General features: G+C 43.1%; 7 protein-coding genes, 1 long non-coding RNA gene and 1 pseudogene across 21 annotated transcripts; 6 read left to right on the top strand and 3 right to left on the bottom strand.

Annotated features, from left to right (window-relative positions):
* Positions 1–15070: 15070 nt before the first annotated feature.
* Positions 15071–30110, top strand: PGF (placental growth factor). The gene is made up of 10 exons (XM_039232205.1): positions 15071–15211; positions 16742–16861; positions 17898–18191; positions 18318–18662; positions 19853–19895; positions 24228–24424; positions 25174–25250; positions 27289–27318; positions 27424–27486; positions 29997–30110. Exons 1-10 carry the CDS (start codon positions 15071–15073, stop codon positions 30022–30024), a joined length of 1338 nt encoding a protein of 445 aa, XP_039088136.1. The 3' UTR covers positions 30025–30110.
* A 5714-nt stretch (positions 30111–35824) lies between these two features.
* Positions 35825–37610, top strand: LOC120231988. Its single transcript, XR_005528470.1, has 3 exons — positions 35825–36009; positions 36164–36333; positions 37335–37610. It is a non-coding gene; the product is annotated as an uncharacterized LOC120231988 (long non-coding RNA).
* Positions 37611–45967: 8357 nt separating this feature from the next.
* RPS6KL1 (ribosomal protein S6 kinase like 1) lies at positions 45968–64104 on the top strand. 5 transcript variants are annotated; one of them, XM_039232263.1, is made up of 15 exons: positions 45968–46078; positions 47444–47732; positions 49401–49525; positions 50411–50503; positions 56997–57044; positions 57428–57560; positions 58155–58763; positions 59177–59266; positions 59429–59511; positions 60809–60904; positions 61205–61311; positions 61579–62390; positions 62531–62592; positions 62717–62791; positions 64018–64104. In XM_039232263.1, the coding sequence occupies exons 2-12, from the start codon at positions 47468–47470 to the stop codon at positions 61655–61657; spliced, it is 1728 nt and encodes a 575-aa protein (XP_039088194.1). In that variant the 5' UTR covers positions 45968–46078; positions 47444–47467; the 3' UTR covers positions 61658–62390; positions 62531–62592; positions 62717–62791; positions 64018–64104. The 5 variants fall into 5 exon arrangements, with proteins under 5 accessions (XP_039088194.1, XP_039088193.1, XP_039088192.1 ...); XM_039232262.1 differs by having other exon boundaries at positions 62551–62791; XM_039232261.1 differs by having other exon boundaries at positions 62531–62791.
* A 35-nt stretch (positions 64105–64139) lies between these two features.
* DLST (dihydrolipoamide S-succinyltransferase) lies at positions 64140–83556 on the bottom strand. Its single transcript, XM_039232265.1, has 15 exons — positions 83468–83556; positions 82863–82896; positions 79863–79911; positions 76910–76965; positions 76707–76781; positions 76430–76485; positions 75806–75917; positions 74189–74344; positions 73750–73826; positions 72786–72883; positions 68847–68977; positions 67261–67334; positions 66877–66960; positions 66363–66530; positions 64140–65403 (listed from the first exon to the last, which is right to left on the bottom strand). Exons 1-15 carry the CDS (start codon positions 83528–83530, stop codon positions 65269–65271), a joined length of 1368 nt encoding a protein of 455 aa, XP_039088196.1. The 5' UTR covers positions 83531–83556; the 3' UTR covers positions 64140–65268.
* A 14204-nt stretch (positions 83557–97760) lies between these two features.
* On the top strand, positions 97761–106023 carry PROX2 (prospero homeobox 2). Its single transcript, XM_039232204.1, has 4 exons — positions 97761–99080; positions 102997–103104; positions 104201–104395; positions 105838–106023. Exons 1-4 carry the CDS (start codon positions 97761–97763, stop codon positions 106021–106023), a joined length of 1809 nt encoding a protein of 602 aa, XP_039088135.1.
* Positions 106024–127355: 21332 nt separating this feature from the next.
* YLPM1 (YLP motif containing 1) lies at positions 127356–200490 on the bottom strand. Of its 3 annotated transcripts, none has more exons than XM_039232224.1 (21): positions 199486–200489; positions 190367–190603; positions 189253–189432; positions 187450–188444; positions 168344–170464; positions 165621–165741; positions 159244–159664; positions 159039–159131; positions 158626–158821; positions 157804–157922; positions 156509–156663; positions 152695–152757; positions 152291–152410; positions 151656–151832; positions 151493–151576; positions 151122–151205; positions 148853–148933; positions 145657–145708; positions 140460–140590; positions 128094–128276; positions 127356–127774 (listed from the first exon to the last, which is right to left on the bottom strand). In XM_039232224.1, the coding sequence occupies exons 1-20, from the start codon at positions 200359–200361 to the stop codon at positions 128130–128132; spliced, it is 6453 nt and encodes a 2150-aa protein (XP_039088155.1). In that variant the 5' UTR covers positions 200362–200489; the 3' UTR covers positions 127356–127774; positions 128094–128129. The 3 variants fall into 3 exon arrangements, with proteins under 3 accessions (XP_039088155.1, XP_039088156.1, XP_039088157.1); XM_039232225.1 differs by having other exon boundaries at positions 158626–158740; XM_039232226.1 differs by lacking the exons at positions 127356–127774; positions 128094–128276; positions 145657–145708 and having other exon boundaries at positions 140487–140590; positions 199486–200490.
* Positions 160486–161337, top strand: LOC120231912 (annotated as a pseudogene).
* A 22717-nt stretch (positions 200491–223207) lies between the features above and the next one.
* On the bottom strand, positions 223208–237349 carry FCF1 (FCF1 rRNA-processing protein). Of its 2 annotated transcripts, none has more exons than XM_039232198.1 (8): positions 237305–237349; positions 236926–236993; positions 235092–235163; positions 234352–234500; positions 230080–230152; positions 225731–225818; positions 224600–224694; positions 223208–223882 (listed from the first exon to the last, which is right to left on the bottom strand). In XM_039232198.1, the coding sequence occupies exons 1-8, from the start codon at positions 237305–237307 to the stop codon at positions 223834–223836; spliced, it is 597 nt and encodes a 198-aa protein (XP_039088129.1). In that variant the 5' UTR covers positions 237308–237349; the 3' UTR covers positions 223208–223833. The 2 variants fall into 2 exon arrangements, with proteins under 2 accessions (XP_039088129.1, XP_039088128.1); XM_039232197.1 differs by lacking the exon at positions 237305–237349 and adding an exon at positions 237272–237301.
* Positions 237350–237426: 77 nt separating this feature from the next.
* AREL1 (apoptosis resistant E3 ubiquitin protein ligase 1) lies at positions 237427–287589 on the top strand. Of its 7 annotated transcripts, none has more exons than XM_039232274.1 (20): positions 237427–237560; positions 256337–256446; positions 261574–261635; positions 262849–263075; positions 264007–264244; positions 273043–273212; positions 273451–273631; positions 273840–274087; positions 275787–275864; positions 276705–276846; positions 276991–277112; positions 278068–278143; positions 278909–279018; positions 279553–279732; positions 279905–280030; positions 281554–281683; positions 281771–281829; positions 284232–284321; positions 284702–284877; positions 284982–287589. In XM_039232274.1, the coding sequence occupies exons 3-20, from the start codon at positions 261620–261622 to the stop codon at positions 285082–285084; spliced, it is 2472 nt and encodes an 823-aa protein (XP_039088205.1). In that variant the 5' UTR covers positions 237427–237560; positions 256337–256446; positions 261574–261619; the 3' UTR covers positions 285085–287589. The 7 variants fall into 7 exon arrangements, with proteins under 7 accessions (XP_039088205.1, XP_039088202.1, XP_039088203.1 ...); XM_039232271.1 differs by having other exon boundaries at positions 256334–256446; XM_039232272.1 differs by having other exon boundaries at positions 256312–256446.
* The last annotated feature ends 769 nt before the right edge of the window (positions 287590–288358 follow it).

Here is a 288358-nt window from a genome sequence, read left to right as displayed (position 1 = left end):
TCTGCTGGGAGAATTCTGGAGCAGCAGGGAGGGAGGGAGGAAGCCACTTTGGGGCCAGGGCTTGGGGCAGCCACTTAGAGGTGAGAGGAGAGCAGCAGGAAATGAGGGATAAGAAGGTTCCGGAGGAGGGAAGGATCTTGGGAGCAGTGCATGGAAGTATGCCTGACTAATACTCTCCTCAGATGCCCCTCTGGGCCCCCTCAGAGCTGCAGAGGATAGAGCCGGGACAGTGGGAAGGGGCATTTCTAAAGGTCATCCAGGCCAGTCTCCCACCTCTGACCCCCTCCACCAGCCCTGTGGGTGGATATGGGTCCTGTTGTTGGGATCTTTGGGGACACAGATTTTGTGGCCTTTGTCAATGAAGGACATGCCTTCCTTAGGTCTAGCCTAAGATTCCTTGCTGCACTTTAAGCCTTTATATCCTTGTTCCACCTAAAGTGAGTTCACATAACCTGTTGCTTTTTTTCCCCCAAAGTTTAGCCCCCATGGACCTGGTCTTCTCTGGGTACTCTGGTCTGTCACAGTCTCCTCTGCCAGGGCCCAGCGTAGGCAGCTCCTCACACCCTAGGGTGTGGGATCTTGTGGGACCTGGAGACCAGGACCGAACCATTATCTCTTGCCGACCCCACCTGAGCCCTCCTAGTCCTGGTTACCAGCTCAGTGGAGGACAGGGGATACTGAGGCCTGGAGGCCAGGGGCTGGGTCACCATGGAGCCAGACCCCTGACACTCACAGCTGCTCATTGCCATGGCCTAGCAACCTCACAGGAATTCTGCATTTATCTCCATCAAAAGTTAGGATGTCATATGATGGGCATGGAGGAGGGCATTTGTGGGGATGAGCACTGGGTGTTATATGGAAACCAACTTGACAATAAACTATTAAAAAAGGAAAAAAAAAGTTAGGACGTCACATACAGCCCCTCCTGGTGCCCCTGGAGGTTGGGAGGGGCATGGAAGGGAGACTGACCGGCCTTGACCTTCCCCAGTAACCTGGGCTGGGCAGAAGAAAGTGTATCAGGACACCTACAGCCCGGTGCACAGACAGATTTGCCTGCATATGCAAGCAAACACCTTCAACATACACAAGCCCCCATAGAGGTTTACATGTGCTCAGTGCTTTGGCGCACGGGCATGGGTTCACCTGTGCAGGCTCATGTGCATGCACATGTTCACTCAGACACGACACACCTGCTCCCACACATGGAGACGCACATTCGTTCCCACACATTTCTATACATGCATGTAGCTCCCTGTGCATGTGCTTGCTGATATCTTCCCGTGACCATGCATGTGGTCATCCACACACAATGACATCCTCATTTGCACTAACACGGAAATTAATGGGAAGTTGTCAGCTCCTGCTTAGTTCAAATTATGGAATATATGATGCAGGTTGTTCAAAAACCATTGGCTCTGGAGATCGAGGAGGGGGTAGAAGAGGAACCCCTGGGCGCCCCCATGCCCTTTCAAGAACCACCAGCCTCCCAGGGCCACGAGACACAAGAGTGGGCAGGATTTCAGTAGGTGAGTGATGGCGTGTGTTCTAAAAAGAGGGGATGGCCTGAGCAAGGGTGGGTGGAGAGGGGAAGGTTCAGACCACATTTGGGGAAGGCTGGGGAACCACTTGACTGGAGTGGAGGGTTCTCTGGCACCAGCTAGGGGATTGATGGAGCCCAAAAGGGCAAAAGGCCTTTTCACAGTGGGGAGCCATGGAAAGTGTTTGAGCAGGACACTGTCAAGACCAGAAGACCAGAAGCTTTTTTTTTTTTTTTTTCCTTTGGGAAGCATCATTCACTCAGTGCTCGATGCTAATGAAGCACAGAGCCGGAAACGAGTAATTCTGCCTGGACAGATGGGGAGGGGCACAAGCTTTGCATCTGACATGGGCCTCAAAGGATGGATAGGAATTGTTTAGACAAGGAGAGACAGAAAGAAGGACCAAAGCTGAACCTAGCAGCTAAGGGCTAGGGGGAAGGAGGACTGAGTTACTATTCGCGTGTGCCCTGTAGAGCCAAACAGAGGTTGTCCTGAGGAGCTGACCACAGTGTCTACACAAGAATCAGGAGTGCAGGCAGCTATGACTAGGTCCACCAGCAAACAAACAGTGCTAGGCCTGCCCCCAGGCAGCAGGGGGACTGGTCTGAAGAAGTGAGGGCTTCTGGGGTGAGGATGGAGAAGGGAGTTTCAGAGCCAGCTGGCTGGCCTTCCAGAGGGACCCACTCAGGGTTCAGAGGCACCCAGATAAAGAAGGGGTGGAGGTATGGGGACCGCCTATAGCCCTAATCCTTTGTCACATCCCCTCCCTTGGAAACCTCACCAAAGATTGTCCATTCAGCCTCCAGCCACCCTTGACCCCACCATCCTGCTGAGATCCGTCACTGAAGGACCCAGCACTTCAGACTCCAGCCCCACCACGGCCCCATTGCCAACCTCCATCTCTTCGGAGCGGGAAACACCACATCCCAGCTGTCTGTCCCAAATCCACCTGGAGGCCAGCCAGTTTGGCTGAAGCCCAACTTAGTTAGGCCAGACCCTGGAGGCACTGCCGGGAAGAGGCCAGGACTAGAAGGAAGCGGCAGGGCCAAAGTTGGACCCCTTTCTGGGCCCTACCCAGTAGGGTTCCCCCTGGCACACCCATGGGCTTGCCCATTGCCACGTACTAATGAGCAACTGGTCCCCTGGGCTACAGACTCTAGGCCTTTCTGTGCAGTTCCGAAGAGATACAGGTTGCCATGACAGCTGGTGGTTGGATTCCACCCTGATTGCCAAAGGCCCGGAGGCCTGGCTTTGAGCCCCGCTCGGGATAGAAGTGAATCTGTTGAGAACCCAGAATCCCATCTTGCAGACTTGAAAGCTTCTCAACAGGGTTACGCAGAGACCTTCACTCTAAGAACAACTTCCTTCTCCTTCCCTGCCTTCCCATCCTCGGCAGCCCAAGGCTTGCTATGGCAGCAGCAGCCCTCAGTCACCCCCCTAGCCCCCCCGAACTGGCTCCTCTCTCCCTTCCCCTCTGCTTTATTCTCTCCTCCTTTAGCTCCCAGCCTGGAGACACTTTTCTGCTGCCCTTGGCCACTGGGTGCCACAATCTGTTTGCCCCATTTCATGCAAATTCCCTCTTGGTCCCTTTTGCCGACCAGAGAGGGGAGCCAGAGAAACTGAGTCAGGGCAGGATAGAGACAGCCAGAGGACACAGCATCTGAGAGACAGTCCCCAAGGACACCTGGGGTGGGGAGAGGGATGGAGACACAGAAGAGGATGGTGAGACAGAGGCCCAGGGGACTCTGAGCAGTGCCATGTGAGGAACAGCTCAGGTGCTCCTGTGGGGACCAGTTGTCAGCGCTGAGGTCCTAGAAGGGTCACCTGGTAGGCCGTGTCGGGGGAAAGTTAAGGGTGTGATTTTGCACTCAGACACACGGGTCTGCCTCTTACAGGCTGTGTGACCTAAAGCAAGTGCCTTCACGCCTCTGTGTTTGGGTTTCCTGGGGGAAAATGGGCCTACCGCCGTACCTGCTATTCTTGTGAGACGAATAAGTTAACATCTGCGATATGTTTAGCAGAGCTCCCGGCACCTAGTAAGCAAACTCTCGGTTAGGCTGTTATTACTCTTATTTTCGGAGCTTTGATTTCCCTTTTTGTCAGAGGGAGATGATAATACATACACCCCAGCGGCCAAGGGAGTGAGTGGTGGGTTCAGTAGATACCGTCAGTGCGGGGGTCCCACTCCTGGCTCGCCTGCCCCAGGCTGGGGTCCACTGCAGGTCCCAGCCTCACACCTCGCTCCGCTGCAGAGCACCTCCCCCCCCGCCCCGCCCGAGGCAGGCCTCGTGCCCAGTCAGGCAACAGGTGGCGGGCTAGCCTAGCACAGGTGCAGCCTTGCAGGGGATGTGGGGGGCGGTCCGCCCGTTTCCTCCCCACGCACTGCTTCCCCCAGCTGCTGGCTGCGCAGGCCGCGCCTGGGAGGAAAGCTGGGTGGAGGGAGGTGGCAAACACAGCCACGTGCAGCCTGCAGCCGGGGCTGAGTAAGCCTAGCTTCCTGCGGCCGCAGTCAGCAACTGGAGCAACAGTGGCCAGTGGGCGGCTCACAATGCCTGCCGGGGCAGGAGCTCTGCTACCGGGCAGGGTCACTTCCCTGAATTGTCCTCACGGCCAAACCCTGCCCCCCCCCCAGCACATCTGGCCAGCCTGCCTGCTTGCCTGCCTGGGGAGCCACGGAATACCCAGCTGGAACCTGACTCCACCATCCTGGGTGGCAGCCAGCGCCCAGGCTGCACTAGGCCAGGAGGTGGGGGCTTGGCTGGGGGCTTGCTCTGGGGCCTGGACACGGCATGAGGCCGGGGCCCACAGAAGAGCCAGGCTGGGTCTGAGTTGGGCCCATGCCCACCGTACCCTCAGTCAGGCAGCAAACGTGAGTGTCCACTCCGCAGGGCTCCGCGCGAGGACTGAGTGCAGGCCACCCTTTCTGCAGGCCTCAGCAGCAACGTCCCTCCCTCTCATGGCAGTAACCCTCTGGATGACCCTGCGTGGGCCCTGCCACCTCTACCTGAGCTTTCTCGGCCAGGCTGTAAAGGAGCCCAGCGGACATACAGCTGGCAGAAATGCAAACGGCCGGTACTCATAAGGAAAAATGTCCAAATCAACAGCCTCATAACAGGGAAACATGCCCAGAGGCAACCCTGAAATACTGCTTTCACAGAACTGATGGCAAAGAGGTAAACAATCGATAATACCGAGGTTGCCAGGGGTAGGGATCTCATTGCTCTTGGACATTGCAGGGAAGAGTGTGAACTGGAACAGCCTCTCTGTAGAACAACTTGACAAAAAGCCTCAAAAGTCCTTGACCTGGAAATTCTCCTCCTAGGAATTTAAGGGACCTGACAGATATGTATAAAGATGCTCATTGTAGCATTGTTAATAACAGAGCAAACATTAGCTATAACGTGAATGCCCAATTATAGGTAGATTTGAAAGGAAAAATTTAGCCACATGGTTGCAGGTATCTCCTGGGGAGACGAACATTAAAAATGATACCAAATAGCACTCTCAAACTTCACACATTTTTTTTTTTTTTTTGGAAAGAGAGAGAGCACAAGCACCCATGGGGAAGGGGCAGAGGGAGAGAGAGACAGAGACAGACAGAAAATCCCAAGCAGGCTCTGCGTTCAGTGCAGAGGCCCTCAAGGGGCTTGATCCCACAACTGTGAGATCATGACTTAAGCAGAAATCAAGAGTCAGAGGCTTAACTGACTGAGCCACCCAGGCGCCCCAGCACTCTCAAACTTTAAGATACATAAGAATTACCTGGGGATCTTGTCAAAGTGAAGATTTTGATTCAACAAGGCTAACATCAGATCTAAAACCCTCCATTTCCAGCAAGCTCCCAGGCAGTGCTGGTGTTGCTGGTCCCATAGGATTTTCACTACTGGTATGAAAAGGCTGGTCACTAAAATATGATAGAATGGAGAAAAACAGGCTACCAAACAATGAGATGCCATTTTTATAAGAAAAAAAAAAAAAGTATGTGAGGGGCACCTGACTGGCTCAGTCAGTTAAGCGTCCGACTTCAGCTCAGGTCATGATCTCACAGTTTGTGAGTTCTAGTCCCACGTCAGGCTCTGTGCTGACAAGCACAGGGCCTTTTTGGGATTCTGTCTCCCTCTTTCTCTGCCCTTCCCTCTACTTATGCACACACACACACACACACACACTCTCTCTCTCTCTCTCTCCCCCCCCTTGCTCTCTTTCAAAATAAATAGATAAACTTAAAAAAAAAAAAGAAAAAAGATACATGTGCATTGAAAACACCTAGAGGCATATACAACAAAATATTAATAGGGGTTTTCTCTGGGTGAGGAGATTGGGTGATTTTTATTTTATGCTTTATGCTAATTCATACTTTCTACAATGGATGTATATTGTTTAATGAAAACAAAGTGACTGTGCATATACTGCTAGGCCACACCTCGAACATGAGAGGTGAGTCTCACGGGAAGGGGAAGCATTTCCGAGACCAGGTATGGGAAGTGTTCCCCTTGGTGCAAGAGCCAGCCCTGAACTGGAAAGGCCTGGCCAGGCAGCCTGGGAGAGGGAGTCCTCTGGACTTGGCCATGAGGATGGGGCAAAGTTAGGGGGACCCCAGGTGGTAGACTAGCAGACGAGCCGTACGTGTGCAGGCAGGCACAGGCCTGGAACCGAGGCCACCAGGACCCTGACACTGGAACACGGAATGACCTATTCCTATTCCCTCGGTGTTTGTGTTCCTTTTGTCCTCCGTTCCTCGGAGTACCCACTGGAACCAAGAGGGTGGGAGCGGTGGGAGTCAGGAAGTGAGACACCCCTGAGGGAAGGTGAACCTTGTTTCAAGGGCCGAGATCGGATTCCCAAGATGGCTCCTCCGATCTTCTCCCAGGCCCAGCCTCCATGGATCTGGGTTTTCTTCGATGGGGAACGGGTTTTCTGCGCAAAATGGATGTCGCATTCACCTGCCTCAGGACAGGGAGTGCCCTAGAGAGGACTGTTAAGGGTCTGCTTGGTATTTTGTGCCATAACCTGCTGGATGTGCTTACATAAGTCCCTGCGACTTCCTCAGCCATGACACAGAGGAAAGTTCCCTGGGGGTCTCGTGGGCCTCCCAAGACCGTGAGCTTCAAATACTTAAAAAAAATTTTTTTTCTTTTCAATTTGTAAAGGATATACCAAAGCTGAGAAGCCCGCCTATCCTTTTGTTCTTTTTTAGAGAGAAGATGACATGACTCTTCCATATTGCACTGTGGGGTCTACTTCCCAGACATCTTACCTGCCCTGACCACAGGCACTAGAAGTTCGTTTTCCTATGCCACTAGTTCTTCAAGTATGAACAGCATATGAGATGACTTGGGGTGTGGGGTTTTTTTTTAACTTTTCATTTATGTATTTATTTTGAGAGAAAGAGCGAGAGAGCTGGCACAGAGACAGAAGGAGAGAGAGAATCTCTGTGCTACTAGCACAGAGCCTGACACAGGGCTTGAACCCACAAACTGTGAGATCATGACCTAAGCCAATATTAAGAGTAGAATGCCTAACCTACTGAGCCACCCAGGCACCCTAATTTGGGGCGCGTTTGTGATAATTTTGGCTAGTCCTAAATAACATTGACATTATGGAGTGAGAAAATTATCTGCCTTCCAATCCTCTTTCCATCTTCCTAATGAGTTAAGGAGAGAGCCTCAGTTAGGAACTAACGTGTCTCTAATACCTCATAAACGAAGGGAGAGCTGGCTCAGAGTCTATACCTGCAATATCCACCTAGAATTTAATTTTTTTAATTTTTTTTTTTACTTTTTATTTTTGAGAGGGACAGAGAGAGAGAGACAGAGAGAGACAGAGAGAGACAGAGCGTGAGTGGGCAAGGGACAGAGAGAGAGAGAGAGAGAGAGGGAGACACAAAATTGGAAGCAGGCCCCAGGCTTCGTGCTGCCAACACAGAGCCTGATGCAGGACTCAAACTCACGAACCGTGAAATCATGACCTGAGCCAAAGTCGGACGCTTCACTGACTGAGCCACCCAGGCACCCAACCACCTAGAATTTAATTGACTTTTACAGTTACCTTCCTAAGGTAGTGGTATGAAGTTTCTTTTAAAGCTTGTTTCTTTTTGGGGCGCCTGGGTGGCTTAGTCGGTTGAGTGTCCGACTTTCGCTTGGGTCATGATCTCGCGGTTCGTGGGTTCGAGCCCCGCGTCGGGCTCTGTGCTGACTGCCAGCTCAGAGCCTGGAGCCTGTTTCAGTCTGTGACTCCCTCTCTCTCTGACCCTCCCCTGCTCACCCTGTCTCTCTCTCTCTCTCCTAGAAATAAATTTAAAAAAAATAAAAAATAAAAAGCTTGTTTCTTTTTAAGAATCAATATACACAAATAAATAATAGCGTAGGTGATATTTGGATAGGGCGAGCGTCATGAATGTGCCATCTCTCTGCTGGAGAGAGGCTGGAAGTGGTCCCTCTGATGGACTCTTCTGAGTCCTCTTCTGAGGACCTCCCACCCCAACTGCTACTTACATCAGCTCTGGGTCTTAGGGGCTACGCCTTAGCTTTTCTTCCTAATATTGCTGGTTTCGAGTGTGTCAGGGGCCAAGAGTGTGTCTTAGACCCCAGTACCCAGCACAGGGCCTGGAACCGAGTAGGTGTCATTCAAAAAGTACTGAAGGGCCTGAGGTTGGAGGTCAGGGCTGAGAAACTGAGTTTGGTCTAGGTCCCTGGCCAACTGTGTGGCCCCGGACAACTCACTTCCCTCTTGTCACTAGACTGCCTCACAGGGGTGTTTTCAGCACACTAAGTATATGAAAGAGGTTGGAACCACCAATGTCTGTAAGGGATTATGAATATTATTATCGGTTGAATTATAGATCCAGTGTCACTGAGAACTGAGTGCAGATAATGAGAAGTGAAGACAAGGTGGGAAGAAAAGAGGGGGTGGTGAGATGGGTGGGGGGACATAGGGATGCTGGAGAGGCAGGATGCCCTGGCCCGTGCCCCTCCTTCACAAACTGATCTAGGTTTGGGAGGACCTGGAAGCTTCCCCCTGTTAACTTCAGGTATAACCGCCCTCTGCCCCCGCCCCCAAGCCCACCCCCGAGACTCCCCAGCAACGTCTAGCACAGAAAGCTTGGTCTTTGGAATCACGTAACTAGTGTTCGAGTTCCAGCCCAGCCCCTCACTGGCTGGGTGACCCAAGATAAGTTACTCAATCTGTTTGTGGCTTATCATTCCCCGCTGCTAAAAAGGGGCCGATGCTCGCTCACAGGGCTGCTGTGAGGATGGAATGAGGTCAGACATGTGCACGTGAGATTGCCACACACTAACTGCTCAGTAAGTGTGGGTTCTGAGCAGCTCCTGCAGGTTCCTGGAAAAAAGATAGGGAAGTGATTCAAGGTATGTGAGGTCATCTGTAGCATCTGATTAGCACTTGAGGAGAAGTGGACTCCCTGAAGGTTCCCTGACCTAAAGCTAGAGTGGAAAAGTTGGAGAGGCCGTTGTAGGTACCCGCCTCTAGCCCAACTTCCCCTCTGCTCTCACCCCTTCCATTTTCCCCAAGGCAGGAGGCAGCGCTGGCCCCTCGGGCCTCCAGGGCTATAGCCTCAAAGAAAGCCCCTGTTCTTCTCCAAGATGAGGGGAGCTGGGGGCAGAGGAGGATCTCTGGAGAAGCAGCCAAATGTTCTTTGACTCACAGAAGAGCCTGGGGCCCAAAGGGCCAGCTGGAGGTCCACTGTCTGTCTGCTGAAGGCTCTGCTAGACTTTCTGTCTCCTCCACCCCTGGGAATCCAACCATAAGAGGAACTAATCTGGCTCCCCTCTGCATCCCTCGCCCCCAACAGTTTCCTTCCTGTGCTCTCTGGGGGAAGATGAGCTCTGGGAAGGGAGGGGTGTGGCTGGCGAGGCAGGTCTAGCTCAGCTGGGCCACATCTGTATCCTTAACAGTGGCTTCCCCATTCCTGCTTCAAGCTGCGGGGGAACGCGGGAGCCCCAGTCCTCCCTAGGAAACGGCGATATGACTCACTCCCCAGGATAAGCCATGGAAGAATGCAGCCTTTTTTCTATAAAACTCATGTAGAACTGTGGAACTCATTTTTTTTTTCACCTTTATAAGGCAAACTGCGGAACAGCACATATGTTAACAGAAAACTCCAAAAATAACTGTGACTTGAGTGAGACAGAAGTTTATTCACCTCTTTCATAAAATAATTCTGAATATAAGCAAGCCGGGGCTGGTATGGCGACCCTGAAAATTTTTAGGGATCCAGTGTCCTTCCAACTCATCTTCCTGGTCCGAGATGACTGCACGCACTCCTACTATCATATTTGAGTCCTAGGCAAAAACTTGGCAAATAGAAATGCTTCTGTCTTTAAAGAGACTTCCCAGAGATTGAACCCAATGCTTCCACTTACTCTCAGAATCCTAAGAAGCCCCGAGGGGGAAAGATTTGCCAGAAGTTAGTCATCAGGCCACAGCCAGCTCTAAAGAAGACTTGGAAATGAACTTTTATCTGGGTAGCACATCCTATCCCATCTCCTCCCACAGCCACTACCCGGTTCAGGCTTCTCTCAGTTCTATAATGACCACAGACCTAGGCTTCCAGCCTCCAGGCCAAACCCACCACCTGCCCTGAGTTGTTTCTACAAAATACACATTTGGCCATTTCACTCTCCTGCTCAAGAACTTTCAATGGCTCCCTAGAGCCCTTGGAATAAACTCTGAACTCTCAGCACTGCCTTCAAACACTTCACAGTCTGACCTCAGCCTTCCCTTCTACATCTTGCTCATCTCTAGACACAGTCCCCCCCCTCCCTTGCACACAGTCCAGCCCCACCAGATTCCTCCATGGTCCTCAAATAATCCATACCTCCCCTTGACTGCAATGCTCCTTTGGCCTTTTGATTCCTGATGAATTTCCATCTATTCTGTAAGACGCTGAATAAGCGTTACCTTCTCTCTGCAAAGCCTTCCTTGGCCCTCTGTAGACCTCCTGGGAGTTTTCTGGAACATTCTCTTTCAGAAGCCTCAAAGTCCTCAAGAGGATAGGCCGTCTAAGATTTAGAGCTGCTCACTGTCTATGAGCATGAGTCGGTGGCAGAAGCTTTGTAGGGTTTTGTTGGCACAGACTTGGTATTGTTTAAGACAACATTAAACCCTCCCCACTGGACCAGAAGCTCCTTGAAGGACGCCACCTTGGTGTCCCCAGCACAGAGCCCGGGGACTGGCACCAAGTAGGGCTGAATGCGCAAAGAACCCAGAGAAGATGCAGCCCCTTCTCTCCCCTGTCGTTAGCTTGAGTCCTGCTGCTTCGCCGGCCAGCCCCCACCACAACCTGCCCAGTGGCTAACACTCCCAGAGATGACATTACAAGGGAACAGATACGAGCCGTCAGACAGATCCTCACCCATTCCACGCTCTTCCAATGACGACATGTTTAGTCTGTACTGTCTCCTCTGGCCTCCTGACCCACAACAGAGACAGCATAGTTCCTGACAGAAACAGAACCCCCTCTCCGCCCCCGGGGTTCTCTACATCGGGGTGAGCACTGAGCAAACACACCAGGCCTCTGGCCTCCCTGCCAGTTCTGGGATGTTGAGTGACAGCCTTCAGACCAGAATGAGTCTCTCCCTAGACTTTGCAGCCTCTGGACACGGTGTCATGAGGTTGAGGGATTGGGGATGGGTCTCTCGGTTGCTGTTTTCCTCAACCTCCCCACAGATGCCCAGGGAAGTCCTTCAGCGACTACCTGGAAAGCAGGCATTATTTTTTTCTTCCTTTGGGGGAGTCCCTACAGAAGATCTTTGTCACACTGCCACCTTGAAGACATGGCTGGGGCATGAAGACCTTCTTCCCCAAGAAGCCTCAGGCCCTGGTTCTAGGGTCCATATCCCTTCCCCTTTCACCGAATCTTCCAGCTTCCAGGGTGAGTGCCTTCTCTGGGGGAAAGGACAGCCAGGATTCCCAGGCCAGGGAGATCCAACACTTGTCTCAATTCCCCACCGCCATCACACACACATCACACACGCCAGCATCATCTTCCTCACTCTTCATGCTCCCAGAGCACTTTGCACCTTGATTCTGGTTTTTCAGATGCTAATTCACAATTATCTGTGATTGTGTATGAATGAGAATCATCTCTGTCTCCTTATGTAAGTGACACAGAGCAGGGGCCCAATGGTTGTGGGTTACCCTCTTCTCTCCCGTCCTCTCCCAGGATTCCCACTCAATGGAGAAGGAGGACCCTGAGGTTAGCTCCATCCCTTGGAGGACAGAAGAATGATCTAGAAGGCTTATCTAAATCTAGAAGAATAATCTAAAAGCCTCCTCTGGGATGGCTTTTCTGCTATCTATGGTGACTATATCCTGGTAAGCTTGCAACTTGGTGGGGGGTGATCTGGCTTACCTCTTCCCCCTTTCTGCAGGAAATGATCATAGCTGACTTTGTTAAGCACATACCACGTCCCAGGCACTGTGCTTATGTGACGGACTTCCACTTTTTCATTTAAACCACACAAGCAGCCTTCGGGTTGGAGTTAGAAAGCTGAAAAGACTAGCCTACGGTCATGTAGTTAGTGAGAAGCAGACTCTGTCCCTGCACCACACCGCCTTCTTGAACAGCCTCAGCTGGTCCTCACCCAACCCTCTCCCTTCTGGGGCTTTGCTAGCTGAGGGAACTCACCTCTCTGAAACTTCACTTCCTCGTCTGACACGTGAGAGCAGCGATACTTCCCTCAAAGGTGCCTGTGAGATTCCCTTAGGTTCAGCATGTCAGGCACAGAGCCTGGTGCACAGGAGCTACCCCCACCCGCTACCATCCCTCAGGCCTCCCCATTGGGGTGGGGGAGGAGAAGGGTGACCTGCTATCCCCAACCACCCAGCTGTCGCAGAGGCGGGACAGCCCCGAGCTGTCGGCTCCCTGAGCTCCGTTCCACATCACAGCCGATTAGTTACAAATAGCTTCCTCTCCTCCTGTATCACTTACACAACAGAGAGAAAGAGGCGATTGTTCCTGAGGGGAAGGTCTCCCAGGCTCCTTCTCACCAGGGCAGCCGAGAGACGAGACGCAATGGGGGAAAGAAGAGAGGTAGGAGGAGAATTGGGGTGTAGTCACAGGAGAGAAGGATGAGAAGGGTCCCTGCATTTGCAGGGAGGGGGGGACTGCTGGGCACCCACCCTGGTGGGCAGCAGGCAGGCAGGGGACGGAGACTTAGCAAGGCTCCTGGGCCGTGAGGGCGGGGGAGGGCGGCGGCTTGGGCGCGCTCGTGAGCCTGATTCCTCGACAGCAGCTTGCCCAGTGGCCCCAGTTGGGGAGGGGCTGCCCCCCTCATTGGGCAGCCGGAGCACAGCAGGTGCCTGGCCTCTGGATATCTGGAGAGCACTGGACACCACCAGGATCTGAACAGATGCCCTGCCTCAAAGCAGCCGTGACTGGCCAGCCCTCCAGCCCCTCTGGTTTCAATAAAGCCCAATCTGGGACTCGGCGTCAGAGAGGCTGCTGGACACGAGGTGCTGGCTGTGGCCCCAGAGCCCTCCTTTGCCCATGGTGGTCCTTGACTCTGCTGTCACCATTAAGCTAGGTCCCTCCATTAAAGCCGAAGGCCAAGCACGCACAGAGGACCCCTTTGTCATCCTCTTAGCACAGCTGAGACCAGCTGGCATTTTCACAAAGGGCTTACTAAATGCTAAGGGAGAACAAAAGGGAAATAATTACAGAAAACACGAAAAACCCAGCCCTGGCTGCCAAGTTCCCAAAGTACAGGTTTCCGATCCTTTGGTGATGACGCGTCGCCCCAAAGGCCTGGGACAAGGCGGCGGGCACCTTGCCTGGCTTCCCTTGTTCGCAGCCCTCGTGGCGGGTGCCATCTTGTTTCCTGCCCCTGGGAACCACTTGGTCACCCGTGGGCTCTGCTTTTGTCTCCTTTCCAACTTACCCCACCCCAGGCCCCCCACTGGGTTCTGGTCTCTGGCCAGAAGCATGAGCCTTGTCCCTTGGGGGCTGGCGGGGCTGTGGTGACCAACCCCGGGCGTGATTACATAGTAATGGGAGGTTGTCCTCCCACACTCACCCCTACCAGAGAGGCCCACCCACGTTGTGCTGAGCATGGGGTCTAGGAGGGCTGCCTCTGAGGACTGAAGGACAGTTGGGTAAGGAATGGGCAGACTTGGGACGTTTTCTCTGTGGGGAGAGGAGAGAGTGCGTGGAGGACTGATCCAACTCCACGAACATTAAGTGTGCCAGACACTGGACAAGGGGCTGGAAATCCAAGGGTGAACAGGTGTCTGCCTTCTCAGACCTACAGTCTGAGGGAAGACAGACAAGCAGCTGGCGCTAAGAGACTACGAACCGGGTGTTATGGTGGAGAGGCGGTTCCAGGTGCTGAGGGAACCTGGATGAGGAGTGTCTTGCCCAGTGGTGGCGGCCAGCAAGGCTATCGAGCCTGCCTGAAGGAGTGTGTGGAGAGGGGCGCCTGGGTGGCTCAGTCAGTTAAGCATCTGACTCTTGGTTTTGGCTCGGGTCATGATCTCATGGTTCCTGAGCTGGAGCCCCACGTAGGGCTCTTGTGCTGCTGATGCAAAGCCTGCTTGGGATTCTCTCTGTCTCCCTCTCTGTCTGCCCCTCCCCCCCTTAAAATAAATAAATAAACTTAAAAAAAAAGAAGGGCATGGAGAGAAGGAAAGGGTCTCAGTATTAAGGCTGGGGTGGGCCCACAGGAGATCCCAGCCCAGGGGGTAGGAGGAGAAGGCAGACGAGGCTGATCAAGTAGCTTCCTGCTGGTGACCGGTGACCTTGGGTAGTTGGTGTCTACAGCTTGTCTCGCCTATGAGGTGGAAAGGTCCTCGGCCCAAGCTGCCGGCTGCTGCTGACCCTGCCAGCCAGGAAAGGAGAGATTCTAGTCCTTGGATACGCTACTTCTCACCCACCTCTGCCATACCCAGGTCTGGGGCTCAGGGACAAGGTCACAGGGAATGTGCTTACCTAGTGCCACCTGAGACAGATGCTGAATTGTCATCAAGGGAGTAGGAAAAGTCATAGTTGGGAAATAGTTCGGAGGATCAAGACAATGAAAAGGCTAGGCCAAAATGGGAAAATGAGTCAGGAAGCTGAAAGGCAGGAAATTGGGATGGGTTGAGGCAGGTGTTTCAGGCTAAAACCATGACTAATGTAAGGTGTGGGAAGCCCTGTGTTTTGGGTCAGCCTGGGGAAGAAGGGGCTGGCCTGGAAGCCTGGTGTGCAGGACTAGAACCCACAGCTTCTCAGGGTGACTACTGTCATGGCCCAGACCCTCTGTTTACCTAGATTTGTCCTACCTCTGCGACAGGGTCAGCACCAGGTAGTGGAGTTGGGCTGCTGGGGTGAGGGCTGCTTCCTGCCACACATCAACCTTGCGGAGCCTGTCAAGCACCCACTCTGCTCCAGCGAGGGGAAGTCTCAGAAACCGCTTAAGACGTGGGCCCTACCTTCCAGGTAGGTAATCTGGTCGGCACAGAAAGCTTATGCTACTGGGAAGAACTTGGAGAAAGACCTAGGCTGACCCTCACCTTGTTGCTCTCTCAGTAGCTAAATGGCTACAGGGAAATTACTTCGGCACCACACACCTCCACCTTCCCATATTCTAAATGGGAATAGTGACAACGAGCTCTCAGTGTTGTGGCATTCAGCCGAGCTGAGTGGCTCAGGCACCAGGCACAGTGCTTGGCCCACAGTAAGTGCTCACTAAATGCCACTTCTCTCCCTGCAACAACATGAGATTGTGGCGACACACAGTTCCCTGTGGAGTTCCGAGCATTGACTCTGCTGGTTAATCTACTCAAAAGGCCTTGGGGCGCCTGGGTGGCTCAGTAGGTTGAGCGTCCGACTTCGGCTCAGGTCATGATCTTGCAGTTCGTGGGTTCGAGCCCTGCATCGGGCTCTGTGCTGATAGCTCGCTCAGAACCTGGAGACTGCTTTGGATTCTGTGTCTCCCTCTCTCTCTGACCCTCCCCTTCTCATGCTGTCTCTCTCTCGGAAATAAATAAATCATTAAAAAAAAAAAAAAGGCCTTGATGACAGCTGGGAGCTGATCACCTGGATGGGGATGGGGAGAATACAGGGCACAGGAGGTAGAGGAAGGAGTGTGCACGCATTCACGTGGACAAGCAAGCCCCTCCATCATCCTGCTCCTCTACGATTGGCAGCAGAAAATTCTTTATTTTCTGTCTCATGTCTGTGATGGCAAAGACTCTGCTCTGTAACAGGAGTGTTTTTGTATCTCTAATAGGAATCCAGAGTTGAATCAGAAGTCAGGCTATTTAGTGTTACTATTCCTACTTGGGATGGAGGAAGCGGGATGGGGGTGGGGGCTCTGAGAAGTACAGGAAGTTACTTTAGGTTATTCGGCTGGTAAGAACCTGGGGGCCACAATCCAGGGGAGCAGAGCCACCTGCATGCCCTCGCTGGACTGGATGTGAGCTAGAGTAAGCCTCTGTCTAACCCATGGAAAGGTTGGGTCTCGGTGGTTTCGGCCCCCAGCCTACCCTAGCTAATTCATCTCACAACCCAAGAAGCCAAGTTTAGAAGGGTGTGGTCCTTAGTTGAGTGACAAACAAAAACAAAAGCAAATAACAAATAACAGGCACACTTGTGGGAACCACAGACGTGGTCCAGGTATTCTCTTCACTCAAGAGTATAGAAGGAGGGTACAGCATCTCCAGCTGTCTGCACCCGTCCCTCACGAACCAAAACTTTGAGGGACCCCTGTGCCACATCCCCAGCACCTGGGCCAGTGCCTAAGGCACGGGAGGACTGAAGCAATATGTGTCAGATTAAAGAATGAGTGAATACAAACACATGCACATAAATAATATATGCATCCCTATCCACACAGTTACAGACAAATATGCCCAGTGCATAAGTGTTGAAAACACTCAGTTATAGACAACCATAAACAATACGAATATTTAAATATACACACTCAAAAATATATATATACATTCTCATGCACAGCACACACTTGTGCCCACGTACACAAATCCAAATCCAAAATAAAAACACACGCACTGTGCGGACACAGACATCATGGACAAACGTATATGATCCAGAGGTGCACGAACACCCATCTACTCACACCCATACACATGCGCAGCAATGCCCAGACACCCTCCACCATGACCCTGGGCCCGGGAAGGAGTCTGTCTGCTCCATGAGTCCTAGCATGCTGGAGCTCGTTAGAAAGTTCTTTGCAGCCCCCGCTTAGCTGGCGGATGACTGGCCCCTGGCTCTTGGACCTCCGGGCTTGGCCGGCAAGGGAGGCAGCAACATCTCCAGCAGCCCCGCGTGGGTGGGCTGGCAGGCAATGGACACAGAGGTCACTGGGGTGAGCGCTGGGGCTGCCCTGGCCCCCCTGCTCTGGGCTGGAATGTGAACGGCAGGGGCCGCCTCCCAGGCCTCCCCCTCTCCCACAGTGCCCACTGGCAGCCCCAGGCTCCGGCCAATCCCTGAATCCTGTCAGGTTCTTGCAGCTAGGGAGCTGTGCATGGAGGGTGGGGGTGGGGGTGGGGGTGGGGGTGGGGAGGGTGGCGGGTGATGAACACTCAAGGCCCATGGGAGGGCACACACAAATGCACAGAGATGCACAGTCATACACAGACGTTGGTCCGGACATTAATCCACACGGAAAGACACGCACGCAGAGACACGGGCAGGCATACAAATTCCCGATCCCACTGAAGTGCACTTTCCGACACACTTCCGAACACACCTAGAGACACAGTGGACACACACACACACACACACACAGTCACACAACATGCAGAGATATGGGAGACCAGAGCCACACACAAGCTGCACTCGGACATCCATACGGCCAGACGCATGCAGACCACATAGACTCAAAGCACATGTGGATCTCCACAGTCACACACACAAATGGCCACACACGTGCACACACAGACACACACAGACCCCTAGAGGCAGACCTCTGCCGAGTTGGAGCATTTCCTTCTCCTGGGACCAGGAGGAAACGCTGCACTAGACCACTCTCAAACCACATGTGGTGGCCTGAGAAAACTGCCTTCCGCAGAAGGAAATAGTGCTGGACCCTCAGCCAGGTGCCACAGTAGTGCCCTACTGAGCGCCTGGCCACGAGGATGACGCCTGGGGTGCAGAGACAGTTCTCGAGTCACATGGCTTGCATTTTGTTTCTGTCAATTCCTCAAAAACCCACGCACGCGCACCCTTTTCAAGAGTGCATATATATGTGCAACGTATACCGGCAGGGGCTCTCTGGGAACCTCAGTTTCTTCATCTTTAAAATGAGGTTAATAATCCTTTCGCCCCTGAGGATTGTGGGGGCGGCATAGGTGGCACTGTAAAAGGTCAGACCAAATTGCTGCCTTCCTCTGGGTCTGGAGTTGCAGTTTCTGCAGGGGCCGCTAAAGTCAGGAGCCTTGTTGGCAAATGTTGCGCTCCACTACCTGGGTGCCCGCACCCACGCCAGCGGGAGCGCAGCCGCGGGCCCCTCTCTGGGCCGGCACCGGGTGCCGCCTGGGTCACGGACGCCCCGGCGGGAAGCTGCAGGCCGGCCGGCTGCGGGGCGGGACCGGCCGCCGCGGGGGCGCCCCTTCCGCGCACTGCGGGCCGGGCGCGCTCGGGTTCGCGCCGCCGCCGCAGCCACCCGAGGGGGCCGCTCCCAGGCCTCGTCGACGGTGGGCGGGGCTGGCTTGCTGCCCCGCCCCTCTCACGGCCCTTGAAAACCAGTCGCCAACAGGCTGCAGTCCCAGAAGGGAGCTGCTGTCTGAGGAGGAGGCTAACCCTCTACTGGCCTCCACGAGAGGCCCTGGGATCGCGCTGGGCGCCGAAGGGACCTCCCCAGGGACCCGCCTGCCCCACACCGCCCCGCCCCGGCGCGCGCCGCATCAGGTGCCCCGGCCCCAGCCCTACCTGCGGACTCCAGGCTCTTGGGGCTTCCAGAGGATGCTCGAGCCACCTGCGGTGAACTCGGGGCAGCAGTGAGGTCCTCTCCTCCTGTGCCAGGGGCTCCCCCAGGGGGCCGAGCATGGTGGTTTTCCCTTGGAACCTCCTGGCTTGGGACGTCTGAGAAGATACCTGCCATGAGGCTGTTCACTTGCTTCCTGCAGCTCCTGGCTGGGCTGGCACTGCCTGCTGTGCCCCCCCAGGTAAGACCTATCCCAGCCCCAGCCTGGCCCCCCTTATTTTCCCAGCCGCCAGCACTCGGGGCAGGGGCTCCGAAATCACAGACCCACCCCCGGGAGCGGTACCTCCATGGATGTCCACACACTCCCCAGGAGCCAGGCTGGACCACATCTTCTGGGAGGAGACCTCAGGCTGGGCTGTCCTGGACTCTAGCTCCGGGGTCTGTCTTGGCGGGGGCAGGGAAGCCACAAGGAAGGGAGGGAGGCTTCCTGTCTGGCCCCTGGAGCCCTGGTGGCTTTGCTAAAAGCATCTCTCCACTAATCCCAGGCGGGTCCCTGGCCTTGTGGTCAGGGTCGAGGCCCCATGACCAGGCAGGCGCCCCCAGGACCTCTGACCTGGCCTGGTGGAGGGGAAGCCAGCTCAAGAGGCCATTGGTGGGGAGGCTGGGCCCTGCCCCCACCAGGGCTCTGGGTGAGCCCAGGGCTCCTGGGTGGGCTGAGGGCAGACAAGAGGTCCCGCTGTGCCCTCTTTCCTGGGTGAGCAGTTGGAGTTCCTGAGTGCAGGGCCTGGGGAAGCGAACAGGGCCCTTTTCCCAGGAGCCGGGTGAGTCTGGCTGGGAGCCAGCTTGGGCAGTGAGATCCTGACAAAGCCAATGAGAGCCCTTCCCACTGCACTGTCCTGCTGCCCCAGGAGTCCCGCAGCCCAGGAGCGGGTGTGCTGGGCAGTCTTGCGGGGGCGGAAGAGCCCCACTGCCTGCCACTGCCTGCCTGCTGCAGGGCTGGCCAGAGGTGTAACGTTACCGGCAGCACCAGCTCATGGCGCCACCCGCTCCAGCCCCTCCGCTCCCACCAGCTGATCACCTCCCCCCCCCCACCCCCCAGGATTTTGGCACCCAGCCAAGGCAGGCTGCACAGGGCCCAGCAGGGCTGGCCTGGGGCTGGGGAGAAGGGAGACCCCTAAGGGTTGCAGGATCTTTGAGACATAGAAGGCAAGGGTCTCCAAAAGCCTATAGCCTTCCACCCTATCCAAATGAGGAAACTGAGGCCAGAGAGAGGGGTGGGAGCCACCCAGGGTCTGGTGAGATTTGCGTTGCACTGGGGAAGAGGGAGCTCTGAGACGGGGGCTGGCAAGGAGCTCAGAGGGGCCTTTATTGCTCTTGTCAGCTGGGTCCCAGAGCAGAAGCCCCCTCATCTCTACCCTTTTCTGTCTGCAGCAGTGGGCCTTGTCTGCTGGGAACGGCTCATCTGAGGTGGAAGGTAAGCACGCTGGGCTGGGGGTGCACGTGCTTACCAAACCCGCCGTCCCAGTCCTCTGCAGAGGATAAGAAGGGACTGGCATGAATGAAGGATGGGTACAGGCTGATAGGAAGTTGGGGGAGAGTGTGCAAGCCGGCTGACATCCTAGCTGACAAAGTCAGCGGGGCTTGAGAGATCCTTCTATTGTGACCCAGAAGCCTAGTGAGACGTATTCCTGGGCCAGAGTCACCCAGCACACAGAGAGTGAGTCTGGGGCCAGTATATCCTGGGTTCGTTTGGTGCGCTTGGAGCCTCTTTCCAATATAATGTAAGGAGGTAGATGGGGTCTTGGAGGGCGGTGCAGGCAGGGAGTGCCAGGGGCCGTTCTAGGGATCCAGGAGCCGGTTGCAGTGGGCAAGCAGTCAAGAGGATTAGGGAGGGGTGAGGGGACCTTCCCAGAAGCGCAGCCCTGGCAGAGCTGCAGGGATCTGACCAGGCCTTTCCATTGATTACAAACAGACAGAACATGAGTCGTGCCCTCCCTGGCCCCTCCACTCCGCACCCCGGTTGCATCAAGAGGGAATCTTCAAAGGGTGTGTCGTTTGCCAAAGGGACATACGTGCAGAAGGCAGGAGGCTATGCCAGGCCCCCTGCCTCGCCCCTCCCTCCCTGCCTCTCTGGGACGTGCAGTGAAGCCACACACCACTACTGAGGCTTCCTCTCGTGCTGTGGGAGAGGGAGCGTGTAGGGCGTGCACACACACACTCGTGGTAGCCTCTTAGAGCTGGGAACACCTTCCCCCTGTGCCCTGGCTGCCTGGTAGCCAGCCTCTCCTGGGCACTGAAAAGGTGGGGGAGGTAGCAGCCTTTAACTTCACAGACAATCTCCCTGTCACCCTGCTGTGCCCTCTGGGACTGGCACCGTATTATTCTCTTGGGACTTGGGGAGGGACCTATCAGCCATCTCTACCCCATGACCTTTTTGATACTTTTGGTGTATTCCAGGCAACAGTCACCCAAGAAGCCTGAACCTCAGTTTTCTCATCTGTAAAATAGGAACATTAGATTACACGATATCCAGCGTTTGTTTTCTCAGATTGTGGGGTTCTCTGACTCCCATGGAGGAGACACAGGAGTGTATGTATCTCCCAGGGCCAGGGGTGAGGAGGCTTAGAAGTGTCAGTTCATTAGGGCAGCTGTCCTGTTATCCTAATCAGTCAGGGAGCATGTATTGTGGCCAGAAGAAACACCATGCGTTTTGGGCCCCGGTTACCACAATCTGAAAATGCCATCCCCTCCTGCTAACCTCAGACACGAGACTGCCTGGTCTGTACTTTGCAGCCGTGGGCATTGATTTTTACTATTACCATTCATGGTACTAGTATTGGGCAGTTACTATAATTCTGTGCTGGCCACAGGCTGTGAACTGGGAAGGCATTCTTCCCGCCCCCATTTTATAGCTGGAGAACCTAGACTTGGAGAGCTCCTTGGGGTCACCTGGAGCCTCAGACGTGCCCCAGTATATGTGGCAAGGTGGGTGTGCATAGCATCAGGCCTCCCCGTGGCTCATGACTGTGCAGGCATGAGCAGCGTGTCCCTTTCCGCAGGCTGGCTGCGTGCCCTGCCAGTGCCATGGAGAGAACACCTGCCGAACTCAGGCTGGTGGCTGGTGGCTCTGCCCAGCTCTGGGGCCCCTCCCTAGGAGCTTGCTCTCAGGATTAAACATCTCCCTTCCTGTGTCTCCTGCAGCCCAGGTCATAGGCAGATGGAATCAGGTGGGAGGCTTGCCCCTAGGGCTGGAGAGAGATGGCTGAGAGCCCACCTGCGGCCCTGGCAGCAGCCAGGGACTGCCCAGCCCTGGCCAGGTGACTGACTGAGCCACCACCTCTATCTAGTTCCTCTTGTCCCACCCTGCCTCTGGAGCAGGGCAGGGGTGGGAGGGGTGGGGGGCAGAGGAAGTGCTCTCAGGAGCAGTTGAGCAGAGCTCTTTCCTGAGGGGCTCAGCCCACATCTGGGAGCAGTCACCATGCTCCGGGAGCCAGCCCCTCACCCAGCCCCCTCGCATAGCCCCCTCTGTTTCTCCCACATGCCCAGACAGTGGCCTCCAGAGACGAATTGCCCTTTTTCCTGGTGGCTGCCAGGTAAACCAGACAGAGCCCGCCTCCTTCTTAGTCCTCCCAGCCCCCCACCCCCACATGCAGTCTGGTCATGTGGCCCATGGAGCCTGGGTCCTGTTGACGTAGTCTGCATGGTAGGGTGTGGGGGTGAGGAAAGGAAATCCCTTCTGTTGCCAAGGCCCAGGCAGCTCTGCTTAACCTGGCTGTGGCCCTGACAACCCAGGGAGTCTGTTCGTAGAATGGTAGGGGGCTGAGGCGCCCCTTCCCTGTTGCCACCCCCCTCCCTGATGGCTAGCGCTGGAGCAGGAGCCTGAGTTTCGATGGCGCTTTGGCAGCCGGCTGTCCCTCTGCCGTTATTCATGTTGTCCGTGGCGGAGATGAAACATCCAGAGTTACACAGTGCTCGTGGCTTTTAGACTAAACATGCGCTCGCGGAGTGACAATAGGGAGGTGCGGCTCTGACCTCGCACTGCAGAGGCTGGCCTCCTCAGGGCTGTGCAGCTGCTGACGGGGAGAGGGTCTTGTTTCCCACTTGTGTCCGGGGAGAGTATTCCCATGGCCGGAGAGGTAGGATCAGGGGGGGCATCCGGCCCTCCTGTCCCCGGCCCAGCCCCTAGTGCTCCTTAAGCAGGCAGGACAGAATGAAGCGGCAGACACCCAGATAAGCATGGTTTATTGCTTCTGTGGCCGCCTCGGCCAGCTCCACTTGGACACACCACCTCGGGTATTTTCCACCAGCTTGCAGCCTTTCCCGAGGGCCTCTGCTAGGGCTGAAGTTTATTTTTCCTCTGAGATTACCCTGAGACTCACGGCCTTGCAGGCTCAGTGGAATGGACTTCGGCCCCTTCTGCCTCCTAGGGAAGGCCATGGAAGGAAGTGAGGGACGGCTAGGAGCGGCCGTTGCTCTGGGACAGAGGCTGCAGGGTCCCCAGGTGATTCAGCTTCCCTATCCTTCCCCATCAGCTGGGGACAAGCATCAGGTATGGGGCAGGACGACCCAGAGTTAGGAGGTGTTTCTCTGCGCACAGTCTCAAGGCTGGGCTGGGCTGCACGCACAGAATCCCAAACCGTGTGTCAGAGCCAAGAGAGACCTTAGCAACCATCTATTCCCAGTCTTCTTGTTTTCCCCAGCTGAGGAAACTGATATGCCCAGAAAGGTTAAGTGACCTCCCAAGGTCACACAGCCGGTATAGGGCCAGGACTGGATGCCAGGTCTCCTAACTCTGGCTACGCACTTCCTGTGAGCCTCTGTTTGGGACCAGGCCCCTGTCCTTCACTTGAAGGAGCATCTTTTGAGAGATTCCAGATCAACCCACAAAAGATCTTGGTCACAACTAGCAGGATGTGGTGGGGGTCAGGGATGTCCCTGATAATCCTCAGTGAACTGTCATCTAATCAATCAGTAATTACTTAGCCTATTTTTACTGGGTGCTTGGGTCCCTGTCCTCATGGAGCCTTGACTTGGTTGTAAAAGAGATAAGAGCGACTAGTGGCCAAGATAAGGTAAAACCTAGGGGCCAAATTATGCTCAAAGGAGAAACATCTGTTCATACTGGGAAAGTTGGAGAAGGCTCCAGAGAGGAGACAGGGTAATGGGCTTTATTGGGTTAGAAATGGGAAGGGGACAAAGAGCACATCCCAAAGGTAGGAATAATGGTACAGCCAAGCTTGATGTAAGGGCTGGTCCCACTGAAATGGAGAGTGATGCGTTCAGGGCACATTGCTGGCTGTGGCCTTGGCTGCCAGGGAGAGGGGCTGGCTCAGAGTGGGGCAGAAGATAAGGGCTAAGGAGAGGCTAACCCTCCCCATGGGACTCTACGAGCCAATCATGCAGAACTGACCGTGCTCTGCAAATTCCCCAAGATCGAGGAAGCAGTAGATCAGGCCCGAGAAAGACCCAGAGGGCCCAAGGAGCTGCCAAGACACACGCTCCTCAAAGCTTCAAGAGCACCGTGGCAGATGTGGGCACCTGCGTTGAGAATAGAGCAGAGAGGCAAGACACTGTGAAACTCCATTCTGCCTGTGGTTTCTGTCCGGCAGAAGAGCTAAGGGTCCCGCAGTCATCCCAGAGGCATCACGTCAGGAGTGCAGAGCACAGAGAGCTCACATAGGCTGGGGGCTTCCTGGAGGAGGGAGTGTGGGCTGAGCCCCGAAGGCCCTGCTTGGGGGAGCTGGCACTGGGGCCCCGAGGGGCAGGCGCCTTCTGACCTGACCCAGCTGTCCGTGCCTCCTTGTAGTGGTGCCCTTCCAGGAAGTGTGGGGCCGCAGCTACTGCCGGGCGCTGGAGAGGCTGGTGGACATCGTGTCGGAGTACCCCGGCGAGGTGCATCACATGTTCAGCCCCTCGTGCGTCTCCCTGCTGCGCTGCACCGGCTGCTGTGGTGATGAGAACCTGCACTGCATGCCGGTAGAGACGGTCAATGTTACCATGCAGGTAGGGAGGGAAGGAGAGCAGGCCAAGTTCCCGGGACTGGAACAGACTCCGAGGCCCCAACTCTCCCCACCCCAGCACAGTGCTCCCCCTGCTTGGAGCCCACTCATTTCCTCCATTACCAGCTTTCTTGGGCTCTAGCCTGGTCCTACCTCATGACCCAAGGGTATCTGGTGGAGCTTGGAAAGGAAATCTGTTCAGATTCAAAAAGCCCTTGTGTCTACCAGGAGCATTTGGGGCCCTGAGCTGTGTGTGTGTGCGCACACACACTTACACACACATACATGTGCACACATACACCTTGTTTATTAAGCACCTGCTAGTAAGGCCAATCCCTGTATTAGGTGCTTCCTAAATGTTACTTCTGTTACCTCAACATTCAGTCCTTCGAGGCAAGTGTTATTTACATTTCACAGATGAAGAGCTTGAGGTTCAGAGTTATCATTTCATTCGCTCAGCAGGTAGAAGAACCAAGACTGTACTTAGGCCTCTCTGAGTCCAGAGCAGAGTCCCCCTTCCTACAGTATTGCTGTGCTGGTGGCCCTGGGTAAGGAGGCCCAGGGGCCCCCCTCAGATCCACATGCAGGCAGGAGGCCGTTTGCCCCCCGACTCAAAGCACAATGAGAGTATGTGATCCAAAGGCTGGTGGGAAGCATAGGGTCAGGTCCTCCTTGCAGGGAGAGGGTGGAGAGAACATTGGAAACCCACGGACTATCCCCCAATCCCGGCATCAAACCTTTGTCTCCCTGAAGCTCTTGAAGATCCACTCTGAGGACCGGCCCTCCTATGTAGAGCTGACATTCTCTCAGCACGTCCGTTGCGAGTGCAGGTAGGTCCTTGGGGAGCGGCAGGGACATGCCCTTCCCACTTGGCAGCTCAGCCTGGTAGCTGCCCATCCCTCCTGCACCGTCTTCCTGGCTGAGGGAGACAAAGGATATCGGGGATCGGTGGCAGCTGCCTTTTATTCCCCACATCAGCCCATTTAGCCTGGGGAAACTGTCCCATCAGCTGGGGCACAGCTGCCTGAGAAGCCACAGGGGCAGAGGAAGCCTGGGTCCATCCTAGACTGGCAGGGGCTGGGGGCACACCCTCCCCCTCCCTGAGGTGGGAGGGAACTGCCACAGCCCTGGCAGAGGTGTCTGGGGCAAAGACACGGCTAGCCTGGACTTGGTCCTAGGCCAGGTTGCAGCCCAGGGAAGGGACGACTGGCCTGAGGGGCACAGAGAGGGATAAGCTCTGGCAGGAGAAAAGTGGCAGAAAGAAGGAGTCGGTGGGCTTTCTTTAAAGCCAGCCTCTGCCTGGCAGAGCCTCTAACCAGCAGGCCTGCTGCCTTCGCCCAGGGCACCCTGAACATTAGTTACCAGGAGCAGCAGACCTGGCACTTTAACCAGGCTCAGGGAGGGGAGAAATGGGCTGGGACCCGGTGCCCTCCTGGTGTCCTGGGCCGTAGATGGAGGCAACAGTCTAGAGGTCCTGAGGCCAGAAGACGGGGGGAGAAGCACCATTTATTGTGCCCCACACCAGGCACTTGAATGTTTTCTCTCATTTATTCAGCAAACATTTATTGAGTGCCTGCTGTATGCCAGGCACTGTCCTAGATGCTTGAGATACAGCGGTGAGCAACACAGACAAGGTCCCTCCCCTCATACCAACCCTAGGAGGTAGGTGCTATTGCCATCCCCATTTCACAAATGAGGAAACTGAGGCTAGGGAGGGGATCCCAGCCTATATAATCCCTAAGCCTGCCATTTCTTATGCTGCCCCTCATGGCCATAACCATATTCCTCAGGAGCCGCAGTGCTGCCCTGGGCTTGGCCCTGCCTACTGTCCAGGGCTCTGGTCACCCCTCTGGGACCAGAGCCCAGGCTCTAGGCCCTCTTCACTCTACCTCTATTGGAGGCCCTGCTTCAATCCATTTCCTCCCCTCCGTCCTGGCCAGAGCTTAGCCATGTAACAATAGTTCAGTAATAGCTCTCCCGGGCACAGTGCCAAATGGTGACATTTCACCTTCTACGTCACCTCTGCCCTCATAGCCACCCTTGTGGGGCAGGCTGACTGAGGAGACAAAGGCTCAGAGACTGTCTCTGACTGGCCCAACATGGCAGAGACATGACCAGGCAGTCCCAAGATGCCCTGGTGCCATGCGCTGGCTCCTAAGGACGACAGCCAGCCTGGGGCAGCAGACCCCCGGCCCCGAAGCTGACTGTTACCGTACTGCCCACGCCCCCACCCCTGTTCCCTTCCAACAGGCTGGGCACCAGGGACACCTTTCTTCTCACTTCTGGGCCAACAGCCACAGCCCTGGAGGCAGAGCCAGGGCGTGCCCGGTGACTGTGGGGCTTGTGCTCACCTCACTTCATGTCACCCCCTCATGCACTCCCCCTGCAGTGTCATACATCCCCCGGGTGGGGGCGGCAGTTGTGCCCTGACAGGCAGCCTGAGCTGGCGGCAACCATCCTCCAGTCCATGGCTTCGCGCCTCATTCACTGTCCTTGCAGAAACTCCCAGAATGCACTCTGGGAGGAAGGGCAGGTACAAGGGAAGGAACTGAACAGAGAAAGTCAGCAGGGAACAAACTCACGGGTCCGCAGGCTCGATGCCAAGAGGTTGAGGCATGCACAAGGGTGTGGGAAGGGGCCCCAAGAGGAGGGTCCTTGCTCTCGTGGTGGGGTCACAAGAGCCTTGAGTGGAAGCTGAAATCTAGAGGCTGCTAGCCATCCCTCCCTCATTGGCTCCATCCTGCCCCCTGGTGGTGTCAGCACTAACTGCGGGACCAGGGCTCCGGATGTCTGAGAGGTGCTGGGGTGGCAGGGAGCCCCTACTTACTGGTTTCCTGATTGTCCCTGGTCTCTCTGTCTGTTTCCCAGGCCTCTGCGGGAGAAGATGAAGCCCGAAAGGTAAGTGGCCTGGCTGGGGCTCCGGGCTATTCTCGGGCCTGCCAGCCTCTGTCCTAGCATGGGGTGCCCCAGCCACTTTGTCTTGACGCTTTTGGCTTATTGCAGGAGGAGACCCAAGGGCAGGGGGAAGAGGAAGAGAGAGAAGCAGAGACCCAGAGACTGCCACCTGTGAGTGTGCGGAGGGGGGGACCAGGGATGGCAAGGAGGCTGGGCCAGAGGGGGCCCCTGCCCTGCCAGCAGGGAGCAGTGGTCGGGAAGGGGAAAGGCAAGGCCCAGGGCAGTCTTGGGGCAGAACAGGCAGCGAGCGTCTCCTAGGGAATCTAGGGCCCAGGAAGCATGAGGGGAACTTGGTTCCTGATCAGGCTCGGCCCGAGTCTCTTTGTGGCCTTTAGCGAGTCATGTCACCTCTCCAAACCTCGTTTTCCTCAGTGTGTAGAAGAAGGGGAACATTCAGTCATTCTACAGACATCTTCCAAGCACTTACTGTGCGCCACATACCTCAGTGAATGGACCGACGCGATTCTTGTTCCTATAACACTTATATTCTAGTGAAGAAAATGGTAGCAGCTAAAAACACATCCAGGGCTACTTCCTAGTGGCCCTGGGGAAGGTGCACTCCCCACTGGCTCCTAGGCTGGTATTTTTACCACTACCTCCCTCCCCCGACCCCCACCCCATCCACACAGGGGACCTTGGGGTCCACCAGCTTCCTCTTTCCCTTTCAATGCTACCTGCCCATCTTGGCTTTACACCTGGAGGCCCCGGCTAGAGCCCAGGCCTGCGTGTGGCTGAAAGAGGATTAGAGAGAGGAAAACCCAGATCTTTGAGAGTAGGTAGTAAAAATAAATATTTCACAGGCCCAGAAATTCAGACACATGGTGGTTCTCCTTTATAGCCTGCCTCTTCCCAATGCCAAGACTCCAGGAAATTGTTTCAGACCATGGGACTGAGCTGAGCCATGTGCTACCCTGTGAGCCCCCTCCTCTGCGAATAGAGATTTCCACCCCACTCTGTGAGGACAGGGACTCTGGGCATGTCAGTCCCCTGAATGTGTGCGGCCCTCGCTTCTCCCTCAGGCCCAGGCATGGACTTGGGGGAAGAGCTGGCAGTATGGTCGGTGTGGGGCTCCCCAGCCCCTGGCAGGCAGCCCCATGTAGAAGGTGTCCCATTCCTCCATCTGCCAGGACAGGGGTCCTCAAACATCTCTCTTGGGAATCTCCTGAGAGAATTTCAAAACCCACGTGCTCCCTCGCTTCTTTTTTTTTTTTTAATGTTTTTATTTATTTGAGAGAGAGAGAGAAAGATGGAGAGAGCACGAATGGGGGAGGGGCAGAGGGACAGGGAGACACAGAATCTGAAGCAGCTCCAGGCTCTGAGCTGTCAGCACAGAACTGGACCTGGGGCTTGAATTGATGGAGTATAAGATCATAACCTGAGGTGAAGTCAGATGCTTAACCGACTGAGCCACCCAGGCGCCCCTAATTTCATATATTTGTAATGTTTAAAAGTCCATTATGTGTCCCCTTGTCATATTTATCTGCCATAACAATGGTGTATAAATTTGAATTGTTTTCATTTTCCTGTGAAGAGAAAACTCTAAACTAAGTTCTTTCCTGGAATAAATTATCACAGTAATCGTTAGTAGTACCAATTGATCAGAACAGCACAAATACATCATATTTTAATAAATGTTAAACATAAAAGTATAATCAATCCTACTAGGAATGTATCTCAATGAGATGGAGGTCACTGCTCTTTTTAATTAATGAGCCCACTAATGAACGTTACCTCCTGCCAGACTGAGATAGAATTCAGCATTAATTCCACTTTCATTTTTTAGTAGAGGGAAAGGTTGAGAAACCGTGCTCCCAGAAATAAGTAAACGGAACTAGATGCCATACAATCACTGAGCTCCTTCCAAGTTCTTTGCTCAAAGCCTCAAGGTGATCTGCTAACAAAAACGACTTCTCTTGGCATATTAGCTGACAGTTTGGTTCCGTTGTCCTTTAATGTTGTTGAAAGCGAAGACTTGGACACCACTGGACTTGCAAAAGCCTTGGTTACCCGGTCACTGGCATATCTCCTTTTTCAGCACCTAGTCAGTATCTCAAGCTGTTCTTTTGGTCACTGTCCTCACCCCCAGTACTTTTACCCTGGGGCAACGTTTTGATTTCCGGATTTGGAAAGATTCTCTTAACACCATCAATACTCATACCCTGTGGACAGTCCTCATGCACACGTAGGGTTGCCCGGACCCCTGTTAGAACACCGCTGTCCTAGAATAACTGGAGGCATTATTGCACGGAGCCAGGCTGGGTTCAAAATTGGCTCTGTCACTGACTAGCTGTGTGACCTCGGGCAAGTTTCTTAACCTTTCTGAGCCTTAGTTTTCTGATTTTGTTTTGTCTTCTAAAGGGTAATGATAGCAGGGTCTTCTCATAGAATGTTGGTAAAGGGCCATGAAAGAGTGCTTAGCACAGGGCTGGGCGCGTGGGTAAGTGCTTGGTGAAGGGTAACTCCTAGTTTCTTGGCCTCGGTGCAAGCAGCGACCCAGGAATGCTGCCATCTCCGTGTGCTCCCTGTCCAAGCTCTCCCTCCAGGTCTGTCCCCCCTCCCATAGGAGGGACCCCGCCCTCCCAGGGTGCTGATACCCCCTTTCTGTGTTTGGTTTCTGGCAGGTGCGGCAATACTGTTCCCCGGAGGTAACCAGCCCCCCTCTGAAGAGAGTCACCCCACACCCGGCTCCTGTATTTATTACCGGCACACTCTCAGTTACCTCCCTGCTGACACCTGCCCTCTATTTATTAGCCAATTGTATCCCTGCTGAATGACTTGCTTCCTCCAAGATGAGGGGCAGGGAGGGACAGGACCCTCAGGAATTCAGTGCCTTAAACAGAACGTGAGAGAAAGAAGGAAGGCAGCCACCGACCCACGTGTGCTTCGGTTGCGCAGGAAGCACACAGACGTGCGGCTTTGTGAGGGGCACGTCAGGGCCCGGCGAAGTCCTGGAGCAGGAGACAGGATGGGACCTGCGGCCTGTTCCGGCCTTGGGGCCTTGGGCTGCGCGGACCAGCAGCGCTGGCTTTGGGAGCTCCGAGCCCAGGCGGGGGTGGAGAGGCCTGCTCTGACGCCTGGGCCCAGGCTGGAGGGGAGCCGGGGATGGAGGGGCCCTGCTCTTTCCTCCTCCGGGCCGCAGCCCCGCACCCTGGAGGTCCTCCGGTTCCGCTCTGGAGACCAGTGCTTGCCTGGGGACCTTTGCCATTCCTCACACCCTAGGTCTGTCCTGACATCTTGCCACTGCTTGTGCCGGGACATTGTCCTTTGTGGTCCAGGCATCACTACCTGCCCCTCTCAGGGACACGAGCAAAGAGACGGCCCTAGGCTGGACGCGGAGCAAGCCGCCCCTCCGTGGCTGTCTGACCGCCAAGCCAGATTCTCTTGAATAAAGTATTCTAGTCTGGAAAGAGCTTTCCCGGGGGCGTGTGTCTGCCGGAGCAGTGGGTGACAGCGGCAAAAACATGGAAGCAGGACAGAAAAAGGGAGGATGTGCTCGGGGCAGCTCCGGCCACTCCTGCGGCCCCTGAAGTGTCTTCTCCCTCGCTGCTTCAGGCAAAACCCTGGGGTCCACTCCTCCTATCATGAGGGGTTCCCAGTATGTAATCTTGGCCTCAAAGTGGGGGCCCTGGCCCCAGCCACCCTGATCATCCTCAAATTCAAGAGCACACCCCCTCTCCCCTTCCCCCAGGGCCGTCCCACCGTCGGTCCAGGGCCTGGCCCTCTGGGCCCAGCATGAATGGGGCTCCCAGGCTTCCCCCTGCCCTTTGGGTACGATGTCCTGGCTGCTACATCCCCTGCCTGCTGGAGCTGCTGCATGCAGGTGGGGATCCACAGATGCTGCCCAATTTCTTCTTCCTTCTACCTCCCCTCTTCCTCTGCCTTCCTCCTGAACACCTTGGAATGAAAACTTTTTTTTTTTTCAGTCCAAACCACATGCTATCAGATTCCCACCTGCCTCTGACCTGCAAGGCATGTGTGTGTTTATGTTGTGTGTGTGTGTTGTGGGAGGGGGAATTTCCCACTTCTGTCATTTGAAGTGGCTCAGGACAAACCCACCAGGACCCAGTAGACAGGGGCTGGCCTCAGGCTTTGGAAGGAAGCCATGGACAGTCTTGTAGGGGTGGGGTAGGGTGGGGTGGGGTGGAGCAGCCCTGCTGAGGCAGCCGCCCTCGGCAGTGTGTTCACTGAGGCCTGCCCCCCGCCACCCCCAGACGGTCTGGTCAGAATGTGCTTCTGGCATGGTCACAGAGGGTTTGTGGGCCGGCCTCAGGGGACACACTACAGGAGAGATGCACTTCTCTCCTACTTCTCCCCTCCTGGGCTGCAGCCTCCTGAGCCACTGCCTTCGACAGACTGAAAGCTGTAAGAGCACCCCTTCCCCTCGGCCAGGCCTTTGGCTCAGCTCCAGGGACCCCGACCTGGCCCTGGTAGCATGTCCAAGGCCCTCAGCCCCACAGGGCCGTTCACGTGGAGGTCAGCCTCCCTACCCCAGTGACCCCTGGAGAGAGCTAAACAGACACCAGAGAAACTCCCAGAGGCCAGAAGTGAAAATCTGCATCTGTGGCCAGGAGGCTCACAGCAGGGAACGAGTAGGAAAGGAGCTGGCTGGTCCATTTGACCATACTGGCAGCCCCTTAGAGCTTGGAGGGCCTTCTTCCTTTGCTCGTTACACGTCTGTGGGGCACCACCTATGCACCTGACACGGTCCGAGGCACCAGGGTTCAGTGGGGGAATAAAACGTGCGAGGACCGGCTCTTATGTATCTTATATTTGAGGAGAGAGACAGACTATATGCTGCAAGACATTGGGTGGACTTTTCCGATGCTCAAATTGATGACTAGACCCAGCTAAGGGAAAAGGGGTCTTAGGTGTGTCACACTCTAAAACGAAGAGAAACTATTTGGGGTTGGACACATCTGCCTATAAGATTTACTATGAGATGGCTGGTGGCCCCAAACACCACCCAGCACCCCCTTCCTCAGTCTTCACAAACAGAGATCAGGGAAGGGGAGGGGAGAGATGGGGAGGCAAGGTCACTGGAGACCTGGGTTGCTGGCCCCTTCCCGTCCTCTCCCTGGAGCTGGATTTGCTGTGTGCAGATTAGCCCATGTGCTGTCTGGATGGCACCGGGGGGAGTGGAGAACGGACGGGTGACAGAGGACAGAGAGAGGGGCATCCAGCAGGAATTTCCCATGGGTCAGGGGGACATGGTGAGAGGTGAATGCCCCTGAGCTGCCACGCCCATGTTCTCCTGACAGGAAAAGCTGCAGGTGAGGAGATCCCACAGGATATGGGCTGTGGATGTGGGGTTGGGGCAAGAGCTGAGTGGGGGGTGTCAGATATAGAGCTGGAAGGGGAGCACATCCGGGAACAGTGCTGTGGGATGCCCTGCGGTGTGCCCCACAAGAGAGTTGGCCTCCAGATGCCCATCACGCCAGATGCATTCATAGCCTGAGAAGACGTGGCCACAGCAAGCATGCCTTTCCCCCAGTCACTGCTTCCTGACACCGTGCAGAAGAAGAGAAAGGAGCTGTGGAGAGGGCAAGGTGGGGTACAAGGGCCGACCATGCCCATGCCCTCCCTGCTCCCTTGGGCCAAAGGCACACCCTGCCTGAGGGAGGAAAATGGGTTGGTCTTAAATTGGATACTAGGTGGCTCAGTTGGTTAAATGTCTGACTCTTGGTTTTGGTTCAGGTCATGATCTCTTGGTTTGTGGGTTCGAGCCCCTCATTGGGCTCCACACTGATCACACGGAGCCTGCTTGGAATTCTCCTTCTCTCCCTTTCTCTCTCTGCCCCCCTCCCCCGTTTGTGCTCCCTCTCTCAAAATAAATTAATAAACTTAAAAAAAGAGATCTCCCCAAAATGCTATTAAGAGACAGGAAAAGGACAGTCAACAGAGTTCATCTAGAAAACAATGATGAGGGGAAAAAGCTAGTTTGTTTTATGCCCACTGTTTGCCCAATGAGCAAGTTACACATGTAAACAAAAAAAATAAGAAAATGTCTTTTTGCCAAAATGTGGTTCTGGCATATTAGAGATGTCCTTGAATTCTTTGCCCTTACTCCCCTCAAGAGGTAAGGTCTCTGTTCCATCCCTGAGAATCCAAGTTGGCCTGGATCTTCTCCCTATGTCAGAAGGGACCCAACATGATTCCTTTTGAGCTAACTGACAGCTTCTGCCTCCATCTCTTGGAAGACTGAGCCGCCATGTGAGAAGTCTAATTATCGTGAGGCCACCATGCTGGAAGGAAGCCCAAGCCAGCCATATAAAGGGAGAGAGAGAGAGAGAGAGCACATGAGCAAGAAGGAGAGAGGGCTCAGCCAGCTTCCAGCTGTTCTGGCTCGCAGCCATTAAGCCATCACAATGGAGGCCCCAGACCCCACAGAGCAGAGGTGAGTTGTACCCACTGTGCACCGTTTGATTTCCTCGCCTTCAGAATTGTGAGATACATTCATATCTCACAATTTGGGGCCAATATGTCATGCAGCAATAGAGGCTGAATAGAATATAAGGAAAATAAGGAAAGGTGATGAGATTGTGTTTGGAGGAAGCTACTTTAGAACCAGGAGGTCATGGATGGCTTCTGTGAAGGTGACATTCACGATGAAGTCTGAAGGACAAGGAGGAGTTGGTCACATGAAGATCATGAATAAGAGCACTCAGCCAGAGGACACAGCGGTGCAAAGGCATGGAAGGAATCCTGTGACGAGCAAGGAGCAAGGGTACAAGATGTGATGTCAGGTGGGCAGGGGTTGGGTCATGAAGGGCTTTACAAGACAGGGCGAGGAGGTGGAATTCTAGTATAAAGTGGAGAGAAACCAATGGAGGGTTTCAAGCAGGGGGTGAAGTGATAGTAGGTATGTTTTTGTAAGATCCCTCTGCCTTCTGTATGGAGAATGGACTCTAGGGACACCAGACCAGAGGTACTAGAGTTTGGTCCTAATTATGCATGTGAGCTGGCTATCCTGATCATTCATTCATTCATGAGCATTCTTTGGGCCTACCATTAGTGGGCTTTTGTAGTAGATATTGAGGGGGGGCAGTCAAAATATATTATCATGTGAAAATCTTCCCAGTTTCCTGCTTAATAAAGAAAATCCCACTCTGCAAGAAATAAGGAAGGTAAGGAGAGAGGCCTTAGCTAGAGAGGCTAAGTTGATCTACTGAAGCACTAAGAGAGAGAAGGGAAATAACAGGGCTCAGGGCTAGATCAAGGGAAAGAGCTTGGGGTTCTGTTACAGAGGTCCTGATGACTGAAGGTAATTTGGGAATGAGGGAGGGGTTGGGGGAGTGCTACTCTACTCCCCTCATGTTGAAGGCCCTAATATTCTTTGAGAGATACTCACTTAGAGAGGCACCAGGCAGAGACTGAGCCCAGTGGAATACCAAATTAGCTAGGGTTACCCAGAGATAGGTAAGATATTGTTTCTGATCTTAAAAACTTAGTCAAAGGAATCACATATGTGCTGTGTGCAGGCAATTAGAATAAAAGGAAAGAAGGCCCCATGGTTTAAGCAAATGCAGATGAAGTGCTACTAAAGAAATCTGAGGTATTTGGGATGCTTGGTGCATGGGGAAAACCAGGGCCGGCTATGCAGAGTTGGTGGCACTAGAGCTGGGACTTGAGGAAAGGCAAGATTGAATGTGGGGAGATGACCGGAGAAGGCATTCTAGTGGGAGCGCCCTGCCCTCCCCACCCCACCCCCCGACCATTACAAAGGGCCCAGAGGTGGAGGATGCATCAATGTATAGGGATTTTCAAGTGGTTCCGTTTGGCTAATGTTTGAGGTACATGAAACAGAAGAGTGATGGAAAAGGCCAGAAGGTAGCCCTGGCCCTGGATGCCACCCTAGGGAGTTAGGGCTTTGCTAGACAGTGGGAAGCACTGAATGTTTTTTTCAGCTAGAGAGTGACATGATTTAGGGACTCAAGGCTGAAAGAAAATTTACAAAGAATCTACTTCTACCTCCACTTTTTATAAATGAGGAAGCTGAGGCCCAGGCTTGTCCACAGCCATGAAAGTTAAGCAAGCCAGCATTTAAAAATTTATCAGTGAGCAGGATAGAGGAAAGGAAGAGGGGAGAACTGTGTCTACTCCAAGCCCGAGAAGCAGGCCAGACATCTGTGAGGTGGGTTGGGTGGGTCGACAGAATAAGGCCCCTCCACAAACTCTGGTGGGAAATCAAGGCTCCAGACAGGTCAGTAACAGGACAGAGCCTTGGTGTGGAAAGATGGCTGGCTGTCAGCACCAGAGCCCAGCAGCTGTTTTCCAACAGAAGGCTGACCCTTCCCTTCCCTGAGAGAAGCCTGGAGGGCTCCTCCTCCCCCTGACATTGGCTCTGACTGAAGCAGATGAGGGCCTGGCCCCCGCTAGCCGTCTGCGGGCCCCACCTCAGAGGCCATGGGGCTCCAGGCCAATAAGAGGTATGTTTCCAGTCCCTGAGGTAACTTTGTTACCATGGAGACCACCTGGCAGGCCAGGCAGGCCCGGAGGAGGTTGGGAGCTTCCTCACAGAGTTGGCCACCCCCTCCCTGTTCCTCCCACTGAGAGGGTGTTACCTGGGTGATGGGGAGAGGGTCCTGCCACCCTACTGACCTCATGGAGGCACTCTGGGAATCAGCCCCGGTCTCTGTGAGCCTCCCCGACCCCCATGCCGCAAGCCTTCCCTTTCTCCTCTCTCCTCTGGGGCCCCTGCCCCACCCGCCCCGCAGTCAGCCCGGGCCACCCATGTGGGCAACTCGGTAACAGGAGCCTCTGTGCTCACACAGCGCCCGGTTGTTTACAGACATGTGACCGCCTGCCGCCCAGCTGGGGTCTGAGGTTTAGACTGTAATGGTGATAGCCTCCTCTCGTTGAGCTCTTTATCCCTTTCAAAGCAGTCTCGGCCACTGTCCTCTTCTGAAGCCTGTGAAGTCTTCTCACTTGCCAGATGAGCTGGAAGGAAGTACTGAGAGGGTGAGAAATCTGCCCCAAGAATTTCAGCCCCAGAGTCTCCCCAGAGGGTCAGGGGCTGACAGCTGGCTGCGGCTGGGCTGCCTCCGCTACCAGGCAGGAAAGGCAGAAGCTGAGGCCGCACAGGCTCTGATTCACTTGTGCTCTAGGGCCGGCCTTGGGGGGTCACGGAGGCCATCACCCGTCACTCAGTGGGGAGGACCCAGTCGGAACCTGGGGGTGCATCCTGGAGCTGTCGTCGGAGATCAGCTGGAGATACTACTGGTCACCAACCCTGGAGGAGCCGTTGTGGGGGGGGGGGCTTGGGGGGGCTCTTCTTTCACAGCCAAGTTCTGAGTCCAAATCCAGGTGTCTTTGAGATCCTTTAGAAACCAGTCCTAGCCAATCAAGATTGGCTCCAGCAACAAAGGCACCACATGGTCTGTTTCACCGAGACCCATTCTCTGGAGAATCCTAATACACTATGATACATTGGTAATATATGTTTTGTGTGGGTGTTTAAAAAATATAAATATAAAAGGCATCACATTGGAGGCAGCATTTGAGAACTGTTTCTACTCAATATGTTTGGAGATCTTTATGTAGGTGTAGACTTCCCTGCCATCCCCTCCCCTTTCCCCTGAGAGTAAAACATTCCCATCCTCTTAGGAGAAGCCTGATTGTTCTGGGGCTATAACTAGTAACACTGAGAACCAGTCATACACCCGGTTTATATGACCATTTGTTTCAGTAACCTAAAACCGTGCGCTTAACCAGTAATAGCACACCCCAAAAATAACCAGTCAGCAACAGCCTCACTTCGTTGACCATGCTTCTAGGGCTACAGGTCAACCAGTTTCTGTACGCTCTGAAAGCTGACCTTCCCTCACCCCCCCTCCCCCCCCCCCCCCCCCCCCCCGCCAGCATGCTTCCCAGAGTTAACCCTCTGCCTTGCTCAGACCCTGTGCCTTGTAAGTCAGCTCTCCCTTGCTTAAGCAAGCAGTAAACTCAGCCTCTTGTTTCAGATTTTGAGTGGTTGCATCTTCCTTCAATACTTCCCCCAGCTGAAGACTTTCTTGTGATCTAGCACACATTGAAATGAAGAGCTTCCGTGAAATGAAATTCTTCCAAAACCCAGAGAACGAACAATGTATTTTTTCCCCAGTTTTGTTATAAATTTGGTCAAAGCTGAGGCCAGAAGCCTTCCTTCTTTTCCCACTGCCCTCCTTCAATATCCCAGCCAGTTCCCGGGCCTACGTGGTGCATCCGCAAGATGAATAAACTTCTCTTTTTGTATTATGCTGCATGATGTGGAAAGACCCCATTTCCCACATCAGACATGAAGATGGAGAGAAAGGAAGTGGTAAAGGAGTCATCCTGCTACATATACTTAATTTCTGATATCAAAGTGAGATTGTCATATACTCATTATCTTATAACTTGCTTTTTTTAAAGTTTATTTATTTTGAGAGAGAGAGCACACACACGTGAGCGTGCAAGTGGGGGAGGGGCAGAGACGGGAGGGAGAGGGAGAATCCCAGGCAGGCTTGTCCCTGTCAGTGCAGAATCCACAAACCATGAGATCATGACCTGAGCCAAAGTTGGACACTTAAACAACCGAGCCACCCAGGCACCCAAACTTTCATTTTTAACTTAATATACCACAGACATTTCTCCATGACATTAGATGTTCTTCAACAATATGAGTTTTTAAGTGCTGAATTGCACTGCATCATTTGGATATCCCATAATTTGATTAATTGATCTATTGCTAGAGAGCGTCTCTTTTGTTGTTGTTGCTATAAGAAACAATGCAATGGTGAACATCCTGTGGCTTCGTCTTTGTGTGTAGATCTTTCTCATCATAAAAACAGCAGCAAAAATCAAACCCAATCTTCAATTGCTCATTCTTCTTCCAGGTGCCTCCCGATTCCCATCTCGTGCTAAATTTAGATCCACAAGTTTCCATAGTTTCCTATACTTTCGGTCTCTCTCTTGGCATTTCCACTCACTTCCATAACTCAGCCCTGAGAAAGCGACCCCAGGGATTTCCATGGAGTCAGCAGCATTTCCGGTTTTTATCGTGCTCAACAGCACACGCTGTTCTTAGAATTAGACTCCCAGTCTGTTCCTCAGCCTGGAAGGCTCCAGGAGATCTGGCCTCTGCCTGCCTCTAGCTTCATCCCATGTGAGACCTTTCTCTAAGGTCCCACACACTTGTCTTTTCTTAGTTCCTGGAATTCGTGGTGCCCCCTCAGGGCCTTTGCTCATGCTGTTTCCTCTGCCAGGAAATCCCTTCCCCCCTCCCACACCCAACCTTGCTGACTAATACACATGGCATCAGCCATAGCTCAGCCCAAAGGCACTTCCTCAGGAAAGTCTCCCAAACACTCCTCCCCATCAAACTGGGTCTACTCCACCATTAAAGCCTTATGAAGCCCTGTCTTCTTCCTTGCAGTGCTACTCACTATATTCTGAAATAATTCTATAATTTCACATATATATTTAATAAATAATTTTTAAAACATTAATCTTAATATCACAAATAATATACCAGTTTCCTTTGTTCCTTATAAACAGAACATTACAGGTATTGTAGAGCCTGCTTGCTCCCTCCCCTAAGTCAGTCCCTGGCCTCCGCCACTGTTGGGAGCTTTGTGTGATCGGTACAGGAGTCCAGGACTTGGGTTCTGGAGCCAAACTGCTAAAGTTTGATGCCTACTCCTCCTACTTCTTAACTGGGAGTGTAAGCAAGTCACCTAGCTGCTTATTGAGTATTAAAATACTTAAATAAAAAAGTCTCAGTTTGATCATCTGTAGGGTAAAGATCAATGACAGTAACTAATAGTGCAATTTTAAAATTCATGTAAGATGTTCTAGGGGCGCCTGGGTGGCTCAGTCGGTTAGGCATCTGACTTTGGCTCAGGTCACGATCTCACGGTTCGTGGGTTCAAGCCCTGTGTCAGGCCCTGTGCTGACAGCTAGCTCAGAGCCTGGAGTCTGTTTCGGATTCTGTCTCCCTCTCTTTGACCCTCCCCTGCTTGCGCTGTCTCTATCTCTCTCTCAAAAATAAATTTAAAAAAAATTAAAAACTTAAAATATCTGTAAGATGTTCTATGTTAGGTGAGTAGGATAAGTGCCAGGCTCATAGCAAATGCTGAATAGATGTTGGACATTACTAATTGTGATCACTAATTTTGTGTGTCAACTTGCCTGGTTCATGGGTTGTCCAGAGATGGGGTTAAACATTATTTCTGGAGAAATAATATCAGTGAGAGTCTTTCCAGATGAGAGTAGCATTTGAGTTGGTAGACTCGGTGAAGCAGATGACCTTCCCCAGTGTGGGTGGTCATCATCCAATCCACTGGGAGCCTGAACAGAACAAATTGGCAGAGGAAGGGAGAACGGCTCTCTATGCTAACTGAGCTGGGACATTGATCTTCCCCTGCCCTTGGCCTGGGACTTACACCCTCGGTGTTCCCGGGTCCCAAGCTTTGGACTTGGACTGGAACTTACTCTATTGGGCCTCCTGGTTCTCAGGCCTTCAGACTCAGACTGGAACTATGCCCCAGGCATTTCTAGGTCTCTAGCTTACAGAGGGCAGATTGAGCATCTTCTTGGCCTCTGTAATTGCATGAATCAATTTCTTATAATAAGAAATCTATCTACCTACCTACCTACCTATTAGTTCTGTGTCTCTGGAGAATCCTAATACACTACAGTATATCGATAATATATAGTTTTGTTTTGTGTGGATGTTAAAAACATATAAGTATAAAAGGCATCACATTGTAGGCAGCATTTGGGAACTGTTTCTACTCAATAGGTTTTGAGATCTTGCATGTCCATACATATGGATTTAGTTCTGGTTCATTCTTTTGAAAGGCTGAATAATAATAATAATAATAATTCAATATAAAAAGCCACATTTTATTAATTCACTTCTATACTGATATAGAATTTGAATTTTTTCCCCTAAGATATTGAAGTGGGACTCTTAACTGACGGAGCCACCCAGGCACCCTTAAACTTGGATTTACTTTTGTATATGAGTAGCAATTAATCATGTGATTATCTACCTGGAAAACCCATTGGCAAGTTCAGCAAAGTGGCTGGACACAAGATCAATATTTACAAATAAAACTATTAGTAATAACAATTTGAAAATGTAATAATAATTTTAAAATCCCATTCACCATAGTAACAAAAACTTTAAAGTACTTATGAGTGAACTAATTAGAAATATATATACCTTCATGGAGAAAACAATAAAATTGTATTGAAAGACACAAAAAAGTCCCAGATACATGGAGAGATGTTCTGGGTACAGTAATAGGATGACCACCATTATAAAGATGTCAATTCTCCCAGATTAATTTAAATTCCAATGTAATTCCAGTCAAAATCCAAAAGGAGTCTTTGTAGAATGTGAAAGGATGCTTCTAAAATTCATATGTTTTTTAAAAGAATAATAAAATTCATTTCTATAAGTTAATTCAGTTGTGCCAATACCTCTCATGAAGAATCCATCCTTTCCCACTGGTTTGAAACTGCTTCTTCATCCAAAGTCAGATCCTTCTAGATGCATGTGTTGGGTTTTGGATTCTGCATTTCTCACTTGCACCTGTTGTCCAACACAAGTCATGACACAGGGAGGAGTTCCTTGTTGTTTCTCAAGGTCACTATGGGAGGAGGGAAGGGGCAGGGTGACTTATGTACTGGCTTTTGAAGCTTTCATCCTGAAGCAACATGTTCTGTCCATTAGCACCTCAGAGCAAGTCCCGTGTCCCAGCATAACTTCCAAAGGGACAGAGAAGTGTGATCCTACCCCATGCCAGAGGGACAAGTGGACCGTAGGAATGCTTCTAATGCACCACCATTAAATATGGTGTTTGCTCTAAGTTTCTGGTAGATAACCCTTTATCAAGTTAAGAAGTGAGTTCATAAGTTTGTTTAGAGTTTGTTAAGTATAGAGTTTGTTCTTATCATGAATGAGAATTAAATTTTATCAAATGACTTTTTGACATTTGTTTGATGTACAAATGTTATTTCTCTCCCTTAATTTGTTAAGGCATTTATGTACACTGTTTCTCTGCGCAGAACATTCTTCTCCACTGCCTTCTCCAAACACTTTTTTCTGGTTAATTCTTTCTCATCCTTCAGAGATCATTCATTTATTCAGCAAATATTTATTGAGCAATACTGTGTGCCAGATATAGTTCTAGCCACTTAGGATAAGTCAATGAACAACGCAGATGAAGGCCCTTGCCTCTGTGGATCTTACTGAGGGCAAGGAATGAAAATAAACACATAAGAGTAAGTAAGGAAATGGTATTGCATACGCACGGGGTTGAGTACAATGGAAAAGAAGCAGAAGCGGGTAAGGGAGATGGGGTGTTCGGAGGGTATAGTCAAGAGTAGGTCTCTCAAGAAGGTGACCACCAGGGCAATGACTTGAAGCAAGGCTAGGGTTTACCAGCTGGATACTCCAGGCAGAGGGTAGCTGCCCGGCAAAGTCTCCAGGATCGGAGCTGCCAGGTGTGTTCCAGAAGCAGTGAGGAAGCTTGAGTGGCTGGTATTGAGTGAGGTTGGAAGAAATGACGCTGGAGAAATAGTGGAGAAGGGTGCCCATGAGAGCCTTGGAGGTCATTGTAGCGACTCTGGGTTTTTCTCAGCATAAGGATGGGAGCCCTGTAGACTTTTGAGCAGAAGAGGGACAGAATCTGACTTGTGCTTTGAAAGGATCCCCTGACCCACTGCTAAGAACTGCTTCCAGGGTGGCAAAGGTAGAAACAGGGAGACAGGAGGCATCTCCAACAGTAAATCAGGTATGAGATAAAGATGCCCTACCAAAGTCAGACCAGTGGAGATGGAGGTGAGAAGCGGAGGGGGAGAGAAGTGCTCAGAGGCTGGATATACTTTACAGGGAAAACCAGCATGATCTTCTAGTGGATTGTACGTAGAGTGTGAGAAAATGGGAGAAGCCAGGATGGCTCCAAAATTTTTGGCCTGAGCATTTGGAAGGATGGAGGTGGAAGATGCTTTAGAAGGTTTCAGGTTGGGGAGGATCAAGAGTTCAGTGTTTTTATTCTCCATTATGATAATTTTTTTTTTTTTTACAAATAGTTTATTGTCAAGTTGGTTTCCATATAACACCCAGTGCTCATCCCCACAAGTGCCCTCCTCCATGCCCATCACCCTTCCCTTCCCCCCCACACCCATCAGTCCTCAGTTTGTTCTCAGCATTCAAGAGTTTCTCATGGTTTGCCTCTCTCCCTCTCCCCCGCTATTTCCCCCCTTCTTCTCCCCCTTGTTCCTCCTTTAAGTTCCTCCTAATCCTCCTATACATGCAAACATATGATATTTGTCCTTCTCTGCCTGACTTATTTCGCTCAGCATAACACCCTCAAGGTCCATCCATGTTGCTGCTACACATGGCCAGATTTCATCGTTTCTCATTGCCATGCAGTATTCCATCGTATAGATAAACCATATCTTCTTGATCCATTCATCCGTTGATGGACACTTAAGCTCTTTCCATGTTTTAGCTATTGTTGAGAGTGTTGCTATGAACATTGGGGTACATGTGCTCCTATGCATGTGATAATTTTTTTATAAAGATATAATTCACATATAAAATTCACCTGTTTATAATTTTTTTAAACATTTATTTATTTATTTTTGAGAGAGAAGGAGAAAGAGAGCCTCGAGAAACAAGTGCAAGTGAGGAAGGGGCAGAGAGAGAGGGAGAGAGAGAATCCCAAGAGGACATGGTCAGTGCAGAGCTCGATGCAGAGATGGAACCCATGAACTGCGAGATGGTGACCTGAGCCAAAATCAAGAGTCAGACGCTTAACCGACTGTGCAACTCTAAAATTCACTTCTTTAAAATGTGAATTTGGTGGGTTTTAGTGTATTTACAAGTTGTGCAACCACCACATTATCTAATTCCAGAACATTTGTTGATCCTGAAAAGAAATCCATAGTCTTTAGCCACTTCCGAATCCCCCTTCCCTGAAATCTATTTTCTGTCCCTACGGATTTGACTATTCTGGAAACTTTATATTAACAGAATGATACAATTTTGGTCTTTTGTGTCTGCTTTCTTTTACTCAGCATAATGGTTTCAAGGCTCACCCACCTAGCACAACTTCATTATCTTTTATCTAAAAAGTATTTCATTACATGGATACACCATGTTTTGTGTATCTATTCATCAGTTGATGGATGTTTGTATTATTTCCATTTTTTGGCTATTATGAATGATGCCACTATGAACATTCATGTGTAAGTTTCCATGTGGTCATATGTGTTTGATTTTCTTGAGTATAGATAGGCCTCTGAGTGGATTGCTCAGTCATATGGTAACTCCTTTTGAAGAACCGTCGATTTGCTTTCCATAGGCACTGCACCATTTTACACTCTGACCAGCAATGTTTTGACAGTTCCACCTTCCCCAGATCCTTGCCAACACTTGTTTTTGTCCATCTTTTTTATTATAGCCATCCTCGTGGGTGTGAAGTGGTATCCCATTGTGGTTTCAGTTTGTATTCCCCTAATGACTAATGATATTGAAGATCTTCTCAAGGGCTTATTGGCCATTTGTATATCTTCTTTGAAGAAGTGTCTACTCAAATCCTTTGTGTGTTTTAAATTGGATTATTTGTCTTTTTATTGTTGAATAGTAAGAGTTCTTTATATATTCTGGATGCTAGAGCCTTATACGATAAATGATTTGCAAATGGTTTCTCCAAACCTGTGGGCTCTGTTTTAAGACTTTAGTTCTGGACTTGTCGAATTTGAGATGTTTTATTAGGCTATTAATTGTTTAAGTCTGGTAGAAGGGTGAAGGCTAAGAGATACAGAAGATATAAAATATCTGTAAATAGATAAATAGATATACAGAATCAGCATATGGAAGAATACTGTTTAAAAGCATAAGACTTAGTGCAATCCTCATCAAGAGAGTAAGGATGGAGGGAATGAAGATATCAAGGGCTGAACCCTGGGCCTCTGTAACATTAGAAGCTGGAGAGGAGAAGAGCCACCAAAGGAGGCTGAGAAGTGAGACAGGAGGTAACCAAGAGAGGGTGGGTCCAGAAGCCTGGGGAGAAAGGGATGATCACCTGGGTTGGAAGCTCCTGAGAGGTCAGGAAAGGTGAGGACCAAGAAATGACCACTGGGTTTAGCAACAAACAGGTCATTGGTAACTTGACCAAGAGCAATTTCAGAGGAATATTGAGGGAGAAACCTCATCAGAGCAGGCTCAAGAAAAGCAGGGGCGCCTGGGTGGCTCAGTCGGTTAAGCATCCAACTTCTGCTCAGGTCATGATCTCACGGTTCCTGGGTTCGAGTCCTGCATCGGGCTCTGTGCTGACAGCTAGGTCAGAGCCTGGAGCCTGTTTCAGATTTTGCGTCTCCCTCTCTCTCTGACCCTCCCCTGCTCATGCTCTCTCTCTCTCTCTCAGAAATAAATAAAACATTAAAAAAAAAAAAAAGAAGAAGAAGAACAGGAGACAGTGAGAGCCTAGACCTCTTTTTTCAAGGAGCTTTGCTGCAAACCCAGGATGGTAGATAGAGAAGTGAGGCCACAATTGGTTTTGTTTTGTTTTGTTTTGTTGTATTGTTTTGCACTTAAATGAGAGAATCAGCATTATGCTTGTATCGATGGGAATGATTCAGTGGGAGGCAAAAATTAATGATAAAGGAGGGGGAGAATTGTTGCAGCTGTGACCTTGAGTAGGTGACAGGACAGGGTTGATCCCAATTGGAGGGCTGGTCTTTGATGGGGCATAGACAGGTCATCTGTGGGAAGAGGTGGGGAGGCCGTATGTGGGTGCAGACCTGGTGGGTGGGCAGACGGCAAGAAGGAGAAGAAAACTCCAATGATTTCAAAGGAAGGAAGAAGCATCTCTCTGGCTGGGAGTGAGGATTGGGGAGGATGTGTGGGGATTCAGGAAAGGGGAACTCTATGGTGGGGTATGTAGGGGAGAGCAAGTGCACTAAGTAAGGACAGTATGAGTCCAGGCAGCATTGGGGTGCAGGTGAGGTCTGTACGCCCAGTTCAGATATCACTTCCTCCAGAAAGCCTCTCACCCCCAGATCAGGTTATTCCTCTCATAGGCCCTGTGGTGCTTTCATACAGCTCTGATCACAACTGGAATGAAATATCAACGGTATTCTTTAGTTCCTTACTCCGTGTCCCTCCCTAGACTGTAAATCCCTTGAGGATGTGAGCAGACTGACTATTCCAGCGCTGTATCTCAGCAGCCCGTTCCTCCTGCCTAGTAGTGTCTCAATACAAAAGTATTAAGTAGTTGAATGAATGAATGAATGAATGAAATCATGAGCAAAGTCCCAGAAGTGGCATGCGTGTTTTCTAGACCGCCGAGATTTCTGAAGCAGGCCCTCCCTTGACCCTGGGTGATTATGGACGCCTCGCTCCTCCGCCACACTCTCTTACCGCCCCCGCCCGCCCGCCCCCCACCCCCCCCGTCTTCACTCCTTCTCCCAGCGCCCCTCATCTCAAGACGCTGGGGCTTTAAGAGCCGGCAGAAACGGAGCCAGGTGCTGATTGGTGGTTTATTCTAACACGCTGGAGGATGAGCTCATCTGCAGCCAATGGCCAGGCTGCACCCAGGCCAGACCCCTGCACCTGGCTGGAGGGCGCAGGGCGGCCGCGGGTGGTTCACGATCGCCCGCAGGAGTGAAGGGGCGGTGGCGGCAGGGGTAGGTCTGGCCGCGCGGACCGAGCTCCTAGCTCGGGCAGGTACGGGGTTTGTCCGGCTCCTCCTCCATCCCTCTGTCCTCCAGGCGACGGCGTCCCTTCCTCTCACTCCTCCATTACGCTTTCCTCGGCCCGACGGCGCGGCGCGGCGCACCGTGCGAGCAGGGACTCGCCGGCTCGGCTCGCCGCTTCCCTTGTCCAGGCGGCGCGGCCCCGCATCCCTGCCCCACAGGACAGAGCCCGGCGGGATGGCCCCTGAGGCCGGGGCCTGACTCGAGCAGCCCAGGCCATCGGCCTCGGCACCCTCGAATACGGGCCTCAGAGCCCTGTGTTCCTGATGGCAGGGCGGAGCAAGGAGGATGAGGCTTCCCTCTCCTTCCCTCCGCCGCCTCTCCCCTCCCCCACGCTCTGGGCGGCATCCTGTCCCGGATTCAGCTCCCCGCTGGCTTGGGGATGTGGGTTTCCCTCCCCGCCCCACTCCCCGTCCCGCTCTACCTATTCCCTCTCTCTGCCGAGGCAGAAGTGGCCTAGGCTTGGAAGTGCAGACCCTGCCCTCCCCACTGGGGTCTGAGAGAGCACAGGTGCTGCTGGGGCTGCATTAGGGGGCAGAAGCATCTCTGCCGGCCCCTCTCCGAGCCCTTTCCTTTCCTGAAGCCACTGCTCCTACCCCTTTGGCCACTAGTGTCACACCCTGCTCAGGGAGGAGCTGCTGTCTGCTACTTGGAGGCCACGTGGCTTCCCTGGCCTACTTAGAGGTGGGAGGACAGGGCCACCCCCTCCCTAGGGCCGGGTTGGCTCTGTCCTTCGTTTAACTCCATCCAGAATCTGTCACTCAGTCATTTCATTTACCCACAGGCATTAAGGCCAGGCCTTGTGCCTAACTCTCTGCCAGGCTATGTGTGTGTGTGTTGGGGGGGGGGGCAGTTTTCACTTGCTGACCTTGGCACCAAAGGAAATCACTAAAGCAGGGGCAATTTATTCTGTTTAGGGAAGTGCCATCACTGAACCTTGAAGGTACATGAGATTACTGTAGGAGGAGTATGAGCAGAACAGGCAGGATGGAGGGAACAGTGTGAGGAACAGCTTCAGAGCACAGCCATCATATGTTTACTATGTACTAGATGCCAGTTTGTCTGTGGAGACCCCATGAGGGCAGCTCTGGATCACAGATACCCTCAGTTCTCTCCAGTACTCAAGAAATATCTGCTGATCTGAATCTGAATGGAAAGGAAGAGCCCTGAGCATGTTATTATTCGATTATTATCACCGTTTAGAAAACGTCTGGCTCAGTAGAAGGATGTTACCCACATTAACTCTGATCCCTCCAGCTCTTAATCTCCCAATTTTCAGTGGAGGAAATCAGGGTGCACATGGGGTGTTGTTCCCTAAAACATCTGTTTATTTCAGGTCACCACTTACAGGACAACAGCCATGAGCCTGGTGGCCTGCGAGTGCCCTCCTGACCCAGGCCTGGAGCCTGAGCCTTGCTCCCGAGCACGGTCCCAGGCCCGTGCATACCTAGAGCAGATTCGCAACCTGGTGGCTCCTGGGGCCCCGGACATGACCAAACGTGACTACCTGGTGGATGCAGCCACGCAGATCCGGCTGGCCCTGGAGCGCGATGTCAGCGAGGACTATGAGGCCGCCTTCAACCACTATCAGAACGGCGTGGACGTCCTGCTGCGAGGCGTACATGGTGAGGGCTGCGCTGGGCAGGGATGAGGGCCAGTGGGGACTGCCAGCTTAGGGCCCGCCGTGACCTCTTTCCAGCTGTGCTGAGTGAACTGTGAAGGACAGTATTAACAGCTGGCATTTACTGACCATCTTCTGTATACCAGACACTGGTCTAAGGGCTGTACCTGTATTAACTCATTTGAGCCTCACAGTAATAGAAATTATTATACATGTTGTTGATGCAGTTCCAAGTACATAGGAACTATTTTTTTTATTAATTAAAAAAATTTTTTTAAGTTTTAAATGCCTGGGTGGCTCAGTTGGTTAAGTGGCCTACTTCAACTTAGGCCATGATCTCACAGTTCCCGGGTTTGAGCTCCGCGTTGGGCTTTGTGCTGATGCTCTGGACCTGGAGCCTGCTTTGAATTCTGAGTCTCCCTCTCTCTCTGCTTGCACTCTGTCTCAACTTCAAAATAAACAAACATTAAAAAAGAAAAAAACTTAAATTTATTTTTTAAAGTTTTGTTTTGTTTTGTTCGTTTGAGAATGCAAGTTGGGGAGGGGCAGAGAGAGAATCCCAAGCAGACTCTGCACTGTCAGCACAGAGCCCAAGGCATGGCTCCAACTCAGGAACCATGAGATCATGACCTGAGCTAAAATCAAGAGTCGGACGCTTAACTGGCTGAGCCACCCAGGCACCCTTATAGGAACTATTTTTATTCCTATTTTCCAGATGAAAAAACTGAGGCACCAGGCAGTGAAATAACTTGCTTATGGTTCCATAGCTACCAAGTGGCAGAGCTGGAGTGTGACCAGTCTGGACTCCAGAGGCTGGGTGTTTGACCCAGTCCCTGTCCCTGGAGTAGGGCTGAGCTCCTACCCTGGGGCGGGGGTGGGGGTGGGGGGTGTCTTGCATTACAGTAGGGGAGGCTGATACATTTGATGATGTATAATTATGGTCTCAGGTGGGAAGAGCAATGGGGAGGAAGTGAGGGGAGAGAAGAGAGAAATTGAGGCCAGGCTGGGCTAGCATAGGGTATTTCCTAGAAGTCAAAACTTTAATCTGAGCACTGAAGAACAGTAGGTGTGTTGTCCAGCCGAAGTCCAGGTGGCGCTGCAGAGAGAGCGCGGCCTGTTCAGGGCAAATTGAGGCGTTAGTTTCCAAGCTGGGGGAGAGGCTGGCCCTGCTGTTGAGATCCCTGAGGGTGGTCAGGCTGGGGGCAGGAGTCCGCCCGGCTTCGGGCTTCCTACTCCGCCCCCTGCCAAAGGGACCTCCAGTGCCTGAGCTTCACACTGCCCCGTGAATTCGGTCGTCCACCCGGCCCAGTCCGTGCTCTGGCCTTTTCGCACTGGGCGCCCGAGGCGGCAGATGGGTGTTCTCTGGGAGCTAATGTCTCCTCTGAAAATGGACACGGAAATCCCCAGTCTGTTCTTGCCCGGGATGTGATGGCAGCCAGCGAGGTGGTGGGTGCCAACTGTGAAGTGCGGGAAGCGGAGGGTGATCACGGGTCCCAGCCCCTCCCCCCACACCCCCTTCTTCGGTGCCCCACCTGCCCGTCTGGGAAACAGTCCGCAGACCAGCCTCATGAGTAGGCAGGAGAGGCAGCGGAGGGCAGGGGGTGGGTGGCTGGAGCCGGAACCCCAGCCCCTCAAGGCCGGGGTGGGCCTTGGTGACCCCCTTGTCCCACAGTCGACCCCAACAAGGAGCGACGTGAGGCTGTCAAGCTGAAAATTACCAAGTATCTGCGCCGGGCTGAGGAGATTTTCAACTGCCACCTGCAGAGGACTCTGGGAGGAGGAGCAAGCCCGGGCACGGTGAGGGGGTGAGGGGCCCTGGAGGGAGAGCAATGCGTCACCCCTCCCCCACCCCCCAGGGCCAGAGGGCCGTCACCTCACATCCAGGCTGCAGGGCGGGGCGGGGCAGGGCTGGGCAGAGAGTGGGTGCCAGGTTCTCCCCAGGCTTCCTCTGCCCCCCACAAGCTCCTAGCTCCCTCGTCTTCAGACTCTTAGTGAATCATCTCCAGGCAAATCTCAGCCTACACAGGGTACACACGTGCGGGCGCTCGCACCGCGCGCGCGCGCACACACACACACACACACACACACACACACACACACACCCCATCCCCCCACCCCCAGTCTCAGGCCCACACAGGGTAAACACACACACACACTCAAAGTCTCCCACACCTATTTGAGCTTGAATGGGTTGCAGTGAGTGCAGCTGACCCTTGAACGAGACAGGTTTGAACTGCGTGGGTCCACTTGGATTTTCTTGGATAAATACATGGCACTATTGTAAATGTATTTTCTCTTCTGCTTTTCCCCAGAGTGGGTGCCTGGGCTGCATGCCTTGGCTCTCGAGGCATGTCCCCGAGACCCACACGTTCCCAGGTTTTCTCCCCCTCCCTGGGAGCGCCTGCCTCCTGTGGACGGGGCTTCCAACACAGGGTTTCTGAAGTCTGAGAACTCCCTGGCACTCGGAGGAGGAGGGCTGGCTGGGGGCCGGGTGTCAAGTGTGGTGTGGCCGCCCTGGACAGGTGTGGGCCAGCTCTCTACCCCCTGGGCAGCTGCTTGTACCCTGGCTCTGCCCCTTCCCATCCCCCCCGCCCCTTGCACCTGGAGGAGGGCCAGAGAAGGCAGTGCCTGAGGGGGGTTGGGCCCTGAGGCTGTGTGGTCTGTCTCCCCACCCCACCCCAGGGTTTCAGCAGCCTGAGGCTCCGGCCCATCCGCACACTGAGCTCTGCCCTGGAGCAGCTGAGGGGCTGCAAGGTGATCGGGGTCATTGAGAAGGTGAGTGAGCTGACTGCCGCGGTGAGGGTGCTGGGGGCGGGAGGTGATGGTGTACACAGATGGGGCAGATGGGGGTGGTGGGCGGGGAGAGAAAGTGGCTACCCTCACTCCTCCAGAGGGCTCCCCCCAGAGGGCCCTGAGGGCCCAAGGGGAGGAGAGCGGCTGTGTCCAGTGGTCCCCACCCCCCTTCTCCCACCGGGGCATGCATCAGTCAGGTCCTGGAGAGGAAACCGGGAACAGAAGAGGCAGTCTCTTTTCCACAGCCCTTGGCTCAGACAGAAAGCCACTCCCTCAGAGATTCAAGACAGAAGCCACAGGGGAAGCAGTGGGCAGGGTGCCCTGCTCACTCCCACATTGCCTCCCCCATCGCCTCACTCCGGACTCCAGGCCCAGGCCAGGGTCTCCCAGCCATGGGTAGCTGAGGGGTTCCTGTGGTGCAAATGCACTCCAGTCCAGAAGGCTGTCCTGTGGAGGGTCTCAGCTCCCAGAGGGGCCTCGGCAGCTCTGCCCTCCCCCGCCCCGTACTCCACACCCTCATCCCCTCATCCTGACCCCATCCGAGGCCATTTGCCTTAAGTCGGGGCGGGTAGGAAAGTAGGAGCTGACATCCCAGCCTATACGGGGACGCTCTTTGGAGTGGGGGACTCAGAAGGACAGACAGTGGGGTCACATGAGATCTGAGCCAATATTGGATTGCCCTCTGCCCTGACCCAGGCAACACCTGAGTAGTTGCTAAAGGGGTTCTTAACCCCCTTTATCAGAATCACCTGAGGAGCTTCTTAAAAAGAGCTGCCTGGGCCCCACCCCGGGGCCTGTTGAGTCAGAGTCTCCAGGGTTGAGCCCAGGAGTCTGTAGCTGAAACACTCCTCCGGGGATTTTTGCTGGGCCTGGGGGCCCCCAGAAGACGGCTGCTCAGTGCCCGGTGTGGCCACAGCGGACCCCTTCTCCTCCCTCTGGTTTCCTCATGTGTACGTGGGGTAAGAATCCGCCCCCCCCCCCACAAGGGGGCATGTGGGAACTAAAGTGAAATAATTTTTGGGAAAGGCCTGGCACATGCTAAAGCATTTGCTACGTGTTTGATGGCTGTAAATGCTGGTGACAAGAGCGAGGGGGATGGGGCGTGTGGGCTTCCCGTCCCCCAGCCGCGCTCCAGCTGCTTCTCCCAGGTCCCTGGAACAGACCCCAGTCTGTCAGCCAAGGCCCGGCCAGCATCCATCTGCCTTCCCTCCAACCGCACTGGTCTGTGTGGCCCCAGCCAAGCACAGCCGCTCCCACAGAGGGGCTGGGAGGTGACTGCCACCGCCTTTTCCCCATGTGGGGTCCTGCTGAACTACAGGTGGTGTAGAGAAAGGGGTCCCAGGTCAAACAAGTTTGGGTTACAGGGAGTTAAAGTTACATGACTTTGTTTTTTTTAATTATAGGAGTTTGCAGAGCTTTTAGGATGCTAATGTATATACCATGAGTTTCCAAGAAGGCGGTCTATGATAGAATTTCCCGAATTTGTTTAACCCCAGGACACGCATATGCAAAGCATTTTCAGACTCCAGGCTTCTGAGGCCTGTGCCTGTGCAAATGGAAAGCACAGACTAAGGCCAAGCCCAACCATTCTGTCTTGAGGTTGCCTTTCTCTCCTTTTTTACCCTTTCTTGGGCACCTGGCTTACCTACTCCACCTTTCTCCTGAGATGCTGCTTCCTTTCCTGGTTTCATTTCCAAGTCAGGAACACCATCTTCCCCAAATTAGGAGAGATGTTAGGGCCATGGGCCCAGGTCCCTGCAGCCGAGCCTGGCTGTGCTGTCAATGCATTCTATTCTGCAGCTCTGCCCAGGCACATCCGGGTGGGAGGGTGGCGCGGCCGGCAGCCCACAGAGCCCGGGGTGGCAAAGGGCTTGCTCATGAAGCCTGGAGGGCCATTTGTTTGGTTAACTGGGCTTGGGGGTGGGAGTGTTCCCTACGGGTTCTGGGTTCCCAGGGACTAAAGAGGTACTGGCAGGTGTAGGGGGTTTGCTGGGAACTTCTAGGCAGGTGGGTCCGGGACTAGATGGGCCTCCGACTAGAATGCCTGGGGGGTTTGCTCTTAGGAAGCATGGGGGCCTGTGAGACCTCACCACACATTTGCTGAGCCTCCTCTAGGAGCCAGGGATGGGGAAGAAAAAGAAGGCCATCCAAGTCACTTCTTGTTTTTTTGGCTCAAATACAGGGGTGTTTTTTAGAATTAGTGGGGTGCCTGGGTGACTCATGGGGCGCCTGGGTGGCTCATCGTTTAAGCGTCCGACTTCGGCTCAGGTCATGATCTCGCAGTTTGTGTGTTCGAGCCCCACATCGGGTTCTGTACTGGCAGCTCAGAGCCTGGAGCCTGTTTCGGATTCTGTGTCTCCCTCTCTCTCTGCCCCTCCCCTGCTCATGCTCTGTCTCTATCTCAAAAATTAAAAAAAAAAATTTTTAATTAAAAAAACTAAAAAAACACTATAGAATTATCATTAGTTACCAACATTTAAAAATTGGCAGGTTTCATATAGAAATCCAGATTTCCTGCTTCTCCTGCAAAATTGGAAGATCTGGAAATGCTGGCTCACAGTCTCACATGGCAGCAAGGAGTCGGGAGTTGGGGGAGGTTGCCTGTGGTTGGTTGGTTTTATCTTGAGAGAAAGGGAGAACTCATGAATAAGTGGGAGAGGGGCAGAGGGAGAGAGAATCTCAAGCAGGCTCCATGCCACCCTGCACTGAGCCCCATCTCACAACCGTGAGATCATGACCTGAGCCGAAATCAAGAGTCAGATGCTTAAGCGACCATGCCACCCAGGTGCCCCAGGGGCTGCCTGTTTGGGACACCAGTCCCCTGGTTTGCTTCTGTCCCCACTGTGTCCCCTTGGTTCACATGCCAGGCCCCTGTGGGCCTTGGAGTTTGAGAATCTGTTTGAAACTTTTGGACTTGTTTGCTCTCTGAGAGATTTTTCTGGGATTTTGATACTTTGGGCATTTTTAAAGAAAGGGTTGGGGCACCTGGGTGGCTCAGTTAAGCGTCCGACTTCGGCTCAGGTCATGATCTCATGGTCCGTGGGTTTGAGCCCTGTGTCGGGCTCTGTGCTGAGAGCTAGCTCAGAGCGAGCCTGGAGCCTGTTTCAGATTCTGTATCTCCCTCTCTCTCTGACCCTCCCCTGCTCACGCTGTCTCTCTCTCTCAGGAATAAATAAAACATTAAAAAAATTTTTTTAAAAAAATGGCTAATGTGTTTCACCAAAGCTTTCACTGTTCCATGTCCCAAAAACTCAGTGGGTATCTTAAAAAGAAAAAAATCCTCTTCATAGAAAGGTAAAAAGGGCACCCAGAACTGCCCTCCGCCTTCCAAATAGCAATACTCACCTGATATCCATAAGGTACATTCTTATTTGCAGAACTGTTGCATTAAACCCTCTCAGTCACCCTGGGAAAAAAGTCTACTGCACAGCCTCCTTCAGTAGTCTGCAGCCACGTAACGCTATTTAAGTTAAAATTAAATATTCTCCTCATTCATGCCAGCCACACCTCAAGGGCTCGATAGCCTTACAGATAGTTACTGGTTTCTGTATTGGACAGTGCAGATATATATTTCCTTCATGTTCTATTGGACAGCGCTGTGTCTTAATAATTGTCTTACAGGGGCGCCTGGGTGGCTCAGTAGGTTAAGAGTCTCACTTTGGTTCAGGTCATGATCTCACAGCTCGTGAGTTCAAGCCCCACAATGGGTCTTCTGCTGTCAGCACACAGTCCACTTCAGGTCCTCTCTCTCCTTTTTCTCTCTGCCCCTCCCCAGCTTGTTCTCTCTCTTTCTCTCTCAAAATAAATAAACTTAAAAAATAATGGTCTTACAATTATGAGAATGAAACTGGGGTTCAGAGAGGTCAAGTGACGTGAGTGCTGTCTCCTATAGCACTGAGCAAAAGGGGAAAGGGATATTTTTGTCTGCTTGCTTTAATGGGAAAATGCCCCTTCTACTTTTGAGCTATGAAAGAGAAGGGAGTTTAAAATAGCATACATACATATTCCTCATCACCCTGCCTAGCTCCAAGATAATTGCTATTATTATTTTGGTCTAATTGTTTCTAGATAGGTAGGGGTGTGTGTGTGTGTGTGTGTGTGTGTGTGTGTGTGTGTAATACATACATGCATGCATACATATGATGGGGAGAGGGAGAGAATCCCAAGCAGGCCCCCTGCTTAGCACGGAGCCCTATGCAGGGCTCAATCCCACAACCCTGGGATCATGACCTGAGCCAAAATCAAGAGTTGGACGCTCAACGGACTGAGCCACCTAGACGCCCCTGATCAGATTTTATATCTGGCTTCCCCAGCCTTCACTGCTGCCTTTTTGGGCTCTGTATGAGAGGACCTTAGCCAGGACGAGGTGGTAGGGAATCCCATTTGGCAAGGGGTGGTGGGGAATTATCCAGGGTGTCAGTACTTGTGGGAAACTCAGTTCTCCTAAATGACCCGAGTTTTCCTCCTTGTTTTTTCAAACATTGCACAAATTGGGTTAAGGAGCTGGGTGGGGCCAGGCTGGGTTCCACCCCTGGCTGTTGGAGGAGAGACCTCTGGTGGTCAGAAGGCGTGTGTCACTGCTGCCTCCGGAAGGGCACTGAGGACTGGGGAGCTGAGGCCCAGAGGGGAGGGCAGGTGCCGTGGACATCTGGCTGTGCCCCGTTGTAGTTAAGTCTCTGGGGCTCTGGGAACAGCCCTGCCTGCATTCAAATCCTGACTCTACTACTATTTAGCTGTGGGACCATAGGTAACAAAACCTCTCTGAACCTTAGCTTCTTCATCAATAAAATGGGTCACTAGTAACACTGACCTGGTAGGGTTGTGGGAATAAAATTAAATAACCTATCGAAAGCCCTTGGCACAGAATAAGTGCTTTATAGCCAGTGTGGGCTTTCCTTACGACCATATTAGTAACCGTTACTACGGATTATCAAGGGCACGTTATGTGGCGGGTGTGGGTCTGCTGTAATAGGGCCCTCCCCCCGGCCTTCTAAAGGAGGTACTTCTGAGGTTCAGAGAGGCAGTGTGATGGGGCAGATGTGGTAACTGGCATTCTCCTGGCCTTTATGTTCACAGAGGGCCTTTCTATTTATGGCTTCAACCAACCAGGGATGAGGGAAGGTGGGCATTTAAATTCCTGTTTGGTAGATGATAAAATCAGTTCACTTGCCCAAGATCTAAACCCAGTATCCCTTTCCCACCCCTGTCCCAGGCTGCAGCCTTTGTGATTGCCCAGTGGCCTGGTCTTATTGGGAGGGGCGCCCACCAAGGGGAGTGGCTGCAGGATAGGCAGACAGCCAAGGCGCCATAGCATCCGGTGTGGTCTCACTCCCATGTCCCCATCATCTGGCTGTATCTTCCTTCTTGCCCCAGCACCAAGCTCATGCTCTCTCCTCTGGCTGGGGTCCACTCCTGCCTATCACAGAGATGGGTCAAAGGCCCAAATGCAAACAAGGCCTTGACCCAGCAAGTGGCATGTTACTGCCTAAACCAAAAGCAACAGGAGAGGGCTGCTCTCCAAAGGTCGCCTCCAGAGAGAAAGACTATTTTTTTTTTTTTTGAGGTGAGTAGATTTTTAACAATTTTTTAAACGTCTGTTTATTTTTGAGAGGGAGAGAAAGCACGTGTGCATGTAAGCAGGGGAGGGGCAGAGAGAGAGAGAGAGGGACAGAGGATCCCAAGCAGGCTCTGCACTGACAGCAGAGAGCCAGACATGGGGCTCGAACTCACGAACTGTGAGATCATGACCTGAGCTGAACCCAGGTGACTGTTTTTAAAAATGGGGCTGGGGGCAGGCGGGGGAAGGGACCCAAAGGAGCAGGCCAAATCTGCATGGCGTGGCTCATGGGTGATCTTGGGCTATGCTCTCAGCCTCAGCTCTTTCACCTGTAAAATAAGAGATTAGAAGAGTTGGCCGGCTCTGAGGTCCTACCCAGCCATGGCACCCTCAAGCACTGCAGGATGGACCACTCCCTGCGCACTGTGGGGTACCTACTGCACCCCTGTGCTGTGTAGGATGGACAGACCACTCCCCGTGCATGGTGGGGCACCTGCACCCCTGCGCTGTGGAGGACTCTGGGCCTACAGAGCTGGACAGTGCGTGCTCCCTGCCTTCACACTACGCGTAGCCCAGTGGGGAGACCCGAAATTAGGCCCTGTGATTGGCCTCCCTGAGGGTGGGCCCAGAGAGCCCTGGAGAGGAGATCCAGGGTCCCAGCTTGACCCGAGGGCTGGCTCCTGGAGGAGGTAGCCTGTGAACTAATGCTGCAGGGGACAAAGGTGGCTGAGCAGGACAGGACTGATGTCAGTTTGGGCATGGGGGGTGGCCAGGAGCACACTGCACCACTAAAGCTGACATCGGACCTGCCCTAGAGTGAGTCAGCCTTGCGGGGGGGGTCCTGGGGGGCTGGGGCTTGGGCCATGGAGCCCCAGGAACTACCCTGTGCCTTGACTGGTGCCTCCTGGACTTTGGCAGGTGCAACTGGTCCAGGACCCAGTGACTGGAGGGACCTTCGTGGTAAAGGCAGGTGCTACTTTGTCCCCTGCTGTTCTGTATTCCCTTTGGGCCTTCCTCACCTACCCTCCGGGGAGCCCCCCGCTCAGAACCTGTATCTAAAACCCATGCTCCCTCCAAATCTAAAAGCTCCTTGTTCTGTCCCTGAGCACGTCCCCTGCCTCCCAGACACACGCACGTACTGCCTCATCCTTGTTCCGGAGGGTGGAGGGGCGGACTCCATGGTGGAGAGAGGGGCGAGGGCCAGGTCAGGAATTGGGGGAAGGGGGAAGGAGTTGCTACTTAGGGTGGCTCCTGTCCCTTCTGTGTTTGCCCCTGAAGCCAAGCTAGGATGTCCCCTAGCTGAGCACCCTCTGGTCTGTCCCTCGCTGACCTGCCCGCTCTCTCCCCAGAGCCTGTCCAGGTGTCATGTGGCAAACCGGGAGCGGCTCACCATCATCCCGCATGGCGTCCCCTACATGACTAAGCTGCTTCGGTACTTTGTGAGTGAGGACTCCATCTTCTTGCACCTGGAGCATGTGCAAGGTGAGGGGGTCTGGGGGGGGTCTCTGTCAGCCCCTGAGGCCTTTGGCTTGTCTTCTTTCACTGCCTTCAAATGCCAAGCACGAGGAGGGGGATGATGCACCGGATGTGCGGCACAGACCACGGGACCCAGCCTTTCTGGGGGAGGATGGCAGGGTCAGGCTGTGGTGGGGCTGTGTGGGGTGCCAGGGGGACAGGAGACGTCTTGAGGAGGTCATGTCCTGGGCAGTGAGAGGGTATTTATGCAAATGTCCCCTTTGTCACCATTTCCTCCAGTCTTGGCCTCTTTTCATTTTTCTAGTCTGTGCCCATTCCTTTGGAGTAGCCACGTGGGATGGTGGTCACTGAAGCTCTAAGGACAGCAGTTGGTTCATGGAGCAGATATTTTTTGATCACCTATCATAGTGACGGTTTTTTAAATGAGGGACCCATCCTTGGGTCATGGCATATAGTATAGCAGGGGGCATTCTGGGCAGAGGTGAGGATGTGGAAGGCAGAGGGGTCCATGCTGAATGTGCGGGGAGGCAGGAGTTGGGGACCTGGTGTCCACACTCTTCTCCTCTGTCCCCATGCTCACGGCTCCTCTGCATGGCCCAGGAGGCACTCTCTGGTCCCACCTACTCTCCAAGGGGCGCCCCCAACAGTCTGGGCTCAAGTCTGACTCCAGCCCAGAGAGGACGAAGGCTCCATTCAACTCGCCTCCCAGCCTCCAGACCCCAGTACTGCTCCCTCTGGGACCCTCCCTCCTGCAGGACAGAATTCTTCTAGAGCCTCCACGGACTCCTCAGAGCCTTCCCCAAGCCAGGGGGACCCCATCCATCAGTCCCCAGAGAGGGGCTGCGGGTGGCCCTTCAGCCAGGACCCCCACTTTCTGCCCCTCGGACCTTCTGAAGGCCCCAAGTGGCCGCCTGCACCTCCAAGCCAGGCGGGGACCCGGCCAGAACTCGGACACCAGGCCCTCTTGGGGGCTCCCTTGGGTTCATCAGGGAGCTGTCCGGGTGCTGGGGGCCTGCGGCCGAGGCAAAAGCCCGAGCCGCCCCTTAGCAGATGGGGTCCACCCCGGGGCCAGCAGGGGTGCCTGGCATGTGAACGAAGAGCAGGTGAGGCAGTGGGCAGCGGAGACGCTGGTGGCACTGGAGGCGCTGCATGAACAAGGGGTACTGTGCCGAGATCTCAATCCCCGGAACCTGCTACTGGACCAGGCAGGTAGGTGCCCGGCCTGGGGAAGAGGACCTACCCCACCTCTCAGAGGGGTCCCCCAAAGCCTCCAGAGAAGGGGAGTTCCCCAAAGCCAAGGGGACCTTAGAGGTAATCTGCTTCCTCGGACTCCCCCTGGCCTTTTCACACCGGATTCTACCAGGTCTGTCTGGTTGGCCAAGGTTGAGCTTGGGAAACGAACCCTCCCCCAACCCAGAATCCAGGGCAGCAGCTCCTAGGAACATCTAGTTGTCACTGGGCCTTATGGGACCAGGCCCTAGGGACTCTCTGCCCAGGGCAGCCACTGGCTCCTGCTTTGTGACTAGTGGGGGAAGCCCCGGAGTCCCTTGCCCCGTGCCAACTGCTCAGTGATGACTAACAATTTTTGTCCACCCTCCTTCCTATACACACTGGATGAGAAGGTCACATCCGGCTCACATATTTTGGCCAGTGGTCAGAGGTGGAGCCGCACTGCTGCAGGGAGGCTTCGGACAATCTCTACAGTGCCCCAGGCAAGAAGGGAGGGAGGGGCCGGGGGGCCCTAGATCTTTGGTGCCAGTGTGGGTTAGGCCGGGGTGGCTGAGGATGAATGGGAAGGGGGCCGTGTCTGGGTAGGACAAGTGGAGTGGAGACCAGCCCTTTGGGCTGGGACAAGTGTGTTCTCATTCCCACAGAGGTGGGCGGGATTTCTGAGCTGACGGAAGCCTGTGACTGGTGGAGCTTTGGGTCTCTGCTGTATGAACTGCTGACTGGAACCGTGAGTAGCTGTGCTGGGTGTGGAACCCTGGTGGGTGTCGCGGAGCGCAAGATGGGCTGGGCTTGGTCCAGCCAGCCCCTGCTGGGGTGGAGGCCACCTGGTTCTCTAAGACCTGGCTCTTGGGTTGATGTCCCGCCCCCATAGGCCTTGAGAGACCTAGGAAGCCCCCCCCACCCAGGTCACAGACGCGCTGAGCACCCCTGTCACGCTAGTGGCTAGAACTAGTGAGACTATCAGCTTAGGTAATAAGTTGGGATGTCCAGGGAAGGTTTCTGGAAAGCACCTGGGTGTAGGTCTGGAGGGAGGATGGAATTTGACACAATGCTTCTTTCCTGGAAGGCTACCGAATCACCCTCCAAGTTTCCCTGCTCCCCGCTGCTCATTCCCCCCACTTGCACCCTTTTGAGCTTTAATCCCCAGATTTTGGCTGAAGGATAGGACAGCGGCCGGCAGCTGTCCTGTCCAGCCTGGGCCAGCCAAAGGCTCAAAGATCCCCCCCATCCCCCTGCAGGCACCTTTGCTCAGGGTGGTAGCCTCTGCCCTCCCCCGTGAGCTTGGCATCACACTGGGGCTGCTTAGGGCAGGCAGCCAAGGAGACGCCAGACTGCAGTTTGAGCGGGGAATGACGGGAGTGGATCAAGTGTGGCCTGAAGTCCATCCTGGTGCCCACTTGCTTTTGTCCCATAGCCAGGGCCTCTGACCGTCCTGGCTGCAGATATCTCCAGAGTGGGGCTGTCTCCACCTCCCAATGCTTCTCTAGCCCAGGGCTCCTGGCCTTCCTCCTGGTTGCTTCTTGCAGTAATTCCTGACCCCTTAAAGACTGTCCTGGAGCACAGAGAGGTCCTGCCTTGGCCCTGACAGTGGCGTACCATGGCCTGCTCTGGAGGCCTTTTTTATGTAAGGACACCAGTTCCAGTGCTATTCCTGATAGAGTGCCTGCCCTGAATGCAACCCAAGGTCAATACTTCTGGCAAGCTTAGTGCCAAAGGGACCTGGGTTCAAACCCTGAATCCAACATAAGTTCCTTTACCTTCCTGAGCCTGCTGCTTGTCTCTGCAGCGAGGATACTAGTACTTTGAAGGGTGTTGTAGAAATTATGGATAAGGGAGGTCAGGCACCTTCCACAGCCTGGCCTTCAGTAGCTCTAAAGCAAAAGGCAGCCGCAACCACCACCACCATCATCATCATCATCCCCATGGAATATGACACAGGGGACAGTAAAATCCTGGCTGCCACTGGGATGTATAGAGGTTCCTGGAGCTGCGTCTTCAGAGCCCGCCGCCCTGTGTCTTCCCAGGCATTGTCACAGAGCCACCCCTCGGGAATCCAGCCCCATACCCAGCTCCAGCTGCCTGAGTGGCTCAGTCGCCCAGCGGCCTCCTTGCTGACTGAGGTGAGTGACAGCCAGCCTAGAGGAGAGGGAGCTTCTTGGCCCAAGGGTGGGTGCTGGGAGGGCAGTCCTGGCATGACCAGTGGCCCAACATACTGGAAGTCTGATGTGGGTGCAAGAGGGCTAATGGGGACAACAAATCTGTACATGCTGGTGGCCAGACACCGCTAGTGTCCCCAGGATACCACTGGGGGTTCCGTGGGCTGGGCAGCTGGGAGTGGTGACCGGCCACCTCACCCCACCTGAGGTCAGCCCATACCTCAGCGACAAAGGTCTGCCAAGCCCACTGGGCTTTCTCCACAGCTGCTGCAGTTTGATCCTGTGCGGCGCCTGGGCGCTGGAGGAGGCGGTGTCAACAAGCTCAAGGCCCACCCCTTTTTCAGTACCACCCAGTGGAGCAAACTGGTGGGGTAAGAGGGGCAGAGTGGGCAGTGGAAGCTGGACTGGTCTGGATCGCCTCTCTTTGCTGGTCACCTGGAGCGGGCCTGTATAGTTGGTGACCCCCCCCACCCCGGCAAAGAAGGCAGGGTGGCTGCTTTTCCTGCTCAGCCCCACTCATGGGCACCAGAAGTGACCATCACCACTGCCCAGAAGGCCCTGGGCATCCCCCAGCCAGCTCTGGAGACCCTTTCTGGTGATTACTGAAGGGGAAGGACAGGGAGATCTCACCCCACCAGGCAGATCGGACTCCTCCACCCATCCATCCTCCAGCCGTCAACAGATGCCCGCACCTTGACTGCAGAGCCGCCGTGTTGAAGGGTGCCTTCTGTGGCATTAGCTCAGAGCCCCTGACCACCTGCCAACCTGACTGCAAGGTTTCGTGACCATCTGCCATGTGCCCCGCTTGGGACCTGTCTGGAGACTCATCTTAGGATACAAGTCCACTGGCTCTGTGGACCAAAACCCAGGCTGCCTTGCCTGTCATCTCAGGCATGCACCTAAGTGGGCCTCTCCCCCTTCCCAGGCTACCCCTGTAGGGTATGGGGAGGCTGGGGAAGCAAGAAGTCAGTAGTGGGCATGGGGTGAGGTGGGGGACAGAATGGTCTGCTCCCCATCCTGACTATGCCCCTGATTTGTGATTTCAGACTTTGGAGAACAAAAGGCGGGAGAGGAAAATAAGGATAAGTGTAATAAAAGGGGAGGGAGGAATGCACAGCTCTGCCCCTTAAGAGTAATTCTGTAAACAGAGTAGAGCTCCATACCCTAGCAAGCCCACCAGTGCATTAAGGGGAGCAGACCCCATGGGTCAGAGAGGGGACCACAGTGCAGCCTCCAGGCTGAAGCCGCCACCACCACTCATTGTACCCATTAGGATTCCCTTCTCAGGCATTCGTACTGTTCACCGTTTTGCATTTTCATCTTGAGGGTCCACTCAAGTCACCGCCCACTGTGACTTCATCCCCTTTTGAAGTGAGAAAGGATAAAACGTGGATTGATTGCCTAAGCTTTTAGCCAGAAGCAAAATGTTTCTGGCCCCTGAAGAGCTGGGGTAAGTAGCTACCCCAAAGACCATCCCCTCCCCAAGTTTGGGGGCCCTCTTATTCCTCTCGGGATTCACCCTGCTACTGGGGTGTGGCAGCCAAGACGGAAATTTACACTAGACCATTACCCTCAACTCCTTCCTTCCAGTTTGTCTCTGACACCACCAGGTGGCGCCCTGACACTTTGAAGGTCCAATCTTAACTCTAGAGGTAGGGACACCAGGGAGCACCGCCTGTTTGTGCTCTCCCTGCGCCCTGGCCAGGCCTCCCCCCCACCGCAATAAAGCCTGCTGGTACCCATGGTGTCCCTGCCTCCTGACTGCGACGAGAGCAGCCCTGCCACGAAATTGGAAGGCTCCTCCAGAGAAATGCCACACTGGTCAAGAGTGAGCCTGGAGTCTACTAGAAGGTAGGAAGCAGGGCTAGTGGTGAAGGGCATGCCAGCCTGTGCCCTGCAGAGGAAGTGCTGGCACACAAGGGACACTGGAATCTGGGAAATAAAATAGGAATTGAAGTCTCAGAAGAAGGTCATAGTGCCTGGGGCGGGGGGAACAGTGGTCTAATACCCTGACCCCGGAGATGGGGGGCGGCTCCCATTTCAAAGACTTAATGATAGAGCCTGGTGGAGCCTGTTCACAAGTCTGTTCCTTTCACTACACTGCTTCCAATCACTGCTGCATGGAAGGGTGCGTTGCTTCTGGAACTTCTGGGGCTCATCCCATGCAACAAAAGCTTGCACACCTGATCCTTTGCTGGGCGTGGAGTTTTGAATACTGTTATCCCGGCCCTTCTGGGGCTTCAAGTCTACCTCGTTTTGACACAATGGGACTAACAATACCTCCTTTGTAGGTTTACTAGAGAAAGCTTCCAGCACTGTGCTCAGGACAGATTAATTCTAAAATTCTTCCTTTTGTTGAACCCATTCTATTAACTCCAGTTCTACCCTCTGGAGCCATTTCCTGTGACACAGACGGTGTCACCTAAGACCAGCAGGTAGGGACTGGGCGTAGAAAGGGAGGGCAGGCTGTGTTTAAGCTTAGACACCGTGTGCCCCTCCCTTGTAGTCTAGGTTGTCTGCTTGACCTCACTGACCGCTGCTCCCAGGAAGTGATCTGCCTTCATGTGGCAATTAAGTCCAAAATGCTAAATTGTAAAGTTCCCCTCACCCCCACCCCCAATCCATTCCAGAAACACTGCAAGCCCTCGCAAAAATCCAGAAGTGGATTCACAAAGGTGGGAACCAACTTCCCTTTGAGAGTGTGGCTAGTCAGGCTGGAGGGTGGGTGGCTCAGGGGCAGGCGGCCAGGCACTTTCCTGGCTGGGTGACCGCTAGGGTTCCCTCTGCTATTAACGGAGTACAGTGCTAACGGAAGTCTGGGATGCCGCAGGGTAACCTACAAGACACGCTGTGGATTCCAGTGGTAATGACCACGGTGCTGGGGAGTCGCACCTTGGCACCTAGAAGGAATGCAGAAGCAGGAACCTTTTGAGAACATTTGCCCTTTAATTTGCATTTAAAATCCGTTTCTTTAAATATTTTAGTTACAAGTTCTGAATAGTGAAGACATAGATGCTGCAGGCACTCAGTATCGGCTCCTGTCCCTTCCCTCCCCCCTCCCCCACCCCGCCCTCCAGGCCTTGCTTCTCTGCTCAAGATCCAAACGGGCACTCTGCACTCAGTAAGTGGTTCCTGGTGTCAAGTGGCAGCAAGCTCAGGCCTGGATGCAGTTGGATACAAAGCGATGAAGCCCAGTAGCTTTCACGACAAGATGTATGTATTTAAACTCGCTCCAAGCAATTCCAATAATTGCGTCCAGACCCAACAGGAGACACCACCTCACAGGTGACACTGCCTGTCTTCCCACCGTGTATTAGCATCTTGGGGCTGGTTTCTACCACAGTCCAACCTCCTCCAGACCTGTGTTCTGCAGAAAAGGTGCTAAGGCCCTGCTCCCCAAGGGCCATGAAACACAGAGAAACAGCTGCCTCTTTAGGCCCAGTGCTTACACCAGTGGCCTTTAAAGGCTCAAATCAATCTGAGCCAGTCCACAGGAAGCCCCCTCCTCCCAATCTCCCCAGGCTCCAGCCCTGTGACCATGCCCCATCCCACTGCCGTGCTGGGCTAGAATCTACTCTAAATGACAAGGTGGTACAATGGTTCCAAGCAGCCGGGGAAGGTCGGCACAATCACAGCTGTTACTGTACCAAAATGGGGTGATGATGGGCAGGGTGAGGGTAAGCCTGTCTCGTCTATAACATACAGCTCAGGGGGAAATCTGCCCTCTCCCCCCTCCTACCCAGATCCCCTGGCCTGTGCTTTCTGGACGAGGTAGAAGAGGCATCTTGAAGTCCATGACAGCAGAGAATAAAGGTGTCATTTAAGAAGCAAAGCAGCACCTCTTAGCCTGTGGTCGACACCTCCACACAGGTATAATCGAGTGAGTGTGCACAACCAGGACAGAGGCTGCTCTGAGCTTGGGGGACACCATACCCTCCTGGCCCAGAACAGACTTTCAAAAGATACAAACTTGATCACATGGTCCCCAGTGGTTTCCCTATTATAGTGTACTGGCACAGGGGAGAAGCAACTCATCTCGGCAAAAGACTAATGGGAGAAAGGCAGGAATATTAACGAGCATCCATTAAGGCTCGCTCTCCCTCAAGCCTAAAGTAGATATTTGAGTGTAAGAAGGGTGCAGAGAAGGGGAGAGCCTGGCAGAATACCAAGAAAAGACCTGTGGCTGCTGGTTACATAGTGCCCTGTTTCCTTGCTTGAGGCCAACAACATGTGCCTGGCACCAGGCCAACCTGGGACCCGTGAGGGGACAGGGAGAAGACTGGTTTTCAGTTCCTGCATGGTTGGTGTGTAGGGTGCGTGGCTTCCTCCTAAAGGTCCAGTAGGAGGACTCTGGGATCCTCTACCGCTGCCTTGATTTTGCGGAGAAAAGTTACCGCCTCTCTGCCGTCAATCAGCCGATGATCATAAGTCAGTGCCACGTACATCATGGGCCGCACCTCCACCTGCAGGGAGGAGAAGGTGACAGGTGTGTCTGCAGCAGAGCAGAGGAAGCCCCACTGGAAGTGGGGTGAGGAGAAAGCACAGTCCACAGAGAAGGTTCTGGTTCCAGAGCTTTGCCTGATGTTACCTCTGGATACTTAGCGCAAAGCCCCCCCACCCCCACCTAAAGAAAGCTTAACCAAGAAAACAGTCTGCTCACAAGTGCCTTTTAAAAATATGCTCTGCCCTTTCATTCGTCTGTTATCTATTGGAAAAGTTTGTCCTTAAATTTTGACAGCCTGAAGTTTCTTCTTTAGGGCTACAATTTTAAGTAGTAACCAGAAATCCTTAAATCCTCTGAAATTGTATGCCAAGTTGGGTGTTAGAGCATTTTCAAGGGAGAAGACCTAGGACTGTTGGATTCACAAAAGGGAGTTACTACCCCAGAAGGGTTCTAAACACAGGAAATCCCAGAAAGTATTTTCCTACCAGTGTATCTTCTAGGCTAGCTCAAGACCCTCTGACGTCCTTCCCTGAACTCCCAGAGAACCACTAAACCTTCATACAACCCGGCAGCTCACAGACTCTCCATTGCAGTCCTCTGGCTCCCAGAGGCAGGGACCATGCTTCCAACTGTAGCCTCACTCCCCCCAGCACCTAGAGAATGGAGCTTACGGACCATTCCAGATGAAGGGGCAAGCCGCCTTCAGCTCCATGGTCCTCACACTTTAATGTGTATCAATCACCTGCAGTTTCTGCTTCATCACGTCTGGGAAAGGGTCCAAGACTCTGCATTTCTAACAAGTTCCCATATGATGCTGATCCACACACCACAATTTGAGGATCAGTGGTCTAGCTGTTAATCAGAAACTGAGAATGGAATTTATGTCTGAAATTACAGTGGATCTTTTATAAGGAATAGTAAGATTTCCCCTCCTCATCTAGGAGGAGATGCTAGGGCAGTAGCAGGGATGGTTCCTACCTTGCCTCCCACAGCCACTGGCCTATCAAAGATGGCATGCATGCCCAGGATGGCCGACTGAGGGGGGTTGATGATGGGCGTTCCAAAAAGTGAGCCAAAAACACCTCCATTGCTAATGGTGAAAGTACCACCATCCATATCTTCAATAGCAAGTTCATTCTTTCGAGCCTAAAAATGAAAATTGAAATGTAAGCTGTGACCCAACTCTCTTCACCTAAAACGCCTGGGGCCAGGGCTCCACCAGAGGAAAGAGCCAAGGCCCCGAGCCCCTTTCCTTCCTCAGCAGGCCTCCTCCTCCGAGGCTATCTTTTGGTACAAGAGCACGCGGAGCTCTGCCAGAGAGCTATTCCTCAGCTCCTGGGGGGACTGCCATTCTCAGGCTCTGTACTCCTGGAGCAAAGTGAGGCTCCACCTGCCGGAGCCCTGAGCCCTGCTCCCTGCGGAGTCCAGCCTCCTCCAGCCCCTCCTCCCCAACCCACCCAGCAGCGGACACACTTGCTGCTTTTCACTGTACCTTCTCTCCCAGTTCACTGATGGCTCGCTCGATATCTGCATAATTCATAGCTTCCACATTCCTGATGACGGGAACCACCAGACCCTGATGAGAGTGAAAAGCTGTTTTCAGGTGCAAATTAATAGTACCCTTTATAATAGTAACTCCTTTGATTCAAGCCAGGGTCTCCCTTCCCCACTGAGTAATTACTCCATGTGACTAGGAGTCTAAAATATTCAGGCTTGACATTAAGATAAAAGGATGTGGTGTGGTCAAAGTAGGTTACTCTTCTATTAACTCCCTTCTGAAAAGACAGGATTATAAAAATTATCTCCCCAGGGGTCTGCATTTTCATACAAAGGGAGAGTCTAAGAGCAGAGTCCCCCACCTCTTTCCCCAACATACCCGTGGGGTGGCCACCGCAACACTGATGTCGATATAATCCCTATACACCACCTCTTTGGCTGCGTCGTCAATCACTACGAGAGAGAACACACATTACATACAACTCCCCAAGCCTAGGCTACTACAGAAACAACTGTATTAATAGGATAAAAACCTGCAATGCGGGCTGACCAACCAGCCTGAAAACCACTGCACCACACGCAGCAGACAACTCTTAGTCCAGTTGTAATCAAGATGCCAACCAATCGGTTGTAACGTCTCCCAAGTGCCCCTTACTGAGCCTGAGCACACGAGTGCCCGTTCTGGGGGCAGCCTTCAGAAGGGCTCAATACACCCACTCGCATGGGATAGGTGTGCACTTGGTTCTTTTTCACTAGTTCCGCCCAAGCCCTCCCTTAACAGACAAGGGCCCAAAAAGGCAAACTAGCAAAGGGAGGGGTGGGAGTGCCACCCATTCCACTGCCTACTCTAACAGGTGAAGGAAGCCTCTTTCTAGGAGGCTTAGGAGGAAGCAGGGTAGTGGAAAACAGCAAACTTGCAGCTGAAAATCTAGGTCTAGTGCTGAGAAAAGACAAGCTTGGGAATCTTTTCCATAGAAAGTCTATGACTATGTTGTTAAATAAGCCACCAAGGAAAAGCATGTGAAGTGAGAAAGAGGCCAAGAGAACTCAGAATTGCCTACAAGTCCAGGCAGGAAGAAAACGATGGAGAGTCAATCAGGAAGCCTGAGAGGAATGGAAGAGACAAAGAGGCACACATCTGGGCAAAGCAAAGGCACCCCTCTACCTCCCCTCCACCTACCTAAACACACACCACTCAATGAAAGGGACTAGAGTTTCTATCTCTAGATCTTTAGGGAACCTTGGCACTGCTGAGGATTGCAAAAAGTGTCACTGTCCCCTCTCCAATCTTCCAGGGAACAGAGAAGCGTCTCAATAGGAAAGAACTGCTTGTTAGATCAACATTGCAATGACGTGGGTGAGCAGCAACTAAGGAAAATGAGCACCAAGTCCACGGGAGAGGGGCCGAGCCCAAGGCCTCCCATGAGGTTCAGTGACCAGAAACCAAAGGTCACCCTGGGACCTATGCCAAGTGTGAAAGTCAGGCCCCAAGATGCCAGGGCCCATGGGAAGGCTGGTGCTAGACAGAACATGAGCTTCCACCCTGACCTGAGAAGACTGGAAGGCTGGGCTTGCTCAGAGCTGCCTGATGGCAGAGCAGCTGCCAAACTATGAGCCGGGAGGAGAAACCATTCTGTCCAGCTGGGGCAGGGGGGGTAGTGGGGTGATGGGGGGTGACATTACAAAGTAATCATGACACCATTTCAGAAAGGTGAATCAAGAAGTCCCTGGGGAAAGACACTCATGTTTTCCCAGGTAAGAAAGAGTTGTGGTGGGGTGGGGTGTGAGACAGCGACGGCGAGCGAGACAGCGACGGCGAGCGAGACAGCGACGGCGAGCGAGACAGCGACGGCGAGCGAGACAGCGACGGCGAGCGAGACAGCGACGGCGAGCGAGACAGCTAGCCGGTCTGTGCTTCCGCACAATCTCCCAGCATCTCCTGGGGTCTGGCCACCACAAACTCACCTGCATTTACAACAGGCTGCTCCTGCAAGGCGAAGGCTGAGGCCTTCACGAATGCTGACATGAAACCTAGTTTGAGGTTATGTTTCTTCAGAAAAGCATCTTTGTGCCGAGCCCTCATCTCCTGGATGTTACTGCAAAAACAAAACAAAGTGACCACAGAGCCTTTATTTTGACTTTCATACCAGCTTCTAATTCCGTGTACACAATTGGGTAAACATTTTCCCCTTACTATGGACCATCTACCTAAGTTCAAGTTTTGAAACAGTCCAGCAGAGGTCAATAGAATAACCTTATTCCTTTACAAAACCTGGAATCAAAGGAATTGGTCCAATCAGTCTTTAAGGTGGGCTGAGTCCCTTATCAGGCTCCTTCTTGGTCCAGAAGTCAGATTTCAAGGACAGGTTCTATGAACAAGAGATCACACAGCACACCAACATCCTTGCCTGGATGAGAAAGGAACTTCTAGCTACACTAAAACCATGAGCTCTCTCTTCTGAAGAAAAATTGTTTTAAGCATAAACAGTCTATAAAATAAACAATGTTCTTTTTATTTGTTACAATTATGTCCCAAAAATCCACACCAAACTTGATTATGACTTTCTTGTGACCCTCTTCCAATCTCCTAAATAATGAAGACAAAAAAATGAAACAAAAACCAAACTAAAAACCTCCACAGGTATTCGGGCTCCATGTGAGCAAAAGCACTCATGACTATATATGGCCAGATACAGCCCAGTGGCATCTTAGGCTCATGGGAAAGTCAACAGATTCCTTCTTCATCTTCCCAGGGTTAGCAGTTCCATAGATTTGTTCCTTCAAACAGGTGCTAACACCCACCACATGTAAGGGACAAGGCTGGGCTTCGAAATACAAACATAATAAAGACACAGCCCTTGCCCTTATTATCAGTTTAATGGATGGGATTTCCTTGGCATTTAGAAAAGTAGGTATGTGTGGACCTAAGTTATTAGAGTACAAGCAGCAGGCCTTCTGAGAAGCCTTTACAACGTAAACAGCCTTTGTAATTTAGGACGGAGTTTTCCAGATGTACCACATACATACTGCAGTTAGTGGGGAAATGGTTTTCCCATCATTTTGTTGCAGAAAACTCAATATTTATCGGAATACAGTTCCATGATGGAAACTGAATTTAACTTTATCTCAGGCCTAAACACTCAGTTTTCCTTTTCTCCCCATAATGGCCTAATTTGACATTAGCACGAAAGAAGATGGTATAACTTTAACTCCCCCTTCAGACCGTTTGCCTTTGAAAAAGAAGTTTTCCTAGGGAGGGCTGATTGGGTTTAAATGTTTGTTTTCCTGAGTCTAACCTTATTTAGTGCTAGGATTACCACCCTAAAGACATTACTGGTTCCCAAGACACAAGAGCTGCAGAAGAGGGCAAGAGACGTGATAAACATCTCTGCTCTCAAACCTGCCCAAATGCTATTGTCTGGTCATTAAGTAGTTTCTATTTCAGAGCTCTGCCCTTGGAGGCAGGGGCTGGGACAACAAGCCAGAGGAGAAGGCCTCAGAAAGGCCTCTTATGGGCAGCTGATCAGCATAAGACCCAAAGGGCACTCGATCTAAACCACATTACTGACTGCTGTGAGACCCCAGGCCATGGTTAAGTGACACCTCGATTAGCTGCTGAAAGGTGATCCAGCTACTGCACTTACCTTCCAATCAAAGCTGTTGGGCCAACTGCATCTTTCAAGGCCACAAATATTTACATGTTTTGTCTTAAGGAATTAGGTAGAATTTCAAAGTCCAATTCAATTTGTGTACAATTTGGCCCTAATGCACTGAAACATAAGCTGCAGCCTTTGTGACTCATTAGTCAAGGTCCTTCCCTATGTCCTATGGGTGGGAAGGAGAGAAATCTTTTGCTTGAATGACATCCAGTCTTTGTAGGAAGCTTCACAACAGAATGGAGAACATCTTGTGAAATAAGCCACGGAGCCCTACTCTGAACAATGCCATAGCACACGGTCAAAACACCATTCCCTTCTCTATATTTTTAAGATCCCTTCAAAAGAAAACAAATTTCCCTAATGAAAAGTAGGTTAGTAAACACTTAGAATAAAAAGAAGCAGAGATAACCTGAAGACCTCATGGTTTTCCTCGGGAGTTAAATATAAACTTTTACCCCCGGCATTCAAAACATTCCAAAGTATGGATCCAACTTCCTTTCCCATTCTTTTCTGCATATTCCTCACATCAGGTGTTTCTCAAGTGTATACTTTCCTGATACAGGGAAGTATCCTGTACTTTCCTGTGTCAGGTCCATGTTGTTTGTTTACATCATCTGGAATGAACTTTCCCCACAATGTTACTTGTGTCAAAATGCTACCTGATCTTAAGCCTATTAAAAATCTCTTTCCTGGGGCACCTGGTTAGCTCAGTTGGTGAAGCATGTGACTCTTGATCTCAGGGTTGTGAAGTCAAGCCCCACACTGGGTGTAGATTACTTAAAATCTTTTTTTTTTTTTTTTAAGTTTACTTATTTTGAGAGAGAGCAAGAAAGAGGCGTGGGAGGGGGAGAGAGAGACAGAGAGAGAGAAAGACAGAGAGAGAGAGACAGACAGAGAAAGAGAGAGAAAGACAGAGAGAGAAAGAGAGACAGAGAAAGACAGAGAGAGAAAGAGAGACAGAGAAACAGAGAGACAGAGAATCCTCAACAGGCTCTTTGCTGTCAGCAGAGCCTGATGCAGGGTTTGAGTTCACAAACCATGAGATCGTGACCTGAGCCAAAAATCAAGAGTCAAGTGCGCAACTGACTGAGCTACCCAGGCGCCCCCCAAAAATAAAATCTTAAAAATAATATATCTTGGGGCACCTGGGTGGCTCAGTCAGTTAAGTGTCTGACTTTGGCTCAAGTCATGATCTCATGGTTTATGGGTTCAAGCCCTGCGTCAGACTCTGTGCTGACAGCTCAGAGCCTGGAGCCTGCTCAGAGCCTGGAGCCTGGTCTCCTTCTCACTCTGCCCCTCCCCCACTCATGCTCAGTCTCAAAAATAAACATTAAAGAAACAAAGTCTCTTTCCTCCAAGTATTGCCTGGCCCTCCCTACCCTATCTCTGCCCTACACCTCAAAAAGAAATGCTCTCATTTTCTCCACTTCATAGTTTTTGTACTCCTCTGATACTCTTTTCCCTAGATTTTACTTTGTGTTTATATAAACCACATGGTAAGCTCTAGAAGGGTAGGGCTCTTTCTCCCTTATCCTTGCAGGCCCTTCAAATATAATATAGCATCTTGTACACAGTAAGTACTGCAAAATTTAACTACATTCTTGTCCTCACAGTGCTGACACTTGTATACATCAAAACCTTGAAGAAAATGGGTGAGTCAACAGCTCACCATAGAAATGGGTATAATACTCAATTGTCCCTCTGGTTATCATTCTGAGGTTTTTACTTAAAAAACAAAACAACTTGCTTTTCATTTATCAAAGCTGGGAAGGTGAAAGCAATGACAAGCCTATGTCTTTCTACCACCCAAGTCTGAATCGCCTGGCAATGCACGTAAGGAGGAGCCGCTGTGAGAAAGCAGCAGAAATAGTGCGTTGGCTTGGAGTGTGCGGTCAAGGGTTCTACATCTCAAGGGTAGGCCCAGACATAAGCCTTGTTGGCTCAGCTGCCCTATCTCTACTTGGCAACTCGACACCAGTTATCAGGTCATCAGAGTTTCACACCATTATCAGCCTCATTTATTGGACATCACAAGATTCAGGTATAAAAGGCTAAGTTTTTTAAGTCACGGAGCAGGCAATCAGAGAATGACGCTAATGGGTCACTCTGTGTCAGTCAACAAACAGTGCATGGAAATCCCTCTTCTCGCTGTTAGTTTTGGAATTAGTGCTAGGTAGGAGCTGGGGCAAGTTCAAGTGTTCTCCAAGGAGAAGGGGATAGGGAGTAAGAGGACTAGAGCGCTCACCTCATGTCAATCTCGTTGAAAGTAGTCAGCATCGCACATGTATTCTGGGCCTCCTTCAGACGCTGGGCAATGCGCTGCCGCATCCTATTCATCTTCTCCTGAAAGTGGGACAAGTATTGACAATCTGATCTTTCTGGATCAAGCCCTCCCCATTCAGTCCGAGGGAGCACTCAGCTTACAAGGACTGGATAGTCAAGGATGACAGCAATTAAGCACAAGAGCTCCAGGCTCTGTCTTGTCTGTGGTGGCTTTGTTCCTCTGAGCAAGAATGAGGAGACCGGGACAAAAACTACTCACTCAGACGTGCCTGCATTTGACCAAGAATGGAGGCTCAGGAAATGGTTTGATTTAAAAACCAAAACCAATTTAAGAAAAGGAAGAGTGTGGTATAGGGCTAGCCAGCCCAAGAATCACCACCAAAAGGACAAGTTCTGGTGATAAAGACTTGCATGAAAACAGCTACTGTGGAATGGAAACTCACAAGCAACACACTTTGAGGGTACAGTATTTTTAGGAGGTATTCTCAGGCAGAGGAACCCACACTCTTGACCATACTTCCTTGAGGTTTTAGGTCTACCCCTGACAGCTACTGCTACTATGTAGCCTTTAGCTAAGTGTCCCTGAGGGGCAGGAACGGAGCTCACCAAACCACCTCTCTGCAGTGTGGGTTACTGGGGGAGGGAGGGCGCACGTTACTAAGTTCCTGTCTCGTGCAAATATTTCACTCAACCAAGGCCTTTGAGTGGTAGCACAACACAGTAGGAAAAACCACTGGACAAGTAAATGTTCAAGACTTTGGGTTCTAGTCCTATCATCTGACCGTTATGTGACTGTGAACAAGTCACTTCTTAAACTCAGTTTCCATGAGCCGTCAGCCATTCAAACGCAGGCACCACAATGTCCGCACTCCACTAATCTCAACACTGCCCCTCTGCCTCTTCCTGGAAGTGGTCCCGAGGCTTACCCGATGTTCTGAACGCAGGCCTTTGCCAGCCCCTGGCTCAACTACTGGAGGGGCAGCAGTGGGTTTTACTGCAGACACTGAAAAAGAAGATACTGTACAGCTGCATCAGAAAATCAGAGAAACATTCACTGATGAGTGCCAGTGCTTTCATACTGTACTGTCACTTAATCCTTAAGATATTGTGAGGTGTACCAGTACCATTCCCACTTCACAGGTGAATGATCTGCTCAGAGAAGTAACTTCCCTAAAGTCACACAGCTGTAAACAGAAAGATGGGATCCAAATCCAGGTCTTCTGATACAGGCTACAGTTCCTTCTACAAAGCAGTCAATGGAGCCTGTTCAGAGCCATGATTGGTCTCCGATTCTGCCCTGCGAGGGAACATGACACGAGAGATGTTCTTCTCCCCCACAGACACACGTGGGAGGTGGAGGCTTACCGGGTTTGCTAGCAAGAGGTTGTGAGGGTGAGGGCACTGGTGGCATCTGAGTGGGTATGGGTGCTGCAGGGGGAGGAGGAGCTGCCGATGCTGCAGGCTCTGCTTTTGGGGCTGCAGCAGCAGCAGCTTCTGCTGGCTTGGCCTTAGCAGGAGCAGCTGAAAAACAAAAACAGAAGACATTGGTGCTGTCTGGAATGAAAAGCAACCAAGTCAGATACTAAGCAAGGTTTAGCAGTGAAAGCTCTATGTCCAATCATTTGACAAATTCTACCCGGGCATCTGCCATATACACAAGGCACTATGAAATGTACAAAGGACACGAGGCACTATCCTTCCATTTCCCAGTGCTCCTAGATGTCCTACATTACATAACCGACTTAATTCAGCTACCTTCCTGATTTCACAAGTATCGACTGATTGTCAAAATTTAGCAAGTACTTTCGCAGCACCTACTAAGCCTACGGCAATGTAAACTTCCAAGCAAAAGAAACCCAGGCAATTGAAGATGTTGATACATATACATGAAAGGAACACGTTTCTAGTTATGGGAATATTGACAGGCTCTTCTATTATAACATCACATGTGGAAGAATACGCTCAACTATTAAAAGTCTAAAATAAAGGCTCAAAGAGTTCAAAGCATTTCATCTAGCATAATGCTCATAAGTCAATGAGAGGTGGCCAAGCCATAAATTCACAACTTTAAATTATATGTGTATTTTGAGTTTATCCAACTGTACATATCTGGTTTCATATTTAAATAAGAACATTTTTTTTAAGGAATAATCAGGAGATGGAATTCTTCAACTGGAAAAATCGATCTTATTCCCTAGCCTTCTAGGGAATTATCTCAGCCTGATCTCAGCTTGATTAATTTCAATGATGCAATCTACCATCACTCTGCCTAACTTTATTGATAACGAGAAATAGACTTTAGCAGTCACAGCACTTAACTAAGAATCACAAAACCAGTTATTTTCTTTTCTAACCCCACATACTGACCGTAAGGTCCCATACAATTCATTTCCTTATTTCTCATTTCTTACAAATGAGAAAAGAGAGGTGGAAAAAACATGCTGAATTCTCCAGAACAGACACCATGAAATATTACTTCTTCTCACTTTAGAACAGTGGCTCTCAGCCCTGGCTTTGTATCAGAATCACTTGGAGAGCATTAAAAAAAACCCAAAACAAACTATAATAACCAGGATCTGATAACACCAGATTTAATATATCAGAATCCCTGGACCATGGAGTCTAGGCATTTGTGTGATTTTAAAACCCCATGTGGTTCTGATGCCGGGGCTGGGGAGAAGGTAAAAAAAAAACAAAAACACGATCTTTGGAATCTTCTTCATTCTATTATACCTTTAAGAAAAGGTCCAGCATAAGAAAATACACATAACGAGCAGTTATTACTAGGTTTTGTAAAATATCCCTTTCTTCTAGAACTTTATATTTAAAGTGCCCACTATATAAATACCACCTTAATCCCTCAACTAACAGCAACTGGAATGCCAAGTAGTCTTTGGGGTATCAAGGAATTAGTACATTATGCTCAGCCCCAATTCCAAGGGGGAACACTGGAGACCTTGACAAGCAGGAGAACTTCTTTACCGCCAGTTTTCCTGAGCGTGAAAAGAGGAGTGCCTCCTTCTACTTTTCCCCCATCAGGTACCAAAAGCGCTTCAATCACGCCATTTGCTGGTGATGGGACCTGCACAGATGTCTGGAAAACAGGGACAGATGGAGAAAGGGTTCACATTTTTACTCAGCATTAGAAATTTAATTGTCTAGAATCTCCAATGAGTCACAAGAGTTGCAAAACAGATATACAAAACTCTGCATAAGGAAACACCAAGGCCACACCTGAAGACTAATGAAGAGTAGATGCTATTATGAAGATTCACCCTTTGTCCTTTCTCAGAAACATTAAAGCAACGTTCAGTTAATGTGTTTCCAAACAGCTCATGCATGAGCACAAGTGCGCACAGGTGTGTACCCCCCCACTATAAAATTAAAGCTACTAAAGTACATAATACATATACGGAGAACAATCCAAAAGTAAACCTTTAAGGCTTTTTTTCTTTTTAATGAGCTATTCCAACACTTTTACAATGGAGGTTAAAGCAAATTAAAAATTATCTTTAAACAATTAAGTCCTTGTGTGTTTTTTCTTTAATTAGGTTAATAAAGCAAGGGGAGACCATGAAAAATTACACTAATAGAGGACAAGCCTACCTTGTCAGTTTCAATCTCACAAACCACTTCATCTTCTGCAACAGTGTCTCCAACAGCTGAAAAGACAGTCAAAGGCCACCTGTTAAGTGGGAAGGACTCCAGTAGCCACAAAATCCCCTTTGACAGGTATGTTAGAAGACCTTTTTCCTATAGGGCCAGGAAAAATTACACTGCATGTAAAGAGAAGGAAGGAGCCCAATTACTGGGGCAGAGAGGGGACAGCAATGACAACTTTATAAAGTATTTAAACTTAAATCAGTAAGGCCTGAAATCTTACCTTTCTCCCACCTAACATCTCCCTCTGTGACAGATTCTGCAAACGCTGGGGTTTTGACTGTAATCACATCATCCTCTAGGAAAAGAGCAAAAAAGGAAAATCACATGTAGTCCATATTTTTCATTTTTAATTAAATTCAATTGTTGCTCTTCCCATTAAAACGCCATTTCCAAGCAGGCAAAGAATTGAAAGCTGGTACTTACTGCACACAGCTGTAGTCCTGAAGAAGCGGACACTGAAGACATTACTGTTGTTAATACTACAGAAAACACAAAAAAAGTAAACTCCTTTAGTGGGTGAAGCATTCACATTTTAGTCTAGAGAAGGCACCATAGATCACTTTCCCTTTAAATCAGTGATTCTCGGCCAGGGGTGCCCATCAGTGTCACCTAAGGGAACTTTTTCAAAGCATATATGTCCAGGCCCCATCCCCAGAGATTCTGACTCAGCAGGTCTCTGGCAGAGCCTGGATGACTTGGTGCTCTAAGTGGTAAGCTCCTCAGGCGAGTCCAGAACCCTGTGCTGAAGTGAAATGTCACGTCTCACAAAATAGAGACTTACATCTGGTTCAGTGAAGAAAAAGATAAGCATCTTGGTCCTTTGCACACCCACCAAAATGAACTGGCTTCCTGATTACGTTCTTCTTAACTAAATCCACCTAAGATAAACTGCGTGCCCTGGCAGTACATGCCATTGTGCCACAAACAATGAAATTTTTGCCTGCAGAATTATAGACAGATCAGATATGGCAGCAAGATGAGACAGTTACTAGGTATTAAAACAAGATGTTATGGGCGAAGGGTGGGCGGGGAGGGGAGTGGCACAGAACCACCAAAAAAGTCCTAGAAGATCTCCTAGTCTGTTCTCCTGCTCGGAGGTAGCACACGGGTCCATTCTGGACTCACTCAGGATGAACCTCAAAAGACCAAGGTATTTTCCAATATGGCACAAACTTCATATAATGTAAACTAGAGAATGAGACCACCTTACATGCACAAAAGCATTAAGAGTGGTTAACTCTGGAGAGTGGGAGATGTAGATATATATGGTATCCATGGTTATCTGTTACACACATACACATTTGAGAATGACTAAGACCGATGGGGACTTTCACTTTCTATACTTCAGGACTGTCTGAATATTCTACAAGAAACACCTTTATGATATGAAAGTTAAATAGATGTAAGTTGCCTTTTGTTTTTATTTATTTAATGTTTACTTATCATGGAGAGAGAGAGACACACACAGAGTGTGCGTGGGGAAGGGGCAGAGAGAGAGGGAGACACAATATCTGAAGCAGGCTCCAGGCTCTGATGTGTCAGCACAGAACTGGACCTGGGGCTCGAACTCACAGACCATGTGATGACCTGAGCCGAAGTTGGACGCCTAATGGACTGAGCCACCCAGGTACCCTTAAGTTGTCTTTTGATATTTTTACTATCATATGTCAAAATAACTATACGGTCTATGTAGAATCAAGGGGAAAATGTATGATATCTTTAAAGGAGCACAGAACACAAAGTGATCTGCATAAAGTCTATAATTATGTGTAAGCACACGTTCATGGGCAAGAACTAGTGGGTAATGTGCAACTGTAGAGACTTCTCTGTGAGAACACTCAAGAACCTGGAGCACTAGCTGTGTCCCAGGGAAAGGAACTTGGTGGCACTGTAGGTCAAGGGTAAAGTCTCTTTTCACTTCTGAATCATGAAAACCTAAGATGTTTTATGATAAAAGGGTTTTTAAAATAAAGTGGGTACCTTATTCACAGAAAACAGACAAAAGACAACACAAAAATAGTTATAAGCTTAGGGTGATCTCACCCCTCAAGTTTAGTGTTTTGCTTTTTTTTAATAATTTACTTTCAGACAGTTATTTGTTGTATTTATTGCATAGAAATTTGTGGTTGTTCCAATTTCCATTCAAATTGCAGATGAGGGGCACCTGGGTGGCTTACTCGGTTAAGCATCCAGCTCTTGGTTTCGGTTCAGGTCAGGTCATGATCTCATGGTTTGTGAGACTGAGCCCCACGTCGGGCTCTCCACTTATGGTGTGGAGCCTGCTTGGGATTCCCTTTCTCTCCTTCTCTCTCCACCTCTCCACCCCTCCCCAGCTTGTGCTTTCTTAAAAAAAGAAACAAAACATATTATATGTTCACTGTAGAATATTTGGAAACAGCAAAAACAAAAACAAAAACCATACACTAAAAATACAGAATCACTTTATAACCGGTGTTTCCCCACTTATCATAGTGTGAACATGTTAACATGACATAGCTTAACCAATCCCGTTTGGCCACTTTGAGAGACATCTGGGTGTACCAGGAGTTCTTTAGTATAGATCTTTAGAAATGGAACTGCTAGATCAAAAAATACACAGTTCAAAGACTCATGAATGTAACTGTCCTCAGAAATTCAGAACTCAGAAATTCATTCTTTTAGTAGTAAGTGCATCATTTTCTCAGTTGAAAAGAAAATCCCATTGTGATGCATGGTGGAGAAGGAACTAATCTGTTGACGCTTCACTTTAAAGAGTCTCCCTAGACAGAAAGTAGCGTGATAGCTGTTTAACGGATAACTAGAGAGCATCCTCTTACCACTGCCCTGAAAATACTTGGAATGCAAAGTGGCATTAAGCAACATTCATAAGCAGAAGTTAATCTGAAACACACACGGGTGGCCTTTCTCCAAACTGCATTATGCAATAATAGCATTCCCTCCGAAGTAGTCAAAGTCCCAGGACTCAACTGACTAGTCTTTTGCTTTTACGGTTTCGAAAACGAGTAACTATGCTACCAAGAGGATGCTCTAAATGTCCACAATAAATGTAAACCTCCAGCCCTTCGGCAGCATCTATATCCAACCAGAATACTTAGGAGTCCCCCGTATATCTATTCCCACAAAGAGCAGGTTCCAATTTCACCTTCTTTATAATCTAGACACCTGAGGACAAGCACACTCTTGGGCCAGCACTTGACAGGAGGTTGAAGCTCAAGGCAGATCACACATCATAAATCAACAAGGTTAGGTCTAGAGAATCAACATAACCACCTTGATATCCAGGATTGGAAGCCAGTGAAGAAAGTAAATGGTCAAATTTAGAACTAAGTCTTAAATACTCTGTGGCCACACATTTGTGCTCCCCAGTGATACTTACACAATCTTCCTGCTGTCAGGGTAACCTGGTCCCTGACATAAGGAGACCCCTGCAAGAAACAAAACAAAACAACTCTTATCTTATACAGGTTACCTGCTGGGAATGGAAAAGTCTGTTCATCTCCTAACTCTGAGATAGAACAAGTGTAGGCACCAATATAATCTCTATCATACAGAGTCCTGCTTCTCAATGGCAGAGAGCAACAGGTATGTGGAATAGAGAGCGGGTATATGTTCGAAGAGGAAAGGGAAGAATTCTAAGGGCAAAGCCTGAAGTAGTTTTAGAATCTTATTTAACTTAAAATTCATAAATTTTCATTATCCTTTTATATTTTCATAATAAAACTTTCCTACTCCCTAAGTGTTCAAATATAATTGAAGCTTGAGAAAGACACATTATGGTTTATCTTGTGACTACACATAGCCTAATCTGAGAAGCAGTGGGGATGTTTGGTCTGGGTTTGTTTCCCTGGTTACTTACAATGCATGAAGCTGAAAGTTTTACTACCTAAACTCTACTAGCAAAGACTGGGCCACTTTAGGCCCAGAGTTTCCAGTTTGCCCCAGTACCCAGCAAATCACTGTCCCTCCTTTCAGTCTGTCTTCCCATGATCTCCCTGAGGTCTTCCCCTCTGGTCAAACTCAACAAGGTGGGAACCCCTTTCTGTCCCACCAAATGTCCTAACCACAGATAACGGTACTTCCCCAACTGACAACTAATTACTACAGTGCAGCTGCCTCACCTGAACATATTCTTTCAGAGCTCTTCATTCTTTCAGATTATCAATTTTTTTTAAATTTTTATAGTTTATTTATTTTTGAGACAGAGAGAGACAGAGCATGAGTGGGGGAGGGGCAGAGAGAGAGAGGAAGACACGGAATCTGAAACAGGCTCCAGGCTCTGAGCTGTCAGCACAGAGCCCGATGTGGGGCTTAAACCATGAACCATGAAATCTGACCTGAGCTGAAGTCAGATGCTTAACCAACTGAGCCACCCAGGTGCCCCAGATTATCAATTCTTTCTAAACCAAGGGCTCAGGAGACACCAAACAGCTCTCTTATGCACCCTCCTCCCCCAAATCTCTACAAGGTTTCAGAGTCAAGTCAGTCACTTCAGCAGTCAATGCCTCTGCAGCACAAATCCCAAGTATAGCATATCTTTGAGCTAGTACAGCCAGCAGCAAGTTATAGTGCTTTAGGGTTTACCAAAAGCTTTCACAGGGATGCCTGGGTGGCTCAGCTGGTTGAGCATCTGACTCTTGATTTCGGCTCAGATCATAATCCCAGGGTCATGGTATTGAGCCCTGCATCTGGCTCCTCACTAAGCATGGAGCTTAAAATTCTCTTGCTCTCTGCCCCCTTCCCTTCTCCTGCTCTCTAAAAAAAAAAAAAAAAAAGCTTTCACATAAATGACCTCATTTTGATTTTCATGTCTCATACCTCCCTAAAGTAGAACGACCATTTGTCATTATTCCCATTTCATACATAATTAGGGCTTCTGGGGGTTTAAGTGACTAGCCCAAGGTGAAGCCTTGGAACACAATACAAACCCCAAGTACAAGGTTCTTTCCATTGTCCTGCCAGTCTACACATGGAAAAAAGGTTAACTTTTAGGATTCCTAGTTTAAAAGAATATTTATTATTCAGAATCCACTACGAGCTCTCACTCTGCTAGGTGCCTATGTTCTCATGACTCTCAGGATAAAGTCCAAAAACTTTACTCATTCCTATACTGTCCAGCCCTCCCTATCTTTCCAGCCAGACAGGCTTCCTTTCCATTTCTAGGACCGGTTAAGTCCCTTCCTGCCTGAAAACCTTTGTACAAGCAATTCCTTTTGCCTGTAATATTGTTTTCTTGGCCAACTGCTATGTATTCTTTAAGACTTGGCCTAAAGGTCACCTCTTCTGAGAAGCCTTTACTGACATTCTCACCACACTCTCCACCTTCCCAAGCTGGGCGACATCCCACCCTTTCATTATACCCTGCACTTTTCGTTCAGTCATCACAATGTAATTGTGTCCAGATAGGTGCATAAATGCATATTTGCTGTCTTTCCAGCTAGCCCTTAAGATCTCGGGGGGCATCCCGGTCACCTAGCACAGTGCTTGGCATGTAGTAAGAATAAGCCATCTGTTGAGCATATGAGTAAATGACAACATGGTGGGTTAAGAGTTTAGGCTGAGGAGTCAGGTAGACCTGGCTTGACCAATAGTTGGCCGAGTAACCTTGGTGAAGGCACTTACCCCTTCTTGGGTAATGCATTTTGTAAAAGAGAATGCCTCTTTTATGGTTTCTTGGTGATTAACTGCAAAATGCGCAGAAAGCACTCCAAACAATGCCTGGCACACAGAAAGCTCACCACAGGATCACCTCATTCAACAAACATCAATGCCAGTCATATAAAAAATTATCAGGACAAAACCTAAATTCCCTCCAATAGTCTACATGCCATCTTCTATCTCATACCATTCCCTCCCTTAACCAAAATTCTCTGGCTCAATCACCTTTTTTCCAGTGTCAAAACACTGCCAAGCTCTTCCTTCTTCACGGGACTCTGCACATGCTATTCCTTTTCCTTCTGCTTTTCACTGAACTGGCCTCTGTCGCACCCTCTGGGTTGTAGCTTTAACGTCCCCTCCTAAAGAGGGCACTTTGGTCCACCTTCATTTGTTTCCTTCTCAGCACTTGACCAAAATTCAAGACCCCTCATTTGCTTAGCAATTTACACTCCGTCTTTCCTCCTAGACTGTAAGCTCCAGGAGAGCAAGACTTGTTAACTGCTATATCCCTACTGAGCACCCAGCACAGTACCTGACAGGAAGGAGAAACTCAGTAACTATGTGCTAAATGAATAGGTGACAGCTGTTCTTATTAAAAAATACTTTGTTTCACTTCTATATATCTGAACGTCATGGGGAGAAACATTAGCACCCGGGCTTCCTCACTTACTGCTCTGCCCAGGAAAAGAGCATGTTAGGTGAAGACACGGGCACAACTTACCAGGCAGGGAACGTCTCCCTAGAGGGCAGTTCCCCTGTTGAGAAAGAAGACATTATAGACGTCACCCAAGATGAAAGGAGGGAAGAAACAGCTTTTTAAGTACAGACTCAAAGCCGCCTGGGTGCTAGGGACAGGTGAATCTCATGACTCCAAAAGGCAAATGCAACAACCAGGGCCCTCAGTCGCAGCCAGCACACTAGGCCTGACAAACGATCTCAACTTCCCACCGGGGTTGACACCCCCTGACTAACGGGGGACAGGGGGCGGGTCCCGGATCCTGTCTGGACTCCGCCGCGCCGCCTCCCAAACTCGGAGTCTCGAGTCGGGCCGGGCGCGGCTCTGGGCGGCTCCTCAGTCCCCGGCGCAGAGGATGGGGCGGAGAAGGGGACGGGGCGCCGGCTGCTTCGGGAATGCTGGGGGCCGCTGGGCTCTGCAAGATGCCCCAAAGAGCAACTGTGGCCCCGGGCCGCCCAGTCCGCGGCCTCCGCGTCCCGGTGCCCTTGGTGCCCGGCTCGACCGACGCGCCGCGCCCCAGCTCCCCAGGCTGCCCTTGGCCCGCCGGCGGGTTTCTCACCAGCCGGAGCCCCGGCACGGCCGGACCGTACCTTCTGGAAGGCAGACAGCGAGCGGCTGAACGCCCGAGACACGCAGCGTGACCGGGACAGCATCGCGACAGCGGCGGAGCCGAGGGCGGGCGGACACCGGATATAGGGCCCGGCAGCAACCGGAAGTGAGGCGGGCCACTGCACCTGCTGCTCGGGGAGGGGTGTTCGGAGCGAACCACTGGCGGGTGGGGGGAACCGACCGGCAGCGCGAACCAGCCGCGGCCTCAGTCCCCCTGTCTGCACCAGGGTACAGCGGTGGGGCGCTCTCGGAGCCCGCTGCACCGCCTGCCGGCCTGGGCCGGTCCTCCCGGGGTGCCTACGACTGTCCGGAGACCAGGCCGCCCCCGGAGCCCCGCCCTCCCCGACCTTTCCTCAGCTGGCCCTGAGCTTGGCGCCAGTCTCTCCTGGGACCCCGGACACCGTGCCTTTCCACCTCTGCTCTAGCGGAAAAGAGCGGGAGGCTGGCATGGGCTTTGAACTCGGACCTTGGCAGACATGCCAGCCTGATCTTATACTTGAGTGGCCCTAGGCAGATGACATTGCTTCCCTGAGCCTCGGGTTCCTCAGATATATATCAAAAAGCAAGTCACTTGCCTGCCTCTCTAACCCCAGAACAAAAAACAAAAAACAAAACAAAAAAAAAAAAACAACAAAAAAAACCCAGCCCCAAGGAACCCCTAAAGGTTCCCATTATACTTTTACCAGACGAAGATCAACAAATAGCCTTACTTCTGCAACGTCTCCTGATCTCCCCTAGTCTGACTCAAATTCCCTCCAGCCAAGCTAATTGTAACCCCGTACATCCTGTGCATTTTGGAGGTGGTTCATTAGCCACTCTATCCCTAGAATATAAACCACATAATTAGGGACCTTGTCTGTCTTGTTCACAGCTGTATCCCCAGCACTTAGAACAGAAATTGGCGTAGGTAGGTGTGTATTAACCATCCTGCGTGAAACCTTCAAAGTGAAAGCACATGGCACCCCCACGCTCATTAGTTTTCCCTCCCCTTCAATGCCCAGGCCCCTGAACATTCTAGCTCAGCTTCTTAATAGAAAAGGTTTTCTATAAGCTTTGGTGGAATTAAGAATGAATGAATGAATGAGCCACTGATGCCTGCTCATGTTGGTTGCTTCAGCTAAGTCATCTTGCCTGGTCCTCAGGCATCTGTATGGTGCCTTCATTCACTCAAACTCTGGAAGCTTCCACCTCAATTCTGCAAGGATGGGCAGAAGCCCTAAATAGAAACAGAGAAAACTTCTTTGCCCAGCTGCTGCCCCTGATCAAGTCTTCAGCATCTTTCACCTGGATTATTTTAAAAGCTTCCAAAAGGGACCTGGGTCTCCATTCTTTCTCTAACCCATCCTCCAGGTCAAAGATCCTTTTGAAACAAATCTAATCCTGTCACTCTTATGATTGAAGTTTTTCAATTGCTTCTATCAGTAGGATGAAGTCCAAATACCTTAGTTCGACCAAGCACCTGATAACCTAGCCTTTGGCTATGTTGTGATCCCGCCCTCTGATTTTCACAGGTGCTGAGGTTTCATTCTACAACTGTTGGCAATAGCCCCAGTGTGCTCTTTCACTCCTTCCCACCTTTGGGTGGGCTGGTCCCACCTCCTATTTGCCTAAGGACTTCTAATCATCCTCTAAATCTCTTTTGAATCCCTTTCCTAATAATCAGAGTTAACAGATACCTTTTCTGTGCTTCCAAAGCATTGTGCCCATATCTCTCCTTTGCATTATAATGTCCTTTTTGCCTGTCTGTCTCTGATCCTGGGCAGAGAAGAAGCAGGAAAGAGATGACTCTGTTCTGAATCCTGTGCACAGAACACAATGCCTGGCATGCTGTAGGTACTCAGTAAGTACAAGTGGAATTACTAAATATTGCCATGCTTATAAGACTGCTAGATGCAGCCAAAAAAGTCCCCAAACAGTAATCCCTTGCAGGGTTTGCTGTTAGTATTTCTTAGACAGCTATGGGGCGCCATAGAGGTTAAGCCTCTGATTTGGCTCAGGGCATGATTTCACGGTTGGGGGTTGGAGCCCCGTGTCAGTCTCTGCGCTGACAACTCAGAGCCTAGAGTCTGCTTCAGACTTTTTGTCTCCCTCTCTCTCTGCCTCTCCCTCGCTTGTGCTCTCTCTCTCAAAAATAAACATTAAAAAAAAAAAGTGGAGGAGTCTCAAATGCTGCTTCACTTTGTTTTAATATTTCTTAGGCAGCTACTTGATTGTTTCCACTTTAAGTAATTAGTTTGAGAGATTCCTATCTACAGTTTAGCAGTTCAGGCCTGGATGATGTGACAAAACATTTCTCCTGGAGTTTTAGTGATCACCCAAGTTAATCTCAGATGTGAGGATTTAGACACACACACATATGTGCTGGTGTGCACACACGCATGTACAGCATTGTGCAAAGTCTCTCTCAGAGGATAAAGGTTGAAATTGATTTCCTTGAGACTCATAAATGAGCTTCTGTGGAGTCCAAGTTGCAACCGAATAAGTTCCCACCCTCTTCCGGATTTAGAGCTTCCTAGCATATAGCATCATCTATCGGGACAGGAGTTATGAATATAAGTTCATAAACTCGTATTTGTAGCAGAGTTCAAAAGGGAATTTATTTTTTTACATTAAAAAATCTTAATTTGAATATAGTTAAACATACAGTGTTACATTAGTTTCAAGTGTACAATATAATGATTCAACAATCCCATATATCACTCAGTGCTCATTAAGATAAGTGCACTCTTTAAAAAACTTTTATTTATTTTTGAAAGAGAGAGAGATAGAAGAGGACAGAGAATCTGAAGTGGGCCCCATGCTCACAGCAGAGAGCCTGATGTGGGGCTTGAACTCATAAACCGTGAGATCATGACTTGAGCCAAGGTTGGATGCTTAACCAACTGAGCCATCCAGATGCCCTGACTCTTTTTTTTAATGTTCATTCATTTTTGAGAGAGAGAGAGAGAGCGCACAAGTGGGGAGGGGCAGAGAGAGAGGGAGACACAGAATCTGAAGCAGGCTCCAGGCTCTGAGCTGTCAGCACAGAGCCCGATGTGGGGCTCCAGCCCACGAACTGCTAGATCACGACCTGAGCCAAAGTCCCACAAACCACAAGACCATGACCTGAGCTGAAGTCAGACACTTAACCCACTGAGCCACCCAGGTGCCCTTAAGTGTGGTCTTAATCCCCTTCACCTATTTTACCCATCCTCCCACCACCTCCCCTCTGATAACCATCAGTATGTTTTCTATTGCTACGAGTCTGTTTTTTGGTTTGTCTCTTTCTTCCCTTTTGTTTTTATTCTTCAATTCCACGTATGAGTGAAATCATATGGTATTTATCTTTCTCTGACTGATTTTATTTTACTTAGTATTATACTCTCTAGATCCACCCATGTTTTACAAATGGCAAGATTTCATTTTTTTATGGCTGAGTAATAGTCCACTATATATACATATATATCTTCCACTATATATACCATTTATCCATTCATCTATTGATGACACTTGTGCCTGTTCCATAATTTGGCTATTGTAAATAATGTTGCAATAAACATAGTGGTGCATATATCCTTTTGATTTAGTGTTTTCATATTCTTTGAGTAAATACCCAGTGGTGTGATTACTGGATCATAGATTTTATTTTTAATTTCAAAAGGGAATTAAAAACATTTCAATTATAAAATATATATTCGATAGGGTATATAAATATATGTGTATGATCTAAAGAAAAATAGTAAAAGGAATACCACATTCACCATCCAGCTGAAAATGGAAAAGCCCTATGTGGCCTTCCTTACTCATCCTCCACTGCCAGGGTCAACTATATATTAACCATGACCTCCCTTCGCTGTAGTTTCTATATGCCTGCCTCTTAAACTATAAACTTATTTTGCCTATTTTTTATTTTATTTAAAAAAATTTTAATGTTTATTTTTGAGAGAGAGACAGAGTGTGAGTGGGGAGGGGCAGAGAGAGAGAGAGAGAGAGAGGGAGACATAGAACCTGAAGCAGGCTCCAGGCTCTAAACTGTCAGCACAGAGCCCAATGTGGGGCTTGAACTCAAGAAGTCAAGCGAGAACTCAAGTCTCGCTTGAACTGCGAGACTGTGACCTGAGCTGAAGTCGGACGCTTAACCGGCTGAGCCACTCAGGTGCCCCATTGCCTATTTTTGAAATTGAGGAAAATATGTATTTACTTTCAAATTATATAAGAAAAAATTTTGCTTCTAGAAAGGATAAATAGTTCAGTTAATGAAAAACAATGGAGTAGGCAGCCTACTTTAAATAATACACACAATATTCTTTTCTCTTACCTGAAATCCCCGGATATTCATATGTGTGGTCTGAACTACACACTCATATCCTTGTTTATATATGTTTTAATATTATTGACCAGATGGTAGATTGCTGGACTATAGCCTATCTTTCCATCGTCTGGACTCCTTAAAATAGAGACTATATCCTGTATTCCCTTAGTATTATTCATAATACCTAGATTCCAACTATCTGTCCATCTCTCTCTTAAACTTTTAAAAAAATGTTTATTTACTTTTGAGAGAGAGAGAGAAAGAGAATGTGAGCATGAGAAGGACAGAGAGAGAAAGGAGACACAGAATCTGAAGCAGGCTCCAGGCTCTGAGCTGTCAGCACAGAGCCCACCACAGGGCTCGAACCTACGAACCATGAGATCATGACTGGAGCTGAAGTCAGACGCTTAACCAACTGAGTCACCCTGACACCCCTCTGTTTAGTTGTAATTACAGATAATGGATAGATGATACTCAATAAAAATCTAGACATTGTTATTTTTAAATGGAATATAAATGGAACCGCAGCATTTGTATCATTCTATGGCTTAACTTCTTTCACTCAACATTGTGTTTTGAGGATTTACCCATGTTGAGTCCAGCTGTAGTTCACTGATTTTCTTTGCTGGAATTCACAACATACTTCCCAAACTGAAGGAGGGATCTGGTTTCTCTTCAGATCCCATAAATCTTTTGCCTTTTACTGAAGGAGGAGAAGATGGCAAAATTCAAGTGATGTTTGGCGGTAGGTGGATTTGGCCAGTGAGTTCTCCCCAGCTCCGTCACAGACGGAGGCTTTTGGCCCAGCAAACAGCCTCCCCAACAGTGTTTAGACCTCTGCTCAAAGGAGAAGCCACACAGCCAATCCTTCCTGCATAGCCTAGATGCCGTATTTTGGTGCCGAACTGGTTTTAGTATCCTTGGGTTGCTTGAGGCACAGGGAGAAGGGTGTTCACCTTGGAGCAGCCTTCCTAGAGAATTTGAAAGCAGAGGTCAGGAGCTCCCAGAAGGCCAGTGCAATGGGAGAAGCTGGGTAATTACATCCTTAAATTTTTACGAAAAGGTAGAAGAGCTGGCATTTCAGGAAAGTCTTCTTTTCTCAGCTGGCTTTTCTGAGCTTCTAAGTTGGGGGAGGTGGGAGATGGCGGTGAAGGGGGGCAGCCAACCAGCTTTGGCTTCTATCTGCATATTCATAAGCCCCCCACAGCGGTTGGCTGCGCTGGGCAGCCCCCACTGTCCCCACCGCCAGTGGCTCAGTGGCTGTAGCAGGGCTGGGTCTGTCAGATGGTGCCTTGCACTGAGAAGGGGTGGGTGAGGCTTCCCTCACCCAGCCACAGGCACCAGGCCTGCCTGGGGAGGAAACCAATCACTTCCTGACCATGGCTCTTTGTGCCCAAGGCTGAAGAGTGGGCTGCTCTATCTCCTGAGGTGTTAGATCCCACCGGCCGGGACTTGGATCTCCTTGAGGGCGTCTTCTCTGTGAGTAACACCATCCCTTCCTTTTACCTTGTCAGAGCACTTTTTAAAAAAATGATGGAATGTTTATTATGAAAATGTTCGAGTATGCCGAAAAGTGGAGAGGCCAGCCTGGCAATACCCACCACCTAGATTTAATCACGGTTAATATGGTGCCATATTTGTTCCATCTGTTTTGGTTGGCTGAAATTTTTTCAAGCAAATCACAGACAGCAGGACTTTGCCCTCCTAATACCTCACTCTGATACCCTGATACACATTTCCAGTGCACTTTTAAAACTCTTCTTTCATCAGGTGCTCACACCAGTCTTGAGTGAGGGGGTGATTTCATCCCCATTTTAGACAAGCAGAAAAGGCAGAAAGTGTGGCTTGAGGACAAATGGCTGTAGTAGAGCCCAGCCCTCCTAACTCCCCACCCAGGGCACCTGTCTTGGCCACACGAATGGATCTCATGTCCACAAGTGTTTCGCTAGATAGCAATGAGACATTGTAGCCACTTCGTGACCCTGGGCATGTCGCTTCACCTTGTAGGCTTTAGTTGTCTCATCCGAAAAGCTTCATCCAAGGCATGAAGATCCAAGGTTCCCTAATACTGGTTCTGTGATGTTTTCATTGGTTTTCTCTGCTGTCAGCACAGAGCCCACTTCAGATCCTCTGTCCTCCCCCCTCTCCCTGCCCCTCCCTTGCTCCCTCGCTCTCTCTAACAAAAATAACTTTTAAAAAATTTAAAAAAAAGACATTGTGAAGAGTTTTTTACAAAGCTGAACTTTGGATATTATGCCCTTCCTCCTTTATTTCTTAAAAAAAAAAAAAAAACAACAGGATGGTTAAGATTCTTTTATGAAATAAAGATGATAGTGGATTATTCTTCTATACTTATGTTTGGGGGCTCTTACCTCCAAGTAAAATGTCAAGACCTCTCCAGCAAGTCCAATTTTTTGTTTGTTTTCATTTTTATTAATGGTTGAAATCTAAAAGTCTGGAAACCATGTGCTGTACCAGATGATCCCGAGTCCCCTCCAGGGCTAAATAAAGTTCCAGGGCTGTGGGGCCCCTAGAGGAAAAGGAAATTGTGAATTAAGGAATGCCTATGGTCAGTGCCGGAGAGAGCAGGCACCACTGCTCTGGGAGACAACACTGTTATTAATCCCCTTTTACAGATGAAGAAACCGAGGGGAGAAAGAGGCAAAGCTGACTTATGTAAGACTGCATAAGAAATAGTGAGTGTGATCCAGGTCCGACACCCAGTGGATCATCCTCAAAGGCACCAATGTTGCAGACCCGCAGGGTTCTGACTTGGTTGTATTTATGTCTGTCTATGGACAGGGCTGTCAAACTGACCTCCTCTACCCATTTCCCCCATCAACCAATGCAGGGAGAGCTGCTCAGGGATGGACCAGAGACGGATAAGGTCATTCCCAAACCACAGCCACATGGAGATGATGCAGGGGGCCCCCAGAGAAGGAGACAGAGATGAGACTGTATAGGAAAACACCTTAGTAAAGTGTAAACATGCTATATGACCTTGAGGTGTGCCCCCCTGAACAAATCTATGCTGGCAGCTAAAGTTTGCTCCGCCTGGTAAGTACCTGGACGAGAGGCTATTCAGGAATACTGTATCGCATATAATGTGTGATCACTAACATGAATTGCTGGTGGCAATGTCACCCTTAGACCCTGTGACATCTGCATGGGAGAGGCTGTTTCAGGATAAGGCATTTTCCTCCATATTTCTCCAATCATATCGTGGGTGGTTATCGGCTCAGCACGAGGCTGGTCCCATTGGGATTCAGCTGGGTCTAGGAAATGAGTGAACAAAATCCTGCAAAGAGAAGTGCTAAGTTTTCTCAACAAAAACCTGGCAGAAACTTTCACAAGGAAATAACAATAAACCTTCTTTCATAAATCTGGATTAAGTGTCAATGACAGCAAAGAGAATGAACTGGCGTTTCTTGGGCTTGGCGTGGTGTGTTTCATCGAAGGCACCTTGTGGTCCGCCCTGCTTTACTCTGGTGGCCCTGCTGGATTGTATCAGAGGTGTTTGCTGTTCCCTAAACATGGGCACAGCACAGAAGGGAAGACACAGCCTGTGAGCTGCCGGTCTCACTTTAGCTGGCTCTGTGGGCTGCCCTTTCCCTTTTCCGCCTTGGGCAGAACTTTGGAAGATCTCAAGGAAGATTTCTTGGAAGGATATGGACTCTCAGAGAGAAGTGCTCCCCTGCTACAAGGTGATTTGTGCAGTTGAAAATTCCACGACACTGGCTGTCTTTTCAGCCAGTTCCCCCAAACCCCCACCCGGCCTCTTAACACTTCAGACATACAGTTTCTTTCTTAGGCCTATTATTCACTTGAAATTCCACCTTACTCTTCTTTTACACTTTCTAGCTGTAAAATCCTATATAACTTCATGCTTATCTCATGAGCCCTGTGATCTGTGCCCGTTTGTAGCTAAATATGCTTCTGTAGTGGAGTTTTTTTTTATGCCTGGTGTCCAGGAATGTATATCCAGGAAAGAGTCAACGAGAGAAAATCCAGGCTTCGTTCGTTTGTTTTTTTAGTAGACTTTAATTTTTAGAGCAGTCTTAGCTTTACAGCCAAACTGAGCAGACAGTACAGAAATTTCCCATACATCCCCTGTCCCTACACATGCAGAGCCTTTCCCATAACGGCGAGTTTTAAATTACCAAGGGCAGGGTGCCTGTGTGGCTCAGTTGGTTAAGCGACTGACTTTGACTAAGGTCATGATCTCACGGCTCGTGGGGCTCATGGGTTTGAGCCTGGCTCTGTGATGACAGCTCAGAGCCTGGAGCCTACTTTGGATTCGGTGTCTCTCTTTCTGTTCCTCCCCCGCTCATGCTCTGTTTCTCTTGCTCAAAAATAAATAAACATTAAAAAAAATTTTAAATTAAATTATCAAGGGCAAAGATTACTTTCTTTTTTAAATTACAAAGTGAAAACATACCCATTGAAAATACGGAAAATACTGAAAAGTAAAAGGAAGAAATAGAGAAAAAACAATTACCCATTAAAAAATGATGGTTCCATCATCCGTAAGCAATTGCTAACATTTTAATATATTTATTTCTCATCTTTTTTCCTTTGTACTTCCAAAACCATTTTTCTCTCTCCCTACTTACTATAAAATAATGTTCTATAAACTCTTCCTAAACATGATTTTTAAAAAATGGTTACATAATATAGCATCACATAGATAATTCCATATTTTTATTTAATCAGTTTCTACTTTTTAATGCTGGGATGATCATTTTTGACATAAATCTGTGGGTATGGCATCATCTTTTTTATTTCACTTCTTAGACATAGAATCGTTGACTCAAATGGTACAAACATGTTTCAGTTTCATAATATATAGCATGTATTTCCCCCAATATATGAGAAAAATGAGCAGATTGCTGAGAATCAGAGTTACAAATGTTGATATAATATTTTCGTCCACCATATTGGCAAAGATTTAAAAGGCTGGCAATGCCTAGTGTTGGTGAGGATGAGGGGATATGTGTTCTTTTATAGATATATTGGTAAGAAAGAAAATCTGCTATTTAGAAGTATATATACAAACAAGGCATGAATACATCCTTATAAAAATTCAGTTAATACAGAAATATACAGAGTAAAAATCGAAAGTTCTCCTTCAGTCTCTCATCTCCACTACCAATCCGTTGGTACATTTCTGGAGGGCAGTCAAGCAATGAGTATAAAACTTTGGGGCACCTGGGTGGCTTAGACAGTGGTGTCCGACTTCGGCTCAGGTCATGATCTCATGGCTAGTTTTGAGTCCCGCATTAGGCTCTGTGCTGTCAGCTTGGAGCCTGGAGCCTGCTTCAGATTCTGTGTCTCCTTCTCTCTCTGCCCCTCCCTGCTTGCGCGCTCTCTCTCTCTCAAAAATAAACACTAAAAATTTTTTTTTAAGTTTAACCTGTGCCCGGTTTTTGATCCAGAATTTCTAATTCTAGAAATGTATTCTAAGGAAAAAATACTATAAGATCTGAGAGATATAGACAAGACTGTTCATCCCAATATTATTCATAATAACAATAGCCGACACCAGTAATATATGATATGCCAGGAACTGGTCTAAAAATGGGTTAACTCATTGGATCCTTACAACAACCCTCATAACAGTAGGTATTGTGGTTATTTCTGTTATTGATGAGAGAGCTGAGGTACAGAGAGGTGGCCAAACTAGTAAGTGGCTCTAGGGATTTAAATTGAGGCAGTCCTAGGCTGCAGTCCACACTCTCCACCTCCGTACTGTATTGTCTATATTGCTATACCAGTGACAACATAAGAAGAAAAATCTTACTGTCTGTTCAAAAGGGAAGTTGTTAAATACATTGTGATATATACATTCAGTGGAATATCATCAGCTTTCACAATGTTGTTATAGACTGGTATTCGTTAACATGAAAGACCAAAAACTAAAAGGAAGTCATAGGACTATGTATTTATAATTCCATTTAAAAAATGTATATAATTAGGAGAAATCATGTAAGTTTTCTGTACACAGAGAAAAAAATGTAGAAAAAATGACAAACAGCAAAATGTTAACTGAATTTCCTTTCCTCTCTTTCTTTCTTTCCCTCTTAATACATTTCTATATTTGGGAAGTAAAATGACTCTATTGCTTTCATCATCTACGAAAAGGAGTAAAGCTATTTTTAAAGGGCCGTGGCAATTGCTACTCTGTCAGTAAATGTGAGTGCGCTGCTAGTTAATTTTTAAACAGAAAGCATTGCTGCTTCGTGCCACACCCAGGTGAAGGGCTCCACGTGGCTTGCTGGCCCGGCGCAGAGGTTTCCTGTTTCTCAGCTGCCCAGATGCAGAGTTTCCATGATTGTCCTACAGAGATGGGCGTAAACATCTCTGGGCGTCCAACCACTGTGGTGTCTGGCTGGATTGCTAGTTTTTGGCCTCAAGACATTCCCGATGATTGTTCCTTCATTAGGCACACAGAGCTCCCTCTCTTACCCTAGCAGTTCCGCCTTCTGGAGCATACAGACCACATGGAACCTCGGAAACAATGCCTTAAGTAACCCACAAGGGAGATTTGGTGGTTCTCTGCCCTATCTATCTTCCTAACTATCTATCTGTCTGTCTGTCTCTGTCTGTGTTGATTTTGTTCCACTTAGATGCTAGAAAGATCTGAAATAATGTACCTCTAGTGGAGAGATGAAGATCGGTGTAAATGAAGTGCCTCCTGAACAATTTATTCAACTGAGTCGGCAAACATCTATTTGGTGACAATTGCCAATCAGGCACTACGTGGAGACACAAAGAGGGAGCTCACAGTCTAAAGGGGCAAGAGACATTGATTACTTCAGAGAGGGGGTGGCATTTCAGTTGGATTTTGGAAAAGGAATAGGGGTGTGTCAGGTAGAAAAATGAGGGCGGGGCCTTCCAGGCAGAGGGAAGGAAGAGTAAGGAGCAAGGGCGAAGACCCAGCACAGCGCCCAGGACAGCTCAATGGCAATGATAAATATTGAGGACAGTGGTTCCAGACACAGCTGTACCTTCTATTCAACAGGCAGCTAGCAAAGACTGATGCCATGAAGGGGCACAAGCAGACCTGTGGCTTAGAAAATTAATGCCGATGCCAATGTCACTGAGGAAATGGAGATAATCAAAAGGGAACTTGCACCTGCTCCCATCACTGGGGCTACCCACTGGCCAGCACCTGTCCACGAACACTGCCTTCCTCCACTGCCATGGATGAACCAAGGGTTCTCCTGTCTCAAGTTGATCCTTTCCCATGCATGACATCTTGGCCCCACCTTCGTACCTAAGGACCAGTTCCAGAAATTCTCCCCCAGTGACCTACATTAACAAACTTTATCTTTTTTATAAAAAAAGGTTTATGTTATTTTTGAGAGAGTGAGAGAGTGAAAGCAGGGGAGGGGCGGAGAGAGGGAAAACAGAATCCGAAGCAGGTTCCTTCTGTCAGCACAGAGTCCGATGCGGGGCTCGAACTCACAAGCCATGAGATCATAACCTGAGCCGAAGGTGGCGCTTAACCAACCAGCCACCCAGGTGCCCCTAACAAACTTTATTTATCTTTATATGGCGTCATCGCCATTAACCTACAAATATGATGTTATTCCTTTTATCTTGAGAAACCCTCTCTTGACCCGATCTCTCCTTTCAGCCACTGTCCTATTTCTCTCCTCTCTGCAAAACTCCTTGAAGGAGTTGCCATAGTTAATGCCACCAATTCCTCCTCTTGTCCTCTGCCTTAAATCCATTCCAACCAGGCTTTTTCTCCCTGCACTCCACCAAAACTGCTCTGATCAAGATCTTGAACACCTCTGTGTTACTAATAATCGCTTAATCGCTATGTGACTTGACCTCTCCTCACTCCTAGGAACACTTTCTTCACTCGGCTCCCAGAAACTCACACACCCCTAGATTTCTTCCTACCTCACTGCTTGCTCCTTTTGCTCCCTTTATTGATTCCTCTCTTACCCCAGCCTCTTCGTGCTGCTATGTCCCAAGACTCGGATCTTGGCCCCCTCCTCCTCTCTGTCTACACTCACTCCTTGGTGAGCTCATCCATCCACATACTGACAGCCATCAACTTTCTATTTATAGCCCAGATCTCTCTCCACGGGGCCCCAGGCTTATTTACCCAACTGCTTTGTCAACATTTTCATTGAGATGTCTCATAATTGTCTCAAATTAAACGTGTGCAAAACTGAGCTCCTGATATCTCTCACCAAACCTATTCCTCTATAGTCTTTCTGACTCAGCTCATCCAATTTCATCCTTCAACTCACTCTGGCCAGATGCTTTGGAATCATCATCAGTGATATGTTATTTCTCTTTGCGCTCCACAGCCAATCCGCTGGTTGTCTGGGCAGCTCAAGGCAGAGGCTGTGTCCATGTTCGCACAAGAACCCAGAGGCAACAGGAAAGCCAAGTTTTGCCTCAGGTAGAGAACTCCATGTAAATTTTAGGTCAAAAGTCAGAGGAACTAAGTGGGCTCTTTCCTGACAGCATTTGTGCAAGAGAAGCAAAAGGACAGTGGGAATTTGTAGAGGAGAAACTTGAATTTACCTCTTTGAAGAAAGGAAGCATCCACGGGACAGACAGAGGAGTCAGTCTCTTATACAGGCCTTTCCATCTGCAGGGAGGCAGCTGAAGTGTGGTTGTGTATGTCAAAGGATTTGGAATCTCAGGAACTAAGAGCCACTCTTCAGTCTCACTGATCCTTGGTAAAAAATCTGTAAAATGGGAGGATTACACTGATTCTCAAGTTTGGTGTGAAGTGCAATGAGGTAGCATGTATGAATGTTTTCTAAACTCAAAGGGCCTTAAACTTGCTATCTGAAACCTCCTGGTTAAAGTACAGTGTATTTTGATATTTTGCGGGGGGGGAGGGGCGGGGGTGGAGAGCTTTAGGCGGCCTTTTCTAAACTAGCTCCCTCCTTCTTCCCACACCCTCATCCCAAGTACAACTCATTACTGAGCTTTTTCTTCCTAGCAGATACCACAACCTGAAAATACACTTGTGCATCCTTCTCTCCACCCGGTAGACGGCCTGCTCCATGAGAGCAGGACTTTGCTGGTCTTGGTTACCACTGCCTCTCAAGTGCTCAGAAGAAGGCCTGTTGCATAGTAGGTGCTAAGTAAATAGTTGTTGAATTGGAACAATGAATACATGTTCAGATTCTTCCAGGAACTGCACAGTGTAGTGGTCAAACAGCTGGTTCTCAACTTTGGTTGGCTTGTTTCAAATGCACATTCCCTCCTGCCCCAGTATGGAGGGATTCTGCTTTTCCAGGACTGGTGGGGGCTACTGAATTTGCTCTTTTTAACAAGTACCCCAGGTGATTCCATTGCAGTAGTCACTATGACCCCAGCCTGCCACTTACTAGCTGTATGACTTTCCGGAGGTAACTTAACCTCTCTGGGCCTATTTCTTTATCCCTTAAGTGAGAATGATAACATTCTCAGGGATTTGTTACAAGAATTAAATTAGGTAATAGATGTAAAGCTCTTGGCATAATGCCAGTTGTGCAGTTAGCTGCTGCTATTATCTTTATTATTTTATCATTATTATGGCCTAGCAGGAGAATTTCTCCCTGAAGGGTCACTCTTGGGAATCTCCTCAGAGTAGGGGCCCAACCAGCAGCACAGAATCTCCTGGGAGCTGGTTAGAGATACAGAATGTCTGCCCCAGCCCCGACCTGCTGAATCCGGATCTTCATTTTAACAAGGTCCCTAGGTTATTGCACATTCAAGTTTGAAAAGCACTGCTCAAAATCACATATACTGTTTTCTCCCTGTCTCTAATTCCAGAATCGACTCAGAGTTGTAAGTTCTGGCATTACAGAGTCTGCATCCTTGACAGCTGCTTCTCATCTTTCTGAGTGTGAAGGAGGACCCCCCCAGCTCCCTTGAGGCACCCCTCTAGTTGAGGACATTAGGAGAAGGGATTCCATTACAGAGCCACAACCGACCTTCTGAGCAAGTGTCGTGGAGTCAAGGAGATGGATCCTAACTCTGACTTGCTTCCTCCTCTGTCCCGGGCCTGTTCCCGCCTAGCAGAACCCTGTATGGAACGTGAAAGAAACCCAGCCCCCCGAGAGCCAGATAGAGAGCCCCGCTTTCCTTGGAGTCCTGTTCCCAGCTCCAGTTTTCCTGATCCTGACTGGTTCTGGGATGAGAACATCCAAGCAAAGAGGGCCCGAGTGGAGACCATCGTGCAAGGCATGTGCCTCTCTCTTAACGCTCTGGTGCCGGGCAGTACCCAAGCCAGGGACAGCCCATATTGCCCAGAGAAGGCCCAAGAGCGGAAGAGGAAGCAGAGCCTTCCCACGCAGCAAGGTCCTCTGAAGCCGGGCCCTGTCAGGGACCATGGCATCAGGAAAGGAGACCCTCGGGTAAGAGAACAGCTCTATCAGCTGAAGCAACAGCTAAGACATTTGCAAAAGCACATCTTGCAGGCTGCGGAGCCACGGGACACAGCTCAGGACCCAGGAGGCTCTGAGATGGACAAGGGCCCTCTGAGAGTGAAGCAGAGGAAGGGCTATGGATCTAGGCCCTGGGCTATGGACGGTGACCACAACCAGGGTTCCCATCGGGACCTCTCTGGGAAAGAAAAACGCAGAGTGTCTGAGATCGAATACCAGTCTGAGGAGCCCAGGTCCCTTCCTTGTGGAGCACAGGATTTGCTGGAGATCTTGAGGAAGGAATTGACCGGGGCAGTGTCCCAGGCTGTGGACTCAGTATTACAAAAGGTGCTCGTGGATCCACCAGGCCACCCGACTCAGCTGGGTAGAAGCTGCCAGGGGTTTGTGCCAGAGGGTAGAAGTGAGCCCTCGCCTCCTGAGAGAGGGATCTGTAAAGATCTCTTTCCTTTTGCCACCTTGCCCAGAAGAGTCCAGCCACAAACTGGGGTCCTGTTGCGAAACTTATCACTGGCCAAGTCTCTAGATCCTCCCAGGTACACTGTTTCTCCGAGAATGATCCCCAGACCCTATCAGGGTCTGCCAGCAAACTGTCCTTTGACTGCGCCTTCCCACATCCAAGAAGATCAGATTCTTAGCCAGCTATTGGGTCATGGACCCAGTGACCACTGGGACAGCAGTCTTCCCCAAGGTTCATCTTCCCAAAGTCACTCCTCCCCAGAGTCTGCCCTGCGATCCTGGGGAGCCATCAAATTGCGACCGTCAGTTCTGAGCCAGCAGGAGTCCCCCTTGCCCTTCGCTTCCCCCCGTTTGGAAAGACTGCCCCTTCTTCCCTCGGTGAAGATGGAACAGGGCAGCCTGCAGGCTGCCCCGGATGTGCTCCCTTTTTCTTCAGTCCACATATCCTTTACTAGTTACTGAGGTGCTCAGTGCCACAGCCCAGAGACATGGGAAACCTAGAAGATGAAGGGAGGTGGGGACAAATAACTCCGTGGCATTTAAATAGTGTCACTTCCCCAATGATCTTACTGTAGCTTCCAGGACTTCCTTCCCTGGGGCTCATAGTTTTTAGGTTCTGAGAAGGTGGTGGCCACATTTTGGGATTTAAGGATGTTGGGAAGATTAATTTACCTTCTTCTGTGACACTGTATTCTACCACTACTGACTCTTTTCTTTGGGTCTGAAAGAGTTTTGTTTTTAAACTCAAATGGGTTTCCAAAGTATGATAAATACTCTATGGAAGGAAAAACCCCATAATTTGGTTGTCAGCAGCCTGTACAGCTAAGCAGAGAGAGAGTCAAAGGATGAGCTCATCTGAAGCCTCCACCCCCCCCGCCCCGCCCCCTTCTCTTGGCTCCACAGGCAGAAAAGCCTGCATTGTCTAGGTAATTCACAGGGAAGCTATGCGGGACCAGAAACTTCTGAGGCAGTTGGAAAAGGGGATGCTTTCCTGAGGGACTAGACCCAAGAGGCAGCTGGAAGGGGTAAGAAGCCTTTTGCTTAAGGAACAGCTTCTAAGCTGCAACAGAGAGAACCAGAGCTCAGGGACTGGGCATGTAGAGGGAAGGGGGCCCCCTGTGGGGAGGGCTGAGGGGCCCAGGCTGGGCTGCAGGGGTCTGGGTCTTATCTCTGCAACCCTTAGGCAGACTCCACTCTCTCAAATAGTGTTGCCCAGAGTGACCCTTCTTCAGGACATTAACAGTTGTTAAATTAGGAAAAAAGCTTGGGTGAATACTAGGTTATTTCTACTGGTTATTTAAATGGTGGTTATTAAATACTGGTTATTTCTACTAATGGGTGGTTTGTGGGACTTCTTAGAGCCTTTAACATGCCGAAGTCCTATGTGAAGCTCTAAGAGGAGAATGTATGCAGCCTCAGGCTCACATGACCAAAGATCCTCTTCCAGCAAGCATCTTGTAGGAGTGAAGTTCCTGACATTATTTTTGATGTGGCTTTTTTAGCGGGCTGAGCTCACACTGCTGCTTCTCATGAACAGACTATAATTCAGTCTCCAAAGGTCAATGCATCTGTGGAGTTGTATATCCAGGCGTGAACAGTTGTGTCCTCTTGGGGGGTTGGGGGAAGGTGTTGTATTAAGGGCCGCAGGATGAGGTGGGACTTCTCACTGCCACACATTCTCTTGTGTCCTGAATGCCATGAGCGCCCTCTGCCGGTCACAGGTGTTGGAAACACACCTAAAGCTTGGGCACTATCACATGCTTCCTAGGCAGGCCGGGGCAACTATAAACCCAAGGCTAAGAACACATCACCTGCCACTATTGCCTCTTCAGGCGGTAGGAAATCTTCTTGGAGGTGTAAAGATTGTCATGAAATCACCCCGTGTGGCAAAGGCTACCTGTCTGGACCTTTGGTAAGAGGCCACTGGTTATGACCCCCTGTTAAAGTCAGGCAGTGGTGGAAGAGCCTGAATTCTCTGCTATACTTCCTTGGCAGGGGCATGCTGGTATTTCTCGGGCACCCATTGTGTGCCTAGCCCTGCTCTGTAAAATGAGGGGGTGGACTCAGACAGCTTTGGGAGTCTGGGGAGTCCATCGACAGGGCCTGGCTGCATGGAATGATTTGGGGCTCCCGGGCAGCTTCCTGGTTCCCCAACCATTTCCTCATCCCTGTTGTCTACACTCCAGCATTAGAGATGTGTTCCTGTGGGCCGGAAAAGCCACTGAGCGCCAGCACCCATTCACATTCACGCAACATCCCATGAATCAGGCAGAGCAGGAGCGATGAGGAGATAGTGGGCAGCATTTGCTGTGTGCGGTCCTGGAGGTCGGCCAACCCGCCAGCAGTTCACAAGTGCGTGCCCACCACCACTTAGCCGCCATTCTGAAACTCAGAGCTCTGGAAATCCCTGTGAGTTCTCTCCCCTCAGGCTGACGGGAACATTTTTGGTGGCAAAACCCGACCTGCACTGATTGGAGGCTATTTATAGACTAGCTCACTTAGTGTAAATAGTCCTCCAGCTTGCTGTAGAAATATTAATGTACTGGATTACAGACTGCTGCTGCAGCCCCTGCTCGGGCCATTAACTGACCTATGGTATATGCACCACATTACCGTTGTAAAATAATAAATTCTGAAATCTGAACCCCATTTGGCCCAGCGTTTTGGAGAAGAGGTTGTGGGCCTGTGTTACCTCACAATCCTCAAGCGTCCACTCTAGCTCAGGCATCTGAGAGGCAGGGACAGAGAAGCAAACTAGCTCGCCCAAAGTCACAAGACAGACACATGCAGAGCCAGGATTCAAACCCAGGGTCTGATTGCCAAGCACAAGCTTTAACTACTACACTTACATTTTAGAAACGAGGCCCAGAGAAGATAAGTGACTTGCTCAAGATCACACAGCTAACAGGTGGCAAAAATCAGTATCTGAAACTGGGTCTTTGGACTCCTAAATCCAGGATTCTTTCCACAGCATTTACAAGCCTGTAAGAAGGATAAGAAGTTGGTCCAGTGAGGCAAGGGCTGAGGTCTTCTGGGCAGCAGCCTGGATGCCAGGACCAGTTGTAACCGAAAATTGGTTTAGTTGGTTTAGTCTCCTTTGGCTAAACTGGTATGTCCTACTGAGAAATCTTAATTGTCCTAAAGGTTCAGGTATCTGACCTGAGCTCCAGGTTACTCTGTGTAATGCTTCTCACCCGGCCCCAGGACTGTCCCTGGAAATGCTATGTGTTCTTGTGCAAGAATCTTTATTTCCTTCCCATGCTGGTGCTAGGCAGTCACAACGCAGCTCCCTTCTCTTGTTATAGAAGAAGCAATCTGTTCCCAGAGGGATGTATGGGTTGGAATATAACTTCCATATTTCCTGTATGGATTAAGGTTGACCATCTAATCACTCATCCATTCCTTCATCCAGTAAACATTTATTGAGCACCTACTATGTTCCTAGCACCGGGCTAGGCATGTGGAATACAAAGATGAAAAGATAAGGTCCTTGCCCTCAAGGAGCTCACAGTCTAAATAGGGAGACAAACATGCAGTAAAAACTCCAGTGAGGTCTACAACAGAGGTTTGTACAAAGAGCCTTGGCAGCCCAGGGTAAGGAAGGCCTCATCCAGAAAGGAGATATTTCACAGAGGAAGGGCATCTAGGCTGAACTGGGAAGGGCAAGGGGGAGCTCTGCCAGGCAAATGAGCAGGCACGGCCGGGAAGTTCAAGCTTCTGGAGCCAAAGCAAACTGTGCTCTGGTACTCAGGCTGGTTAGGTGCTTATTGGCTTAAACACAGCAAAGGCAGCTCTGAGAGTAGAATGAGGACCATCTAGGGGGCTTGTTCCATTTTACAGATGAAGAAACTGAGGCCGAGAAGGGTAATGAAATCTCTATGTGGGGCTTTGAAATCCGGGACAGACCTGCCATCTTTCCCCATCCTATTCTGAAAGAACACACACAAAGTATGACAAACTGTATTTGATAGCATAAGCATCATAGAACTTTTATACATCAGGATGTTTTTTAAATTCTGCAAATTCACTGTACATATATGGTATTGAGTATCTGGAAAGCAAAGGCTTTTTTTTTCTTAGTTTTTAAGTAAGCTCTAGGTCCAATGTGGGGTTTGAATTCACAACCCCAAGATCAAGAGTCACTGGCTTTACCAACTGATCCAGCCGAGTGCCCTAATAAAGAGTTTATATGATCAGACTTGCTAGAGACAGAAGAATGGAACCAATACACCATTCAACCAGAAAAAAATGAAGCAAAAGAAATAGAAACCACGAGGAACAGGACAATTCATTATTTGGATAAACTGGTAAAGATCATTTGATAAAGTGGTGTTAGTTTTCCTTGACGCTGAGACAAATCCAGGAGGGCCTAAATCCTGGTCACCTGAAGAAGGCCAAACTCATGTTTTTCTTCACACGCTACCCCAGCTCCAACCTCCTGAAGGCCTATTTCCCTGATGTCCAGGTAAAGTCATTCTTCATCTCTGAAAGCCTCTGTAAAACTCCCTGATGTCCAGGTAAAGTCATTCTTCACCTCTGAAAGCCTCCGAAAAATTCCCAAGAGGCAATGGTTTTGTCCAGTGGGAGGCAAGTCCTAGGGCATCATATCTGCACCTCAGGCTCCCTTCATGTTGCTGATGGGATCGGTACAATTTCCAGTTCTGGGCTGAGACTACATGAGTAACTTTGGGCCACAAACGTTGGGTATCTGAATTTTAAGCTTTTGAACTGTAGATACACAAACACATGGGGAGAAAAGGTGGAGGGGAGAGAGAAACATTAGTAAATGGCATTTTTGGCTTAGTGTTTTATCTCTGCTAGGAGAGACTATGAAAAGAAAAAAATATATAAAGGGCTGGACACTGTCATGTTTATATTCAAATTGCTGTATTGCAAAACGGAGTGAAGGTGCGTAGGTATCGAGCACAATGATAAGGAAAATCAAGCTCTGACGGTTGGAACCAGACTTTGCCTGTTCCCTTTATCCTTGGTGTTGGAATTGGGCTGCTAATATTTTGAATCTACATATTTGTGTTTTCCAGATCTTTCCCTCCTATTCAGTTGCTTGGTTGACTCCTGCACTGAGCTCTGATTTCGATTCATTCTGCAACTCCAAGGTTGCGATGACCTGCTTTCTGCTCTATGCCCTTAATCTTTCCTTTTGCCATTGACCCTGCAGAAAGTTCTGGGGCTGCCATGCAATCTGCCCAGGTGCAGCAGAAGCTGGTATCACACTGGTCTTGACTCCACACCCTCCCAAAGTCACACTAGACACCATGGAAAGCTTTTCATGGGAAAAAAAAAAAAAAGAAAAACAACCCTCATAAAGCTAGTATATCAAAACCAGTGTTTTCTAATAGGAATTATAGCTAATTTGGATTTTTATGTGTATAAGTGAATAGGCTAGGAAAATGGCTGTGGCTTCTTTTTTATAGAAAGCCCTTTTTCGTGGTGGTTGAAGCCATCCTTATTAAGCCCTATGTTGAACTGGAGGCTGACAGTTCTGACTCTGAGCACCTCGTGGCAAGCATCTGACCTGATGGGCCCTGTTGTTTATACAGTTCAACCGCTGTATTACCTCCCAGATGATCAAGTGGTTCAGCAACTTTCGTGAGTTTTATTACATCCAAATGGAAAAATTTGCCCGGCAAGCGATTTCAGATGGTGTCACAAATCCCAAAATGCTGGTGGTACTCCGTGACTCAGAACTTTTTCAAGCTCTTAATATGCACTACAACAAAGGAAATGACTTCGAGGTAAGACCACGTACTTGGGTCCCCTGAGGTCTGATGAGTGCCTTCCCTTTGTGATGGAGTTTTAGAAAAGACCCCTTTCTGTGTCTGTCCTTAACTCACCGAGAGTCAGGGTAGCCTGGGCCCAATCTCTGTATCATCCACACAGATGAGATTCAGCATTTTCTTTTATGCAACAGGTGGATATCACAAGCTGAATATACAGCCAGTCTTCATTTTGAAGCTGCAGCAGAGGTCAGACAGGTGTTGTGCCATTTTAGAGTTACTACTCTGTAATTACAACATTCTGTAATTTGTTGAACTTTTCCCCTTAGTGTCAGGAGGCATATGACTAAATGCTATGCTGTTGTAGCACCTAGACTTGGCCTCTGTTTTCTTTACAATTTTTGTTCATTTCATCATTTCGTTCTTTATTCTCACTTCATCAGTTTTATTTGTCGGTCTTTCATGGCAAGTCACCTCAGTTCCTTTCTCTCTGGAAACTGAATAAACAGTACTCAAGCTTCTCAGTCCTTTGGGGATCTCTGTGAAGGCACACTGGTGGCACCTTAGAGATTAAGCATCAGTAAAGGGAGAGCCAGTGGCCTAGGTGTCACCAGTGAGTACTCCTAATCCAGACAGGCATTTCCTTGTGTGTGGTGAACAGCTTTGCTGGACTGGCATCCTGTTCTGCAGGTCGCTGACTGCACTTCTGTCTCCTTGCCTCTCTCACTTGGCCCTGATACCTCTGACAAAGGGGAGAAATGCTGATAACCACCAGACGTTCTGTCAGAACATGTTTGGAAACCTAAGCCTCCTTTCTGAGGCTTGTGGGGTCAGGGTGTGTGGACAGGGCGCTGCTGCCACATCTTCCCATGTGGGGTGGCCATCTGGCATGCAGCAGTGGCAAGCTGTGGACCAGACTGGATTTGGAGGACTTGTGGGACTCCCCATCATTTATGATGCCAGTCTGTGAGAGGTCCTGGAACATACTGAGTCCCCCCTCAACCTCGTGCTTGACTTTGGAAGCAGAAATGGTTCCGAGTCTTTTGGATCCAACCCCAAAAGATGGTGGGATGAGGTACAACAGTTGTAAACTTGGGGCATGCCTTTCCACATTAGGCACTAAGGAAAAGAATACTAAAAACCTTCATTGAATTTAGTTTCGATCAAAGTCAGTTTCTCCTTTGCTAAAAACATCACCATTAGTAGAATCGGCTTCTCTTACAAAAGGAGTGTCCCTAATATGCTTTTTCCTAGGGCTGTCTCACGGGTACCATCATTTTAAGGTTTGTATTTGATGAGAGAGCAGGGGATTCTGAGGGCTTCAGAAATCGGGGGCCGGGAGAGCAGGGATGCTCTTATCAGCCCACCACCCCAGGAACAGGCAGCACTGAGATCTGCATGGTGCTGGTACTTCAGAGCCTCATGTCTTTTCTTTCTTGTGGGTCTCTTTGGGAATGCAGGTCCCAGACTGCTTCTTGGAAATCGCCAGCTTGACGTTACAGGAGTTCTTCAGGGCTGTCTCCGCAGGGAAAGACTCAGATCCTTCCTGGAAGAAACCCATTTATAAAATTATTTCAAAACTGGACAGTGACATCCCAGAGATATTCAAATCTTCGAGCTATCCCCAGGAGCTGTTTCGGAATTAGGATCTCACAAAACCAGGAGCAACTGACCAGGGCTTCCTGGGTTTGTCTTCAATGGCAGTCAGTACAGCTCTAGTCATATAAAAAGGGCGTAGGTACTAGTGCCAATTCTGACCATTTGTTTCCTTTTTCAGAATCATCAGACGTTTGATCTCAACTATAAAATATATCAACCACATGTAATGGCGTATTGGTAGCATATTGTAAAAGGAACATAACAGTTTGGAACCAGAACTTAAAATCTCCGCTTCACTGTTTCCAGATGTTGTGACCCTGGGAACTTGCTGGGATCACTGCATCTGTAAAACCAGACCATAAGGATTAAACGATAGTATGTCCTGAAGTACTCTGAAATGTTACTCACTACACAAAGGCTAGTGTTCTCTCCAACTTGGCTTTCAGCTAAAGTTATCTTTTGTGGGGCTTTTACAAATTACTGGTTTTAGTTACCTATTTAACGAGCTCCACCTATTTGCTAGACCCTTTCAAATACATTACCTTTCAAGCTTTTCACCCTGAAAAGTAGATACTATCTTTATTTGAAAAACAACCACACCCAAGCTTTGGAGCTGTGAGGTTAACTTCCCAAAGTAGAAGGTGTGGTATTTGGGGTGGTAAGGACGGTCGGGAGTATGGAGGAACCCAAGTCCTTTGGATGCCAAGCCCTGCCTAGCACTCAGGAGTGCTTCATCACCAGGGTTTCCATGAGCATTCCAGCAAGCCCAAGGCAACTTTCTGCAGGACTTGAGTGGTGCTGTTCATTCATTCATCTACTGGGAGTTGATCAGCGGGACAGCCCAACTAGTCTCTAACTGACCAATGCAACTGATGCCCAACCTCTGACGTGCAGAAGAAACTGAACTTCTGACTTGGAAGATAGAAAAGGGCCTTAGGAGATCATCTGGCACACCCAGCTTGAATTAGGAAGGAAGGGACTGAGGTCCAGACAGGAGACTTGCACAGCCTGTGAATGGTCTCACAGACAATGAATGGCATAAGTTGGGGTGAAATACAGCATCACACACAGAAAAAGAAATTCTCCCACTCCTTAAGGAAATTATAGGCCATGATCAATCTTTCTCAGATTCAGGTGTTCATAAAATCATCTCCCTCCCACCCCACCGTACTGGCTCAATACAAACTGTGACTCACTCTGAGTATATGGGCGAGACATGTGCGAAGCTGAGTAACTGCATCTGTCTTCTGAGCTAGTCAGAGCTAAGTGTTTGTAAGCAGTGCAAAGGTGTGCAGGCTGGGGTGGGGTGTCCCACAGGGTTCAGGCTCGGTCACTGTGATTAAGGGATGTCTGTAACTTCATTAGCTTACTTCTTTCCCATCTACATAAAACAAGTTTCTAAGTTCAACCATCCTACTCCCTTGACTTTTTGGGTGGGCTAGATCAGAGATAAAATCCCTAAACTATTGCTAGATGTATCAACAAAAATAAGGTACAAAAAAAGGACTTCCTTTTGAATTTTCCCTTACTTCAAAAAGCTGATAGGAAAACCAAAACAGATGTACTCAGCCCAAATGGATTTTCAGGTTGCTTTAAGGTCATTTGTAAGTGCCCTTTGATATATCCAGTTGCACTCAGATGATCTTTGCCATATTTTGTCCCAGAATGTTCCCTTCAAAAATGAAGCAATGTGCCAAATCTAAGCTTTAAGAGTAGGCAAGCACAGAGTAGCCTGAGCAAGAGCAGTTATCTGTGTTTGGAGACGGCAGAAGAATCCACTACTCAGAGTGGTATTACATAGTTATTGAAGATATTCATGAGAAACAATTCCAAGTTCACATGATTGTCTGATACGAAGCAGCCATTTTCTGTCCCAATCCTGAAAGTCATTAGCGTGTGTTTGAAAGATTAAGCCAAACCACCTCCAGGGCAGTGAACCTTGTCCCAGGGACCAATTAGATGAAATGTACACGCTCAAATTGAAAACATTTGTGTACTACAGTACTTCCAGGAAGTGTTCTCTAACCACTGACCTAAACCCAGAAGAATGTATAAATATACATGCCTGCCAACAGAAAAATTCTATTTTTTTATATTTTTCTGTTTCTACCAAGTATCTCTGTTTCTCTGTTGGGGGCACATTCTGAGCTGGTTATTAAGTTCTTTTAGCTGTCATAACATTGCCAAAGATCTGGCCATTCTTTCCATTAAGGTATACGTGGGCACTATTCTTTCCCAAATTAGACATTTTCAGAGTCTTTCAATGGTAGACATATTTTTATGTCTAATTATCTCATCCTTCAATGGTAGACAGTAGGACCTGGACTGTGGTTTATGATTTTGGCACCATTGGGAAGTTAATGCCCTATTAATGATTAAAAGCAGTTAGTTGGCACTGCATACAGGTAAAGGTTCACTAGGAACCCTATTTCAAGCATAGCTTCACTGAGTACACCCAGCCCCACACCGGATTTGCATAGTGAGGAGGACAAAGCCACCTCCAGGCATATGGATGGTGCCTTAACTGTTTGCTTTCCATCCATGGAAGAGCAAAGCATACAGGGCAGAGGTAACAACGCACTCTTTAATAAGGTTAAGCACCTCAACCCCATCACTACCTGGAGGTTCACAGGTCTTTGTTTTCAGTAACAAAATACAGAATCATCAGAAAAAATGATCCAAAACAAGACATCTATAGTATAACTTTACATATGCCTTTAGAAAATATTTTTTAAGTTACTCCTTTTAAGAGAGAGTGAGAGAGCGAGGGGGAGGGGCAGAGAGAGAGGGAAAGACAGAATCCCAAGCAGGCTCTGAGCTGTCAGTGGGGAGCCTGACATGGGGCTCAATCTCACAAACCTGAGCTGAAATCAAGAGTTGGACACTTGACTATGCTACCCAGGTGCTGCTAGAATATATTTTTTAAAAACCCTTATAAAATTAGCTAAAATTTTGGTGACCTGTTTCCTAGATGATATAATCTAAATTTTCATAATCGTTGATTCTGACTCTTTTCTTTGTAGTTTCAACTTTTTGCTTTGTAAAGTAGGTCAAGTTTTATGACGCATGCATTCAAAACAAAATAGAAATTTAAAAAATCCCTTTGATGTTTTTATACAAACTATTAGATGCTTGCATAGATTTCGCATAATGCAAGTTCATTTTCTCAAGAGTGAGAAATAAAAAACAATAACGAGAAAGTGATGGGTGAGAGAGATGAAGAACACGTTGGCTAAAGTAAGTTATAGTTCTACCAGGCTGATGATTAAATTATGCACACTTGAATTTGAGAAGTGCTCTACAGTTCTTAATGATTGCTTCAAGGCTTGAGGCTGTGGGGGGAAGACATAAGCTTGTGAAAATATAACAAATGTAATATTTCTTATGAAAGTATAAAGATATTCTTGGTCAGATTTAAGTATATATAACACACACTGTAAGGAATGAGCTCTGATTACCTATTGAGAGTATTAATAGTGCATACTGTATCTCTGAGGTAGATCATGGTACCTACAATTTAAAAATAGGCATTAAGCGTTCACCTGTAGAAAAAGATAATTCATGAGCAGAGTATTTTTCAGGAGTACACAATAGGAATAGTGAAGAAATTCCTTCAGACTATACAAACCTAAGTATGCAGGAGTTGAATGCTCAGTCATCCTAAAAAGAAAACCCTCGAGCCCCTAGAGGTTAGCCTCTAAAGGAAGAAGGGAATGTCTGAGGAATGTTGAGACGATGAAAACAGTAGAAGAACATCCACCCCAAGCCTCACCAGTTCACACATCCATCTACTCACTGAAGAATCTGCTCCTCCTTCACCAAGAGTCTTTCAGGTTACAATCTCACCCTTTCATGCTCACAGATTTGTTTTGCTATTCCCAAATTCTCCAGTCACGCCTTAAACACACATCAGGTCCTTGTCTTCCCTTTGAAACCCCCCTTCCCCACCATTTACTGATTTCTGTGGCTCAGACTCCTATTCCTTTATGACTGCTTCTGGTCTGGAAATTGAGCTTCAGGCAAGGGTGTTGTCTCCACCCTAACCTTTTGCCACATGAAATTTCAGGTATCTGATCTGCTGCCTCACCTGCACCTTCACTTCCCTCTTAACCATTAGCTTCCTTAAGAAGAGGCTTCAGAAAGGTGCAGGAGTCTTGGAGCGTGGTTTCATCCTGGCCCAACCACCTACTGGCTATGGATCTCTGCAAGTTACACTCTCTGCCTCAGCTTTCCCACCTGTAAAACAAAGATAAAATAGTACCTACCTCACAGTGCTGTTCTAAGGTTTAGGTAAAAATAATACATGTGAAATTCTGAGCACATTCCTAGTGCATGTTATGTTATTACATAGCAGTCATGAACTGTTAGCCAAGTCATGAGTTTGTACTGCTCTACAGTGGAAAAAGAAGTCTTAGCTTAAGAATGGCATGGATGTGTGTGTGTGAATTTATAGGTGTAAAACATATTCTGAATTTTGTTTTTACTATAACCATGCAGTAAAATGCACTAATACCTGTGATGACAACAAAATTTAGCTTTAAACTGAGATGTTAATGTTTTCTAAGAGGTAAAGAAAATCCAGCTAAAAAAAGCCTTGTGCTATAAAGTCTCTATGCATTCCCCCATTTACTCTCTATAACAGTCCTATGTTGACATGTTTACTTGGTACATGACATGACTACTATTGTTATTTGCTAGTTGGTTACCAAAGACATTGATCTGCTTTTATCTTTTACAGGCCAATACATTGCAGTCTGACACCCTCCTAACTGTAAGCTTAGTGACCAAGACATATTTCTAAAATTATTCAACTTGCCGTCTTTCACAAATGTGTTTGGGAGCTGTATCAATGTTCACTGAATAGACTGGCTTGAATATGTTCTTAACTCCTGTACAGTTGTTCAAAACATCCTTGTTGTCCACTCCTTAAAAGATTAGATGGGTGTGTAAGGGGAGCATATACTGACACAACCTTGATTTTCCTCTCCTAATATTTAATATCTATATTCAGGATTGCATTTTAATGAAGGTAAGCTTACTTTTTTTTATTGCAAGTAATCTGGCCTCTTTTCTGTTTTTCATTTTGTAGTCATTAATGTTGATGAATCTTACTCTTCTGCTCTTTCATGAATGTGGGATTCATGATTGTCTTTTTCAGAATATTTAAGGCTCTTAATGTTTGTTTGTTTTTTTTTGGCTACTCTGTTCCCAAATAAATTAACTTTTTCAAATCCAGAATTACGAGACAATGTTTGGCTGAAGTCTTACTCTTTTAAATCCCTAAGACCCACAATTACATCTACTGGAATGTATTATTTTTATAAATACCCCCAAACTGCTTTTGCCTAAGATTACTATCTTGATGTTTACACATCTCTTTTCTCATCACATAACTTATTACTTCATCAGAGCTGAGTTTGGTGATCAACCAGAGTTTTCCAACCAACCCACACTAGAACTCTTCTCTCCTCTAAAACTCTTGCTAAAAATAATGTCAGAAATAAGAGCTTCCAAGAAAGACTGGGGTGCAGGTGTTAGAACAAACTACACGCACAAACAGTTTTGCTAGACTATAGATTTATCATGGAACAAAGAGTTTAATGACACTGAACTTACATTCCTAAACACCTTAGTTTTGATATACTAGATGCAAAGACAAAATCCTCATGCCATGTAAACAGTAGATACGATTATGTATCCTTAAGTTCTAGAGATAGCAATTACTTATAAAACATTAAGTGAGGCGGAGTTTAATATGTTGACAATGCTTAGAAGATGCTATTAAATGACTTTCCATTTCTTTAATATAGAATCATACCTATTCACTTCAAACATATCAGGGCATTTCTCTAGGGGGTAGACAGTTTTCTGTTTTAGAAACCAGAAAGATGACCATTTATTGAACAAGTCTCAAATGTTCAAAAACTTGGCAGGAAAGGATCTCTTCCAGCATTCAGTCCATTGCTGTTATGCCAGAATTAGTGGATTTGCCCCCCAAATAAAGACCACTAACAGATTTTATGTCTTGTAGTATAAATTTATCATTTTGCTTCCTTCACATAAAGTGACCACAATTTACCTCCTCAAAACAGTCCCTGAGAAACACACCTTTAATGATGATCACGTTTTAAAAAGTCACTTTATGTTACAAAAGCTATGCTACCTACCCCCACAAAACAGCAGTCCCCCCAAATAGAAAGACCTGAACTCAAGCTGGTGGGATCACAAGCAAAGTGACTCATTCCAATTCACTTAACAGTTCTTCAAATTGTATCTTGGTCACAGTTTGTATCATGGTATCTTGATCACAGTGGTGTTACATGAAGCTATACAGGATGACATTGCATAAAACCACACACACATACACACACAAACACACACACAGATATACATACACATGAATGCTTGTTAAGCAGAATAAGTTCGTGGAGTATTCCAATGTCAACTTCTTGGTTTTGAGAGATAACTCTATATGACATTACCATACGGGGAAATTTGGTGAAGGATGCATGAGGACTTCCCTGCACATTTTTTGCAACTTCCTATGAATCTATAATTATTCAAAATACAAAGCTAAAACAAAAGCTACACAGCCCACATAGAATCAGAATCTTTGACAGAGTCTATTGAAGGACTGATGTCTCCTAAGCAAGAAGCAAATAGAAGTCCACATCACCATAAATGAGAGTGCTTCTGTTAGAACACTTAAAACCACAAACAACTAATTATCTCAAATACCAAAGCAGGTTAATTTAATAAGGTACATTCTAGCTTCGTGATTAAATACCAATTTTCATTTTGTTGGGACTTGTTTGGTTCTGTTCTGCATACACAGATAATTAGGACTATCAGCTAATTCTGCTCTCCTTGTAATCATAAGAGTCATAGAAAACTAGCCTGTCCTGCCTGCCCTCTGCACTTGTCTTCTCCCATATGTGACCTCCTCTACAAATTAAAATTCTCCTCTGATATTTACAATTTAAATAACATTATACCACAACTCATTTCTATTGTTAGGAACCTTCACTACAACTAGGAAAGTTATGGCTTGTTTTCAGGCCCGGGGCACATATGTGTTTCACATTAAAAGACATTTTAAATCTTGGCTTTATTTGCTCCCAATAAGCCAGATTCTCCTTGTGCCTAGACTGTTTCTTTGTCAAGTACCTTTGGAAACTGCATTAACTCTTTCAGGCTATATGGATTTTATTTTGCACTTAAGGAGTTTTATTAATTATTCTTGTTATTGGGGTGCCTAAGTGGCTCAGTGGGTTAAGCATCCCACTCTTAATTTTGGCTCAGATCATGACCTAATAGTTTGTTGGATCAAGCCTGGCATTGGTCGCTGCACTGACAACATGAAGCCTGCTTGGGATTCTCTCTCTCTCACTCTGTCCCTCCCCTGCTGATACACGCACTTACTCGTGCACTCTCCCTCTCAAAATAAACATTAAAAAAATTATTATTGATATTAACAAGTATCCTTTCAACCTCCAACATCTTCCACACCTGAAAAGTACTAACAGACCAGGGCCTTTGGAAATTATTACTAATGAACTTATCTTCAGATGGAGATGGAATAAAATTAAACCTCTTTTAGACCTCTGGTTCTCAAACGTGGCTGCACACTGGAACTCCTTGGTGGGCTTTAAAATTATCAATGCTGGGATGCCCGGCTGGCTCACTTGGAAGAACATACAACTCTTGATCTCAGGGTTGTGACTTCAAGTCCCACACTGGGTGTATAGACTACTAAAAAAATAAACTTTTAAATATATTGAAAAAAATTACTGGTGCCCCAGGCCCACTTCTAGACTCTAATTGTTATGAGGGGTATATAGCTTGTGGCTTTGGAGTTTTAACAGATTCCTAGGAAATTCTTATATGTCAAGTTTTATAACTAACTGCTCTAGCATAGATATGACTCTTCACATGGAGACCATTCATATTTCATCACTCTTCCAAACATGCATACATAAAGAGTAATCCTTTACTTATGGAATCTACACAATTATTCAACTAGAACCTTACCAATTCTTGGTTTAAGGCATCCATTGTCAGTATGCTTCCCTGACAATAAACTTTTAGGAATGGCTTTCAAATCCTGTAGAGGTCCTACTGACACACTCAGATTCACATCTAAAGACAGCAGGAGACTCTTAAGAAAAACAAAACATCCTCAAATTATATTTTTTGTTTTTAAAAAATTTTTTAACATTTTTATTTATTATTGAGAGAGACAGATCATGAGCATGGGAAGGGCAGAGAGATGGGGAGACACAGAACCTGAAGGAGGCTCCAGGCTCTGAGCTCTCAACACAAAGCCCAACACGGGGCTTGAGCTCACAAACTGCGAGATCATGATCTGGGCCAAATCAGATACTTAACAGACTGAGCCACCCAGGCACCCCTCATTTTGTCTTTTAAAAACAGACTTAGAGTCATGTTGAGTTCACAGCAAAACTGAGAAGATACACAGATTTCCCATATATTATTTGCCTCCATAAAAGCACAGGCCCTCTCATTATTAACATCCCCACTAGAGTGGTACATTTGTTATACAATGATGAAATGACATTGATACATCAGCATCACTTAAAGTCCATAGTGTTCATTGGGCTTTACTCTTGGCAGTTGTGCATTCTATGAGTTTAAACAGGTGTAAATGACATGTATTCATCATTATAGTATCATACAGAATAGTTTCACTGCCCTGAAAAACCCTCCCTTCTCACTAACCCCTAGCACCCATTAATCTCTACTGTCCCCACAGTGTTGCCTTTTCTAGAATGTCATCTAGTTGGAATTACATAGTTTGTAGTATATGATTTTTATTTCATTTATTAATATGCATTTAAGTTTCCTCCATGTCTTTTGAGGACTTCACAGCTCATTTCTTTTTAGTGTTGAATAAAATTCCATTGTTTGAATGTTCCACAGTTTACTTATTCATTCAGGTACTGAAAGACATCCTGATTACTTCCCAATTATGGCAATTATGAATAGAGCTACTATAAACATCCATGTTCAGATTATTGTTGGCCATAGTATTCGAGTCCTTTGGGTAAACACCAAGGAGTGTGACTGCTGGGTTATATGGTAGAATATATTTACTTTTCTAAGAAATTTACAAACTGTTTTCCAAAGTGGCTGTACCATGTTGCATTCTCACCAGCAACAAAGAAGAGTTCCTGTTGCTCCATATCCTCACCAGGTTCTGGTGTTGCCAGTGATCTAGATTTTGGCCATTCCAATGGTATGTGTGGATACCTTTTTGTTTTCATTTGCATTTCCCTGATGATATATGATATAAAGCATCTTTTCATATGCTTATTTGCCAACTGTATATCTTTTTGATGACCTATCTGGTAAAGTCTTTGGTCTAGTTTTATTTATTTTTTATTTTATTTAAAAATTTTTAAAAAATATTTATTTCTGAGAGAGAGAGAGAGAGAGAGAGAGAGAGACAGCATGAGTAGGGGAGGGTCAGAGAGAGAGGGACACACAGAATCGGAAACAGGCCTCAGGCTCTGAGCTGGCTGTCAGCACAGAGCCTGATGCGGGGCTCGAACCCACGAACCGTGAGATGATGACCTGAGCCGAAGTCAGATGCTTAACCGACTGAACCACCCAGTCGTCCCTCTTTGGTCCAGTTTTAAATTGGGTTGTTTTCTTACTCTTGAATTTTAAAAGTTCTTTGTATATTCTGGATAATAGTCTTTTAAGATATGCATTTTGCACATATTTTCTCCCAGTCTGTAGATGTCTTTTAATTTTCTTGACAGTGTTGTTCATAGAGCAGAAATTTTAATTTGAATGAAGTCCAACCTATCAATTCTTTCTTTCATGGGCTGTGTCTCTGGTGATCAAAAAAGTCATCACCAAACTCAAAATCATTTAGGTTTACTCCTATGTTATCTTCTTCTTCTTTTTAATGTTTAGTTGAGAGAGATAGAGTGCGAGCATGGGAGGGGCAGAGAGAGAGAGGGAGACAGAATCCAAAGTAGTTCTGAGCTGTATGCACAGAGCCTGATATGGAGCTCAAACCCATGAATGATGAAACTGTGACCTGTGCTGAAGTCAGATGCTTAACTGACTGAGCCACCCAGGCAGCCCTCCTCTGTTATCTTTCAAGAGTTTTATAGTTTTATGTTTTACATTTAGTTCTATGATCCATTTTGAGTTGATTTTTGTAAAAGGTGTAAGGTTTGTGACCAGAGTCAACTTATTTGCATATTGATGTCCAGGTGTTCTGGCAACATTTGTTAAAAATGCCATCTTTGCTCCATTGTATTGCTTTTCCTCCTTTGACACAGATCAGCTATTATATTTATGTGGGTCTATACTGGGATCTCATTTTTGTTCCATTTATATCTACCTGTTGTATATTTTGTCTGCTTCTGTCTTGATTACTGTAGCTCTATAAGTCATGAAGTCAGATAATATTAATCCTTCAATTTTGTTCTTCTTCAGTAGTGTGTTGGTTATCTTGGGTCTCTTGCTTCTCCATATAAACTTTAGAATCAGTATGTTAATATCTACAAGAAAACTTGCTGAGATTTTGATTTGGATTGCACTGAATCTATAGATCAATTTGGGAAAAGTTGGCATCTTGATATTGAGTATTCCTATCCATGAACATGGACTATCTCTGCATTTATTTAGTTCTTTGATTTCTTTCATCACACTTTTATAGTTTTCTTTGTATGGATCTTGCACACATCTTGTTATATTTATTCTTAAGTATTTTATTTTTAGGGGTGCTAATATAAATGGTATTGTTTTTAAGTTCCACTTGTTTATTGCTGGTACATAGGAAAGCAATTGACTTTTATATATTAACCCTGTATCCTGCAACCCTACTACATTATTAGTTCCAGGAGTTTGTTGATTCTTTTTGATTTTCTACATAAACAGTAGTGTCTTCTGCAAACAAAGACAGTTTCATATCTTCTGTCCCAATCTGTGTATCTTTTCTTTCCAATACAATTTTGAAAAGCAATGGTGAGAAGGGTCATCTTTGCCTTGTTCCTGATCTTAGTAGAAACATTAAGTGTGATGAAATATGTTAGCTGTAGGCTTTTTGTAATTGCTCTTTATCCAGTTAAGGAAGTTTCCCTCTATTCCTAGTTTACTGAGGGTTTTTATCATGAATGGGTATTAGATTTTGTCAAATGTTTCTTCTACATTGGTTAATATGATAGGATTTTTTTTCCTTTAGCCTGTTGATGTGTAAAACATTAACTAATTTTTGAATGTTGAACCATACCTTGCATACCACCCCACTTGGCCATGGTGCTTAATTCTTTTCATACATTGTTGGATTCAATTTGCTAATATTTTGTTAAAGATTTTTGCATAGATATTCATGAGAAATCTGTAGTCTGCAGTTTTCTTTTCTTGTAATGTTTTTGGTTTTGGTATTAGGATAATGCTGTCCTCATAGTATGAGCTAGGGAGTATTCCCTTTGCTATTATCTTCTGAAAGAGACCATAGAAAATTGGTATAATTTCTTCCTAAAATGTTTGATACTGGGATACAGTGAACCCATCTAGGCCTGGTGCCTTTTGTTTTTGAAGGTTAATAATTATTAATTTGATTTCCTTAATAGATACAGACATTCAAATTGTCTATATATATATATATATATATATATTTTTGGCAGATTGCTTCTTTCAAGTAACTGGTCTATTTCATCTAGGTTATCAAATCTGTGGGTAAATAGTTGTTCATAGTATTCCTTTGTTTTTCTTTTTAATGCCTAAAGTCTATGGGCTCTTTAGTGATGGCCCATCCCTCTTTCATTTCTGATATTATTTGTATAAATAATGCTGTTTTAATAAAAGTTTTAATACCTAAAAAAAGAACTAGATCCTCTCATGAGAAGTGGGTATTCCAAATTTCATCAAACCAATATATTTTTTTAAAGCAAGGGTACAGTATCAAAACCTAAATTTTCCAGGATTATTCAAACTAGTATTAGACAAGATGTGTAACATGAGAAGATATTTTCATAGCACCTGTGGATCCAGTTGTCATAATTCCAAAGGAAGAAGAGAGTTGGAAAAAAGAACTTCATGATTAAGAGAGATAATCTTCTCAAATGACAATTTAATTTCCTCACCATTGAAACAGCACCTATTCCCAAGAGCTTAATAGTTTTGATCCATGTATGGCTACTACTTTGAACTTACTTTGCTTATCCTTATCAATTCTAAATTTATTTAAAAGACTGAATTCAAATGAGAGCAGCATAAAAACCTGGATTTTAAAATACCAAGAAAAGAATTTCTTTTGATATCCCAGTCATTAACTTAGAACTCCTTCTAAAATACATATATGGAAAATTATTAGGAGGACATAAAAGCAAAAATTGTTTCCCTATGGTCCAATAATTAAATTCTTATGTATTTTTCCTGGAAAATTTGAAACTATGCCCCAAAAGGGCATTTACAGGGATGTTCAAGGCAACATTGTCATGACAGTGAAAAACTGTCACAAATAAGAGAAATAATCTATGTTATATAGATATTAAGGAATATACACACACATATATGTGTATATGTGTGTGTGTGTGTGTGTGTGTGTGTGTGTGTATGTATACACACAGACACAGGGTCTGCAGACAGCATGTAAAGACTATCAATCATGAAAAAAATAATAAAACTATGTCCTTGCAGGTACGTATATATGTATATAAATGCACAGAAAAAGATTTGGAACCCACATCCCAAAATGATAACAATTACCTCCAAGATGTTTGTGGCTCAATGGGGGTTCTAGTATTATCTGTAGTATTTTAATTTCTTTAAATGATGAGAATGAATGAATTCATATTTCATGGCTGAGATGGATTTGAAAAAGATAATGCCCAAAAACATACTTTAAGAAATCAAACATAGCAAAAGTATACCCACCTTAACACTGACAGGTGCCAACAAAGAAGCTTTAATGACATGCATCCTCTTTCCCCGGTAGAAACAGTAGAAAGCAATGGAGAGTTATGAGCAGAACATTCTGGTTAAATTCACATCTGAGTATGGCTGCTCAGCTGCTCCACTTAACCAAAGGGAATTCTTGCTGTCTTCTTTTTCTGACATAGGTGTGTGCACACTATTTAACTGTGCACACACAGGGTGCTTACCTGTCATCTTGATAAATGGAGGCACAGAAAGGATGTTCCCGAGGAAGCAAAATACATGCATCCATGTAACAGCAAGCAGTGGACAAAAAATAACCTACTGCAAATTCAGCATCTGTGTATTATGTATATATTGCTATCTACTTCAATGAAAACAGAATTGCTCATTCCAAAGTATCAGTTACAAAGTACTGGTTAAAATATCTACATACTATCTATGTAATATAACCTGATGTTTCCTCTCCTATAGACATCTTCTTTACAATAACTGTCTTTCAGACATTTTTTATGGTATATGTCAGAAGTCCCAAAATGATGCCCTGTTGGTAATAGATGGCCTCTAGCCACTACTCTCGTCTCCACAGTATGTTGAAAAGGCTACATCAAATGAAAATCCAGCTTTCAACTTTATCTTCATCTGGTAACATTTGGTCTACCTTGCTTCATGGCAAACACTGGTTGGCGAAGAACTGTCTCATCGAGATAGGGCAAGTGTCCTGCATCATCCCAGTCCCCACCATGCCTTACTCCCTCCCCAGGCTGAGAGTCAGTTACCATTATCATTGTTTCTACCGTTGTTTTTCTCACAGTGAAGAAAATGAACACTTGTACTTGTATGTCTACCAAACATGGGAAAACTAGAGATATGCAGTGGAAAATGTTTCAAGAAAAATTAGAAAGAGGACATTTTCCCATGAGAATTAAGAATATTCCTACATATCTGGTTTGCAAACAAAGTACGTTCCGGATGAAAGAACCAAACACGTATGTTCCTGACAAAAGAACAGAACATGCCATTATCAAACTATTGGCCAATTCTCTCACAAGCTCTTCCTGTCCATAGCAGGCATTTGAATTTGTAATGAATCTGTATATAATACTTATGGATATGCCACCAATTGAACGATACAGAGGCAGTGAAAAACCAAACTCAAGAATTAGAGTTCTGTGAATTATACATATGAATTAATTTTATATTTAAATTCATCACATCAGGGGCACCTGGGTGGCTCAGTTGGTTAAGCGTCTGACTTCGGCTCAGGTCATGATCTCACAGTTCGTGGGTTTGAGCCCCACGTCAGGCTCTGTGCTGACTGCCAGCTCAGAGCCTGGAGCTTGTTTCAGATTCTGTGTCTCCCTCTCTCTCTGACCCTCCCCTGCTCACGCTGTCTCTCTCTCAGAAATAAGTAAAACATTAAAAAAAAAAAATTCATCACATCAATTCTAAATATGCTTTTTGAGCACCGACTAAACATAATAGGTATTGCATATTAGGTGTTACAAGGATGGAAGAGGAGCAAAATATAGATCTTTCCCTCTAGGAGCTTGCATATGGGAATGGGAAGGTATGGGATGGAGAAGAAAGAAAAGACAGGTGTATAAGTTACTCTACTTGAAAGATAAATTGAGAGGAGACCACAGACCTATGGATGGATACTTAGGTTGTTTTCGTATCTTGGCTATTGTAAATAATGCTGCAATAAACACAGGGGTGCATCTATTTTTTCCATTTTCTTTGGGTAAACACCCAGTAGTAGAGTTACTGGGTCATATGATAATTCTATTTTAATTTTTTGAGCAACTTCCCTATTGTTTTCCACAGAGGCTGCATCAATTAGCATTCTCATCAACAATAAGATGGTAATAACATTGTTTGGTGACAGATGGTGATCACGCTAATTGTGGTGAAGCTGTTGAATCATTATATTATCCACCTGAAACTAATATAACACTGTATATTAATTCTGCTTAAAAAAATTAAATACACCAAAGCCACATCAAAAAAAAAAAAAAAGAAGAAGATCATAGTGAAAATCAAACAAAACCCTGTGAGAGCTGGAAGGAGGGAGCAAAACAGGAAGATTAGCAAGAACACAGCTTCAGGGAGAGGGTAGCATGTGAACTGGGCCTTAAGATACAATTTCTAAAGGAAACAGGACATTTTAGGGAGAGCTCCTGCAGTGTAGTCTACATGTGGTAAACAGGGTGGAGAAGGAAGCTGGTGAAACAGTTAGGATCACGTTACTGACAGACTTAATTACCAAGCTGCTGAATTTGTCCTTAATAAGATGGGTAATAGGGAACTTCCAAGTGAGGTAGGTTACGATGCTTGTCACTGGAACTGGAGCAAATAGGTTAGTTATATTACATAAGAAATTACAAATTATAGAAGACAAAATTACTTCTAGAAGCTATCTAAACAGCAAAACATGATTTCCTCTACTCTGTTCTTACATGATAATTAATGCAATACTTGTCAAAATTCTAAGCTTCTTTTATTAAAAAGATCAAACAATCTAAGAAATAATAAATGAGACTCCAGTGTACAATTATACCTGGGACAGTGTAAGCAAGAGGACTTTAGAGGTAACCAACTGAATCACATTTTCCCTGATAGATATATTTACGTCAGAATGTACTTCCAGGTCCACAGAATTTAGAAAACACACATGTGTGCACGTGCACACAGCACACACAATACTGGAGCACTCACCATCCTAGAACTTATGAAGGCCCTCAGAAAGTAGGTATCACAGCTAAGGAAAAAACAAAGTGCCAAGTCAGGGACGAGGAAACCCAAGTTCTAACCTTGTTTCGCCATCAAGTAACTGTAAGACTTTGAGCAAGTCATTTGTCTTTTCTCAGCCTCAGAAACTTCATCTCTAAAATGAAGGGACTGGGACAAGAATAAGGTTTTTCCAACCTCTTCTTTAAATATCAAGAGTTTCAAACTGGCAGCCTTCAGGTCTGAAATGGCAGGTGATCTGTGCAGGCCAAAGCATTTGTAAAAATCCCCCTACCAAACTAAACAAAACCCAAAATAAGTTCCTAGTGCCCAAACACTGATACCACATAAAAACCCAGATTTTTCACTTCTCTTAAAAACCCAATCAATCTGGTGACAAGGACCCACATCCCTACGTGGCCACAATCTGCTGTGGCTGAGCAGGTGCTGTCTCCCCTTTAACTGGACCTACCTTGTTCTCCAGTTTGCCAGTCTCCACCCTCTGACTCACTCCTTTGTTACCTGTCGACTGTGAGTAACTGTGTGACTACTGCCATGCTCACGGGAGATATCCTCTCTGTTCACTCTACAGATGCATGAGCCATGCACCAAGCTAGCTAGATGCTGTAAGAGAAATAAACATTAGACATACCTAGGTCAAGAATTAGAATTCACTGTCAGAAGTAATAGGTGTGAGTGGGATTTCAAGTTACGGTGGAAGAGATTATTTCAGTTCTTGAAATACAGGAGAGGGATCTGCAATCTAGATTAATATTGTTGAAAACAAGAGTGTGAATATTTGGCAGGAAGGTCAAGCTTCTTAAGTAGAAGACTCAAAGTCAAGTCCTTTCCTATATACTAACCATTAAGTCTACAAGCTCTTCATAGAATCACAAATGCCAAGTCCTGCTGGCAGCCAGAGGGCTGTGCATATCTGCAGCTCAGCTCCCGCCATGAGGATGCTCGTTAACTATGGTCTAATGTGAAAGCAATGAGGGCTAAGAACTGAATCGGATCAGTCACTGAGATGCATAAATATCCAAAGGTACAGAGGAGAGCAGCATAGATTTAACTCTGTTACGTGTGGCCCAGGGAATCATCAGAATCTCTGGCCCTCTACGATGTCTCATGACTCTTTGCTTTGTCAGAATCCTATCACGCAGGATTTTCCAGGAAACAAGATGTGCATTGTCATTTCATTACTGTTATTTCTCTTGATAGTTCATATACTTTGCTGGCTATTAAGCACCTGTCACTTTCTGAAGATACCTATGTATAGGATGCCATCGGTAGTATTGTTTCATTGCTAGAAATTAGGCAAGTATAGGAAGTGGCAGAGTGATGATGATATATGAAATTCAAAATTTGTAAGAGCAAAAGACAGCATGGATACGCATCGATGGAAACTTGTTATATTAAATTACAGTAAAGACATGCAATATTCCACAGCGGGAAAAGGGAAAAGGGATGGAGTGCTTGCTACCAAGCAATAAAAAGAAACAAACTATTGATACACATAACAACTAGAATGAATGCTAAAAGAATTATGCCAAGTAAAAAAAGGCCAAAAACCCAACCCCAAAAAGTTACATCTTACATAATTTCATTTATATAACATTCTTTTAAATGATACAATTAGAAAATGGAGAATAGATTAATGGCTGCCAACGGTTAAAGATGGGAGGTGGGAGGAAGATGGGGGTGGACACACAAAACCACACGTGGTAAAACTCGGGGTGATGGGCATTGGGGAGGGCACTTGTTGAGATGAGCACTGGGTGCTATATGTAAACCAACTTGACAATAAACTATTTAAAAAAAAGAAAAAAAGAAATATACCTAAGCAATATATATTCCATGCCATGAAAAGAACAGAAATATAAATGAGGCAACTGCTAATATTTTTCAGTAAAGCTCCTTAAAATAAGAAGGTAACTTTGGGAAATTAAATAGGGAGGGAGAGAGGGCAAGAGAGAGGAGGAGGGAGGAAGAAAGGGAGAGGGAGAGAGGGAAGAAGGGAGGAGGAGAGAGAGGGAGGAAGGGAGAGAGTTGGTGAGAGAGGGAAAGGATGAGAATGGAGAGAGAGAAGAAAAGAAGAGAGGGTAGAGAGGGGATAGGAGAGAGGGAGAGAAGAGGGGGAGGGGGACTGAGAATGGGAATGTTCTACAGATGATCTGAATGACTTCTAAGACATACTACTAAGAAGAAAAAACAAAAATAAGGTGCTCTGTATAGCACTCTTTACATGTGTGAGTAAACAAAACAAAAATGTTAATAATTAACACTTATCTACAGAATTTTTCTGAAAGGAAACAAAAGAAACAGGCAACACTGGCTGCTTCTACAGATGGGACAGGAGGAGGCTGAGGGTTGGGATGGAAGGGAGACTTTAATTCACTTGCCCTAGAACCTTCTGAATTTTATACCACATAGATGTTTACTTATTCATAGAATTACTGTTTTCTTTTCAAATATATGAAAATCAAGACAAATCAATGCTTCAGTGCTTTCACCTTTGTACACACCTATTGTCTGGCGACTGCTTTCTATTACTACTTATCCCTTCCTGGGTGCTTATTAGTTAACCTTTGCACCTAACCTCTTAAGCTTCTATACTGGTTCTGAAAATCAGTTTCACTGCTTACCTGAAAACTTTCTGAAGTATTACTCTTCCAACACACACACACAAACACACACACACACACACACACACACACACACACACACTGTTTCATATGGCATAGCTCAGTCTATAGGAGCTGACTATAAAAGATGACAATTATCTTCAAGCCAAGTGAAAATTTCAAATTTCAAAAGCACATATAAGAACAAGTCAAAAACTAATTAATGATGATGATGACAGCTACCAATTTTTTTTTTTAACTTTTTACTATGTGCTTGGTACTGTGCTAAGCAGCTTACAAGCATCATCTTAATTTACTCTTCACAGCAACCTTTGCTATGTGAGTTTTGTTATTTTCACTTTATAAATGAGGAAATGAAAGCTCAGATAGGTTAAATGATTTTCTTAAGGTCACAAAACTTCTAAGAGAAGAATTTGAACTTGTACCAGGGCCCGTCAATACTAAAAATGAGGTATCATTCTTCTACGGCTTAAAATTCACCTCAGTTTTGGTAGTTCTAAACTGCATGTGAAGCAGCTATATGGTCTTTTTGTAGCTGACAACCTGTTGATTTTAGAATCTACCCGTAAGCCAGGCTCTAGACACCAGTATTACCCAAATGCCTGCAACTCTCACAGTCTGCAGGACAAAATACTTAACGTAAAATCCTAACTTAATATAAAATACCTAACAGAAAACCTAGGTTGAAGTTTTAGTCAATCCAACCCAGAATTTAACACTTGGTTTGCCCAATCAACAACTGGAATTCTTTCACAAAGGAAGTAAATCCAACCAGAAAATTTAAGATCTTTGTCTCTGTCAATAAACTTCTGCATTAATCCTTGATATCTGAATCAAATATAAATTCTCAGAAATTATGTGAATCAAATTCACTGTCAATACACACAATACTGTGTATAATTGATGGCTTCTGATTCCTGTTTTGAATATGCCAACTTAACCCTAAATGATTTCTAAATAGAAAAAAATATCTGCATCTCATCAAGCAGACCTGAATCACTGAACTGAGATTTTTCACATTTAGTTTAAAAGATCTGAAACATTAAAGATACCAGGAACTTTCCCCAATATCAGATTATTACTAAGACACAAGACACCACAAAAAATTTTGAATCAACTTGATATGATTAAAATAAAAAACTTAAAACACATACCATGCAGCTTTCTGAGATAAGGAGAATTATGTAAATAAAACAACAGTAAAATTCTAGCACATAATGGAACCCAAGTTTAGTCCTCTGTATTCCAAGGACATTTCTTAATAAAATATTTGTGTTATCAAGGCATTTTCTATCCACACCAAATTTCTCCAAGATATTCTTGGGCTTTCTATTCTATTCTGACTCCAGTGATAATGCAAATTCAAGAGTTTCTTAACAGTCCCTTTAGACCAGCAAAGTCAAATATCAACTGATAGTCTCTATTACTTTCCTTTTGGGGCCTCATCTTTTTTTCATTAATCTTCTTTCATTGAGGTTATCTGTTACACCAACTTCTGAAAGTAGCCAACATTCTATGTTTATCCCCTAAGGTCATGTTAATCTGTATCTTCTAAAAATAAGCAGAGGCCATTTCTGACTCTGTTTCCTCTTCCCTAACCCCTTTGGTATAAGATCGCAGACACAAAGTCATGGCTGCAAGACAAAAATATGGCAGGTTTACGGTGACTCACAGGTGATTACCACTTGTTATTTCATTGGAATTCTGAATACTGTTAGAACATAAAAAGGTTAAGAAAAGTAAAGTAAAACATTCTCTGTAAGAACATATACACTTCTATTGTCTTCTGAACTGGAGAACACGTTCTGGAAATACTGTTTTTGATAAGAACAGGCATTTGGTAGATTCAAATGAGTCTCTGTACAAACAATAATTCTATTGGCTATCTTGTGATGGACCTTCACTCAACATCATAAAGGCGGCTGAGAAAGATCTGTACGTAGATGTGTACTGTCAGCCAATGAGCAACCAAAGTAAGTTGTTAAGTACTATAAACAATAGATGTTATTTAATGAAGGAAATTACACATTCAGTATTGTCTTGTTAAAGCCTCTTACATGTAAACATTCAGAATTTCAGAGAAGATAAAAGAACAGAAAGTTGTTCGGATTCCCATTAATTGGTCTTCAGTACTTTAATTTCACATTCTTGAAACCCAAAGCAATACTATTTGAATGCTGATAAATATCATTTCTGGTCACACGGTATTTAATGTAGTCATAAAACTAAAAGGTTTTTGTCTGTAGCCCAAAAGTGAATGTTTTGAAATATATTTTGAAATACTCAAGCCTTTTGTGAACAAATTTACAACTTGCAGAGTTGGATTACAAAGTGGAAGTGGTGTTGAGGAAGGCTCTTCTCTGTCTTCTTTCATGCTAGAAAATGACATTTTTTGCTTTGCAGAATAGAAAAAGGAAAAGAATGTTTTTCTGTTTTTAAATTAGAATGATATTTGGGTTTTAGCACTGTGTATTTCTAGGTTCCACATGCTACTATCCACAAGAGGGGAAATTCTGTGCAGAAGGCCACGCTTTCCAATCCTGAGCAATCTGGCAAGAACCTGAAAACTCGATGGGCTTAAAGGCTGCCTGCCAGAGGGCTGCGCATCTCCATACTAATTCCCTGAAATCTTGATGCAAACATCAATTAATTCCAGTTCAGCAACAAGGCAACAAGCTTCTGAGTTCTATGGAGTACATCAGTTTTGTCCACCAGGACTCAAAGCCAGATGTGGGAAAAATCAAAACATAACATAGCATGAAGGGAGAAAGTATTAAAAGAGAGGAACAGCAAGAAAGTCTAAAAAATAATAATAAAACAAAATGCTACAGAACTGATGTGCTCCAGGGAACTGATGAATATTTGCAATTGTCTCTACTAGTCTTTAAGACACAAAGATAGAGAAAGAAAGCTGTGAAACAAAGATTACTGAGCCTTCCTTTTGTTTACAATATGTGCTATATTATACTGAGCTATATAATATGCAAAGGCAAAGAGGTTTGGGGATGTTCGGCAAGCATGTAATTAAAACACACCATATGAAAAAAGCAATAAAAAATAAAATTAAGAAAACAAGAGAAAGGGGCTCATGCTGTACAGCCCATGAATCTCATCGGCTTTATCGTGAAAGTTTATTGTTTTTAATCCTAGTACAATCAGCTACCAGTTACATACAGTAAAAAACAAAAACAGCCACAAAGTAATGATGATAGAGATAGTCTGTGACATTGTACAGTGGAGGAAATATTTTCTGTTGGAGTCCTCCAGCAGACCCCCACCTGGCTTCAGCAGTTAAGCTATCACTCCCTCCCTCCCCAAACTCGTTAAAAAGAAAAATTAATGTCTTGCTTGGGTACAGCAAGATCCTAATACCTCTTGGGGACACTGGAGAACTTTAAAAAACTAAAGTGGTAGAAACAAAACAAAAACTGAAACGTGGAAGGCAAGGTGACACACAACGAAGCTCCGTGAGGCCGTGGCTTCAGATCACCTCAAAGCGAACCACCTGGAAAGAAAAGAAAAGGCTGTCATGGCAGGAAACAGCAGGCGGAAAAGTTCAATAGACTTCAGTATCTCACCACTCTATTCCTTCTTAAATCTACAGAATCCAGGCTTTTCTCAAGTCTTAAGTGAGCCAAGTGTAGAAAATTGCTCCCTTTTCTAATACTCTGCATTGTAAATGTTGGCAACTAGCGCATACTTACTTAAGAACCAGAAAATAACACAAGAAGAGAAGTATTTTTAGCAAAGCATGCTGTCTCCTTTATCTCAAACCCTTCAAAACAACCACACAGTACGCTATTCATATGAATGTACAATCTTACCTTAGAGGAACAATGACTCCATTCAAAAACTAAGTCTCATATATATTTGGTTCGATTGAGGGCTTTTTCAGCCAGATGACCACTTTCATCTGTGATCTTCTCCCAATCAGTCTGTCCGACCACAAAACCTATGGCCCTTTTCCTATCTGCATCCTTCTTTTCTTCCAGGTCTGCCCATCTCACCTAAAAAGAACAGAGCATTAGGCTGGGCTTTAGGAAAAATAAATAAACAAAGGGCCTCTTCTCCCTCTGGATAGTCTAAGGGGTAGGTAACTAATTTGAAACTAAGAATTAAAAAACATCGGAAATTAACTGAGGAGAAGTGGAGAAAGCTACATATCTTAAGCTACAGAAAGGAAACTCTCTAGTCAGTCACCAAGTCCTAACCCTTCCAGCTCCTGAACAATTCAGTCTCAGCTCTTAGCTAGCCCCTCAATCTCCTCTGTGGCTCCCTTCTGGTCTGCTGACCTCATTTTTTCCTCTGCTTAGTCTTCCTACCTTACATGCTCACTCCCTCCAATCCATTCTGCCAGAATGATCTCCAAATACACAGTTATGACTCTCACCTGCTTTAAATCCATCCCCTGCCTGAAGAATAAAATCCAATCAATAGGCCCCTCTAGATCTGGCCCTGTCTACTCTCCCTTGGGAATTGTGGGCAATGCCTACAGCCTTATATATAAGCAGCATAAAATTATTTCTGGCTCTCAGAGCACATTGGGCTACTTCCCATCTCTGTAATCTTGCATATGCTAGTTTCCCTTCATAAAATGTCTTTGCCCTAACCCTGTCCACCTGGCATGAGTCTAGTCATCAACCCTTGCTTTTTGTCTCTCTTGTTCTTGCCAATCACCATTGTTTCCTTAGATCTACTTCTGGATTTTGAAAATGGTTACTTTTTGAACTTTCACACTATATTGCAATGATCTATTTATAGACCAGCATTCTCTAACTGACTATAAATACCCTAGGTCAACTATTATTTATCTCCACATAATAAATATTTCTTGAAATATAATCTTAGAAAAAAGGGAGATAACATTATTATTTTCACCTATGAGATAAAGGATGAAGAGATGGACTCAACTGATATCATTTATGGAAAAATTATAACTACAAATGCATAATCAAGGATATTTCCCATTGGTAAGTATTCTGATATTTAAAAATGTAAGCAGATACATTAAAAATTTTAATAATATATCAAATATAGATTTTTATATTAACAATTAAAAGAATAAGATATATTATATTCTGCAGAAGTTGAAACACTTGAAAAACTATGAAACTGTGGACATACATCAAAGTCTGCAGAGCTTGTATTTTATTTTATTATTACTTTTTTAATGTTTTTTATTTCTAGGAGAGAGAGAGAGAGAGACAGCGTGAGCAGGGGAGGGTCAGAGAGAGAGGGACTCACAAACTGAAACAGGCTCCAGGCTCTGAGCTGACAGTCAGCACAGAGCCCGACGCGGGGCTCGAACCCACGAACCGTGAGATCATGACCTGAGCGAAAGTCGGACGCTTAACCGACTAAGCCACCCAGGTGCCCCCAGAGCTTGTATTTTAAATACAGCTTGTGATTTATTATCTGTGACAAGGAAAGAAAACCAGAGCATGCATACTTCATGTTCTTCACAGTGAACATGGAAATGCATTAGTGCTCTTAGAGGTACACTGACCTTCCCTATTATCATTTATAAGACTGGTAATGAAACCAAACAGCAACCACTTGGCCAAAGAGAAGATACGTAGTGATAGCAGTGGGGGAAAACTGGTAACACCGGACTCGTAAAGCAGATTTTTAGTGTGTAGAAAACCTAAATTTACTTCGTGGATTTTAGTTAAAAAAAAGAAAAAAAAAAAGCTAATTAATGTGGGCTTTGTATAAAGAGATCTCCGGGCTTGCTACTATGTATTTATGCTGATTATATTTAATAGTTTTTAAAAAAATATTTATTTTTGAGAGCAGAGACACAGAGCTCAAGTGGGGAGGGGACAGAGAGAGGGAGACACAGAATACGAAGCAGGATCCAGGCTCTGAGCTGTCAGCACAGAGCCCGATGTGGGGCTCAAACTCATGAACAGTGAGATCATGACCTGAGCTGAAGTCTGACACTTAACCAAATGAGCTAGCCAGGTGCCCGTAAGCTGATTCTGTTTGTTTTGATGGATTCATACACTCTCTCAGTTGCCCTTGGGATCAAGGGGATACATTTAGCAAAGGATGATTATGGTTAAGGAGGATGAAGGATGGACAGACTGGCCAGTGAACAAAGAAACAGTACCTAGTCCATAGTACATCCTTGGCACAGAGTTAAACACACTGGTCAATCTCACCCTGAATAAACTAAGAGCTAATTTTTAAGTCTGCAGCTTAAATTCTAAGTCTTTAAAAACTCCGATAAAATAAGAACACAGTATTAGAAAAAAGTATGTAATTTTTTCTTAAATAAGCAATATATTTCAGCAAAAATGCCCACAATTTTAAGTTGAAATGAAAATATTTTACTCATATCTCTAATATATACTGGTGCTCTATTATTTATTTACATGTTGGACTCCTCCACTGGAGGTCCGCTCCTTAAGAGGTCTCATCCACAGACCTGACACACATTCAACACTGTAGATGAGTGAATAATTACTAAAGCACTACATTTATAAGAAACAGAATAATGACTTTCAGTTAGAAATAGTTTCTTAAATGCCAGTGTGCCTCCTAATCTTCCTAGAGGTACTTTTATTGGGATTTATAATCTTTTTTTGCCATTTATCTTAACCATTAAAAATGTTATGACACAGGGGCGCCTGGGTGGCTTAGTCGGTTAAGCGTCCGACTTTCGCTTAGGTCATGATCTCGCGGTTCGTGGGTTCGAGCCCCGCGTCGGGCTCTGTGCTGACTGCCAGCTCAGAGCCTGGAGATTGTTTCAGAGTCTGTGACTCCCTTTCTCTCTAACCCTCCCCTGCTCACGCTGTCTCTCTCTCTCTCTCTCTCCTAGAAATAAATAAAAATATAAAAAAAAAAAAGTGTTATGACACAGAAAAATCTTGACTAACACTCAAAGGTTTGAGGTATATATATTTTATTCACTGTCACTAAAAATATTTATAAAATGTAGGAGTCCAGCAAATAAGGGATCTGTTCACCTTCCACAGTAATTAAAGAAACACAAAGTCCACTTGAGCTACCATTTTATGCCCAACTAAGCAAGTGAAATTTTAAAAAACCTTATATTTAAAAAACCTAGCCATTCGGTAGAATTCTAGTATGACCAACTCTACAGAACTCCCTTTTAGTTACAGTGGACATTAATCCTAGGGACCTGCCTGGTATTTGTAAAAAGCTAAATTAAAGGAATCAAAAGACCCCAGCAAAGGAATGAACTATAAGTTCTGCATTTGTTGCTACCCAAAGGATCTCCTTGCAGTCTGGTGTTGATTTTGGTGAGTGGTTTGAGAGCTAAAAACCATTTGAAATGAGGATGAGAGGCAGGGGAGGAAAGTCAAAGATAAGCCACTTTAAAGAACTGGGATGGGGGGGTTAAGAAGATGGCAGCAAAGCAGGAGGACTTTAGGTAACTAGCAAATCATCCTAAATACCCTAGAAATTGATCTTAAGACTGGCAGAACTAACTCCAACAATTAAAGTTAGAGGGCACATCGAGGAAGGTAGAAAGTGCAGAGACAAGGGTTTAGGGGAGAAATGGATGGTGGCTGCTGTGGTGGGCAGGGAGCAATGTTCGGGGAGAAGGGCGAGAGACATACTAATACACAGGGGAGCACAGAGGGAAAACGAATCCCCACAGTAAGAGAGGCAAGAGGGGCCAAATTTCATGACTTATGGCAACCAGCGTGGAGTTTCAAAGGTCAGCAGGCTCAGCTGGAAGACAGTCCTGAGGACACTGCCCTGCTCTTGAAGGCAGCAAACATACAGCATGGAGATAGCAATCTGAAGAGCACCTGTGACATGTAGTGGGGAGATTATTTGCTCATCTCAGAGTATGTCCCAAAAAGACAGAGTTCACTGAGAGACCCCTCCGGGAACAAAGGAACTGGCCTGCACCATTTCCCTCCCCTGCCCCACAGCATAAGCACAAGGTATACACAGGATACACTGGACACACTCCCAGGAGCACCAAGCCCTAGGAAACAGAGGATACTACGAAGTAGGGTTCTCCAGGACCTCTTGTTCATAAGGCCATAAGCTTCATGAATAGAAGATAAAGTTGACATTCCTAACACACAGAAATAAGCACAGAGACTCAGACAAAATGAGAAGACAGAGAAACTTATCCCAAACGAAAGAACAGGACAAGGCCATAGCCAGAGATCTAAGTGAAACAAATAAAGTAACATGCCTGATAGAGAATTTAAAGTAATGATAATAAGGATACTTGCTGGACTTGAGAAAAGAGTAAAAGACATGAGTGAGACTCTTAATACAAAGATAAGGAACAACATAGTAAAGATATTAAATAAATGAAATGAGAAACATGGTTAATAGAATAAACAGCAGGCTGGAAGAAGCAGAAGAATGAATTCGTAACTTACAAGACAGAGTAATGGAAAGTAATCAAGCTGAACAAGAGAGGAAGTAACTATGCAAAATGAGAATGGACTTAGGGAACTCAGTGACTTTATCAAATGTAATAACATTCATATTATTGGAGTCCTAGAAGAAGAGAGAGAAAAGGGAGCAGAAAATTTATCTGAAGAAATAATAGCTGAAAAATTTCTTAATCTGGGGAAGGAAACATACCCAGATCCAGGAAGCACATCAAAATCATCAAAAGCAGATCCACATGAAGACATATTGTAATTAAACTGGTAAAATGTAGTGATAAAGTTTTAAAAGGAGCAAGACAAAAGAAGGTAGTAACTTACAAGGGAAAACTTGTAAGGCTAGCAGGAAATTTTTCAACAGAAACTTTCTAAGCCAGAAGTGAATGGCATGACATATTCAAAGTGCTGAATGGGAAAAATCTGCAGCTGAGAATACTTTATCCAGCAAGGCTATCATTCCAGTTAGAAGGAGAAATAGTTTCCCAGACAGACAAAAACTAAGGGAGTTCATGATCACTAAGCCAGGCCTGTAAGAAATGTTAAAGGTAACTTTGAGTGGAATGGAGAAACCAAAAGTTACCGTATAAAGGTAGGAAACACAAAAGCAGTAACAATGAATATTTATGTAAAATATCAGTCAAGGAACTCACAAACTAAAAGGATGTAAAATATAACAACATATACCTAAAATTTGGGGAAGAGAGGAGAAGAATGGGTTCAAACTTAAAGAAACATCAACTTAATATAGACTGCTATATTCAGAAGAGGTGATATACATACCTAATGGAAACCATATATCAAAACCACTAATAAATATGCAAAGAATAGTGACAAAGAAATCCAAATATATCACTAAAGAAAATTAGCAAACCATAAAAGAAAGAAAGATAAGAAAGGATAAAAAAAGATCTCCAGACACAACCACAAAACAATAATAAAATGACAAATACATATTTATCAGTAATTACCTTGGGGGTGCCTGGGTAATTCAGTCAGTTAAGTGTCCACCTCAGGTCATGATCTCACAGTAGTGAAATCGAGTCCCATGTTGGGCTCCATGCTGGGCATGGAACCTGCTTAAGAGTCTCTCTCCTTCTCCCTCTGCCCCTCCCTCACTCACACATGCACACATTCTTTCTCTCTCTCTCAAAAAAAAAAAATTACTTTGAATTTAAATGGACTAAATGCTCCTCTCGAAAGACATATGGTGACAAAATGGATGAAAAACTGAGACCCATCTATATACTGCCTATGAGAGACTCATTGTAGACACCTTCAGATTGAAGGTGAGGGGAAGTGGAAACATCTGTCATGCAAATGGTTGTCAAAAGAAGGCCCAAGTATGGGTGCCTGGGTGGCTCAGTCAGTTAACCATCTGACTGGCTCAGGTCATCTCACAGTTCATGAGTTTGAGCCCTGCACTGGGCTCTATGCTGAGAGCTCAGAGCCTGGAGCCAGATTCTATGTCTCCCTCTCTCTCTCTCTGCCCGCCCCAAACCCCCCGCCATGTCCCATCTCCCCTGCTCACACTCTGTCTCTTTCAAAAATAAATAAGCATAAGAAAGAAAGAAAGAAAGAAAGAAAGAAAGAAAGAAAGAAGGAAGGAAGGAAGGAAGGAAGGAAGGAAGGAAGGAGGGAAGGAGGGAAGGAGGGAAGGAGGGAAGGAAGGAAGGAAAGCACAAGTAACAATACTTACATCAGAGAAAATAGACTTTAAAAAAGACTGTAACAAGACAAAAAGAAGAACACTATATAATAATAAGGAGGACAATCCAACTAAAAGATATAACAATTATAAACATTTATGTACTCAACAAGGGAAAATCTAAATTCATAAAACACTTAATAACAAACATAAAGGAACTAATTGATAATAATACAATAATAGTAAGGGACTTTAACACCCCACTTACATCAATGGACATATCATCCAAACAGAAAATCAACAAGGAAACAATGGCTTTGAATGACACACTGGAACAGGTGGATTTAACAGATATATTCAAGACATTCTGTCCTAAAACAGCAGTATACACCTTCTTTTCAAGTGCATATGGAACATTCTCCAGAATAGATCACATATTAGCCCACCAAATAAACCTCAGCAACTTCAAGAAGATCAAAGTTATATAATGCATCTTTTCTAACTACAACACTATGAAACCAAAAGTCAACAACAAGAAAAAAAATCTGGAAAGAGCACAAATACATGAAAGTTAAAGAACACGCTACTAAACAGTGAATGGGTCAAGCAGGACAAAAAAAGAGGAAGTAAAAAATGTGCATGAAAACAAACAAATGAAAATGAAGACACAATGGTCCAAAACTCTGGGATGCAGCAAAAGCAGTTCTAAGAGGGAAGTATATAGCAATACAGGCCTACCTCAAGAAGCAAGAAAAATCTCAAATAAACAACCTAATCTTACATCTAAAGGAGCTAGGAAAACAACAACAAACAAAACAAAATCAGGAGAAGAAAAGAAATGGTTGAGCAGAAATAAATGACATAGAAACTAAAAAAAGCACAATAGAACTGATCAATGAAAGCAGGAGCTGGTTCTCTGAAAAACAAATCAATAAAATTGATAAACTTCTAGCCAGACTTATCAAAAAAAAAAAAAAGAGAGAGAGAGAGAGAGAGAGGACTCAAATAAATAAAATCACAAATGAGAGAGCAAAACTCACAACCAACACCACAGAAATACAAACAATTATAAGTGAATATTATGAAAAACTGTATGCCAACAAATTGGACAACCTAGAAGAAGTGAATAAATTTTTAGAAACATAAATTACCAACACTGAAACAGAAAAAAAAACAGAAAATTTGAACAGACTGATAACCAGCAAAGAAACTGAATCAATAATGGGGAGCCTTGGTGGCTCAGTTGGTTGGGTGTCCGACCTCAGCTCAGGTCATGATCTCATGGTTTGTGGGTTCGAGCCCCACGTTGGGCTCTGTGCTTACAGCTAGCTTAGAGCCTGGAGCCTGTTTCACATTCTTGGTCTCCCTCCCTCTCTGACACTCTCCTGTTCATGCTGTCTCTCTCTCTCAGAAATAAATAAAATTAAAAAAAAAAAAAAAAGAAATGGAATCAGTAAGCAAAAAACTTCCAATGCACAAAAAGTCTAGGACCAGGTGGCTTCATGGGCAAATTCATTTAAAGAGTTAATAAATACCTATTCTTCTCAAACTATTCCAAAAGATAGACAAGGAAGCAAAACTTCCAAACTCATTCTACGAGGCCAGCATTATCCTGATAGCAAAACCAGATAAAGACAACAGTAAAAAAAAGAACTACAGGTCAATATCCCTGATGAACATAGATGAAAAAATCCTCAACAAAATACTAGCATACCAAATCCAACAATATATTAAAAAAATCATTCACCAGGATCAAGTAAGGTCTATTCCTGGGTTGCCAGGGTGGTTCAATATTCACAAATCAATCAACATAACATCAATAAGTGAAAGGATAAGAGCCATAGGATCATTTCAATTGATGCAGAAAAAGCATCTGACAAAGCACAACACGCATTTATGATAAAAACGCTCAACAAAGTAGCTTTAGAGGGAACATACCTCAACATAATAAAGGCTACATATGAAGAACCCAGAGCTAACATCATCCGTAACAAGGAAAAACTGAGAGCTTTTCCTCTAAGGTCAGGAACACTCTCACCACCTTTATTCAACATAGTACTGAAAGCCCTAGCCACAGCAATCAGACAATAAAATGAAATAAAGGGCATCCAAATCAGTAAGGAAGCAGTAAAACTTTCACTATTTGCAGACAACATGATACTACCCGAAGTCAGAAAGACTCCACCAGGGGTGCCCGGGTGACTCAGTCTGTTAAGTATCCGACTTCGGTTCAGGCCATGATCTCACAGTTTGTGGGTCTGAGCCCTGTGTTGGATTCTGTGCTGACAGTGGGGTGTGCTTGGGATTCTCTCTCCCTCTCTCTCTGACCCTCCCGGACTCACGCTTTCTTTCTCTCTCTCTCTAAATAAATAAAATAAACTCAAAAAAGAAGAGAACAAAAAGAAAAGAAAGAAAAGGAAAAGAAAAGAAAAGAAAAGAAAAGAAAAGAAAAGAGAAAAGAAAAGAAACACCACCCCAAAACTGCTAAACCGATAAATGAATTCAGTAAAGTCTCAGGATATAAAATCAATGTACAGAAATCTGTTGCATTTCTCTAGACCAACAATAAAACTGCAGAGAGAGAAATTAAGAAAACAATCCCATTTACAACTGCACCAAAAATAATAAGATACCTAGGAATAAGCCTAACCAAAGCAGTGAAAGACCTATACTCTGAAAACAACAAAACACTGATGAAAGAAATTGAAGATGACACAAAGAGATGAAAAGACATTCCATTCTCATGGGTTAGAAGAAAAGATGTTGTTAAAATGTCTACACTACCCAAAGCAATCTACACATTTAATGCAATCCCTATCAAAATACCAACAGTATTTTTCACAGAACTAGGATAAACAATTCTAAAATTTGTATGGAACCACAAAGACCCCAAATCTTGAAAAAGAAAAGCAAAGCTGAAGGTATCACAAGTTCTGGACTTCAAGTTATATTGCAAGGCTGTAGTAATCAAAACAGTATGGTAATGGCACAAAAATAGACACAGATCAATGGAACAGGATAGAAAACTGAAAATGAACCCATGACTATATGGTCAATTAATCTTTGACAAAGCAGGAAAGAATACCCAGCGGAAAAAGACAGTCTCTTCAACAAATGGTGTTGGGAAAACTGGACAACAACAAATAAAAGAAAGAAGAAGCTGGACCACTTTCTTATACCCCACCCAAAAATAAATTCAAAATGGATTAAAGACCTAAATGTGAGACCTGAAACCATAAAAATCCTAGAAGAAAACACAGTGTTAACTGTTTTTACATAGGCCATAGCAACCTCTTTCTCAATATGTCTCCTTAGGCAAGGGAAACAAAAGCAAAAATTAACTATTGGGACTACATCAAAATAAAAAACCTCTGCATAGCAAACTAAAAGGCAATCTATGGAATTGGAGAAAATATTTGTGAATGACATATCCAATAAAGGATTAACATACAAAATATATAAAGAACTTATGAAACCTGGCACCCAAAAAACAAATAATCCAATTAAAACATGGGCAGAAGATATAAACAGAAATTTCTCAAAAGACATACACATGGCCAACAGATATATGAAAAGATGCTCATCATCACTTATCATCAGGGAAATACAAATCAAAACTACCTTGCCTTACGCCTGTCAAAATGGCTAAAATCAGTAACACAAGAAACAACAGGTGTTGGCAAGGATGTGGAGAAAAAGGAACATGTATACACTGTTGGTGGGAATGCAAGCTGGTGCAGCCACTGTGGAAAACAGCATGGAGGTTCCTCAGAAAGTTAAAAATAGAACTACCCTATGATCTAGCAATCACACTACTGGTATTTACCCAAAGAACACAAGAACACTAATTCAAAGGGATACATGCACCCCTATGTTTATAGCAGCATTATTTATAATAGCCAAATCACAGAAGCAGCCCAAGTGTCCATCGATTGATGACTGGATAAAGAAGATGTGGTGTGTATACAAACACATGAAATGGATCATAAAAAAGAATGAAATCTTGCAATTGCAAAGACATGGATAGAGCTAAAGAGTATTATGCTAAGCGAAATAAATCAGAGAAAGACAAATACCATATGATTACACTCATTGGAAAATTTAAGAAACAAACGATCAAAGGGGGAAAACAAGAGAGAGAAACAAATCAAGAAACAGACTCTTAAGTACAGAGAAGAAACTGATGGTTACCAGAGGGGAGGGGATGGGGGGATAGGTTAAAGGCTATGGGGATTAAGGAGTGCACCTGTCATGATCAGAACCAGATATTATATGGAAGTGTTGAATCACTATATTGTATACCTGAAACTAATATTATACTGTATGTGAACTACCTGGAATTTAAATTAAAACTTAAAAAGAGAAAAGAATTAGGATGTGCGCAGCTTAAGTCACTTTGCCCACCCAGCTTATGAAGTAAATCATGTGGGATCACGTACTCCACAGAGTAATAGTTATTTGACTAAAAATAACTAGGGAAAAATATTGAGATTATTCATTGTTACTGAACTATACCAAATTATTATTCTCAAGGAAGAGCTTTTTTTTTTTTTTTGAGAGAATGTGCATGTGAGCAGGGGAAGGCTAGAGGCAGAGAGGCAGGCGAGAGAGAGAGAGAGAGAGAGAGAGACAGAGACAGAGACAGAGACAGAGACAGAGACAGAATCTTAAGCAGGTTCCACACTTGGCACGGAGCCTGATGACACGGGGCTTGATCCCACGACCCTGGGATCATGACCTGAGCCAAAATCAAGAGTCGGAGGCTCAACCAACCAAGCCACGCAGGCGCCCCGATAACACAACCTCATCTGAATTAAGGAAATGCAAACTGAGATACCGTTTTTGTTTTACCTATCAGATTGTCAAAAGTTTAAAAGTTTGATAACAGTACCTTTGGTGCAAGGGTGGAAAAACAGGCATTTTCTTACAGTGGGTGTATGAACAGGTGTAACCTTTTCAGAAAACAACCTCACAGTATTTGTCAAAATGATAAATCACACTCTAGAAGACTGCAGCTTTAGTGCTAAAAATCTACCCTAGGGATATACTTTCAAAAAAAATGTCAAGACATATGCACCATGACTTTCACCACAGAGTTAACATTAAGAAAATGGAAACAGCCTAAGTATCTACCAATAAAGGGCTGGATAAATAACTCAACAACCAAACGATGGCATATTAAGCAGCTATTTAAAAAGAATGGTAGGTCTGTACACAATTATATATAAAAATCAAGACAAATTAGCTAGAAAAGGCTTATCTGGCATACAAAATATGACCTTTTTGGCTTCATTATTTTGTTTTAAAAGGACATATACAAATGTCTATGTGGAAAGCCTATACAATATCCTGGTTTTATTTTTCTGCTCCTTTTCACAGCAAAATTTCATCAAGAAGTTGTCTACATTTGCTGTTCTATATTTCATTACCTATTCCTTCTTCAGTCAGCTCCAAACTGGCTTGTGCCCTTCAGCTCTCTAAGAAAGCTTGACTGATTGTTGATCAACCATCAGTAATCTCCATGTTGCAAAATCCAATAGCCATTTCTCTGCTCCCAATTTTACTTGTCTTTTCTGTATCATGTAACAATTGACAACTCTTTACTTCTTGAAACATTTACTTCTACCTGAACTTCTAAATTTTGGAGTCCTGAGTTCTATTATCATTTCTAACTGAAATGATCTCTCATGGAACTTCTCATGTTTTTCTCTCAAGCTGGACTTCCCCAGTTTTCTCTGACTCAGTAAGTGGCACCACACACAGAGTGCTCATGGCCAGAACCCTGAAGATTCACCTTTGATTCCATCTACTCCTGGACTCTCTAGGTCTAATCCATTAAGAAATTTCACAAATTGTCTTTAACACTTTACTCTGCACTTGGCTATTCTGCCCCAGGACAAAGCAAGTGGCTACTTCAAGCTCCTTTAAGGCTGACAACATGCTAGCCATGTGAGATTCTGTTCTCCATTTTTTAAGGTATCTATATATTTTAATCTGGTAATTTGTAAGGTCTGACTCATTTTTTTAAAATTTGTAATATAACATAAACTAAATCACTCTAAAAATAGCATTCATATTCTTATCTGCCTATAACTTTTCAAAACAAGATGCCTAAAGGGGCCCTTTCCCTATGGGCAATTATTGACAAAGTCTCTTACCCTCTTCTTCCCAGGCTCAGAAGCACGAGTGTCATAATCATCAGGGAGCTGAAGATAATCCTCCATTCGGCTGGCAATTGCCTCCCAGTCACGTTTCCTTTTAGTACCAGTTCTCAAGCCATCCAACTTGTCTGAGGGACAAACACAGAGCCGCAGCATTAAGGGAGAGTGTGAATTTGCACACAACACACAACAAAAGGAAAAGAAGTCTGGAGCACTGTCAGAGGGCACATCCACATTTCTGAGGGCAGCATCACTTGCAGATCCAACTATCTTCTTGGCAGGAATAATACCAAGTTCTGTGCAATTTCCATAATTTATCTGATGTTCATACTGGCAGGCATTACATTATGATGGTTTAAGTAACAAATATGGGCAGAGCAAGAAAAGTCACTGGTCTCCTGGCCTCCCCACCCCCACTCCCCCCAAATTACACTTCAGCTCTTATGTCCTGAAGGAAAACGCAAAGATGGGTTTTTCTAAAAACTCTTTCATCCACTTTTTTCCCCCTTTGACACAATATTAACACCACCCGTTTGATCTGCAATCATGTGTGATACTGTGTCATATGAAAAGCAGGTTTTATACCGAAAACTTAAGGAGCCAAGCTAATGTTTAAAGAAGGTTTTAGATGAACAGTTCCTTAAGATTTTGACCGTTGTACGAGGATTTGCCATAAGTTAATGTTTCTGAGTAAGCTGACTGTACAGATCACCATTTTCTTTGGTTATATTATGAAGTACTGTTGACCATTTGGCTAAGAACTAGTCAGCCAAAAGTGACCAGATCTAAATTTTCTTTCTGAATCCTCAATCTGAGAGGGCTAGGCTCCCCAAAGGCCCCAAACTGTAACCACTTAAATGAAGAGATTGTGGATTCAGAAACTAGGAGACAGAAGTTTAGGTGTCTGCAAGAAGAACACGCGATGAAAATGTGTCATCTTTTTTAGTGGTTATTTAATCCTGATTTTGAATTCTATATGTGGAATATTAGGAGTTATAAATATTTTTAACTACATTGAAGCACTGAATTTTTGAATCATCTGCGGTTACATACACACACTATTATTAAGCAAGTCAATAAAAAAACCCCTAAAAATGTCAGAAATACACAATAATCACATCTCATTAAACTCCACAAAGGTGTAGAGTTTATATAATAGAAGTCTTTTAGGCACCAAGTTGGAGAAAACTTGATATGAAAAGAAAAGCACAATGGAAGCCGTGGCGGGAGGGAGGGGGAGTTTATGCTTCAAATGTAAAAGATTCACACACAACTGACTGTACCATACCATAGAGGCTTCAAAAACCACTAAGATTTCACATACTTGTCAAAGCTTTTATTTCCTAAAACCCTCCCCCGTAAAAGCAGTATGATTGAAAAATCCGCAAGGCAAACTACAACACTTTACAAAACTCAATAAAATTTTATCATATCACTTTGGAAAAATTTTAACATGGATGAGTTCAACAGAAACAGTTTCCTAATCTCCTCTGTAAATCACATCCTGTACCAAATGGCTCTATTTTCATGTATATGACAGGCCATAATATATAAATGCTTAAACAAGTGATCCCTTGATTGCACAGGGACATAGATTATGGTATTAGACCCAATGAAGCCCCACAAACAATAAAACTGTTCTAGGTCAACAGTATACAGTATTACCAAAAGAGTAGGAAACTCTAACATACTTAGTATATTATATAAACCTAAGAGGATTTCCAAACTTAAGATCAACTTTGACATTAACATACTTCAAAGGAATAATTTCATATCTGAATCCCCAGAACAGAGCATGGCCAGGCAGCGATGCAGAAGGGCAATGTGAAAACTGCAAGAACTTTTCCTCATACACTGGGTATGTGACAGGAGTTACAGACCAGGAGTCCCATATTTGTAACAAGGAAGATCAGAAGAACATGAACTTCTAGTCTGAACACCCTTGTGTGTAATGTTTAATTTGAAATTTCATTGTGCACAGCATGTTTAAAGCTTCCTTCTTGGGGCTGAAGAAAGGTTCATACCTCTTCCACATGGCATCCTGGAAACCCAAACACACAGATGTATGGCATAAGGTAAGGGAAGAGGAATTTGGGGTGTTAATTGCAACAGACGGCTGGTATCCCATACACTCATACTAAGGATTTTCAGAGGTTTTAATTTCAAAAGATGAAGTTTTACGATGAAGATGAAGGTTTAAATATCCAACATGGCAGGTCGCAGAATTTTCCCACATCTTCAGAACAGTATATATTATTATAGCACAACAGAAGATTTTTGTAGACATACACCTATGCATTTTCTAAACATAAATAGTGTTTCTGAAAATCTGTTCATGATAAACAGACAAGGGTCATGTGCCTGTATGAATAATAACTGCATTCCAACTGTGAAGAGATGATATTGCCTGACATGTAGAAGGCCAATACACAATAACTCATAAGCAGAGACAAATGGACAGATGAGAAAAGTAAAAGTATTTGGTATGGAGAAACCTAAATTAGGATACGTCTCAAAACTTCTTTCAGTTTCTCACAATTTGAGAAACCAAAATTGCGTCATCGGAATTTAAGTAGCTTCAGTGCTGAACCCCAGCATCCGATGTGGCATGTTAACATCCACCCTTGCATTAGGGTGCCTGTGTACCAGCTGAGAAGGAGCCAGTCAGGTGCAATTGAAGTGGGCCACAGGCAGTCTTTAACAACTCCACGACACCGATGCCAGATGTATTTCAGGCCAGTTCTGAATCTTTCTAAAATTACACCACTTCAAATTTAACAATCAGACATTGGCTGAACTGCATACTGTACTTAATTAACATAGATCAAGAATCTGCAATGAGATTTAACCAGCTGCATGAAAGGTAAACGAGTACTTTCTCACTGGCAGACTCATTTGGAAATCAAAACTCCTCAGTTACAAACCTAGCACTTCTGGCTCAGTGTGTTACACTGATGAAGCTTAGTATGTTTCCATCCAGCATAATCATGTTATCAAAAGTAATTCAAGAAAGTTGGTAAAGTACTAGAAAAATAAATTGTACCCTGTAATCAAATCTATTGAATTTTTTATGATAGGGAAGGGCACTATAATAGGCTAATTCTTCGATGAAGAGCCTCATGTTTTGGAGAAGACTCTTCTCATTTGGCTCCATACACCAGTCTCAAAGAAGCAAGCATTTTCAAGGATGCTGACACTCAATTTGTCTTTCTCCACAGGTAGATTAGCTCTCAAAATAACACTGTGGTGCAAGATGCCAGTTATTATATAAAACATCACTGTCACTCTTAGTAAAATCAGCAGCAGCAGCAGCAAACATGTTAGGATTTATTTTCTAGATTCATTACTACACCTTCAATGCCTTTAACTGAATAAATAAATAAGTATCATTTAACAAATCGATTTCTGAAATCAATTGCCTAACACTCTTTAAGTTGGAGTGAATTTGTATAAAAAAAAATTTTCTGAGAAGCAAATGGTAGACAGGCCAGAATTTTTTTCCAGAAATCAGTACCAAGTTCAATATCCTTTTTTCTTGAGTAGTCATCATAGCTAAATTCCATTTTCCTTTCTCTTCAGAAATTAGAAAGAAAAACAGAAAATGGACTGGCTCAAGATTAAAAAGGCATTATCCTAGATCATGTATTCGTAATGCCTCTGAACATTATATGCTTGGCTAAAATATTTATCACTTTTAGAATCCTCTTGTCTTTATTATGATCTCTTTTTGCCCCAAAAGATAATTGCTATTTAGAGAACCAAAAGAAGGAAATGATCTTACAATCTTACAAGTTATTCTCAAAGTACAGAACGTCAAAGAGACTTACTCTAATATCAAAATAAGCAGACCTAACCATTATTCTTTAAAAAGTAATTTGTGATTGTTATTTTCCTACATATTTAATTGCACTTAAACATTTATAAATGCTTTGAAAGTTTAGAGGAAGAGATCATTGACTAAGATTTCCCAAGGAGGGAAGACTAGCATAAGAACATGTCAGCAACCACATATAACTTTCACATATCATACACTAGAAAAAAATTCTAGACTGTGTAAAAAGAACCTCTCCCAATAATATAGTAACAATGAAGTTTATGGAACTACGTTTTACATAGGACCTAGAGAACCTCAATTGCTATCATGATCAGGTGAGCAAAATAAAAGGCAAAACTTATGCAACTGTGTCTGAATTGCACTCCTCTTATGTCAGAAACACAGTGTGTCCCAAACAGTGAAGCAGCTAAATAACTCAGATTTCTTCTAGGAACTTAAGATATTTAGAAAGTTACTTCAGTTTTGGAGTAACAGCATGATACCAGAAAGAGAAATGAAGAGACTGACAGTCATACTACATACATTAGTAAGGTCAATCTTCTAGAAAGTCCTCATCTCATTTTCTTACATTATTTATTAATATATCTTGATCAGTGTGTTAAGTGATTCTCTTTAAGTGAGGTAAAAAAAGAAAAAGAAAAAAAAAAAACGTTTTGCCATTATGACCATGAAATATTGGAGGAAATCCATTGGATATGTATGATGTTCTGTTTGACGGGATAGTTCACATTAAACAACTCCAAGTTTTGATGCAGACAATCATTTTAACAGTTTACATTGTAATCTGGCACTAAAAACAACTTGAAGGAAACTTCAATCTTACAAAGCACGTTCCACAAAAACCTAAATTACATATCTACCTCCCCATAACCCAGAAACTCTAATTTATTATACAAGGAAAATAACTGCCTTTAGGTTAATGTTTAAACTTCAGTATTTATTATTCCTACTACTATTATTACCCAAGGTATTCATAATCAGGTTCAACTTTAGACTGCAGTCAAATGTTCTTTTAAAAAAGCAGAAATCTTATCAGCACCAACATTTCTGATTAATATAACAGAACAGATTTTAGAAGTGACAGCATTTTGTTGCTAAATTCATCATACTTCCGCTTACTCTAAAACCCTGAAGTGGTGTTGAAGGCAGTTCCTCTAAAATACTCTTCTTTCACTCTGTCACAAGATATAACTAGTTAAACAAGATGTGGCTAGTACAATAGACTGAGGATGTAAGGTAGGCCAAGAATCTTGGCTTCAAGCAGAAATTTGGGAGAAATTTTTTCTTCTTACAGCAGAAAGATCTATGACCATTACCATCAGGTATCACATATAAAAACAGGAAAAAGGAAATACCCACCTAGCTTGGCCTCAGATGTGTCCATCTCCCATTTGCTTTTCGGAATGTAACCCTAAATCGCACACAGAGAGAAGCTCGAAGGGTTAGAAAGAGACACATACATGCATATCACTGTTGAACTGGAAAAGCATTAAAACTGGGAACGGATTCAGTTTCCACTCACTAGTTATATATGTGTGTATATATATATATATATATATATATCCTTAGGGAAAACACAGTCTCATTATCTCTGAAGAAACTGAATTACCAAATTCACCAAACTTCCCTGCCCAGATTTCAGAGTAGTCACTTCAGAATAGTATCATGAAGGCGCTTTGAGGCAGCTACAGTTCAGGACACACGGCTGTAGTCTCAACAACAGCTGAATAGTAAATATGGTGAGGATGTACGGTCGTTTCTGTGCTAGTATTAATATCATTCAGAGTAGCAGAAGACTTATAACAACTAGCTAGCTTATTTTCTAAATACAACTACAATTCTCAAGTGACAGTAGCCATGAGGTACAAAGAGTGTTCTTCAAGACAGCTACTTTATATTTCGGTGTAACTTTAAAGTACTCAAAAGAAAGAAGAAAACAATGGTATCACTGAACACAACTATGACGTTCCAACTTCATTTAAAAATGACTCAACCCATTTACCAGTTAGATCTTACAAAGGCTGGTGTCACTGAATCAGTGTGAGAGCATTTCTTCTGTATCAGTTGGAACCCAGATAATTATTTTCAATGTCTTTTAAAATGATATTTTCCTATTGTACGAAAAACCAGAAATCTCCACAAGCAATTTACATCTTATTTAATAAAATAACTGGGTGCTTTATTTCAAACAAAGTCCCATAAGATTTTCAAATTTTCCAATGTCCCTATTTAATTATGTAGTAATCCTTTTTATTTATTCACTAGCACGTGTATGGTGATGATTCCTCTTTTCCTTCATTTGGACCCTGTTCTTGATTAGACCCTAACATACAGAACTTCAGTATTAGGACTTACTAAATAGAACAGATTCATCAAAGGTGTCAGAATCTTCTTTTGACAATTAATAGATCTTTCTACCATTGGGAATATTCAAGGTCATGGAACAGACTGACACAAAGGTAAGGTGGAAAGTGTATCGAACGTTTCATGACAATAACTGCTGTGTAAGAGCACTGGAACATCAGAATCCTTCTAGGAAACCTACAGGTTTTGTACATCTCTAGTGTTTATGCCAAACTAAAAATTCACTTTCAACTTATTAGGTAGTACTTCAGGTTATATGTCATACCCTCTTTCCCAAATACATTTCTAGAACAAACCAAGACAAAGCTATGCTGAAGTGACGGTGCTAAAAGTACTGATGAAATCTGTACAAGTGATAGCTCAAAAATCATCTGAAAACTCTAAGCATCGCTAGAATAATAGATTTATAAACTCTGAATCATATCTACTAGGTTTGCTAAAGCACTAAGGAAGGAAAAATATGATACCAATGATCCCCAAAAAGGATTCTCTTAACCAAGAAAAGTTTAGATTTTACCCAGTTGCATTGATCAGCACAGAGTAGAGAATGCCAAGTTTATTGAGAATTCCTTGAAAATGGTCTGAATGACGTGAGACTTGCTCTTAACCCTTTGGTTAAAATCTCCAAGAATCTTTTACTGCTGGAATAGAACCCAATAGTAGAAGATCTGGATTCTGCATTTTTGAATGGGTTAAGAGAAGTTTTATAACATAAAGATAAACAAAATGAGTATATTAATTTCCTTCTGCTGGAACCACCCTGTTCTTCCTTAAAACTGTATCATCTTCTCACTGCTTGAAATGTTAGGCCGTTTGGAAATAAAAGGGACAGTCCAGCAGGGTAGAGTTTCAAGGGTTCTTTGCCATGTTTCTGGTGTAAAAATAGAGTATTACAGCATGTTTTGCTTTTCAAAATAATTAGTACATTCAATGAAAAGTTCCAAGCTTTGACCTATACCTACACCAATCAGATGTTATGAACCACATCCTGAACTGAAATCTCCACAAAAGGAAGACGGAGCTTCAGAAAACTAACATTATAGAATTCTCACATGATCACTTTCTAGTACACACGCTGCAAGGAGCTAACAGGTCATTAGCCATATTCCAGAACAGCGTGGACCTTTAAATGAACTTCCTGACTAAATTTTAGATCATATATGTCAAAAACAACCTAATTAAGAAAAATACTCTGTTTAAAGAAAAAAAAAACATACTGAGACTCAAATGCCATTATCTTTAAAGCTTATTTTTTAATCCGCATATGAAATCTTGGAATGTAGAGGTTGACACCATATCTATGTACACACAGTTTCTTCTCAGAGTCCTCTATATCACACATGGGTTTCATGGGACCACTTCTTAGAGATTCTGTTTTCTCTAGGGGAATCAGGGTTCTCGCTTTGTACATTTTCAGAAGAATATGAGAAGCAGCTTTAGCAAGGGCTGAAGTATTAAATAAATCAAATAATGTTTTGAATTTAAAAAGCAACACTATTTCAAGGCATTGCTAATCTCTGTGTCTCATTAGCAAACACCGAAAAGTAACATAACTCTACAGGTCGCGTATTTTTCAATGACAGGGTAAGGCAAACATCTCTACAGAGGTGTGATCATAAGCATTTACAGTAGGTACACGGGAACTTTGAACTCACACTACGAAGCCTCTAAATGCATTGCCTACACAGTCAAATCATTGTCCCCATCACTTAATAGGATAAAATGCAGAAGAACAAATCCAGCAGTCAGTGGCAACCCTCTGCCTCCTCATTCTAGAAGATCTTCTGCCTCAGTTGACAGAAACTCAGTTTTGAAATCTTGTAGCAAAGACGAGACAATTATGCATATGGTGGGTTGGCTGTACCACATATCTGCTGGAATGTGAGAATGCCCTTTCATATGTAATTGATATTCTTGAAAAGTATACTCCCCTACAGCCACCCACACATAGACAAGTGACTGGAAGGGTAAGTTTCTTAGCATTCTTAAAATTTTCATATAGCAGCACAGTAGAGGGTTCTTTTGGTCAGGGGAAAAATAGAAAGTATCCAAAAATCTCCTTAAAGATGATTATGAAACTCTGACCATTAAGGTGCATATCAACAGCATGAATCTGATCACAGATCTGATATTAAACCCTTAAGGACTTTAATAGAGACACTTTGTTCAAAGTGGTTGGTCTGTCTCCTACCAGTTCGCTTTCCTCTTCCTCTGCATCTTTCTTTTCTTCCTTCTGTTCTTCAATATTTGCATCAAAATCTTCCATCTCTACCTACACCATCCCAATAAAAAATAACAAGTTAACATTTAGGAAAATGTCGAGTTCCCCACTGAGATCTGAAACAAGCACAGTTGCACGGAGTAAGACAGCACAGACTCACTGTTACATCCGAAGGAAGTTTAAATCCTAAACTATGAAATAGAACTATAAAAGACAGAATGATATTCCTGCCTTTCATTTTCTTGGGCAATCCATTGTTATAATTCCCTATGAACTTGAGAATAATAATCTACTCTAAATTGATGATTACCTCTTTTCAATGCCTATGGGTTACTAGGATTCCTTTTTAAACTTTTATCAGGTATGTTTCCAATCAAGTAAAACCAGTGTATGATTCAAATTTCAAAATCTAAAAGAGGACATAGTGAAAAGTATGATGACATTAGCTTGGCCCAGAATGGAAGCAATGCTAACAGAGAGGAGATGGATTAGAAAAGTGTTTATAAGGTAAACTTGACAGAACTTGGAGCCTGGCTACATGGTGGAGGGATAAGGTTGAAAGTTGGTATAACAGAATAAAGAGCAAAAGGTAACATAGGTACTAAGAGTCAAGGTTTCAGCAACCAAGTGATTGGTGGGTCTAATTACTAAGTGAATACCAGAAGAGGAACAGGTTTGTATAATTTACTTACTGGATAGGCTGCATTTGAGATGCACTAAAGTAATATATGTTTTTTGGTAGAGAATTTGGAAAATAATGGCACAATTATAAAAATCACCCAAAACCCTTCTACTAAGATTTAATTATTGTTAAGATACTGCTAAAACTCATTCCAGTCTTGACAATTTAATATCAAGGGCACATGTGTGGCAATCCGAGCTACCAGAAAGATTATCTGTATCAAATGTGCAGAATGCTAAGAGCCTCAGACAGAGCACTAAGGAACACCAACATTTAAGGGCTGAGTAGCAAGAAAAGCCAGCAAAGGAGACTGAAAGGGATGGACAGAGAGGCAGAAGGAAAACTGGGAGAAGGTGGACTCACAGTAGCCAAAAGAAAAATGTTGTAAAGAAGGTGGACATGGATCAACTAAGTCATATATGGCTGTAAAATTAAGAAACAGAAGTGAGAATTATCTATTGTCATGGAAATGTTTGGTGAGAAAGTCTCTGGAGAATGAATAGCTGGGGCAGAGACCAGAGGAAATGGGTTGAGGAATGACTTTGGGAGACAAAACACATAAAAATACAATACATTAAATATAGAAAACTCTCACCCACAGGTTGTCAAACCAAAGAGAAGTACACAACTGATTAAAAAGAAAAACTCTCTTTTCTTCCATGATAAAGATTTACTTCTAGTGAGTTAATAACTGACTTAGGCAAAAATTATCAATGAGTGAAAAATCTGTTGAGGAACAGGATATTAACAAAGTATCTCCCTACAGATTATTACAAAGAGACAAAGGCAGAAAAATTTGATGGGTACCACCTCAACCAAGTGATCAACATTTCCATCACCAGGAATGAAATAAAATGACATCATATGGCTTTTAATATGATGCACTGAGGATCCCGCATCATTTTATGTAGCATTCCTGGTAATGTTGAACTTAAAACTAATCATGTTGAAACACCCAGACAAAACCCAATTGAGGAGCATTCTACAAAACAACTGGCCTATACATAGCTACAAAAATTCTTTGTTTTTTCCTGACAATGACATGGCTGAGAAAGTATTTTTTATGTTAAAGGACCAGGTCCTAGATCTTTAAAAATTACTCTAAAGCACATTATGGGAACATCTGGTGAAATGTGAACACGGGACTATATTTGAGATAATTCAGGAATTTGTATTACTTAATATAGTACTTTATCAGTATTAAATTTCCTGAATTTGATAATTGAGACTTCCAGTTCTGTTAAGAGAATGCCCTTGTTCTCGGAAGATACCTACTCAAATAATGTATTTAGGGGTGAGAGGTTAAAGGTTATGAGGTTTACAATTTAATTCTTAAATAGTTCTACAATAACAGTGGTACTAGTAGTAGTAAGAAGACATATCTATCTGTATAGAGAAAAATGTGGCAAAATATTAACAGTCAGTAAATCTCAATGAATGTTGTATAGGTGTTCTTATACTACTCATGTGACTTTTCTGTAGTTTAAAATTTTTTCAAAATCAATCAGGTGCAAAAGAGGTCCCTTTTGCACTGCTTTCGAGGCAAAGGACACTCACCTCTTCGATAGCAGCATCTTGTAGCAGTGAACGAATGTCCAGACGCATCATATGACGAGGTGCAGTTTCCCAGTGGTCAGCCATCTATTGAGAGATTCAGGAGGTCAAGTTATCCTGGGAAACTACTCAAAGAAAGACCAAGTGAGCATCTAAGACAAATTTAACTAATACTGTGAAGTCTAACAGGCTAGTTCCAGGAAGCGGTAGGCCACACCTCTTTCACTTAGATACAAAGGATAAGAAACATTTACTAAAGAAGGTAGAAAAGATTTTCTGAAAGAAAAGGGGATAAACAATTATTTCCAGACAACAGTGATCACACAAACAAAGGAAGTTTAGAATACAACACCTCCTATGCTTCCAAAAATCACCTTATTTATTTCTTTCAGCTTTCTTCCGTGAATATTTCTTTTGCCACAGGTCTGGTTATCTGCACTCATTTCAGCCAAATATACCTAAGAAAGAATGAATAGTGACTAAGCAAACAAATGTAGCATGTACATGATAACACAAAGTGCTCTAAAGTTCTTTTACCTCAAATCCCTTGGTTTTTGCTGCACTCCAAAACTGGTCAAAATGTCTAACTCTGTCGTTGATGGCATCCAGGATGATAAAGGGGAAAAAGCCATCATCCAGAGTCTTTTTGAAAGTTTTGAACATGCTGGTGCGGTAGGTCTCCTCCATCTCAGCTTCATATTCATATTCCATTACCTAAGACACCCCAGAAGATATATGGAGTTAGCAAAGACAACCTTCCTAAACCTCTTCCCTGGTTAGCACCAAGATAGAGATAACTTTGTGGTCTTTCCTTTCACCTACGTATTAAAATTTGTGTTCAAAAAAGAGAAGTCTTTCTTTGTCTTCAAAAAAGCCACATTACTGGGACACCTGCATGGCTCAGTCACTGGAGCATCTGACTTCAGCTCAGGTCATGATTTTGTGGTTCATGAGTTCGAGCCCCATGTCGGGCTCTGTGCTGACAGCTCGGAGCCTGGAGCCTGCTTCGGATTCTGTGTCTCCCTCTCTCTCTCTGACCCCCCCCCCGCCATCCCCTTCTCCCACCACAAAGAAATAAACATTAAAAAACAAAGCCACATTACTCTCTGAACATGTTTTCCTTTCAATACTGTTAAAGAATAGATATGTAATCTGAGAGGAATATGCCATACCTTCTTCTTCACTTTCTTTCCAGAATCTGGGTCTTTTTCTTCTTTTTCCACTTCAGTGATGAAGTAATCATCCAAGCTTAGGACTCTGGGTGCAGGTCCTCCAAATTCTACCTCTTTATCCTAAGAATCATACAGTCACGAGAGTTAAAGAGAATTTATAGAATATATTAATGAATGTTCACACCGAAGTTCTTTCTCATGGCTAAATAATATGCAATCTGGTGGTTTCAAATCAAGTGAAGGCAAAAATACTTGTCGAAGCAGATCAAAACTTTTATGGGATAGCATCTCCCATATGGGCCAACAAAAATGGATCAACTGGGAAATACCTGAATTGATATCATGCCGATGGCATGAAGGAAAGTGGCTAAAGGCAACCAATTCTTTGGCTTTCCCATACTCACTCGAATAAGCTTTGCAACATGTGTCTTTCCACTGCCAGGCAGTCCTCTCATTATAACAACAATCTGAAACACAATGAAAAACCAAAATAATCACTCAGATTTTTTTACAATGAGATCTTATAGTTAAGTGACCTATCATTCTCCAGGATACACCATGTGACAGTCCACGAAGCAAACCTTAACAAATCTGAAAGGAAAGAAATAATACAAAGTATGTCTCTGACCACATGGAATTGAATTAGAAATGAATAGTAAGAAAAAATTTGAGAAATTCAGAACTATGTAGAAATTAAACACCATACTCCTAAATAACCAACAGGTCAAAGAAGAAATTTAAAAATCAGAGAATTCTTTGAGATAAATAAAAATACCAAAACTTATGGGATGCAGCTAAAGCAGTGCATATAAGGAAGTTGATAGCTATAAATGCCTATATTAATAAGAAGAAAGATCTTAAATCAAGAACCTAACCTTCCACCTTCAGATACTAGAAAAATAATAAATTAAACTACAATAGGCAGAAAGAAGGAAATAATAGAGCAGAAGTCAATAAAATACAGAACTGAAAAACAAAAAAGAAGAATCAATGGAACCAAAAGCTAGTTCTTTGAAAAGATCATCATAATTAATAAACCTTTAGCTAGACAGCCTAAAAAAAAAAGAATCAGAAATGAAGGAGTGACATGATTACCAAGTTTATAGAAATAAAAAATGGCTATAAAGAATACTATGAACAGTTGTATACCAACAAATTAGATACCTTAGGTGAAATAGGCAAATCCCTAGAAAGACAACTGGAATTGCCCCCAGAAAAAACAGACAATCTGAATAGACCTGTGACAAGTGAAGAGACTGATTTAGTAATCAAAAAACTACCTACAAAGAAAAGCTCAGAGGCCCAGATGCCTACATCACTGAATTCCAACAAACATTTAAAGAACTCTTTATAAACTCTTCCAAAAAATAGAAGAGGAAGGAACTCCCTACTCATTTTGTGAGACCAGCATTTCAAATCAAGCAGATACCCTGATGCCAAAAGCAGACAAAACATCACTAGAAAACTATAGATATCTCTTATGAATATGGATGCAAAAATCCCTAACAAAATACTGGCAAAGAGAATCCAGCAACATATAAAAAGAATTATACACCATGACTAAATGGGATTTATCCCAGGGATGTAAATTAACATCCAAAAGCCAATTACTGTAATCAATATATCATTATCAATAGAATAAAAAAAAGCAAAAATTACATATAAAAGAATAAAATCACACACATTAAAAAGGAAAAAATCACAAAAATCTCAACTAATGCAGGGAAAGCACTCAACAAAATTCAACATTATTTCATGGTGAAAAAAACATTCAACAAACTAGGAAGGGAAGGGAATCTCTTCAATCTGATAAAGGGGTCTACTGAAAACCCATAGCTAACATCATACTTAATGGTGAAATACTGAAAGTTTTCTAAGATCCAGAATAAACAAAGATGTCCACTCTCACCACATTCATTCAACACTGTACTGGAGGTTCTAGCCCGACAATGAGGCAATTTAAAAAAAAAGCATTCAGATTATAAAAGGAGTTAAACCTTCTCTATCTGCAGATGACCTAACCTTGTATATAAAAAAATCCTAGGGAATCCACTAAGAATTAATTAGAATAAAAGAGTTTAGCAACATTGCATGATATAAGATCAATATACAAAAGTCAGGGGTGCCTGGGTGGCTGTATCGGTTAAGTGTCTGACTTTGGATCAGGTCATGATCTCACAATTCGTGAGTTCGAGCCCCCCATCGGGCTCTGTGTTTACAGCTCAGAGCCTGGAGTCTGCTTCAGATTCTGTTTCTCCCTCTCTCTCTGCCCCTGCCTCACTCACACTCTCTCTGCCTCTCTCAGGAATAAATAAACATAAAAAAAATTTTTTTTACAGTACAAAAGTCAGTTTTAGCTCTATAGAATTGAATAACTCAAAAATGGAATTAAGCTAACTATATCAGTAACAATAAAATGTGAATGGATTAAACAATGCAATTAAAGGCAGAAATTGTCAGACTGCCTTAAGAAACATAATTCAATTATATGTTGTGGTTTCTAAAGGAGACATACTTTATTTTGTATTTTCAAATTTTTATTTAAGTTCTAGTTAGTTAACATATAGTGTAAGACTGGTTTTTGGAGTAGAATTCAGTGATTCATCATAACCAGTGCTGTTCATAACCAGTCCCCTCCTTAATACCCATCACCCATTTAGCCCATCCCCCCCCACCTCCCTAAAGGAGACACACTTTAGATTCAAAGACAAATAGACTGAAAGTGAAAGGATGCAAAAAGAGAAATCATACAAACAAGTAACCACAGGAAAGCTGGAGTAGTTATACTAATAGCTAGATGAAATAGACTTTACAACAGTGATTTACGTAGTCACGTGTAGTCAAAATATCTGATGGAAATCACTAGTACCAGTTTACTGAGACAGAATCTAATTATTCTTATATAAATTTAAGAACGTATACATCTGACACCTGTCAGAATGGTTAAAATCAACAACACAAGAATCAACAGGTGTTGGCAAGAATGTGGAGCAAAAGGAACATTTGTACACTGTTGGTGCAAATGCAAACTGGTGTAGCCACTGTGGAAAATCGTATGGAGGTTCCTCAGAAAGTTAAAAACAGAACTACCCTACGATCTAGCAATTACACTACTGGTATTTACCCAAAAATTACAAAAATATGAATTCAAAGAGATACATGGACTCCTATGTTTATAGCAGTATTATTTACAATAGCCAAGATATGGAAGCAGCCCAAGTATCCATCAACAGATGAATGCATAAATAAGATGTGGTATATATATAAGTATATATAATAATTTAGTATATTTATTTATATATACATATTTATACTTATTTTTATATATGCAAATAAGATTTGATATATATAATATATATCATATATTGTACAAATAAGATATGGTATATATATATTGGAGTATTATTTAACTATAAAAAAAGAATGAAATCTGCCATTTACAATGACATGATTGGAGCAAGAGAGTATAATGCTAAGTGAAATAAGTCAGAGAAAGACAAACACCTTATGATTTCATTCATATGTGGAATTTAAGAAAACAACTGAGCAAAGGGAAAAAAGAGAGAGAGAGAGAGAGAGAGAAATCAAGAAACAGGCTCTTATGTATAGAGAACAAACTAATGGTTACCAGAGAGGAAAGCAGCTGGGGGGTGGGGGGGGGAGGAGTGGTGGGGGTAGGTTAAATAGGTGATGGGGATTAAGGAGTGCACTTGTTATGATGAGCACTGGGTGATGCATGGAATTGCTGAATGTTGAATCACGATCTTGTACACCTGAAACTAATGTAACACTGTTAAACTAACTGGAATCAAAATTAAAACAAAAACAAAACAAAAAAAGAACATATATATTTGGAGGTCACAAGGAAAATAAGCCCAAATAAATCAAGTCTCCTAATTCTCCCTCTTTTTGTTCCACACACCATAAAACCAAATCCACTTTCCCTCCCCTCTTCAAAATGCAATTAATGAAGTTCTTACGAATTGTTTTCTAAAATTTTCAACATCTGTTTTTGCCAAGCAATTAAGTTCTAATTTCTTAAATTCTATAGGGTAGGCAGTTTATGAATTTATATGATGATTTGGAGATGATAACATGCCTTGAATCTGATATTATTACCATGTCACAGTAAAGTAGAAAAATTCTGTTCAGGGTATTAAAAAGATCTCCCGATAGCTTTTGATTTGCAAGAAAGCTAGTTGACTACATAGGACTTACTCTCTCAGGTCTGCTCTCTCGACCAGGTGGTTTCAAAATATCATCCACATTCTTAGATTCGGGTTTCTTCTCAACCCGTGGAGCTGGAGGTGGCTGGTGGCTTAGTGAAGGAGCTGGCAGTGGCATTCGCTCCTCTGGGTAAGTTCTTCGTTCTCCTAGGGTTCCAGCAATTGAACAAAATTACTGTTTATATAGTAATTATTTAAAATTTTAACTCTCTTCACTCACCCTAAGGTAATATACTTCATGATGATATGGGGGCCACTCCAGAGAAAGTTTAAAGTAATATAAATCTACATTTCTTGAAATCAAGAAAATGAAAAGATTTAAGTATATGATTTTGGGCAAATGGAATGTTCTGAAAAATACTGATTTCATCTTTGCTTGTATTAAATTTAGGGAAAAAGTTAAGCAACAGGGCGTATAAAAATAATACACACTTTGCTGGGTAGTCCCAAGTATGACTTATAGTTAGTCTATAACTTCTGGCTTTGCAGTTTTTTGTTTTTAATTTTTTTGTTTTTTTTTTTTAATTTCTAGGAGAGAGAGAGAGAGAGACAGTGTGAGCAGGGGAGGGTCAGAGAGAGAGGGAGTCACAGACTGAAACAGGCTCCAGGCTCTGAGCTGGCAGTCAGCACAGAGCCCGACGCGGGGCTCGAACCCACGAACTGCGAGATCATGACCTAAGCGAAAGTCGGATGCTTAACCGACTAAGCTTACACCCAGGCGCCCCCTGGCTTTGCAGTTTTAAGAACAAGAGTTACCTGCTTAGGAAAGCTTGTTCTTATAAATAGGTATGCATTTCTAGTTTAAGTGTACAGCAGTGAAAAACTAAAAGCAACCTGAATGTCCAATAAGAGTTTCTATTTTATCCACTCAATGGAATATCATAGAACCATTATTATAATAGGTTTACACATAGAAAGATGTATGTGTTACATATCACTGAGAATAAACATGATAAAGAAATTATATTTACACTCTGATTCCAACTTCATTAATATGTACGTGAAAAGAGAATGAGAAGAAACATACAAAATTATAGTTGTGGTATGCAAGGTGGTGGGATTATAACTGATTTTGTTTCTATTTTCCAAAATTTCTTTTATAATAATACCAAAGAATAATTAATTTTTTCATTAATTACATTGGTATTTTTGATGAAAATGCTCCCATCTCTGAAAAATCTATGCGTTCATTTTATTCTGAAAGTTTAAATCCATAGCTACAATGGGAAACATCTCCAGGGTGTTTGCATTCTCAACATCCTCATAGTTAATAAGGCACTGTTCTACCTCCAAACATGGATGGTCCTTCATAGGCTGGTCGGTCAGACTTCCGGTCATAGGATGGCCTATCAAATCCCCCTCTTCTGGATGAGGAATGGTCTTTTTTGTCTCGATATGACTGATTCCTAGAGTTGTTAAAGGAAGTACTTTAGAAAGTAAAAAACAATTGGAGGTCTCTGTATTACAATGCAATACCACTATCTGCCCAATTTTCTCCATGGGTAGTTACTACATGTAGTCAATATTTTTATTGTTATTTTACTTTTACTTTTATTTTTTTGAGGGGGGAGGGGCAGAGAGAGAGAGGGAGAGAGGCAGAGAGAGAGAGGGAGAGAGAGAATCTTAAGCAGGCTTTATGCCCAGTGTGGGGGTGGGGGTGGGGGGAGCAACATGCAGTGTGATCTCACTACTGTGAGATCATGACCTGGGCTGAAATCAAGACGCTTATCCAACTGAGCCACGCAGGTGCTCCACTTTTCCATTTAGATCTGCCTTGCACACACACATATAAAGGGCTCATGAACTGCAAAAACACACTGTTTGCCTACTAACGAAGTAATGACTGCACCTTTACTGACAATACTATTTCCTTTCCTTACAGGCTATCTCCATCTCCCATTTAATTCTCTGGAATTCAAGCTCACAAAACTCAAGCATCTAGTTTCCTGCAGTTTGGTCTGGAACTGCTTTGTCCTCTTCAAATTACACAAACATGTATGAGAAGTATACATCATTTACTGAATTTCCCTTAGATACAATGACTTTTGCTGAACTTAAGTCTATGGTTATTTGTACACCCGACAAAAGGGTATTTTTCATAACACATACCTATCATCTCGAGGTCGGCGTTCTCTATCAAATCGGTCCCGGTCATAGTCGATAACACCACGATCCCGCTCTCGGTCTCTGTGTGTCTCCCGATCCCTTTTGAAATCTCGATGATCTGCCATGACATTACTTTGACGATCAAAATAAGGCTCACGGTCTCTATCTCTATCATAACGATCACGCTGACCTGCATGTTCTACAAAGATAATCAGTACAAAGTGAGAGCTATATCCCTTTTCTGAAATAAAGTAGAAAAGTGCAAATCTAACTTAAGAACTAGTATAAATTACTGTCCTAAATTCAACTATGAATCTTTCAGCTATATTAAAGGGAGGCCCAGACAACCTTATCAAAATCACATGATAATTAGGTCCTAAAATGTTTAAAATTACTGATCTCTCTGGGACTCCTACCTGTCTCAAAAGTTGGTCTTTCAGGTAGTGGATCTGGGCGCAAAGTTATTCTTTCTCCATAGGGTATCTGTTCAACTTTATTAGTGGACATATCTGGTGAACCAAATCAGGGATAAAACACTGTAAGAATGAAGCTTAAAGAAGACAAAGCTGAAGCTAACAATTTCCTGAGAATTCCAAATACAAAGCTGTCATCATTACTCACCTCGGCCATGGCCATAATCAACAGTCTGCTGCACTGGTGGTGGTTTGGACATCGGTGGCATACCCATAGGCATTGGGCCAGGAGGGGGAATGGAAGGGTGAACATGTGGGGGTGGTAACACAGGAGCAGCTGGGATTGTTCCAGGTTCTGGTTTAAATTCTGAATTCAGTCCTTGTTCATCATTTGTATCCCAGAGGCCATAGAAAGAATCTTCATCCCAGCGTTCCTGTTCCACCGCTGACGACTGTGGCTTTATTACGGGAGGAGGAGGGGGAGGAGGAGGCGGCGGCGGCGGTGGCGGCGGTATCGGGATAGGCGGCCTGGTCACAGGAACAGACGATCTTGCTGGAGGAGCAGAGGGTCTTACAATTGTTCCTGGTGGTTTGCCCATAGGAGGGGGTGGTCTATAGGACCCTGGAGGCTGGAGACCAGAGTAAATGGTTTAGTGGATGTGCGTACCATCATGTTTTCACACATCGGTAGAAATTAAAATCTGATTTTCGGTCCATAAAAGAAAAAGGTGTTTTCTTTTTAAAAACTTTTTGTGTTCAAAAATACACCACTGGAGGGTTGCCTGCAGTCAGTCAAGTGTCTGACTTTGGCCCAGGTCATGATCCTGCAGTTTGTGAGTTCCACATTGGGTTCTGCACTGACTGTGCCGAGCCTGCTTGGGCAGGCTCTCTCTGCCCCTTTCCCACTAGCACAGCTTCTATCTCTCTCAAAATAAATAAATTAAAAAAAAATACAAGACAATACAATAAGATACTCCATTGGATAGAAATATGCAAATCCTATGTTTAAAATATGATAAATTATAATTTAATAAGACAAATAATAGAAAAAAATCAGCAAAAAATCTGGACGTTTCTCCAAAGAAGATACATGAATGGCCCATAAGCACTTGAAAAGATCCTCAACATCATTAGTCATTAGGGAAATAAGTGATGGTCACACAGCTCAGTAAATTTACTAAAAATCTCTTAAAATTGGCAAGTTATATGGTATGTAAATTATATTTCAATTAGGTTATTCAGAAAAGAGAAAAAAAGTGTCCTTGACCTTTTGCTAGATTGGGCTGGCTGGCTCCTGCTACTGCGGTGGTGACCTACTTCATCCCACCTTCTGATATGTTTACCTCTGGAGATCTTCATATTTCTCTAAGCTCTTCCCCCAAGATACATAAACCTGGGCCTTTCTTGTAATCTCTCTCTGTTTTTTTCCCCCTACTCTCAGTTCAGCAACATGAGTGTGGATCCAGCTCAGGACCAATGCCTGCCTTGCCCTGAAGAACCCAATTCTAGGGACTCTTCTCCATTGCCTGAGATTGATGGGCCTGAAGAAAAGTATGCTTCCTTGCATGTCATCTGCTGAGACACCCTACCTGGAGACCCTCTCTCCTCTTCTTGGTCTGCTTATTCAGAACAGCTCTGATTATTCCACCAGTCCCAGAGTAAAACCACTACCCACTTTTGAAGAGGAGAGCACAGCGGAGAAGGAAGATACGGCCCAGTGTAAGAAACAGAAGATCAGAACTGTGTTCTTTCGGGCCCAGCTATATGTACTCAATGACAGATTTCAGAGACAGAAATACCTCAGTCTCCAGCAGATACAAGAACTTTCCAACATTCTGAATCTTAGCTACAAGCAGGTTAAGACCTAGTCCCAGAACCAGAGAATGAAACGTAAGAGGTGGCAGAAAAACCACTGACCAAAGAACAGCAACAGTATGACTCGTAACAGCTCAGCAACTACAGAATATCCAGGGTTCTATTCCTATCATCGGGGATACCTGATGAACACTTCTGGAAGACTTCCAAGATGGAACCAGACCTGGAACAGCCAGTCTTGGAACAACCATTCCTGAAAGAGTCAGATCTGGTGCCCCCAAGCCTGGAACTCCATAACCGTGGAGGGGAGTCCCTGCAATCCCAGACCCAGTTCCAGCAAAATTCTGTCAGTGGCCTGGAGTCTATCTTAGAAACTGCGAGGGAAAGCCACAGTGTAATACAGCAAACTGCTAAGCTTTTTAGTACCCAGCAAATAATGGGCTTATTCCCAAAGTACTCTGTGAACACACAGCCTGAAGATGTGTGACATGATGAGTATAGTATTCGATCTCAATTTGGGCAGGGGCTGTATTACTTCCTCTTAGGATTTGTCTTTTAGGGTCCTGGGTCTCTGCCTTGATATTGTTTCTTATTATGCTTATTGTTTCAGTTGAGGAGATTTGATTGGAGTCTAATCGAAGAGTTTTCAGTAGCATTGGCTGCTATGGACAATATGATAAAAGATGTTTCTGGCTATAGATAACTAGATAGAATACTAATTTGGATATCTTTAGGTTCTAGAATCTAACTTCAAGAATAGGAAGTAAAAATACAAAGATATGTGATGAAGGATTACTTGTATTTTCTGAGTTTGTGAGGTCTTACTTATCAATAACCTCAACTATTACGGTGAAGGGTCAGCTATAATGTGCCTCATTGGTTTCCTCTGCCCTCTGTGCTGTTTTACTACAACTCCTAATTTTCTTCATTATTCCAGTATTTGTAGAAAGATGTTTTGTATTTTAATGTATCATGGTAATAGTATCAGTTTGGCTAATTGGTTTATAGGATTAAGTACAAATAAATAAACAAAATACCCCCTTAAAAAAAATTGTCCTCAACACTATCACCCCCCCAGCATGTACCACCCTTTCTTTTTTCTCCTTCCTGAAAAAGTAGGGTGCTAACCACTTGAGATATAAATGTCCCAGGCCCATCTCACATCTACTGAATTTCTGTAGGGGAAAACCCTGGCATTAATTAAAAACAAAAATCTCCATGAAAAATTCTGTTGTCTGGTTGTCAAGAGTAGTTTGTGGCAACTCTAGTACCAACACACAACATCAGCACCAGACACACAGCATCAGCTATCCAGACCTGTTCCAAATATCTTAACAACTCTTGGGATTATGTCTATTAATAAAACACAAAGTGTTTTCTTCACTACACAGTGAAAGCAATAGACAGATTTGTTAAAAAAATAAAATAAAATAAAAAACACCCCCCTACGGTATTTATATGAGAAAGGATTATTATCTATAGTATATTTAAGAACGGGGTGCCTGGGTGGTCAGTCAGTTGGCCATCTGATTCTTGATATCGGTTCAGGTCATTATCTCACAGTCCTGGGATTGAGCCCTGCGTCCGGCTCCCCGCTGATAGTGCAGAGCCTGCCTGGGGTCCTTTCTCTCCTTTTTCTCTGCCCCTCCCCCATTCGTGCAAGTGCTCTCTCCTTCTCTCTCAAAATAAATAAACTTAAAAAAAAAAATAATATAGGGGCGCCTGGGTGGCTTAGTCGGTTAAGCGTCCGACTTTTGCTTAGGTCATGATCTCGCGGTTCGTGGGTTCGAGCCCCGCATCGGGCTCTGTGCTGACTGCCAGCTCAGAGTCTGGAGCCTGTTTCAGTCTGTGACTCCCTCTCTCTCTGACCCTCCCCTGCTCATGCTGTCTCTCTCTCTCTCTCTCCTAGAAATAAATAAAAACATTAAAAAAAAATTAAAAAAAAAAAAAAAGAATAATATAAATCGGTAAGAAAAACCTTAAGAGTCAAACAGACAAATGAGTAAAGGACAAAAATAGAATTTTTATAAGAAGAAATATAATTAATATGGAAAAATACTCATGTTCACTACCAAAAATGCATATTAAAACATTTTATTAAAGCTACTAAATCTAACAAAAATATTAAGTAGCTGGTGCTTGCAAGGCTCTTGTACACATTTTATGCAACTATTAAAATTTTTTAAATGTTTATTTTTGAGAGAGAGAAAGAGACAGAGTGTGAATAGGAGAGGGGCAGAGAGAGAGGGACACACAGAATCTGAAGCAGGGTACAGGCTCTGAGCTGTCAGCACAGAGTCCAATGCAGGCTCAAACTCACAGACTGCAAAATCATGACCTGAGCCGAAATCAGATGCTTAACCAACTGAGCTACCCAGGAGCCCCTTTATACAATTATTTTAGAGAGCCATTGGCTATATTCCAGGAATCATTAAAAATGTCCTTATTCTGCAACTGAAATACCCCACTTTAAGGATTTAAATAAACAAAAAAATTTTTGTAAAAGAAATTATCTAGAATAAGTACTTGATACAAAAACATTCATTAAAGTTCTATTAATAATAAGACTGAAAGATTAGAAACAAATGTCTAACAGAAGTGGAATAGTTTTAAAAAATTATGCATCAAAAGTAATAAGGTATGTAGGAATATGGAAAAATGTTTACAATTTGTTAAATGAATAAGGCAGAAATGTGGAACTATATATTCTAGAGCTTCAACTATTTGCTAAGAGATACAAAGTTAAAAGACATAGTTCCTATTATTATGAGCTCTGTTTAGAAGGAAAGAAGACAAGATAACAGACAAAATACAATAGGATAATGGCTACAGCAGAGGCTGGTACAAGATGTTACAGGGGTACATGTGAAGGCAACCATCTTACACAAGGGGAAGAGAAGATACAGAGCTGAGTTCTAAAAAGTAAACAAGAATTAACTAGTTGGAGAAGGGGATAAGAGAAAGAAAAGAAACTCCAGGTTTAGAGCACAATATGTACATGCAAAAGCATGGAGAAGTTAAGAGCCTGGCACACTAGCACAGTTCTAAGAAGCTCCACGTGGAAGGAAAGCAGAGTGGAAGGGAGTGGAAGAACAAGTAATGGTAAACAGAGGTCAAGCCAGCTCAGGAAAAACAAAAGGTCATGCCAAAGACTTCGGATTTTATTATGAAAGCAATGGTGAATACGGGAGCATTCTAAAGCCAGGGTGCACGCAACATGGTGAGATTTATGTTTTTCATTGTCCATTTTGGCCAGAAGTCCCATCAGTGCTGCCTAAGGTGAAGTGTAAGGTACAGAGTAGCGCTAGAGAACTTTTTGGGGGTGCTGGAAATTTTGTTCTTTATATTTGTCAAAACTCAAACTGTAGGCTTAAAATGAGTGGGATTAAAATAAGTTATGATATGTAAACTACACCTCAAAATTTGATTCAAAAATACAATAAAATAATCATTCTAGCAGCAGAATGGATAATGGATCAGAGGGGAATGAGATGGAGATTAATAGGATGTTTCTGAAATAATCTAGGCAAGAACTGATGAAGGATAAAACTGAGGTTGTGGGAAAGTGGAGGACAGTATATTTGAATAATGTTAAAAAGGCAGTAAAGTCAATCAACAGAATGACTGGATACAGAAGGGCAGGACACAGTAAAGAGTTAAGGCTGACTTTCAGGTGTCCAGCTTGGGTGAGTAGGGTGAGAAGAAAGAACAAGTTTAATGGAAAATGATAATGAGCTCCATTTTGAATATGCTGAGTTTGACAGGAAACACCTTCAGAGAGAGACGCTGAGGCAGACAGATGCATACACAAGTCAAGAGATATGATATGGGGAGGCAACATCATGGTGGTCGTTGGTAGCAACTATGTAATCTGTTATGTGTTAGACTATGTGTTAGGACAAAAGGGAACACTGAAAAGTGAAGAGTTAATTTTATGAAATGATTTGGATTTTTCCTCTCATTGTGTTGTTATAAAGTTATCTGCATAACATTTTTAAAGCTTAAAGGTAAAACTGGCTTAATCACTGGCTTAAAGGTAAAACAACAAACAACAACAACAATGAATGCAAAACAAAGGGAGAACGTGACCACACAAATCTTTCACAGAACTTTACTGCCTGAACTGGGACGTGATGTTTGATCCCTTCCCTAGCTGGGGAACCAGTAGCCCAAGGAGGTGGGGAGACTATGAGGCTCACAGGAGTAAGGCTCAGACGGGACCTCTGCACTGCCCACATGAAACAAGACTGTTTCAAGAAAAGAGATTATTAGGAAAATTCTACAGTTTTGTGAACATGAAGCCATGTAGCTCAGATGTGCTTGGTGTACTTATCAAAACCTAGGGGGAAAAGGCAGCTGTCACACTTTTGACAACATTTAAAAGATTTTCAAAGGACAATTACCATTAACTTTTTACTTTCCCCAAATTTAAATTAAAAAAAGGTTTTTTTAACGTTTATTCATTTTTGAGAGACAGAGACAGAGTGTAAGCAAGGGAGGGGCAGAGAGAGAGACACACACAGAATCTCAAGCAGGCTCCAGGCTCTGAGCTGTCAGCACAGAGTCCGACACGGGGCTTGAACTCACTGACTGCATGATCATGACCTGAGCTGAAGTCGGACACTTAACTGACTGAGCCACCCAGGCACCCCAAATTTACATTTTTTTTATAGAGGAAATTTATACTTATTACAATGGAAAAAACTCAAACAACATACAAACATACAAAGTGGGAATCATTTCATTTCCCAAGCACACATTTTCCCATACCGGGTACATTCCAGGCCTTGAAGGTGCATTCTGCAACCTTGAGTCCTGGGGTGGCAGATGGTCAGGCATCTGTGGCTCAGACCCAAAGTCTTTCATCTTCTGAAGCTGTTCTTTCTGTTCCCTGTGAACAAAAAAAATCGCAATTGTGCATTAAGGCATGTTTACTCCGTACCCAGTGACTACAACTGATATCAAAGAAAAAGAGATCTAAGAACCTTGTTCTAAAAGCCCTCTACAGTGCCCCCAGAGCACCTCCAGGGTAACAGTCTCTTGCCTTTATGTAGCTAACTGACCAGTCATCTACAACTTATAAATGACTATAAGTCATTAAAGATCTTCAAGGACAGGTGCTACAACCTGCCTCATTAGTCTACTCTAAAGTACCATCTACTTGTCACACTTTTCTTTCAATGAACAAAAAGTTCTCTCACTATTTTTCTTGTTCAATACTCTCCAGCTAGATGAGAGGTTGCAAAATGGTGGCCAAACATAACCTACAAAGTTTTTTTAATTGGTTTTCACATTAGTTTTCAAAATCTGAATTAGCTGCCATTATTTACAAAGCAAAATATTTCACATATAAATTCAAATTTTAAAGAGATTTGGTAACAATGGGTCTACGTTCCCACATGCCAATAATCAGCTGACTGGAGTAATGGCTGTCCACTTTAGATGAAGCAGTTTGCCACAATCCTCACACACTCAGTAGAGTTACCCTGGCCCACTTTCACTCATTTTAGTTACCTGTCTGGTTCTTGTGGGCATTTTAGTTTATGGTCCTGCTATGTACAGTGAGAACTAATTTCAGTCTGCCTTTAAAAATAACACTTCATATTCCTAAAGAGTAATCATGTAACTCTCCATGCTTTTCTTGAAATCTCTGGTCAAATTCTGTTTGTTTGTTTTTTCTAATTTTCCTTACAATGCCCACCATAAACAGGTGTGACGTATACTCCAGCCTCTTCAGACTTTTTACAATTTTCTCCCTACACTGGATGTAGTGACCCAAATGGACACAAACTAAGGGTCAAAAAAGTTTATTTTCTACCTCATGTAAATCATATTATGACTTCACACCAATACAACATAGCTCACTTGTATTCAACTATGACAATTCTCATCCATCACTTCATATAATTTAATTATGTTTATGTTGCCTAGAAAGAGCTTTAAAAAAAGGATGATGATGAAAAAGCACCTTTTATCCAGGTTTTCTATACAAAGTAATAATGGATGAAAAGAAAATTTTAAAAAGAAAAGGAAAGAAAACTTAGCAGTTTGGTAACACTAATCAGCTTGGTGTTGTCCATAAACAAAACAGATTTTAGAGCTGGGAAGACTGGGTTCAAATTCTGGGTTTGCCACTGATGAGCCAAGTGGACTTAAGCTCTCTGAGCCTTAGTGTCATCTGTGAAGTGGGGATATGTCTACTTATCACTGCAGGCCTTTGAGATAAAAGGATCTGAGACAGGAGGACTGAGACAATGTATGCTAAATTATTAGCACAGTGCCCAGCACATGGTGGGTGTTAAGTTAAAGGCGTCTGTAACTTAAAAGTGAATAGTGTAGTAACTAAATGTTCTGGATCATGCTTTCCACATCTTCCTCTGGAGTAATCTGGAAGGGTAAAATCTCTAAGAGCAAATCTTCTATAAACAGAAATCTGTTGTGCTGCCTGAGGCACTGGATCTTTCATCTTTACCTATAGGGATTTTTCCTCATTTTACTTTCCTAGACATAAAGTTTCAGTTATAATTTTAATTGGCGTCATCCACAAATGTAGACCAGAATTGAAAAACGAAGGAAACACGATATACTGGAATATGTCAAAACCTAACCATTAGTTTATTTTCTCAAAACATTGCTAATTCCTAAGAAATTACTCAAAAAGTTTGCAGTCTATCAATGACTCCTAACTTCTTATCTCAGGACATAGTTGGTTTAAGGGTTAAATGAACAAATATAAAGTATTCAGTACAGTTCCCGGCACGTAGTAGTATGCAATGTTAGCTGCTGCTGCTGCTGCTTCTTTTTTTCTTTTGTTTTTAAGTTGTTACTCTCTGGGAAGCATTATATAGGTACTTATACATAGGTGATTTAAATCAAGAAATCCAAATTTTATTCTCCATTTCACAAAGAAAATATTCGATTATGTGGAAATAAGTAACATCCTCAAGTAGAGATATCTGCTTCTAGTTATAAGGAAAGATAAAACACCCCAGAAAGAAAGTATCAGTGGTTAGACAAATCTGAGGACGCTTTCAGGTTAACCATTCTGAGCTTCAACAGAGAAAAACCTTACAGAACTTTCCAAAGTTTTATCAAAGATTAGTGAATACGAAGTCTATAAGACCTAATACCAAAGACCAAAATGCCTCCTGGGGAAAAAAAGGATGTTACATATGAGCTCTGTGGAATCCAGAGCACTGGAGAGTTGAAGTTTGACACTGAAACATGCATAGGCATGATATGTCAGCAACACAGCTATAAAAGCCAAGAATGGCTCTCAAACTTTCACATTTGAGGACATAAGCTTGCAATTAACACAGTTCCCAAATACATTTCCTAACCCTAAATCAGCACTGAATGGTCAGAAATATACATTAAAATTACAAGAACTTGAAGCAAAAACGATTCCATTCACATACATCGCATCACTTTAAAAAAGAGCAGTCTGAATGCGGTTTTGACTAAAAGAAAATGATCTTAAGTAGTGAACTTACCGAAGCATTTTCAGTTCTTGTGCAGCTTTCAAAATGATTTCGTGCTGCCTCTGACTGAGAACCATTACCCCTCCAAGGCCTTGGTCAGAGTCTAAGTTTGTATCCGACCCCATCATCTCAGAAGAATGATGTGAGGAGGGCATATGTTCCGCCATGGGGGAATGTCTATCCACATCAGATGGGTACCATCTGTCTGACAACCGTTCTCTTTCCCAGTCCATTCTGTCAGGGATATAATCTCGCTTTTCCCGCCATGTATCTCCTCTTTCTGGATACTCTCGGATCCTCAACTCACCCCTATCACGAAAATCTCGGTCATACCCATGGTCTCGATTTCTTTCTTCTCTCCATCTATCATCCCGATATCTATCCAAAGGTGGAAGAGGTGGGAGGGGTGGTAAAGGTGGAAGAGATGGAATATCCCGTTCACGAAACTGTGATTCTTGTTCATCCAGTGGTCTCCCATAATCTCTGTCCCACTCATTATCCAAATTTCTATCATACATATCCATGGGTCTTCCAATGCGATCCACATCCCTGTCCATGTCCCTGTCCATTTCCCTGTTGTAGTCCTCATCCATATCCTGATCTCTCTCCCAATCATCCCACCAAGGGCCTCGTCTATCTCCATCATGAGATCGAGATGGTGGTGCTGAGAACCTGTCCTCTCTGCTATATGGATCTACTGTATCATCTTGATAATCACGTTCGCATTCTCTCCAGTATCTTTCTCTATCCCAATCATCAAGTCTTTCTCGTTCCATTGGAGCATTTCTACCATCTAATGGGAACTCTTCATGCCCTCTCTCTTCTCCATGGTTCCATGGAGCCCTAGGAGGCTCATCTCGGTGATATGGATACATTTTTTCCCCACCATCTCCTGGTTCTGGTCTAAATGGACCTCTGTCACGACCAAAATCTGGTCTTCCCAGTCCCCTTTCCCTACTGCCAGGCCCTCGAGGTGGTCCCCTCTCCCTACTCCCAGCTCTTCGTGGTGGTACTCTCTCTCTACTCCCAGCCCTTCGAGGAGGTCCTCTTTCCTGACTGCCAGCCCTCCGAGGTAGTCCCCTTTCTCGACTGCCAGCTCTACCCCTGTCCTGGCTCCCTTGCAGACCACCCGGCACTTTCTCCCGACTGCCTCCTGGCCTCACCAATCCTCTGTCCCGGCTGCCTTCGCCTCTGCTCATCTTTTCTCGACTATCTTCTCGTCTACCCATCATCTTATCACGAAAGTCTTCTTGCTTGACCAACCCCGGGCCACGGCTGATTGCCTGACCTCGACCTCTATTTACTAGCCCTTTATCCCGTGTGTCTTCCATTCTGCTTTGCCCAGGACCTCTGTAAGATGAGCTGTTGCCTCGATTGCCTTCTAACCTATTATCTCTGTTATCTGGCCGAGGCAGCCCTTTATCTTGGTTGTTTTCTGAATGGGGCAGACCAATACCCAAAGGTTTAAAATCATTATCTGCAGTTAATGATGATGATGTTGTCACTGCTGCTCCTCCCTCCATCCCCCCTGGTTTTGAGGGAAAAGTAGATTGAGTAGGTACAGGTTTATTTGCAAGGGGTACAGGCTGAGTAACAGCTTGGGCTTTGTCCATTTGAGTCTCCATACTTTGAGAATTCTGGTCCCAATTAGAAGGCTCTATGGGCCCTTCCGAGACTTCGCTTTTAGGTGGCTCTTGTTGAGAGTCGCTTAGATTCTCATTTGACTGAGCCGCCTTGGCATCCTTTATATCTGCAGCAATGGAAAATGTAGCTGACTGCATTTTAAAATTCTTCTGCTGGTTACTATTGGTGTCTGCTAATGGTTCTTTGTTTCCTGAAAGAGGTTCTGCTTGTGACTTAGGTTGCTGCTGATGTTGCTGTCCAAAAGCTGGCTTGGGGCCTTTCCACTGTGGTCCACTCTGTCGAGGACTGAGGGATGTATTGGGGGTAATATAAAACTGAGATGCTGGCCCCCGGGGAATCATTCCCCATTTGCTTTTAGTGCCCTCTGTTGGGTGACCTTCATATCTGGGTCTTGGCCCATCGGGGCGATTTCCTTCAAAACGAGGCCCTTTGGGTCTCGGTCCTTCACACCTTGACCCTAAATCCTCAAATCTTCGAGGACCATCAAATCTACAAGTAAAACAAAAGATATTACTCAAGACAGTAAAGCAGAAAAAAAAAAGTCTCCATGTAAGAATATTTAAGGCAATCTTGCCTTAGAATCTGTTTACAAAAATGACTCTTTTGGTCATTAAATAAATCCTGAGGTATCTATCTTAGAATCAGTATGCTAAAGTGGCAGTGCTCAGAAGGTCTTAGGACAGGCTTTGGAAATCATGTCAGTATTATTATAATCCACTTCAAAACATCTCCTGCAGCAAGTCACTGATATACTAAATTGTTAAAAAGCAATTATAAATATTGTGACTTAATAGACAGAAAAGTCCACTCATTTTAAATGAGGGAAAAATGCCACAGCTAACTCTGAGAATACTTTCAGAATTAAAATATAACTAAAAGCTAAATAGAAAACAACTAATAAGATAATATAGGATGATTATAAATATTGTTGGAACTCACATTATCATCTGGACTATCTGACAAAAATTCAAAGGACAGTAGCCAGCTATATCTTAAGAATGTGCTCTGACATTTTAAAGTCTGCACAGGACCCTAACAATTTGCTATGGACCTACTCGCCCATTCAGAAAATATTTAGTGCACATTCCCTGTCTGTCAAGCACTATACTACATCTAAGGGATATACAAATAAAATGTCATCTGTGCCCTCAAAGGGTTTACAATCAAGGAGAAAGAGAATCTAAGTGTAAATAAATACCCAAAGGTGCAATGACAGAAGTCTATCTGCAAATAACAAGGGCAACAGAGGAGGGGATGGTCAATTCTACCAGGGGGGGAGGGGGTGGTTAGGCAGTGAGGGCTGTCCAATAGAGGCTTTATACAATAGATGATGCTTAAATCAGTCTTGAAAGACAAATTCTCTGAGGCCAGGCTAACAGAGTGTATTGGAGATAAGAGAAATGGGTGGCAAGGACATATAAGGTTAAGGAAGCATTATGAGGAAAGACAGAGAAACACACAATAGCAAAGCATGTCTGGAAGTGGAAACAGTTCAGCATGGCTCAAGCAAAGGGAGTAGGAAAGCTGGGAAAGGAGTGGAAAGGTAGGGAACTAAAAGATAAGTAAAGAGCACGCCAGAATCTATCTCCAGAAGACCTTGTGTGCCCAGTATGGTAGCGACTACTGGTACTCCTCTGATACCCATTCCCCCTTTCCCTAAAGTACCAGAGTTTCTTCATTCTTAGCTGGACACAAAGCTAGCAAGATCAAAGCCTTTCTTTCCCAAACTCTCTTGTAGCTAGAACTTATTGCCATGTTTTGGCCACTGGGCTGAGAGTGAAAATGACTGACACATCCTTCTGGGTTATACCCATAAAGGGAAGGGCACATCCTCCTCTTCACCATCTCCTTTTCATGCTGGCTCTGTCATGGTGGTGAAGCATCTTGGACCATGTAGATAAGGGCAACATACTAGGGGATGAGAAGTAACAAACCAGAAGGAACATGGATTCTTGACACTGTAGAGCCATCACATAAGTGCTAAAAGAGAATAAGCCTTTAACTTATTAAAGCATATGACTTTGGATCTCTGTTACTACCAGTGAATTAATTCAGCTGGGTAAGAAGTTGAGAATTACCTAATGAGACTTAGAGCCACTATAGATGACCTGTTTTTTAAAAGACTCCTCTAGCAGAAAAGTAGCAGACAGGTAGGAAAAGTTTATTGTATATTGTTTCTACAATTTGGGTAAGTTAAAGTGAAGCCTGTTCTAAGGCAGTGACTGATATGAGGATGTAGAGAAGATAAAAGTGAGAGATGTGAAGGAAGGTAAAATGGATAGGACTTCCTAACAAGTGAAATTAAAATGATAACAGAAAGAGAAAAATTTAGGATGATTCCAAGTTTCCCGGCTTAGGCGACTAAATGGATGATGATGCCTTTCATGTTTTTAATGAGAAACGGAAGAGTTTTTCTTTCATTGGTTTGGGAATCAATGAAGAATACTAAATTCAGTTTCAGGAAAATATTTATTTCCTATCCCTGTTCTCTTTAGGCTTTTTGTTTGTCTAGAAGTCTTAGTTTCAAAAGAAGAATGCTTCCATCAGGGAACATAACAATAACTTCATTAAACTGAACTTGAGACTGCCACCTGGCCACTTGGGAGTCTGAATAAACAGGCTAAGAAAGAAGTAACTCTATTGGCTGGGGGTGACTGGTCCCGAGCTGCAAGGGGAAATTGGGTCACTACTACACAATGAGAGTAAGGAGCAAAATGTCTGGAATGGAGATCCTCTAGAACATCTCTTAGCACTTCCATGTCCTGTGATTAAAGTCAACTGAAAACTACAATAACTCAATTCAAACAGGACTGTTAATAGCCCAGACCTTTCAAGCATGAAGGTTTGGGTCACTCCACTAGGCAAAAAAAAAAAAAAAAAAAAAAAAAAAGACCAACTGAAATGCATGCTGAGAAAAAAGGGACTATGAAATGTGCAGTGGAAGAAGATAGTTATAAATACCAACTATGGTCTTATGACCAGTTTCAGGATATGTTTAAATACATACATATGTATTAGTTAAATGTCTTTGGTTGACTGTTCTTCCTTATCCTCTATCATAAGATGTATTAATAATAATTTATATCTCAGAATTTAATTTTTTAATGTTTATTTTTGGGAGAGAGAGAGGGGCGGGGGGAGGTGGAGACACAGAGTCTGAAGCAGGTTCTAGTACAGAGCCTGATGAGGGGCTCGAACTCATGAACCATGAGATTATGACTTGAGCTGAAGGTGGATGCTTAACGGACTGAGCCACCCAGGCGCCCCTATATCTCGGAATTTAAATTACAGAGTAACAAAGACAGAATGTGAACCAGCTAGGAGAAGAATGAAGATTTTCCCAAAGACAGAAGGGGACTATATATCCTTTTCTGGGGAACAGGTAAGAATCATTGTTTTTTTTTATTTGTCCAGGGACAAATACTTCATGTCAGATGAAGAAAATCTCCTGTGATCTACCCTAATCAGAAACATATAAGGGAACTCTATGAAAGGTACTACAGCCTAGCCAAGTTGACACCACACAGAGTCATCACAAGGAGTCAATATACATAAACACACTATAAACAGAAAGGGGACCACCAGCAGATGGTTTTTAAATTCTGGAAGACAAAGAGCAAACATGAGTGGTAACATATGCAAGAAGAAGCTGCAGTTTAGAATACTGGTAGTAGAAGAAGACATAATCAAAATGGGGCTGTCTGCCCACAGAAAGAAACCCAGAGAGTCAGAATTCTCAGATAACCAGAGGTGCTAAGGAAGGACAGGAGTAAGACTTGGGGCTAAAAATGTATAAATTAAAATCTATATTCAGAACCATCAACTAGGCTTTCTCTAGGATGAATGTCCCTAAATTCTTGAATCTGAGGGTCCTCTAACATTGGCAGTTCTCTGCTCTACCACGTAAGCAAAGCCTGAATTTGCTGACTGGAAGCAACAACAGTCGATGAGCCCCCATATGCACACAGAGCTTCTAATTAGCTTGTCAGGGTCCCCCACTCTTAAATATAAATGGACAACCAAGGATCACTAGATATTTGAGGAACATCTCCAAAATGGAAGGAAGAGACCAAAGGTTAAATGGTCATAAATCTAGAGAAAACAGAGATAATACAAAAAAACAGAAGATAATTTTTAAAAGACCCTCAAATAATATCCTCAGAGAGATTCTCAAAGATACTGTAAATATAAATCAAGAACAATTTACTATATATAAAAAAGGATCAGAACCAAGAAAACTGCAGAAAAAATTTCAAATTCTTCAAATAAAATGCAATAAAAAGATTAGAAGTATCTCAAAAAGTACAATCAAATGAAAAAGAGACAAATATAATCAATCCTACAAGTCCAAAACCCTGCTAATGAGGAGTTCCAGTAAAAGAAAAACAGAAAACAAGAAAAAAAATTAATGAAATAACACAAAGATTTAAGAGTTAAAGAGACTCTGATCTCCAGACAGAAAAGACCTAGCTCACTAAGTAATCAGTATAATTATTAAAACTAAACAAACAACAACAAAAGCAAAAAACCACTATGAAATTTTAGAATACCAGGGGAAAAAAGTTTCTGGCAATAAGGAGAAGTCATCTAAAAAGGAAAAGAATCAGAACAGTATAGCATGCATACTGTTCAACTTTAGTATATAGTACATAAATGGTATTAAACAGTATGGTTCTGGCATATAGACAGAGATACATGGATCAATGGAACAGAACAGAGAGCCCCAAAATAAACCCACGCATATACTGTCAATTAATTTATGGCAGAGGAGCCAAGAATATAAAATGGAGAAAGGACAGTTTTTTTCAATAAATGATCCTGGGAAAATTAAGCAATCACATAGAAAAGAATGCTGTCTCACACTGTACACACAAATTAACTCAAAATGGATTAAAGACTTGAAAGTAAGGTCTAAAACTATGAAATTCCTAGGGGAAAAAAATACGTGTAAACTCCTTGACATAGGTCTTAGCAACGATTTTTTGAATCTGATATCAAAAACAAAGACAATAAAAGCAAAAAATAAACAGGTGGACGACATCCAATTACAAGGCTTTTGCAGAGCAAAGAAGACCATCAACGAAACAAAAAGGCAACCCACTGAATGGGAGAAAATATTTGCAAATCTTGTAACTGATAAGGAGCTAATGATTAAAATATATAAAGAACTCATGTAACTCTAGCAAAAATACAAATAACTGTGATTTAAAAATACTGATTTTAAAATGGGCAGAGGACCTGAATAGACATTTTCCCAAAGACGATGTACAGATGGTCAAGAGACACGTGAAAAGATGTTCATCATCATTTATCATCAGGGAAATGCAAATCCAAACCACAGTGAGCTATCACCCCATACCTGTGAGAATGGCTATTTTCAAAAAGATTAGAAATAACAAGTGTTGGCAAGGATATGGAAAAAAGAACCCTTGTACATTGTTGGTGGGAATGTAAATAGGTGCAGCCACATGGAAAACAGTATGAAGGCGCTTCAAACAATTAAAAGTACAACTATCAGATGATCCATAAATTACACTTCTGGATATTTATCTGAAGAAAACAAAACAACTAACTTGAAGAGATATATGCACCCCATGTTCACTGCAGCATGATTAATGATAGCCAAAATATGGAAACAACCTAAGTGTCCCATCAATGGAAGAATGGATTTAAAAAAACTGTGGTATGTGTATACGTATGTATGTACGTGTAACACACACATATACACACACAAATATTATTCAGCCATAAAAAAGAATGAAATCTTGCCACTTATGATAATATGAATAAACCTTGAGGGCATTATGCTGAGTGAAATAAGTCATGTATGGGCGCGGGTGCAAGTACGGAGCTACTTACTTCTCCGCCATCTTGCCCTCTCCCCTGAGTGAAATAAGTCAAACACTGTATGATTTCTCTTATATGTGGAATCTAAAATTAAATAAATGGATAGATAAAAGCCAAACTCACAGACACACAGAACAGACTGGTAGTTGCCAGAGGCAGGGGTGGGCATGGTAAAAATGGGCGAACTAATTTTGTTTTCAGTTTAAATAAATTAAAATTTTTTAAATGCTTGACTTCAGATTCTATATCCAAACTTTAGTCAAGTGTGAGGTTAGAAAAAAAAACATTTCACACACATGCGGCTCAGAAAATTTGCCTCCAACCCACAATTTCTTAGTAAGTTACTTGAGCATGCCCTCTGGGAAAACGAGGCACTAAACCCCACACAGGAAGCCATGACATGCAGGAAACAGTGACTCCGTTCCAGGAGGACAGTCAAGGGAAATGCTGGACTAACAGCCATATGGCAGATCTTGAAACCAACCAACCAGCCAACCCAGCCAGGTGAGAAACAAGAAGATGCATAAATCTGGGGAGAGAGATTGCCTCAAAAGAAAAAGCAAAGGTGGTTTTGGGACTGGGGTTGGAGAATTATTTTAAAGATTTTTCAAGCAGACAACTGGAAATTCTAGAAGAGCCATTACACTAAAAGAAATATAAATATAACACACTGCTTACCTCTATAGTGGACACTGCTTACTTATCTAACAACAGTGACATATTAGACAAATGGGGTTAGAGTAAGTGGAACAACCAAATCTTTATTAGAACTGGAAGTAAATATCTAAGTCTAAAGTGTGAAAAGTTCAAGAAAGTAGCAGCATATTTTTCAGTGACAGGAAGGTAACAACCAAAAAAAACAGCTAAAGGATTAAAAGAGGTCATTAGAAAATACATTTAGGGTAGCTTGGGGCATGTTTTTCTTGATTTTTAAAAACTGGATGTATGCACCACTTTGATAAAAATGTAAAATGAATTTAAATGGCACAGAAAGACTAGCCCCAACCAGGAGAAAGAAGAACTTCTTCAGAAAGACTAGAAGAAGCAAGATGAGGATAATAAGGTAAGGTAAACATAAGGGCCTGAAGTGAGTTTCACTGGGCCTAAAAGCCTTGATTTTCTCCGCGAGGCAGGAAGCTAAATTAAAGATACAAAACGAAAGAAAAATCTTTGTGGAGACGGAGAAAGCAGTACTAGTGCAGATGGTCTCCACGGAGTAGTGAAGCATTGGCACAGCTACTGTTGGGCACAGGGACAGGAGCTGACTATAGAGACTTGGCCGAGGACACACCACAATACTAAAGAGGGAGACCACTTATTTACTTGTTTACCTATATATGATACTGTTTCAGGGCTTGTAAGGGTTTGGTTCCATTTCTTGAAGTGACATTTATTAATTCAAAGTGCCTGGAAAAACACCTTAGATCATTCAAGTTGTGTAAAACCATCTGCTTTGGATTCAGTTCAGCAATGATCAGTTCATGGAGGTGGTAAGAGGAGACTATCCTCCACAAGGTACAAGAGTCTGTAAGAACCCTTGTTAACTCGCTACCTAGTATTATAATCGAGTTCTGAATATAAATGAACTGACTTCCTACCCAAATTGTGAATGCCTCGAGAATTTCATCCATAACTGAGACATTCTGGCATGAGCGACAGTTACTGAATATCTAACTGTCAGGTACTATGTTTGTGCTGGAAATAAACGGATACTTAATTCAAGGAGTTCATAGTCCACGGGAAGACTGAGATAAGTAAATCAACAATTTGATTTACCTAAAACTCAGAACAAAATTTGATAAAGTGGAACATGTTGGCTTTGTTCAGAGGTATCCCCTTTGTCTGACTCACCCAAGGATTTCAATACATAATTACTGAAGTGTTCCCTGCACTAGGAATTAGTAAAGCAAAAACTGACAGGAAAGTAATTCTGAACAAAGAGAAGAGCACGTATAAAAAAAGGCCAGAGGAAAGGATAAAGCAAGCAAGAGGCACTAAAAGATGCGCAGATGACGAAGAAGAGAACATGGCTGTAAAAGGTAATGAACTCATTATTGCAAGCCTCAGGCCTGCACATATAATACGCAATTTCCATGACAGGATAGGATGCTTTGCTTTCAGATTAAGTTGCTGATCAACAGCCAAGGGTCATCATTTTATTTTTATTTTGGGAGTTAGAAAAAAACCAATTGAAATATACTTTCAACACTACATATAAAAGGCAATTATTTATCAATACTGCACTTCCAAATTTTCAAAGTTCAAGGATGTAACAAAATGTTAGACTATCAAAACGTTTTGTATTTATAAAAGAATTTTTAAGCCTTTCGAATAAATATATTAAGAGATACTCAATTTAAAAATATGCACAAAAATTAGGCATGTTTACATCAATACAATGAAATGCTATGACCTTTTTAACATATAAAAACATTAGAAATAAAGTACAAACATAGCATATATTCACTAAATACAATCACATAAAAACACATGTATTTGCCCATTGGTTAGAAGAAAAGTAAAACAAACAAATATTTGGTGCTTAAATATTTAGAAAATTTTTATACAGTTAGGTATGGTATTTCATAAACCTTTAGAAAACAAAAACCCTAAAGCTAAGTATGAAAACATTAGAGGTCTGTATAAAAATTTCAAGATTTAACATAAAAAATAGACTCCAAATGGGTATAAAAACTTAAGAGGTATGCACAGAAATACAAATGTCTTATTATCACAATATTTACATAAACATACTCAAATCAGCTGACCATGAGAATTACAAAATATTAAATTCTGGAATCAAATTCCTGCCCTTTTAGTTTTCATTTGAGATGATTTTTCTAATTATTTTCTAGTATCTGTAACTAAGATCCTAAAATCAAAACTTTCCCCCCAAAAAGTAATCACTATAAATAGGAACAACCATGACAAATGGAAGCATAGAGTGCTAATAGTGTTTACAGACCCTTGCTAATCCAAATAAGACAGCTACAGAATGGAAGAGGTCCATAATTCCAACCCAAAAACCAATCAAAAAGTACACATGACCAATCAGGAGCCTAGATATTACAAAGATGTCAATTCTTACACAAAATGATCAACAGGTTCTATGCAACACTCATCAAAATTCCAGCGGGTTTCTGAAAGCTGACAAGCTGATTCTAAGCATTACATGAGAAACAGAGAGGACCAAGAATAGTCAAGAAAATCTACATTAGAGGTCAGCAAACCATGGCCCCAAAGCCAAATCCAGGTATGAGTAATTTTTAACATTTTTAAATGTGAAAAATAAAAGGAAGAAAAATAACTGATAGAGACCAAATATGGCCTACAAGGCCTAAAAATACTTACCATCTGGCCATTCACAGAAAAAGTTTGCCAACCTCTGATCTAGAAACACAGAACTTGAGATCTTACACTAAGAGATATTAAGATTTATTATAAAGCTACAGTAATTTATTTAAAAAATCTTTTTAAGGTACTTATTGAGACAGAGAGGGAGCACAAGCGGGGGAGGGGCAGAGAGAGAGAGGGAGAGAGAGAATCTCAAGCAGACTCCATGCTGTCAGCCCAGAGCCTGATTGAGGGCTCGATCTGACGAACCATAAGCCAAAATCAAGAGTCGAACACTTAACTGACTGAGCCACTCAGGTGCCCCTAAAGCTACAGTAATTAAAACAATATGACACTGGTGCAAGGATAGACAGAGTATAGAAACAAATCCATACATATAGTCATTTGACTCATGATGAAGACACTACAAAGTAGTAAGGAAAAGATGATTTATTCAATAAATGGTGCTGAGGTCAACTAGATAGCCATATGAAAAATAATAAACCATGACCCCTACCTCATACTATACATTAACAAATAAATCAATTCTATATGGATTGTTGATTTAAAAATAAAAGTTAAAACAAGATATAAGATAAAATAGGATAATGTAATTATAGCCTTGGGGTAAACAAAGATTTCTTAAACAGGACACAAAAATGTACTAACCATAAAAGAAAAGATCGGTAAACTGGACTACTAAATTAAAATCAAGAATTTCTATCAATCAAAAGACACCAGGGGTGCCTGGGTGGCTTAGTTGGTTAAGTGTCCGACTTCAGCTCAGGTCATGAAATCATGGTTTGTGTGTTTGAGCCCTATGACAGGCTCTGTGCTGACAGCTCAGAGCCTGGAGTCAGCTTCAGTTTCTGTGTCTCCCTCTCTCTTTGCCCCTGCCCCTCCCCTGCTCATACTCGGTCTCTGTCTCTCTCAAAATTAAACATTAAAAAAAAGAAAAAGATATCAGGGGCACCTGGATGCCTCAGTTGGTTAAGCTGTTAGCATCTGACTCTTGATTTTCACTGAAATCATGATCTCAGGGTCATGAGAAAGAGTGCTGCATTGCATTGGGCTCCTTGCTGGGGACTGGGCATGGAGACTGCTTACGATTCTCTTTTCTCCCTCTGCTCCCCCATCTACCTCTCATGTGCACCCATACGTGCACACACTCTCTCAAAAAAAAAAAAGACACAATTAATCTTTGAGGTTCCCTCTGGGTTCACTGGATCCTAGTTTTATAACTTTTTTTTTTTTTTTAAAGGTTTTGTTTGTTTTGAAAGAGTGCACGTGTGCATGCACAAACTACCGGGGTAGGGAGATGGGGGGGATGGGGGAGGGGGAGGCAGAGAGAGTAAAAGACTGTACTGTTTGTGCAGAGCCTAGTCCTGGGCTCAAACCCACGAATCATGAGATCATGACCTGACCCAAAATCAAGAGTCAGATGCTCAACCAACAGGGCCACCCAGGTGCCCCTAGACTATTGTTTTTTTTTTTTTTTTTTAAAGTTCTATTATGCCTGTCAGAGTGGCTAAAATCAACAACACAAGAAACAACAGGTGCTGGCAAAGATGCAAAGAAAGGGGAACCCTCTTGCACTGTCTGTCAGTGGGAATGCAAACTGGTGCAGCCACTGTGGAAAACAATATGGAGGGTCCTCAAAAAGTTAAAAATGGAACAAACTACTCTGTGATCCAGCAATTGCACTACTAGGTATTTACCCAAAGAATACAAAAATACTAACACTAATTCAAAGGGGTACATGCATCCCAATGTTTATAGCAGCATTATCAACAATTGCCAAATTATGGAGAGAGCCCAAATGTCCAAAGGTCCATCAACAGATGAATGGATAAGTTGTAGTATGTGTGTGTGTGTATGTACATGTATATATGTATGTGTATACACACACGCGCGCACACACACACACACACAAAGGAATATTACTCAGCCATAAAAAGAACGAAATCTTGCCATTTGCAATGATGTGGATGGAGCTACAGAGTATTATGCTAAGCAAAATAAATTAGCCAGAGAAAGGCAAATACCATAGATTTCATTCATATGTGGAATGTAACAAACAAAACAAATGAGCAAAGGGAAACAAAAAAAAGACAAACCACGAAAACAGACTCTTAAATACAGAGAACAAGCTAATGGTTATCAGAGGGAAGGCGTGTGGGAATGGGTGAAATAGGTGATGGGGATTAAGGTGTCCACTTAGTGTGATAAGCACTGGGTGGTGTATGGCAGGGTTGAACCACTATATTGTACACCTGAAACTAATATACTGTATGTTAACTAACCAGAATTTAAATAAAAACTTTTTTTTTTAAATATATATTTTTATTTATTTCTAGGAGAGAGAGAGAGAAACAGCGTGAGCAGGGGAGGGTCAGAGAGAGAGGGAGTCACAGACTGAAACAGGCTCCAGGCTCTGAGCTGGCAGTCAGCACAGAGCCCGATGCGGGGCTCGAACCCACGAACCGCGAGATCATGACCTAAGCGAAAGTCGGACGCTTAACCGACTAAGCCACCCAGGCGCCCCAAATAAAAACTTTTAAAGAACAAAAAAATAAACAAGTTTATTGTAAGGACTGAAATTTCATCTTTTTCTCATACATTTTCCTAAGAACAAAGAAAATTTACTCCTTAAAAAACAGAAAGAAACTTACATTATCTTGCAATTACTATATGGGTCCACTAGAACCTTTCATAAATCTAAGACACATTACAGGATCCTAAGTGACTTTTTCTCTGAATCCTAAAGCATTCTGAAATTTCCTTACCCTCGAATTCATTACTTGTCATTGCTTATCAATTATCCCCATCTATGCTAAAGATTAAAATACGAAGACAATGAAGGAATGATGGACTCGCCTAAAGATGAAGCAAAAGTGAAATAAGCTGTCACCTCACCCCACTTTGTACTGTCCAAAATATTACAGTCTACTTTTAGGCTTCACTGAGTACAACTGAGAATTTAAAATTTTTCATTTCCTGACTATGGCAAAGAAAAGTGAGAGAGAAAGCTGTGTCAAAGTCAAAAAATAAACAGAGACAGAGGTACTCTAGGCTCTAATAAAAATGTGAAATTGATCATGTAAGTAAAATCTCCAACTGTAAGTCTTCAGATGACAGTGTCCTAGATGAATATTCTCAAATTCAAGATTTGATGAGTGAACAATATATTTCTAAGGACAGAAAGGAAATGTAACACTGTCATCCACTTAATTATTACACTGGAAGGATGTCATCACGTAATGTTTTGTGCCAAGAACCTGGACCATTCTGCTTTGCCAGAAGAATATATGACAGAATTATTTCATCTTTTATGTTTATGTTTGTGTGCCAAAATTTACTTGATGCAGGGTTTTGCTCTTTTAAAATTTTTATTAAGATTTTGAACAAGCAGTTTTTCACTATCTCTTCATTGTTACTTCTGTAAATTATTTGTAAGATTACTTTAAAATTTCCAAAGTAAAAAGGGCCTGCTAGATCTACGGAACACATTTTTTTGGCATGCTGAAGATATGAAATACTGAAGTTATGAAAGAAAGAGGGCTGCAGAGTGAGAAACACTCAAGACAATCTAGGCACAGGATGAGATCTAGTGTACATAAGGAACTCCTACAAATCAATAAGAAAAAATCACAACCCGATAGAAAAACTGGGGAAAGATGTCAATCAGCAGTTCATAAAAGAGGAAATCCAACTTAACAATAATCAAATGGAAAGAGAACTTAACCTCATTTGTTATCAGGGAAATACAAATTAAAGCCATACTACAATGCCACTAGACATCCATCAAGATTGCTATAATTTAAAAATTTAATATTACCAAGTGTTGATGAGGATGAAAAAAACACAAAAAATCGGAACACAAAAAATTGCCAGTGAGACTGTAAATGGACTCCATCACTCTGGAAAACTGTTTGACAACATCTATCAAAGTAGGAACACACATACCCCATGATCAAGTAATTCCAATCCTTGGTATATTTCTCAACAAAATTAAATACACACACACACACACACACACACACACACTCCCCTAAAGGGACACATACAACACCAAAAGACACAAAGCAGCATTCCTCATAATAACCAAAAAGCTTAAATGACCATCACTATTAGAACAGATAGACTGTGGTAAATTCATAAAATAAAATACTGTAGAGCAATGGGAATGAACAAACCACAGCTAAACAAACATGGATAAACCTCACAGCAACATAATGTTGAGTGAAAGAGGCTAGACTCCACAGAGTATATACAGTATGATTCCATTTACATAAACTTCAAAAACAGGGAAAACTAATCTCTGGCAGACAAAGTCAGTATAGTGGTTATCTTTGGGCAAGGGAAAATGGGAAGGGGAATGAGGAGGACTTTTCAGACACCAGGAATTTTTATTTCTTGATCTCAGTACTGATAACATGAGTGTGTTTCCTTTGTCAAAATTCACTAACTGCACACCCAGTACTGTGCACATCTCTATATGTTACTCTTCAATAAATAAGTTTTGTGATCGAAAAATAAAAGGTTCTAGGAAACCAACATCCACTGACCTAACAGATTCTTGGAGCGGGGCAGTCTTCTAGAAGACTTGATGAGTCCAATGATACACACACATACACACAATTTCAAAATAGCTGCCCCGGATGCTCAATGATATAGTATGCTATTTACACGTGATGCAGTTCTATCACTTGCCCTTTAGAAACCTTCACAGTTTTTTAAAGAGCAGCCTAGATCTGGATTTTGCAAAAACTTTATCTTAATAGTGTGTTATTTAAAATTTTTCTTAAGTTTATTTATTTATGAGAGAGATAGAGACAACATGAACAGGGGAAGGGCAGCAGAGAGAGAGAGAGAGGGAGAGAGAGAGAGAATCCCAAGCAGGGTCTGCACTGCCAGCAAAGAGCTGATGCAGGACTCGAATCCATGAAACCGTGACATCATGACCCGAGCAGAAACAGAGAGCTAGACACTTAACTGACTGAGCCACCAGGCACCCCTTAATAGTGTGTTATTTTAATAGTGTGTTATTGGTAAATAAGTTGTCTGTGTTCTCCATTCTTGTTTCTCTACCCAGCTTTGTTTAAAAAAACAAAACAAAACAAAACAGAGTGGCTTACCATATCAGTTATGTGGTTATGGCAAACTTGGGATTCAACTACTAACAAAAATTCACAAGTTTCCTTAATAGTGTGGATTATTCCTACCTCAGTCTCTTTTACTCACTTATCAGCTTCCACTGATTTTTTTTTTTTAACTTAGTTACACAGGAGAAAAAAGAACTATGCCTGGGAAATAGTCACAAACTATACTTGATATGAGCTGGGTGAATGAAAGTAGAAGGGTAATAGAAATGGAAATGACATAAGCTAGACTGGGAAAGGTGTTAAAAACAGGGTAGATAATGTGAACAGAATCCAATTCAAAAACAAAACGAAACAAAAGCCATCCTTATCAAAGTTGCAGGCGAAAAAACTGGAGAGGAATATCTTCCATCTAAAAGCAATATAATCAACACTTACTAAGATTTCAGCAGGCTAGATGTTGGCCCAAACCCAACTAGATGATATGTAAAAATAAAGTCTTAGAAAAAGAGAAAAACAAAAAACAAAAACTGCACAAGTTCAGGATGAGAGAGACTTCATTTAATAATGGCTAATGTGAAAAAGACCAGGGAAGCCAAATTGATGTTAAGCTCAACATAAATCAACACTGTGAGAGTGAGGACCAAAAAAAGCAATTTATTTAGTTATACATTTACATTCTTTATAGCAAAATTGGTCATAGGTTCTCTGGCTCCCTGCATCTGAAGTGTTTGTTCTCAAGGAGACTGACCAAAGGCCCTTCGCAAGACAGTGAACAACATAGCTGGAGGAGGCTAGAGCCAATGTTAGTGTGAAAAGAAAAGAAGAATCTGATATGTGATGGCAGGGAAGAGCAGGTAAGGCAGGATGGGGGAGACAAGAGCAGGGTGTTTAAATAACTCTAGGGACACACTGTAGAAGGGGACAGGATAATTCATTATGTGTGGCACCACAAAGGCAGATCTAGAATCAACAGGCAGAAGTGATAGCGACACATTCAGGTTCAATATAAACAAACTTTCCAAAAAACTGTCAACACCTTATATGGTGGTACTCCTTATCACAGTGCCAATGTTTAAGCAGAGGCCATCAACCACTTGTCATAGGAAGTAAAATGAACTTAAATGTGGATCAGAAGGCCTTGGATTCTAATTCTAGCTCAACCATTTTCTAGGTATGTCATCTGGGGGAATTCATTTACAACCTCTCCAAATCTCAGCTTCCCTTCTATGTTTACTTCATATATCATGGAGAAGAATAAATTAAGTAATAACAAGTAATAATAATAGGTGCAAGACCCAGGATGACAAACTAAGATGCAGTACAAATATGAGTTGCTACAGAGGAGATACCACACTAGATAGTTGCTAAGATCCTCCTGGCACTGAAATTATTCAGGTACCTTAAGGCAAGAAAAAACTTAACACAGGTGCTAAATTTACAACAAGATTTGGTAGGCAAAAGATGGAAAATATTAATGATAGAAAAAAAGGGAGCAGGAAATCTGCTTCACAAGGTGTTAAGAATGCACTTTTCTGATAGCAAATAAGTCACCAGATCTAAAAAGCAATGCTTAATCCTAGAGATAAGTAAGAATCCAAATAAAAGTTTACACTTTCCAAATAAATCAAGACCACAAAATGCACTTGTAATCACTGACAGTATGAATATCACTGAATCATGACATTAAACACAGTGCTTAACTAATAGTGCTTTCGCTTTGGGGACCCTCTGGACCCTGTTCCCACTGGCTGTGGACTCAGGCTCTACTTTCCCAGTTACATGATGTTGAGCAAATTACTCAAACTGCTCAGCCCCAGTCTATAAGGGGTAAATGTAGGGTATGAACCTGCCTACTTCACAGGTAGCTGAGAAGATTCCATGAGATAACGTATGTAAAGCCTCTGGTACTCAGAGGAATTCGTATTAATTATGTGTTGTACCAAAGAGGCAGATCTAAAATCAACAAGTAGAAGTTACAGCAACACACTTAGGTTTAATGAAAGAAATAAACTTTCTAGAAAAATGTCAATACCTTACGCGGTAGAGTTGCCTTGCACTTAATTAGTTTTGACTTTGGATGGAGTTTTGGGCCATGTTATTTTCAGAGTTATACATTTGGGGAATGAATGATATATTTTGTTTCCAAAGGTTGAAATTAAAAATGATAATAGAGATACATAGACACTGAGGTGGAAAATTAATCAATGTACTAAGTGCAAAGAGCAAGTTTACAAGAAAATATACTCAGTACGATCCCATTTTTCTGACATATATTTCTTAAAATTATTATTTCTAAATGATGAAATTAGGTGACTTTTACTTTTTAAAAATATTTTTCTGTACTATCTAAATTTAGTATAAGGAATATGTATTTCTATTACAATTTCCGGTTGGAAAAAAATATGATTGAAATGTTTTTCTATCGGAAAATTAACATTTATGTCAACTTGGGGAGAAAAATATACTTCTACAAACTTGGAAAAATGAGTTTAACACTTTTCAGAAAGCAAAGAAAAAACTTAGAAACTACTGGTAAATTTTTCCTTGTGCTTTTCTAAATAAAAATGTGGTTCAGACGACAGCAAAACATCTCCCAAATTGAGTGAAATATACAGGAAATAAGCTCCTTGGGGGCGGGGATTTGTCTGCTCTGTTCTATTTACTGCTATAAGCACAGAGCAGGAATAAATATTTGCTGAGCAAGTGGATAAAAGTCCTATTTACCCTTATACTGAATTTTGTTGCTTTATTTCACTAGAATATTGGCTTGTTCATCTTTATCTCCAACAGCTAGCATAGTATCTAACAAAGAGAAGTTACCAATTCAGATATCTGTCAACTAAAAAAATAAATTTAATAAATATTACTTTTAAAGCTAAAACGTCAATAAAAAATTGATAAGCATTATTCTAAAACATGACGTTCATCCTGAACTATAATCTTTACATATAGAATAAAGGCAGTGACAAAGAAGTGGGGCACATTACTATTTCTAGATTTTATTATGTCGCATTTAGTAAGTAAACGATACTAACGTTATTAATTATAAGCCAGGAATACATATAAAAGTACAAAGAGAATATAGAAATCACATAAATAAAGTCTTTTATACCATCAAGGCCCACTCAGCCTAAATCAACAAAAAAGCCAAACCAAACCAACCAATCATCCAAACAAAGGCAGACCTACCTTGGGCCTCTTGGGCCTTCCAAGTAACTGCTTCTAGGAGGATCTGGAAGCAGTCCACCTGACCTCACTGGCATGTCCTTGACTGCTGTGATTGGCTGAGATGGAGCAGCTGAAGACTCCCCAAGTCCTTGCTCAGATGAGAACGAACTATATGGCAGAGTAGACTTGCTCAGAGGGACTTTAGAATTCACTTGTTCTGATGGGCTAATAGCTGATTGTAGTGGAGGATGGTAAGCTGAGGGTGGGGCTGAACCAAAAGACACAGGAGTGGGAAGCAGTGCTGGTCTAGGTTTCTCTGGAACCTGTGAACTCTGAGAACTGGAGGCGGGTGGAACTGGGGCTGCTGCTAACTGAGGAGGTATCCCTTGTGGAACCCCAGGGGGAGGTAATCCTGGAGGAGGTGTGGCTAAAGACAACGGTGGGAGGGGCAGGACAGGTGGAGGTGCTGTTGAGGAGAGAGATGGTGGGGGAAGAACCGGTGGTGGCCCTGCAGAAGAGAGGGAAGGTGGGGGAAGAACTGGTGGGGGTCCTGCAGAAGAGAGAGATGGAGGCATCACAGGTGGGGGCACAGAGGTTGGCAAAGAAGGTGGCATCACAGGTGGGGGCATGCCAGGCGGTGGCACTGAAGCAGGCAGGGCAGGGGGCATCACTGGTGGTGGCAATGATGGAGGCAATACCGGAGGGGGCATTGTTGGTAGAGGTGGAGGCATCTGAGAATATGGAACAAAAGGAGGTGGCATTGACATGTTCCCCATATACTGGTTCTTCATGTTCTGAAATGAATTGACTTTCTCCTGGAGATAGGTCTGAGTCGCTTTCATATGTCCCTGCCATGTTTTCCACTGCTTCTCATACTCCTGAAGCTGATCTTTATGAGGATAAGAATGGAGCTGCTCCTCCCACAGCTGAAACTCCCGCTCCCACTCTTGGTAGAGATGTTGAAACTGTTGCTGCTGCATCTCATAATGCCGCAGCTGCACGTCTACAGACATGGTCTACGAATAAAGGGGTAACAATTATTTCAAGACATTCATAGAGGAGAATTAACCATAAGTTAAAATATTAATAAATCCAGGGCATTTGAAGTCTTAGGAAATTAAAACCCTGAAGACTTTGGGACACTAAGGGTAAGCTTGTTACAGCTCTTCAATGATGATCATTCTTTCTCCTGTGACTCATTTCTGTAAGTTATCACAGAGCTGGAGAAACCAACTAAACACCAAAGCAAATACTTATCTTAGCAACAATTGCTTTTCAAGTTTTTAATATTTTAATATTAAGTTTATTTCAAGTTTAAAATATTTTAATATTTTAATATTACCATGGATCATTTTAAGAACTTGAGAAACGATCTATCATTATAGACATACAGACACAAGTTTGAATCTTCAAGATATGAGTAAAACAAGTATATTTTATGGTGTGTTTCCTTAGGTTTTTGTGGTGGTTGCTTTGATCTTTTTGATGGATTTTGGCTTGTGGGTCACTGTAGTGATTTGTAGGCAACCTGATCCTATATGGTAAGAATCAGGGGCTCTTAAAATCCTTAGCAACAGTGCTCTAACATCTTCCTGGGTTGACAGGACCAGAAGACTCCACTATCCCTGCCCCATCCCAAGAGCATTTTCATAAAACCATACTTCCCACCCTGGTGATGGGAGAGAACTATTTTGACCCTCCTCGGAAACATCTAATTGTCAACTTAATATCCTTCCTTCTTCACACTTAAATCTCTCTCAGGAATAACAACTCCTTTAAATGACTTGGGGCAACTTCCCGTGCGTCAGTGGAGGAAGCACTTGCCTGCATATGTGGGGGCTGCTGTATAACCTGCTGGTACTGCTGCAGGATCTGCTGTAACTGAGTGTGCTTCTGCATTATCCCCTGGTACTGGAAGCCAACTCGATGCTGTTGGTGCTGCTGCCAGTGCGCTGCTGCAGCCTGCAACTGCTTCAACCGAGCATCTTCTTCCGGGTCTTCAGACTACAGTTAAAAGAGAAAATATATTCTTATGTAAGTAATAAATCAGAAACCAAACTAACAAGAAACCTGAATATTTTATAAAGTATTATGTTATATAGTCCAGAATCCCTACAACTCTGGCTGACTGAGAAAAGCTGTTTTATATTTCGATAAAAGACCTGGCTCTATTTAGACTATGGATTATCTCTTTAGACTATGGACAAATACAAAGGAGTTTATAAATTCCACAGTCTTCAGTGGAATAACAATCCATCCCACTGTCCCTAAGTAGGGCAATCATTTCCCCAAAAAAGTCAAAATTGACAGCTATGTTCTTTGCACTCCGAGAAATCTTTTTCACGTTCACCACTTTTCACCAATAGATGACAATGTAATCATTATGGCTCAATAAAGTTTCCACATAGGCTCTGGGAGAAAAAAAATACCTTTGGATCAAAGTGAGAATTCTCCATGTGTCAGTAATAGGTTAAGTGATAAGGATTATTACATTTCATGCTTCAACAGCTCTATAAGATAGCTACTACCCATTTTGCAGATGAGCAAATGATAGCACAGAGCAATTAACTAACTTGTGCAGAGTCACCCCCAGCAAGTGGCAGTCCCTGAACTACAGCTTGGACAGTGTGACAACAAAAGCTGAAGCTCTTAAATACTGCCCTGTGCTGCCAATATGAAAACACCCTGGTATCGCTTTAGTGCTCAGAGACTCTCAATTCAGAAGAGTGTCTCATTCTTTTCTCACTTAAACTATGAAAAAAATGTCTTTTCTAAACTTGATCAGGCATTCATCTGATTGTTTCATAACAGAATTTTACACGTACTTGAAAAAAACACATAAAAACATATATCCATTTTGACAAAGGTATCTATAAATGAATCAGAAAAAAAAAGCCGAATCATTTATTAAACACTGAGTAATTAATTCTGTGATTACCTGGGGTTCCTCAGGTGGGAGAGGAGGTGGTACCTCCTCATTAGGAGGTGGTAATGGGGGCTCCTCAGATGAAGGAGGTTCTGGTGCTTGACTGGTGGCAGGTACTGTAACTTCTTCTTTTACCGGCTCGGGTGCATCCTTTGCTACGACAGGACCTTTCTTGTGTCCTGGCAAATGTACTTTTGTCCTCTGCTGCAAACTAAGCAGGTGCTGTCGATACCAATACTGCTGCTGTTCCTACAACAGAAGCCATTTATAAGAACTGTAATTAACAATCCTATATATCTGCAACTCGGTGTTGACAGAGACCTGTATTTGTATCTGTGTTCACATATCTATATGTAAGAAAAGGCAAAGCTGGACTGAGAAAGGCAAAAAAGTAAACAAGGTCTTTCCATTCCTCCTCTATTTATACATTTAAGTTAAGCATATATATTAATTTAACAATATATAATACTTCTCTACTCTCTCAACACATATGCTTTTGGAAGCGAGAGCAGTCTTTTGATAAATGCTTTCATTTATCTTGTTTTTAACCTGCCAGGATTTAACCTGCTTGTTTTTGTTTTTTTTTTTAACCTGCTTGTTTTTAACCTGCTATTACTTGGTGTGGATTTATCCAAGGAGTCTTGTAATTAATGAATATAACCAAGTAGTTCGGCCTCTTCTCTGCCTTCTCTCTCCTCCAGTGCTCTTCTGTCTTTTAAACACCTGTTATATCCCAGTTATATACACATAAATGAAAATATACTGTGTTTTTGAATACTATTTATTTTAAAGTCTCAGTTTTGTCTTCCAAATTATACTTTAATTGTAATTTAATTTTCTGGAAGCTTGTTTTATGCTTCCATTTTTGAAAAGTTACAACAAAAGCAAGTTTAATGCAGAAATAATTAGAAAATACAACTGATCCTCATTATTCATGGCTTCCATATTTGCAAATTTGCCCACTACTAAAATTTATTTCTAACTCCAAAATCAATAGTCAGGACACTTTGGCTGCCATTTGTGGACATGCGTGGTAGAGTAGTGAAAACTCTGAGTTGCCTGCCCTGCACATTTCCTGCTGTGACAGAACAAGGCCATGCTCTGCCTTTTTGTTTGGCTCTCATTCTGTAAATAAGTGTCCTTTTCATGGTCTATTTAGGACCACATTTTTCAGATTTCTGTGCTTTTTGTTGGTGATTTTGCTGTTTAAAATAGCGCCACACATAGTGTAGTGTGCTGTCTAGTGTTCCTAAGTGCAAGAAAGCTGTGACTGATGTGTTTCACACAGGAAATCTATTGTAGATACTAACTTTATTCACGCTTGTGTTACAGTGCTGTTGGCTCTGAGTTCAATGTTAATCAACAATATATAGTAAATAAGGTGTCATTAAACAGGAACACATATAAAACAAGGTTATGTATTAACTGGTTGGTGAAAATGAGACCAAAAGCTCATAAGAACCTAATCCTGTATTTCTCCTGGGAGCAGTGGTTTAGTATTCACTAACTCAATGTTCCTGGCAACTTTATGGAACACAAATAAGGAGAATCAACTGTACAAATAAACAATAACTGATAAATTAAAACCAATAAAAAAAAATCTCACCACGCAGACATAACTACAGGATCTTCATTTTCCCAGTATTCATTATATAACTCCCTATGGTCACAAGGTTGCATAAGGAAAAAAGTTGTCATAACACTAAAATATTCACTAAGGTACTACCCTTTATACTTCCAGAATTAACAACAGCATGTATTTCTACTACAATTATAAAGATGCAGGATTTTATGAAAGTGATGTTGGAGAACTTTGGAATTTATTACTGAGAGCTGAGATCTAGCATAAGTCCTGCCAACTACAACCAAAACATTTTTTAGAATAACAACTGCAAAAGAGAAGGATATGAATATTAAAGGTTGAAGACAGCTCCTGAGAAAATTGATAAATCCCTATGTTTCTTTCAATATATCCAAAACCAAAATAAAAGATGATACATAATACTGCAATATGATTTTGTCACAAAAATTATAGTATAGAAACCAAAGCAACACTAGACTTTGTTCAATCTAAGACTCAGCTATTCCTAGGGTGCCTGGGTGGCTCAGTCATTTGGGTGTCTGACTCGATTTCAGTTCGTGAGATTGAGCCCCGCAATGGGCTCCGCACTGGGACTGGAGCCTGCTTGGGACTTTCTCTCCCTCTTTCTCTACCCTTCTCCTGGTCACACTCTCTCTCTCCCTCTCCCTCAAGATAAACATTAAAAAAAAAAAAGACTCAGATATTTCTTAGATTTTGAGCTTTGATTTTTAAGATTGTGTTCCAAGTCAGTTTTTTTACGTTTTACAACAAACTTTTGGTTCCTGTGTTAAATGGATTCATTTTCCTTAAATTCATGGGAATTCATCATCTTTGGATAACCAGGATTTCCTGTACTGTTAATATTTTATTGTACATCCTCTCCAATTTCCCACACGCAAACAAGATGCATAAAATATGTACAATATATACTCTTTTCTCACTAAACATAATGTTCTATTATCTGTTTTTTCACTCATAAAATATAATTTTCTTGGGAGAGAGCTGTCTCATGTTTTTCTTATCCTATCTGGTGCTTAACCATACTTCTGGAGCACAGGAGAACGTCAATAAATGGTTACTGATCAACTGAAGACTTCCCTTCTATGCCACTCGTTTCTACTACCTGAAACTTGCTTCAAACCATCTCACTAACTACATCTTCAAGACTGGGTCATGATTGGGCTTCTCTGTTTTTAATTACCATGCACATAATCATCAGCTCCAGGGATATAATTACTTTTCCCATTAAACAAAAAAAAAAAAACAGCACATTGACCACGACAGGTGACAATAATGTACCATTAAAACATTTTCAACTTTCTTCCAATAGTTTATGAAAACAGTAACAGGCTTATCTTTCAGCTTAAAAAAATTAATAAACTGTCTCTTTCAAGTAGAAGTTAAAAGTTTTCTTTAGTTTTCAGTAGCTTTGAAAGCATCTCTAAAAGATACAAAGATGCAAACCGCCTTTCATAAACTAGAAGCCAATGGCTACAGACTGTACAAGATCTTGATTCTTAATTTATACCCATCTTATTGCCAATGCTCCTAGACCTAGTCTAGGGTTAAGAATCTTATTGCAGGGGCACCTTGGTGGTTCAGTTGCTTAAGCATCTGACTCTTCATTTTGGCTCTGGTTATGATCTCACAGTTTGTAAGATCGAGCCCATGCTGGGCTCTATGTTGTCAGTGTGGAGCCTGCTTGGGATATTCTCTCTCTCTCTCTCTCTGTCCCTACCCTGCTCATGCTCTCTCTCAAAATAAATAAGTAAACTTAAAAAAAAAAAAAAAGAAAAGAAAACTTGTTGGAGCTTGAGTACTTGTTGATGTACTGACAGTATGCATTGTAGGTCAATTTCTATTTCATATGAACCCAATAAGCAGAAACCAGATCTAATTCAATCTTAGACTGATTAGGCTTTGGCACACTTTTAAAGCTCTACATATGAGCATCATTCAGACATGTCCTTAGTGACCCCAAGAGAAGGGTGGTTTAGCTCTATTATAGAAAGGAATGAAACCTGCCTGGACTGCCTACTGAAGCCAAAGCCAAACTAGTAGCCAGTTCTTCTGATTGTTCCATTGTATCAGGCAACTCCATCTCACATGGGATATTAGTTCATAGGTAGAGGGAAATCATTGCAAATGTCACATTCAAGAAGATATTGAACGAAGACAGTTAAAAAGTAAGGATGTAGAACTATTTGTCACAAATATCATTATCAAAAAAAGATGCTAATTTATTCAGCACTTACTGACCACCTGCTGGTACAGTAACAAACTAGGTACTAAATGATTTTCCAAGCAGGGAAATATAAAGCAAGAGGGTGTGTGAGGTAGGGAGGGGAAGGAGAGATACAGAGAGGGAGAAGGAGAGAGGAAGAGAGAAAGAGAGAGAGAGAGAGAGAGAGGTCTTAGAGATTAATTTTAGAAGGCTGTCTTTCCTATCCAGGTTATTATAAATGCCTGTAACACTAATGTCCTATGTCTTACATCCTAAAGCAAGGGGTGGGGGAGAAATGTGGTAAAATAATTGGTTTTCCATCTTTTAGATTTATTTAAAATGTTTATTTTCAGTATTCTTGAGGTGCACATTCTACTCTAGGAATCTTAGTCCCATCTAAAAAAATTAAAAATTAAAAAATAGCGCTCCTTTACTTCACCTCTTCCTCCAGCTCCTGCCCTCATTCTCTCTCTCTCTCCTTCAGTCAAACTTCTTGAAAGAGTTGTCTATACTCACCATCCCCATTTCCTCACCTTCCATCACTCCTCAAATCAATGCAATATGGCTTCAGTCACTATGAAACTGCTCCTGCCAAGGTCAACAATAATCTACATGTCAGTAAATGCAAAAGATAACTCATGGTCTTTATCTTGCTTGACCTCTCAGTGGTAGTGACACAGCTGACCACTCTCTTCCTAGAAACAGTCTTCTCTGCACTTCTGTGGGACTGCACTGTCCTGACTTTCCATCTACCCACTTAGTCTTTCTTCTGTTGGTTCCCCTAGTTACTGAGATTCTGGAGGGCTAGGCTCAGTATCCTTTAAACTCTATTTTTACTCTACACACACACTCCTCAGGAGACCTCATTACTTTTGTGCCCCAAATACCATTTTTAGGCTGATGACCCACTAGTCTATCATGTCTCCAAGGTCTCGATTCTAGACTCCAAACCTGTACCTAACTTCCAATTGGACATCTCCATTTGGAATCATGTGCCTCAAGGACCTCAAACTTAGTAGGTCTAAAACTAAACTCATGCTCCTCCCCCAGACCTATTCTTCCCCCTCTTCTAGGTTTTCCTGTTTTATTAGTAAATGGGACCACCATCTACCTAGCAGTCTATTCCAGAAACTCAGGAATCATCCTTGCCACCTCCCTCTCCACTACTACTCTATCTCCAATTAGATTCTAGTGCACAAATATTTCTCCAGTCTTTCCACTTCTCTCCATCTCCACTATCATCCTCCAAGTCCAAGCCACTATTATCTCTTGCCTGGATTATTCTAAGTGTTCTCTCTAAATCACCCTTGATCTTGTCAATTCCACTCTCCACACTGTAAGCACAATGAGTTTTCAAAAATGCCACTCTGTCACGTTCGACAGCATAAAATCCTTCAGTGTCATCTTACTGCCCAAAAGTCCTCACAGGCCTACCTGATTTGGTTTGTGTCTACAATTCTCACCCTGAGCTTTCAGTAAGCCTCACTCTCAATGCTATCTGGTTGATTCCTACTCATTCTTCAGGTTTCACTTAAATATCACTTACAAAAGGAAGCTTCTTCAATTAGGTTACTGCTTTCAGCTATATCCAATCATTAAAAAAAAATTTTTTTTTTGTTCTTCACCTACTATGTGCTAGACCCTGAGCAGGACACTGTAAATACAATGGTGAGCTTAAAACAAAAAAAGCAAAAAAAAAAAAAAAAAAAAAATCTCACCTCTTCCCATTCCTCATGGAACAGTCTAGGGACACTGCATAGTTTACAATTCCAGAAGCACCTGGTACTCCTCATAATTACCTATTAAATGTCTTGTTCTTCCCATTGGAACAAGTCAGTGAGGGCAGGTGTCATGTCTATTTTCTTCACCATTTCATCTCTGGTACTAAACTAAGCAAGCTACTTGGCACATAGCTGCTACTCAATAAATACCTGAATATTAAATGAATGACTAAAAATTCTAATCAAAGTCAACAGCTTTACCTAAATAAGCTTTGAGAATAAAAGGATAAACAAAGTCACAACTTATGAAACAAAGGCTAGTATGCACTTTACCTAGCCAGTCCTTTAAACATACAGAAAAGTTAATGCTGTTCAAAAAAGATATGTTCCATTAAATCACCAATGTTTTACTCTGAAAACCAGAAATCAAATGGAAGCATATCAAGCATTTATCCTGTCTTTCCTATACCAACCCTATTTCTAATTAAATAGTCCTAATTAATGAAAGCTTTTCTTTACAGAATTCCATATAGAAAATGAAGAAATGGCAGGAAAAAAATCACCATGTTATCATCTTTTAATGGAGAAATAATTTACTCAGGCAAAGACTATCAATGGATGAATCTCGAGATGAAACATTAAAGGCAAAATTGATGGGAAGCTTTACAATGAAGAGACCAGACTGTTCCCCTCAATCAATCCTGGCACCACTAATAGTGGGGCAACCAGGCAATTGTGTGTCTCCTGATGGGGGTGCAAATGAAGTACACAGCACCACTCTGGTTATGACATACATTTGCCAAAAGAAAGGTGAACTTAAATCTAAGTTTTCAGAGTTTAACAGAAACGTTAGAGAGAGTGGAACACGTCAAGTAATTGGGAAACTATGAGAAAACAGACAAATCCAGAATGTAGGACATTCTATAGGACCACTGAGATAGAGTTCTCAAATTCAATGGCATGAGATAGAAAAACAATAGGAGAGAGTGATCTAGAAAAGGAGTTCTCAACGGAGGGTGATTTTAACCCCCAATGGATATTTGGTAATGTCTGGAAACATTTCTGTTTCCCACTGGGAACTGCTACCAACATCTAGTAGTTACAGGCCGGAGGTGCTGCTTACACATCCTACAATGCACAGGACTGCCTTCCACAACAAAGAATTATCCTGCTTCACAATGTCTATGTTGGATCCTGATTTGAACAAACCAATAAAACATGACTGAATCCACTGGGGAGTTTTAACATGGATGATATCAAAGAATCATTTTTAATTCCATTAGTATGATAAGACAATAGGGGAAATCTAAATAGATCAGGTATTAGATGATACAAAGAAACTGCTGCTACTTTTAGTAGGTGTTATAATGTATTTACCTAAGAAGAGGTCCATTTTTGACCAAAAAATGACGAAGAAAGTAGAGACGAAATGACATGAGATCTAAGATTTGCTTTAAAATATTTCAGCAGCAATAATAAAAAATACATATATATAGATGAAATAAACATGATAAAATCTTGAAAACTGGTGAATCTGAATGACAGATAATTAGGGGGAACCATGTCATTTTCTCTACTTTTGTGTATTTTTATAATCTTTCACCATAAAAATTTCTAATGACATATTCCAAAAGTAAAGTATGAACCAAAGAATAATACATTTGCTGAAAGGTTCATTGTCAGAGACTGGCACTGGCATGACGAAAATCTTTATAATCTAATAAGTCAAACTATCCTAAGTCTAGAACATGACAATTTTGTAGCTAATTCAACAAATCTCTGTGGAGAGCCTATAATTTGCAAGGCACTGTCCTAGGTGCTACAGAAGATTAGAAGATGAGTGAGACAGTCCCTGTCTGCAAGGGACTTATAATCTGAAAAGCAGAACCAAACCAAGTGGGTGAGCTCAGGGATGGCTTCAAAGAGACCTGATATTTGAGATGTACCTTGAAAGCAATACAACTATGGAAGCAGGGAGAGAGGGTTGAGGAAGTTGGGATGAATTATAGACAGAGGTAAGAAAGCCTAAACAAGGTTACAAGGCCCTTCTTGGTCTGGCCCGCACATTTCTCAAGCCTCATCTTCCACTTTTTTTTTTTTTCTTTCCTGGATCTCAACAAAAAATTGGAGGCAATGAATACTGAAAGCACTAAAAGAAGTTCAATACAGACAAGGGTACAAAGGCAGAAAAGCAAAACCAGAACATCAGTGTTCATGGTATTTGTATTAAGGACTGGTCTGATTCCTCCTCCTTTCCCTCCAAAAACAAAAAGGCCATAAAATGTCTAGTAGCCAGAAGGATATAGATGTAGTTTGACTTGGAGTAACTCTGAGAGTGTTTGACAACAAAAGCACTGGTAATTTCACAATGGGTTGGGAATGGGGGACAGAAATTTTGTTCTATTATAGAGGAATCTGAGGGAGATAACCTGGTGGGATGGTACTAATTTGGTATAAGCCAACAGAATCCCTTATTCTATTCTACTCCAGTATTCCAAGTGTTTTCTCCTGATGATGTACCAAGCACAACATCTTGCTTACTTAAAACAACTTGCTTATGTTCTTAATTTCTAATGCCAAACCACCACAAAATTAGAGTGCTGTATCCCTATCTTTTGGAAACCTTTTGTATGTAAATCTGAGCTTGTAGATTAAAAGACTCTCTTTTTCAATAGGGAATCTAAGGTGGACTGGTAATTGCTAAAAGTGTCTATTTCAAGAAATCATAACAAGTTATTTATTCTACTTTAGTTCTGTCTTTTTGCTTAAGGGAAGAACTCCTTTATTACTGCTATTCTAGCTATCTTTGCTCTGTAGGAAGCATCACTTAAAAGAAGTTTAGAGGAATAGCTCTCTCATAAAGGAAGAGGTATCACTAACTTTTTTCCACCTTGGCCACATTTCACGGCAGTTACTCTGGAGTGAATAGTAACAATGCAACGCAGCAAACTGGCTATTTCTTAAACCTTTAAGTGATGTGAGAAAAGGATGTATGGGTTAATTCCTTAAATAACCAAGAGACTCCCAAAAGGGTCAAAGGTGAAGAGACTTCCTATGTATTGCATATATACCTATAAGCACAATCAGGATGCTTCTGATAAGAATAAGACTTTCATTCTTCATTTGCTAACACCTTGCAATTCACATAGCTGTGGCCCCCTAAATAACTTCGTAAAGAAGCTAACTGGTCATAAGGTTTGTATGCATTTCAGGTAGCAGCCCCTTGGGAAACTTCTTTTTTTATGCTGCCTCTCTAATGGAAATTTGGGTTTAAAACACAATTTTGAAACAAAGCACTTTGCAAGAGCAACAAAATCTAGGAGGCCTGTCAAAGGACACCAAAGAATATATCTGAGAAGTAACTCTTAAGCCACCTCACTACTCTGTGCTGTTGAGAAACATCTTCAAGCACTGTTCTTTTAATAATCCACATTTAGCTACTTGAAAAGCTGGGATGTCAGACTTCTGACTCTCAAGGAATCCTTTGGAGTGTAAATTAGCTACTCATTGTGTTGGAATTAGCCTAAGCACTGGTTAAAGCCCTGAGGCCTGCTCACTTAGGGCCCTCTAGGTAAAGATGTGGCTCTGGCAGATGTTTTCTTACCTGTGGAGTCATTGTTGAGGGATCTGGTTCAGGGGCAGCTTGCTGCTGTTCAGCACTCTTGTTCTTGGCCCCGCTCTCCAAAGGCTCTTGCTGGACAGTTGTCTTATTCCCTGAAGAGGCGGACGGTGGTGGTGGAGCTAACAGTTGGGATTTAGAATGGCCCTGGGAGGGGCGGGAAGGAGATGCCTGAGAAGAGGGCAAGTAGGACTGGGAATGGCTCAAATAGGATTGCGAGGAGGAGGAAGAGGAAGAATAAGAGGGGGTGGGCGCCAGGTAGGACTGGGAAGGTGGGGACTGAGAAGGGGACGGCTGAGCAGGAGGCAGGTAGGGCTGAGACGAGGCTGGGGGATAGTACGAGGGTGGTGGCTGAGGTGGGGGCATGTAAGATTGAGACGGGGGCATATATGACCCCGGCGGTACAGGGGGAGATTCAGGAGGGGAATCCAGCTCCATGGGAACCAAACCAGGAGACCCGTCTCGTTGGTGGTGGAGCATCTGGTGTTTGTACTGCTGCTGCTTCTGATAGCTGAGGGCCGGCCCAGGTGGCGGAGGCATCGGTGGCGGCGGTGGCTGCCAGTCCCCGTAGCCGCCCCCCGGCATCACCGGCGGGGGTGGAAGGGGGGGCGGAGGAAGGTGATGGGGCTGGAGCACGCACTGCATTTGCTTCTGGTGCATCTGCTGCAGCTGCTGGAGCTGCGCCAGGTGCTGCTCGCGGAAGCTCATGAAGCCCGAAGAGGAGGGGGCCGCGGGAGTCGTCGAGCTCGAGTACCCGGGCCCCGGCGAGGCCTCAGGAAGCGCCACCGGTGGTGGCGGCGGCGGGACCGGCGGCGGCGGATAGTGGCTGCTCCCGCCATACCGGCCCCAATTCGGGTACATATCGGAGAAGGTGGCGCAGGGCTTGTCCCGGCGCCGTTACTCGTCGCAACCGACCTCCAGGAGCTGCGGCGGCGACGGCGACAGCCGGAACTCGCGGCACCTACAGGCCCCGGAGCGTGTAAACGGAGCGCGCCAGTGCGCCGGCGCTACCGAGCTGGGCCCGCGACCGGGAAGGCGGGGACGGCACTGGAGCGACTACGCCTGCGCAGTAGCCACCGAGAGGAGAACAAAGGCGAGATAGAGTGTCTGTTTGCTTGGCGACTCTCGGTTGCCATCTTCCTTCAGGTTCGGATAATGTACGTGTGAGTAGAATGTTCTCATAGAATCGAGGAACCATAGAGTCTCACAGCCGAAAGGGGTGGTAGAGATCGTATCGCTCCACGGGTTCATTTTTGAATGGAAAAAAAAAGATTCCATTCACAATAGCAACAATCTCAACAACAACAAAAAAAGCCATGAAGCAAGTAGCAATAACTCTAATAAGAAATATGTAGAATTTATATGAAGAAAACTACAGGACCATATAGAATCATAGACGATGGGGATAAGTTAGACTTCAAATAATGGAGAGGCTTCCCATGATCATGAATGAAAAGAGGAAAAATAGTAGAGATGTCAGTTCTTCTCAAATTAAGTGAATAGATTTAATTCAATTTTAACAATCCAATTAGGAAGAAATCTGTGAAGAATAGAAACATTTTGAAGACAGAATGTAAGACTACACCAATTCTTGCTGGTATATGAAAGGTTAACCTCTGCAGTTATTGTAAAAGGTGAGAAATGTAATTCCTTAGAATAACTCAACACATAAAAATTCATGTTGGAGAATCTCAGCTGAAGCAAAGATAGCAAAAACCAGATGCAAAGATTGTCTAGAGAGGGTGACCTAGAAAATAATCCAATCTGTCAGCAAAGTACTCAACTTTGGCTTGAGTGAATTACTGAAAAACAAGGCTGATACACCCTAAATTCTGGAAAGAAAAGAAAAAACTATCTAACTCTGAGAATGCTAAATGTGTCAGTGTGTCAGTTGTGCACCACTTAAAAATTTGACCTTGCTTCCATCTTAGGAAACCCAGATCTTCACTTCTCTTAGGAGGTGGATGCGAGTAGAAAGTGGGACATCCAAGGATCTTTCAGATGGAAGAGCTTTCCACTCTCAAATAGGAATTTAGTTGCATTGTTCCTAACTTTTTGAAGTATGACAAATATACATAAAATTAAACATTATAAGTGTACAGGTTAGTAAATTTTCACAAACCAATCACACTGTGTAACTAGTACCCAGATGAAGAAACAGAACATTAGGGCCAGGTCAGATGCCTGCCCTTGTACCTCTTCATTTCCCAAAAAGAAAAAGAAACAAAACATTATCAAACTCACAAATCCCACTTACTTGCAATTTTAATATTTTCTATTGAAATTCTCTTTTAAAAAATATAAAAATACAAGTTGTCTACTATGGTAACAGCCTAAAGGAGAATATCTTAGGATCATTTCATTAGATGAATAAAAAGAATATGATAAATTTCAACATCCATTCCTGGCTTTTAAAAAGCTTAGCAAACCAGAAATAAAAGGGAACACTCAAATCTTATGAAGAGTATTTCTTATTTTTAAAGTTTATTTATTTTGAGAGAGAGATCGTGCACATTCGTGCACACACACACATGGGGGGAGGGGCAGAGAGAGAGGGAGAGAAAATCCCAGGCAGGCTCTGAGCTGTCAGTATAGAGCCCAACATGAGGTTTGATTTCACAAAACATGAGATCATGACCTGAGCTGAAATCAAGAATCTGATGCTTAATCAACTGAGCCACTCATGCACCCCAAGAGTTTTTTTGTTTGTTTATTTTTTAGAGAGCGAGGGGTGGGAGGTGAGAGGCAGAGAGAGAGTGAGACTGAGGATCTCAAGTAGGCTCTGTGCTGACAGCAGAGAGCTGCTGGGCTCCAACCTGTGAACCATGAGATCATGGCCTGAGCCAAAGTCGGATGCCCAACTTACTGGAGCCAGCCAGGTATCCCAAGAGTATTTATTTATTTATTTATTTATTTATTTTTACAAATAGTTTATTGTCAAGTTGGTTTCCGTATAACACCCAGTGCTCATCCCCACAAGAGACCCTCTCCGTGCCCATCCCCCCTCTCCCCCCACATCCATCAGTCCTCAGTTTTTGTCAGCATTCAAGAGTCTCTCATGGTTTGCCTCTCTCCCTTTCCCCCACCATTTCCCTCCTTCTTCTCCCCCTTGTTCCTCCGTCAAGTTCCTCCTAATCCTCCTATATGTGCAAACATATATTTGTCCTTCTCAGCCTGACTTATTTCGCTCAGCATAACCCCCTCAAGGTCCATCCATGGTGCTACACATGGCCAGATTTCATTGTTTCTCATTGCCATGTAGTATTCCATGGTATAGATAAACCACATCTTCTTGATCCATGCATCTGTTGATGGACACTTAGGCTCTTCCCATGTTTTAGCTATTGTGGAGAGTGCTGCTATGAACATTGGGGTACATGTGCTCCTATGCCTCAGCATTTCTGTATCCCTTGGGTAAATTCCTAGCAGTGCTATTGCTGGGTCATAGGGGAGTTCTATTGTTAGTTTTCTGAGGAACCTCCACACTGTTTTCCAGAGGGGCTGTACCAGTTTACATTCCCACCAACAGTGTAGGAGGGTGCCCGTTTTTCCACATCCTCACCAGCATCTAGAGTTCTCTGATTTGCTCATTTTAGCCACCAAAAGTATTTATTTTTTAACACTACAGCAAACATCACACTTAATTGTGAAAAGCTGAAAGTTTTCCCACTAGGATCAACAACAGATTTCCACTACCATCACATCTGTTATGGACTGAATTTTGTACCACACTACCCCCCCCTCCCCCAAATGTGACTCGGAATGTGACTTGGAAATAAAGTTGTTGAAGATGTAATTAGTTAAAATGAGATCGTACCAATATGGGTCAATCCAATATGACTAGTGTCCTTATAAGAAGATGGCCATGTGAAGACACAGATATGCCCATGTGATGCTGAAGGCAGAGATTGGAGTTACGCAGCTGCAAGCCAAAGAGTGGAACAGATAGAATTCTCATATGGTGATGATGTAAGTGTAAATTAGGACAACCACTCTGACATACTATTTGGCAAAATCTACTAAAGCTGAACAGACTCATAGCCTATGACCCAGGAATCCCACGACTAGGCATAAAATGTAGAGTAATGCATGTATATGTTGTACAGAAGGCATGTTCATAGCAGCACTACTTGTAATGGCTGAAAACTGGAAAGTAACCTGAATGTCCACCTAAATGAGAATGGGTATTGGAATTGTGGTATATTTATACAATTGAATACAGAACAGTGAGAATGAATGAACTATAACCAGATGCAACAACTCAGGTGAGTCTCACAAACAATGTTGAACAAAAGAAGCTAGGCAAAAAAGAATATGTACTGTGTGTTTTCACATATATAAATTCAAAAATAGACAATATTTATATGTAGTGTTAGAATTCAGGATAGTAGTTACCCTTGGGGTGAAGAGATGGTAACTGAAGGGGGCATTAAAACAGCTGGTGGTAATGTTTGGTGTCTTGATCTGGTTGCTGGTTGCATGGGTATGTTTAGTTTGTGAAAGTTTATATACAGTTCATCAAGCTGTACCACTTATGATTTATGTACTTTTCTGTTTGTGTAATTCAATCAATGTACTTCCAAGAAAACTCTGAAAAATGGAAGTTCAAAAGAATATTTACTGTATAATTGGCTGTACATGTGGTTCAAAAATAGGCAAAATGAAATTGTAATGTTAAAAGTGACACCAGTGGTTGCCTTTGGGGAGAAGGAAAAGGGTAGTGACTGGAAGGGGGTACAAGTAGGGTTTCTGAAGTGCTAACAATGTTGTATTTCTTGAGCCAAATAGTAATTACACAAACACTTCCTTTGTTAGAACTTATTTAGCTGTGTGTTTATCCTTCGTGCTTTCCTGTTTGTATGGTATACTTCACTTTTTTTTTTTTAAGTTAAAAAAAGGAGGCACCTGGGTGGTTCAGTTGGTTAAGCATCCGACTTCAGCCCAGGTCAGGATCTCAAGGTTCGTGGATTTGAGAGCCGCATCGGGTCTGTGCTGACAGCTCAGAGCCTGGAGCCTGCTTCAGATTCTGTGTCTTCCTCTCTCTCCCCGCCCTCCCCCCTGCCCCGTGCTCTTTCTCTCTCTCTCAAAAATAAATAAACATTTAAAAAAAGTTTTTATTTATTTTTTAAATATTTTTATTTCTAGGAGAGAGAGAGAGAGAGAGAGACAGCATGAGCAGGGGAGGGTCAGAGAGAGAGGGAGACACAGACTCTGAAATAGGCTCCAGGCTCTGAGCTGGCAGTCAGCACAGAGCCCGACGCGGGGCTCGAACCCACGAACCGCGAGATCATGAACTAAGCGAAAGTCGTACGCTAAACCGACTAAGCCACCCAGGCGCCCCTAAAAAAAGTTTTTGAAAAGGTGGGAAGGAGAAAAGTGGTAGTAGCAGAAAGATGAAAAAGATGAGATTAGGTGGAGGGAAGTGAAAAGGTTTTTGGCCTGGGATAGTAAGTTCTAGCTGTCATGTCCTCTATCCCATCCCTCAACAACCACGGGTCTTTCAGCACCTACTTGAAAGACAGCAGCTTTGTTTAAACAGGCAGTTCCACATTCTTCCTCCTCATTGTTTCAAGATAAAGATCCAATTGGGCATTGTTTGAGATGCTATAGAAATCCTATGCCCTAGACTCTTACTCTAAAGGAACTAAGATATAGTTGGCTACTCAAACCTTCTAGCCTGCACAATTTTCCAAAATCACAGCTGCCTTTATGATATAGAGCCGCTATCTATACCAGAAAGAAGCTTCACTGTGTAATGCTCTCCTGGTGACATTTTAGTAACACTGATTTCACATTATATGACCAACCCCAGGCCAATTTTTTAGAGATAAATTTTACTAATCTAGGATGATAAAAGCAAATAATAAAAATATAAAGTGCTCTGGGGCACCTGGGTGGCTCAGTTGGTTAAGCATTTGACTCTTGATTTTGGTTCAGGTCATGATCTCAGGGTTCATGAGTTTGAGCCTCATGTCAGGCTCTGTGCTGATTGAGAGAGAGCACACGCTCTTACTCAAAGTGAACTAAGGGAGGAATTAAAGCACAAATCACACCGAAGGTTTTGTGTAGGAGATTCCAGAGGGGATTAGTTCTCAACTGTCAATGCTGTCATAGTCAACTTGCATGAATGAACTTCTCTGGATCAGTTTTATAATCCAGCTATACTTCTGTCTTTTATGTTTCATTCTTGCTGTTGCTAGGAGGACTTGGGTGAGGGATTGGAGGAGGAGGTGGTATTTGCTTGGTTAGTGGTTGGAGGCCATATTCTGACTGGCTGATGGCTTACGTGCCATTTTGAGGAATAAAACTCTCTGCTAGTTCTTGCCACTTGTACTGTTCTAAACAACAAGATCTAGAGGCAGATCATCTACTATTGGACCTATGCATCCTTAGGCAGATGCTTCATAAAGATTTTGGGTGGTGTCTAGCCTTAGAGTAACCTGGTCATGCATAACCTTTGCAATGTTAGTGCTTCTTTCCCTCCCTATTACCATGGAGTCATGTTCTCATTTTATCCTAAAGAAACCCATAGGTGTTCATATGTAATCCCAATTGCCATGTAGACAATCCTTTCAACCATTCCCAATGGATCCCAGTTTAGGTGAGGTTGGCCCTTGAGGGTGGTTGTATCCATTACAGTTCTTAAGATGTTATCCACAGCAACAGCTGAAACTTAAAAAAATGTATTGAAAAGATATTGTGGAAGTCACAAAATAGACAAGAAGTTCATTTAACTAGATCTAGGAGTAGGAAAAAGCCAAGGCAGGAGCTATTCTACCATCAAAGCTCTGAATGCTATAAGAAAGTTCAACTCTTTTTTTTTTAACCTTTAGCCACTCACTGCCTTTTCATATATGTGGGCTGATGAGAGGAAGGATCTGAAAGAAAGAGCCTCCAGTGCTCCCCTCATCTATAGTGAAAGGGCTGGGTACTCTGATCTCATCATAACTGCACACAATTGGGGAAAACGTAATATTCCAAAACCAGAACAAAACAAAAAAGTCTGGGTGCTGTTAGAAAAGAGGAGTGGGTGTGGGCAAGCAGAAACAACAAGCATCCACTACCCTGGGCCACCATTTTCAGGAAAATATACTTAAAGACAGGAGCATAAAAAGGAGTTTTGCAGGGGCGCTTAGGTGGCTTAGTCAGTTAAGCGTCCAACTTTCACTTAGGTCATGATCTCACAGTTCGTGGGTTTGAGCCCCGCGTCGGGCTCTGTGCTGACTGCCAGCTCAGAGCCTGGAGACTGTTTCAGTCTGTGACTCCCTCTCTCTCTGACCCTCCCCTGCTCACGCTGTCTCTCACTCTCTCTCCTAGAAATAAATAAAACATTAAAAAAAAAGGAGTTTTGCAGTATAGATCAAATGCAAAAAGAACATCACCAAAAAGATCTTGAGAAAGAACAAATACAGGCTCTCTGAGCAAGGGTAAAATCAGGAATGACTTTATAACTGAATAACTCATGTATTAATTAGAATGCAGTCTAAGCTGCTGTAACAATGGGACACTGAAGTATAGTGGCTTAAACAAGATACAAGTTTATTTTTCACTCATACAACAATTCAGAGGTAAGCAGCCCAAAGTTGTCATCTTCAACATAAAGCTTCTGCCTCTGGGTTCAAAATGGCTGCTCTGGCTCCTGCCATCAAATCTACGTCTAGCTAACAGGCAAGTAGACGAGTTTAGGGAAGCATACATTTAAGGAGCATGCCTTTTAAGGTCATGACCCAGAAGAGATACATATCATTTTCAGTTATATCCTGTTGGCTATAATTTATTTGGTAGGCTTTGCTTAGATAAAACTCATTAGATGTATTATTAAGGAAAGATGAAAGAGTGAATACTGAGAACAACTGGCAGTATCTGCCACACTGACGATACCAAGTTCTAACGAGGCCGCAGAGCAACAGAAACTCTCAGACACTGTTGATGGGAATACAAATGTGTACTTAAAGAGTAATTTAACAGTATCTAATATAACTAAAGACACACAATGCCTTATGACACAATTTCACTTTTAAGTATGTATCTTAGACCAGAGATATTTTTATACATATGTACAAGAAAGCATATAAAAAATGCAGCCATGTTTGTTTTTTAACGTTTTTTAAATTTATTTTGGAGAGAAAGAGACAGCGTGAGAAGGGGAGGGTCAGAGAGATAGGGAGACACAGAATCTGAAACAGGCTCCAGGCTCTGAGCTGGCTGTCAGCACAGAGCCCGACCCGGGGCTCGAACCCACGAACCGTGAGATCATGACCTGAGCTGAAGTCGGCCGCCCAACCGACTGAGCCACCCAGGCGCCCCAATGCAGCCCTGTTTCTAACAGCAAAAATTGGAAACTCAAAATGACCATCTAGAGGAGAATGGATAAACAAAATGTTTAATGGTCGCACAATGAAATCTCATGCAGCAATTAAGGTGAATGAAGGTCAGGTAAACGTATTAACATGGATGAATCTCACAAACATAATTCAGCAAAAAACAACAAAAAAAGACTATATACAGTAGGAATATACCCCAAAGAACTGAGGCAGAGATGTGAGGAGATATGGATACCCATGTTCGTAGCAGCATAATTCACAATAACCAAAAGTGGAAGCAACCCAAATGCCCACTGACAGATGAATGGATAAGCAAACGTGGTTTATACATACAATGGAATATTTTTTGGCTTTAAAATAAGGAAATTTTGACACAACATAGATGAATCTTGAACATTATGCTATGTGAAACAAGCCAGTCACAAAAGTACAAACACTGTATGATTCCACTTAAATAAGGTACCTAGAGTACTAAAATTATGGAGGCAAAAGATAGAATCATGATTGATAGGGGGTGGGAGAAGAGGAGAATGGGGAGTTGTTGTTTGATGGGGTCAGAGGTTCAGTTTGGGAAAATGATAAAACAATTCTGGAGTTGGATGATGGTAATGTTTGCACGACAACGTGAATGCACTTCATGATGCCATACTGTATACTTACAAATGGTTAAAATGGGTAATTCTGTGTAAATTACCACATCAAAAAAATACTACATATGATTTTGTTTATAGGCAGCTCACAAATACACACTTTACATATTGTCAAGGTATTCAAATAATGGTAAAACTATAATGAAAATCAAGAGGTCAACAGATAAAAACACAAAATCCCATTACCTCAAAAGTTGGGTGGAGTTGGGAGAAGTGAATGTAATCAGGCAGGATTACATAGAAAGTTTCGAAGTTACGGGTAATATTCTTTTTCTTAAATTGGGAAGGGGTGCAATGGTGTCCATTTTAGTAATCTTCTTTATACTTCAAATATGCTTCATATAGGCAATATTTTATATTATGTGCTATTTCATAATTCAAAGACATGTATATTTAAATATATAACAAATCTATACCTTTAAATGAATATAATATATATTTAATGTGGAAAAGTTAGAGAATGGAGAAATATTAAAGTGGGTTAATTGAGGAAAAATTAGGAAAAACTGTTAAGACACTTGTCTTATACTCTAAAACATAGCTTCAACTTGTGTAATTCTACCTCAAACACTCAAGCGTTTGAGAATGAGGTGTAGTGAATACTACTGTTTACCCACAGAACAGCCATTTGCTTTCTTTTTCCTTCTTAATAAAATTCCACTGTTGTTCAGGTGTTCACATCTCCCAATATATATCCCATGTCACTCAGAAAAAGCCGACCATCTCCAGCTCTAAGAGTAGGTCCCAATTAGTTTAAGTCAACTGTGATTAGATCATCCCATTGCCATTTATTGGGAGGTTCTGTAGTACCCAATCAGCACATGATATTTTTTTGGCCACCCAAGGGTTGGCATCTATCCAAAATTGGTACAATCACAATGAAGAGAGGGTTTTTATTAAGGGATTGGGAAAGAAGCCCTCTTTCTTTCCAGTAGATGTGAACAAGGAGCTTGTTGCTATGACTGCTGTTTACGGCCTACTGGGAGCTTTGATGACAAAGCCAAGAGAAGGCAAAGTTCAGAATTGAGGGACATAGAGCTTCAGATCTGATTGTACTGTGTGTAGAGCTGCACTAACTTTGAAATTCCTGTTATTCAAGATACATCTCCTTATTGTTTGCACTGAAAGCACCCTAACTGAAATCTGGATATATATTCTAAGGATACATATGGAAACAAGAATCTTAGATACACAGTTGGGCACCATTGAAACTCAGAAACTCCATTAGGCACTACAAGAAGGGCTGCATATGTGGGCCTTACAGAGATTGGAATGTGTTTCAGGGTATGAATGGTGCATAGGACCCAAAGTAGATATAGCTGTCACTCCCTTGGCATTAGGAAGTTCTTGATCAATTCCTACCCCAGAACTGGTGTTAGATGAACCCCTGCTTGTATGGCTTCTACTTTGGCTATTACTGTTCAACTCTTCACGTCTTGAGATCCAAATTCCCCAGAGAGGATCTACTTCCTTAGGTAGAGGTACTAAAGTACTTAGGCACCTTAGTAGGAAAGGTACTTAGGAGGTACTTCCTCCAGTTTTGAGTGTCCCAAGTTAATGCTGGCCTTCATGTTCTAGATTCCATCCCTTGATATTACTCTGTCACTTATCTTTTCTCTCTACTATAAAAGTACTTATCTTGTTTTTCCACTACATTTTATTTTGAAAAATGCCAAACCTACAGAAAAGTTGTAAGAATAGTAAATAAATACTCTCTATCCTTCATCTAGGCACACCGTTTCTTAATGTTTACTTACATTTTCTCTCCTCCTTCTCTCACTCTCTCATCTATTTATGATCTATCTTATCTATCTACACATTTATCTTTACCGAAACCATCAGTTACTTGAAGATACTGTGACCTTTCCTACATAAACATTCAATATGTATTTCCTAAAACAAGTGTACCCTTACATGTAACTACAACATGATGCTAATGCTAAGGAAATAACATAAGTATAATTATATTATCTAATGATCAGTCCATATTTAAACTTCCCCAATTGTCCCAACAATATCCCTTATGGCTTCTTGTTATTTTGTTTTTTGTTTTTGTTTTTTAATTCAGAGTCCAATTTAGGATCACACAATCACACAGTGCATTTAGTTTTCATGCCTTGTTAGTCTCCTTCAATGTAAAATAGTTTGCCAGCCTTTTTTTGGTCTCTCATGACATTGACATTTTTTAAGAATCCAAGCCAATTACTTTGCAGAATGTTCCTCAATTTTGGATTTGCCAGATTGTTTCCTCACAATTAGATTTAGGTAAAAAAAAATTAATTTGGGAGACAAATATTACATGTGTAATGTATCCTATATATCACATGATGATGTGCATTATGTCAGCTTGTCCCCTTAATAGTAATATCAAGTATGATCATTTTGTTAAGCCAAGGTCTGCTGAATTTTTCTATTGCAAAGGTATATATAACTAATCTGTGAGGTGATACTTTGAGGTTCTGGAAATATCTCATTTCCCACAGTTGTCCACCAATAGTTCTAGCATCCACTGATGATTCCTCCCCAAAACAGTATTACAATGGTGATTGCTAAACAATGATTTTATGTTTCTATCATTCCTTTTACTTAATAGTTGTCACATTCCTATATGTGAAACTCTCCTTTCCCATTGTATTTGTTTACTCTTAGTATCTTATGGACTCATGGATTCTTCTTTTTCCCCCTTTAAATAGTTTATTGTCAAGTTGGTTTCCATATAACACCCAGTGCTCATCCCAACAGGTGCCCTCCTCCATACCCATCACCCTTCTTTCCCTCTCCCCCAACCCCCTCAGCCCTCAGTTTGTTCTCAGCATTCAAGAGTCTCTCATAGTTTGCCTCCCTCCCTCTCCCCAACTATTTCCCCCCTACTTCCACTTCGTCCTCTGTTAACTTCCTCCTAATCCACCTATATGTGCAAACATATGGTATTTGTACTTCTCTGCCTGACTTATTTCGCTCAGCATAACACCCTCTAGTTCCATCCATGTTGCTACAAATGGCCAGATTTCATTCTTTCTCATTGCCATGTAGTATTCTATTGTATAAATATACCACATCTTCTTGATCCATTCATCAGTTGATGGACACTTAGGTTCTTTCCATGTTTTGGCTATTGTTGAGAGTGCTGCTATGAACGTTGGGGTACATATGCCCCTATGCATCATCACTCCTGTATCCCTTGGGTAAATTCCTAGCAGTGCTACTGCTGGGTTCTAGGGGAGTTCTATTGTTAATTTTTTGAGGAACCTCCATACTGTTTTCCAGAGGGGTTGCATCAGCTTACATTCCCACCAACAGTGTAAGAGGGTGCCCATTTCTCTACATCCTCGCCAGCATCTAGAGTTTCTGGATTTGTTCATTTTAGCCACTCTGACCGGTGTGAGGTGGTATCTCAGTGTGGTTTTGATTTGTATTTCCCTGATGATGAGGGACACTGAGCATCGTTTCATGTGTCTGTTGGCCATCTGGATGTCCTCTTTGGAGAAGTGTCTGTTCATGTCTTCTGCCCATTTCTTCACTGGATTATTTGTTTTCTGGGTGTGGAGTTTGATGAGTTCCTTATAGATATTGAATACTAGTCCTTTATCCGATATGTCAGTTGCAACTATCTTTTCCCATTCCATCAGTTGCCTATTAGTTTTATTGATTGTTTCCTTTGCTGTGCAGAAGCTTTTTATCTTGATGAGGTCCCAGTAGTTCATTTTTGCTCTTGATTCCCTTGCCTTTGGGGATGTATCAAGTAAGAAATTGCTGTGGTTGAGGTCAAGGAGGTTGTTTCCTGCTTTCTCTTCTAGGATTTTGATAGTTTCCTGTCTCACATCCAGGTCCTTTATCTATTTTAAGTTTATTTTTGTGTATGGTGTGAGAAAATGATCTAGTTTCATTCTTCTGTATGTTGCTGTCCAGTACTCCCAGCACCATCTATTAAAGAGGCGGTCTTTTTTCCATTGGATACTCTTCCCCACTTTGTCAAAGATTAGTTGGCCATACATTTGTGGGTCCAATTCTGAGTTCTCAATTCTGTTCCATTGGTCTATGTGTCTGTTTTTGTGCCAATACCATACTGTCTTGATGATTACAGCTTTGTAGTAGAGGCTAAATACGGGATGGTGATGCCTCCCATTTTGTTTTTTTTCTTCAATATTACTCTCGCTATTTGGAGTCTTTTGTGGTTCCACACACATTTTAGGATAATTTGTTCTAGTATTGAGAAGAATGCTGGTGCAATTTTGATTGGGATTGCATTGAAGGTGTAGATTGCTTTGGGTAGTAATGACATTTTAACAATATTTATTCTTCCGATCCACGAGCATGGAATGTTTTTCCATTTCTTTGTGTCTTCTTCAATTTCCTTCATAAGTTTTCTACAGTTTTCATCATACAGATTTCCTATATCTTTGGTTAGGTTTATTCCTAGGTATTTTATGGTTTTTTGTGCAATTGGGAATGGGATCAGTTTCTCGATTTCTCTTTCTGTTGCTTCATTATTGGTGTATACAAATGCAACTGATTACTGTACATTGATTTTGTATCCTGTAACATTGCTGAATTCATGGATCAGTTCTAGTAGGCTTCTGGTGCAGTCTGTCAGGTTTTCTATATAGAATATCATGTCGTCTGCAAAAAGTGAAAGTTTGACTTCTTCTTTACCAATTCTGATGCCTTTTATTTCCTTTTGTTGTCTGATGGTTGATACTAGGACTTCCAGCACTATGTTAAACAATAGTGGTGAGAGTGGACATCCCTGTCGTGTTCATGATCTCAGGGGGAAAGCTTTCAGTTTTTCCCTGTTGAGGATGATGTTAGCTGAGGGCTTCTCATAGATGGCTTTTATGATGTTTAGGTAAGTTCCTTCTATCCCGGCTTTCTCGAGGGTATTTATTAAGAAGGGATGCTGTATCTTGTCAAACGCTTTTTCTGCATCTATCGACAGGATCATATGGTTTTTTTCTTTTGTTGATGTGATGTATCATATTGATTTGCAAACATTAAACCAGCCCTGTAACCCAGGAATGAATCCCACTTGATCATGGTGGATAATTCTTTTTATGTGCTGTTGGATTCGATTTGCAAGTATCTTGTTGAGGAATTTTGCATCCGTATTCATCAAGGATATTGACCTGTAGTTCTCTTTTTTTGCTGGGTCTCTGTCAGGCTCGGGAATCAAAGTGATGCTGGCTTTGTAAAATGAGTCCGGAAGTTTTCCTTCGATTTCTATTTTTTGGAATAGCTTGAGAAGAATGGGTATTAATTCTGTTTTAAATGTCTGGTAGAATTCCCCCATAGAAGCCATCCGGCCCAGCCTCTTATTTGTTGGGAGATTTTTGATAACTGATTCAATTTCCTCACTAGTTATGGGTCTGTTCACATTTTCTATCTCTTCCCGTGTGAATTTTGGTAGTGTGTGTTTAGGAATTTGTCCATTTCTTCCAAGTTGTCTAGTTTGTTGGCATATTATTTTTCATAGTATCCCCTGATAATTGCTTGTATTTCTCAGGTGTTGGTTGTAATAAATCCTTTTTCATTCATGATTTTGTCTATTTGAGTGCTTTCTCTCTCTCTCTTTTTTTTTTTTAATATTTTCATTTATTTCTAGGAGAGAGAGAGAGAGACTGCGTGAGCAGGGGAGGGTCAGAGAGAGAGGGAGTCACAGACCGAAACAGGCTCCAGGCTCTGAGCTGACAGTCAGCACAGAGCCTGACGCAGGGCTCGAGCCCACGAACCGCGAGACCATGACCCAAGCGAAAGTCGGACGCCCAACCGACTAAGCCACCCAGGCGCCCCTTGAGTGCTCTCTCTCTTCTTTTTGGGAAGCCTGGCTAGAGGTTTGTCAATTTTGTTTATTTTTTCAAAAACTCAACTCTTGGTTTCATTGATCTGTTCAACTATTTTTTTGGGTTTCTAGATTGTTTATGTCTGCCCTGATTTTTATTATTTCTCTTCTTCTACTGGGTTTGGGGTGCTCCTGTTGCTTTCCATCTAGTTCCTTTAGGTGCGCTGTTAGATTTTGTACTTGCGCTTTTTCTAATTTCTTGAAATAGGCCTGGAGTGCAATGTACTTTCCTCTTAGGACTGCCTTTGCCGCATCCCATAGAGTTTGGATTGTTGTATTTTCGTTTTCATTTGTTTCCATATATTTTTAAATTTTTTCTCTACTTGCCTGATTGGCCCATTCATTCTTTACTAGGGTGTTCTTTAACCTCCATGTTTTTGGAGGTTTTCCAGACTTCTTCCTGTGATTGATTTCAAGTTTCATAGCATTGTGATCTGAAAGTATGCATGGTATGATCTCCATTCTTTTCTATTTATTGAGGGCTGCTTTATGTCCCAGTATGTGATCTATCTTGGATAATGTGCCATGTGCACTTGAGAAGAAAGTGAATTCCCTGGCTTCAGGATGTAGAGATCTAAATATATCTGTCAAATCCATCTGGTCCAATGTGTCTTTCAAGTCCATTGTTTCTTTAGTGATTTTCTGTCTAGTTGATCTATCCATTGCTGTAAGTGGAGTATTAAAGTCCCTTGCTATTAGCACATTCTTATTCATAAGATTGTTTCTGTTTGTGATTGTTTTATATATGTAGGTGCTCCCATATTCGGTGTGTAGACATTTATAATTGTTAGTTCTTCCTGATGGATAGACCCTGTAATTATTGTATAATGCCATTCTTCATCCCTTGTTACTTTTTCAAATTTAAAGTCCAGTTTGTCTGATATAAGTATAGCTACTCCAGCTTTCTTTTGACTTCCAGTAGCATGATATGTATTTCTCCATCCCCTTACTTTAAATCTGAAGGTGTCCTCCTGGACTCACGGATTCTTCACTAGAATTCAGTGTGTGTATCATATTGTATACCTTAAATTTACACAATGTTATATGTCAAATACGGTTCAAAAAATCGATGTGATAATCCATTACTGTCATTATTAATTTTGATAGTTAAATTATCTCAAATTTGGCCAGCATGAGACGTTTCAAGCTGGCTCCTGTTTAAGTTCTCATCAATTTTTGAGCATTTCCTTGCATTTTTCTATAATTAAAAATTTCCTTATTATGGAGAAAGACCACAATGTTGACATCAGAGGCTCCTGAACTCCTCCCCTCCCATGGACACAGAGAATGTACACACAAAGCATTTCCCTCTGAGAGAAGTCCAGAAACTAGCTGAGTGACTATTACACATCAGACCAATGGGAAACACTCACCTCAAATACGGTAGGAAAGGATGAGACAAGCTTTTACCATGAAGCTCATCCTTAGCATGGCATGATACCATTAGGAGGGGGTTCTTCCCTAACCCCCAGTTTCTTCCTGACGAGTGAAGGGTTTGAACCACACATCTAGTGCCCCAACTTTTAAGGCTCCATACCAAGAATAGGTCCCCAAATCACCTAACCCTGAAAGCCAACAGGGCTTGTGTCCATGCGTCCCACAGACTATAGCAAACAAAGAAGCAGCTCTTAATGGGAATGGGACTTCCTTTGATAGTTAAACTTTCATTTCTCACTGTGTATTGCTTGGATCTCTTGTCTATTTTTTTTATTGTACTAAAAATCATATCACATTAAATTTTCCACCTGTTTCATTTTTAGGTGTACAGTTCATAGTATTAAGTATATTTACATTGTTGTGCAACAGATCTCTGGAACTTTTTAATCCTGCACAACTGAAACTCTATATCCATTAAACACTAATTTCCCCTACCCACTCTCCTCTGCACCTGGCAACCATGTTTCTACTCTGTCTTTGATTTTAGCTCCTTAGATACTTCATGAGTGGAATTATACAGTATTTGTGCTTTTGTGACAGGCTTATTTTGTGTAGCACAATGTTTGAGATTTATCTATGTTGTAGAGTAGAACAGGATTTCCTTCTTTTTTAAGTTTGCATAATATTCCACTGTGTGTTTATACCACATTTTCTTTATCCATTGATCCATCAATGGATATTTGGGTTGCTTCCACCTCTCGGTTATTGTGAATAATGCTGTAATGAACATGGATGTGCAAATATCTCTGAGATCCGATTTGAATGCTATTGGATATGTACACAGAAATGGGATTGCCAGATCATATGGTAATTCTATTTTTGATTCTTTGAGAAGCCACTATACTGTTTTCTATAGTGGCTGTACCATTTTACATTCCTACCAACAGTGACAAGTGTTCCAATTAATCTGATATTGATTGTATTCTTGCCAACATTTGTTATTTTCTGTTCTTCCTATAGTGGCCATCTTAATGGATGTGAAGCGGTATTTCATTATGGTTTTGATTTGCATTTCACTTATGATTTGTGATACTGAGCATCTTTTCATGCACTTCTTGGTTATCTGTGTTACCTTTTTCAGATAATTGTCTATTCAAGTTTTTGCCCATTTTGAAATTGGGTTTTATTTGGTTTTTTTTGTTGTTGAGTTGTGGAAGTTTGTTACAAATTCCAGATTTTAATCCCTTGTCAGATGTAGGATTTCTAAATATTTTCTCCCATTTCATAAGTTGTCTTTCACTCCATTGATTGTTTCCCTTGAAAGAAGGACTCTTTAAAATTTGATGGGGTTCCATTTGTCTATTTTTGCTTCTGTTGCCTGTGCTTTTGGTGTCATATCCAAAATCCATTGCCAAGTCCAATGTCCTCAAGTTTCCCCTCTATGTTTCCTTTTAGTTTTAGGTCTTATGTTTAGGTCTTAAATCCACTTTGAGTTAATTTTTGTTAAAATTTTTATGGTGTAGGAGTCACTTTTCCTTCTTTTGCATGTGGAGTTCCAGTTTTCTCCAGTACCATCTGTTGAAGAGACTGTCCTTTCCCAAATGTGTAGTCATAGCACTGTTGTCACAAATCATTTGGCAATACATGCAAGGGTTTATTTCTGGGCTTTCTATTCTGTTTCATTGGTCTATATATCTGTCTTTATGTCAGTATAACACTGTCCTGATTACTATTGCTTTATAGTGTGTTTTGAAATCAGAAATTGTGAAGTCTCCAATTTTGTTCTTCTTTTTCAAGATTATTTTTGCTATTTAGGATCCCTTGAGCTTCCATATGAATTTTAGCAGTTTTTCTTTTTTCTGCAAACAAATGTCATTGGGATTTTGATAGAAATTGTATTGAATCTATAGATCTCTTTGGGTAATATGAACATTTTAATGACATGGAGTCTTCCTATCCAAGAACACAAGATGTCTTTCCATTTCTTCGTATCTTCTCTGATATTTTTAGTAACGTTTTGTAATTTTCAGTGTAGAAGCCTTTCCCCTCCCTAATTAGGTTTACCCCTAAGTATTTCATCCTCTGATGCTACTTTTAAACTGGACTGTTTTCTTAATTTCCTTTTTGAATTGGTCATTGTTAGTATATTAAAATGCAATTAATTTTTTCCATGTTGATTTTGTATCCTGAAACTGCTGAAAGCATTAATTAGTTTTAACAGTTTTAAAAATGGTTTCTTTAGTACACCTGAAACTAATATTACATTGTGTTAACTAACTGGAATTAATTAATATGAAACTTAATAAAATTAATATGAAACTTAATAAAAATAGGGGCGCCTGGGTGGCTCAGTCAATTAAGCGTCTGACTCTTGGTTTTGGCTCAGGTCATGATTTCACGGTTTGTGAGTTCAAGCCCCGCATCAGGCTCCATGCTGACAGCACATAGCCTGCTTGAGATTCTCTCTCTCTCTCTCTCTCTCTCTCTCTCTGCCCTTCCCCTGCTCATTCTCTCTCTCTCAAAATGAGTAAGTAAATTTCAAAAATAAAAGTAAAAATGGCTTCTTTAGGGTTTTCTACATATAAGATCACATCATCTGTGAACAGAGATAATTTTACTTCTTTGGATGCCTTTTATTTCTTTTTCTTGTCTAGCTGTTTTAATTCAGACTTTTTAACAGGTGCTTTATCAGTTGATATAGGCTAAGTTATACTACAGTAATAAAAACAAACAAAAAGCCAACCCAAATATCATAGCTTACAATAACAAACCCTTATTTACCATTTACTCTAATATTCCCATCATTAGGCTGGGATCTAAGCAAAGCAAGGTTCCATCTCTGTTTTCATGACTGTCAAGAGAAACGGGGGGCATAGCTAATCACGCAGTGACTGTTAAAGCTTCTGTCTAGAAATGAATATGTCATCTTCACTCACATTGCCACAACTTAACTTCAAAGGTGGCGGGGGACAGCAGTCCTACCCTGGGTCCATAAAACAGAGTCAGAAATATTTGCTGAACAGCACAAATTACTGCTACACTCTACCCTTTTAGTTACCAAATGCTGACCTCATTTCCTCACTTTCCTTACCAGAGGCCAAATATACACAACCCTCTCCACCACAGACAGTCTCTAAATCTTGTCTAGTTGTGACATCATGTTCAAAGTCCAGGATATCTAGGTAAAGAACAGCAGTCTCTACAGCAGGGGAGTAGTATCACTATCAGGAGGTGTAGTAGCATCACTATCAGGAGGTGCAGTTTTGTTTTGTTTTTTTAAATTTAAAGGCTTATATGCATGAAGAGGGCACATTATCCACCCTCATGTACCAAATATACAATTGGTGGACTGGGAACAGGACAACCACAGTGTACACTCTCATTCAGGAAAGGAAAGATAAAAGAACACATAGAAATGGTCTCTAGCAAAACTGTCTACAAGATAAGCCATGGAAGGGCACCTTAGTTTTGGCATAAAGGATTCAGAAAAAAAAGTGCAAAATAAAAGGATAGCCAAAGGTATACAAGGGAAATGCATTATAAAAAGAAAAGAGAAAGAGAAAGCAGAGATCCTGTTTTCAATCTCAGAAAAAATAGAATTCAGGTCCAAATGCATTAAATGAGATAAAATGGAAACATTATAATGCCAAAGGCTACAATTCACAATATCAGTTATGAAAATCCACCCAAGTAACAACACAGTAACAACTTTCATCAAGTGGAAACTCTAAGAAATACAAGGAGAAACACACAAAATATACTAATATTAGGAAACTCTAAGGTATTTCTCTCAGCTTGAGCCATTTCAAAGACAAAAATACTAAGAAACAGAAGACCTAAACAATCAGGTAGATCTTACGGATAAATACCGAATTTCTACCCTGATAATAGACTGATAATTGAGATTGTGCCTCCTTTTCAACTGTACATGGAACTTTCATGAAATTGAACACATTTTAGGCCACCAAGAAAACCTCAGTATTTGCTTGCATATTCAAGCAGCATATTCTTTTTGCATGTCTTTTCCCATCTTTTAATCAAGTGAAGTGTAATTAATCTACTAACAACAAAATGTACTCATGTTGTGTACATTTCAATGCATTTTGACAAATCAATATATCCAAGTAACCATCACAACAATAAAAATACAGAACATTTCCATAACCCACCCTCTGAATTCCTTTGTATCTGTACACAGCCAAGCCCCACCCCCACCTCAGGTAATTAATGATTTACTATCACCATGATCTTTTCTCAAGTATCATAGAAGTGGAATCATATAGTGTATTTTTTTGTGTCTGGCTTCTTTTGCTCAACTTGATTTTAAGATTCATCTACGTTGCTGTATCAGTTCATTCCTTTTATTGTTAAATAGTATTCCATTGTATGAATTCACAATTTATCCATCTACCTGTGTATAGATACTTGAGTTTATAGATGCTTGAGTTGCTTCCAGTTTTTATCTACTATGAATGAAGATAATATAAACATTAATATACAAGTCTTTGTGTGAATGTCGTTTTCATTTCTCTTGGGTATATTCTCTAGAAGTAGAATTACTGGGTTGTGAGCTAAGTGTACAAGTCTATCATTTCTAGCTGTTCTGTGTCATTCTGTTTTAGGCATTTTTTTAATCATACCACACAGCCACAAGATTTCAAAAACATCCAACTGGGGTGCCTGGGTGGCTGAGTTGGTTAAGCATCCGACTTCAGCTCAGGTTATGATCTCACAGTTCACAGGTTTGAGCCAGGAGTCTGGCTCTGTACGGACAGCTCAGAGCCTGGAGCCTGCTTCAAGTTGTGTGTCTCCCTCTCTCTGCCCCTCACCCGCTCATGCTGTCTCTTAAAAATGAATAAACATTTAAAAAACTTTAAAATATCCAATGTATTTGTCTTTTAATAAGAAAACTTACCTGGTCACATTCATCATGAGCACTGTGCATTTGGACTTTTCTCTGCCGTCTTACTTTGTTTTCTATTTACCATTATTTCTTCTTCCCTCCCCTCTTCTGCATTTTTTTCTTCTTTGATTTACAGATAGTGAAATATGCAAGTCTCCAGTGGCCTAGTCCAATGGGTTTTGACAAAAAAACTTTTTTGTTTGTTTTTATGATTGCGCTTCCCTCATGGAATTTTTCCATTTCTTCTCTCTGTTGGTTGAGGAGACATATATCCTATTAGCTAGGATTAGGTTTGACTATACAATAAAAGTAAAACTCAGGTTGGCTTCTCCAATGTATTGCAAATAGGATCACTCAGTTCCAAACAGAAAGAGTAACTCAATTCTCCAGTAAAATCTCTGGTTAAGACTAATTGGCTTGAGTTTGATGTCCCAGGTTTGAAATAATCACAACAGCAAAGGTAGTAAGAACACTCAGATTGGTCCAACCAGGAAGACGAAACATCCATATGATGTATTGGGGGAGGAGTGAGCCACAATCTAGTCCTGTAACAATGGTCTTCTCTAAGAGGAATTCTGTTAGCAGGGAACGGAGGGTAGTAAAATAATTATTTTCAGACCTTTTCCTATCCATATATTTGTATCACCATAGTTATATATTTTTGTAGTTTAAAACAAAGTAAAACAGGCATCATGCCATAGGTAATTGTTCTGTAAGTTGCTTTTTAAAAAAAATGTTTATTTATTTTTGAGAGAGGGCGCAAGCCAGGGAGGGGCACAGAGAGAGGGGGAAAGAGGATCTGAAGCAGGCTCCATGCTGACAGCAGAGAGCCTGATGTGGGGCTCGTACTCACAAACTGTGAAATCATGACGTGAGCTGAAGTCGGACGCTTAACTGACGGAACCACCCAGGTGCCCCATCTTATGATTTTTTTTTTCCATCTTATGATTTTCTTAACATTTTCTTTTCTCTAGCTTATGTTTTGTAAGAATAAAATATATAATACATATAATGTGCAAATTACACTTTTATTGACTGCATGTTAACATTTAAGGCTTCCAATCAAAAGTAGGATATTAGTAATTCAATTTGGGGGGAGTCAAAAATTATACTGCTTTTGAATTGTGCAGGGCATCAGCCTCCAACCCCTGCATTGTTCAAGGGTCAGCTGTATAAATGTGACATAGTTAAGATCCTTTTGATGGAATTTACATTCTTTTCAATTTTTCTCTATTACAAACAGTGGTACAGTAAACAGTCTCCTAGACACCTCCTTGTACCTATGTGTGAATGTTTTTCTACAGATTTGTGTTATACTTATGCACTTACATCACACTGACCATGCATTTTAAAGAAAATCACCTGTATAATACCTATAAATAACCAAAAAATAGAATCTGGGTCACTGGATATCTGCAATTTTTTCTTCATGGGTCCTGCCAAACTGATATTGAAAATGGTTATACCTACTTGCAATCTTCTCAGCATTACATGACCACTCATTTCTTCACACCCTTGCTACATATTGGAAGATCTTTTGGTCAGCCTCTTAATTTTGGGGGCCTGCCTTACACAGAAATGTATACTTTTATTATAGTCACTTACCAATTTTTTCTTTTATGGCTTTATGTTCTCTACCTTCTTTAAAAATTCTATTCAAAGATAATAGGCATTTTTTGTGTTTTTTCCCTAAGACCTTCATAGCTTAAAAAAAAAAAAGTTTAGATCTTTCATCCAGTTGAAATATATTCTCTTTAAGGATATGAAGTAGGAATACTAAAACTTTTCTCAAATGGAAAGCCAACTGGCCATTATGATAATATAATAATCACGGACATTAATGAACAGCACTTAACTGTGGCTTGTACGGTTTAATTCCACTTTACCAGGCTTGTTTTGAGGAGTAGACAACACATTGTTCAGAGGAAACAAGGAAGACACCAAATGGTTGTGTAATATGCCCAACTTATACAGATATTAACTGGTAGAATCCGAATTCTAACCCCAGTAGAATTACTCCACACTATTTGGCCTTCCAATAAAATTTCCTTTTCTACAGATTTGAAATTCCATTGATAATACACCAACCTGCCATAAATATATCCATTTATGGACTTTCTATTCTAATTATCTTTGACTATTCTTATACTACCTTGTGATCATTTAAAGTATCTAATCTTATCATGTTATTCACCTTACTTAAAATTTTAATAACTTCCTGTTGACCTCACAATCAAATCCAAACCCTCTAGCATGTCATATAAAGCTCTCTCCTGCATACATCCTCCCTCTGGAGCTTCAGATATGGGTACAGATCTCTTTCCCTTATGTTTTAGTTAGAAAAATCTTCTGGTAGTTGCCTGAGCAGGCCAAGCAGTCATTCCATTAACATCCATGTCTCCATGCTTTTGTTCATATACTTCCTATGCCTCAATTTGTTTACTTCATGTATTAGACAAGCACCCATTCATTAAGAAAAATTTTTTTAATGTTTATTTATTTTTGAGAGAGAGACAGAGTACAAGCAGGGAAGGGGCAGAGAGAGAGGAAGACAGAATCCGAAGCAGGTTTCAGGCTTTTAGCTGTCAGTACAGAACTTGATGCAGGACTCGAACTCACAGACCGTGAGACCATGACCTGAACCGAAGTCGGACACTTAACCGACTGAGCCACCCAGGTGCCTCAAGCACCTTTTCATTTATAAAGATTAACTCAAATATTACTACCTCTAGCCTTTCCTCCCTCCCCATTTCAACCAAGTAAAAAGAAATCATTCTTTTCTAAAATATAGGTAGGTCTATTCCCTCAGACTTTTAACCTGGCATCACTATATTACTATATTTATTCATATACACGTTTCTCTTTTCTCCTATAATATCAATGTCTTGAGGGCAGGACCATACCTTACTAAGTACCTAGTATAACCTTAATAAATATTTGTCGTGTACACCAATATAAAACAACCATCAAATTATATGTGCAGTCATTTGATTTATAAAAAGATGCAACAAAATTCAAAATGATACAAAATATCAATTTCAACAATTGCAACAATTTCAACAATCAAATTCAACAATTTCAACAAAACAACATCAAACAATGAGTGTATTTAACCATACTCAGCTCATAACACAGCAAATGGTTAAGGAGAATAACTCATGCTACAGCGTATTGCTCTATGAACTGGCAACAGAAAAAGTTGGTAAAGGAAGGCACAGGACCTCTATCTTTAGAGTGTTAGAATTAGAACCGAGGGGCTCCATAATCATCCGGCATCCGCTCAATGTTGTACCTGATCAGGACAAAAAAATTAACACTGGTAAGAAAGGTGGGTCCAGAATCCACCCAAAAACCCACCCTTTTCTAACTACAACACTGTCATCTCCCCACTGTGAATCCTTTTTGTCAGTGGGACCATTTCAAAGGGGTATCATAATGAATGATTTATAGCAAAATGATGACTTTAATATATTATCTTTATTTTTCAAAGTCAGAAAGTTAACAAGTGATGCAACCAGGCACTGAGTCCAGGTAAAGCCCAACTCCTCAGCCCATATTCTTCCCACTACGTTGTGTTCTTCCCACATTGAAAAGCACTGACACGGGAACATCCAAGCAGGATAAGGACCGGTTTTTGTTTTTTAAATAAGGTTTTAGATTCCCAGATGAAGTGCTAATCACAACTAGCAGGCTTTCAAAAAAACCAAAACAGCAACAAAAAAACAAAACAAAACAAAAGCCCCAATATTTCTGTCCAAAAAGATTAGCTTAATTTAAATTACTGCTCTGTATTTAAAGCATGTCTCTCTATTTCTTCTAGTAATCTTATTGTAACAACATGAATGTTTATCTTTTGCCCTTGTTCTTGATACTTCATCTCATTTCTTCAAATATAACTATGTAAGCATTTGATACAACAATCACTTTCAAATCTTCCTACAACCTGACCTCATTTTTAATTGATATCAACTATATACTTTTAATCAGTTCCCCAAGAGACAGTTCTCACCTATGGTTAGAAATGTACATGATGGGAACTCCAGGGATCTTCCGGATCCTTCGTTTAAGGTCCCGGTCAACTGTGGCCACAATGTAACACTTGTGCTGTAAGAGACACCCACTGAGTATTCACACATTGAGTCTACTACTTGGTCATACTGGAAAAGCGTACACTGGCTAATCTGGAGAATTACTCATTTTCACAGCAAATAGCAAAGAAAAGGTTATAACAATTTGTGGAGTAGCTACTATATTCCAGGAGCTCTTATTTATAAAACATATAATAATAAGTTGCCTGGGGATAATGTACCTCTAAGAATCTTGAGGAGAAGAAGATAGAAAAACTATTTAAAAGCTGCTAACTGGTTTTTGTCTCACAAGTGGAAGACATTTACGGCACACGTAAGACAGATAATTTCTTTTTTGGGAAACACCCCAAAAGACTCTATGCAAAGGCAGAGTAATTGCGTTCGATTAGAGGGCATAGCTTTTGCCTTTCCTGGAATCTCTGGGGTTGGCCTACTCTGAGACCTCCTAGTGGTGGACGTAGGCTAAGTCTCCAGCCATGAAGTCATAACAGGATCTCCCGGACAAGTCTGAGCCTAGCAGCTCTGAAAGCAGGAACATTTAGCTGCTGGTTGTATTATATTTGACTTCTGTCATAGCCAAATCTTTCATTATGTTTTGAAAAGAGCTGAAAGAGCTGTAGCCTGGTGTCCGTTGTGCTGTGGGAAATTAAGGCAAATGCTGTCTCCACTTACAGGATGGAGTCACTAAAGGGATGGAAGTGTGGTCACTAGATGAAGAAGATCATCTTCAGCAGAGAGGGGCTCTAGAAAGGGCAATCGATAGCAGAAGTTTTTGTGGTGCTTGACAAGGAGGTCAGGACAGAAGACTCAAAAACCTAGTTATTCCAGAGTACTTCCAGCACCCTGGCAGACTCAGATATAACTGAAAAATATTCATGGTTAGTGGGGAGGAACAAAATTCCTAAATGGGGAATAATGGAAATGGATTCTTTTTGATTCACAGGGAGGTGAAACCTGATACTATTTCCAATTCACTTCCTCAAGTAAATGAGGACATCCATGCTTCCTATGAAGAGAAACATAAAGTAAACATTAAAAAAAACTGATGATACCTGAGTTACTCTCTGTACTAAGCAGTCATCTGCATAGGTTCCTTTGTGTGTGCATGGTAATCGTTCAAATCTTGGGTCCTTGGCAATCCTAAAGAGTCACAAAATTGGATTAATGAAAACATTCAGGCAATTGGATAACGTTCTGAGTCTTGATCTGTGAAATAAGAGTGACCTTAATCTATGTGGCGATTTTAAGGCATTCCTCTCCTCTTGTAGCTTATCTTTTTTTTTTAATTAAAAAAAAATTTTTTTTATGTTTTATTTCTGAGAGAGAGAAATAGACACAGCGTGAGCAGGGGAGGGTCAGAGAGAGAGGGAAACACAGAATCCAAAGCAGGCCCCAGGCTCCGAGCTAGCTGTCAGCATAGAGCCCGATGCAGGGCTCGAACCCGGGAACCATGAGATCATGACCTGAGCCGAAGTCGGATGCATAACCAACTGAACCACCCAGGCGCCCTTTGCAGCTTATCTTCTAATTGGAAAGACAATAGATGGAGAAATAAAACTTACTGACAGTGGGTGCATGTCAGGTCATGTAATCTTCACAAAACTCTGAATTATTATATTTCCATTTGACAAATGAGGAAGCAGATTGAGAAAGATTCATTTGTTCAAAGTATACAGCTGGAAAAAGCCAGGATTCAAAATCAAACAATTTTAACCTAGCCATTTCCTTTTTAGAAGCTGTCTACCACAAATGTGCAAGAATATAGGCACAAGGGTGATCACTGCAGCACACTTTAAATAGTGAAAAGCTGGAGATAATCTGAATATCCATCAGCAAGGAAAAAGTTAAATATATTGTGGTGCCCCCTCCTGTTTAAAAAAAAAAAGAGGTAGAGCTGTCTGTACCAATATGACAGGGCTTGTTGAATTAACAAACTCAAAAAAAAAAAAAAAAATTAAATAGCTGAATAAACAAAACAGGCCATTGAAAAATATACCTATTTGATTCCAATTAAGAAAATATAAATCTCTTTCATTGTCTTTCTCTACATTTGCATTTGCTTAGAAGAAAGGTCTGGAAAAACATATACTATCTACTAACCTTTTCAGTTGTCCCCCTTAGGGTAGAAGAATGGACAAAGTGTGAATATATAGGGGGACTTTTACTTCTTATTGTCTGTATATGTTTATCTTGTTTGCCATGAATAAATCAAATGTGTTATTTTCACACAAATTTGAAAGAGAAAAGTCCCAAGACCGTGACTCTCAGAGCCATGTTCTTCCTATTATATAATGATGATGAGTCACAAACTGAATAAAAATACAAGGCAGCATATAGGTACCAAGTGCTAGAAAAAGCCTACATATTGCAGTAGTTCAGAGCTAAGTCACTGTGGATTTGGTGTACTTATAAAAAATTATATGGTTGTTAAATAAAATGAAGACGAAAGAATATTCCAAGCAAAGTAAAGGCAGACACGTTCCAAACAGGGCACCAACCATCTATAAAATGGTTCAGTGGTGCTCAGGAAAAAGTGAGCCCATGTTTCTGGTGAAAAGAGTGTTCATGCAGAGGAGAGGAAAATAGGACTGCGAAGATGAACTTTTTGCAGTGACACTGCCAAACTGCTCTCCAAAGTGACTGTCTACTTCATATCCTTTTGAAAATTCTCACCATCCCCTGTCTTAACTATTCATAGCGCTGTTAAGCAGGCTTCATTTCTTGCCAATCAGCTGGGTAGGAAACGATTTCTCCTTGTGAATTTAAGGATTTTGTCCTTGTCATATGGATTTGTAGTTTTTATATACTTTGAAAATAAGCCCTTTGTTGATCATATACATTATTAATATCTTTTATCTGTGGTTTGTTGTTTCACCTTGTTTATGCTGTCTTTTGTTAAATTGTAGTATTCAATCTCAATATAGTCAGATCGATTAGTTTTCCATTATGGTTTGGACTTAAGAAATTCCTGCCCACTCTGCAACCACGAAGATATTCTCTAGATTTTCAATAAAAATCTAGATACTCAATCTACTTGGAATTGATTTTTGTGAAAGAGGGAAGAACCCAATTTTCTTTCTTTCCACAGGGATAATCAATATTTTAATTGTTTATCACTTGCCCGTTCATCTAAAATGCTACCACTCTTATACATTAGGTTCCCATTTTTCTTTGCCTTTAAAAAACTTAGCTTTATTAGGTATAAATGAAATATAATAAAATTTACCGACTATACATGTAAAATTTGATGAGTTTTGACAAATTGATATATTCATGTTACAATCTCCACAACTGAAATATAGAACATTTCCATCATTCAAAAATTTTCCTGCAGCCCTTTGCAGTTAATCCACTTTTCTCACGCTCAGCTCCAGGTAACCACCGGTCTATATCCCATTAGTAAAGTTTTGCCTTTCCTGGAACTTCATTATAAATAGCATCACACTTCTGGATTGACAGAAATGTTCTATTTCATGATTATGATGGTGGTTCCTTAACTGTACACATTTGCAAGCCCATCAAATTATACAATTAAACTTGGTGAATTTTATAGTATATAATTTACACCTCTAAAAGGTCACACAGACATACAAATTCACTGGTGTATTTTGGATGCTGAGTCTTTCACTCATGCATGATTTTGTAATATTGATTTGCAATATTGATCATTTGGAAAAGAGTGATTCAGTGAATTACACAAATCTTCCAAATACTGACACATATCATTATATAGTATCAAAAAAAATCATACTCAGCATCTTCAGTGGTCTCAACAGAAAGGTCTTTAGTATTGGAAATGTGATAAGCTTGTGGTTTTCCAAAACTCTAATTTTCACTTGAAAGCCTGAACTTCATCATTCATAATACAGTATGTTGTTTTCCTTGAAGTGACAGATTTACTGCATTAATTTTTGAGAAACCATCCACTAAATACTAAAGTCTGAAAACCCAGTGTTTGTCAGTTATTCTTCACGTAAAAATGACACTTCATGAAAAAACAGCTGGTCTGGCTCACAATTCAAACAAGCACATGAATGCTTCTCATTGAGACAAGCTTTGTTCTTTGGTAAGCAGCAGAAGTGCTCAAGGTGTACTTGACACTTCATCACAAGGAATACCGACGTGTACTCTAGGGTAGAGATTTAACAAAATCAACAAATTTTGATGCTTCATCAAGGATAATTTAAAAAAAAAAAATTAAAAACGTTTATCTTTGAGAGTGAGCGAGCAAGCGAGCGAGCGAGAGAGAGACAGAGCAAGCCAGAGTGCACATGTGAGCAAGAGAGAGAGGGGGACACACAGGATCTGAAGCAGACTCCAGGCTCTGCTCACAGGAGAGAGCCCAAAGCAGGGCTCGAACTCACAAACCATGAGATTATAACCTGAGCCAAAGTCAGACGCTTAACTGACTGAGCCACCCAGGCAGCCCTCATCAAGGATATTCTTAAGTGACTGTGGGCTTTGGGTTTTTTTTTAGTAATCTCTACACCCAACCTATAACCCTGAGATCAAGAGCTGCATACTCTACCAACTGAGGCAGCCAGGTGACCCTAGGTTTTTGTTTTTGTTTTTTGAACGGTCAGTGAGTAGCTGTGAAGAATAATACAAAGACTACTAGCATTATTTGGGTCCATTGCCTTGATTGGTACTAAGGTATCAGCATTTCTGCTATCAATATAAATGTCAGCATAGCTACAAAGATAATGTCTTGGTCCCATTGTGAAAAAGTTTTGTAAACTCCCTGCAAAAGATCTCTGGGACTTCTAGGGGTCCACAGATCATACTTTGGAGACCACTACTTTTAAATCAAGTGCACTTTCTAGAGTAAGCTCAAAATCTAGAATGTGAATCCTTTATGTATAAGGTTCTTTTTTTTTTTTTTCCTTTGAAGAAAGAGAGAGTGAATGAGTGAGTGTAAATGAACAGGGGAAGGGCAGAAATAGAGGGAGACATGGAATCTGAAGCAGGCTCCAGGCTCTGAGCTGTCAACACAGAGCCCAACACGGGGCTCGAACTCACGAACTGTGTGATCATGACCCGAGGCACCTGAGCCAAAGTCAGACGCTTAACCAACTGAGCCAGCCAGGCATCCCGCTCTACTTATGAGATACTATAAGAGATTATCTAGATAACAAACTAATAAAAAAGACACTTTCTAATTGAAAATCTAGAGGAACTTAAAAGGAGGCCGAAAGACCGATATGACTAAGTAACTTCATTCAAAAAGCTTCAGCTTAAAAATTTCTAACCTTCACATGTTTGCTTTCTTGATCATAAATGGTTAACTAGTTTTATATGATTTTTATTTAAACTAATAATATAAGAAATCTTTGGACAGCAAACAGATGGAGGATGGTCAAAAGAATCTTCAGTATAACAATGTAGACCAGCTCCTTCCTACCTTAGAGCCACTCGATACTTTTGACCCAATTTCTCAATTTCAGCCATTACACAGTCAGTTATACAAGGGATACCTGCCAGGGAAAAATATACATATTAATAATGGAACTTGTAAAGAAACTAGTTTTACTCTCTCTGATTTATATCCTATTATAAGCCTTTAAAAGATCCATGAGGCTTCTAAAAATCACAGCAAAATGAGCACACTGAAATGAATAATAAGAACCAGAGGTGAATAAAATCCCTATTGATAAAGAAACTAGAAAGCTGTCCCAACCCCATACCACAGATTCATAAAGTGTCTTAAATGTATCTGGGGGAATAAGTTAAGTTGGACGCCGTCATTCTTTCTATATTAAAATATATTCTAGATGGAAAAAAAATTAAATATGAGCCAAAAGAAACCATGAAACTAATCAGAAAATGTAAATCTGATCACATCAAAATAGAAAACTTCTGTTTGAAAGCTATCAAAGTCAAATTAAAATAAAAACAAACTAGGAAAAATATTTCTACACATTTGTCAAAGGGCTAATTTCCTTAATATACAGAGAGCTTATAAGGATAGCTTAAGTTATGTGCTGATTGCCAGATAACGTGCCAAGCATTTTACAAGGATTATCACATTTGATGATCAGAATGATTCCTTTTAGGTAGCATTGTTATTATTATCACCCCCATTTTATAGATGAGGAACCTAAGACACAAAGAAGTAAGTAGAAGCAAATGGTGAAGCCAAGATTTGAACGAGACTGTCAGGCTATTGACTGGAATCTTAACAACCATGCTACATTTCAGTTCATGCACTTCGGGTCATAGAGAAATACAATGGTCAATGAGCATAAAGATGTTGAATTTCACTCCTAATTAAAAGAGATATAAATTGAAACAAGATTTCATTTCCTTCCTATTAGAGTGGCAAAGACAAAGCAAGGAAAATACCCGATAGTGGGCAAACAGGTATTCTCACACTAAGTTCATAGGTGTAAAACTACGTATTACCCTTTTAGGGCAATTTTGTAATACTTGTTAAAAAAATATACATACCCCTTGATACTGCAATACAGCTTCTAGAAATGTAATCGGGGTGGGGGAAGGGGGGAGGAAACGCATGGGTGGATCAGTAGGTTAAGTGCCCAATACCTGATATCGGCTCAGGTCATGAGTTTGAGTCCCAAGTATTACTCCAGACTGACAGTGTGAAGCCTGCTTGAGATTCTCTCTCTCTACCCCTCCCTCCCTTCTCTCAAAATAAATATTTTTCAAAAATTACTCCACCCTAACAGAGATATATTCACATTGCTATTCTCTATAGTCTTATATATAATAAGGTAAAAACTGCAAGTAATCCAAATATCTAACAGGATATTGGCTTTTAAAAATTATATGGGGTGCCTGTGTAGCTCAGTTGGTTAAGCGTCTGACTTCAGCTCAGGTCATGATCTCACAGTCTGTGAATCTGAGCCCTGCATTGGGCTCTGGGCTGACAGCTCGGAACCTGGAGCCTGCTTCAGATTCTGTGTCTCTCTCTCTCTCTGCTCATGCCCTGTCTCTCAAAAATAAATAAATGTTAAAAAGTTTTTAAAAATTATATAAATAATATTCCATGAGCTTAAAAAAGAATGTGGTCCTCTATAGATACTGATACAGCAAAACGTTCAAGATATATTTGTTCAATGTAAAAAATAAGAAGGAATGGTTGAATACGATGTGATCTAGCTTTACAATAGAATATTATTTGGTAATGAAAAGAAATGAGGCTTTAACATGGATGAGTCCTGAAAACATGCTAAGAGGATGAAATATTATATGATCTCACTTTAATGTAATGTCCCAAACAGGCAAATCTATAGAGACAGGATGTAAATTAGTGGTTGTCTAGGGGAGGGAGAGATGAAAGGTTGGGGATGATGGCTAAGGGGTGTAGAGTTTCTTTTTGGGTAACACAATGTTCTAAAATCAAATGCCCTAAAAGCCATTGAATCATACACTTTAAACGGTATGTGAAATATATCTCAAAGCTATTAAAAAAGACCCAAAGATAAGAGTAAATAATCCATAAACCATTTTCAAAAATAAACAAAAATAACCTATACTTCACAGAGACTACATATGAGTTTTTAAAAACTGTCCCTCTCTGAGGAAAGGCATTATAGGAACCTTTAATTTTTTTTATGCAAGATTTTTTTTCATAAGTACAGAAATGTTTTTGAATGTGTACAAAATTCTGAAATTTGAAAGTAAAGTACTATGCCCAGAAGAAAAAGTAGTTGTAAAATGGAAGTATGAAATCAGTAAGATCAGACAGTCATGGACTCAAGGAGCAATACGCACCTTAAGAGGATCAATTTCAGAGCCATACAGCAGTGAAACAAGCAAGGGCTTGCATCTGGAGCAGGAAAGCAGGCCTAGGAAGAATACTATCAAGAAAGAGAGGGTAACAGGGAAGAGGACTCATGGACAGAAAAGAAAGCTGCTGGAAAGCTAACGTATCCTCCCTTGTTGGAACATCAGGCAGAAATGGGACCAGAAGCGATGGAAAGGTCAAAGGGACATCTTCAAGGGAAGAATAAAAGTCTTCCTTCAGGTATAAAGGCAACTGAGGAAAAATTAAACAGCTAGAGCTTAAAAAACAGTTAAAGAATCTCCTAGGTAACTGAATTTGTATTGTTCTTGAATATTTCTTCAAACTTTGCTTTGAAGTATTATGTTACACAGAAGACTGGGACACATACATCCATCTGAAAAAATTGCTGTTCCTTGATGCTTTCCCACCTCACCAATTCTGATCCTTACAGACCACTATTTTACTTCATTAGCTGTTTTTCCCATTTGGTGGTTACCTTTGTATCTTGATATAATAAATGTATGCAGTCACTTTTATGTTTATTAATTTTAGGGCGTTTGAAGAATTTAGCTCTCTTACGTCACATATTCCTTACCTCATCTTCCCAACTTGTTAGTTTTTTTTTTTTTTTTAATGTTTTATTTATTTCTAGGAGAGAGAGAGAGACAGCGTGAGCAGGGGAGGGTCAGAAAGAGAGGGAGTCACAGACTGAAACAGGCTCCAGGCTCTGAGCTGGCAGTCAGCACAGAGCCCGACACGGGGCACGAACTCACGAACCGCGAGTTCATGACCTAAGCGAAAGTCGGACGCTTAACCGACTAAGCCACCCAGGTGCCCCCAACTTGTTAGTTTTAATAAATCAATAAACAAAATTTACATTACTGTAAGTCTATAACTGTTGGTCATTATATAGCATCTTTTAAAAATTAAAGAAGGAGGTGCAAATTTTTTTCCTTTGATTTATTCTTTATGGCAAAGTCTAATTTCATTTGTAACTTTAACTAGATGACTGGAAAATATATAAATATAAACCCACCACAAAATGCAACAGATCTCACTATTAGGAAGTTATTCCCTTGTACATGACCTAGACGTTTTTCTTCTTACTCACGGTGGTGAAGGAAGATCACTGGAAGGAGGAAATACCTAAACACAAGGGAAATCTACTAATGGTAAACTGCATACCGAGGTGTAAATAACCTCTCCAGTCCTTTGTGGCACAAATAAATACCAAAATGAATAAACTTAGGAATTGTTAGCCAGCATCACTTCTAGTTCTGTGATCATAAATGGCAAAATACCTTATTTAGCTTTTCCACACTGGAGTGGAATGGAGAATGTTTCCTCCTTAATGTAAAAGAACACATATTCCGAAAAATATAATAAATTTTCATTTACCCAAAAATTTAAAATCCAGAATTCTAGGGGCACCTGGGTGGCTCAGTCGGTTAAGTGTCTGACTTCAGCTCAGGTCATGATTTCAGAGTTCTTGGGTTCGAGCCCCATGTCAGGCTCTGTGCTGAATGCTTGTTTAGAGCCTGGAGCCTGCTTCAGATTCTGTGTCTCCTTCTCTCTCTGCCGCTCCCTGCTCACGCTCTGTCTCATTCTATCTCTCAAAAATAAATAAATACAAAAAAAAAAAAAAAAACCCTCTAGAATTCTAAAACACAAAATTCCCATTCTATGTTCAAAATTGATATCCACAACAATGGTCAAAGCAGGCTAAGTGGTTTCTGAACTGTGGAAGTTTAATTATTCCCAGTCAAATCTGCATTATATTTCAATTCACTAAAAATGGTCATTGCTATGGTGAGCAAATTAAATGACCAAAAATCCAATTAACTAGGACCCTAGTCCCTTCATGTATTTGGGTAAATATACTTATTCTCTACAAACATCACAGAAAGGCAAAAGAATGATACTCACACTTGGCATACAGACAGTCCATCATTGATTGTACTAAATCGAGTTTGGCTTTAATGGAAAAGTTGATAAAGTTGGTATCAACCAGGATGTGGTAAGGCGGGCCCAGCTGTGTGTTATATTGGAAGAATAAGCAGGAAGGATGTTGGGGGCTGAAGGAAGAACATACAAAACACAAAATAATGTCTACATTGATATTTTGGTATCAACAATGCAAATGAAGTCTCTGCTTCAAACAGTTTGCTATAGATTAAGCTCCCGTTTCCTTATTCATTGGAAGTAAACCCTAATAAACCCTGTGATGATATATTCATTACCAATCTAGGGCAAAATGAGAAAAATAAGGAAAACTGGCTGAAGTTTCATCAAGTGTATTTATTTAAAAAGAATTACTTTATTCTGAAATTCTGTCCTTACTATTTTTGGTGATACATTCTTTCATCAAATGCTGGTGTGTTAGACAATGACAATTGTTTCTTTTGAAAGATCTTGGCAAAGAAAAAGTTAGTAATTCTACATCTAATCCCCAAGATTTTAGGGGAAATTTATTGCTCCATGAAATCCAAAAACCTATAAACCATTGGAATTAATACATGTTTCCCAATATCACTTTCATTTGCATGGTTGTGTCAGACTTACAAATGACTGAGCAAATCAGCTAAGAGAAAGCCTGGATTTCTAACAATTCTATGGTTCTAAAATGTCCCTTCTAAAGGAAAACTTGAAATTTTTTTATTACTTACACTTCTCTTTCCTTGAGTGCACTGGGATCTTTCTTTTCTTTCTTTTTAGGTTTCAATCTATCCTTCTCTTTACTAGGAAAAAAGAGAGTAAATTAAATGTGAGAAAGAAGGAAAAAACCATAGCAGTTATAACCTTATTCAAAATTTAAATTTTCTGAGTTTTTTTTTTTTTTTTTTGGTCTTCAGAGGAAATCCTACTTTGTGCCTTTTGTAAAAATTTTTTTTAACGTCTATTCATTTTTGAGAGACAGAGACAGCATGAGGAGGGGAGGGACGGAAAGAGAGAGGTGACACAGAATCTCAAGCAGGTTCCAGGCTCTGAGCTAGCTGTCACCACAGAGCCCAAGGCAGGGCTCAAACCCACGAACCGTGAGTTCATGACCTGGGCCGAAGTTGGATGCTTAACTGACTGAGCTACTAAGGCGCCCCCCACTGTGATATCTTTATGTTATTACCAACATACACCTTCTAAGCAAAAATAACTTGTGGGAAATAGGCTGGAAGTAACACAATCAGTTAAACACTATGAAATTTAAAAATCTCTAGCCAATAATCCATTATAATTGTTAACGGGTAAACAGACATTAATTATACTATCATTTCTTTGTCAGAAGCTTTTCATATCAAGGATCAAAATCCATTTCAATGCAGTGGAGAAACGGGTTGACATTTATCTTCTGAATACTCAAATGCACCAAAGTAGGAGGAAAAAGTTTCCCCCACATGCCTCCTATAAAAGGCTAAAACATAAAAATACATACAAAATATTTGCCCCTTAACTGCAAATACAATATTATCAATGAGGCAAATTCCCTAAAAATGACATAATAAATACAAATCAAAGGCTGAGAATACAATTTTTAAAATGTTTACTTATTTATTTTGAGAGAGAGAAAGAGAGTACGAACAGGGAAGGAGGAGAAAGAGGGAAAGAGAGAATCCCAAGCAAGTTCTGCAATGTTAACGCAGAGCCAGACGTGGGGCTTGATCCCATGAACTGTGAGATCATGACCTGAACCAAAATCCAGAGCCAGCTAAGCCACCAAGGTGCCCCAGAGAATACAATTTAATAACTCTTAAAGCCATTCCTTTGTTCAAAGGCTATTAAACACAATGAAAACAATTTCTTTGTTTTCTTTCCTTTCCTTCCTTTCTTTCTAGTAAGCTCTAGGCCCAATGTGGGGCTTGAACTCGGGATCAAGAGTCCCATGCTCTACTGCTGACTGAGCCAACCAGGTGCCCCAAGACCAGTCCTTATTTAATAACTTTGCCTATTCTTCATTGAAGCAGGGAGGCTTACAATAGGGAACATGATTCCACTCTCCCACAGTGGTTTGGACTCTTAGAAGATTTATAAAACAGAGAAATCTAGGTGTTTTCCCATTCTTTTTTTCAGAACTATTTAAGTGGCAGGAGCTGGGGACACAAGATAAATATGGTCTCTGACCTCACCTTCTTTCAACCATTTTAACAAATATTCTCTCACCCCCAGGGGGAATGTAGTAGTGTAATAGTGTAATGTAATGTAGTAGTGCAAAAACATAATTATAGACATTTCTACCAAACTTTTAGGATGCTTAAATGTGATATGGTAGATAAAATATACAAAACGGTGGAACAGCAAACACTTCAGAAATATTTAGTTCCCATCCCTTTCCCCAGTGTAATCGCTCGATATTTAAATGGCTATTACACACTTGCCTAGTACCCTATGCTATGTAAATCCAAGACATAACCATTTTAAACGTAAACACAAAATGACAACAAAGTCTTTTACTACTTATCCGCTCCTAACTCTGATATCTTTGGATATAGACTGATTCCAGATACTCACAGCCTCTGATCTCGGAGACTAAGCATTCGCTTCATGGTTGCATATTTTCTTGCTTTCTTTTGCTTCCCCTTGAAATAGAAATTTTAGAGTTAAAAGAGTTGGAAATACATTGCATCTTCTTGAGTTATTTCTCTTCTTTTGTCCATTCCCGTCCCTTCTTCCCCCAAATACCCAGCACCTCTTACCCACTGTACCCCAACCTGACCCTCTCCCCACTCGCTAGAGCATAACAGGCATCGCGCAGAGCAGTTTAAGAACTACAATCAGAATGAAAATAATTAAGGGTAATGCGGAGGATATCTAGGTAGCCTCTGACTGGCTCAATCTCTACCCAAAATGCGGTTACCCAAATAAAGGACCCTTCTTGGACACTCCGTACCATGTTCACGCCGCACTCTAGTTTCTTCCGGAATCACCAACGGCGCGACGTTTTTGCGTCATTCAACTATACTTCCGGCAAAGGCTAGCCCGGAAGCGGAAGTCGCTTTGGGAAACGGAAAAGCTTGGAGCCGGCTCCCTGCCTGAGCAGTGATCTGTACTGGGGTCTCTTGGGGGAGGATCTTGGGCCAGTCTTGTGCCGGGTGCTGCCGCCGCTTCTCCGGGCGGCAGAGCTGGGACTCCGCTTCGCTGCTGGGGTAACGTTCTCTCCTCCGTCACTCTAGCCCGGGACAGTGCCCGAGGACCTGCCTGCACTAGAGTTCCAGAGAGGCAGAACTGGGGTAGGAGGGGATGGCATTCTGGGTTTTCCAGTAGTTTGAAATACATTCTCCTCATCCCCCAGTGCTGGGGTATCAGGTCTTTACGGTGCAATTGGGAGGCTCTTGGGTACCTACTTGGTTCTCCTAGCTGACATGGTGCTTCGTGCAGTTAGGTGGACGATTCTCCAGATTGTCTCGAGTAAATACCGTATATTCGTCTCGGGGCAGAGAGGGATGAATCATCGTTTGAGGACCTTTTTTAGATTATCTCCAGAAAATTGGGGCATAAGCTTGCATACGTTACTAGTTACCAAGCCAGAAAAATGGTGGGGGAATAATTGACATTTATTGGGAAGACTTGATGTGTCGTCACCCTTAATGGGAAAAGGAGAGTTTTTGAGAATGAGAAGGGAAAGAGAACTTATATATATGTATATACACACATGTATATATACACATGTGTATATATACATATGTATACGTATACATATGTATATGTATATACGTGTGTATATATATATATATATATTTTTTTTTTTTTTTTTGAGTAGCTGCTGTGCACTTCGGTGTTTCTTAGCCTTTTGGAGATCACGTATCCCTTGAAGGTTTGTGGAAAGCCAGAGACAATTCTTTTAGAACAATGGATACACATATATTTGTCATACAATCGATGAGACTCAGAGATTATAAAGCCCATCTGTGGGCATTCTAGGTGTCTGTGAACTTAAGGTTAGGAGCCCCTATCTTGTATACCGTACTTGGCACTTTAATTATGTTAGCTTCTTTGACCTTCACAATAACTTGAGTACCCTCTTTTTACATGTGGGGAAGCTGGGGCTCAAACTTTATTCAGGAGTTTCTTCGAGTTTGATTTAATTCCAAAGCCTGTGCTTTTCTTATTGCACAAAGCTATCCTTGTGTTGAAATCCAAAAAGGTTATTAAGTTAAAAAGACAGAAAGCTGGCCTTCGCATAGCTCTTACTATGAAACATAGTGTACTCATTAACATGAACTTTAGTCTAATGGAATTAAACCCTTGCTCAACCTCTTATTAGCTGTATGGCATTATCTGTACCTCAGTTTCTTCATCTATAAAGTGGAGATCATCTCAGTAGAACCTGTCTTATAGGGATGTTATCAGGGCTAGATGAATAAAAATGTGAAGTGACTAGAACAATACCCACCACAAATAAACCCTGTCATTATCATTGTGTGTCTTCCAACATGTGGTATTTGGGTTTTATGCCAATTGTACTTTAATGCAATTTGGATAACAGTGGGCACACATACCCATTGTTTTGGATCTGGAATGTATTGATATCCCCAAGAACCTTATAACGTTTTCAGTTCTTGAAAAGTTCAGCCACAGGGTGATTTCTTGTGTTGATTTGTGTATAGACACAGTTTTCTTCCTTCTTCTCCTTTTTCTTTTGGGCTTGCAGCATTTAGATAGCTTTGTAATTCACATACCGGACTTTGTAGGCTCCGAATTTTTTATGTTGAAACAGTTTTATTCCACTTATTTATTCAATTTATTGAATCACCTACAGATACTGTATGTACCTCCTGCTTTACCCCATTTGCGGTCACTAGAAGTCCCTAATCTCTTTGAGGCAGCTTGTCTGCAAGCTGTCATTTGTGGGTAGAACTGAGAGCAACCACTTTTTGGACTCATTAGAACCTCTTGGTGATTAGGCAATAACCTTTTGAAGCAAACATGATTAAACATTTGGAATATTGATACCGTATTATAGATTGGTTCAGAGGGAAAAATGCATATAATTAATAGTAATTTGCATTTAAATTCAACTACTGACAGAAGAACACTCTCGTGGTAATGTGTACCATGAATGTTGGAATCCATGAACAGTAACAATTTTTTTTTAAAAAACAAGCAGTTTGTAATATCTATTCTGAGAATTTTCTGGCTTCCTTATTTGGTAATACTTGAGAGGGAGCTACGTTAGTGTAGGAACACCACAGGGCATGAGAACATACTTAGAAAAATGTTTTTTGTTGAATTGTAGTTTTATCACAATCTGAGATTTGTAGAGCCTAAGATTAAAGTACTGAGATGCTCTATAGCATGTTTTGGTGTTGATGGAAGTGGGGAGATGGTGTTGCTTTGTGTCGTGTGGGAGCAGAAAGTAATTGCTTTTGATTACATACTTGTGAGAAAAAGAAATGGTCTTAGTCCTTCTCAGCAGTCAAGAGGGTTGTTTTGTACTTTTCTGCAATCTTGAAAGAATTTTTTAAGGCTTTCAACCCACAGTTTTGAACACATAATTGGTCTTGGGATTCATTCCATTCGCTAATTGGTCTAACTTACTAATTTAAGTTAATAACAAATTTCTTTATAAAATTATGGATAATGAAAGATTCCTTTAAAACTCTTGTATTTCAGTGTTAGAAAGTTAAAGCTAGAATCACTTTTGTGGCCATCAAGGGAAAAAAAATAATGCACAGATATTTTCTTCGTTTTCAAGTTACAGTTTTTACACTTGTTTTTGTCTTGTGATACTGAGGTTTTTTTCCCCCCCGGCATCAGTTGTCATTAATTATTTTTCTGTTTACCTGGCTACCTTCTAAAAATATAACATGTTATATGGCATCTTCCACTCCTAAGATATTGATACTGAATTGGCTTGTAAGGATACCTCAGAGGTCCGCTAACATGTTCATTCATTCAGAAGGCATTTAACAAAGGCCTGTTTTGCCCTAGGCAGTGTGCTAGGTACTCTTCAAGAGCTCAGGCCTATGTTGGAGATAGACTTATGAACAGATAAATTATGGTAGGTGGTTCAACAGAGGTATGTAAATTGAATAGTTTTATAGGAATTGTTCTACCTGTTCATTTTTATGGAAGTGGTTCAACAGGAGTACTGTTGTGTAATATATATTACACGTACCATATTAATATTACAACATACCATGTAACAAATCAGACCTTATGAACTTAATGAGTTCTCATATATCATTTTACTTTTTTTTTTTTTAATGTTTTATTTATTTCTAGGAGAGAGAGAGAGAGACAGCGTGAGCAGGGGAGGGTCAGAGACAGAGGGAGTCACAGACTGAAACAGGCTCCAGGCTCTGAGCTGGCAGTCAGCACAGAGCCCGACTCGGGGCTCGAACCCACGAACCGTGAGATCATGACCTAAGCGAAAGTCGGACGCTTCACCGACTAAGCCACCCAGGCGCCCCTATCATTTTACTTTTTAAATGACTTCAATCATTTAATAGCTTAGGTTTGAATTTTAATTCTCTTTCTTTGGTTTCTTTTTTGAAGCGTTCATGAATATTTAGCCTTTACTAATTTTCTTTCATATAGTAGTTTTAAAACTTGTGAGGTTGCTAAGCCTTATTGCAGTTTGTGTGTATGTACCTGTGCACATACATCTGTGTGTGCGCACACGTGCTCACCTGAGGCCTTGGTATGGTGTAGCACCATGATGTTTTCCTGACGGGATTCTTGAAGCCTGTTCTACAAATGTGGTTTAATAGAGATGAGTATTCATTTGGTTATAAGAAACCAGACAGTCATTGTAAACATATGTTTTGTCATTTAGCCTGAATTGAACCATGCCATTTGATTTTAATATGAATTTTTGCCTTGAATAATTGAATGATTTGCACAATGTTTTTTGGAACTTCTAGCTGTAGCATCATTTCAGTGTAGTTCGCCTGTTGATGTTGAGATGCTAGTAGTAGTTAACATCTGTTCATTGTATTTTCTAGTCATTATTTTTGGTCAGAGATCAGGTAAAGGTAATCTAATAATATACAGCATACATTTTCTGCAGGTTCCCCTTGCTCTTATCCAGAGATCTAGCCTAGGTTATTTTAATCCCTCTTTTGTCCACTTAGAGGTACCACTCCAAGGATACCCCTTGTTGTATATATGATCTAGTTTTTCAAGTCTTGGTGAGGAAGAAAAGCCAGCTAGACTGCATAAATTGTTTATGGAAAAGACCGAAATTAATTTGAAAAAAGTGTTTTAACCAAGCATTACCTGGATTGGGGTAGGGAAGGGGTGGGTGGGGGCATGATCAGAATCCTAGGAAGAATGACAATATAAAATGGAGAGCCAGATGTAATTTTTTAAAAGTCACATTTTATTTTGGGGTAATTTTAGATTTACAGAGAAATTGCAAGGATAGTACAGAGAGTTCCTATAAACCTTACATGTAGCTCTTCTCCTAATATTAACATCTTATATAACCTGGTACATTTGTCACATCTAAGTAATTAACATTGGTACGTGTTAACTGAATATAGCCTTTTTTTAAATTTTATTTTATAAGTTTTTCCTCTAGTAACCTTTTTCGGTTCTAAGATCCAGTCCAGACTGGATATCATACTGTGTTTAGACCATGTGCTGTGCAATTTGGATAAATAGGTTGAGGTTTCCAGTGAGCTTTTTCTCTGCCATGTATGTTCATTAATCCCCTCTGACCAGTGCTGAAGAGAGAAAGTCATTGACCATGAGAATAAACAATACTGTATAGGTAGTGTTTTCTATTCCATTAATTCCCAAAGCACTGTTAACTCAGTGTAAGAGTTGGCTTTGCTCCCAGGAGGGTGGTATGAAGTTTCCTGATAAGCTAAGAGCTAATCTTGATTGAGGGGCTCTCCCTGGGCTCCACTCACAGCTTGTGCTCACTTTATAGACTTTACTACATGAAACTGTCACCAATCATTTACTTGTGTATCTTCTTTACTAAATTGTATGTTTCTAAGGGGTCAGGGACCATCTTACTCATTTTGGAATCCTCAGGGTCCAATGTAAGGTTGGCATATGATAGATTCTTAATACACATTTGAAGAAATTAATAAATCCTTGTTTGGTAGCATTGACTATTAGTTCAACAGAAGTTTTGTTTTAATAGTATGTAAGTGTTGAGTTTCTCCTTCAACTTGAGCCATCTTAGTTTGTCAATTCTTTTTTTTTTTTAATGTTTTATTTATTTCTAGGAGAAAGAGAGAGAGAGACAGTGTGAGCAGGGGAGGGTCAGAGAGAGAGAGGGAGTCACAGACTGAAAAAGGCTCCAGGCTCTGAGCTGGCAGTCAGCACAGAGCCCGACGCGGGGCCCGAACCCACGAACCGCGAGATCATGACCTAAGCGAAAGTCGGACGCTTAACTGACTAAGCCACCCAGGCGCCCCCATTAGTTTGTCAATTCTGTGGCTAGCTGAGTTTTTCTTCCTGGAATCTTAAAGAACTATAAAATACTCATTGAAGATTGCTGTTTTTTCCCCTTGATTATGTAAATAAATTATCTTCTTTAAAAATAACAGAATAGGGGCGCCTGGGTGGCTTGGTGGGTTAAGCGTCCGACTTCGGCTCAGGTCATGATCTCATGGTTCGTGGATTTGGAGCCTGCTTCGGTCTGTGTCTCCCCCTCTCTCTTTACCCCTTCCCTGCTCACGCTCTGTCTCTGTCTCTGTCTCTCTCTCAAAAATAAAACATTAAAAAAAAAAACAAAACAGAATAGGTGGTAGTAGAGGTAGAAATTTTGTTAGCTTTTAAGTGCATGTGTGACAATTCCAGTTTCATCCCACTGGGCTGTAGATCTGGCTGTGTGCCTGCCACTTCATGCACAGTTAATGAAATAACACCTTCCTAGACTTATTGAGGGAGACGGCTTGTCAGATTCAGAGAATTAGTTTTAAAATTTTCCTATTATAGCCAAGATTCAGTCGCCCAGGGTCACTTAAGCATAAAAGCTGCCATGGTATGGGAACACAGGGGCCTGTCCTAATTCTGTGGATCAGGCACAGTAGATTCCGTTTGGTAAATAGGAAAAAAAAATCACGATCAGAAGGAGTTGTAAATTGAAGCTGCTGTTTTCTTGATGTAGATGAAAGACTGTGACGGGGTATAGATGAGCCAGTTTTTCTATTTTTTTTTTCCTCCAGAAATCCCAGGAAGTTACAAAATGATCAATGATAAATTGGCCCTTGTTTCCCTGTTTTACTCACATTAGCTTTGAATCCCTTTTTCCTCCTTTCTCTGAACTGTGCTGAGAATGGCAAAGCCTGTTCCGGGGGGCAGTTGAATCTAAACTATGCTTTCATATGGACTCTTCATTTCAAGTCTGAAGAACTCTGGTTTGTTTTAAGAGAATAGTGCAATAGAGAAAATCTAGATTAAATTAAGAATTGTAGAATTACTTTTATGTCTATCAGTTTAGCCTTTAGAAGCCTAACTTTTCTTTCAACTAGTGAATAAGATCACTTTTTCCAGCTTCCTCTCAGGTGAGAGTAAGCTTATAAAAGCTTCTTTTTAAAACCAGAAGGGCAAGTAGTTCATTGTCCTTGGCCTAACCTGCAGGTGCATGCTCTGGGTTTTGGAATTTTGTTGTTGTTGTTTTAAGACCCAGCATCAGCGGTCCAGAAGGTGTATGTCAGTTTGAGGAGAGCCGAGTGACTAAAACATTGGTTACATTTAGAAATGTATTTATTAGGTTAATGAGTAGGGGGAATCTGTTAGAAGATAAAAAATCTTTCCAAATTCTGCAATAGGCTGTAACTTAAATGCTGCTTGGTAATATGGGAAGTTGAATTTGAAAGAAAGCAATAGTAAAACTGAGTAATTAATGAGATAAAAAGAATGCAAGAGCTTAAAAAACTTGTTAAAATTTTTTTATTAAAGTATAGGCGACATACAATACTATATTAATTTTAGGTGTACAACATAGTGATTGGACAATTATATACATTTTTTTTTAAGTTTATTTGTTTTGAGAAAGAGAGCATATGCGTGCATCATGCAGGGGAGGGGCAGGGAGAGGGGGAGAAAGAATCCCAAGCAGACTCCGTGTTGTCTGTGAGGACCCCGATGAGGGGCTGGATCTCAAACCATGAGACCATGACCTGAGGTGAAATCAAGAGTTGGATACTTAACTGGCTGAGCCACCCAGGTGCCCCAGACAATTATATACATTATGAAATGCCTACTACGATAAGTATAGTTACTATTTGTCACCATACAAAGTTATTATTGATGATATTCCCTATGCAGTATTTTTCATCCCTGGGACTTATTTTGTAATAAATATAAAAGAAGTCTGTACCTCTTACTCTCCTTCACCTATTTTCACCTATCCCCTCATACCCCTCTACTCTGGCAGCCATCAGTTCTCTGTATTTATGAGTCTATTTTGTTTGTTTATTTTGTTTTGCAGATTGCACAGATAAGTGAAATCATACTGTATTTGTCTTTTTGTGTCTAACTTATTTCACTTAGCATAATACCCTCTAGGTCCATCCATGTGGCTGTGAATGGCAAGATTTCATTCTTTTTCATGGCTGAGTAATATTTCATTTTTTAGTATATGTATATATGTATATATATATATCAATATATCATATCACCTCTTCCTTATTCATTCATCTATGGATGGACACTTAGGTTGCTTCCCTGTCTTGGCTATTATAAATAATGCTGCAGTAAACATAGGAGTGCATATATCTTTTCAAATTAGTTTTTGTCTTCTTCAGGAATACCCACAAGTGAAATTTCTGGGTCATACGGTGGTTCAATTTTTAATTTTTTACAGAACCTCCAGACTGTTTTCCACGGTGGCTGCACCAATGTGCATACCCACCAGTAGTGCACAGGATTCCCTTTTCTCCACATCCTCATCAACACTTTTTATTTCCTGTCTTTTTGATACTAGCCATTCTGACTGGTGTGAGGTGACATCTCATTATGGTTTTGATTTGCATTTCCCTGATGTTTAGTGATACTGAGCATCTTTTCATGGGTACTCTTGTCAAGAGATTTTCTTTTGTGAAACTTTTAGAGAACATTTCTAGAAGAAAATTTTGTCCTAGCATTAGGCGAAGTTTTTTTTTTTTTAAATAGGATACACACACACACACACACACACACACACACACCCAAACACAAACCCAAACTAAAAGAAGAATGTCGATAAGTTGGATTTCATCAAATTAAAAACTTTTATTCTTTAATACTATTAAGAAAATGTTGGAGTGCCTGGGTGGCTCAGTCGGTTAAGCATCCGACTTCAGCTCAGGTCATGATCTCACAGTCCATGGGTTCAAGCCCCGTGTCGGACTCTGTGCTGACAGCAAGCTCAGAGCCCGGAGCCTGCTTCACATTCTGTGTCTCCCTCTCTCTCTGCCCCTCCCCACTCGCTCTCTGTCTCAAAAATAAAATAAAGACATAAAAAATTAAAAAAAAAGAAAATGTTAAAAAAAACACAGAAAATACTTGTCAAACATGTATCTAGTAAAGGATTTGTTTGCAGAATATGTAAAGAATTCTAAAAACAACTAAATAGTAAGAAGACAAACAGCTAGAGTTTTTGAAATACAAAAGATTTGGATACCAAAGAAGTGTCACAAATAGCTGTTGAACACATGAAAGCATATTCAATATTGTTAGTCCTTAGGGAATTGCAAACCAAAACCACAGTGAGAGGGGCACATGGGTGGCTCAGTTGGTTAAGTGTTCAACTTGGGTCATGATCCCAGGGTCATGGGATTTAGCCCCGGGATGGGCTCCAAGCTGAGCATGGAGCCTGTTTAAGATTCTCTGTTTCTCGCCCTCTACCCTCCTCCCCAGCTCTCATTCTCTCTCTCTCTCTCTCTCAAAAAAAGAAAAAAAAAACCCATAGTGAGAGACCATATCTGTTAGAATGGGTAAAATTTAATAGCATGTTATTTAACCTCCATGTGTTTAGATTGTTTTCTTGTGGTTGATTTCTAGTTTTGTTTTGTTTTCTATATTTATTTGTGAGAGACAGAGAGACAGAGCATGAGCAGGGGAGGGGAAGAGAGAGAGACACACACAGAATCCAAAGCAGGCTCCAGGCTCTGAGCTGTCAGCCCAGAGCCTGACGCGGGGCTCAAACTCAGAGTGTGACATCATGACCTGAGCCAAAGTCAGAGTCAGGCGCCCTGATTTCTAGTTTTGTAGTGTTGTGGTCAGAAAAGGCGCATGGTATGACTTTGATCTTTTTGAATTTGTTGAGACTTGTTTTGTGGCCTATTATGGATCTGTTCTGAAGAATGTCCCATGTGCACTTGAAAAGAATGTGTATTCTGCTGTTTTAGGATGGAATGTTCTGAATATACCTCTTAAGTCCATCTGGTCCAGTGTGCCAAAGCTGCTGTTTCCTTGTTGATTTTCTATTTCGAGGATCTGTTCATTGATGTAAGTGGGGTGTCAAAGTCCCCTACTGTTGTTCTATTATCAATTACTTCCTTTATGTTTGTTTTTAACTACTTTAAGTATTCGGGTGCTGCCAGGTTGGGTGCATAAATATTTACAATTACTCTATCTTCTTGATGGATTGTCCTAGAATGATAAAACTTAGATGATCAACAATGCCAAGTGTTGGCAGATGTGAGCAACTGGAGCTCTGACACATTGCTGGTGGAAATGCAAGATGGGACAGGTGCTTTGGAAAACACTTTGGCAGTTTCTTTTTTTTCTTTTTAAATGTTTATTTATTTGAGAGAGAGAGAGAGAGAGCGCGAGCGCAAGCAAGCAGGGCAGGGGCGGGGAAGGGGGTGGACAGAGGATCCGAAGCAGACTCCATGCTGACCACAGATAGTCTGATGTGGGACTCGAACTCACGAACCATGAGATCATGATCTGAGCCAAGATCAGATACTTAACTGACTAAGCCACCCAGGCACCCTGACAGTTTGGCATTTTAAGTTAAATATATATTTATCATATGGCCCAACAATCTCTCTCTTAGCTATTTACCCAAGAGAAGTAAAAACATGTGTCCACACAAGATTTATGCTTGAATGTTCATTAGCAGCTTTATCCTGAACAGCCCCAAACTGTATAGAACCAAATGTCCTTCAATTGGTGAATGGATAAAGAAATTGTAACATGCCTGTATAATGGACTGCTACACAACAATAAAGAGGAATGAACTACTGATACATGTAATGACATGTGTGAATCTAAACAGCGTGCTAAGTAAAGAAATGTCACAACAGAAAAGACCACCATTTGTATAGGACGCTATTTGGGATTCTGTCAAAGGCAAAATTATGGTGGTAGAAAGCACATCAGTGGTTGTCCAAGGGGATCATGAGGAGATTTTTGGGATGATGAAATGTTCTGTATAATGATTGTTTTATTTAATACCTTTATACATTTGTCAGAGCTCTGATTGTTTAAGTTGGCGACTTTTACTATATATAAGCTATACCTCAGTAAATCTGATTTTGATAAGATTTTTTTTTGCCATTGATTTATGTGGGATTAGAGGCTGGATTCAGATAAGTTCAGATCTGAATTTGTTATAGGCACTAAGATCATTTTGAAATAATCACTATCCCTGAATTGAGTTGCAAAGAGCTTACTAGTTATCAGTGTTGGGTCATATTTAGGCTAAGATTTTTTTTTTTTAATATTTTACTTACTTTTGAGAGACAGATAGAGACAGCATGAGCAGTGGAGGGTCAGAGAGAGGGAGACACAGAATCCGAAACAGGCTCCAGGCTCTGACCTACCTGTCAGCACAGAGCCCGACGCGGGGCTTGAACCCACGAACCGTGAGATCATGACCTAAGCGAAAGTCGGGCGCTTAACCGACTAAGCCACCCAGGCGCCCCTAAGGTTTTTATTATAAATGAGAATAGATGGAAATAAGATACACATTTTATATGAAGTTGCTTGATCAGAGAATGAGAGCTCCAAATAATCAAGGAAGAAAACCTGAGGACTGATTTTGAATTCCCCCTCTGGCCCAACTCTTTACTAGTTCTAATACTGTGACTACCAGTTTCTAGAAATACTCACATTCTTTTGCCCCCAGTAAACAACATTTACAGTTTTTTGCCTTTTCTCTGTTCCTTTTCACTCATTGCTACCTCCTTTTTGTGGGGAGGCAGATGGTACATTTAAGGTTGATCTCCTCAGAGTTCTGTAATTGGTCTTTTTCTTGGTCTGCTCGTTTTCCTTGGTAGCCTTTTTTATTTCCTGTGTCTTTTAACTGCCCTCAGGGTACTGGTATCTCCATAGCTTCAGGTGCTTATTTCCATTTGTCTTGTGGGTATATTCACCTGAGTATCTTATAGACACTTCAGACTTAATGTGTTCAGTTCTCTACTCCTTATCCTTCCCTCTGTATTGGCTCTGTGCCCTTAATTCACCACCACCTTTCATCCAGGCTCCCAAGCGTAGAAGATCCCCATTTGTCCTTGGCTTGGTGCTCTCCTTTATCTTTTTGACCTCGTAGGTCACTAGTCCTGTTGTTCTAACTGGGAAACAGTGCATACGCCAGCCTCTCCCCTTCCGCCTCATGGCCAGTGCCTCGCTGCTCCTTTGGACCAGCATCTTCTTGTCTCCCAGCCAGTGGTCTGTCCTTCTCTTCAGAGTCTCTTGTGTTACTACTGCCTGAGTTACTTCTTTTAAAATGTGTAATTCAGGGCTCCTGGGTGGCTCAGTCAGTTAAGCGTCCGACTTCGGCTCAGGTCATGATCTCACGGATTGTGGGGTTGAGTCCCGCATTGGGCTCTGTGCTGACAACCAGCTCAGAGCCTGAAGCCTGTTTCAGATTCTGTGTCTTCTTCTCTCTCTGCCCCTCCCCTGCTCATGCTCTCTCTCTCTCTCTCAGAAATAAATAAAACATTTAAAAAATTAAAAAAAATGTAATCCTCTTTCTCCCTTACTTGAAAAACACCTCTTGGCTTCTTTGGTTGTGGTTGCTTAAAGTCTAAAATGAAGTCAGAGTTCTTTAAATTTCCAGGTTATGTATTTCTTGAGCTCTCATTCTTCTATTCCAAGAATCTTTTTTTACTTTCTTGGGGTTCTTGACACATCAAGCTCTCGAATCACTTTGCCTGACTCCTTCCGCTTGCGTTGTCATCTAGGTAACAGTAGGCAAGCTATTTTACCTCTCTGTGCTTCTGTTTCCTAATCTGTAAAATATGGGTCACAACATAGGTACTTGATATGGTTGGTGTGAGTTGGGTGAGATAATACATAAAGCACCTCAAACAGTAGCAGTAAGTTTTCAGTAAAAGTAGATTTGTGTTATCACCATTCTCTTTTTAAAAAAATTTTTTTTAATGTTTATTTTTGAGAGATAGAGACAGAGACACAGAGCATGAGCAGAGAAGGGACAGAGAGAGAGGGAGACACATTTTCTGAAGCAGGCTCCAGGCTCTGAGCTGTCAGCACAGAGCGCAAAACGGGGCTCAAACTCACAAACCCACAAGATGGTGACCTGAGCCAAAGTCAGACACTTAATCAACTGAGCCACCCAGGCGCCCATTCTTTTTTTTTTTTTTTTAAGTTTATTTATTTTTGAGAGAGCAGAAGTAGGGAAGGGGCAGAAGAGAGAGGGGGACAGAGGAACCAAAGCAGGCTCCATGCTGACAGCAAAGAGCTCAGTGCAGGGCTTGAACCCACAAACTGTGAGATCACCTGAGCCAAAGTTGGATGCTTCATTGACTGAGCCACCCAAACGCCCCTGTGTTATCATCATTCTTGAGAAAAAAACCCAGAACACTCAGTATTTTGGACCGTTGCTGTGGTTGCATCCAACTGGGATTTCTCTGGAAAACCAGTGATTCTCTCAGGCAAACACAGTGCCATCTTCCTAATTTACTGCAGGTTGGGCTGCCATTGTTGCCCAGGTGCAAACTACCATCGTAGCCTGGCAACTGGGCAGCTTGGTTGACACTTAAAGCCATATCCCCTGAGGCAATCTGGTAGTGCCAAGTCACTCGGGACTAGTTTCCAGTTTTCTTTTCTTAGTGCATCTCCATTTTATATCTGAGGCAGCTAAAGAGAAGTAGCTAGTCCGGGATTACTCAGTAGTAAGATCCAGGCTCTTGAGCATTATACTGTACCCTACTGAGAATGAGTCACCCTAGTTTGGACCCAGGTGGTCTTTCGAAATACTTTGTTTTCGTAATGCTGACCTTTTTCATCCCCTTTCTTGACTCAGAACTTTTGCTTATGCTGTTTTTTCTGCCTAGGGTACTAGTCTTTTTTTTTTTTTTTCCTGCCCTGCAAATGCTTGCTCAGTCTTCATAACTCTACTCTCCTGTCTCTTCTGTGAATGCTTCCCCACTCTCTCAGGCAAAGTTACCCTTCTCCTTCCTTCACCCCCCACACATTGTTTATTCCTTTTTGTGGCACTTGACTCATTATATTGTCCATCTCCCACTTTGGACTAAGTTCATCCAAGTTAAGAAAATACCCTGTCTTATTTATCCTTGTTACTTTAGCTTTTAGCACACAGTCTGGCAGACAGCAAATGCTCAAGAAATATGAAATAAATGAAGAATGAACCTTACAGAAGAACACGAAGATGTTGGTACATTACCATCAGTGAATTACAATTATGTTAGGCAGAGGGAAAATACAGATATCCAAGGATGGGAACATAGCAGAAAAAATAATTTTATTTAAAATGTGAATATTTGAGGGGCACCTGGGCGGCTCAGTCGGTTAAGAGTCCGACTTCGGCGCAGGTCATGATCTCACGGTTCGTGGGTTTGAGCCCCGCGTCAGGCTCTGTGCTGACGGCCAGCTCAGAGCCTGGAGCCTGCTTCAGATTCTGTGTCTCCCTCCCTCTCTGACCCTCCCCTGCTCACTCTGTCTCTCTCTCTCTCAGAAATAAATAAAACGTTAAAAAAAAAATGTGAGTATTTGGGATGAGTGGTAGTGGGGTAATAGACCATAAGTTGAATGGGGATTATAGTGCTTTTCAAACTTTTAAGCTCAAGTACCTCTGGTGGTAGAGGATAGTGGGCATGTAACCCCTTGGGGGCTGGGAGCAGAGCCCAAAGCAGCCTTTCTATGTTAGGTATCAAATCTCTGAATATCTTGAACACACTCATATTTTATCTTTAGAGATTCACGCAGATTGTGCATTCTATTTTATTAACCCATGAATGTTCTCTCTCTCTCTCTTTTTTTTTTTTTTACACATAGTTTTATTGTCAGGTTGGTTTCCATATAACACCCAGTGCTCATCCCCACAAGTGCCCTCCTCCATGCCCATCTCCCCCCTTCCCCCCATACCCATCAGTCCTCAGTTTGTTCTCATCATAACCCATGAATGTTTTAACATGAAAATACCTTTCTCTCCCCACCCACCTCATCCTCTAGTGAATAGTTGCTGCACGGATGTGTGTCATTTATCCCCTGGCTTCTAGCACATTGACGTGCCCCAATGCCTGAATCTGAGGAGCATGGAATGGGGTCATAGTCTAATATGGCAGTATTCTAGCTTGCTGTGATGGGGGGGACTGTCTACTCAGGAGTATTATGTCATGGAACCAAGGAGGGTGAGCTCATCTTGTTTTAACGAGGCTGTTCCTAGAAGGCTGCGGTCAGTTGGAGGCACCTCATTACCAGATCGCTGGGGACCAGCTGGAGAGAGTTCACAGAAGACCCACAGGAATGATTAAGAGACTGGAGGGGCTGACGGATGAGGAAAGAATATAAATGGAAACCGTATAACTTGGCTGAACCGAGATAGCAGGAATACGCAACTGTATAAATATCTCAAGAGAATAAACTTGATGAGGGAAGGCAATCTTTTATGGTGGGTTTGGGGGAGAATAAACCAGCGGTGAAATTAAGCACAGGAAAACGTAAACTAATAATCTAAAGTATCAGATGGTGCACTTTATTTCTTAGAACCTCCTTAGATCCGTCTAAACTATGGGCCTTTTGTTAACTGAATGATTTGGTTTTTTAATTTGATTTGCCTGGACTGTGGCTGGTGCTTCTGTATAGAGAATACCTAAAACTACATCTTTCAAAGCCAACATCCTTCTTTTTCTTTGTGGGACTTAGTGGGTGATATTTGGAACTCTTGTCTGCTGCCACTGCCTCTTTTTTTATTCACCAGAATTCCAAAGTGGACTTTCACATCAGTTTTTCAGGGTTTTTTTTTTTTTTTAACTAATGGTTTAAAAGTAGACATTGAGTCAGTAATAATGTATTGTAATAATTTTAGAAACCTTGATATAGTATTGGTCCCTGAGGTACTGGTTTTAGGAAATTATAGCCTTGATGAAATGCAAGCATAATTGTAGAGAGCATGTACTTTGGGAAATGATTGTATAAAATTCCTAATTGGGGTATAGGAGGCATAAAACTCTTTTTTTTTTTTTAATGTTTATTTTTGAGAGAGAGCGCAAGCAGGGAATGGGCAGAGAGAGGGGAAAACACAGAATCCAAAGCAGGCACCAGGCCCTGACCTTTCAGCATAGAGCTTGATAGGAGGCTCGAACTTGTGTACTTTGAGATCATGACCTGAACCAAGGTTGGACACTCAACCAACTGAGCCACCCAGGTACCCCCATAAAACTTTTAATAACAGTTGAAATTCACCAGGAGAAATATTTGCATTATATTGCAAGTTTTCTAGCTCTTTTCCTGAGAGGAGACAGTAAAACTGGATTGGAAGAAAATGATTTTATGCTTTTTTTCATTTATAAAAATGAGTTCATTTATACAAAGCAGTTACGCAGCTTTAAGACTAAGACCTCTATGCTGGCGGGTGGTAAACTTTTTTTTGTAAAGGGTCAGATAGGAAAGCATTGAAAATCCTATGTCTCTGCAGCTACTCAGCTTTGCTCTTGTAGCACAAAAGCAATCTTTGACCATACATAAACGAATGAACTTGGCTCTGTTCATTCTTTTTTTAAAAAAAAGCAGGCGACTGGATTTGGCCTGCAGGCTGTAGTTTGCCAATTCCTGCTCTAGACCTTTGCTCCTGAAAGCACATTCTGCAGACCAGCAGCGTCAACCTTTCCTGTGAATCTGTTAGAGATACAGAATATCCGGTCACTTCTCAGAGGGACTGCCCTGGAGCCTAGACCAAGCTTTCCAGACGTTAATATGTGTAGGAATCACTTGGGAGAACTTATCAAAGTTAAGAGATAAACTGAACAGCATATTAGCTACTGGGAGACAAAGATGAGTAAGACCCAGTCATTGTCCTCCGAGATCCCAGAAATCATTAGGAGAGACTGCTGTATAAACAACTTTAATACAGACTAATAAATGCTATAATGGAGGTATCTTCTGCATAGGCGTATCATAGAGGGGCGAATGATTGGTTCTGCCTGGCATGGGGAGAATCCTTAGAAGGGCCTGAGAATTGGACCAGGAAGGCGGTTGGTGCTGGAGTTGAATTTTGAGGCTTACTAGAGACACTGAAGCATTGTCAGGGCTGTGCATGGTAGATTGTGGTGGGGTGCAGTGAAGATGATGTTAGAACTAGGGGTTATTTGGGGTGCCTGGCTAGCTCAGTTGGTGGAGCATGCAACTCGTGATCTTGGAGTTGAAGTTAGAGCCCCACTTTGGATGTAGAGATTACTTACAAAATCTTTAAAAAAAAAAACCTAGGAGTTATTTAATAACCAAATAGCTGATTACAGGGCTAGAGACCCACTAGGATCATAATGAATAGAAAAAAACTTCAGGGTTGCCTGGGTGGCTCAGTCAGTTAAGCGTCCGACTTCAGCTCAGGTCATGATCTCAGAGTTCATGGGTTCAAGTCCCCCGTGGGGCTCTGATGCTGACAGCTTAGAGCCTGGAGCCTGCCTCAAATTCTGTGTCTCCCTCTCTCTCTCTGCCCCTCTCCTGCTTATGCTCTCTCTTTCTCTCTCTCTTTCAAAAATAAATAATAAACATTAAGAAAAAAAATTTTAAATAAAATTTCAGTACATTCTATAATTTTTAGCTAATTTTTATACTTGCCTTGTTTGAAAAAAGGATAGCTTGCCTCTTTTTCCCCCCAAAAATTATTTGTTCTCCAGAAGTAGAAACTTTTAATTTGTTCTCACATCAGTAAGAATTTGGAAAATGTTGGGGCGCCTGGGTGGCTCAGTCAGTTAAGTGTCCAACTTCGGCTCAGGTCATGATCTCACAGTTCGTGGGTTCGAGCCCCACGTCGGGCTCTGTGCTGACAGCTAGCTCAGAGCCTGGAGCCTGTTTCGGATTCTGTGTCTCTCTCTCTGACTCTCCCCTGCTCGCTCTCTTGCTCTCTCTCTCAGAAATTAAAAAAAAATTTAAAAATAAAAAAATAAAAAGAATTTGGAAAATGCTGAAAGGTACAAGTAGAAAATGAAAATTGTTTATAATTCCATACAGTAAGAAATGACTAATATTTTTATGTTCCTTCTAGTCTTGTTTATGTAGAAAAATTGCAATCATGCTCTGTAAGTAATTTTGTGCTTACTCTTTATTTAACATTTTATTTGTGAAAAATTTCTTTTGTTATTCCTTAAAAGGTGTCGTTGTTTAATACTTAGATAGCATTATAATCGATCTCTTATAATTTATGTAATGCTTATCTTGTTTGTGGATGCTGTAAGCTGCTTCCAGTTGCAAGTTGACCCGACTTTTGGCTCATGTACCTGGCAACTCTATCACCATATTTTAAAATAAATATAAATACTTGTTTATTTTTTATTATAAACGTTTGCCAACTTGTTTGATCAGGTAGCCTTCACTTATTCTGTTCTGCTGTTCTTACTAACATTGTGGGTTTTCTTTCTTGGTTTCCCACGGTAGGGAGGCAAGTGGGGGGGAGGGGTCATTAAAAGCATGGATTCTGGGTCCAGGTTGTCTGGGTTTAATTTACCATTACTACTTATGGTGTATAATCTTGAGAAAGTACCTCAGTTTCCTCATCTGTAAAATAGGGGGATAATTCTGTTTGTGCCCTGGCGTTGTAGTTCATATATATGAAGCACTGAGCACGGTTCCCACTAGGTGGAAAGAGAATCTCTTTTTGTGATGAGTACCTTTTCTCATTAGTTTTGTGGTGGTGGTTTGTGTATGCTTTGCCATAACCCCCTTTCTGCTACATTTAGTTCATGAATATCTTTGAGTTACACACTGACTTTACTAGACTTTACTTAGTGACTTTATCTTGAAAGTTCACAGACTTTTTTTTCCCCACTCAGAAAAGTAAATTACAGTATTTAAAAAAATAAAATCACTGTTCAACCATGTCTTGGAAATGCATACATGGGCACAAAGGGAGCAGACTGCATAGGCAGACAGATTAGGTTTTAAAGCTTTTTGGTGGTTTCCCCTTTCTGAGGGAACATTAACCTTGATTCTGTATATGGCATAAGAAGCCCTCTGCAATGTGGCCCCCACCTATCCTGTGGTCTCATCTCTCTTCACCTGATTTGCAGTCCCTGTGCTGCAGCCCTGTTAAACTGTAACTAGGCATGGGGTAGTGACGAGGCTCATTCTTTGAAGCTGCCCCTCACTCCTCCTAATGAAGGATTACAGTCAGCTGAAGTGCTGGAGCTTCCTTCTGGGGAGTGACACAGTTAAGGTAGTGAGGTTGCCATTGCCTTTTTTGTGGAGTTTTAATTGGGAAAGCTTGGTCCAAGTTCACTAGGCCTTGCTTATATTTAGTGCCCCAGAGTTACTACTGCCTCTTCTGTCTCCTCTTCGTTGTTTCCTGGGGATTCTCTTTCAGAAATAATAACCTCTTCTGTTGACTGACCCTTTATTCTCTGTTGGGTAGCATCCTGGGACAAGGGAACAGATGCCTCCTTTGGCAGTTGCTTGCACCATGCCCTAGGGAGAAGTCCGGGATAACAGTTTTTTGGGCTATATTTCTCCACCCTGGAGTTCATCCAGTTCATTCCAGAAATATTGACCCTCTGCTTCTGTGACATATCCTCTGATGGACAGGCGCTTTCCTTTGACCTTGCAGCAGTTGTCTTTCCGGTGGAAGTTGGAGGACAAGGTGAATGGTGCCAGAAGTTACCTGCTTTGGTGAATAGGAGTGCTCCACTTGGTTCTCAGAACATGGGCCCTCGTTTAAAGGTAAGACCATAGACCAGTTAACATTCCCTTGCTGTCGGGATGCAGAACGTGGACTCAGGGACCAGTGCCTAAGCCTTGTTAGCAACGGACAGCTGCCGAAGTGCACGGTTGCAGTTAGAGTTGATCCCCTGCCCTAGAGCACCTTTGAGGATGAAGAAATCAGTTCTTTCTTTCTGGGAAATGACTTTCACAACCGATCTTTGATGTCTGGGCTAAAATTTATTTGCTATTGTAACTACAAATCTTTAGCCTCCTAAAAAAGCAAAGAGTTTTAGAATATGTCTGTTAGTCAACTCTCCAACATTCCCTTGAGACAGGCATTTTCAAGTATTCCCCCTCCCCCGCCTTTTGTAGGTAATGTGAGCCAAAGTACTGTAGTATTAAGCAACTTGCCCGGGATCTTTTAGTAAGCAAGTGATATTTCTGCGTTAGATAATTGGTACTGCATTCCATTTCCCTTTGTCACGCTTTATTTTTATTTCAAAAGATTTTAAAAAGGATTTATTTTTCTAATTTTAACCTAGTGATGGGATTCCTCCCAGGAAGATTAAGTCATGTTTTTCATACTTTCTTTTACCTGTTTTTTTTTTTTTAAATCTTCCTTCTTCCCGAATACCTCACTGTCCCTATAACTCCTTTCTATTTCATGATTTAGTGCTGTATGAGGTTTAGAACATTGGGTTTCAGAGTTAGACATGGGCTTGAGTCTCAGCTCTGTCACTTAACCAGCTGGGAGATGTTCAGCAAGTCCCTTCCAAGCCCGGCTTTTTTGTTGTCTTTTTTTTTTTTTTAATCTGTAAAATGAGAATAATAGTGTTTATTTTACCAGACTGTCACAGGGACAGTTACTTAGGCTAGCACCAGAAGCACTTAGTGCAGTTTTTTGCCCTATTGCAAGTGGCTCAATAAGGGTAGGGAGTATTATGTTACTACTCCTACTGTTGTTCTTCTAGTTAGTGTCCCCATCGGCTGAATTGTATAAGAGCAAGAACACTAAAGAGTTGAGCTTGAAAAAAATACTCGTGCAGCCAGATTGCATGAATTAGTATGGCAGAGGCTTAATACACTGTTTCTTTGTGCTTGAATTAAACTCGGGAGGAATTCCAGAATAATTTCATGAAGAAGTGTAAGAAGCAGAAGTGGGGGGTGCTATAGAAATTGTTATAGAAATATAAAAGCTCAAGATAAGGAAGACAGAACCATAAAACCAGATACCAGGCCATGCATGAGAACCTCTGACTGTAGTTGTGGGTATTTGGTACATATACTTGTAGAACTAAAGTAAACTGGTAACTTGTGGTCTGAAGAGTTTATAATCCCTGGCTCAAGTGAATATACTGCCAGTTCAAGAAGTCTTTAAAAACTGTGTCTGAAAGGAGGTTCCATCTAGAAAATTCCTGATCCCTAGGCATTCTGGACAAAGGAAAGAACAGACATTTGACCCTATCTGTTCAGATACTTTATTCATATTTGTTGCAGTTACTGTATGCCATTATGTTAGACGCTGTGGAGAATTCTGAAGACTAGTCTTTGCCTCATGTTATTTACCACTCTGAAATGGAAAATAAACACAGGACTAAAATGAAAGAGAATGTAAGTGCCAAAAGATAAATAACAAAGTAGTGTGGGAATTCAGAGGAGGAAGGGAATTTCTAAATTGAGGCCCAGGGAAGATTTCAGGGAGGGAAGACAGATTTTCCCCAGATTTTAGGGTTAGATTTCCTGTGGATGGAGACATGAGAGGGGAGTGGTTAGTTTAGGCAGAGGAAGTGACTTTTGCAAAGCATGAAGATGTGAAATTTCAGAGCCAATATGTAAAGGTGGAAAGGACTCGAGTCAGGTATATCATAGGATAAAATAAGGTTTTGTGTAGATGAGGCCAAGGGGAATACTGTGGGTGGGGATAGAAGCGGAGACAGAGCTGGAGAGCCTTGCCAGAGTCAGGAAGGGGACAGAAAATGCTTTCAGAATGGAAGTGGAATCTGGAATAAAAATGATTTGAGTGACAAAGATAGGAAGGCTTTGTGAGAGCATTCGAGAGGAACAAGACAGGAGGAAAATGTAAAAAGAAGACAAGCTCAAAATGCGACAGCTGAAGATGAGTAGGTATTTATTGTTGGGGGTTTCTTGAGAGCTATTGTAGAGAAGTTGGAGGCTTTATAAAGGACACATCATAGGGCAGTGAATCAACAGATCTAATTCCTTGGCAATAAGGAGCTTTCTGGGAGAAGAGAGGAGGAGAGTGGTTTGGAAAAAAGTAGCAGTAAGTATCTGGGTTTAAAATAATGAAGGAAATTGGAGTAGAAAATAGAATTGACCTGTTGGAAAAGGTCTAGGTGTTCTGGACCAGTGGTGACAATTTGGTTGAAAAGAGGGGAATGGGAGAAAATGGACAAGGACTCAACAAGGTTGAGCTCAGTACTGCCAGCTTCATGGGACTGAGACTGTGGCTGTCCAACCCTGTTTCCCCAGTACCTGGCACATTAAGTAGGTACCTAGTATTTGTTGGATGAATTATTTTAGGATAAATTTGAATTCTTTATTATAAACGTTTTCAGACCTAAAATGAGAATAGTATGAAGGACTCCCAGGTAGTCAGAGATTTGAGGCACAGTAAGAGAAGCCAGAATTACCTACCTTTTGGTACCTTTTGATGCATTTCCTGTTGAAAAAGGTGGGGGCCAGTAGAGAGATTCCTGGAGTTTTCTACTGGCTCTGACACAAAAGGATAGTGATGGCACTACCGCTATTGGTAGTCATTTTAATTTTTTTTAATGTTTTATTTATTTTTGAGAGAGAGAAAGAGAGACAGCATGAGCAGGGGAGGGTCAGAGAGAGAGGGAGACACAGAATCTGAAGCAGGCTCCAGGCTCTGAGCTAGCTGTCAGCACAGAGCCCAATGCGGGGCTCGAACCCACGAACCATGAGATCATGACCTGAGCCGAAGTCAGATGCTTAACCGACTGAATTACCCAGGCACCCAGGTAGTAATTTGAATAACAGTTAAAACTGACAACTCCCTGTGTGCCAGGCCCTATTCTAGGCTGTTTACATGTGTTAACTCATTTAATCCTTATAGCACCCCTGTGAGGTACACATAGATATACCCCATTTGAAGATAAGGAAACTGGCTCTCCACAGAGAGATGAAATAACTTGTTCATAGTCACACTGTGAGTGACAGAATGAGTATGAACCCAGGTAGGCCAGCTCTGGAGTCCATGCCCTTATCCTCTGTATTGTCCTCTTTGAGCTACTGTTTGATTTTAGAGTCCTGATGGCTGTGGGGAGTTATATTGAAGTCCTATCACACGAAAGGAGATGGTGCCATAGAAATTACTAAATCTCAACTCTTTCGATAGCAGAGAGAATTCTGAAGCCTGGACAGGTCACACAGTTGCAGCCTTGGAACTGGTCCGCAGGCCTCTGACTTCCTGCTTGTCCACTGCCTCTCACAGTAAAGGTCGTTGTAGTTGTCAGAGATGGTACATAGGAATTTCCCCACCCTCCTGCAGTGTGCCATGAATTTGGCGTTGCTCTTGTTCCTCTAAGGAGTGAGAGACTTGAGGTCACAAGTCCTATGACATCAGCCACATATGCTTTATTTTCTGCTGACTGCTACAACTTTGCTAAGCTCCAAATTTTCATATTCAGGATCAAATTGGATGACGTCCAACTGAGGGAGTAATGCAGACAGTTAAACTGCCAGTTTGGGTTCTAGAAAGTCATCTAGCACATCCTGTAAGGTGCAGATAGATGCTTTTTGAGAGATGAAAGTAGCTTGCAGCATAAGGTCCCAGGAGATGAGATACCTGTTTGGTCAAGAGACTCAGTAGCTGTGATCCCAAATTTTGGGTCTGTGTATTGTCTCTTTATAATAGACCCTTTGGGAAGCAACCTAATCCATGTATGTTGACTGTTCCCTGTGTGGATTTCTTTTCTGGTAGATTTTAGACATGAGTCTAAATAGAGATTTCTATGAAACTTGACATGGTCATTCCTCAAATTACCTATTCTCTGTGGATTCCTTTGGGTATATTGTTGCTATCAGAGGATCTAGTGGCCATTTTCTGTCTCTCTCTTAAATTTTTCTAGTACAGTTAGATATAAAAGCATACCCTATTTATAAACAACAACAACAAAAACAAAACTTGTTTTGGTCCCTCCCAAACCTGAGCCTAGAAATTTTCAGCTGTGTTGTCTCTAAGTAACATTCTAGTGCAGATAAAAGACACTGGGTTGAGGTAACATTGATAACCTTATATACATTGACTTGAAAAGAATGAATTCACTGCATTATAGAATGGAGAGCTTTTGCAAGCTATACTAAGGTCAAAACTCAGTGATAGATACCAATGTCAGTGTACATTGCATTTTTTCTTAACAATACTTTGGGTGGTTCAGGCGAGTAATGAAGATTGAAGTCTTATTCTGGAAACAAGTTTAATAACAGTGAAAGTTTCCCCTTTAACCCTGGCCCCTGTTTGAATTGTTCTGACCTTGACAGGCATCACTTAGGATAAATACAATCTCTTCCTTTTGTTCCTGTCCTTGACCTTTCTGCTGAGCTCATCTTCCATGGGACCTATCTGATTGGTAACGGCAAAAGTGATTTCTCTTACATGCCCACTGCTTATTATTGGGATGACCCGTGGTTCACTTTAATTACATAATGCCAACATGATGATAATAATACTTATAAAAATCCACATTTGATATAACTATTTCTACTTAGATGAATTACTTCCAGAAGGCAAATAGAAGAGGAAAGTGACTCCATTATCCTCTTTGCCTGTGTAAATTAGCACTACTTTGCATGGGGGAGGGAAACTGTCTTGGGGTCCTGGACCTAAGAAGATGAAAGCCATGTTATTGCATTTTGTAATTAGCAATAAAGCATGTGGCTGTTTGTGGTATTCCTAGGGTGGTCGTAGATTGGAAGTCTTTAGGAGGAATGATAGAGTCACCGTTTCGCGGAAATTTGTCATAGAGCACCTGTCAAACTAGAGAGAGAGGTCAGGGATAGGAAGGCCAGAGTCAGTTGACTCAAGCCCTATGTTCTTTGTCTCTCTCTGAGCTGGCTGTAAGGAAGAATTGGAGAAAATGCTAAATGAGTTGTCTTTTGCAGCTGAAGCTGTGATCCTCGGCTGTTCCGTCAGCACTGAAGGGACCTGATGTTTTACGTTATTGGTATGTTGTGGAAAGAGCTCTTTATTATTTTTGTTGGGGCTCCTTACAGCCTTTTGGCCTCCCTGTCTGCCTCCTTTCCCCTTGAAAATAGACTTAGAAATATTTCTGTTCATGCCAGAATGTACCTTCTCAGAGTTGGCAGTGGAATTCATTCACTTGGGAAATATTTATTGAGTAATTCTGGTCAGTGCCAGATACTGTTTCCTGCCTACTCAAGTTTGGATAAGGCAAAAATTGCCTTCAAGAAGTTCATAACATGAAGGGGAAGATGGTCTAGGGGAGAAAAGCTGTAATAGGTGAATATACAGGAGTTTGAGGGGGCTCAGAAGAGGGAACCCCTAACTGAGGTAATGACTGGGGAGGTCTTTTGCTAAGTGGACAAAAGAGAGGAAGACTTCCAAAGGAAGGGAATAGAATTCATTTACTTTACTGCTTCTATGAGGGCCTAGCACAGGTAGAAATGTAGGGGTTGGGCATTTTATATGGCCCATGGTATTGATCAGGGGTTGACACTTTTTCCATAAAGCACCAAGAGTAAATATTTCAGCTTCCTCGGTCATAGGGGCTCTGTACCACTACTGAATTCTGCCAGTTTAGGGCAAAGGCAGCCCTAGACAATATGTAAATGAATAGGTGGGGCTGTGTTCTAATAGAACTTGATTTATAAAAACAAGCAGCAGAGAGCGAAATAAGTCAGGCAGAGAAGGACAAATATCATATGTTTGCACGTATAGGAGGATTAGGAGGAACTTGACGGAGGAACAAGCGGGAGAAGAAGGGCGGAAATGGTGGGGGAAAGGGAGAGAGGCAAACCATGAGAGACTCTTGAATGCTGACAAAAACTGAGGACTGATGGATGTGGAGGGGAGGGGGGGATGAGCATGGAGGAGGGCACTTTGGGGATGAGCACTGAGTGTTATGTAGAAACTAATTTGACAATAAACTATTTGTAAAAAATAAAAAAAAATAAAAAAAAATACAAATCCAAAAAAAAAAAAAAAAAAAAACAAGCAGCAGATGGGATTTGGCCTGTAATTTCTGATCCCGGTTATAGAAGTCCCTCTCTTCACCCACAGAGGTAGTGACCCAGCACAGTGTTTCTTTGGAAGTCTTGTATCTCATCCTGACTTTTACTCTTTGAAAGATGGCTGGCCTTTTCCACAATGAGAAGCTGTAACCGGCAGGTGGTATGTGTGTTCTCTCTTTTATATAGGTGGAATCACAGTGTCTGTGGTTGCGTTCTTCTTCACAATTAAGTTCCTCTTTGAGCTTGCCGCACGCGTAGTCAGCTTCCTCCAGAATGAGGACCGTGAGCGCAGAGGGGACCGGACTATTTATGACTACGTGCGGGGAAATTACCTGGATCCCCGGTCTTGCAAAGTCTCCTGGGATTGGAAGGACCCCTATGAGGTGGGCCACAGCATGGCCTTCCGAGTGCATGTAAGGGAATGTTTCTGTCTCCATACCCGTTGGGTTTTCTGAATCACTTGTTTCCAGAGCCCAGTTCAGTGTGTTGGTGGTGCTGGCCTGGAATGTTAACATTTTTCCCTTGTTTTTCAGCCCCTCCCAGGGACTTGGGAATTGTTAATATCTGAAGGCTCACAAATTTCTCTATCATTTTGGTTTTGTAGGTGCTTAGCTTTGAAGATGTATAAAACTCAGTGTTACTTTTCCAAAATAAGAAAAAATATTAGCGAAGTAATAGGTGTTCTAGATTGGGGTGGGGCGGGGGTTGGCAAACTATGGCCTGAGGGCCAAATCAGGCCTTACGCTTGTTTCTGTAAATGCAGTTTTATTAGAACACAGCCACACCCGTCCATCTTCCTGTATTGCCTGCGGCTGCTTTTACACTTGAGTAGTTAACCACAGTTGAGTTGAGTAGCTGTGTATGACCCACAAAGCCAAAATATTTACTGTCTGGCCTTCACAGAAAAGTGTGCCACCCCCTGTGATGACTTCGCTGCAGTGCTCTGCTTGGGTTGGTAGCCGGCAGCCCCCTAGCCCTGCCTGGTGCTTCAGCGCACTCAGTGCCAGTGGTACTCACTGACTTACCTTTACATGCGGTTTAGCACTGACAGTATAACAAGAAGGGCTGGTTATACTGAGGAGGCAGCATCTGTGGTTCAGAAATGGTCACTTGAAAATAAAATGTAAATTTACTCCTGACTTCTGAACAAGTTAAGAGTTTGCTCATGACTTCATGGTTTTCTTTGAGGTGTGTGTTTCTCTCTGTCCGTGAGCAGGACAGTGGGAATGAATGGGTACTGGGATTTGCCAGCTACCTCCTCCCTGCCCTCCTCCCCCCCCAGTCAGGTGGGAAACAGTCCTCTTTTCCTACTCACTGATGAGTGCCTTTCTCTCCCCACTGCAGTTATTCTACAAGAACGGGCAGCCTTTCCCCGCACACCGGCCTGTGGGACTGAGGGTTCACATCTCTCACGTTGAGCTGGCAGTGGAGATTCCAGTCACCCAGGAAGTGCTCCAGGAGCCCAGTTCCAACGTGGTCAAGGTGGCCTTCACTGTGCGCAGGGCTGGGCGTTACGAAATCTCTGTAAAGCTTGGTGGACTAAACGTGGCCTACAGTCCCTACTACAAGATTTTTCAGCCTGGTATGTTCATTCTTGTTTTTGCCCTTTCTCTTTCTCTGTCCCTTCTTTCGATTTTCTTTCTGCTTTCTGTCTTTCTTTCTTTCTTTCTTTCTTTCTTTCTTTCTTTCTTTCTTTCTTTCTTTCTTAAAAAAACACTTTTCCATCCACATGGATTATGCCACATAATCCATCTGGTTAAAATATACAGTTAAATGGTTTTAACAATTTAGAGTTGCACAACCATCACTGCAGTCAATGTTAGAGGATTTTTCTCACCCAAAAAAGAAATCCTGCACCCGTTAACAGTCACTCCCCATTTCTCCAAACTCCCCATCTCTAAGTAACCATTTATTTATTCTGTAGATTTGCCTACTCCAGACATTTTATATAAGTGTAATCATAAAATATGTGGCCATTTGTGACTGCCTCTCTCTTTGCATGATGTTTTTAAGGCTTATCCGTGCGATAGCATGAATCATTACTTTATTTCCTTTTGTTGCTAAATGACATTCCATTGTATGGATGCACCACGTTTTGTGTATACATTCACCAGCTGATGGACCTTTGGGTTGTTTTCACTTTTGGCAGTTGTGTATAATCCTGCTGTGAACCTTTATGTACGAGTTTTTGTGTGGATGTATGGTTTTATTTCTCTAAGAGTAGAATTGGCTGGGTCATCAGCCTAGTAAGTTCTTAAGAGGTAAGGGTGCCAGAATAGACAAAAGGTAAATTCTTCTGATTTTTGAAATCTTTTCAAGTAAAAGCACCTCAACCTAATTCCACCCTTGCTACCAGTATGTGTTTTACTTCTCATGGCAAAGTGTCTGCCCGAGCTGCTGGTATCTAAGAATTGAGATCTCTATCTCCACTTTTCCCCCACCCACATCCTTGATGCCAGATAATAGATACTCACCAACTTTGAAGCCTAAAGGTGTAATCTCTGAGTTCTGACTCTGCACCAAATATGTTTAGTGTGTTAAGATGCTGTCTGTTCTTCATGCCCTGCCTTGGCTTCCTTTTGAGGATGTCATTAAGTACTGGCCAAGTTGGTATCCACAGAAATAAGAGGACTTTGGGAACCTTTTGGAGTCAAATCATAATGAGAGGGGCCTTAAGATTTGTGTATTTTTGCTTGTCTGGTCCTCAGTTTTCTTTCTCTTATAAAGGAGAAAGGCTGTGGACAAGGTGGCTCCGAGCCATCTCCCTTCCCATGTTTCTCCCTCTTTACTTCAGTGACTCACAGACTCCTTTCCACGTACATTATCATCACCCCATCCCCTTTCCGCCAGTGAACAGTTCATATCCTTATAATATGTCTCAGTCCTTTTATTTTTTAAATTAAAATGAAACTCTGTTTTGGGACAATTGTAGATTCTCCTGCAGTTGTAAGAAATAATACTGAGGGATCTGGTGTATCTTTGACCCATTTTCCCCCAATGGTAGTAACATCTTACAAAACTAAAGTACAATATCACAGCCAGGTTACTGACATTGATACAGTGAAGATACAGAACATTTCCATCACCGCAAGGATCCTTCATGTTGCCTCCTTATAGCCACACCTGTTTTCCCTCCCCTACCCATGTGGTTTGGTAAGTTTATTTATTTTGAGAGAGAGAGAGAATGAGAGAAAGAACCCCAAGCAGGCTCCACACAGTCAACATGGGGCTTGAACCAATGAACTGCAAGATCATGACCTGAGCCGAAACCAGGAGTTGGATGCCTAACAAGTTGAGCCACTTGGGTGCCCGTATCTGCCCACCTGTTTCTTAACCCCTGGCATCCCATTTCTGTAATTTTGTCATTTCAGGAATGTTATATAATTCTCTGGAGATTCATCCAAGTTGTTGCATGTATCATTAGTTGGCTCCTTTTTATTGCAGGATTGTCATCTATGATGTGAATGTGCCACAGTTTGTTTAACTGTTCTCCAGTCAAAGAACATCTGGGTTGTCTTCAGTTTTGGGTTATTATAAATAGGTTATTATAAATAAACCTATGAGAATTCATGTAGAGGTTTTTCCGTGAATATAAGTGGTCATATCTTTGGTATAAATGCTCAGGAATGCAATTGCTGAGTTGTATGGTAGTTACACTCTTAGTATTTTTAAGAAACTGCCAAAATGCTACTCCTGTAGCATTTTATACTCCCACCAGCAATGTATGAACAATCTAGTTTCTTCACATTCTTGCCAGCATTTGATATTGTCACTGTTTTTTTTATTTTAGCCAGTCTATTAAGGGTGTGGTGGTTTTAATTTGCATTTACCTAATGGTTAATGATGTTGAACATCTTTTCATGTGCTTATTTGCTATTTGTGCATCCTCTTTTGCCCATTTTCTAATTGGATATTTTTGTTTTTTAGTATTGAGTTTTGAGAGTTCTTTATATATTCTACAAACTAGTCCTCTGTTACATATGTAGTTTGCAGATATGTTCTATCAATCTTTAGCTTTTCTTTTCATCCCCTTAATGTGGTTTTTCACAAAGCAAAAGGTTTTAATTTTGATGAAGTTACTTTATTAATTTTTTCTTACAAGGGTCATGCTTTAGGTATCTGAGAACTCTTTGATTAGTTCTAGATCCCGAAGATTTCCTCATGTTTTTTTCCCCTAAAAGTTCCCCAGCTTTACATTTTATATATAAGGCCGTGATCCATTTTAATTTAGTTTTTGTATACTGTGTAAATTTTTTTTTTTTTACTTCTAGATGTCTAGTTGTTCCGGCACCATTTGTTGAAAAGACTGTCTTTTCCCTATTACATTGCCCTTTGTTTGTACCTTTATTAGAGTGGTTGGGCATATTTGTACGGCTCTATTTCTGGGTTCTGTTCTGTTTCCTTATCTGTGGGTCTATCCTCCCACCAGGACTACAGAGTCTGGATTACTGTAAATATACAGTAAATCCTGAAATTGGATAAACTGACTCTTCCTGCTCTACCCTTCTTTCTCAGAATTATTTTAGCTACTCTAGATTCTTCTCTTTCCATATAAATTTTATTTTGTTTTATTTTTGGGGGGCAGATCATTTACCTGAGTAATTTTTAAATTTATTTTTCATTTTTATTTGTTTATCGTTTGTTTATTAGCTAACATACGGTGTAGTCTTGGCTTCAGGAATAGATTGCCATGACTTATCACTTACATACAATACCCAGTGCTCATCCCAATAAGTGCCCTCTTTAATGCCCATCACACATTTACCCCCATCCCCCATTAACCCTCAGTTCGGTCTCTGTAATTAAGAGTCTCTTATGGTTTGCCTCCCTCTCTATTATCTTATTTTTCCTACCCCTTCTCTATGATCATCTGTTAAGTTTCTCAAATTCCACATGTGAGTGAAATCATATGATATCTGTCTTTATCTGACTGACTTATTTTGCTTGGCATAATACCCTCCAGTTCCATCCATGTTGTTGCATATGGCAAAACTTCATTCTTTTTCATTGCCAAATAGTATTCCGTTGTATGTATACCACATCTTTATCCATTCATCAGTCGATGGACATTTGGGCTCTTTCCGTAATTTGGCTATTGTTGATAGCCCTGCTGTAAACATTGGGGTACATGTGCCCCTTCGAATCAGCATTCTTGTATCCTTTGGATAAATTCCTAGTAGTACTATTGCTGAGTCGTAGGGTAATTCTATTTTTAATTTTTTGAGGAACCACCACACTGTTTTCCAGAGTGGCTGCACCAGTTTGCATTCCTACCAGCAGTGCAAGAGGGTTCCCCTTTCTCCACATCCTTGCCAACATCTGTTGTTTTCCGAGGTGTTAATTTTAGCCACTCTGACTGGTGTGAGGTGGTATTTCAGTGTGGTTTTGATTTGTATTTCCCTGACGATGAGTGACGTTGAGCATCTTTTCATGTGTCTGTCTGTCATCTGGATATCTCCTTTGGAAAAGTGTTTATTCATGTCTTCTGCCCATTTCTTCACTGGATTATTTGTTTTTTGGGTGTTGAGTCTGTAAGTTCTTTATAGATTTTTATTAGTCCTTTATCTGATATGTCATTTGCAAATATCTTTTCGCATTCCGTCGGTTGCCTTTTAGTTTTGTTGATTGTTTCCTTTGCTGTGCAGAAGCTTTTTATCATGATGAGGACTATGGGGATAGTTCATTTTTGCTTTTATTTCCCTTGCCTTTGTAAACATGTCAAGTAAGAAGTTGCCTTGACTGAGGTCAAAGAGGTTGTTGTCTATTTTGTCCTGTAAGATTTTGATGGTTTCCTATCTCACATTCAGGTCTTTCATCCCATTTGAATTTATTTTTGTGTGTGGTGTAAGAAAGTGGTCCAGTTTCATTCTTCTACCTGTTGCTGTCCAGTTCCCCTAGCACCATTTGCTAAAGAGATGGTCTTTTTTCCATTGGATACTCTTTCCTGTTTTGTCAAAGATTAGTAGGCCATATAATTGTGGGTCTGTTTCTGGGTTCTTTATTCTATTCCATTGGTCTATGTGTCTGTTTTTGTGCCAGTATCATACTATCTTTACAACTTTGTAATCCAGGCTAAAGTCTGGGATTGTGATGCCTCCAGCTTTGGTTTTCTTTTCTAACATTACTTTGGCTATTCGGGGTCTTTTGTGGTTCCATACAAATTTTAGGATTGTTTGTTCTAGCTCTGTGAAGAATGCTCATGCTGTTTTGATGGGGATTACATTGAGTGTGTAGACTACTTTGGTAGTATTGACATTTTAACAGTATTTGTCCTTCCAGTCCATGAACATCAGATGTTTTTCCATTTCTTTGTGTCATCTTCAGTTTCTTTCATAAGCTTTCTATAGTTTTCAGCATACAGATTTTTTACCTCTTTAGTTAGGTTTATTCCTAGGTATTTTATGGTTCTTGGTGCAATTGTAAATGGGATTGATTCCTTAATTGCTCTATTGCTTCATTATTGGTGTATAGAAATGCATCTCATTTCTGTACCTTGTTTTTATATCCTGAGACTTTACTGAATTCATGTATCAGTTCTAGCAGTTTTTTTGTGGAGTCTTTCAGGTTTTCCATGTAGAGTATTATGTCATCTGCAAAAAGCGAAAGTTTGACTCCTTCTTTGTCAGTTTGGATGCCTTTTATTTCGTTTTGTTGTCCAATTGCTGAGACTAGGACTTCCAACACTATGTTAAACAACAGTGGTGAGAGTGGACATCCCCATCATGTTCCTGATCTCAAGGGGAAAACTTTCATATATGGTTTTTATGATGTTAAGGTATGTTGCTCCTACCCCGACTTTCTTGAGGGTTTTTATTAAGGATGGATGCTGTATTTTGTCAAATGTTTTTTCTGCATCTATTGGCAGGATCATATGGTTCTTATTCTTTCTTCTGTTAATGTGATGTATCACGTTAACTGATTTGTGAATATTGAACCAGCTCAGCAGCCCAGGAATGAATCCCACTTGATCATGGGAAATAATTCTTTTAATATGTTGTTGAATTCGATTTGCTAGTATCTTGTTGAGAATTTTTGCATCTATGTTCATCAGAGATTTGGCTTGTAATTCTCCTTTTTAGTGGGGTCTTTGGTTTGGCAGTCAAGGTAATGCTGGCTTCCTAGAAAGAGTCTGGAAGCTTTCCTTCCATTTCTGCTTTTTGGAACAGCTTGAGAAGACTAGGTATTAACTCTGCTTTCAGTGTCTGGTAGAACTGCCCTGGGAAGCCATCTGGCCCAGGAGGCTTATATGTTGGGAGATTTTCGATAGTCGATTCCATTTCTTTGCTGGTTATGAGTCTGTTCAAATTTTCTGTTCTTTTCTTTTGAATTTTGGTAGTGTGTGGGTGTCTAGGAATTTGTCCATTTCTTCCAGATTGTCCAATTTGTTGGCATATAATTTTTCATAGTATTCTGTAATAATTGTTTGTATTTTTGTGGTGTTGGTTGTGATCTCTCCTCTTTCATTCATGATTTTATCTATTTGGGTTCTCTCTCTTTTTGAGAAGTCTGGCTAGGTATTTATCAATTTTGTTTATTCTTTCAAGAAACCAGCTCTTAGATTCATTGATCTGTTTTATTGGTTTTTTTTGCACTCTGTGTTATTTTTTCATCTCTAATCTTTATTATTCACTTCTTCTGCTGACCTTGGGCTTTCTCTGCTGCTGCCTTTCTGATTCCTTTAGGTGTGAAGTTAGGTTATGTATTTGGGATCATTCTTGCTTCTTGAGATATGCCTGGATTGCAATGTATTTTCCTCTTCTATATATTTTTTTTCAAGCCCAGCTATTAGTCTTCTGACTGTTACTCTAAATTCTTGTTTAGATATAGTTTATATCTGTTGTGAGCAATCCTCTGGCTGTCATTTCTTCTTGGAATTCCTTTTGTGGAGAATTCTTCTGTTTTGTCATTTTGGCGAGGTTTCTCTCTTGTATGTGTTTTATTTATTTATTTATTTACTTATTTTTATGTGTTTACTTTTACTTTAGAGAGAGACAGAGACAGAGACACAGAGTGTGAATGGGGGAGGGGTAGGGAAAGATGGAGACAGAGTCTGAAGCAGGCTCCTCTAGGCTCTTGGCTGTCAGCACAGAGTCCGAGGCAGGGCTCGAACTCACGAACCCCAAGATCATGACCTGAGCCAAGATCAGACGCTTAACCAACTGAGCCACCCAGGTGCCCCTGTCTTGTACATGTTTTAATAGCCTGTTATGTGTCCTGCACCTGTGAGTACTATATTAAGAAGGGGTCATACACTGTCCAGGGCCTGGCACTTTAGGAACTGTTTCTGGAGTGTGTTGCATGCACTCTGTTGTTGGTATTTGGCTGCCCCATCCGGCTGCTCATAATGGTGGATTGTTTGGACCTTCCACCAAGTGTGCTTTGATGTGTTTGTTGAAGTAACCCTGGACAAAAAGGAAAGGTGGGGGAACCTTATCCCATACAAAGAGAAAAATGAAAGGGGCGAGAAAAAAAAGACAAGGCAGAGAATCAAAGAAACTGTAAGGCTTAATCCAGAGAGAGAGAGAGGAAAGTAAAGAAAGAGATACAGAAGATGTGTAAAAGGAATAGAGTAAAAATGCCTGATTAAACAAACAACCAGAGCAGAGAAAGAAAGGAAAAAAGATACATATATATACAGTAAGAATTGACCAAAAATCGAATCAGAAACTATGAGCTTGATTCCAAAGGGGGGGAAAAAGGATAGAAAGAAAAAGAGGGGAAGAAAAGAAAAGAGAAAAAAAAACTCACCAGACTAACATACAAAACCGCAGGCCAGTTGTCTGTTGGGGTCTGGGACCAGTGGCTGTGCTGGTCTGGAGGAGAGTCCATCTGGTTCAGTCAGTCTCAGTCTGGTTTGGTCAGTGTCAGTCCCACTCTGGTAGATAAGCAGTTACCAGGTATGGAGGGGCAGGGTTTGATGTAAGTGGGTCGCCTCCACTGGGGGCTGCTGTCCTGTTCCCCCGAAGCCCCACTGAGTTGGTGATGTGGAGAATGGCGACACCCCAGTCCCTCCTCCCTGGACTGGGGCTTATCCCGGGCCTCCTAGGCATTCAGCTGGGATTCAAAACCCAGTGTCTTAAAGGATCCACACCACGCAGACCTGGTTCTAGGTAACGCCATTCTACCCATCCAACAAAGGGCCTCTGGCTGGTAAGCCAGCAGGATCTTTTGTCCTTGGTGGGGGTTGGGGGGATATAAACTTTCTTCCCACAGTATTCCAGGGAAGGGACTGTCCTCTCTCAGTGCATCCCTGAGATTGCTACCGCGCCCTGGGGCTCGCTCCCCTCCCCATCAGGAATGTGCACTGGGCAGTGGCTCTGGTACAGAGAAAGTCACACACCCTTAAAGACTCTGATCTTCAGTTCCTAAGGCTGTTTGCAAAGTAGAAACTGGCACTCTCCGTATTTCTCGTTCCCCAGTCCATGGTCCAGAGAGATTTTTCTCTTGTCCAAACACAATATCATACTTCCATAGCCTTTCTCTCCCTTTTGTCTCTCCACAGAAGTGGGTCCCTCCCCTCCATGCCTGCACTGCCCATTTTATGTCTCCCACTTCACATACATGCACCTGTGTCCTGCCAAGCTGTCACCATCCACTTGTGGAGATTTTTCTGCGACTCTGCAGTCTGTATTCCTGGGTGTTCCAAGTGTTCTGACCTCAGTACAGCTGTGTTTGAGGGATGAGGGAAATCCCAGTCCCCCTACTTCTCTACCGTCTTAACTCCTCTCCATATAAATTTTTAAAAAATTTTTTAATAGTTTATTGTCAAGTTGGTTTCCATATAAATTTTAGAACAGTATTTTCTATATCCACAAAAACTTGCTGAGATTTTGATCAGCATGATATTAAACCTGAATATCATTTGGAGAGGATTGACATTTTTCTGTTTAGTCTTCTAGTTCATGAACTTAGTGACCTCTGACTTTATATGGGCCTTTTCATCTCTTTCACTAGCATTTTGTAGTTTTCAACATGTAAGTCTTGTACGTGTGTTCTTAGATTTCCACCTAAGTATTTCTGAGTGTTTAATGTCTTTGTTTTGCCCGGTTATTTAGCACTAATTTCTGAGGCCTGCCTCACTTGTAGGTTCTCAGTGAGACTGTAGGTACTATGTGACTTTCAGTTCTGTTTCCTATGAGCCCTTTTCTCATTTCGTTTAGTGCAACAGTGGTTAGAAATTTGTGAAAATGAGTCCCCCAGTTCGTTTGAATTAATCTTTTTTTTTTTTTTTTTCTCATCCTCTTCATGGTGGTTTATTCTTAAGAATGGTTTTTCCCTAAGAATTGGGCAGGACCTAGCTCTCTGGGACTCACTGATTGAAGAGATCTTGGTGCTCTGAAAAGCTGCCCTCTAAGGATTAGATTCCATTGTCTGTTTCAGGAATGGTGGTTCCTTCCAAGACCAAAATAGTGTGCCATTTTTCTACTCTTGTATTGACCTGTGGACAGCCACACACCCTTCAAATAGTGCCCCGAGATGAGTATGACAACCCTACCAACAATTCCGCATCCTTGAGAGATGAGCATAATTACAGTTTGTCCATTCATGAGGTAAGCAGCTTCCCTTCTCTGTGGCTCCTTTTCTGTCCTTCTCACTTTTACTAATTCACTTCCTCTCATTTCCACCCTGACTTCTGTACTGTCCTTCCTTCATCTGACAATGCTCCATCCCATTAGTAATTGTGACACTTAGATTAGCTCGTAGATGGGAAAGTTCTTTGTAAAGAGTAAGCTGCCATGCAGCAGAGCAAGTTTTCTGTATTCGCTGTTGCTCTGGTTCCTCCTATAGCTCGGCCCGCAAGAAGAAGAGAGCTCTGGTGTCTCATTTGAGAAGTCCGTGACCTCCAACAGGCAGACCTGCCAGGTGTTCTTGCGACTCACCTTGCATTCTCGGGGCTGCTTCCACGCCTGCATTTCATACCAAAATCAGCCGATCAATAATGGTGAATTTGACATCATTGTCCTAAGTGGTGAGTTGAAAGCAAAGCTCTGATTTAGTCCTCCTGTTCCCAGGCCACTTGCTGCTTGTGTGTCTACATTCTTCTGACCAACCTCACAAACATTTGCCATCTGAGCCAAACATGGCTTAGAATCCTCTGGACCGGAGGTCTAGTGATAGGTCTTTCCTTTTCTCCCCCATCTCCTACTCTAAAACCTCGTTCCTTGTTCATACTTCAGAGAATGAAAAGAATATTGTCGAACGCAACGTGTCCACCTCAGGAGTGAGCATTTACTTTGAGGCTTATCTTTATAATGCCACCAACTGTACCAGCACACCTTGGCACCTTCCCCCCATGCACACGAGCTCCTCCCAGCGCCGGCCTTCCACAGCTGTGGAGGAGGAAGATGAAGACTCACCCTCTGAGTGCCAGACCCCTGAGAAGGTGAAGAAACCGAAGAAGGTGTACTGCTATGTGTCACCAAAGGTTGGACCTCTCACTCTTGTCTCAAAATCCCCCTGCCTAACCCTGCATATATTTGGAAATCGGTAATAAAACCACAAAGCATTAGTGTGGAGTCAAGGTAAGGTCTTTGACTTGTAGGTTTTCTGGGATACCAAGAGAGGCTACTTAAGATTGAGCAGAAGATTGTGCCCCACATTTTGCTGCACATGTTTGGACTGGACTGGATTAAGACTCTGTCTAGAAAGTCTATGTACCTTGTTGTGTTAGAGCACCTGAGGCATTCTCTTTGATTGCTTCTGGGAAGGTGTTTCAAGGAATGGCTCTTAGAGTTTTAAATAAAGCTACTTTTGACCATTAAAAATTTTTTGCTAGTATAAAAATTACTGTTGGCCGCTTCTGCTGTTTCGAAACAATTTGATCTTGGGGCACCTGGGTGGCTCAGTCTGTTGAGCGTCCGACTTCGGCTCAGGTCATGATCTCACGGGGTTCGAGCCCCGCGTCAGGCTCTGTGCTGACAGCTAGCTCAGAGCCTGGAGCCTGCTTCAGATACTGTATCTCCCTCTCTCTCTCTGACCCTCCCCTGCTCACACTGTCTCTTTCTCAGAAATAAATAAAAAACATTAAAAAAAAGTTAAAAAAAGAAACAATTTGATCTTTCATTCTTGGATTCATAAAACCACAATAAATGCATGTCACTCTCAGGCTACAGGATTAGAACAGAGAAATTTTGGCAGAGGCAAGGAGGTGAACTTCCCAAGCCCCTAAGCTAAGAGGCACTTTGTGTTAGGAATTTTCTTTTTAGTATTTGTATTTTGCTTATTCATTCAGACCTCAGAAAAATCAGCTCTTGAAACATCCCATTATATCCCTTTAATCTCATAACCAAAACTGAGTTCCAGTTCTGTTCTACTTCAGACTTTGTTTAGTATCATAAAAAGCTAGCCCTACTTTGAGCTAGGGAAGTAGGAATGAGGGCCAGGGTGAGGTACAGATGAAGCAAGGTTGTTAATTGTTAAAGCTGATGATGGGCTCATCATACCATTTTCTCTTGTTTAGCATGTATTTGAAAATCTTAAGAGCTTTTTAAAAATCAAGAAAAATCCAGATCTACTATTCATTTAGATAACAGTTTTTTTTTAGATTAAAAGTGATTGTCTTTGTCTTTTTCTTTTTTATAATCATATAAAGAGACCCTTCTTTATTCTCACCTATTCTGATGAACTTTTTTGTTTGAAACCACACGACCACCTTCACCTTCCTGTCCCCCACCTGGCTTCCTGTGGCAAATCCTCAAATCCTTGGTACCATTCTAATAGAGATAAAGCAGTAGGTAAGGGCCACAGGTATTCCCCTGTCCATTGAGGAAGTTCAGCACCCAGCTGAACAGAAGGAGATTTTGATTGTTTCTAGGTAAAATGTTTACTCACAAAGTGAAAACCTGATCTCAGTCATTTAGAACTGGTAGTAAGACTTGAATCATAAGATTACAAAATGTCTCTCTGTGAAATTGCATTGTCAGAGTAATATTTTTAATTTGCCTATTTTAAGATAGATTTGATATTATTTATTTGATTTTAGTACTGAAGAAATATCCTCTTTGTCCCTAGAGGGAAAGGGTTATGAGGAATGGAGGAAGGGACTCTTGATTTTTTAATTACAATACCCAAATAGACCCTTTTTATTTATCACTCACTTCCTTTTCCATATGTTGGTCCTCCAGCAATTCTCCGTGAAGGAGTTCTACCTGAAAATCATTCCCTGGCGCCTTTACACCTTCCGAGTATGTCCAGGAACAAAAGTAAGTTGAACCTTACATCTGGTTCGTGTTGAGCAGGCTTCAGTTCTGGAATGTTTCAGCCTTTTCTTTACTCATAGAAGGGCCTTCCTATGTACACAGAATTCATTGCCAAATAAAGGGTCATTTTGTCCTCACAGCATGGCCTGAAGAATTCAGAAGTTCTAGAAAGACACATACCCTCAGAAACAAGAATTAGTAGCAAATCAATTCTCCAACAGTTATCTTTTGCCCCAAGACTAAGTTAATGGAGAAGGTGTTGGCAGTTCTGGCCCCAAGCTTGGCTTCCCAACATGCTGAAGCAAACTCTCTTAGAATCAGCATTCTCGTGCATTAAAGACATTTGTTTTAACTTTTCTGAGCTTTTGGAATCTAAAGCTCAAATTGCTTTCCTTCAGACAGTTTGCCCAATCTCATTAGGTAGTCATTTGGGTTTGTATATCCTTACTGCCTTCAGCCTACATATGTACACACACGCATATGTATATATACATTTACCTATAATAATCTTGGTGGTTCTTTTTATCTATTTAAATTTTAGTTAACATATAGTGTGATATTGGTTTCAAGAGTACACTCTTCTTATATCTTATGTTAGGAGGTCTGTAGTGTTACCTGTGATCCTCACTAAAGGCAGTCTCTGGGGCTCCAATAACTTAAAATATAATTGGGTTGTAGAGCACTGAGATGAAAAAATGGTGATACACTCCTGGTAGGTACTCACATAGAAAAAGCAGGCTTAACTTGTTTGTTGGTCGGTACCAAGGTTAGGGATATGGAAAGTTTTTTGCTGGATTTGAGGGTTTTAGAGATTAACACCTTGTTTTTTTTTCCCTTTGTTAGTTTTCATACCTCGGCCCTGACCCTGTTCATAAGCTCCTCACACTAGTGGTAGATGATGGCATTCAGCCACCCGTGGAGCTCAGCTGTAAGGAGAGGAACATTCTGGCAGCCACTTTTATCCGCTCTCTCCATAAGAACATAGGTAAGATTGGACAGGGATTCTGATGGGGAAGGCAGCGACAGCAGCCACCTGGGCATCGGAAGGGGGGTGGGGGTGGGGGTGACACGGCCTGCACAGGTGTCTTGAAATGAGGCTGTAATCAGGATGGATCTTCTTGCTCCTTAGGAGGCTCTGAGACCTTTCAGGACAAAGTGAACTTTTTCCAGCGAGAGCTTCGGCAGGTACATATGAAAAGACCACATTCCAAAGTCACCCTGAAGGTCAGCAGACACACGTTGTTGGAATCGGTGCGTAGTTTCGTTTTCATCATCAGTGGTCAAGTTTTTGCAACTGGAAACCTCTTTGGTGTTTGGTTATATTCTGCAGGTTGAAGCCCCAGTTTCTCTTCTCTTTAAACATATCTGTTAACAACTGCTCTTCTCTATTTTCGATTGTACTAAGGCTGGGGTAGATTTGTTCTAGACATGTTATTCAGGGGAGAGACTCGTTGACACATTGGCTTTATAATCTGTATGGAACTCATTCCTGAACCAACTCCTGGAGCTTCTGTGTGGGGAAAGTAGTAGTCGGTAACAGAAGAAGCTTCTTATTCTTGAATCCCTGGAATAGGAGAGCTCTTGTTAGGTTAAAAGGAAATGATTTTTGTTGTCACTCTGGTCTGATGGGAAAGGAACACCTGATGTGTGTCTGTCTCCGCTGCACAGACACTGGCAGAATTCTTGCATTCCTCAAGAATGAGAGGGCTTGGTCCCTGTCCAGAAAGTGTTAGTGATGTTTGGCTCTAGTAGGTGTGACTGGAAACCCCTTTTCTCAGCCACCTTCTCTGTGTGGCATGGCTCCCTGTCTGAACATAGCCTTGTGGATAAAGATTTCTAGTGGACGCTGTACTCGACTAAACACCAGGACTCCTTAGTTCTCTTGCTGACAGCTTACTAATTTGAGTCCTTTATGTAAGAGTTTTCTCATTAATAAAATGAGCATAAAAAAAAGCTTCAACTTCCCAGCAAAGCAATGGTATAAAGATGAATTAGGTTGTTTTTTTTTTTTAAATCTGAAATTTCTTCTGGAGATCTGTGCATTTTAAACAATAAGATGGTACGATTAAAGCTTATGTATGAGTACTGTATTTCCAAGTACTAATGGTTAAAGGGACAATGGCGTTGTTCTCGTGTTTTTTGTTTTTAACACCCAAGAGATGCCAGCCAGTCGCCTGACAGTTTCCTTCCCTTCACTGCTTTTCAGTCTCTTAAAGCCACTCGGAATTTCTCCATCTCAGATTGGAGCAAGAACTTTGAAGTGGTTTTCCAAGATGAAGAAGGTCAGTTTTAAAATTTCATGTTCATTTTCTTTTTTTTTTTTTAAGTTTATTTATTTTGAGAGCGAGAGAGAGAGAGATGGGGGGTGGCAGAGAGAAGGGAGTAGAGAGAGTATCCCAAGCAGGCCACATGCTGTCAGTGCAGAGCCCCATGCAGGGCTCCATTCCACAAGCCATGAGATCACAACCTGAGCGAAATCAAGAGTCAGACACTTAATTGACTGAGCCACCCAGGTGCCCCTCATATTCACTTTCTTTAACTCTTCCCCACTCCTCCTCTCCTCTTTATCTGCTTTCCACAAATAACAAAAGTATCCTCCTCTGCCGTTGCCCCCACCAAAGCTTATTTTTCTAAAAGAAAAAGAAATCACGAATTGCAACAGAAAAGGTGGTGTGGACTGGCCAGGTGGCTTGGTGGCTTGTGGAGCACAGACACAGGGACTGGAGGGCAGGCTCTTAAGAGTCTGAACCAGAAGGGAAGGTAACCTTTGTAAAACGAGAGAAATGTCCATTTCCTGGGATCTCTGATCTCCTGTGTTTCCATACTAGGGGGCATTAGCTTAGTGAGTAAAATATCTTGAATCCTTTAATCCTACAGAAAGGAGTGGGGTTTCCAAAAAAAGCCCACAGTTTAGGTGGGTTGGAATGGGGAAGCACTAATGTAGTGGAATGGGAGGAAGGTGGAAAGAATCAAATGATGAATAAAGGAACACAAGCAGTAAGAGGTGGTAGGCCAGAGTCACTTTTTATTTTTATTATGCTTTTCAGCTCTGGACTGGGGAGGGCCTCGCCGGGAGTGGTTTGAGCTAATCTGCAAAGCACTATTTGATACCACCAATCAGCTCTTCACCCGGTTCAGTGACAACAACCAAGCATTAGTGAGTTTGTGACTTCCCTGTGGATGGGTGGAAAATGTCAATTGTATTATAATAGAGAACTCTAACCAGGATTTGAGATTATGAAACTGTCCTGGAAATCTGACTACGTGTGTCTTGTTCATAATTTTTATACTTACAGTATAAACCAATTAGATTGCCTCCCTCCTCTTTGCGTTTATTATTTCATGTGTAAAATAAGAGAAAATGCAGATGATGAGTATGTGACGAAAAAGTATTTTAGTACAGTGGCCGTTCTACTAATTATTATTGTAATGACTAAGGCACTTTCTCAAAATGTACCTTAAGCTATTGAATTTTGTACAAGATCTTTGACTAGGCAGAGACATGAAGAGTAGAGAAGTAGACTTTGTTCGGGAGGGGCAGAAGATCTGAAGCAGCTCTGTGCTGACTGCAGGGAGCCTGATGTGGGGCCCAAACTCACGAACTATGAGATCATGACCTGAGACAAGGTCAGATGCTTGACCAACTGAGCCACTCAGATACCCCCAGAGCCTTTTCATCTCTCTCACACAGGTACATCCGAATCCTAATCGCCCGGCTCATCTACGCTTGAAGATGTATGAGTTTGCAGGGCGGTTGGTGGGCAAGTGTCTCTATGAGTCCTCTCTAGGAGGAGCCTACAAGCAGTTGGTCCGAGCTCGATTCACCCGCTCTTTTTTGGCCCAAATCATAGGACTACGTATGCATTACAAGGTAATGTCTTAGGTATAACCTTTTTACCAAGGCTCCTGGCTATTAATTCTGGAATCCCTCCACTCTCAGCTCATTATTCTTAAAATGGAAGGGGTACGTGGTTGCAGGCGGTTACAAATAGCCCTTCTGGGTAAGAGTAGTCATGTTCTGTTCTGTCTTTCTGTCTTCTCAGTACTTTGAAACAGATGACCCAGAATTCTACAAATCTAAAGTTTGCTTCATCCTCAACAATGACATGAGTGAGATGGAGCTGGTCTTTGCAGAAGAGAAATATAATAAATCAGGTCAATTGGATAAGGTGAGAAAGAGAACCAAAGCCAGAGGGTCCCATGGTTCCCAGCCTCCTCTAGAGCAGGGCTGTCAAATGGAGATTTCCGCAATGATGGAAATGTTCTTTATCTGTGCTGTCTTTTGGACACCCAACATGCGGCTTGTTATTCAGCAAATAACTGAACTTTTCACTTTATTTTATTCTCATTAATGTAAGCACAGGAAGCTAGTGGCAACCATATCTGGACATTGCATCCCATGGTTGATGATCTTGGCCCATTTCATGGCACAAAAGACACATGTACTGATAGATCCTACTGATTCCTACTTTCCAGTAGAAAAAGAACTTAGTGATAATGAAGCATCACTGCAAGAGTAGCTTTGGGGGAACAAGGGGGAGAAGAAGGGGGAAAAGGTGGGGGAAAGGGAGAGAGGCAAACCATGAGAGACTCTTGAATGCTGACAAAAACTGAAGACTGATGGATGTGGGGGGGAAGGGGGATGGGCATGGAGGAGGACACGTGGGGATGAGCACTGGGTGTTATGTGGAAACTAATTTGACAATAAACTATTTGTTAAAAAAAAAAGTAGCTTTGGGGGGAACGGCAGTGTCTTTCTCGACTTTAGTGGTAGTGTAGTAGGTGACTCCTATTTTAGCACTGTGCCTATATATTTAAAAAAAATTTTTTTAAGCCTTATTATATACTTTTGAGAGAGAAACAGAATGAGAGCAAGGGAGGGGCAGAGAGAGAGGGAGACAGAGTCTGAAGCAGGCTCCAAGCTCTGGGCTGTCCGCATAGAGCTCAACTCGGGGCTCAAACCCACTAACTGTGAGATCATGACCTGTGCCGAAGTCCGTTGCTTAACTGATTGAGCCACCCAGGCACCCCGTCCCTATTTATTTTTAAGCTTTTTTTATTAGAAAATTATTGGCCAAAATTATTTTGATGCTGATTTGGTTCCATTTATGTTGTGGGGTTTAAATAGCATCAGATTATATTTACAACATTAAAGTTGTAGTAATATGCAACTGAAAGCAAAATAAAAACTGAAAAATTATGACCACTGATACCATTGTACTGATAATCACATAGCCTCTGAACACACTGGAAAGGAAAAGGAACAGTTGTTCCCATCTTAGAATTTTGAGATCTAAAAAGACTTCTTTATTTACTATTGCTCTGGTTTTATTTATTCTCAGATAAGTAGGCTTAGGAGTTTAAGAGAAAAGGTCAGTTGCTTAATTTTGCTTAATTTTGGATCATAGAGACATGAGGATATTGCTAACAAGGAACCATAATATCTTCCTGTTCCATCCCCACTATTTGACCAGGTCAGAGAAGACTCACTCTGATACTGTAGTAGCTAGTAGAATGTGCCATGGTGGGACCGCTGAAGCTTACTAACTGTATAAAACAAGGTGTGTTCAGAAGCTGACACTCATTGCTGTGATGGAGTTCAATAATGTTGTGTTTATGGGACATACCGGGCGGGTGTCATCTTATCAGCTCCCATCCGCAGCCTCCCCCCTCTGTCTTTTGCCTCTTTCAGGTGGTAGAGCTCATGACAGGTGGAGCTCAAACCCCAGTCACTAATGCGAATAAAATCTTCTATTTAAATCTACTGGCCCAATATCGACTGGCCAGTCAAGTGAAAGAGGAGGTGGAACACTTCTTAAAAGGTGAGAGCCTGTCTGTTCTTGGTCTTGAGATCAAAATCCCTGTATCCACCACATGGGCCTGGCTTTAACTCGGCTACTTTGTTTCAGGCCTGAATGAGTTGGTCCCTGAGAACCTTTTGGCTATTTTTGATGAAAACGAGCTTGAAGTAAGTGCTTGCAGTTGCAGACCTCCATTCTTGACTGGGTGTTTGAGTGTGCCCAGGAATCAGCTTGTTAAGTCTTCTCTTATGAGATGAGGTGGGGAAGTCCTTCCTTTGAGAGTCGGTTTCACTTTTGTGACCCTTCCATGCATTTACCCTTTCTCCGGCTTTCAAAACATTAGAATGTAAAAATTAGAAACCAAATAGCTAATTATCTTTGAAGAGTAATAATTAACAGTCATTTATTTGTCAAATATTATTGATACTGATTGAATAGTCAAGAGCATTGTTATTGTGTGCAGTCCATGTAAATCCTGTGACATTTAAAGTTGATTTAAGGGAATAGTAGAATTTATTTGTTCAGAGACTATTCTTTCCTGTATGAGACACTTACACAAATGACCTTTGGACATTTGAGGCATTAGAGAGCTAGCAATTATTAGGACCAAATCCCTGCCATCAAGGAGCTACATCCCAGGGAAGGAGACAAACCAAAAGAGGTGACGTATTTCAAAGCTTGGGGTCACAACACTATATAGTTAATATATTCTTATTTCAGATCCTGTGACAACTGAAAAATGCTATAAGATGGTGAATACGTTTCTGTAATTATCAAAATAGAACTTGTAGTCAAAAAGTAAAATCAGTTGGTTATCTGTTGCTCATAGATGATACATAGAAGGCAAGTTATCGGTTTCCACTTCACACAGCCTTTATGAGGAGTGTGTTTTTGCAAACTGTTGCCTGTAGGGAGGAAGTCCTTCAAAAATGAGAAAACAAAAACATAGTTTCAGGTGATCTTGTACAGTGTTTATCCTTATTAACTGAATTGGCTTCAAGAACAAGAATTAAAGCCAGGTGCAATGTTCATCACATTTGTACTTCAATACATGAAATTCAAACAAAATGAATGCTCCATCTCTGAGTCTAAGGTTTCCCATAGACCTATCACCTAGTGCTATTTATTTTGGGGGCTGAGGAATAGCCAGCTATTGGCATATTTTGTTTTACCCTGAAGCAAGCATGGCGTTTGTAACAATGTGTAAAAGTGAATAGGAAGGAAGGACACCGTCTTACAGCTGCTTGGCACCGTATTCTCACTTGTTAGCTTAGCAGGTTCTTTTTGAAGGAGCCAAGACTCCTAGGTTTAATGTGGGCTTTCCTTGTCTCTTGATTAGGATGCATCATTTTTTTTTTTTTAATGTTTATTGATTTCTGAGAGAGAGAGAGAGCAAGAGACAGAGAGAGCACGAATGTACAAACTGGGAAGGGGCAGAGAGAGAGGGAGATACAGAATCTGAAACAGGCTCCATGCTCTGAGCTGTCAGCATAAAGCCCTAACTCTGGGCTCGAACTCATGAACTGCAACATTATGACCTGAGCTGAAGTCAGATGCTTAACTGACTGAGCCACACAGGTGCCCCAGGATATATCATTCTTTATAGCTTTTGAATGAGTACTCACAGTCTGCTAAGTCATATGGTGGAGCCTGAACCAAATTAGCACATCAACAAGATGTTTAGGCTCTGATGTCATTAATGTTCTCTTTTTTTGGTATACTTTTTAATTTATCTGATCAAGTAGAGGCAGGGCTAAAGGGAAGGTAGTAAAAGTTCAATCCATATAAGAAGGATGGATCCTGGGAAACAGGAAAGGCCATCTGAAATATTCATAGGAGCTGGGGCTTTTCATCAGAGGAAAGGGGCCTGCCTTTTCTTCCTGGTGTTCCCAGGCTCTGTCCAGAGCAGACTCAGTAAATACTTGGTTCTTTTTTTGTCCTTTGTTTCAATTCAAAATTATCTACAACAGTATTTCCTTTTTTTTTTTTTTTTAACAAGAAAGCAGTTCTTATTCCATATGCCTTTTTATTTTATTTTATTTTATTTTAGAGAGAGAGAGAGAGATCGAGAGCTTGTGCATGGGGCAGAGGGAGAGAGAGAAAGTTAAGCAGGCTCTGTACCCAGTGCCGAGCCCACATGGGGCTCGATCCCATGACCCTGGGATCATAACCTGAGCCAAAATCGAGAGTCAGATGTTCAACCGAGTGAGCCATCTAGGCACCCTAGAAGTTCTTAATTAGGGGTGCACATCAGTAACAGGAAATTTTTTTAAAATACACAGGTTCCTAACCCATTCCTGGAGATTTTGATTCAGTAGGTCTGGGTTAAGGCTTTGGGCATCTACATATTTTTTTTAAAGCTGTGTGATTTTTACCACACTGGTTAGGAACCATTGGCCTATTAGAATTGATTTTCCTAAAGCAGAGTTCTGGCATTATGCTCTCACCTTATGGTCTTTTTCTTGGTGTTTTCTTTATTCCATATTTTGCATGTTAACATAGGCAATTTTGATCTTATGTTGGGTCTTTTCCTCTGACTGTCCTAGTAATACGTGACTATCTTCTCCAGCTGCTGATGTGTGGAACTGGGGACATCAGTGTGTCTGACTTCAAAGCCCATGCAGTCGTCGTTGGCGGCTCATGGCATTTCAGAGAAAAAGTAAGTGGGCCAAACTTCCTTTCATTGAATTTGTGCCATGTTATAAGGAGGAGCTTTCAGAAGAGAAATGTTGAGGAGTCAGAGAGGCAGACATCGACTGGGAAAAAATGACACATGAGAGAAAGACGGGCGGTTGTCCAGGCATATGGGAGCCCTGGTCCCTCCGGGCTGTTGTGCTGCCCCCACAGGAGTCGTATGTGAGAAATGAATCAGAGACTGCTCTGCTGACCCTGTGACAACATAAATTCCTAAAGAGGTTGTCGACTCTAGGCCATTGCTACCTGTGTCCCCCATCCCAAGGTACCCTGTTCTCTCCCCAGGGGTCAAATCCTAGGCTGCACGCTGAGTGGGACCCCCACCTTGTGCTCTCTTGCCTGCAGGTAATGAGGTGGTTCTGGACTGTGGTTTCCAGTCTGACCCAGGAGGAGTTGGCTCGGCTGCTACAGTTCACAACAGGCTCCTCTCAGCTACCACCCGGAGGTTTTGCCGCCCTCTGTCCCTCTTTCCAGATTATTGCTGCTCCGACCCATAGCACGCTCCCAACTGCACACACGTGGTAGGTTCCAGACTGCCCAGTGCATGCGCACGGGGGAGGGTCTTCCCAGCCCTTGCCGGTGCTTCCGACAGTGGGAGTTAACACTTGTCCCCTTGCCCTTCCAGTTTTAACCAGCTGTGCCTCCCCACATATGACTCATACGAAGAGGTGCACAGGATGCTGCAGCTGGCCATCAGTGAGGGCTGCGAGGGCTTTGGCATGCTCTGACTGCCCGCCTGCCATCTGCCTGGCCCTGTGCTTTCCAGAGCACCCGGGTGCATGCAGCAGCGTGTTAGCACTGACCCTGATGTACACGGAGCACACACGAATCATCGGCCAGAAGCTGCTGCATGCTCCCCAGTGGCTGGAGTGTTTGGTCACCTGTGAGCTGGAGCCTTCCCTCGCTGCTCCCTACACGTCTCCCCCACAGGCCACTTGGGCATGGTATGCAATGGGAGCTGCTCGCTCAGTCACCAGAGGAGGACCATGCTGCTGGAACTTCACGTGGTTCTTAGAAGATCTTCATTGTGGGAGCTGCTTCAGTAGCTGAGGGGCATTACACAAAGGGCCTGGCTTTCTTAGAAGGCTACATCCGGCTCACTCAGCCTCCTCTGCTGATGTCCCTGAGAGGTCTCCTCTGCAGCCCTCACTACTTGACCGAAGGTGTTGTGCATCCCTCTTGTGGGCAGGGTGGTTGCCTCTTCTCACCAGGAGCTGGGAGAAGCACAGACAGGAAGTGGCCCACATGAGCAGTCTTCATTTGTATCCCTCAGCACAATGGCAGGCTCAGGCCATGGCACTGGACTACCTCTAACGGGGACTGATAGTACAAAAGGACCTTTTTTTGTGGTGTCAGAACTGGAAAAGGAGTTTTTTCCCTGAAGGCATTTCTGGAAATGATCATTAATCCATGAAGAACTCTCTAACCATTTTTTTTTTTTTTTGAGTTTGAGCCAGTGAGAAAAACAGACCCAAGAATGTGAAAGATAGTTAGGCTATAGCTTCCAGCTTCCAGTGCTGAATATGATTTTCCCTTAGGGCCTGAGGCACGTCTAGGCACATGGCCGGCTTGAAGACTACTGATGTTTGTCCCTGAGTGTGTGCTTTACACTGAGGTGTGGCTGGGCCTGGCCACCTACCTCCAACTTCTTCAGTCTGCTGAGAGCTAGGCATTCTTTAGCTTTCTATGGAAGGAAATTTTGTAGCAAGTGATTGAGACAGTGAGTGTAGCATGCTAAGGATCCCTGATTCTCTCCTTGCTTGGTTTTCTCTGGCAGCACTGAGGCAAGGAAAAGGGCCTGTGGTTGAAGTGGTCAACCACAGGCCCTTGGGGTCAGGGCGCTGGGAACATACATAGAGGAGCTGTGTCAGATAACAGACACCCAGCTGCTTAGTAACTTCACTCTGTATGTTGCCAGCAGGAGTCCCAGTGGAGGGAGGGCAATCTAGTAGGTTCGGTTACACGAAGATTGAAGAGAACCTGCAGCTGTCTCTTAGAAGAGCACACCATCCTTTTTCATTATAGTTTGAATGCAAGCATCTTCAAGACTCAAAATCTCATCAACCTTCCAAATTTCTGTGTTGAAGAAGGCTTTGCTGCAAGCTACCTTTCTCAATGGGGCATTCAACTCTGAGAAATTACAAGCCATCTTTACTGCCAAAACCAGCAAGTACAGAGACCAGAGATGAGGCAGGACTTACGGCAATGCCCTGGCCTCCCGGAAGCGTGTCTGAGCCCTCCCGTTCCCAGGGATCACAAGGAACAAGCCCTCCTGAGCTGCTACAGTTGCTGCCTGACCTCACTCCTTCGCAGTCGTCATTTGTCCTTGTTGGCATGGGTGCTGACCTCACTCATTCTTGGGGCCCGGGATCCAGCATCAGGGCCTTGACACCCACAGGGTCCTCCATGCCACACGGTCACTGCTCTCCTCAGGGACCAGGACAAGGTGCTGCTGCTTGCCCCAGTGTTTTCCCATGGGACACATCCAGGCAAGTTTTGTCATCCCCCTGGACAGTGCGATGCTGCCCCTCGGGCCTGGAGAGGGGCTTCCAGCTGGGGGTACATGGGCTGTTTCTGCTGTCTTTGGCAGCTGATCCTCTTCTGGACTCTGCATTCTCCCCTCCAGTGGCCCTCCAGAGACTGCTGCTGGAGCTCGATTTGATTTTCTTGGCTAGCTCTGTCATTTTAAGCTCCAGTCATAGCACTTTTCAGAGCATCCTGGGTGCCACCATGGCCGTGTGCGTGCCTGTGGTGGGCCTCGGCCCCAGGGTCTTTGTTTAACAAAACCCTTTGATACTGTTGTGGTTTTCTACTCTTCCAGTATATTCTGTCGCCGAAGTCTGTTCCAAAGTATCTTCACTCTGTTTGGCCTTTTCTTTTTCTCTTTTTGTCTAATCCTGCTCTGGTACTAGTCAGTGTGGGAGAAAAAGGTACGTGTCAGAAGGAGGAATGTGTGCTACTTCTCGGGCAATTTTTTATTTCATGTTTCTTCTTTTGGCCATTTATTTATGCCCTTGTGGCCCAGGTACTTGGGGAGCAGGGCAGCTGAACGACTGGCCTTTTAGTGTCGTTGAAGGAAACCAAGCGGCAGGTGAACACCAAGGAGAGCATCCACGTGTTTTCTAGAGACCAAGCCCTGCTGCAGGTCCGTCGGGCCAGGCAAAGGGGCCAGACAGTTGTAGCGAGACTGTAAATATTTTGTACAGTAAATAAATATTGAAATGGGTTACAGAGCAAGTGACTCTTCTTTAAGTGGCGACTTGGCTCTAACTGGAGGTGGGAAAGGAAAAGATTTAGAAATATTTTTGTGTTTTCCAAATAATTCCTTCAGAAGCCATAAGCTCTGGGTAGAATGCGCGCACAGAGCCCTGGTCTGTCCTGGGTCTTCCCACGCCTCCATCCTTCCTTGACCATTGTCCCTGATGCCAGGCAGGGCCATGGTGCCAGACAGGTGTTTGGCCTTGTTGGGGAAGTAATCATGGTGTCATTACATATTGATTCCCAGTTGAGAAAATTGGAAAATCCAAAAAATACCCTTTGGCATTGCTTTTAAAATACTGATTTTTGCCCCATCTCCCAGACCTAGTGACTTGGAATCTTAGTTTGAGCACCACCCTTAGAGTGCATTCCCTCTACTCCCACATCCTCAAGCTTCTGAGTGATCTGAGATGCCCTTAAAAAAAAAACACAATTCTGGCCCTCTAACTTCATGTTTTTAGGTTACTAGTCTTACATCTCTCATACTTGATGCTCTTATGACTTTGAGTGGGTCCCTGGAAATGGTCATTATTGATTAATTTCAGCCTATCATGAAGATATTCTGAAGATTCAAGAGGGTGGTCGGATTGTTCTTGAATTAACACAGTAAGTACTAATTTCAGCCTCTCTTACACTGTTAACTCTGAGCCACTGCAGTGAGCCCTCAGACCTCTGTCCAGCCACACTTCTCGGAGGACCACAATAGAGATTCTCTAGCAGGTGGCTTGAACCAGAGGCTCCTTG

This window comes from Hyaena hyaena, unplaced genomic scaffold (assembly GCF_003009895.1).
Source record: "Hyaena hyaena isolate Hyena2069 unplaced genomic scaffold, ASM300989v1 scaffold_65, whole genome shotgun sequence".
In the NCBI taxonomy this organism is placed as follows: domain Eukaryota; kingdom Metazoa; phylum Chordata; class Mammalia; order Carnivora; family Hyaenidae; genus Hyaena; species Hyaena hyaena.
Note: the sequence above shows the minus strand (reverse complement) of the source record. Positions and strands in the feature narration are given on the sequence as shown.

Bases quoted from the DNA above. Each gene is read 5' to 3' on its own strand.
- PGF (XM_039232205.1), top strand. From the start codon at position 15,071: ATGGCTACAGGGAAATTACTTCGGCACCACACACCTCCACCTTCCCAT. The intron at 15,212-16,741 runs GTAAGTGCTCAC...GCCCCCGCTTAG, and splicing joins GGCACAGTGCTTGGCCCACA to CTGGCGGATGACTGGCCCCT. The intron at 25,251-27,288 runs GTAGGTCCTTGG...TCTGTTTCCCAG, and splicing joins CACGTCCGTTGCGAGTGCAG to GCCTCTGCGGGAGAAGATGA.
- RPS6KL1 (XM_039232262.1), top strand. From the start codon at position 47,468: ATGAGCCTGGTGGCCTGCGAGTGCCCTCCTGACCCAGGCCTGGAGCCT. The intron at 57,561-58,154 runs GTGAGGGGGTCT...TGCATGGCCCAG, and splicing joins GCACCTGGAGCATGTGCAAG to GAGGCACTCTCTGGTCCCAC. The intron at 59,512-60,808 runs GTGAGTAGCTGT...GTGTCTTCCCAG, and splicing joins ATGAACTGCTGACTGGAACC to GCATTGTCACAGAGCCACCC.
- DLST (XM_039232265.1), bottom strand. From the start codon at position 83,530: ATGCTGTCCCGGTCACGCTGCGTGTCTCGGGCGTTCAGCCGCTCGCTG. The intron at 67,335-68,846 runs GTGAGTTTGTGG...TCTCTCTCGTAG, and splicing joins GCAGCCTGTTGTAAATGCAG to TGATTGACGACGCAGCCAAA. The intron at 66,961-67,260 runs GTATGTTGGGGA...CACTCTCATCAG, and splicing joins TTGCGGTGGCCACCCCACGG to GGTCTGGTGGTTCCCGTCAT.
- PROX2 (XM_039232204.1), top strand. From the start codon at position 97,761: ATGGATCCTAACTCTGACTTGCTTCCTCCTCTGTCCCGGGCCTGTTCC. The intron at 99,081-102,996 runs ATATCCTTTACT...ACGCTGAGACAA, and splicing joins TCCCTTTTTCTTCAGTCCAC to ATCCAGGAGGGCCTAAATCC. The intron at 104,396-105,837 runs GTAAGACCACGT...TTGGGAATGCAG, and splicing joins ACAAAGGAAATGACTTCGAG to GTCCCAGACTGCTTCTTGGA.
- YLPM1 (XM_039232224.1), bottom strand. From the start codon at position 200,361: ATGTACCCGAATTGGGGCCGGTATGGCGGGAGCAGCCACTATCCGCCG. The intron at 151,833-152,290 runs GTATGGCATATT...GGGGTGTCTTAG, and splicing joins GAAAGAAAGTGAAGAAGAAG to GTAATGGAATATGAATATGA. The intron at 140,591-145,656 runs GTGGGTATTTCC...TTTGTCCCTCAG, and splicing joins CACATCTGAGGCCAAGCTAG to ACAAGTTGGATGGCTTGAGA.
- FCF1 (XM_039232198.1), bottom strand. The intron at 230,153-234,351 runs GTGAGTATCATT...TTTCCCTGGCAG, and splicing joins GGACTGTCTGTATGCCAAGT to GTATCCCTTGTATAACTGAC. The intron at 224,695-225,730 runs GTATCATCAGTT...TGTCTCTTACAG, and splicing joins TAGTACAGAGAGTAACTCAG to CACAAGTGTTACATTGTGGC.
- AREL1 (XM_039232274.1), top strand. The intron at 264,245-273,042 runs GTATGTTCATTC...TGTCTGTTTCAG, and splicing joins CTACAAGATTTTTCAGCCTG to GAATGGTGGTTCCTTCCAAG. The intron at 275,865-276,704 runs GTAAGTTGAACC...TCCCTTTGTTAG, and splicing joins GAGTATGTCCAGGAACAAAA to TTTTCATACCTCGGCCCTGA.